The following is a 215,773-nucleotide window of genomic DNA, read 5'->3' as shown; positions in this document are numbered from 1 at the left end:
CGAAGACACTGAAGGTAGCTCTCAGAAGACTAGAACAACACTCAACACTGACATAATTAGGGTTTCTTCAATGCTGAGCTAGAAACAGGACTTTTCTGCTTGGTACTGATGATGACTCTCCACCACTGACCTGCTACTAGAAAGAGATAAAAGACTTTTGTCCTCATCAGACTTTCAGACTTGAGATTCAAGAAAACTAGAGGATTAATTCCTCTCTTAATAAAAATATCTTTATCACAAGCACAGCCTGAAAAGCAGAACTGATCATTCTCTGACACTATTATTTAGAGGAGAAGGATCATTTCCTCTTGCAGGAAAACTATGATGACTGAAAAGAGCTAACTGGTGAGCTAATTGTGGACATGTTTAGGATATCACAAAAGCCATTTCAAGCTTGTCAAAAAGCCTTCTTAGATCTCAGACCTAGTTTTCCATTTTCCTAGCAAGTCTTGCATAGAAAACACTTAGATGCTGGAGAAATAATACAAAATTAAAATAAACGATCAAACAGAAACAAAAGGAACCTTTAAATAAGTGATTTGAGCACTTTGCATGCATTACTATAAAATATTATTTTAGAGCAGCTACTTGTAGTTGAATTGAAGAATTTGCATTTTACACTAGTTCTGGCCACAAGTAACATGGAAATGGAAGAATCTGAGGAAAAATATTTATTGGGACAGTATTATTTATAATTAAAACATTTTTAAAAAATACTATTGAATATACTTTAACAAGCAGGTTTAAAATTTTCTTTATCTCCAAAGTTGAAATCTTTTTCTCTTCCTCTTGTTAATGCTTTGAAATACTGTTTCTAAAAATACTCACTCCCCATCTGTTTCTGGTTAGGTTTTCATCTGTGGCATAAAGAGTCTGAATAATCACGTGGTTTAGCTGTTAAGGAGACCAAACGATGATGTTTCTCCACTACAGTACTGTTTGTATCTCATCCAATCAAAATGGTCTGGATAGTATACTGTCTAATCAAGCTGAATTATACTATTCAGTTGCACATGCAAGCAGAAGCGCTTTGGCTGTTTTAGAGAAAAATACCAAAATTAATGTGACAAAATCACTGGAAAATTACAGAGAAGCAAGCATTCCATTTTCTCTGAAAGTGGCCAAGTATCAGACGGGCAGATGTGCCGGAATAAGGTAGGTCAGGTCATTATCTGGAGACATGACCCATGGTTAGAACATTTTGCGGTCCGCTGCTGTTAGTGATCATCAGTCAACTTTCAAAGCAAGCATTCATACTACAGCTGGATATTCAACTTACATATGAACTTTGCAGCCTGCTTTAAAAAAACCCACCACCTTAATTAGCTGCCGACTAGTTCCCAATCAACCCTTGTGGAAAGATATTATTCAGAAAGCCATTGCTGAGCTAAATCCAAAATACTGAACTTCCTACAATATTTTAGACTCCCTCCAGCCATACATCAGAGGTGCAGAAGGTAGAAAAATTGCACTGGCTGTACTGAGGGATAATCTGCTTATAATAATTTACAGAAATACCATATATTTTTTAATTCTACCCAAAGAGAGTTTTAGACTTTTCTAAACTGAGCTGCTACTCACCTACATCAGACAGAACTGCAGTTAAAGGTGCTATCATTTGTTTTTGCCTGACAGTCCCCATTTATCGAATCCCCCAAATTTCCTGAAAAATACACATATACATATCCTAATATATTTACTGTCTTTTTGTCTCTTCTTTCATTAAATTTTATCTCCATAGCCTCATTTCGAGATCCATACACTGCCAGATTCTTATAATCTGTATTTGTCTTCATTTTTTATTACAACAGGGTTTATGCTCTGTACTTCGCCAGGTGTTTTTTGCCTCAGTAAACCTTCTGCCTTGGTTTACTTTTCTACTTGTATCCCTTAATCTCTTTTTCTTCCATTTCTTTCTAGTTTTTTTCTCCCTCATTCAAAACTCTGCACAACAAAAGTCACTTCATAATCATCAAGCTTAATTCAAACAATAGTGTCAACGTTATAACAAGTACATATATCACATGACAGTTCAATTCAGTTTATTTACTCTGTTGCTCTAATTTTGCTTATACTCTAACCACACATTGTAAATTCATAGCAGAGACTTAATCACTAATGACAATACAGTATTTTTTCTTTGACAAAGCCCAAAACAATATCTTCTCCATGGGAATCCCACTCGTGTATTTAAAATGTATGGATTACTAGTAGAAAAGACTGGTATGACACAGACTACAGCACTCTGTGGGTACCAATTCCAAGAATTTGCACTAATTTCTAACTTATTTTGTGTGTTAACTTGCTGTCTTACCACCTTTCCTTGTTCTAACCAATACTCAAACCAGATTTACATAATTTCACAAACCCATATACTTAAAACACTAAAAATGTAAAGCTTGTAATAAACAAAGCTACTGTAATTAACCCATTAATCTCATGCTACAGTCAAGCAGACAAAGAGCTTTGCTCTTTGAAACAACAGTAACATAGCTAAAACTTCACCAAGTTTCTTTCACCTTTCCTCTCTAACAAATTTGCATGTTGCAATTCAGTTGGTTCAGTTGAGCCTGTGGTATTAGGGAGGTCTGTACATAACCCAAGTCATCAGAGTCCTATTCCAAGAGTTGGGGAATGTGAACTTCTTCCAAAGAACATGAAAACAGCAGTAGGCTACAGATATTTTTTCTCATTATCTCACTCATAACTCATCTGTGTCTGCTTTAGCCCCATTTATTTCTCTCTCAACACCTCACATCACCACACAGGATCACAGAGTAACTTAGGTTGGGAGGGACCTTTGGAGGTCACCTCATCCAACCCCCTACTCAAAGCGGGCCAATTAGATCAGGTTTCTCAGGGCAACTTTCTCTCCATTCTCTGTTTCTTTCCATTCTCTCCACTCATACAGCCACATCCCCCTTCTGTATGCCTTCAGTTCCCCACAGTGTTACTTCTTACTATTGGGGAGCCAAAGGAGTACGTGAGAATGAGCAGAGCAGTCTTCGGACAGGAGGAGAATGAGGATGTGGTACAGCAGATAAGGTTTAGCAGGAGGTGGTGGAGGAGAAGGAAGGGTGGGAGGAGGTGTTGGGGAGACCAAGGTTATGCAAAGGATTGGGGAAGCGGCTTTGTGGTAGGAAGGAATGCAGTTTCTGTGCTTTAAGGGCTGCCTCTGAGCTTTTGTTTTAACTCCCCAGCAGCAGAGCAGCAGTGCTCTTTGTACGAGAAGCCCTTTGACCACTGACACCTTTGTGTGGAATGCTCCAATGCCACTGGCCTTATGCAAAACGAAGAATGTTTGGGTGCTGAGCTGGGCATTTGCATATACAAATCAGTTTGGGTTTCTTTTAGATTTAACTAACTAATTTTCTGAGTTTTGAGTGTTTGCTTTTAGAAACATAATTCTAGAATTCTTTAGACTTTCCCTCTTCCACTTTTTCCCACCCACCAACACTTTGTAGTCTGTTCATTTCTCAGCCAGACCCAGCTATCCACTCCCAGGTCTTTGTTCAGCTTTTCTCCATCTCTAGACTCAGCCACCAAATGCCTCCATATTTAGTATATCCTAGTTACTTCACTCTCAATGTAAGGTTTCAACTTTTGCCCAGCTAGTCTTATTTCTTCCTCTCAGACCAACTTTTCTCACATGTGCCTCCAGCCAGCTTCTCTTTATGCGAATGGTTCTCAGTTCCAATATATTTGTTCAGCCATTTACAGTCTTCCCATCCCACATCCTCTTATACTTTCAGTCTTATCACCTACAGACTCCCAGTTCTCTTCTCTTCCTCCCATTTGTATCCCAGCTCCCCATTCAATATTCTTGTCCTTTGAGGATCTATTTCAAACCCCTCCCACAACCTCTAGCCTCAGTTTTCTTCTCCCCACCCTTACCCTTTAATTACATATTTTTATTTCCTTGTCCCACTCTACTTGGTGTGTTCCCTTCTATCTCTGAAGGTCCAATTCTTTGCCCCCCACAGCTCTCCCCTCCATTTTGTATGTGCCTGAGGGAGATGCTATTTGGAGCACAGGACATACATGCTGTTTGCTCTTAGTTCAAGCGTGTGAATTCAGCCCAAGCCCCACAGTAGCCCAGAGACAAATGCAGAGAAAATTCTGCTGACCTCCACACTAGACCCAATTGATACAGTCAAAACTTCTTCAGAGGATAAAATCTAGAAAGTTCTCACTGAGCATACGTAGACTGCATTTTTTTCTATAGTCGAGAATATGGAGCAACTCAGGCTGGTTATCATGCAGCCAGTTAAAAGTATATCCCTAAAATGAAAGCAAGTTAACTGTCAAATGTCCAGAAAGATCTCAAATATGGAGTGTAAAGTGTAGGGATACAAAATGGTTGCGCAGAGGGAAGCTCAAATAAGCAGGATCAGCATTACCCAGATCTCATAAGCCCTTGCAAACTCAAGTTCTCTCAGTGAGCCCAAGTGCCTTTGCACCATACACCCCAGAGCTCTGTGTTCCAAAATCACAAAGGAAACAGTCTGACTGGTTTCATGGGGTGCAGCACCTTAGTGAATAACTCCTGCTGGATCTGCGCTCTGCACTGAGCCAGCTCAGCTGTCCCACTATTCACACCAGTAAATCTGCAGCCCCTGGAACCAAGAGTGAATTATACTACCTTGTCCTCAGAAACTGCTGAATTATGGAGGAGGTGATATTTAACAAAACTAAGAGGCAGAGAGACAAATAAACAGAGACAGAGACAAGAAATCAAATGGCATGACAGAAACTAAAAGCAAAAAAAGCCCAAAGTAGAAGAGTAGTATAAAGATTTTCCACCTGGATAGCTACATTTGGGCAAAGTCATAACCATCTAAAAACATAGCCTTTAAATAGAAGTTGGATAGTCTTATTAGAAGGAGGTGCTGTTAAATTTGTCTATAAATAATAAATCCTCAGGTTTCTCTGCATAAGCCATGCTGCAACTATCCAAAATCAGGAAGATACATCACACGGCCTGTCACTGCAGGCCACCTATTACTGTCATTTTTGAACTTGACTTTGAACTACATGATGAAAGCCACTGTTTGAGGCACAGAACAGTAATTTCAGACTTGCAAGATAATTCCACTGACAAGGAAGGACACCCTTTCCCCTCTCGTTCACTTTTTTAGCAAAACCCCAGAGACATGTATTACGTGTTGCTTCACTATGCTTGTACATCAGTTTCATTTAAATATAGGCTGAATCGTCACACACTTTCTAAAAAATTGTCTAGTGTTGCAGTGCACTGGTAAGTAGTTATCACAATCCACTACACATCTATTTTGGGCCAGTGTAGCCATCACTATTATATATTTCATTTGCATAGCAGTTTTGTTATTAAAAGTGGCTAAATAAATAAATAAATAAAATGTAGAAAATGCTAGAAAAAAGTTTACTTTTACAACAATGCTGCCACCTGGTAACCAGAAGTGTAATAGCAGAGAAAACATTCATTTTGCTCTGCCTTGAACATACAGACACTATTTTAAATAACATTTAAAATCACAAAAGCTGGAAAGTTATAACTGGAATAGGATCATTTCCCTGCATCAGATTAAATCATTCTCGTGGCAGTGTTTCATTGTGGGGAAGAAGTAACTCATACCCTCCCCAGATTAAACTTGATTCTGAATCCTGGAAAGTATCTATGGAGAATAACCAGCTAAGGGACTGACTCACCACAGTACTTGAATTAAATATGCCTGATTTTGATCACACAAGTAGTCAGAATTAAGTCCACGTTTAAAGTTATTCATGTTCTTGACTAGCTTGCTGAATTAAAACTAGACCACTAAATGTTTACAGAAAGAATCAAATCTACAGTGAGAAAGATATAGAATAGATAAAATGAAATCCTGAGAAAAGAGATCCAAAGAAAATAAGATGTCAAGTGTTGTCATAGGTGGAAAATCCATTCATGAAAAGTAAAATGCTACAACCACGTTAAATAAGGAATATTTATTTAAACAAAGGAAAAAAACCCACATATAAAGGTTGGGAAACATGAAATGCATTGGAGAAAGGTTCCCAGGCACTTATGAGAGTCCATAACTCTTCATGTCTAAAATAGTTTCTAAGTATCTGTAATAAGTAAGCAGGTGAGAGTGTAAAACAGAATAAACTTATTTACATGATCCCAGCAAGCATCGTTGGGATGAACTCCTGCACACCATACTCCCTACATTAATAAAGAAATGCAGAGTATATTGTCTAGCTTTTCTTTCTAATACACAGTGCGAATGCTTCATCATCTTATTATGTATTTTTAGTGACCTTTACCCTAGCATATTAGATTTTTTAGATTAGCATAAACTTCTTCCAAATTCCCTAGGAAGTAATGGCTCATAGACAGTTACTGGGATACGACCCTCAAAAAATACACCCTTAGAATTCAATCTAATGAATGACTGTATCTCCTTTGAATGGCAACAAGGTTTAGATCATCCCATAAATTTCCAGAGAAACATACGAATGCAATTTTTCTGCAAGCCATGCAATGGCAGGATGAAATCCCCATTTGCCCTGGAAGAAGCAGGACCTTTCCATCATAGTCAAAGTGATGGAAGTGACCTCCTACAGACACAGTGTCGTCAGACACATGCCTGACAATTTTACAGATAAATACCTGACAATAAGAAAGCGTCAAATAAAGGAAAATGTTTCTGTATGTAATGTCAGGTTTAAAAGTGTTTTAATGTAGATTTACACAGCTGTATATTTTGTCCTAAAAAATTGGAGGTGCTGTGACAGAAGTATAGAAAACAACCAACATTCAGGCACTGAATGGCAATTTATGTTCTTCCAGAAATTCAAATTAAAAGTTGGAAAATTCAGAATCAATAATAGAATTCCTATTTTTACAATGTGTATTTCAAAGATGGAATCACTGCTATTGGAAAGTATTGAGTCCAAGGACTTAATGTCATTTTAGAGACAAATTAATATTTAGGTGAATCAATAATATTGAGAGTTCCAAGAACTTAAAAGAAATATTTAAGATGTACTTAAGCCAATACCTACTAGCATTGAATAAGTTCTGTGTTAGATATGCATTATCCCGTATTTAATTATTCCAAGGTTCTCTGTTCTTGCTTTGAAGCACCTCCTACTGGACATTCACAGAGAACAAATACAGGCTTGGAGTATATGATAAATACTACATGCCTGCATTTTAAAGAGTTTGTATATAAGTATATATTTCCTTTAAATCCACACAAATGGGTTTATTTCCACTTACACTATTTTAGTTAATGTTAGTAAAGGCCTATGGTGCTAACTCTAAAAAAACCTTCAGAACTGAACAGTCTTTTGAATCCAAATCTAATGTAACATGTCAGCATACTATGTATTCTATAAAATCAAGAACCTCAGAATATAGCATATGGGCTTTCAGTAAAAACAATTATTTGCTAATAGGTGAGGGACAAAGGATGAAGTATCAAAACTAACTTCTCTAGGCAAAATGATTCCTGAGAGACATTAGCATATTCTGATCCAATTACAAGAGGTTCATGTTTTAAATACCACAGAGGTGACTTCTAGTCAGCTAATTTTCTTTGTAAACATTATTTCAAGGACACATACTAGAGAGGCAACTAAGTTGAGAAGAAACATGGCTCTGATCACAGTGCACCTCTGGATAATCTGCATAGATTTTTTTTTTTTTTTCTTTCTCCATATCAGTCCATGGTAGCTCGGCCTCCTGTGGCCTCCATTGTCTAAGGTTTCAAGGAGACAACTCTCTTCCCAGAAGGGATCTGGATGCCATTCCAACAGTGTGTTGGGGATCAGCTCTGGAGAGAAGACGGAGTTAATGGCAGGTCCCTAATAGGGAGAAATATTTAAGAAAGGAATAACAATCTTCACTAGTCAAGTAACAGATTTTTCATACTGTGGGACCCAACCCAAAGCAAATAGCAGAGATTTCCTTACTCTCAGTGAAATGCCTCAGGCACAGGATAGTAGGTCAAAAATATATCATGCTAACTTGTGCTCCACTAGAAACAGAGGCAACATAAAATGTACATAGGTCACATCCTGCCCATCTTCCTCACTCATATGCAAAAAAATCCTTCAGGGGAAGGGGAGGAAGTATTTGGCCCAAAATCAGGAGAGGTAGCAGCAGTCATTCTTGCATGTTCACATTTGTCCTATCAGTCTACCCAGAGAGTCAGATGTGAAAGGCAGACACAAAGTACAGTGACTGATGGGCTGTGTGCACACTCATCTGTTCTGAGCTCCCTGCCAAAAGCAGAAATCCTTTAGATTGAGGTTTTTACAGGTTAGCAAACTGGAAAAACTGAAAACCACTTTTTTTTAAATTCTTTTTTCAATACTAGTGGTAGCTAAAATGTGCTAAACACTTGGCCTACAGAGTTTCTCTGATAAAGCTCAAAACTCAAAATCAGACAAACAAAAGTGACAGGAAATGGATATACCACCAAGTCAATAAAGGGATGATTGTCCACAGTTACTATTTTGATATATGCTAAATGTATGAATAAATAAGAAGCGTGAGTGAGATTTCCCCCAGATCTTTTCTATATAATTAAGCAAAATTAAAACTTCTAGAGGTATCTAACAGAACCTTGGAACTATTTTTTAAATGGTACATAAAAAAATTATTTGCTAGTTTCCAAGAAATGTATGCTGCAGATGAAGCGGGTAGATAGGGAGGAAGGACTGAACCCATTTAGTTAGTGTCATGCTTTCTGGTTGTGACTGCAAATGTCAGTAATGTGTAAGTGTTTCTGAAAAATAAAGTTCTTTCCTGAAGGTTCACATTTAGTTCTACAAACACAGTCTTCAGTGGAAGAGAAAAAAAAGAAACAAGAAAAAAAAGCTCTCTGAGGGCCTGTTCAATTCTGACCCAATTATAACAATAACAAAGACTGAAACAGGTAGCAAGAATGCAAGCAGATACATACTTAGAGTAAGTACAGAACCAGCATACAGGAGATGTAACTACCAGATCTAGTTTGCTGAATGTGCTATAAACATGGCAGTGTAGGAATTCTTAATGCAACACATACATGAAGCTGGAAAATGTACTGTACGCATGTGCAACATCAGATTGTGCTCTGGTTTGTACCAACAGATCAGTGGTAGCCAGTCTTGGGTGGTTTGAGCTCTCTGGCTCCTGGAACTTGGCTATATTTATCCCGGCTGATGTAGCCTGTCAAGTGTGTCCTGCTGTTGATAAGGTGCCATAGTTGACAACAGTGGGGGATCAAGGGGGCGGAGCAGGATGGGGGCTTCCACCAAGTGTTTCTTTAGAGGGTCTCAAAAGTCCTGCAGTCTCATTCCTGTTTAGCTTGGACCCTGCTTTCTAGAGACAGCTGGGAGCTTCATCAGAAACAAAGTGAAGATGCCAGAGCCTGTAAAGAAAACAGGTAAGGATCACAGCTGACAGACAAAACCTAAGAACAGCTTGACAGAGAAAAATGTGAGTAGCTTTTGTATGCTAGAGAAATGAGATGTCTCAGTGGAAAAAAAGAGAGAAAAAAGAGACGATATTTTATGAAGTTATAACAGATGTTGAGTGATCTTGCAGAGAAATCAGCAACTAGTTTGGCAACCCTCAGCCACAGAATTTTCTCAAGAGACTTTGGATAAGGAAAGAATAGAGGTGAAATGCATTTAATTCTCAGATTCTTTTCATTTCTCATTTCCTTTCCCAGTCACCTTTAGGACTCTGAAAAAAGCTTGTGGTCTCTCTCTTGGGCTGTTAGGCAGCATAAGCCTCTCCTGCTTTTGGATTTTTTTCCCTGATAATTGCAAGGAGGTGTTATCATCAAACTTTGATAGTATTTGTTGTTAGTGAAATCTCTGAGAAAACGAAAGGAAATGGCACCTGGTTCAGAGCTTATTCTTTCTAGTTCTTCCAGCCAGTGACAGCAGAGCTCTAGGAAAAAAAGAAGGCATTGTACTGTAAAGAATATATGCGTATTTCTTTCCACTCACCCTCCTCCATCCTTTCCCCCTGAGCCAGAAGATAACTAGCCCTTTTCAGAAAGCCAAGGTCAAAAAGCCCAGTGCAAGTCCTGCCCCATCAGAAAAACATCAGGAAAAGATTTCAGATTTAGAAAAGTTCTAATTTAAAATTGAGAAATAAGGAATCGCTCAGAGGCTGCCCACATAGGTAAGAAGGGGAGGCCTAGGATGAGGTGTAAGGTCCAATGAATCTGTTTGTCTAAGAAGGAGGAAGAGAACCTGGGAAGCAAAGGTAGGGAGAGTTTAGCTTCAGGACACCTGTGTGTGGGTAGAGGAAGATGTCTCAGGAGCACTTTGTGTCCACAATTAAGGTTGGAAAAAAAGTTGTCAAAAGCTGAAGTTATGATGGTTTGAAAAGTGTGCACATATTCAATACACAGGGCTGGAGAAAATTGTGCTAAATATGGGATTCTCCACTTTTAGAGCTCTCGCTTCACTGATGCCAGTGCATACCCAGAATCACTACTACCTGAATGTACAGCACAAGGTGCATACTTTTTTAATAATGTACAGTTTCCAGAGTTAGTCAATAATAGCTATTGATACTTATTAATGTAGGCCTTTGTGCTTTGCAAAGGACTGAACAGACATCAGTCTCCTGTTATGCTGGTCAATGGGATATCCTGTGGTCACCACAACAAAAGAAGAACTTGTTAAGAAGACCTTTCTTTTTGGCCAAAAAAATATGGAATCAGCCACTGCCAGAGGCAGAGCACAAATCCAGCCTGTATCTCCCATTAAGAACTGCAAAGCATTAAAGTATGATTAACAAGATTTTTTTATGTTCCCTCTATATGATAACTCTAAAGCAACAGTGGTGTCACCAATCTGTCAATTTTATCACAACTATAACATCATTTGATGTTCTTAAAGCTCCAATTTCTGAAATCAGATGGAAGTAGAATCATAGGTTAAAAAGTATATACCAGACCTTGTAATTGTAGAGAAAACCTTGAGAATATAAGCAGTAAAGGTTCAGCAATCACCCCCAAAATAAGACATTCATAATCATATTCTATTTTTAAAGTCACATGATTTTTGAGATTTATTGAAATGTCTAATGTTTGTGATTGACAATGCTGGCAAAAAGAAATATGACAGAGTAGGCAAAATTTGACAGTGTGATCACCTAGGCATTGTGACTTTTGATTCCTAAAGGTTTAACCGGCTTTAAATTAACATTTTCAGTGTCTGTGGATGAGAGGTAACTTCTCTGTTTGTGAAGATGCCCACCTTTGCTAGCTAATGGTGAGAAGAGAAATTCTATTCCAGCTTATTTCTCCAGAGAAATCTCACTGGTGTCTAACATCACTAGTCCTACACCATTCTTATGAACAAATCAGCTCAAACACTGTGATTATCACAGCAGGGGGAGGAAAAGCTCTTATTACCTACTGTGACTGAGACAGAACCAGTCACATGCCCCATAACTTCTAGAGGGGATCTTCTCATTCTCCCAAGAGACATTAATCCCTTTGGTTTTCTATTTCATGTTGTTTATATAGTTCAAGCCATTTCAAGATGGGATAATGTTTAACATAATCTCAGGAGGGCTGAATAATCATCTAGCAATTCATACAAAGGAAAATGCTTCATGCCAGAGAATGATCAGAGATAATTCTGCCTATATCTGCTGTTTCAACAACCCTTTTAACATGTTAAAAAAGAGAAAGGGGAAAAAAACCCAAACAAAACAAGAAAACAACAACAACCAAACAAAAAAACCCCCACAAAACCAGTGTAGTAGGTTTTCTAGCAGACATTCTTCTACTTTAAACTGTCCAATTAAAATAATTCAGGATAAGACACTGCCCTATTTATTTACAGAATACCAAAGAACTGTCATAGCTTTCCAGAAAATCTATACACTCCTCAACAGCAACAGGATTTAGAAGACTTGTAGCAATTTAGTGTCAGAGCAAACAATCATTGAAAAGCATCACTTTTTGCAGGGTTCTGTTGCAGAAACTTTATGTTCCTCTCCCTTTGATTTAAACATTTCATAGTTAATCTCTGTTCAAAGGCTCCCTTTCAGAAAGTTTTGCTGTTTTTTTTTTGTTGTGAAAATTCAGAAAGGTTAAAAAAAACCCAACCATTTCCCTAACAATAGTTTGTGACACTAAGAGGAAACAGCTGAGCTTTTAAACACCAAATTTAGTAGATAAATGGGACTTAATGGGAAACGTGTGCATTACTATATCTGGAAAAGGAGAAGTCTGGTATTACTCACCTTCTCTGAAAATCAGTCAATTTTTATTCATGTATTTTATAGGTTGAGGAGTCTAGATTTTGCAGTTCACATTAGGAAATTTTATCAAGGGTTTATAAATAACCTGGCTTGTAAGTACACAGAGGCTTTTGGCATTAATAATAATAATCAACACTGCATAATGAAGAGTAGACTGTAGAATTTTAGTCTGAATATAAGGTCATTGTTTTACATTTGCAAGCACCTAGCACAGTAAAGTATTGCTCCATGAAAATTAACTTCTGTGTACCACAGTAATACAAAAATAAATAATTATAATTCACATAGATATAATTTCCTCTTTTGTACGTTAAGATTCAAAGCAAGCTGAACATTATTATCCCCATTTTACAGAAAAAGTATGATGGATGCACAGAGAGAGAGAGAGGTGACTCTGCTTAGTGAAACTATTCCTCGCCTGTTGCTCATGTTACAGGAATTTACAATCTCAGCTGCTGAAGTAGGCAAGGAATGATAAGATTGAGTAGTTCAATAGCTTTTGGATCAGGGAATGATTAAGCTTGTAATTGCAAGAAGCCACTTAGGTCCTGACCAAGGAATGTGCAGCATCTTTATATAGTTCCTCAGCAAGGAATTTACAAGCTCCATTATTGAAGTCTGCTTATGCACACTCTGGCTTTTAACTCAATGGAAGAGCAAATGGTATAAAAGGAAAACTAGATGCCACGTGTAAGTACTAAAGCAAAGATAAATTTTCAACATGAAGCCTCAACAAATTAAGGAATTCCAAAAGCTAATGCTACTTTTGAAATATTAATTCAATACATTGGCCAGATATGTATTTTAATACCAAATACACAGAATATGCAGTCAGATAACTTTGTGGGAGAAAACCTGTGACTATTTTTTCTAATTACAGTCATCACAGATTTCTGCTGGATGTGCATTCAATCAGCTACATTAAAGTCTCCTAAAACATTTATATCTTTAACAGTTTTTATTTCAGAAAGGCAGAAATATAATTTGAAAGCCTTATCTAGCACACATTCTCCTTAAGTGCTTATCTCCCTCTCCTCCGTGTACGTATCACAAATAATGAATGATGAAGAGCTGAAGTCAGAGCCACCACTCTAAAAGGCAGAATGAAAATAAATAAATAAATAAATAAAATAAAATAAAGCAACAAGAGAATGGCTCTACCCTATCACTCTATCTAGTTAAAATTACTTGTGGAACCCACACTTCCTCCTCACTTTCATTTCACATACTTCACACATACTTTGAAATTCTGTGATTTTAGGAAAAAGTTTTCACCTAATGCTTGTGATTCTTAGCAAGCCAAATTATTTAGAGAATGTGGCTAGGAACTGAAATTACTCCAGTTATTTCAACATAATTTTAATATACATCTCATCTCCATTTTTTCTGACAATAATCAAATAGGAATGTGTCTTCTAGCTTCTAATACTAACTTTTATTCTTATTAGGGATACAACAGTACTTAGTAGCTACTTACTAACAATTTGATGCTGTACAAAGACAAACAGAAAAACAGTCTCTGCCTCAAAACACTTACAAAATAAAAGCCCAGTAAATAGATAGATAGTTCAACAAGAGAGCAAAGGAAACAATTATTACTACAATAGATAGTGACCTGGTTAGTAGCTTAGCCATTTTCTACATTTTTGCATAGGAGAGTGTGAAAAAGTTTTGAAGCAGAATAGTAAACTAGGTTGATGGTGGATGTTAGAAGATTTCTTCAAAGCAGCTCAGAAAGTAAGGGAGAAAGCATGAAGGTGCTAGTATGTAGATTTAATAAATGGCAGCAGCAGGAAGGCAGAACACTAGTTTTATTATTTCACTTAAGTAAAAAGTGAAGGAAATTGTTTTTGGAATTTAAATTATTTCATTCTATTTTAATTTGGCCAAAAGCAAATGTATTTTATATTTCTTCAGCCTCCTGAGTGAAAAACTTATTAATAAATTATTATCAAAATGTAATCTGATCATGAACCTCCAAATAGAGCTTTTTATTACTAATTAATGAAGATGTAACTCATGTAACATACATAACTGTATGGCTGATGTGTACATCTTCAGGTGTTACAAGACTTTTAAAGGGTGGGTGCTGCTTGGAAGTTCCGGTAACAGCAGTATTAGCCACTGAAAAGTTTTCTGCAAGACTATTGCAGACCACACACAGCCTGCTTCCACTTTTGCCTGGGGTAGAAATTTGCTGTTTTACATTACTCAGAAGTTATATGAAGTTCCTTGCATTATGGAAGCTAGAAGTGGTTGGGAAGGTCTGGGATATAGGAAGTGAAGTGCTGAAAAATGGGTTAGTACAAAGTGGCTCTAGGCTTATTTTCTTTCATTAGCTCCACGTCCCTCTTCTCTCCCCATGTTAACTCCCCACAGCAATTCCAATTCCATCCCCACAGAACACACACACACAGAGCACCTATCATTCTCCTTCCCTTCCATAATTCCTGTCATCATCAGCACTGGTAACTCATGTGCATCTATCCTCTCTCTCCAGAATTGCTGTAGTATGTTACTACTAATGTCACCTTTCTCTCCCTTTGTGCAAGGTGGGTTAGAATTTACTGGGAAGCAAAGAGTTAACAAAGTGGCCTGCAGAGGACATGGGCTACTTGGTCATCAGGTGCCCCAGCCCAATGGCTCCTAAGTGCGTGTTTGGCTGGAGTCTGGATAAACATGTGATAGTGCCTGAGATCTGTCAGTGCCTGACAGGCACGAGAGCTGTAAGATGTTCCACAACATCACATGAGAGGTGTCACAGTCGTTGGGTTTTCCACAGCCTCATGGTGGTGGTCCTATCCAAGAGTGTTTTGAGTACGGAGTGGACATATAGAACTCAAGGGGGAGTATCTGGGTAGAAGCCAAATGTTGAAGTGAGAGAGATTGCCAAATAAGGAATGTGTTTCTGATAAAAGCAGGCAAAAGTGAGGCTTTCAGGACAGACATGAAGTTTTGAATGGTGTTTAGGAACATTCCTAATGAGGAAATAGCTGGATTAGATTGGTAAAACTGCATGAGAAAAAAAATATCTGCTGGTGAACTTGGATTTATGTGTTACTTAGAGTAGCAGCCACAATGAAGGAGACCAGGAATAGCTGATCTCTCACTTCTCTTTCTTCTGTTAAGCAGCCCGTTCTTTCCCCCAGAAGGAAAAATGATGGCATTCTCTTCACATGCTTCTTCAGCAATCTCTCATCTGCACCAAAGTAATTTCCTGTAAAATCTCCAGCCATACATCACTACTTTTCCTTTGCAAATATGAACAGTGAAAGATGAAAAGAAATACAGATGGATACAGAGACATGACTTTGGACACTGTCACCCACTGACTCTGAATCTCAAGTGCAGGAAAATGACTCTGAGAGTCTCCTTTACCTGCAGAAAAGTGGGTTCTCAACAAATGTTCTTGCTGGCCTTTAGTCTCATGGGAGATTTTGGGTTTTTCTGATTTTATGCTTTAATGGAAGAACTCACAATCATTTTAAGTTGGAACTGAAATAAATCTTTTGGCAGGAAAGGGAGAGAGAGAAAAAAAAGACAAGGAGACTTACTTGTAAACTTCTACATATGTATTTAGATTTCCCAAAAGTCAGAAACATTATGTGGCGGTGGGGATTTCTCACTGTGCATGCAGTTCTGGCCAACAATCTGTTTTTGTTGAGTCATCTAAAGTAAATGTAAGAAACCTAATCACTTTACAGGGTGTGCAGCAGATGAGAGAGTTACTTCCAAGTATGCATGTCTTGAAACCCTGCCATTTGTAGGCTGGAACCTTTACAAGCCACATTGCTGTTAAGTAATTAATATATTTATAGATTATTTTGTGCTTAAATAGAAGAGTGATGATGATGGCACTCAGAGACAAAAACCATGCCTCTTAGCTGCTTTATCTCTAGCTTCATAGGGAGAGGAGCCAGATAGTGGGTATTTCAGGAGTGGGTTCCTGAACTGACCCAGCTCCCCACTGTGCAGCAGCCTGGCCACCTTTACATGTCTTTTGAATTCTGTACATCAAACCTGCTGTCTACAATAACTCTTCTGCAATTATTCATAATACACTGCATCAAAGTATACCCTGCTGTATTGTTTACTGAAGTGCAACACTATATCAGAAGATATGCAACTGAAAACAGGCATGTGAGTATTACGTTATACTATAGAGCCCTACACAGTACTATATTCTGTTTAAGAACAATTACACCACTTACAGGCCTAAGGTTAGGAAGAACTCAGATAAAAGCATGCAGGGACATTCCACTCCCAGAGGAAATTTCACACACTTATAATTTAATATGGAAGAAAAGCATGCAGAAGAATACAACAGGAGCTCACTCAAGGCTACTATAGGCTCAGTGCAAAGCAAAATTGTTTTTTCATCAAATATATAAAATGTGGGGAAAAAAGAAAGAGAAAAATGTAATTTAGGCTTTTTATGTAACACAGAGAGGCAAAATACAATAGACACTAAATTATAAAAGTATTTGTAACTGATACTTTAGTTGATGTTTAAGCAGCTTTGAATCCTTTGCAAAACAATGCAAGAAACATGAACTGTGTTATGACTAAAATCCAAAGGCCATCAGATGAAATCTTTGCAGACGTAACTCCACGGATGTCAGTTAATTTGTGCAGTCTGAGGACATGCTACAGGAATAGAGATTTTGTGCAATGAACAGATGGTATTATTAGTAATATACCATTTATACTAACTACAGCACCTGTTTGAACATGAATATAAACTATTTCTTTTAAAATATTTCCATGCCATGTTCCTTTCATTTTTATAAAGCAGAAACAAAAGTTTACAGCTAATTAGAACCATCGTTGTGGTGTTTGGAAGAGTTCTTGTTGCTGCCCAAGTAGGAGAGCAATAGACAATTTGCCACAGAGGTGACACATATAATTAAATGTGATGAAATTACTAATATTTTATAAAAGTGTGGTTATGTAGGGGTAAGCCAGTAAAAAGATGACATAATGATGCACAAAACCCATTCAGTTTATGCATCAGAATGTTAATTACTGGTATTTTTATACATGAACATAGCTCATGACAATTAGCAAAAAGATAACAGATTTCATTAAGACCAAAACATGAGCATAAAATTAAAAACTTGATTCAAAATAAAGTTGAAGAAATATAAATAAATAAATCTGGGTAAAGAAATTAGTAAAATAAGTTACCTTACTAAAATCTAATCTTGAGAAATATTAGGATACTCATGGACCAAAATCACAATACATTGCTTGCTTTCCAAATTCCTGTCTGTTGTACTACTTTGATTAAATGAACTAAAACGTCATTTGGTTTATGCTTGTTCAACCCATATATTAATAACTTCATTAATTCTTATTATAAGCATCATAAGTGCTTCTTGACACATAGAGGCAATATTTTGATCCACCTTGTAATTAATTAGAAAACTAGTTGTTGTAGAGTGCTACGTAGGCAAGTACTTTAACTTTTAATACTGAACTAAACATTTGAATGCAAACAACAATTGATATTATTTTAGCTGGGATAGAATTACAAGGACCATCATTGGAACGTGTATCCCTTTCCACCAAAGCCTTGCTCAGACAAACCAGAAGGACTAAAGATGAACCATTAATTCATTGTGGTATATTAGGACACAGGTTACTGCACAAACTGCAGTTTTATTGGAGGAACAAAACCTGATCCTGTTTAACAACTGTATTAAGCAACTGTTAGGACAGAATTCATATTTCTAAATAAAACTGCATGGCAAATTAATGTAGAGAGCTTGATATGTAAGAATATATATCATGCCATGTTGTCATAGATCAAAACATTCACTTACAAAAAATCAGAGCTCATTATGGGGGGAAAGAAAGAGGAAGATGGACAGTGAGATGAGTTTGCTATCCATTCCATTTTATTTCATGACAATATGGAGAAGATATGACATCTCAGTCAGAGACAGAACTCAGTAAACTCAAAGACAATTCCACAACTTCTCTGTGGAAAGTGTTGTAATTTATATCTTGCACAGGCAGATGGGAGAGAAAGGAGACAGCTGTTGCAGCCACAACAGCTGACTACACCAGATATGCCACAATTGCAAAACAGATTTTAGTGAGCCCTCTCTCTTTTTTTAGTTTCTGCATTTACCAAGAAGCCGAAGACAACAGAGGTGACAGCCGGAAGCGCAGCTGTGTTTGAAGCAGAGACAGAAAAAGCTGGCATCAAGGTGAAGTGGCAGCGAGCTGGCACAGAAATTACTGAAAGTGAGAAATATGTCATCAAGGCAGAAGGAAACAAGCATTCACTGACAATCAGTAATGTAGGAAAAGAAGATGATGTGACATATGCTGTAATAGCTGGAAGTTCCAAGGTCAAATTTGAACTCAAGGTCAAGGAACCAGGTACAGTATTTCCTAAGCAATTCTCATTTCATCAGTATTTCCAGCCCCACATGTAAACTTCATGAATGAGGCCCATGGAAATTAGCCTATCTGTGAGGTCATGGTTTAATTGAGACACCATCAACTTCCATGAGCCAGGGGAAGAAATGATAGACAAATTTTTAAAATACTTTCTCTATATTGATTACTAGCAGTGCCTAGAGCTTTTCCCAAGCTGCACACAGCATTAGCATTTGGAACATTACATTCCAATAGCAGAGTTAAAGAAAATCTAATGAATAAACAAACTGTTTACAAAAATAATAATTGCATCATTTTTCATTACCTTTTCTATTTAGACCACTGAAGTTAACATCAAAGTGTTATTCATCAGCTGACAAGTTTCTATACATCAAGACTATAGAATTCAAAAATCTAGGCATCAGTTCTTCCCAAGCTCAGCAAAAGAAAGAGCCTCATCAACCAGCTTCAGTAGGCCCTTTCTGCTTCCAGCACATCCTCTAAGTTCTAGAAAACCACAGCTAATTTCTCTGCATTTCCTAACATATATTAAAAGCTGTACTTTTGCAAAATTTCTTAAGAAAAGAAGTAGAAACATGACTTTTTCTAATCTTGTCTTACATTCATTTCCAGAAAAGAGTGAGACAGTCACTCCTGCTGAAGCTGTTCCAGCCCCAGCTGCCTCGGAGTTGCCTGCTCCACCAGTAGAAAGCAGCCAAAACACAGAAGGTAATTGAGAACACTGTTATCAAGTCTGGCTCATTAACAGAAAGGAAGAACAGGAACAGGGAATCCTTAGAATCAGTGAGGTAGAGACAGTAGCTGAAAGCAGACCACTAGTGATGAATGACAGACAGTAAAGAATAAGGAATCTCAGAGACAGAAGAAACATATTGAGATACTTTGAAATTACTTAACAAACTCACTATATAGGCTGTAACAGAAGCTGATACAGAAAGTTCTAACAAATAATTCTGATGTTTATTTCAGTTATATCTGCTGGGACTCAACCAGAAGAGCCTCTGGACCCTATTGGGCTCTTTGTGACACGACCCCAGGATGGAGAAGTTACTGTTGGTGAGTACAAAATGTGAGTCAAGTGATGTTTGTAAACTGTACCTGTTGCTTGACTATATAGCTCTCCATGTACAGGATGACAGTAGTGATACAACAGATAAATTAAACACTATTCATAATCTCATTTTCACCTACTTCCCTTGCAAGGTGGAAACATTACATTCACTGCCAAAGTGGCAGGCGAGAGTCTGCTGAAGAAACCATCAGTTAAATGGTTCAAAGGAAAGTGGATGGACCTGGGAAGCAAAGTGGGGAAACATCTCCAGCTACATGACACCTATGATCGAAATAACAAGGTACAATTGGCAGAGTAAGGTTCTCAGCCTTCTAGATACTAATCTTTAATCTGGGGAAAATATAAGATAATATAGGATTGTTTTGATATTAAGGTACCCAAAGCTACACACAATGCTATACTTATGCATAGAAGTCTATGTTTTGACCATGCAGACAAGAAACAAGCACTACATACAGACTCTTGCATGTCTTATCTATGAGGAGATGAAAAAATATCTGGAGGACTAGGGGAGCAGTTTTGCACTATCTACTGCAGGATTCCCTCCATCTTCCTCTCAAGTAATAGACACTTGTTATATTTAAGAGAAAACAATAAATCAGACATATTTAAATATGGTCTATCTTGGTTTTAATAGATCAAGCATTCAGCTATCAGTATTGGAATTTATTGTTCTCTTGCATTGTCCAGACTACTTTGTAAAGCTGAGTAAGATCCATTTTTACCACAAATGCATTCAAAGATACACAAACAGGAATACAAGAGCCTGTACCACGACCTCGCATCCTGTGTGGTATATGAAACACTACTACCCTCTCCTGGATGGAACAGAACAGACTTGTTCACATTAGCCACTCCTTTTGCTGAATTTTTAAATGTACTGTATATATTCTGGGTAGAGGCTGTATTTGTTTAATGAAAGCTCTATTCCTGTTTCCAATGTACATGTAATTTTTATGACAGTAATGAGTTACACACTCAGGAGGTTCTAAAAGGACACAGCGGCATGTTTCATCTCTTGTCTATTTCTCTCCATGCCTTAATATGCTGTATTCTCTCTCTCTCTCTTACACCATTGGCTTTTCTAACTTATGAATTGTATTGGTGTCTATTCTAGGTATACACCTTTGAAATGGAAATCATAGAAGCAAACATGACTTTTGCAGGAGGGTACAGATGTGAGGTGTCTACCAAGGACAAGTTTGATAGTTCTAACTTCAACCTGATAGTCAATGGTAAGATGAATTCCTGGCACCTTGTTTCTTCCTTTTATTTTTTTTTTCCCTACCCGTATGCTTACCAACAATTCTTTCTGGTACATAGCGGCTACTAGACAAGCATAGATATGAAGTATAGAGCTGAAGAGCTACAGGTACACTTACAGAGGCACACAGATGAGGATTGGGATGGGTTGGCAGAGATACAGAGCATTAGAAGTAACACTTGGATGTCACCCAAGTCAGAACTGTGATGCTCTTACAGAAAGCACACAGAAAGATGCAAACCAGCCCAACTTTTCTCTAGCTTTATTCTGATTTCAGATCCATTCTTTCATGACATTTAATTCCACTAGAATAAAAGAGAGGTCCATTCTTACTTTGGCAAAAGTTCAGTATTAAAAATGGATACTTGAAAAAAAAGGGGGGGGGATGGGACAGAAAGCTTTAGACATGTGACACTTATCAATTCCTTTCTTCCAAATAAATTCAAGTTGTGCAGAAGCACTTCTGATATAAAATTGTTTTAAGATTAGGTGACTCATTTTACATAATACATGGTGCTACCCTCACAACTGCTACACTGAAAAGCTTATCAGCAATTGAAAAGGAAGTACATTTTAACATCCATTTCCCCCTGGTGTGGAATAGTTTAAGTAAAACAGTATAAGCATGGACCACCTGAAAGTGCTGAACGTTTGGACTATTTCATGTTTCAGTGATTCTGTTGAAGGGACTGCAACATTAATTTGCATCCAGCAACCAATGAACCCAATACGCAAAGACAGAAGTTTATTGAAGATCCTCAAATCAGCAGTGTTCATTTTTGAAGTTCTGCTAGTTGGCTGTAGGCCTCATAAGACTTAGGAGTTGTGATTGGGGACAGTTTTTCTCCCAGTGGTAGCAGTACACCTATTCATACCTACAGAAGCTTAGAACAGAGCAGTAAAGTTCTCTCTATGCAACATCCTCGGTGGAGTTTCTGTACATCTCTACATATTTCCAGGAATTTACCTTTGCTTTCAGAGAATGGATTACAATTTATTATTAGCAATAATATTCAGTTGATATCCAGTGGTTTTCTCATTAGGGCTTAAATACCCTGTGAAGCCAGCATTGAAACTAAAATTTACCAGCAGGAAAATTGACAAACACGAGATAAGACAGTTCATCATGCTGCAGGTTATTATGAAGCATGAAACAGAGTTCAGTTATACATGCAACACTGGATGTTGAAAGCTAGTTAGTGAAGGCTACATGTTTAAAGATGATGCTTCAATCTTTCAGTATGATATTGTAAATTGTGATCAGTTGAAGAACTTTAGGGGGAAAAAAAAGTCTGCAAAGGAAAAGCTTTAGAAATAGCACTGTATTTTTGCATTATTTTGACTTGCTCTCCCATTCTTGTTCATCACTTTTTGTCCCATCAGAAGCACCAATAACTGGAGACTTGGATATTCGCTCTGCCTTCCGACGCACGTGAGTATGTGCAGTAGAAACTCAGGTAGATCAGATCATACTTCCATGTGGAATTCATTACTTTCCTAAACTAACTAAAATCAAAGCTGTTGTGCGAACAAGCACAAAGATAGTGATGTCTACTAAGAAAATATTTGTATTAAGAAAATATTTCTACTATTAAATACTATACAACTCCTAGATATCATCTAAGAGAGTTTAGACTTTGTACTAGCACAACAATCCTGCTTGTCTTCAATTATGCAATTAATAATGTGTATAATTCTACCAAGAACTTCAGCACTTTTTTCCAGATCTGTAAAATGCACTCCAGATGTGGACCACTAGAGAAGGAAAAGATTCTGTGTAGTGCCTAATCTTGATTTGGTCTGGCTTGAGGAACTACATGTACCTTAATACAAACATTTGCTAAACAAAGAAGTGGAGTTTGATGTGAGCTCTGTAAGCAGCATATCACTGATAACATCAATACAAGCATTTTGATTGTATTTGTTTTCATGTTCTGTAATTCTATTAATTGAATGGAGACAGTAAAAATTCAGATATATGTAGGTCTTAGATATTAAAGACTGCAAGGTATTGCACTGATGTCGAAAAAGCTATTCTCCCCACACCTGTAATACTGAGTTGATATGACTTAATGGAATAATATTCCCTTCTATTAGTAAAATTTGCAAATTTTTTTTTTATTTAGACATTAACGACATGTGTTTTTTCACTGCTGAGTATTTCTTCTCCCTTTGTGTAATTCAATTTCTGTATTAGTTTTTGTATATATTTGCAAAGTTACTAGACCAAGAGTAGTCCAACAGACATCTATTTCCCTAACATAGGGCAGAAATCATCTGTGGCAACTCCTTGAGCTTTTCCCCTATAAGTGCTATTTTTATAAGAGATTTTGGGGGTTTTTTTAAGCATTCTATCACAAAGAACTAAAAAAGGCTTGCAGAATTTGTCTACAGTCAAATCCATCTATAGGTAGCTGACCAGCCTTGCTGTGATGCCTATTAAACGGAACGCACTCAGTGCATATCTGCATTGTGTTATCTCACTGCAGTGAAATTAGGCTTCAAGAGTTTCTCCTCTTGCTAGCACAATTAAAAGAATTTAGAATCAGTTCACAGTGAGCGCAGTGTGAACAGCTTCAGGCTGTTCAGATTTTTAGTTTCTTCTGTAAGAATGGGGCCAAATTTTGAACTGAATTGTTTAAATCTAAAGCTTTGTCTTTGATACCTCCAGGAGCCTGGCAGGAGGAGGGAGACGGATGACTTCGGCCTTTCTCAGGTAGGCACTGTCTGTGTCAGCAGACATATTCAAGTCTAACAATGAACTGTCTCTCTCTGCTCAGGAAAAGAAAAAAAAAGAAAAAAAAAAACCAAACACAGAACTAGCTGCACCTTAAATTCCAAATAAATCATCATTTATAGTATGTAGTATTTATATGAGACAAATACATATAAGTAAGTAGTAATGTGAGTATAAATAACAAAAAGAGTAGTTTGATAGTTCAATGAGAGGCAGATTCATCTACAGAAAAGGCATGTGTTCAGCAAGTGGCATCTTCTCACCATTGTTAGAATAAGTAACTTCAGATTATATGCATGTCTGCCCCCTCTGTATTACATGTTTTCCTCTATACTAAGCACACGCTAACTAATATTGCCACTGCTCACAGAAATGTACCAGCACACATGCATAGGAAAATCTGTTGTTTCCTGGCACAGTCTTTATGCTAGTATCATTAAATTTCCCACCCTATCCCTTTTCGTCCCAATGTCTTCTACCATAACAAAATTAGGAACTCTGAAACTTAACTCTATGCATGTTAAAGCAGTTATTAGGGTCTTATTCTTCAGAAAAGCTAAATATTGATTGCTCGGCTTTCCTGAAAATCTGATTTAAGTACCACCTGGGAAGCAATAAGGTGACTAGTTATTCTCCCAGCTGTAGGTTCTGATTTCCTGAATCTTTGATCACAAGAAGCCATTTTCAAATTTGGGATTATACTAGTGATTTTTATGTACATTTTATGCCTGCAAGCACTGAAAATCCTCTGAAAGTAGGCAACAAAGTGACCAAAAATAAACTTTTCTGTTTGAGCTATATACCCAGAAAATTACCCTTTCCAGTACTGTGCTATCTTGAAAGTAATCACAGAAGTAAAAATGGTACTTTCTTAATAAAAAGTTCTCTTCTCACAACATATTCAAAATTACACCGATTCAAAATTGTTACTTATTCTCACTAACCTTGCATTGTCAAGCAGCACAAGAAGTTTGGGAATCATTTCTCTTCCATTTTATTAAGAGTACTGTTAAAATGCCCATCATTTATCTGTTGAGACTGTTTTCTTACTTTTAAAAGTATTTGTTCCTGCAAGATTGAATTTTTCCGACATTCTGGTTTACACTTCTACAGACTGATTTTCTCTGAAGCAACTAGCACTGTGTATTGACAAAGACAGCATTACAGGCTGCCACTACCACCAGTACAACTGAAAAGAACAATTTCTGTGTATAAAACAATAATTAAATATAAGGTATTGCTGCTGGAAGAATCTGAATGCTGTGAGATGGCATCACCAGATTCTTATAATCAAGACAACAGAGGTGTCAAGAAGCAACTGAACATTGATGATGGGAGACTGACTGAGATGAAGAAAATCCATTTTGACTTTCTAAACCCTGTCTGAATATAAAAAGACCTTTTTTTTTTTTTTTGCTAAGTTGAATAATCAACAGTCATGAAATCCAGTGTAACTCTCAATACTTTTATATCAAATCCCTGAAGTAATTTTTTAGGAATTAAACCCAAAGAAGTGATTTTAGTAACTTTATGCTAAGTTTTCAGAGTAGATCTGTCCTTCAAATGTTCAGAAGCACAGCTAAAACCACATTTGATTCAGAACACCAAAAATAACACTCTGCATATGAGTTCACCACCATATGTAACAAACAGAATTGCACAACAAAAAACTCCTGCTTGTTGCTTCTTGTTCTCATGAATGAATTCATCACAACATTGCTTGCCATGATGCTTGTTGAACAACTGCATATTGAACCTCATCTCAGAATCAAAGTCAGATCACAGAATTCCTCCTTTAACTCTCCCAAGCACCAATGTTGTGACACTTTTTTCAGTACAATGAATTCTGGAATCACAAAGAGCCTTAAGAAATAATTAGAGCTGGGATAATACTATATAAAAAAAGTGATTTTAGATTGTAAGAAGTCCCACAAAAATTTTGGTTAAATACTGCCCCACACTGTAAACAATATCCACATTCCTGAAACTACAGCTTTCCAAAAGCAGTAATGATTCTAAAGGAAAGCTTCTGTGATGTCTTTATGATAATTAATACATTCCAGATCAATATGACCACCAAATTAATACCCTGCACAACTTTATCCATAATCAGTACAGAAAAAATACAAGTTCATTAAATATATTTCTTAAATCTATATGAAGACCAATATAGACAAAGAGCCTAATTAAGTCACCTTCCATGTCAGCACACATTCTAAGTCATTCTAAACCCATCTACTGCTCCCCTACAGAAATATATCATCTACATAATTATTTAGCCTCACAAGCTATTCCCATTTCCTTCTGAAACTAATTATAGTTTTCTGTTACTATACAGTACCGAGGGACATGAAGAAGGTGGAGAGTTTAATTTTAGTGCCCTACTGAAAAAGAGGTGAGTAAAAATCCATAGACTTAAAGACATAAAGTAATGAGCTTCTGTTGAACAACTCTGAGAACACTAAAACTAGAATAAGTGAAAGTTTCATAAATTCAGAATCCTTGTAGTTTTGCTAAAGCAGTTCTACTAACTGGAAAAAGCATGACAGGTAATTATGGCAACTTCCCCAAATACTCAGCATTTGCTGCATTTCTGCTAGGTTTATACTGGAGAGAAAAAAAAAAAAAAGACTGATCTTTCCCAAGATAGACAAGGCTGGGACTGGGGTAATTACATGCTTCCACAAGCACTTTTCATTAAAAAAAACCCAAAACACAACAACAATTCACAATATCTGTCTATAATGCTGCCTTACTAAGAATTTTCTGTCCTAAGTTTTCACAATACTTTGAATCAGAGAGCTGGGAGGACAAGCCTTTTTATTAGATATCTAAATGTTACTATTACACTATATACCTATATTACATATAGCTGTTTATCATATATATAAAAAGATATTCTATGTTGTATAAATATTATATAAATATTTTTTACTCTTCTGATTCTAGTTTTTCTTTCTTGCTTTTATTTCCACTTTTTTTGTGGAACTTCCTCTACCATTCTCATCCTTCCTTGCCACATCTGTTTTCATAACCTGTCTACTTATGTTTTTCTCTTTTTACCACCATCTGAATCTGGATGTTTTGGATTCCACTGTTGCCAACAGAGAGTAAGATTTCTATTTCATTTTATTATAAATGCATGGGTCAGACTGAATATAAGAACCATTTGGTTTGAAATAACGCATGCATCTTCATCTTTCTTACATGTAAAGCATGACAAAAATTATACAGTATGAAAATAGTCAGCCACCAATTTCTGGGCCAGAAATGCTTTTAAACAATTAGTAGAAGTTAAGGGTGGACCATTCAATACAAATCAATGTATTTCTCGGAATGTCCTGTGGTTTTCACTGTCACTTGCTTTTATAAGCAGTTTTAAATTGTCCCTGAATTTCCAGATTTTCTCAATAACCTTGTGCTTTAAATTCCTACTGTTGTAGAAATTAGAATGAGAAAAATCATTTGCATAATATGCCTGCTGATGCCTATCAAATATGTGCTTTTTGTTCCATCCATTCTTAAACATGTTAAGTGAACATATTACTGAAGTCGCTTATTCCATAAACATACAGGCTTCTCTGTTACAAAACATTTCTTTTTATTCCAAGTAAAGTTTCCATTGCTCCGTATCATCCCATTACTCCAAGCATGCTTCTTTCTGTTCACTGCCCCTGGTCGCTCACTCGTCTGTCCAGCTCCTGAAGTTACTATCAACACTTGTCACTAGACTCATGTTTTGCAAATCTAAACTTAGTTTAAATTTTCACAATCAAGTACTTGGGGTGAATGTTGTGAATCTGTGTTCAGCCTCTGCTCAGGTACGGGTATCTCTATTTATAAAAAGTGTTTTATCTTCACAAAGAGTACAGGATCATGTAGACATCTGAAGTAACGTGGTTACGGAAGGCAATAAAGCCACAATAGCCTCATGTTTCACTCAGGTTAACTCACCCAAATTTCAGTGGGGCAAACAAGGTCACATAGGTGTACAAAGCCCTGTATTATGCAATATGCAATGTATCCAACAAGAAGTGAATTCTGGCTTTGCAGTAACACTACAACCAGAACTCTCAAGGAGGCCAGCTAGATGAGACAGAACGTACACCTATAAAATCTTCTATAGCTGACATTGATATCAAAGTTTCTTGTTTCATCATGAACCCCAGAGAAGCCTGAAACAAAAAGCGCATTAGAATTTTTTTTCTAATTCTAAAGTAGGGAAAATATGTTTTCTGAAGAATGGCAGTAATCAAAACTGTACAGGTTTGAAAGCTGAAATACAATAGCTGTACACACATTCTAATTTCTATAGGAAATGTAGGGCAAAAAAGAATTGTTGATCTCTCAAAAAATTTCAAATAAATGGAGGACAGCATGAAAATATTTGCATAATTTCATACAGTGACTCCAGCTGGAATGAAGTGCTAAGTACTATGAGCCCCTCTCCTAGTGCCTTTCCCTTCTGCTTTCATAATTAGTTTTGAGCAGTGATAGAACTCTAAAAAGTAGTAAAAATCTCCAGTATTTCCAGAAATGCTCAATTTGTGGATTTAATTGTTCATTATTATTAGACCAGAAATATAATTCATTAAAAGAAGCTTATAAATTTCACTGCATTTTATCAGTATTTTTGGCCTTTCTTGACTTATAAGTCTCCGTTTAGTGAATTTAAGCATACTGATAAATTCACCGCTCCTAGTTTTTTTTCACAGCCACTTTAGAAGTAATTTGTGGATCCTTTAGGCTTTGCACACCACAGCTTGAAGACCACTCCTATATTAATGAGAACTGATAGGCATAAAAAACTCATCATGGAATGAAAGTGTTCTTCATTAAAATAGAATAGAAAAAGGGACCTCATGCTGAGGAACTCTCAAGAGCTATGCAGATTCAAATAGAATTGAGGATTATTCTTTTACTGCTTCTGCTTTGTCCCACCTAATTTACAAGTGCTCCTCAATCCAAAGGTAATGAACATTCTGACTATAATAAAGAGAGCTCCATTTAATACTGTATCTCCTATCACTGTAATTTAATTAACTGGTGTTGACATACGGATGTCATGGGCCAAGGAGAGGTCATTGGGAAGAGGAAGGGAACAGCTGTCACAGAACTATTAAATGGGATAGTGAGCAGAGACCTTGAAGGAGGTGACAGCTGACAGGGTCCAATCAGTTGACAGTAATGGGATAGGAAGGAACCATCTCTGAGATGTACAAAACTATTTTTAACCCCTCCACATATGTTTAAAACATATCAGCTGCATATTCCATTTACAGCAGGTTCACTAAGCTGCATCTTAATGCCCCCAATGCATAGTTAACCTATGAGGTGATCACTCTGAATAAGGATCCCCAACATGAGGGAGAGTAACGCAAGGGTGGGAGAAACTTCAGGAGTCCAAGTGCTCTATTACTTTTTGTACGCTGCTTAGTTCCTGTTGGTAGTGGAAGAGTACAGCCTAACTGTGGAAACTCTGTGTCTTTATGGGATCAAAGAGAATGTTTTAACAACTACAAAATGGTGAAAAGGAATACTGGGATGGGAAAACCTTTGCTCAGAGGCAAAGACATGTTTTTCTTTTCTTTTTCAGAACTCAATTAAATACTATAAAAATTACAACCTTTACCTTTTAGTACCATTTTACATGCAACTTACAAGCCTCTCCTTGTAATTAGAAAGTATTAGTATTTCCAAGGAAGAGACTATACTCTTGTATATAATCAAATTTCTTGTATTTCAGCTTGCATATGATCAAATTTCTTGTATTTCAGCTTGCATACACCAAAACAGCATTGCCAGATATAACAATGGGATGACACTGAGTAATGGAAAAGCTAAAGCAAAAATTAAGGAAGTCTTCTCAATACTGAGATATACTAGACTGGGGAATTGCTTCCAAACTGGAATATTTTTCTCATGATGTATTTAAAAATAAGTCACACAAAGTATTTTTGAAAACTCCATGGATAATCCTACCTGCAAATTTTCAGGTAAAGGGGTGTATACAGGTGAGCATAGAAACAGGCAGATAGACAGAGAGAGCACCAATGTTTATATAATGCCTGAGGGAAAATAGTAACATTTGACTCTGTTAAGTCTTTCTTCTTTCCTACGATTTTATATTTCCTTCTGAGATACAGTTTGCTTCACAGAACATTAATTGTACTAGTACAAAGAACTCAGCACATATTAGAAATATTATATATTCCTAGTTTTATGTATTTATATATCTATTCCAATTTACATGTATTTAGAAATATTTTGAAGTTGCTCATTGATATGATCAGGGCAACTAGCCCAAGAACATAGTTTAAAAAAATCTACAAAACTACAAACCATTTGTACCTGCCCCAAACTAAATGATAGGCATATAGAGAAATCTTGATTAAATTTGTGGGTGATGATGCACTGTTATAACAAGGCAAATACCCAGTAGACTGCACTTATCGCAGAGTCCAAACCAGATACGCCTATCAATTCAGTGAGTGCTAGTGAGGGCTTAGTGCTTAGCGAGTGCTAAACTACTCCAAAGATATAAGATATGCATGCCATATTTCAGCTCAAACTCACTGAGCTGAAATCCTCTTCTCTTGCCTCCTTTCTGTTCAAGAGCTACAAGGGTGCTGGAAATCCCAAGCCTGGACTGCAATACTTTAATAAACATAGCCCTCTCGTTACAAGCAAGCCTTTTTTGGGCAATGAAAGGAATACCAGAAATGTTTGGTTCTACCTGCTGTCCAGACTGACTACAGTCATGATTTTTAAAGTAGTAATATTTCTCACAGACTAATGGAACTGTTCTTTTCCTGAAAAAAATGGAAATACACCAAATAATCCTCCACTTTTCTCTGCATTACCTGCTGCATAACTTGTCTTCTTGTTGGGGGTTACCACTGAACATGGCTTCATTATAAGGGTATGTTCTGCTGCACTGGAATCTGCTTGGCCCTGGTGGTATCAGAAACAACAGCCACAGAAGTTCCTTTTCCTAAAGACATTTTTGAGAAAATGTTACTTCTTTCATCCTTTCTCCGATTACCAAAATGCAAATTATGACAGGCAACAACTCCATGACGACAGGGCGAAGTAGAGCAATTTGTTTCCCTGTAAGGTGATCAGCCATAATTAGGAATACGCAGAAGTGCTTACACTTGTAATATAAATTGCAGAGTGGAACTGTACAAAGTGCGGGCGACTTTGGTTTCAATAGGGAATAGCATTTTTCTTAAGCCTATTTCAGAGCTTTTGCATGAGCTCCTTCATCTCCCCACTACTGAAGCACAGGCTTGTTCTGCTAAAGGTGAAGACATTCATGGCTTTTTTGTATTAACACGATGCCCTCTTTCTTGTCCATTGGGATGCTGCATGTTTTTCCAAACGGTTCTCTGCATCATTCTGGAGTACAGCAGCTTCTTGCGCTCAGTAAATCGGTAAGGTTACACCCCTTTCTTTTTCTATTTATCTTTTAAATAAAAAATACAATGACAGGAAAAGAATGCCTTTCCCAAAGCCAGGCAACCAAATTTTCACTTGGTTTTGCTAAACCAAACATTAATTCTTCCATAATCACTAGTTCCTTGGTTAAACTATCAAATAAGTAGTGCATTGTAAATATTGTCTTGTTTGCCACTACTCACTAGTCTTTATGTTTTATAGATTACTATAGCCAACAATTGTCTTTACAATAGATGACATATATTTTAATAATCTATGATTCATTTTAGTGAAGAGAAAAAACATCCTGAGTAGAAAAGGACTTGTTTCTTATAAACATAAACCAACTGCCTTGTTTCTAAGGCATTCTCAGAATATCAGTTCAGTTCCTTGCTTAGCCACATGTTTTGTGTATGACCATCACCGGAAAATAAGTCTCCTTGTGTTTCCATTACCCATCATTAAAGGGAAGTTAATATTTATTTGCTTTGGCTATTAGAAAGTAAGCCCTTCAGGACAGCGACTGGATTTTAATCACTGTATATATAAAAAGAAGTAAAACTACTGACTAGTTTTATTTCATCATTTTAGGTAATAATACAGTAAAAAGTTAGACTGCTAAATTCTTTATTAAGAAATGGCTTCAACAAGCCAATATTCCAAGCCTATGGCTGTTTTTAAATCCTCTCAATAGTGGCACTCAGATACTCTAATCCCTTTCTGCAGAGGTGAAGCAAAATCTGAATCACAATCCGATGTTGATGTCTGGGAAATCCTGAGGAAAGCTCCTCCATCCGAATATGAGAAAATTGCTTTTCAGTATGGTATCACAGATTTGCGTGGGATGCTGAAACGCCTCAAACGCATAAAGAAGGAAGAGAAAAAAAGTACAGGTTGGCGAGCTGTATTTATTCCAAATATATGTGTCCATATCCTCTTCTTTGTGAGTTCTTCAAATATTAACATCAGCTGGACAGCAGCCAGATACAAGACCAAGGGAAAGAGTAGTTTCCTATTCCAATTGTTACACAGTCTTTACATGTGAAATGCTGATCACCAAAGATTAAAGCTATCCCCAAAGCTCTGAGCTACTTTGCTCTGAAACTCTGGATATTCAGAACCTGCTCATTTTACTAGTTTCTTCTGCTCTGCCGCTTATCTTTCCCTGAACATAAAAAAACGATACTCCCCTTACCCCTAAAACTGGTCAGTATGTCAGGCATTAGTGATACATTTAAAGAATTTCATTTCCATTGGGATGACACATTTGGAAATCTTGAGCCTTTTCTAGTCCTGTGAAGTACTAATTACCTAATTTTAACTAATTTGATTTAGAAGTCTGAAACAGAAAAGGCAAGCTGCCATTCATTAGTACTGAGAAAATCAGTATCATTTTCTTACATGGGCAGACATAGCTGTAACTCTATTTAGGATGTGTTGAAGTACCTATTCACATCTGATTTAGAATATTCTACTTTGCTTATTTTGGTTGATATCACATGCTTTTCATGCTATGTTAAGGAGTAACAGAAAACAGAACAGGATGAAGAACAGATAGAAATGGTAAAAATGCAAACAGGGATGCAGAAAGTGGGGAAGGTTTAAGATGATGGTAAACAACAGGAAAGTGAATAAAGATATACTTTCCTGACGGAGAATGTGAAAAAAAAAAAAAAAAAAAAAGAATCAAGTATAAAAATTATTAAGATTTTTTTTTAATCATTCTTCATCATAGCGTTCCAAAAGAAACTGGATCCAGCTTACCAAGTGGACAAAGGGCAAAAGATTAAATTAATGGTTGAAGTTGCCAATCCAGACGCTGATGTGAAATGGCTGAAGAATGGGCAGGAGATCCAAGTGAGCGGCAGGTAAACTAGAAACACAGGAAATCCAAAAAGGAATAGGCTACAGCTTGGACAAAGTGGGAAAACTAGCTTTTCTTAGAAAGAAAGGAATAAAATAGGGAGAAATAGGAGCTGAGAAAGAATGTACATAGTGCTTTGGCTCAGAGTCAGTTTGCTGTTCTCATGACTGTTTCTTTTTCTTCCCTCTGCTCTATATATCTACACATGGAACTGGATGCTTACATTTACCTACTTAGCAAGTAAGTCCTCAGACTATATTCTGATCTTTAGGTGTATATCCAGAGTTCAAAATTACTTTCTTGTGATATGGCACATACTTCAGCGTAGCTTGTTTGTAAAACCAATTTCCAGTAATTTTGTTCTGAAGCCATGACAAGGCAATTTTAATGGTAGTCAGGTTTGTTGTATGGCTGGATGTTAGAAAAGCATCCAACACCATTTGCAGGAGTTTGTATGTCTCACACTTGTATGAAGATTTCTCCATAATTTCCTATGCTAGTCTTTCAAACACTACTGCTGTCACTGAGACAGGGATATAGGACTTGAGTCTTAACAAACCCTGCCACTGATGTCAGGAAAAAAGTAGGAACCTTTTCCTCTGCCAGGCAGGGGAAGACAGTGACAGTCGAAAAGAGTTACCTCTCCGATAATGACATTTAGATTCTCTTTTCAGATATATTTTTGAGGCTATTGGAAATAAGAGAATACTGACCATAAACCACTGCTCTCTGGCCGACGATGCAGCATATGAATGTGTGGTAGGAGAGGAGAAGAGCTTCACAGAATTATTTGTAAAAGGTGAGCAATGGTAGCAAAAGGAAAGAGATCTCCCCTAACATTTAGCATTGAATTACTATCATCTTCTCTACTCTCAGATTAATCATGTAGGAAAGGAAATTCTCAAACATATGAATGAATTCTGACATCTATTGAAGTAGATATTTTTCTTACAGTTAAATGAAGGAAAGTTTTCCCTATAGCTGCAACTAAAAAAGCACAGGAAAACAGCACAGTAGTAATTACCATTAACTATTATTTGGAAAGTGATTTACATCTTTCCAACAATAGGTCTAGAAACTTACTTTAAAAATTTGATTCCACTCAAGATAAACATGTGCCTTAAGCTCTACAAGCAGATCAAGTAGTATAGAAAACTAATGCCTCTAGTTTAGAATTTCAGAGTATATATGAAAACTGATTAATCCTGTGTTTGTATTCTGTCTCGCAAAGCAAAAACGAAAAGGTCATTTGATAACAATAACATGATCTGGCATAGTAAATTTTAAGTTCCAACACAGAGAGCATCACCATGTATTTGTCCAGGGGTTCTTCCTGTGGAGTGCAGAGTCGTGAAATCTACCTCTGGTCTTCAGTCTTTCATGATACTGTTTCAATAAAAGTCTCTTCATTTCCAGAACCTCCAATCCTGATCACTCACCCACTGGAGGACCAGATGGTGATGGTTGGAGAGAGAGTGGAGTTTGAGTGTGAAGTGTCTGAGGAAGGAGCTACTGTGAAATGGTAAGGGAATAGAAAAGGGGAAAAAAAGTCAAACAACATCAAACTGTATCCTTCCATAGGACATTCTAGTACCAGTGTTTGTGGACAAGAGCTGTGGAATAAACAGGAAGAAGGCATCCTACATAATTGTTTTCAGGAAAAGATTGATCCTCCTCATATATGTCAAATATTGAGGAGGAACTGAGAGGGCAGAACATGGCAGAAAACAAATTCAGTATAGATATTTTATAGTGTCTCTAGGATTTCTTGTTCAGTGTTTACAGGATGCTACTGACTGTACCAAGCTGTTAGCTTCGAAGTTTTCTAAACACTTGACAGTAATGTCTAACTATTGCCCAGACTAATCACATCTGTATTGTGATGAGCTTGCTATACTTTATGGAATCTTCTGGTCTTCTCAACTGCAGTGAGTTTGGTTTTTTTTAAAGTATTTTTTCTTAGGTAAAAAGTTAGTGTCTCTTGAGACAGAGAAGGAATGTCATTGACTTACTTTAACATCTCTGTTGTGGTGGTCCTGCATAGCTGGTCATTATGCATATGCAGCAAGCAGGATTATGATGACAAACATTTAGACCATAGAGTCCATTTTGTTGGGCATTCCAGCTGAGCGGAAGCTGGAAGGCTCACGCTGCTTGGGCAGGCACAGCAGGCAGTGCTCACATACCAGGTCTTACGCACACTGTTCTCACTTCATTTCTCCACCAGATGAAATTCTCTTGTGCTTGTTAACAGCTTCAGGCACATGGTTATCAACTGTTCCCACAATGCCCATTACATTCCTGGAAAGTGCCAACCACTCATCTGCTCTCCCAAAGGAAGGAACTGAGAATTTAAATAGAGCCCAAGAGCTAGTACAGCGTATGCATTACACTATTAAAGCCACATGCATAGGCACACACATGCTATTGTTCAGGAACTGCTTACAGATGCCTGGTCACAAGAGATGGGGACAACCAGATCTGTCCCTCTCAGAGCACAGTGCAGCTGCCACACTTTGATCCTATGCCTTTGAACAACTCCCATACATCTTGCAGAGCTGTTATCTGTGGGATGGGCATTTGGTGTGACAAGGGCAAACCAGCAGCTGTCTCAGCCTGAAATGCAGCAAGTGGTCAGAGAAACTCTTCAAATCATAGCAACAGAAAACGGAGCAGTTAGACATTTACACTCTATTTTACTGGTTTTATTATGTGAGACTCAATGCTCTTTGGCAACAAAGGGAGCATTTTGGACAATGGAGAGAAGCGTCCAGGGAAAACATGAAACAGAGTATGAAGAAAGAGTTGCAGTTTTATGGCTCATTAGGGAAATGCTCAACACTTTAAGCCAAGTAACAGGCACTAACTCAGGGCACCTGTTATAGCTCTTGTAGCATTTAAACCTGGGATATGAAATCACAAGCACATGAACAAAAGCAATTATGTGACTTGCACAAGACAGAAATAAGGCTTACAGCCTCTTAGGCACTGCCATCAGACTAGGGCTTGGAGAATTCATTATGTGGGTTTCTTCATAGTTATGAGGAAAGAATGTTCTCTTGATCACCCGGAAAGGTCTCACATTATTATTATTATGCAGTACTATGGAATAGTTATCTCTAAACTTCAGATGGTCTTGGAAATAATATAATTCCTGAAGAAAAAGATGTAATAAAATACATAGTTTTGACTTGATTTTTCCATCTCTGAATTCTGGATGTATCATCTTATCAGCTCCAAATGAAAACAAACTACAGTAATGTAACAATAAATCTGTGTGTCCCTATTATCACATAGTACCTACATCAATGATCTCTTAGAAGACATTAACCAACTTATTCTTAGAATCTAAACAGGAAATAGAAAAGCATTTCCAGACAGAGAAAAGAAGCATTGAGTGGCAAAGTTGAGAACAGATTTTTGATCTTGCAGATGTTTAGGACTTGGAGAGACTAAGCCATGGCTGACCTACCTATTATTGCACTAGTTCTGCTTCAAGTGTGAGGCTGGACCAGATGGCCTACCATGGTCTTTAAACCAATACTTCTATGGTTCTACAAAATCCTCCACTTTTACGCTTTAATATCAACTGATTCTTCTACTGCATTGCTCTAGTTACCAAAGGAAGGCCTGTAATATTACCTTATATGAGGTTTTTCACTCTTCACTGCAGCAGTGTATTATTTTAAGCCAAATGATATCTGGGCGTTCTTTTTTGACATTTAGTTTTATCACTCCACCATTTTGTCAGTACACCCCTCTGCAAACACTCTACTCACACACAGCATCAGCAACGTCCTAGTCACTAAACCAAACACAAGTTAAATACACTATTCCCTTCCCAGGGATTTAAGACACTACCCATTGCAAATAATCTATTTTCATTATTTAGACAAAATTTCAAGAAACCTCTTTGTTACCAATGACTGAATAGAGCATTCAGATACCTTTGATGAGCCATGTGTCTCATCACCAAATACATCACCATCAAAATACATCACCAAAAAATAAAAGTTCAGCTTTGGAACACTAGCCACAGTGCATGTGCCTGGTTTTGCCACAGCAGCATCTTGAAATTCTGGATTACAGTCCATTCTCACCAATTCAGCAAAGGTTTACTTATTGCATTGTAGCACTTGTTCCAGAACTCATCTGCATGAATGAGAATATCAGCCTTAGGAGAGCATCTTGCATGTGGCCTCAGACTCTTGCCACTCAGCAAGCAGAGGAAACATTATCTTGACATAACACTAAGCATTGTATTTCATGTGGTTGTTGCAGGCATCCTCTGTTTCCTCCCTTACTAGTGTTGTAGTCCTGTGATCTGGAAGGGAGGCCAGTATTTTCCTAAACCAATTTTAAGTTCCAATAAGCTGTGCTGTAAAGAACAGTTAGGAGGGAGTAACCTGTAGGTATTTTGAAATGCAGTTACAGCAGGTACATCTAAGTCACAAGCTGTAGGATTCCTGTCTCTGCTTAAAGTTTTGATCTTGTGATTTACTTCAGCAGACTGTAACAGAGGCAAAAGGTTTTCTTGCATACATCTACCTAGAAATCAGAGCTATAGTATTTTAATGAGTCCCTAAATAGCATTTCAATTTGCTATCCTGTAAGCTTATTTGTTCAGCTGAATAGTCACTGGTAACAAATAAGGGAAATAACACAAGATAGAAAGAAAATTCTTACTCTTTTAAAAGCATAACATCTTTTCTGTTTCTTTTTCCACATGAGTAAGTATCAAAGAGAAAAATTTTTTCATTTACAAACTGCTGCAGTATTCACGTAACATAATATAAATGTATTCAAGTAATAATGAAAAATATAAAATGCTGCAAAATGAGTAAGTGGAGAAATTACAACTTATTTTCTTGTAGCCTGTTTATGTTATTTAGGATTTGGAATAGGAAATCTTTAAAACATCTTATGTATTTTTGTGTGACCTTGACTAAACAGAATGAATCCTCTCTGCTCATTTCCCTTCATGACGACTGGAAATTACAATAATTAAATTTCCTCCCAGGCTGGATGGTGAAGCTTAATTTAGTAATGTCTTAAATATACTGTGGCATCTTGAATGGAAAGGGCTACAAAACCTGAAATACATGTTCATTTAAATCCATCCTAAAATTTTCTTTTTACTGATGCCCACAAACCATGAATTTATAACAATTATAATTCACATCAGGAAAATTAAGACTTTTAAGTCACTTTCCAGCAAGCCCAATTTACCTTATGGCAGCTTTTAAGATAAAAACTCCCTGCTGGTGAAGTGCATCTTCATCCCCCTATCTTCTACAGCATTTAACATACTTTCATGTTTATCTATAGCATATAAATAGTAACAATCAAGTAATTCCTTGTGAGTGAACTCTCTTAAACCAGAATTCAAATACCTAGTGAAACTTAATGGTCAAGCTAGAAGCATTCTGGTTCTGGTTCCACTAACATTTATGCAATGGTCTCTTTTTTTGCTAACTTGAAACGCTACAAAGATTGGATCTATCTTGTGTCTTCCAATCTCTAGTAACATTGAGATGACTCTTAACTCTCTTCTTCCAACCATAGAAAAATGACTCAACACTGTTTGGCATTGCAGGGAAAAGGATGGAATTGAGCTGACACGGGAAGAAACATTCAAATACCGATTCAAGAAAGATGGAAAAAAGCAGTATCTAATTATTAATGACTCAACTAAGGAGGATAGTGGACACTACACCGTGAAGACCAATGGTGGAGTATCAGTTGCTGAACTAATTGTACAAGGTAGGCAGAGGTAATATTACAGAACCAGAGAAGCTGAAAAATGAAAACAGGCTGAAGGTAACCTTCTCCAGGATAGTGCATAGGGGTAGCATAATCCTCATGCCAGGGAAAAAGAAGACGTAATAAGGGGCATAAGGTTTGATAATAAAGGCCTCAAGGAGAACTCAGACCTGTGTGCCAGATGTAATAGATACTCTGATAATAACAGGTGCTTAACTATCAGTCCTGTTAAAGCCCTGCATGCTGTGGATTTCCCTTCATATTTCACCCTTCCACAAACAGCTTGCTCAGTCCTAGCCTCTTCTACTCAGTAAATCCACACCGTTTACTTACAGAGCTATTCTTATTTGTTGATGTGCATATTGATTATCCTCACAATATCAGAGAAAAAGCTGGAAGTTTATCAGAGCATTGCGGACCTGACAGTGAAGGCACGTGACCAGGCAGTCTTCAAGTGTGAAGTTTCTGATGAAAATGTGAAAGGAATCTGGTTGAAAAATGGAAAGGAGGTGGTCCCAGATGAAAGGATAAAGATCTCCCATATTGGCAGGTTAGTCTTGTTTCAGAAAGCAGGTACAAGCTTGAGTATTGCATTACAATCCACAGGAACTATTATCTCAGGGGACAGGAATATAAACCAAGACTTTGTCCCGGCTCCAGCTAAAAGGAAAAAAGTTTAAAACCTTCTCATATGCAACCAACATATAGTCACAGACTTGCTTTGGTATGCATGCAGTCTTTCTGTGTTCGTACATTTTCTGTATATGGCATCAGTAGTACATCAGCAGAATTCATTCTGTTTTCATTAGGATTTTGTGTTTTCTTGATATTCAAACAATCTAGAAAACACATTGTTGATAACTTTAAAATTAGCAGTGGTGTTTACATAGATAAAGATAGCACGTATATATAAACCCCTTCAGAAAAACTAGTGTTTATAGTAACACATACAGTTGTGCAGTTCTGTGCTCAAGTTTCTTAGCAGTCTAACTACTACTGGAAATGGAGACCAAGAAGATTCAGAAGATACATAAGCACTACATGTTAGGTAAAGTCTTCCTTGGTGCTCTCTACAGGGATGGAGCATCAATTTTTAGCTTGTTTTTCCAGAATTTATTGTAGTCACAATCTGATCAAATGAAACCAGTCAGCAGTGTTACAACTGCCCTTGTAATCATAAAGAACTGGACTAAAGCAGAGAAAATGCTTCCTCTATTCAGACTAGACTATGCATCTACCTTGACAAGAAAAATCCATTCATAGACAACATGCTGACATGGATTTGCTTGAATACTGAAAGCAGAGCAATCTAATCTACAGCCCTGGTGGTTGTTGACTTGATGTTAGGGTAAGGGGAGAAGAAATAGTAATGTCTATTAATATCCTATAGCCTGCACCTTGTGTCTTGAGATAGCCCTGTTTCTCCTGGAGAGGTAAGGTAAGGGAGCAGAATATATTTGTTCATGTTTCCAGAATCCATAAGCTAACTATTGAGGACGTAACACCAGGTGATGAGGCTGATTATTCCTTCATCCCTCAGGGATTTGCTTACAACCTTTCTGCCAAGCTTCAGTTTTTGGGTAAGTTATCTTAGAATATGTAATGGGAATTCCAGAGGGGTAAAATAATGGTATTAATCACAGTTATACCAGGAAAGAGTGTGCAGAATCTCTTTCCTGATACCTCAATATAGGCACATTGCTCTTCCCTGTTATTTTGTGTTATCATTATCACATTATTTTACAGAGCCTGTTTTCCAGTTTTTTGCATTAATCTCTTGATGTATATGCCTTATAAGGTTTCAATGACGAATAGTTTTAAAATTATTTTTTGTGTGCAGATGCTATGTAAATTCTGTTTTCTGATCTATTTCTCCTACACCCTCCCCCTCCTTTTTTTCCCCCAGAGGTCAAGATTGATTTTGTACCAAGAGAAGGTAAGAACAGCAGTCATTATTTATATACAAGTAAACATGTTTTCAATAGCAAAGGAAGCAGTGCTTTTTCATTTTTACTTTAATGTATGAATATTCACTTTTTTGTTGTTGTTCCATACAGAACACTCAAACTATATTTAAAAATTATTTTCTCTGCCTTTGCTATAGAACCTCCCAAAATCCACCTTGACTGTCTGGGCCAATCCCCTGACACTATTGTCGTGGTGGCTGGGAACAAACTGAGATTGGACGTTCCCATATCAGGAGATCCAACACCCACTGTCATCTGGCAGAAAGTAAACAAGGTAATGTGTAACCCAACACAATGTCTGAGGCAAGGAAGTCGCAACAGGAAATTTATTTTCCTTCTCAAATCTTACTTTGATTTACAATTCTTAGTTACATGTATTTTCACCTTCCTTTTAATTTTATTTTTTCTTCCTCAAGAAAAAAAAAATTAAATATCTGCAATGCAGCTCTTTGGGACTTAGCTGTTTTTATGAGAGTCATTCTGAACCCTTCTTTTTCTGAACTGTTGCCTGTTTTTCTATTCCAAAAGAGAGGGCTGTGTATATATGAGTAGACATATGTACATGCAGACAGTAGGATACCATACACATTTATTCTCTTCCTACCTCAGAGCAAAAGAAATAAATGAGTCATCCCCATCACCTTCACCTGACAGGATGGACATGTTCTGGAGATGGCAGCTTCTTTTTTAATCTTTCTCAAGAATTCTACAGTCTGTGAAGAAAATGTTGTCTTAGCAGACCGCTAGGATAAAACTGTATTTGGTATAATGAAAATAGAGGATACTTGCTACTTGCCTTATCAAAGCAATTACAAAACATCAAAGAAAGAATTTAGAAGGTAGACACAAAATGTTAAGTGAGCTTCCTTTCTGGCTATCTCAGAACATTCCCATCCCTCACCATCTGTGGGCTCTTGAGCTATAACTAGCACAAAACGCAGAAACACTTTGCATAATATTCTACAGCATAATTACACTTCCTATAGGTGTAGATATAGACAAAATAATATTGCCAATTATATTAATTTCCCCAATCTCATTTCTTCATGATTCTGCCACATTCTTTGTTCAGGTTAGCATATTTAATTACACTTAGGACTATTTTCTGCAACACAGAATTAGTATGGAAACAAACAAACAAAAAAGCCATTTATCTCTCTTTTGGGAACCAAGAGAAATTGACACCCTAATACACAAGTTTCTCTGATAAAATGATGACTGGGTGTCAGGCAACCCCTATACAGTGTTATTTCTAAGGCGTGTGGTCTCAACATATGAGTAAAAGAAGCCAGTCTTGATTTGAAGGATACTTACTAATGAAATCCTAAAGAAACAGTAGCACAGCTTCATAATATTGTTTGATGTGTTTTACAGACCTGGCTATATTTCTGAGTGTTAAAACATTTACATTGACTTACTAGCCCATTGTTACAGAAAGAAGTAATCCTTATTTTTGTAGTTACACAAGATGAGTAACTAGTACCACAGGACACAGATTCACAACCAGTTACAATTCTACTGCGGCAGTCATGCATCTTTCTTTGTTAAGCTGTAAATTTGGTTTTGCTGACTTATCCTTCCCTTAATTCAGATGCAGTCTGATACATCTATTTCCATTTCTGCTTTTTACTTTTGTTATCAGTTGATTTGCTTCCCAGGTCTGCTTGCTGCCTCACTTTGCTCTTTGCTTTTCTCACACCTCCATATTCAACCCACCTATCAAACCTATGGACTCTTCTCCTCTGTCTTGCAGAAACAGCTTTACTGCTCTGCTCAGAAAGACTTAGCTTACTTTCTGTGGTTTCTTTGCTTATCTAGAAAAGCGACCTTGTTCGAAGCAATGATGATTCCATGACTCCCTCAGAAAATAGCAGTGATTTAAATACTGATAGTAAGGTAAGTTCCTTATTATTTATGCAGACACACAAATATGCTTAGTGTTTTCCAGATAAAAGGTCATATTCAGAAGGAAATAAAATTAAAGTCAGTAGATATTAAAACTGGTGAAGCAAATAGCACATCAGGCCTAACATCCTGCCTCACAACGGTAATTACCAAACACTTTGAATGGGCACAAGAGATCTGGTGACTAATTTTAGAGTAAGATGCTGATTGAGGAATCTCTTTCTAGTCACCATCACATGGTGGCTGGATTACAAGGAATCAAAGCAGTTATCCGAAAACTCTTTTTAATATATTTGTGACCGTTTATCCCTTTTTTTCCCCACTAACCTGTAAGCTTCAATAATAACTAGAGGAAAAAAACTAGGACAAAATCTTACAGGACAGAGGGAAAGATGACAATGGGTCAAGAAAGTGGACTATGTATGTACAAAATGGTGAAAGAGGATTCATTTTCCAACAAGTTTCCTTTTTGTCATAAATAACTTACTTTGATAGAGTCAAAAATATTTTACATTTATTATGCAACAATAAACCTTTCCCAGGGTTAGTGTTCTGCTGTACTAGTCATTATTCAGGCACATATGCTTTCTAATTGTTCCTGTTCTAAGTCTAAAGATACACAGGTACATAAAGAAGAAAGGACTGTGTTACAAACATACAGCAAAGTTGTGGTCATTATGTATAGACCTCAGCTCAGAGAAGAGTATAAAGTTACCCCACATGATGTCCTTGAGTGACAGAAATCACACTAATGCCATTAACAGTTACAAGCAACATGGTAAATTTTTTAGAGGGAAACTGTTCAAGTCCATGTTATCTGATGCCAAATGTAGGTACTGTTGATGAGGAACGTTTGCTCAACCATTTGAATTTGAATTTGCAAACCTTCTTGAATTTACACAGTACCCAACTGTTATCCATGAAATTCTTTACATTGATACTCGCAGCTAACCCAAGTAGGAATTTGTGGAAGTACTTAGCAACTTCTTTGAAACGTAACTGGGTATGTGTAACTAACAGTGAATCTTAACAACCTGCAGACTTTCGGAACCAATTTTCCCAAATGTCATTTACGTGAACCACTTTTAGTCTATATTTTCTCTCTTCTACATACAAATAGAACTTGAAAAGCATTATAGCTTTTCAATAATTGTTATAATATTCAGTGATATGAAGATTTTCACGAGCTTACATGCACGCTTATCAGGCTGTCCCTGGCACAACTTACAATGAATTTATCTGTTACTTTCACTGCCCACAGCTTCTGTTTGAATCTGAAGGCAGAGTTCGTGTGGAGATGCATGAAGACCACTGTGTCTTCATCATTGAAGGAGCAGAAAAGGAGGACGAGGGAGTATACAGAGTTATAGTTAAGAATCCAGTGGGAGAAGATAAGGCTGATATCACAGTCAAAGTTATTGGTAAGTGAAGGAAGGAAACAACCAGAGCGTGAAAGCATCTTGAGTTCACTGAAACTCACTCTTCTCTAAAACTGAGGCAGGTTCTGACTTTAGGTTTAGAAAAACAGAAAAGGATCATAAAGGTAGGAATACTATCAATCACAAAATGTGGCAGAAGTATTTTTCACAGGTAGTTGCCTTCTGTCTGAAAAGGTAACAGAACAACTCCCAGTAGAAATCCATGTATTTCCTTTTTATTATTTCCAGTTTCAGCTGATACTATTTATCATTTTATAGATTACATTCCGTTCTGAAGTATATGCTTCATGCTTGTCTGAGATTAAAAACTTCTTGTCATTTTGTTGTGGTTTATGTTTTTAAGCAAAGATTACTTCATTCTATAAGCAGTAAATGGTTAATGGTTTAAAGAGACATAATGTATCTGATATAAGCAGATTGCCACTATGAGTCACAGAAGAGCTGGGGGAAATATGATTTTGAGTCAGTAATTTTTACGAAACTTTTCATAGTATTTAACTTTTTTACACCCTGCCACACATATGACAAAAGGTCAGGTTATAAGCAAACTTAGAAATGATAAAAGAAAATTACTTTCACCTACAGTATTAAAATCTAGAATTCACTGCTTAGGTGAATACTAAGTATCTTTCCATCTTTTACAAATCCTAAATCAGGATATTTACTATGAATACCTCTAAAATATCAAAATATGCGAGACAGCCATTGTATTCTATATAAAGTTTATTCTAGAGAAAATAGGAAACTCTGGAGCAAACCTCTTCTTACAGAATTACCTTGTTACCTTACATTTTTGCAAAAAAGTTGATTATGTCTCAGAAGAACAAGGGAGCTGAGTAATTAATGGTATTTAAAGGAAAACTAACCTAATGTAGAAGCATCAAATAGCAGGATTCACTTTACACTAAGATAATACATTCTCGATTGTACCTACTCTTGCTATCTGACAAAGCTGTATCAATACGATACGGAAAAAATGTTAAAGAAAAATATTTCATTGACTTGTATACAGAAATTGAAACAGAAACAACTCTCATTCATTCTCACATTTTCTTCAGACGTTCCTGACCCTCCAGAAGCTCCCAAGATCAGCAACATTGGAGAAGATTACTGTACTGTGCAGTGGCAACCCCCTAAATATGATGGTGGGCAACCAGTACTTGGTAAGAAGTGCTAAAACATAAAGTCCCCAGCAGCCTAGCCTATATTTTTTGCTGGTCCTTTAAAATGGCACAGAAGGATTCTCTATGTTTATTCACTCTAGGAAGGCTGACCCTCAACAACTAACTAATATAGCAAACCTTCAAACTGGTCTCGATTCTGGTCCTTCAATTTTAGGGAGAGAGTGCCCCCTACCTGTGCTATTTGAATCAGAGAAATATTTTGGTAAGTTACCGAAGCACAAGATGGTGTTACCAAATATAGTTAAAGCTAAACATTCTCATTCAAGATTGAAATTTTGGGTCAGTAAGACAGGCCTTTGGACTTACTTAGGAATACCACAACAGATCTGTGGCCATCTCAGTCACCAACTCCATTTGGCTGCAATCTCAAGCACTCATGCAATACATGTTTTTTTAAGAAAACTACTTCATAACTCTACTTCATATACAACCACACACCACGGGTCACAAAACACGTTTCAATCACTTTAATGACCTCAAAATCTGTACTAAAAACTAGAGGCCAAAGTTATCATGCGATACAGGAAATGAGCAGGAGCGATCAAGAATATCACCAACATCATTTTAAGTTCTCTGCAGAGCATGGTGGTTTTTAGATAAAACTCCCTGTGATGCTCAGAAAGAAAAGGAAATAATGCAGGGTCTTGGCCAATTTTAGGGGAAAATTCCTCTGGACTCCAAAGCTAACAATTTGTTTAATAATGATCACTGGAGTTTGAGTTTCTTTTCAAAAAAATACACTTAAAGCTATATGGACTCTCATGGGGTTGCCAGGGCTAGAAATGTTCTAAAATTCTTTTAACCCTCTGCATATTATCTGGAAGAGAGGAGTTTGTATTTGCTTTTGGATATTTGGACTTCATTCACTTCCACAGGAATAGAGTAACCTCATTTAATTCAACAGAAGTTATCTGTGCAGCAATAAACAAGATACTACTGGGCCAGTCCCTTGTGGTTTCATCTGTTCTGACAAGGAGACAAGCAAGAAGTTAACAATTTAAACTATTATGTGCAAAGATGTATACCAATAGCTGTCCCATTACCACAGCTAACCCCCCCTGCCTTGACTATGCAAAGCCTATGATTTGGTTTTGTAGAGTTTTCAGGATACGTGTTTTGGAAAGTTCCTTGTTTTGTTTTCACTGTCAAAGGAATGATTTTATTAACATTCTGCTAACAACCCTTTGCACTACCTGAGGAGGTTTATTCAGTTAGCACAGGACTGTACTACTAATAGAGCTAGGATAAAACACCTGGGCGGGGGGAGGAGAAGGCCAAGATCCAGTACTATCCATTCAAACATAGCTTTAGGAGCAAGTTAAAAAGGCAGGGGGAAAAGACATATGCATCCCTATCTGACTTCATATTGTTACAGATGGCATTGTAGGCAGTCTACTACAGTCTTTATTAGCTATATCCAACAGATATAGAAAATAAGTTCACACCCCATCTTCACTGTTACGCAAATCTTTCATGAGGTCTCATGTACTTTTTATATTACTAAAGCAGTATCTTTATCTGTCATACATTCTGTGCATTTGGGGAAATAATCTGTTTTACCAAATGTCACTAACAGTACCAATATTGTCTTTTTACCTCCTTTTACTTTTTTTTTTTTAATGGCAATTCTGGTATGCCACAGTGAAGAAGTGTCTCAGTTCTGACAGGAAACTATGCATAGCTAAATTGGCAGAAAAACAGAAACTAAGTTGCTGAAACATCTTTCAGTCTCACAGATCCTGGTGAAGAGATAAAAAAGCAGGAACGTGTAAAAGGAACCATAGGTTCTTTGCTTACCGCATTTAACTCTGTTTAAAAGTTACTGAAAAAAAGCATGGCATGAGTAACTTTATACATTAGAAGTGATGATACAACCTGTCAGCTCAAAGGTACTTCCACCACTCATTTCCGAAAACATTCTGTAGACTCCCATGCAATTCAATATAGACAGGAAAGGCTCCTGATGCAGGATGTGTGTGCCTATAGCACATCAGCAAACATGCCTGTCGTTCACCATCTCCCTTTAGATGCTAAGTGTGAATCATACTTCCCAGGTATACCAAAGGGACATCTGCAAGTTTGATAGCTGTGACCTTTGTGAGCAGCAGGGACTGAATCATTGACCTACACAGCTCAATTCCTAAGTCTTTACAATGTGTTTGCTATATACTATTGTAGCTGACCACTGTTACAGACGTATTCTCTGTAGACTATGGGTAGAAACAGACATACAATACATGGCATGTGTAAATTACTATTCAGTGTGTTTTCTGATTATTCACTCCATAGTTAAAAGATTAATAGCTTTCAAAACAAAACCTATTTAAAAGAAGTCTACATGCATCACATTCAGGCATACCACCTGCAACACAGAGAAGCAGCATCCTCCATATTAAGGATCAAGAATCACAGATTCTATTCCCAGTTTTGGGAAATGAGTTTATCTTTTAAACTGATAACCCAGCCTGATTTAGGCATTCTGAAAAACAGCACAGTAGTGTGGGAAAGGCTGTGGATGTTGAGGGGGTGAAGGAGATGTACTCAAGACCTGGATTCTGGGGATACAGACTATGCTATACCATAGATTTATTCTGCAGTGCATCCAGGTCTCTTGGTTCTCTGTAATGACACAGGTTCACTTTTCTTCCCAAGGGAATCAGAGCAAGAAAAATGGTGCATGGCCAGGACTCACTCCACTATAGGGCTGAAGCAGAGCTGGGATCTGCACTGTCTGGGAAGCACCCTGCAATTCCATCACTTGGCAATGGACACAGAGATCTAACATCAGTTCTTTAATAAATCATATTAAAAAAAGGGGGGTGTGTGTGTCAAACTGTTCTTCCAACTGATTTTTGTATTGGGATTTATGTTGTTAGTCAAGATTAGTAAATTGCAGCAGAATATAAGAAAGAAATTAATTTTTAACTCTGTCTCATCTTACACATTTCAAGGCAATTTCTCCTTCACTGGAACGGCTTTCTGTTGAACTGCTGTGTCTCATGCATTTCTCTGCCATTAGGAGTGAATGACCACATTCTCACCAGAAAGACCATTTAAACCAGCTCTGCTAGTATCTCTATTTTGCATACATCTAAATACCTTAATAGTAGTGTATAGCATGCAAAATGTGTTTAAAGCCTAATGCCAGACATAGACAATTCTAAATAACTTCTACTCTGAAAAGTATAATTGTTCAGGTAAGAATGTCAGAGAAAAGGAAAGTAATACAAGAGGAAACTGGAGGAAAATATCAAAGCTTCACACAATTCAGTTATATGCAATAATTCTGAATCACATTTGGCTTTTTTATGCCGTTGGGATAAAAAAAGGTGATTTTCTTTTTTCCTACATGTGAGAGAAGAATTTGCAGTTCTTTCACATCAATAAGAGCTATTCTTTCCAGGCTATATTTTAGAGAGAAAGAAGAAGAAGAGCTATCGATGGATGAGACTGAACTTTGACCTTTTAAAAGAGCTAACCTATGAAGCCAAACGAATGATTGAAGGAGTAGTTTATGAGATGCGGATTTATGCTGTGAATTCTATTGGCATGTCCCGGCCAAGCCCTGCCTCACAACCCTTCATGCCAATTGGTGAGTTCTACCTATTATGTTACTTCTAGGACAAAACCAAGACAGGACAATTTTCACCTCTTCTCTTCAACTGCCCTTATACCGAAAAAGAACGTGTTAAGAAAAAGGCTATCGATTATATCTATATTCTATATTTAATCAACCTTTTCATTTGTTATCTTCCTCTTCTCTATCTCTCATTCCCCTTCCTGAGAAGCACAGAGGTTCCAGTTTCATGAAATTGCTGATGAATTTTTAGTTGTTATAATTAGAAGTGTGAGAGTCAAGCTGGATCTGGAAAGGAGGAGAACTAATTGACAGAAATTTCCCTGTCCCTCTCAGCTTCTCCCATTCCTTTATGGGTGCAAATATCACAGTATCCCACCCAGTACTTCCTTAATCCTGACCCTCTCCACAGCTAAAAGGATAGCTGATTAAGAAAATATTTGAGGAATAATTTTCTATAAATAATCCTTCCCAACACAGCAGTGCAGTGTCTCCTGCAGTCCCTGAGCAAGGAGTAAACTAAAGGAGTCCTCAGGAAAACTGCCTGCTAAGAGCTTTAGAAAGACGACCCACAAAAATACAAATAGCTGAAGATTAAAATGACTAGAGTTGCTAGATCTACAAATATCAGCAAAGGGGGACAGCCTGCTGAAGGAGATAATGTAAAAGCAGATGATGCAGTGAATGGGTCAGAAGGAAAGGATGAACTGCAAGAAGGGTCTCCTAATTCTGGATTTCAAACACACAACGGCTGGTCTGCAACAAAAGAGGGCAAATGGAAACCATCAAGCGGAGCTACTGATAAAAAAGGTCCAAAGTTTTCATGGGATAGGCAGAGTTTTACTTGATTAAGGATAAAGTTCACACTTACTGCTTCAGAGAAGAGGTTTGGGGTTTTGATCGTGTGCTGTGTGGTTGTGTATGCTCCGAACTGCCTTTGCCTCCTATGTGCTGTTCATAGTCCTTGCTGCCATTTGAATATGAAAAATTTTGACACAGTTACAGAAAGGAAACTGGGTGATATTTTTGTAATTTTTTTTTTTTACAATAGCTTTGCAAATTAAGATAAATTTCAATCAGTTGCACAATTTATAAATCTGTTTAGCTTAGTTTATATATGAAATATTTCTAATATGTAAAATCTGTTATGTATATTCAAAAGATGTTCAGTTTATAATACATGTACACAAAGTACGCCAAACATACATTTCTTTAACATGATTGCTTTTATGCCATGTATACTAAATTTTATGTTCCAGCACTCTAAATGTAATTTTGAAAAATTTATCTTTCTGTTTGCTTTTAGGAATCAATGAGTTCACAGTAGCATTTGTGTGTATTTGGGATTCTCCAGTAAGGGCTCTTCCTGATTGTTTTTTAATTAGTAGACAACAGTCATGCTTAAGGTGACTGAATTTAGCTAGTGGTCCTTCTGAACTATGGATTTAAAAAGAGCCATGACACTCCTGTTCTGAAAAGATATGAAATAGCTATACATAACTGAAATATTTTTGTCAGCCCCAAAATATTTTTCTCAGGCATGTCTCTATTACAAATGCACAAATCAGTACTAGTGTTTCTGTAAACATGTAGTCATAACTTTTGGTCATTTTCTCCACTGTTAGAAGAAAATGAGTGAAGTCAAATTTAGCCACTGATGAATTTGGTCCTCTGACTACGTGAATTTTGTCTAATTACAGTCAGGGTGTAAATACAGCATACAAATTGTATGCATTTTTATTTCTAAACTTTTCTGCAGACTTCTGCTGACAATTTGACTCCCTTCTACAACCCTTCTTTTTTCATTGGCTTTTACTTATGAGGGAGCACACGTGAATAGGAACTACCATCTTAACTTCTTGTTCCCCTCGCTGTTATAGGAATCTTATGCTGCACTTCTATTAAATGAAGTATTAGCTGTTACATTTTAAAACTGAGCTTCAGCTAAATTTATTTTATTAAAACAGATAGTGGTATATAATTCAGCTGCTAATCACTCCTTCTGTAGCCTTTGAATTCTCACAGTTACATTGCTATTTCTCAGAATTTACTTCTATGTATTTCCTTGTAGCTCCTCCAAGTGAACCAACCCACTTTACAGTAGAAGATGTTTCTGACAGCACTGTTGCTTTGAAGTGGAGACCCCCTGAGCGGATTGGAGCTGGGGGATTAGATGGTTATATTGTGGAATACTGCAAAGATGGATGTAAGTAAGCACAAGTACTAGGCAGCAGCAACTGAACATTATTAAAATACTACAATTGCAGTAGCTTCACTGCAATAGCCCAATAAATTAACCATATCCAGTATCATTAAATTTGAACTCTAATCTATGACTAACATCCATGCCAACCATCACTAGACTTACCACGATACGACTGTAAAACCATGAGTCACATCAACCATAACATCATCTTCACAATCATCATAAACTTTAATACAGAAAAGTACTACAAAAATACCAGTGCTGTTCTATAGTCACTACTATATTTTTGCAGCATTCACAAATTGTGTATTCCTTAAAACCGATATAATAACATGACTGTAACAACATCAGTCAAACCTTCAAGTAGCTGATACCTTATCACATCTAATACTTGTGGTCTGATAACAAAAAGTATAACTGTACCATATCTACAACACTCAATTTGCTGCAATGCTAAAACACAACATTTATGTCATAAAAATCAGATAAATTTATAATCACTTAAATCATGAAATTTTCACTGACACTAAACTCAATTGCCATATAACCTAAACTAGGGTTTTTACAGGGTATAATCTATTCAGAAATATATTATAGTCTTTAATGAGATATCATCATGGAATTACCAGAATCCCTATGTCATCATCATAGAACAATGACTTTATCAGTCATACTCCTGTGTCATTAGAATAACTAAGGAAGCCCCAGGAATTCTATTCTACAGTGTCAATTGAGAAATTAATAATAAATTCCAACAGTTATGTGGTTTGTTATTATTTTCAGCATATGTGGCTCCCACCAAACCATTTGGACACCCACAGAAGATATACTTATTTGAGAAAAGCTTCACTTTCTTGCTAAAATTACTTCCAAAATTCTCTCCCCCTACCCTCTTGCTAATGAAAATAAATTAGAGAAGCCCCACAGCTCTAAACTCTATAAAACAGAATGCCAAAGGAACTACCCAATGATGATTCCCTTACCCTTAGCTATTTTGAGTAACAAAATGTACATATTCCTTAACTCTATGTATAAACACATCTTCTAGATCCAGAGGTCTTTTTCCAGCTTAGTTTATTCCCTTTTAAGTGTAGTATTGCATGTTAAAATCATTTTACCCTAAAACAAATTTACTTTCAATTGTAGACAAGGCATCAGTTTGGAAAAATAATATATTATTACAATATGCAAATCCTGTACTTGCAGCTACAGAATGGATTCCAGCTCTTCCTGGTCTAACTGAGCGCACATCTGCACTGATTAAAGACCTGGTCACAGGGGACAAACTTCAATTCCGTATAAAGGCTATAAACTTGGCTGGTGAGAGTGGAGCAGCAATAATCAAAGAGCCTGTTACTGTTCAAGAGATCCTGCGTGAGTATCTATACTGAATAAATCTTATTAATTTCCTCTGGTCAAAATTCTAATCATGTACGCATGAAGAAAACCTCTGGGACAGACAAGCCTGTGTTGCCTTCTGAGAATACCACCCAAACAACTCTTCCACTTTGACTAGGCACCCAGTATCTTCTGATTCTGAGAACATTACTATACTGTCCAATATTTCTGAAACATAGCTCTTAAAACAAAATCCTACTTCTTACTTTCAAAATATGGACATTTCACCTCTTGTAATGGCACTGTCAGCATTTAAGAAACACTTTTTTTTAACATTTAGCACTCTGCTGGAAAAGCTGTTATATTACTGCAAAATAACAGCTGCATCGGCTACAGCAAGACATCTGTTTAAATAAAAGCAGTTATCTGTACTTGATTGTCCTAGGTTATTAATTAACACCCTGTGTATCACCCAACAGCAGTAGATTATAATTCATTTGACTGGAGTCCAAAAGATATCAAGAGCTGCTAATAGTGGATTCCTCAACCTTGACTCATACGAAGTGTCTGCCAGAGTCTCACTGACAGTAAAATGACTCGGTGTAAATGAAACGAAGTTGTAATGCATCTCAAAACCAAATGGACATTAAGACAGATACTCCAACTTTATGTTAAGAAATTCTTTCTGTAAATGGCTAGGAACAGAATAAGGAACACATGGAGAACATAGAAAACTTTCCAGTGAGGTAGAGGAAAGCAGGAACTAGATGAAAAAACATGCACTAAGGTCCTCTCTTTGTTAGCAGTAAGCAAGCTGCTACAATGAGACTCCACTCCTTCCACCTCAAAGAAAGAACTATAACTGAATGACTGTAGAAAGGTAAAGGAAATCCAATGATTGCTCTACTTTCTGAGTAAGTCCATAAATATCTCCAAATGGCAATTTACAAGGAGCTGCAGTATCAATATAGCAATAGATTAATCATAGTCTATAATCACTCTTTTACTCCGATACACCCTTTGTCCCATTCCTTCTATTGAACTGATACAGTTCTCCAAAGAAACAAAGTCCACGTAGAAGGTTCACATCCAAAGTCACCCAAATATGTCATTTCAGACACAAGTTTCACAAATCCTGCTGTCATTGAAACCTGCTCAGTTGTAAATATATAACTGAGATTTTCTACTAAATTTGTATCCAATAGTCAAATAAATTTGAAAGTACTTAGAGAATTAACTACTCCCTAACTGAATAAACAGTGTTTGCACAACTTTCTTACACTTACAAGTGTCCAAGCCTCTCCTCTTTGGTGTTTTGTCTTATTTGTGCTATAAGTAATATTTCAAACCATCAAAAGCTGTGTATTTAATGTACTAATGCTTAAATGCAGAGCGACCCAAAATCTGGTTGCCACGCCATCTCAGACAGACTCTGGTGAAGAAAGTGGGTGAGACAATCAATATTGTTATCCCTTTTCAGGTATGTATTGGTTTCTAGTTTGTCATGGTTATTTATCATTACTTATCTAAAGTACTTTCCTTTATGCAAGTTCCCTTCGCTTCACTGCTTAAGCAATATTACATAAAGTATGGCTGATGATTTAAAAAACCCTCTCAAACGTTAAAGAAAGGGGAAAAAAATATTACTTTTCTTTCAGTCACAATTTTTTTACAGTCACAGTTTCTTCCATAATCCCTCCTTTTGGGGAAGAAGAAAAAGTAAGTGCTGTAAGTAAATGCAAGCCCATTCTTGCTTATTGACCATAGGATGCATCTTAAAGAGAGAAGTACACAAAAGCATAAGAATTCAAGTAACTACTCTTCTGGAGCCAAGGTACATGATGTTACTGGGCAAATTCTTTGTGAAAAGTGTGTATGTTCATTTCTGAAAGGCTGACTACAAAAATTAGAGTTTGTACTTAAACAGAGTATCACAATTGGCCCTATATAGAACCTGTGTGTTTACGAAGAATAGCTTGAGTACTACTGTACATGAGCTCAAGGTGTAAAAAACACAGCATGCCAAGGATTATCAAGAGTGCATGCATGTAACTACATATGCTGCTATGACATGCGCAAAATTGCTAAAATATACACACTGACTGACCTCAACAGTTACCCTGTCTTCGCATTTTCTACAGCAGTATAAGCAACTGTAATGACTATTTGTAAAACACCACATGCATTTTTTTCAGATGCAAGACTATAATATCAATACAGTGCAAGAATTAGTGTGTGAAAGGAAAAGGTTTTCTGAGTGAGACATAGGAAAAGAAATTGTAAATTGCAGATTCTGGCTCTGACAGAGATAGCCTCAGTAATAATAGGTATATTATTTAATCTTGTCCTCATTTATAATTTGAAGAAACTAAAATTATTCTGCTGTCCAGGGTTGACATTTATGAAAACGTAATCAATGTTATTAGTGAAGAGTTTTGAAATTCTCATGTAAAAGATGCTGCAGATATGCAAAGCATTTTTTCAGCAAGGGAACATATATGCACACATTACAGATATTCTTTTGTTTGGGCAGTAACAGGAGGAAAAAAAAAAATCTATATAAGAGCAAAATCTAAGTAAAATAAAATATATACATCTTTTGCCCTGTGGTTACTGGGTTACAGGAAAAGTTGCTTTTTCACAAAGATATATCTAATCAGTAAACAGTTGCGAACCAATACATGGAGTAACTGCCTTGAATTGCATGCTCGCACTACTTCGACATAATCACATGCTTTTTTTTTCTTTCATGTTTCTTATCTCCAAAATTGCTAAAATGGCCCCTTCACTGAGGTCTAGCCACATGCAAAATTCAAGATTTTACATCTGATATTTCTGAGTTATGTAAGTCTTAAAAAAAATAAATTAAATAAACAGATATTTTTGCTGCTTTGATGCCTGAGTTGAAGAAAATTTGCACAAAATTGGCAAGCTGTCCCATAAGCAGAAGAACAGATAAAGTTTGGTGTTTTTTAGATTTGTGTCTTATGTACCCTATATCACCATCTTCCCAGCATAATAACCCACCTCTTTTGCTTAGAGCAGCCTCATGGCAATATTCCCAGAGATTTGCCAGTTCTTTGCCCTAGTCCCCTCGGTAGTCCTAGTTGACATGTCCTCAGTTCCCTAGGCCAGAGAAAGTATGTGTAGCAGCTAATCCAGAGCTTCATTTACCCTGCCTGATCACTCAGCTGTTGCCAAACAAAACGGATAAAGACCAAGTCTTCCCTGATTTTTCCTCAGTGGGGACACTAACTGAGGTTTCAGTATTTCACCGTCATCAGTTTTCACAAAACTGTACTAAGCTCATCTTAGAGATTTCTAGTGCATTGTCAAATTTAGCTGAAATGAACCAACTGACTCAGAAGTACTTTGAGTAGCTGACGGACAGACAAATCATGTGTTGGTATAAACTCTTGTCTCCTAAAAGGTTAGGCTAACAAAAAATGCTAAAATCTATCCATCAACACCAAATTTTAGCCCGAGAACAAAACCAGAGGATTTTCATTCAAGAGGTATTTTTTGCATGAATTAAATTTGTAATAGCATTGAACTGCAGCTATAGCTACAATTCTTAACACTGCAAAACTATTTAGAATATGCAAAACTGAGGATCTTTCAAAAAAAAAAAAAGCAAAGCAAAGAGAACATTTCGCTTTACATTTTGAAAAAGCTTAAATCACTGACCATTTCTATTGAAGAAATGAATCTTGCTACTCTAAGTAGATATGATTGCAATCTTCAAATTACAAAAAGGATACAGGAGAAAACACATAAATACTGGAATTACTGTGAACCCTGAGCTAGGGAACACAGGCAGGCAGAGTATCATCTAACTAAAGTGTAAGTCAGTGTCTTCTACTATTTACAGTTTCTGTGCAACCCTCTGTGGTCACTACTGTGTCATTTAACACTGAAATTCTATTAAATACCTTGTCAAGGTATCCCAGGCTAAATGCTATTTGCAAATCTATTCAAATCTTTAGATTAAAATGTACAGAAAAAAACAAGTACAATGTTATTACTAACCCTTTTTCTGTTGAGTGTGTAAAGCAGGTGGGACATTCTGCTGAAAGGAAAGGAATCAACACATTCTTGTTTTGAAATTAACTATATGGGCATGTGATTGAAGGGATATGATGTGCTATAAGTGGATAAAATTCACAGTATTGCTGAGTAATCTTCTTGCCCATCATACATGTGTAAATATAAACATGCAAAGGTATTTAAATTCGTTCTTCCCTGGCAGTAAACTCCCTGAAGTTTCTCTAGTGTGCTATTTAGCCGCTCTGTCACTCACTGTTCTCTCTCTCTCAGATTACCTATTACACATTGCAGAAATCCAATCCTCTGAGATATCTATTAGGAACATGCTTTCTATCTGTTTATGCTTTTCACAGTCTATAAATATAAGAGTATATGAAAATCAACACTTTGAACACTTGCAATCTTTCACTGGCACTCACAGCACCTCAAAAAAGGAGGTACTGCAAGTTAACATATCTGATCAACCACACTCGAACATGAGCAGTAGCAAAGCCCAATTTATAGTCAAGATATTTCTTATGATAAAGATAAAGCTATGGTTTCTCATGCCTGTTTTTGCCAAGACGTTTAGGGCCAGATCCTCAATTCACCTCATTACTAAATCCATCAAGAGCTACTGAATCTTGTAATCAGTCTGAAAATCTAGCCAAGTATTTGTCTTGATAAATTAGAAATTTAAATTAAATTTCCATATAATTATACCATTTTAAGTAGATTGTTTTTACTTTGAAAGTATTCCCCTAGCCAAAATTTTCAAGCAGGATTCTCATATAATTTTAAAATATACACATACGTGGAAAGTAAAATAGAGTCAATTCTTATTAAGTCAAGTTCACCGATGATCAGACATAGATATAGAAAAAAAATAAGTAAATATGCAACCACCACATCCTTTAACTTGTTCAAGAATTTCTATACCATCCAGCTGAAGAAGGGAAACCATGTCTTCCTCTAACAGGTTTTTGTAAGGGTTCTATGAAATGAGACCAGGGTGAAGGTACACTAGAACTGGACAAAATAATCTTGTATCTATTATTTCAGAGCTATAGGCCTGAGGTGGCAGCCTAAGCAAATCTGACTGCTGGCTTGCATGGTCTCACTTTCCCTCCCCACCCATTTGAGTTACTCCTGGCATTCATCTAGCCCTGCGCTGCATTGTTTTACCATGTTAATCTGGCAGAAACTTAAAAAAAACCACTGAGTTATTTTCTGCTAGATTGAGTATAAATACAGTTAATAAATATGATAAGGCCCTTTTCTGTTTTCTTGGGATTCTTGGTTTGGAGCTGTACTGTGGAAGTAATACTCAAACAACTTTTGAAGAACTAAATATTATCTACCAGTTTTCCTGGAACCGACTGAGTGACAGTGATGTAAACCACAGATATCTTACTGATTCCCCAACGTCATCCTCCATGGGTATAGCAACACTGACTGCTTAGGTTGACAGTCACCAAAAGAATTTTTGCAATGCATAAAAAACTGTACAGTAAGTTTCACATCCCAAGACTTCAAGATTATAGCAATTTTTCAAAAGATCTTAAAAATACCTGGGGATAGCGAATCAAATGTTTTAAGAAAGGGGGGGGGGGGGGGGGGGGAGCTAATAAACTGCTCTGATATTAAAGACTTCTGTTACTTAATAATAGAGTGAGCCAGATCAACTGTTGGCTTCACAGATGCCTGCCTGGGAAAGAGTACCAGACCAGCACAAGTATATTTTTTCTGGATTTGTTCTCAATATAATTTCAGTCTCTTCTCTAACTATAGCTAAGCGGCATCGTCAGGGCATGGTGCCACTAAACCACACAGATAGGAGCAAATATTTGTCTGCAGGAAGAAGAAACTGGAAAGGATTTAGAGAGTTTAGTATCTCAACTCTGCATATTAAATCAGGCTTTCTAGACTTACAGATCACTAAAAAAAAAACAGAAAAATGAAAAATTGAAATCTATTATAGCCTAAAAAATTCCTTTTTTTCTCTTCAGGGTAAACCAAGACCCAAAATAATTTGGATGAAAGATGGTCAAACTCTAGACTCCAAAGATGTGGGAATTCGGAACAGCAATACGGACACAATCCTTTTCATCAGAAAGGCAGAACTTCATCACTCAGGAGCATATGAAGTCACTCTTCAGATAGAAAACATGACTGATAAAGTTACAATAACAATGCAGATCATAGGTAAGAGCCTAACAACATCAAATTAAGCATATCATACAAAACAAAACAGTGGCCATACTGAGGCAATCCAAAGATCCAACTACCTCAGAAATCCTCCTCTGACAATGGTTGATAGCAGATGACTAGGATAAAGCTCAGAGCAGGGCTAGCATGTCACTTTATTTTCCTAGTATATTTTTCCAGCTTGAAATTATTTGTGTCCTAGAGACTTTTGGAGGGAGAGGGATTATCTGTGTGTCCCATAGCTCTCGAGGGATTTTTTTTCTTGCATGATTTTATCCAGTCAGTTTTTTAATCCACATCTAGTTTCAGAATTGAAATAACCTTTAGTAAGGAATTTCAGTTTAAGTGCATGTACAACTACCTGTTTGGTTTGTTTTGAGTCTCTCTCCTCATAATCTCATTTGATATCCATACAGTTTTGTGTCAGAAAAAACATGAATAAGCATTTATTCACCTTTTCCATGCTACTGATGATTTTGTAGCCTTTAGTCACACTCTCCTCATTTAACTTTCTCAAGTTTTAGATACTTTGTCTATTTTCAAAAACATTCCATATCTTCGATCATCTTTATCACTCTTCTTTCTACCACTTTAAGAGTGATAGAAAGAATTTGAGAGTTCTGGTGTTCTTGGGAGTAGCCATATTGTCCTCAAGGAAGGAAATACAAATCTTATAATGGATATACTCTTATCGCGTTTCTTCAACAGATGAGGACATTGAAGGTAAAAATCATTGCACTAATATACCTCTACTGTTGCGAGAATTAGAAATGACAAGACACAGTCCTGTGAAGTTGGAAAATTCATGTTTAATGCCTTACTCTATTAAGAGTGTCTAGTTAGCTTGAGGCTTCGTGGAGGCTTATTCTCTATTATACAATTTCTAGTCTCTTGTCTAGTGTCATTTTAAAGAAATGCACTGCCAGTGTCCTGGTTTCAGTAACTTCTCTTGGGATTTTATGAGATATATTCCAAGATCTTGCCTACTCAGATTTCACTAATATTTAGCCAGAGCTTTTCTGGTTTTCCTCATTACAGCTCTATGTAACATTCTTGATAATTATTTTTATTTACTGTCATCCCAAATTTCCTCCAACGTATCAATACATTTTTAGAAAATGTATTTTGGCACAAAAAGAGTATTTAAACATAACTCCTTATGCTTTGGAATTAAAGATATAATGCTGACTGTATTCTGCTTAAAGTTTTATAAAATAATGTTGGCAGAATGGGTATGCAGTGGTGCCAACAGCAAACAAGACAGGCATAACAAATTGGAGCAAATACATCTTAATACCACAAGTTGCTTCCACTCAAGAGGATGGCTGCAGTTCTGCAACAGCAAAATAAGTAAATGGCCGCTAAAGCAAAGTAAACCCAAGGGACTCGGATAAAGGAGAGTAGTGCACCCTACACACCAAAATACCTTTCTAAAACTGGTTAGTGACTCTAGATTCTAGCACATTGCTCTTACAGCACAGTACCAAGTATCTTCCACCCATTGTTTGGTACTGTAGAAAGGCATAAAACCACATACATGTACCATTGTCAAAGAGTTATGTCATATAAAAAATGAAAAAAAGCAACTAATCTTATTACACAGATTAATACAAGTCAGAGTTGGAGGACAGGCATTAAACTTCTTACTTCTTGGGCAGCTTGCTCAACTGAAAAAGAATAAATACATTTAATTTAATTCCTGGCCCAGAATGGGCTTGTAACATATGCAGATACTTCTGCAACCAAGGCATCTACTCCGGTTCTTGATTCTGTCACTCTTTCATCAGAACTACCTCTTTTCAGTTCTCTCAACAGCACTTTTTGCTCTCCAGTTTTTATATTCTCTTGGCAGGAGAGAAATATGGGTGATTCAGGCACTCTTCCTATACTACTAGTAATGCTTTAGGTGCTGTAGAATGGCATGCTGAAAAGCCAACCCAGCTTTCAGAGATATAATAAATCAATCAGTGATCTTTTGAGGTGTCTGTTCATCAGCTAATTTCCCTGGGCAAAAGTCTACTTGATGAAAGAGTAATGCTTGGAGCTTCAGCCATTATCTTTTTTGGAGTAAGGCAAGAATGCAGGTAACCAAAAGCTCTGCCACTATGATGAGTCACTATCAGTTCCAAACAGGAGAAAACACTTCTATTACTGCCATCACCTGCCTTCATTGCCAAAACAATTGCTGCAGTTTACTCTAGAGATCTAAAAAATATGGACTTTTACTATGGGAATAGAGTATATTTCAAATACTTACAGAAAGGTCTTAGATAATGAAAGTATCTCCAATCTCTGAAAAATATAGTTCCCTCAACTTTTTTCCCCCCTCTACATGAATCAATAAATGATGCCTTCCATTATGCCTTCTGTTGACCAAAACAAACCTCAGTTCTATATTTTTAATTTTTTTTTTAACGGGAATTATTTATTGTTCTTATTATTTATTATTTGAAAATGTAAATCATAATTTCTTTTTGAAAGATAATTCACACTTTATCTCTTCTTCCCATTCTATAAAATCCAGTAACATACAAAAATCCTCAGATGAGCTGGTGTTGAGGGTAGAAGAATATTTCCCCAGGATATAAATCCCCACTCTGACACAGTGTCCTACAGAGGAAAATAATTTGCTACAGATGCATCACTAGGATTAACTTTTCCCATCCTCTGTTCACCAGCTAGAGATGTACTAGTTAGTACTGAGAAAAGAATATTCTACAATTCTACAAAGGAATTTTGAGCAGACATTCCTGCAGATTGCATTATCCCATCAAACAACAAAGATCAAGAATAGAAAAATCCATTTAGCAAATTTATCCATCTCTACCTTTTGTAAGATTGTCCTTTACAAAGCCTTACAAGTATTGAGGCTTTCAGTACACTCTTTTTCTTTATCTATACCACCATGGGCAGATGTAACAATTTATTAAAAATTTATAAAGGGATTATTTAATACATCATTGAGTTGTTATCACATTAATATAGTAGCAGGTTAAGGCTTAAAGTGTTTTTCTGTTCTTAACTCCAAAATTGTTCCCCCTCCCAAATCAAATCTGTATCTATGTACATAAACACATACATAAGAATGAGTTTAAAAAAATATATATATACACACACATTCCTGAAGTCTAACTCTTCCAGTAGATTACCAAATTAATAAATGACGTGCCATCCCATTGCTTTTAGTTTTGAAGGGAGGTTCCCAGATAATTGCTTTTAGGTAACTAGGAGCAATAAGGCACAGGCTTCGAAAATTTATTTGTCCAGTGAGGCCTCCCCAAAAGGTGTTTTTTTCCTTTCATTGCACTTAAGACTGTATTTTTCTTCCATTTATCAATCTCTTCCTATAGGATTTACACCAACCACCATCACCAAGATCTCCACAGTTTTTGACAAAGCATTGCCCAAGCATCCCTTTAAAAATAAAAACAACTGTTGTGTAGATATATCTGTAGGTAAGCACACAGGAAAAATACTTGTAAAACTAGGCAGATACTGTGGAGGGTTATAACAATAGGTACACTTGAAAATAATTAACAAATTGCCAAATATCACAACATCTGTCTATTATTAGATGATAATACACTTATTCAGGGCTTGTAGAGCTTTGCCCACTGAAACTGTTGCAGTTTTCATACCCACACAGGTATTCATATGTAGTATCCATAATTCTTCTCTTCAAATCAGATTAATTGGTTTCTGTATAATGAAGATACACATCTAGAAATATATCTAGATTTTTTTTTCCTTTTAAGTTGTGATTCAAGATAACAACAAATACACTTCCACATCTTCATAAGCAATGTTGTTCATTTGACAACACATTACCATTCACTACCTCAGAAACAGGGAAGAAAAAGAAAGAAGGTCAGGTAGCTGTTGAGAAACACAAAAGATGGCAGCTTTTTTCTCTGAAATGTCAGTGTAAGAGAGGAAGGAAGAGGATGATAAATGGAATGAGAGCAATGCATTCCATATTCCTTATTGAGCTTCATGCAGTGCTCTAGCTGGCTCCAGTGTTTAGCAATTTGAAGGAGGACAAAAAGGGTTAAGGCTAATTATAAAGCAGTCTTTGATTCCAAAGTATGCCAGTGAAAAGAGAATTAGCACGTTCTGCTTTGACATAGAAAGGCACAGTTCCCCTAATAACAGTTAAATGCTGGTTTATTACTGCTTTGCATATCCTTCTTTAAGGAATTAAATTACAAGCAATCTATAATTACATTCCTTTGTGCTTTGCTCATCTCAAACCTACATCTGTCAGTTTCTTACTATTTTCTTTATTTTTCCAGCTCAGCTACAAAAAAGGAAGGCAGTTTCCATTCAGCTATCTAGAATGATCTCGAACTATCCTTCATTTAATCACAAGACCATCTACCCAGGCCTAATGATTGTCTCCCCAACAGGCCCTGTAACTGTGAACAACAACCTAACATATCAAAAAGGGGAATTAGCATCTTCAAGTTAAAACAGACAGGAATATTATTTAATAATTCTAATTTAAATGTTACAGCATTTGACTAAACAACGTCCGTATAAATACGAATGATCCTTAAAAGAAGGGAAAAAAATTATTATAATTTTATAATATATATTATTCTATATATTTCCAGGTATCTTAAAATGGACATAGACTTCTGTACCTCTTTGAGAGTTTGTTCTTTTTCTAGTTATTACAGAGAAATGTCACTAGTGGGCAAGCTAACAAGCACTGAGGCAACAGGAAAAAGTCAGGTGTATTCCCAAATGGCCAGCCTTCCTTAGCTGAGAGGAATATATACCCAGTTGCCTTGTTGTTTACATTACTCTCAGTGTATCTAAATGGCTGAGAAATTGCACTGAGGTAACAAAGCAAGTAATAAAACTGTACTAAAAGAGTTAATCACACCTATCCAAACAACAGAAACTTCTTATTCAATTTTAAGGGTTTGTCTGGTTCCTATGTTACTAATTCTACTGTGTTGTCTATTTCTCAGTAGGTTTCAGGCCTCTCAGAAAAGTATTAAGAGGGTATTTGAAAATTTCCCAACTTTCTTGTTTACAGTTTCAACTTCACATAACTGAAGTGTATTGCTATGGAACAATTCTAGATTGCTGTCAAGTTCTACTTTTTCCCTGCATGGGAAGAAATGACAAAGCTCTTGGATCTTGAACCAAAAGCTACGGGTTTTTTTCATGTCTCCTCTGCAGACAAGCCTGGTCCTCCTCAGAATATAAAGCTTGTAGATGTTTGGGGATTTAATGCAGCCCTGGAGTGGACACCTCCACAAGATGATGGCAATGCACAAATCTTGGGCTACACAGTCCAGAAAGCTGACAAAAAGACAATGGTAAGAAATTGCACTGAGTTAGTGACTTTGTATGGAGTTTAAACCACTACCTGCTCTGGGAACACAGAGACTTGAGGAAAAGAGCTGAATTTGTGACTCTCAGTTCTGTGTCCAAGGTGTCCTATGGCATACTGGAGGCAGTTAAACATTGAAGAACAGAATCTAAGAAGAACCAAAAGGCTAAGTATAGAACTAAATAAAATGCCCAGTAGAAAATATAAAAAGAGAGACCTAGCCTGTCCCATCTCTGGTGGTGACACAACAGATAGTTCTACTTAGAAAGTGGAATTATATTTTTTATTTGAAATTATATTTTTCATAAATGCAGGGAAAAAACGAAGGGGAGGGAGGAAGAGTTAGACTTGAACTCAGATGCTGGGCATACTAGAGTATATACTGGGAGAGATATGTATGCCAGTCAAACTGGAAAACATCTTTCTCATGGAAGTCCCCATAAAGTAGTCATGTTCCGAGGACACATCCTGTATCAGGTTCCCCAGATATGAGTAGGGCTAAAACGTGAAGAGGGTTTTTTTCCCTCAAAATGCAAGTATTCATACATCTATCACACCAGGCAGAAAATGAAAGTAAGAAAATATATCAACTGATCTTCCCAGGAAGCAACATAATATTAATTTTGCAGTCTAGTGTTAAATACCTGTCTACCTGTCTTTTCCTTGTAGCAAGAAGGATCTCTCCATACCAAAACTAGCACCATGTCTGACCTCTCATAGCATCTTTCTAAACAGTATAGTCTTGTTACAGGAATGGTATACTGTTTTTGATCACTATCGTCGCACAAACTGTGTAGTGTCAGACCTGATTATGGGAAATGAGTATTTTTTTCGAATCTTCAGTGAAAATTTGTGTGGATTGAGTGAAACTGCTGCAACCACCAAAAATCCTGCCTATATCCAAAAAACAGGTAACATATTCTTCAAAACAAAGATCACAAAAGCTGCTAAGTACCAGAAGTAATACACTGGTAAATGGAAAATACAGTATTACTAGATGCACCACTAGAGATATTTTCATTACTTAGTAACTAGCACTTATAAAGTATTCTAGCATCAAGAGCCCTTATCTAGGGAGATCTCCTGTACTAACACAAACATCTGTTCAAAAATACTTAATCAAACAGTCTTCCTAAACTATATTATTTTAAGAAAATAATACAACTGGGGGGTTATATTTATATTCTGGGGTTAAAAGTTTAAGATGTCTGTGGTGAAGACTTCCCCCAGACATATGGTTTTCATATTTTTAACAGAAGCTGAAAACCCATGATTGCCAGGACCTTTAACTAAAGCATTAAACATGAGATGTGTTTTAGAGTAAAGTGAATTTAAAGATTTGTTATATCATAAATGCCATAGCTTTGAAGCTTCTTCAAATCATACAGGCAAATTAAATGACAAATACATTGTACACAAGTCAACAGAATTGAGAACACAGTTCTTACTATTTTGTTTCTTTGAATTGCAGGCACTACTTATAAGCCACCTAGTTACAAAGAACATGACTTCTCCGAACCTCCTAAATTCACTCACCCTTTAGTAAACCGTTCTGTGATTGCAGGATACAACACCACACTCAGCTGTGCTGTAAGAGGAATCCCCAAGGTACAGATTACATCAGCTGTCATTGATACTGTTGCAACAAGTCAAGATGCTGCCTTAGAATTTGTGCCAGTTCAGTGTGACTGGAGCATAACATGAGTATATTAAGAAAAAGTAAAGGTCACCCAGTTATCTCCCACCTCACTCATAACTGATGCTTAACCAGAATGCACAGTGCCAGTGTTTTGTGTGGTTGTACACAGAACCAGTGGAGTCATACAGTCAAGGAGACAGAGGAAAGGACAGTCACTGCTTATGGTAACACCATGCCATTGAAAATGTACCATGTGTACATAAAATCTGCCCACTGAAGAAGGTAAACAACAACAAAGTATCTTCTCCCAATGTATATTTTGTTCTCTTCAGTCTTTCAAAAAAAACCAGCAGCTAATGTAATACACTGTTCCATTAACCTAAATGATACATAGGAACACCAGTTTTTCTGTTATGTCAATACATCCACATAACTTTGAGAAGCTGAGTTATTTTGCAAAACTAACTAGAATAAGACCTGCTGTCATGTGTGAAGTTTTGGGGCTTTTTTTTTTTTTTTTTTTAACTCACAGGAATATTTTCTCAGTCTAAATGTATTTGTCGAAGTCTCTTTGAAGAGTACAAAAATATGTACATTTTTTGTTAATCAGGAACAAGCAGTAAAAACCTGTATCAGCTAGGAGCTAAATTTAGGTTTCTCAAAAAAAGGGAAATAGGCTTTTTGTCTGCAGTGAAGGAATTTACCATGTTATGACATGATCTTGTCATAAATTTAAATTAGTACAATCACAAAAAATGTGGTAGCCTTTTCCTCTTCTGGCTGTTTATTTCCAGCTCCTCTCCCTTCCTCATGCCTGCACAAGGATCTGATAGCTACACAGCAAAACATGTAAGATAATTGCTCAAAGTTCAAATTAACTCAAAAAAAATAAGATAGTCTTAATGCAATCATTTGCTGCAGTTCATTGGATGAAGAAGGAGCTCCAGACAAAACTCAAATGTAAAAAGGAAGCATATCCAAGTAAATAGCTACAAAATAACACTGTAGAAGAAATACCGGCAACTGTAGGCAAAATCCATCCTCCAGTAGCTGCCTCAGCTTAGATTCATCACGAAATGACAGTGTTAGTAATGATATTCCCTTTTGGTTAACTGACCTTGTTGTGCATCTGTATCTACTTCATTCAGTTTCCATGGTTTTAAGAAGATTCTAGGAAAAAAAATTGTATTTTACAGCTGTGAAATACAGCAGTTACAGGCTTTTGAATGTGAGCATGCTAGCTCTTCCTTCCACATTAGCCTGAAGGATAAAATAGTCCTCATCCTTCAGTACACCTAATACTCTTAAAGCAGCTTTTCCAGATACATTTCTGTACTTGCATTGCCCAAATTAACCTTAACGAAAAGTTTCTGTACCTACTGCAGAACTCTGCAACAGGTCTTTTTCCATGGAGAATAGCTTATGTTGATAAAGCTTTCCAATTCTGAATAACTATAGATTATCAAGCATACCTCAGATATGATCTGTATGACATGAAAAAGTTACCACTTCAAGCACAGCCAATATTCATGCCCTGGTAGCAGTGTTGAAATAAGATATCTACCCAGAAAGATAAAGAGGCTATAGAAAAAGAAGCAAAAAAATTTGAGGCAGGAAAAAATCCAGCTGATATCTTTAAAGAAAATTAAGCATGGCAACTGGGATACACTGAATTGTATATCATGCAGGTCAAAGACTCAAGTGATTCAGTAGATTTGAATGCACTCTATAAAACAGTGCAGTAGTTTTATTTTTTTAATGGGTGAAGAAACAGAAGACATTAATTCTGAAAGTAAAACAGGTGAATGCAGAGCTTGGTCTTCTACTTCTTAAAGTCTGTTTCTTCACTATAGGTAGGTACTAATGAGCTTGAAATAAACAAAAGCAGTTTGCTTTATATCAGATTTTTCATTTTCAAAATTTCATTTATAAAAATTAAAGGCAGATTTTCAGGTACCAGAAAAAAAACCCACAATGGCTTAAATTCATACAGAGCCAACCACTTTATTGCTCAGCTGAAGCCAACAGGAACTTTATTTTGAAATTTCTGAAGTTGCTAACAATATGTTAAATGGTTTGGAAAATCCTTTCCCAGCCCAAACCTTGGCATCACAAGTTGGCCACCCAACATCTGCAGACCTTTATGACACTTCTGCTCTCAAACTATGCATTTTAATTCCCCTTCTGTAAGGTACTTGAAGCATTCAAATACATTTTAATAAGCACAATTAAATAACTCCTGAAGGAATGAATTTGTAGCCAGTTTGTAGGTGTTTTTTTTTAAATTGCAATAAAGTAGGGTACAGACCTACATTCTCTACCTGCTATTTGAGAGTTAAAGAAAATACTGAACATGTGAATTATTAGTTTTGTGAGTTTGTACTGAATGAGGAGAGGTTCCTTGAAAAATTATAACACTGCTGTGTAATACATAGCCCTCATAATGCATAAACCTTTGAAGGCTAAATTAAAGCTGTAAGATCAGCTTAAGTCTTCCATTTCCTACCTTCTATTTGAAAATTCTTCTTTTGTGTTCTTCAGCCAAAGATATTCTGGTACAAAAACAAAATGGATCTCTCCGGGGATGCCAAATACCGCATGTTCAGTAAACAGGGTGTGTTGACCTTGGAGATCCGGAAACCCACTCCATTTGATGGTGGCTGTTATACCTGTAAAGCTGTTAATGAGTGTGGTGAAGCTGAAATAGAGTGCAGACTGGATGTCAGAGGTAATCAGATGAATCTTATGGATAACACTAATACTGCAATGAAGAATGAGTAACAGATAGCTTAAAAAAAAAAAAAAAAATCATCGTTCCCCTTTAGCTAACCCTGACTTCTTTGGTGGTATATAAAAAGTTTGTTAATTACACGCACCAGCAATAATATGTTTTTCATTCTAAACTGTTATGATATAATTAGGTTACTTGCTAGGCATTACAGGTCTGAAAGTGGGCAATTATTACGCTTCTGGCTTAATATTTCTAGAGAAGATACTTAGCACTGGAATGGAGGTCTATTTACAAATAGTGCATTGTGGATAATTTTATTATCCTTTGTGCCATACTCTGTAATTGAAAGTTTTAAATTAAGTCATTAGCCATAAAAGTTAGTATATGCTACATCACAAACATTTTTCAAGCATTGATAATTTATTTTGTTTGTCAAAAGGGCCAGGAAAAAAAATCTCACGTGTTTATAACACAGTAAGAAATATTGACTAAATATTTTTGGTAAAGCTGCTACTAATGTATCTATTTGTCAATATGAACCTATACAGCAGCACTTTAAATGCTCATCAAAACCAGAAAAACCTGTGAAAGTGGTGGGCATAACAGCCATTGATGGAGATCCGTCTTCAGCACAGCAAGCCTGAAGGTATTCCTACACAGCACAGAGTTCAGTATTTTACTCAGTGCTAAGTCAGGAATGCGTACACACTACACCTTGCAGTGCTGGGCATTGATATCCTCATCGGTGTCTTGGCAGCAAGCAACTCAGCTGCATTAGGACAATGATGAAATTGGACTAAGAACTCTGAAATGCACAGCTAAGCTACGCAGCAGCTTATTATGACATGCTACTTTCAGTTCAATGGCTAGCTCCAGTATCTCTGTTCAGTGCTATACTGTACAGTGTAGACATGGCTCAAAGCTTAACACTATCATATTCTGAAGCTTTCCTTAGAAATATTAAATCTCCTTGGAATCACCAGATAAAAGCAACTACCATAAAGCTTCTATATTTCACCTTCAGCACCAAGTCTCAATTTAAAATTAGCATCCTTTAATGACTGGGTTTTTTTTTTTCATTCTCCAGCACCTCAGTAAAACTCTGAATCTCAATTCATCTGCAAGTCAAGGTAGGAATCAAAGTAATTCAGCTGGATAGAGGAACAATGGCTATTTGGTTAGATATAAGATTAAACAGCCATTACATATTCATGTTTGAGACTTTATGGAATTTTTATAATGTTGGCCGAGGGGTGTACTTGTTTTGATTTCTGTTTGTTTTTTTCAGCAATCACACTAAGATCACATTCCTGCAAGGCAGTTTATTTGGTTTATATTACACTCAGGATTTCATGGGTCTCAACCTTTAATATGCTATGTTAATGTAAAAATCTGTAAGAACAGAATACTTTGTTGACTTTTTTTCTTAACTCACTATAAGCACTCCCTCTAGGAAACTGTTATTTATTAATATAGACCTAACTAGTATCAATAATCTGTGTGCACTACTTTAACCAAGCAAGCCGAGTTAAAATTACAATGCATCTAGAAGTGTAATGTACATTTTAGACTTTAAAGAAGTGAAATAGCTATAATAAACAATTGACAATAAATCCTTCTCCCCATTCTCTGTCTCAGCATTGGAATGGAACTTGAAAAGAAGAAAACTGAAGAAATTGATGAAGGATAATTTCAGTTACATTTAGGAGTCCTGCTCATCTTAAAAGTCATTTCATAGATGTGTACTAGGAGGTGGCAGCGTCTTGTAGTGTCCTGCTTACTCAGCATGTTTTCAGACAGTATTTCCTCTTTCCATACACTTGTTTTAGTTACACTGCCCCCATCTCTATGTGAAGAAATTCAGGGAAATCAAGATTAAACTTTCCTCCCATTACATAAATAAGATATGTCTGAAAAAACCCCAATATTACAATTATGTGCAAACCCAGTCCATTCTTAATGTCCAAAATAACCATAAATTCCCTGCTTCTACAGTTCTCTCCATTTTCTCTTCTCAGAATTCTGACATTCTTCATAAGAAACAAGTAGCTCAGAATAATGAGACATTAACAAATTATTTGTAATATTTAGTCACCTTTCATTATACTGATCTCTGCACAATATAAAGTAACTTTCATTCCTACTGCTTTTACAGTCAGTGCTTGAAATACCCAATTCTGTGCTCTTGAGCAGATCTTTGCAGAACCACGTCCACAACACACCATTTGGGAATCTCTGGCTAAAGCTACTGTGCTGCTTTACATAGAAAATAGTTTCTTTGATAATTACTCACTACTGGTTTTCTAGCTTTTAAAAAGACACCAGCATAGAATTCCAGTTGTTAGATGTTTCTGCAACCAATCATAGACATCATACTAATCTACTGAGGTAATTTTGTACATCAGATGAAACAGTGAAAGATGTAACAAGGAAGATTATTTGCATGTAAATAAAAAGTTAAAAAACAAAAACTTGTGATGAATGCAATAAACTTAGTGTCATCAAATATTACTGAAGGCTTTTGAAAGTCTACGAATGGTATGTATGTATTTTTGCAGATGATTTTGTCTAATCAAGTGACACAATAGCGTTTCTGGCTTCTCACCTACTAGTTTGAATAGTATTTGGGGTGAGGTTTTTTTTGGACCTGCAGTAGTAGTTAGTGACTTCTGGCTGGTACTTAGAAGTACTTTTTCACTATCACAGTGCAAGAGAAGGAGGGAAGATGAAATTAATCCAGGAAGCATTGTCTTTTGGAAGAATCAACACAAAGGAACTTAAGTAATACTACTCCCCTGCCTCCAACATGCTGGTTGAGATGGGAAAGCTTCTGACACAGCATGTTAATTGTACTAAACAAGCAAATACATCTTCATAATAAAAACACTGATGATAATGAGATGTGTATTTTGATTTTTTTTATTATGGTATCAGAACAAAGAAGAGTACTCCTCTAAAACCAAAGTCAACTTATCCAAGGTCAACATTTGCCTGTTGCACATTGTTATTATTCAACAAATAAATAAAAAATGATGGAAAATATGCAAACATGTTTACATTGTTTTATACTTTCATTTTCTGAGCAACACTATTATTTAAAAAATAAGGCACATACCACACATAAAAGTCAGATATGTTCTCTATTATACAGAACTTATAATCAGAACACAGTGGACTGAGAGGATCACCACAGCATCTGTGGGACAATGTCTGCTGAAAAGCAGAGACTGAATTGCAAGAGCTTAGATTACAAAGGACAGTTTACTGTAAGGAGAGTTAGGTGCTATACCAAATACATTCTATTATCAGAAAAGTGTTTCATGAAGAGAGTAGACTTTCATGCTGTAATAGGGTACAATACTGAAAGAGTACAAAAGAGTCCCTAAGAAAATGGCTTTTTCTGCTCAATTCTTAGCTGTTCAACATGAGTACAATGTTTCTGGGAAGAGCAGTGCTTCCACAAATGAACACTTATTTCACCTCTCAACTGTGAAAAGCAGTGTACTGCAAACCGATGCTTGCACTAGATGATAGTCAATTATTTTTTCATGAAATTTCATTGTTCAAATGGTCTTCAAGTATGAAATTCTACCACATATATAAAACATAAATGTCTAGTGCTCACAAATTTACTCTCTACTGTTTTGAAGTCCTCAAACTAATGACAAAGATACCTCCTCAGAAAAACTGGCTGAGATACTACTTCTGGAAGTATTTCATGCAGGGTAGCACGAAAGAGTTAGAATCTAATTCTATAGGGCCTTCTAACAAAATTCTGTGCTTCTACATGAAAAAGCAGAAATTAGTTTTAAGTTCCAAAACTTTCAATGACAAGGAGTGAACCAAATCCAAACCTGAATAGTTACAAAAAAGCAGCACACTCTAGTTAGGTTTCTAAAAATTATTCCTAAAAATGTGAATTCTGCAAATTCAAAATACTAACCACTCCTTACACACTGCGATGAGGAAAAGAGGAAAGGTGCACCTGCAAAATCTGAACTTTCTGTTATTAGTTCTAGAAGGGTCTTTAGAAAATTGTAGGCATTTATTGATGTTTTGCAAGCATACAGTATTGTCATTTATTTATCTGTTTCATGGCTGATTTTGATCCTGAATGTATAGTTCACTAATTGCCCATTAATTCCATGTTGTTAATAAATAAATAAATAACTTTCATCCCAATCTGATTAAAAATACATAAACTGAACAGTTTCTCCCAAACCTAGCTGACTAGGACCAACAAAGTACCTCAGAGTTTTCCACCATCACACCTGAAAGACTACTTGACAAAAGACAGTTTTAACTAACTTTTCCTGTGTGGGATCTCCTCTGACGCAAAAATCAGATGGACTTATCTCTAAATGTCATGGCAAATATTCTTACCTAGTAGTCGTTAAGTACTGTTAGAAAGAAGAGTATCACACAGCACAGTAGTCAAGCAGTCATTTCCTTTAGTTACTTGAGATTGCCTTAGTGCTCAAATCCTCACTGTTATTCTACAAGCAAAAAATAATAGCAAAATAAGTTAATGGTTGACCAATACTTCATAAAATAACAATAAAAGAAAAAAAGAGTATGAAACCCAAGTGGAAAAAAAATTCAAAAGCCAAAGCATAACATAAAGAAAACCATCAACTGTAATTCTAAAACTGACTAAACGTTTTAAAAATGAAAGATTGGCTCCTTCAAGCCTGTATCAACTATTTTCTCATTTACAAATCCAACTCTAAAGCATTACTCAAATCTTACTTAACAGCCATAAAACTGAGCTTCTCTTCAGGATGCTCACAAACTGAACTTCAGAGCACTGACAGGACTGGTGCGGGGATGGGCAGAGGGCAGGCGGTGTTGCCTTCAATGCCAACACCTGAATTTTGGGTAATGGCTGTTAGCAGGATTTGAGGAGGATTTAAAATACCACCCCCCTCCAGAGCCACAGGTGGGAGCTGATTAGAATACCTCGCACAGAACCCCCACCCTGTGTGGCAGCCTCCCTAACTCCTGGGGCTGCCCGGTTTTGCCCCGTCAGGGCCTAGGGACGCACACATTGGAGGTGTGTAACGGGGGAGCCCCCGGAGGCCGTTACCTCCGGGGCCGGGCCCTGAGGTGAGGGCGCAGCCTGCCCTCCGCCATGGCGGCGCTCTGGCGCGGCGCTTCCCGCCTGAGGGGAAGGCGGCGGCCGCGCGCCGGCGCGGCGGCCGTTGGGGCGTTCCAAACGGCCGGCTCGCGCCGCGGCGCTACCTCCCCTTAGGGCCGGGAGCTTTTCCACCCCCTCGTCCGCTCCTGGTCTGAGGCGGGATTGCCCAGGTCTGTCAAGCCTGAAGGAAAATCACTTCAAATGGTGGTGGGAGCATAGAGGATTAAGGTAAAGCGTGCTGGGTTTCATCCTGTTCCTCTTCCATTTTTAACTCGGCGGCCTTAAAACAGAAGCTGTCAAAGGCTGTGTGTGAATTAACTGATGGTCCCCCACGGAGATAATTAATTCTTCCTGTTAACAAATGAGAAGTGGATCAGTTGGAGCTAAAGAAGGAAATAACGTATGTCCGCACTGAAGTCATGACAGTGACTGCATTTGGTGGAGCTTCTCGTATTGTAGCCTATTTTGTATTCTGCTATCGTAAATACATGGGTACTGGTTTAAAACTACCAGGCATCTCCATGGTAACAGCCGCAGAATAAACATGTTCATTGTTTCTTTCCTGAGCATTAGATTTCTGACTGGTTAATAAAAATGCATGTAGTATTTCATCCCCAAGCCACTGTAAGTCCAGGTAAATGTTCTATTACTAGAGCTATTCTTGTAGAAAGGGTGCCAACTACTAAATGCATTTTTATAATATCCTCAATGCAGATGTATCCTTGTGTGATCAAGGAAGGGTAACCTGTGTAATAAGAAGTTCTGTTTCCATCAGTGTGAGTATGTTGTTGCAGATTAGGTACTGATGCATTTTATTTAGATATTTGAGTTAGGATTAACTACACCAATCAATACTCATTGTTGTAACTGAATCTGCACTAGCAGGGTTATGCCGATACAAATACCGTAAAATGAAAAAGTCCTAAATTTTCACACATTCACATGTTTGCTAATAAATTGTTGCTTGGAAGATCATTCAAATGTTAGGCAGAAATCAAAGTAACACAAAGAAAACTACTTGCATTCAGTAACATGTTTAGAAAAATCTTGCTTTCCTTAGTGGCTTGTAAACTCTAAATGCTGTCCTTGATGGATTGTTTCAGTTTAGGTGATCACTTCATTCATTGCATGACCTGATTTTAGCACAAGCTGATGATCTGTGCCCCTGCTTTGCTGCTGAAGTTACAATACTTAACTGATACAGTGGGGTGAAATGCAAATTAAATGGATTGAGCTCAAATTGTTTCAACAGAATGTTTAAAATGGTATAAAGGGCCTTACCTGTCATGAGTTTATCTTTCTGTTCCTTCTACAAGAGGGAACGGTTATCTTTATTGACTTTTTCAGATTTGTCTAAGTTTATTACATAAAATTATATCTAAAAATTCTACTTGTTTAAAGTTATTACATAAAATTACATATAAAAAATTAAATTCTACTTGTTGAAAATTACAGTGAGAGATCAAGAGGTTCCCATATATTATTGTAACAAAGCTTTTCAATGCAGGGCCAGACAAATATTTAAGATAGCTTCAGCACACCTCACCTGCAGATTTCATTCCTTCTAAGAAAGGATTATTGTGCTAGCTATTCCAAGGGAAATATACAATTGAGTAGAATGAATAGAAACACAAGAAAATACTAGTTGATCACATTCTGGAAATCAGAAAAGTCATTTATGTTGCTTTTATCACAGAATTTCTTTGAAATAAAATCCTTATATGTGTTTAGGAGAGAGGTTTGTCACTAACATATTGTCTTGGAGCAGGTTTAGAACTACAAGCCATTCCTGTCTCCTTACAAATGAATTTTATACGAACAGTCTGCTGAGATTAAAAATAGCCCCACTGATACCTTTCAAGTGCTTCCCAACCACAGAACTCTATTTTAGGGAAACAAAAGCTGTCAGTGAGATATCCTTTACTTGTCTTTGGGCAGGGTCCCCACAGCAGTCTGCATAAGCAACACATCTTAAAACAGGTTGAACTGGTGAAAGTTTAAAAGAAATAGATAAGAACAGCTTCATTTATTAGGTCCTGATATGGAAAAAATAGTCTAGCGTCAGCTTTCTGTGCCAGACAGAAATGTTGACAATAAGCAGCCCTAAAAACACAGATAACTGTCATAGTATGAACACATTCCAGTCATAATTCTGTGTTAGGATAGCTTTACAGAAGATAAATAATCCAAAAATCAAAAAAATGGACTAATCCAATATATATAAAATATCAGTGGATAAGGAAATATATGGAAATTGATATAAGGTGGAAAAAATAAGTGGTAAGTGTGCCCCCTTTTTCTTCTTCACCACGGATAATCATCTGAACTTGATTTTATATTCATTATGGTTTTTTAACAAACAAAGAATATCATACATAGTTCTCATTGTTTTGCTTGGAAGCATAAATTGTGGGACCCAAATATATGGACCCAGATCGTGGATGAATGTAATTTAATCTTCAGTAAGGTTGCATTTGCTTGGTATCTGTCATAATGCAAATAATTGCCCCAGCAGTCCAGATCTATTCCAGGGAAGTATGATCACAAAAAGTCTAATTACTAATAAAACTCTCAAGTACAGTTTTGTTGTTTACTGCTGGTTTTCATATAACAAACCCAGAAAAAAAATGGCCGAAAATACCAAGCTTTTCTACTGCTTTGTAGGTCAGTTCATGTATATGTTGCCTTAAAACCCCCTAAGTATAGTAGATTTTGATCATAGGAAAGTCCTCAAAAATTTCTACCTGGAAATGGGACTTGTTCTTCCTCACTGATACAAGGGAGGCTAACAGTACTACGTATTTATGAAGCATGGTATTTCCTCTTATGCTTTTTTGTTTCCTACAGCACTGAAAAACTTTAACAATTTGGACAATTTGTTAGTCCTAAAACAAGTCTGGTTTAGACAAATTTATTTATTTTTAATATCAGATTAACTGGTTGAGCCATTTCTAACAAGGATTGTAGGGAAGAGCTGCTGGTGGGAGCTATTGCAGAAGAGCTGTACTAAGACTGGAAATCTTTTCTGTTCCCTCTATAGCACTCTTCAGCACTCCACCAAAAATAATTTTATTTAAATGCAAAGGATGTTAGAGTGGAATGAGGCTGAGGGATGAAAGAAGATGACAGAGAGCTTGCTAAGAACAGGAGAGAGGAAGATGACTATGATGGGAATCTGGAAAGGGGCAGAGACCAGCTGAGCAGGAGACCAGGGAAGAACATAGGTCTGAACTGTTTGGGCAAAGAGGCTGTAAGATGATGATGGTCAGAGAGGCAAGAAGAATGTATGAAAGAACACGAAGTGAAACAGATGGAGATATCTGATGAGAAATTGAGGTGCAGAACTGAGCCTGACTGGCTAAAGAGAGTGTAGGCAAAGAATGATGAAACAGTGAGGAATTCAAGCAGGGAGAGGGGTAAAGAGGGAAGAAGAGAGCACTTTGATACCCAGAGCAGTGTGCATAGACTGGCACTTACTGGAGTTAATAAGAGAAACTGAAAAGGCAAAAAAGAGTGGGAGGAGTGGAAATACAGAACTAGAGTTTTCGTGTACTTGAAGGAAGCAACTGTGTAGAGTTTTAGTGGTGTTGTTCCTGCCACCATTTGTTCCTTTTTATGTAAAGCTATTTTGGGAGAAGGGGATTTCTATTTCTATGTAGGTTCCTAAACCACGTTTATCACTATAGTAACTGTTGCAAATAGAAGCAGGACTGTTTGCCCTTGGCTGTTGTATATGATTCTTTGTTGGACTGATGCTTTAAAACAAAATTAGTCAATGCTAGAACTACTATGCTGCAGAAGTTTCAAAAAATTGTACACATGTAAACAGAAAATTAACTTACAACTTAAATTATACTAAGCATATGTAAGCAGAAAATTAACTTAGGATTTTACTAACTTTAGTGTAAGTGTTGAGCTATTTTTTATCATATCTGAGCACAGAATCTGCCTGAAAGAGGTCCTCTCTAAGCTGCACTCAAACCTCATTTGTCACCATCAAGCTTTTAAGCCTTCTGATACAGTGCTGGAAAGACAGGTCTCATAACCACTATTATTTAAAGCATCATCACATTTCTACTATTTTAGTGAAATAGCCACACTGGGAATGGCTGTAGGAACTCAAAGCTGTTGCTCACACTGAACATCTTACAAGAGTGTTATAGGGCTGTACATGAAGCCATGGCTGTAAGCAGAAGCAAAGTAATACCACCCAGCTGTTTGTTTGGAAATGTCTTGCCCTTGTGAGAAGCAGACACCTCTGGCTGAATTGCAACTTCTGGAAGAGCAAGAGCCTCTCTGGCAATGCCTTTTGTGTGGCAAGGTCCTTTGCACAAAACTGCTGCTTCTTGGTCCTAATTCCCACTTCTTTAGGAGCTAGGAGATGATGCCTTTCACCAAAACCTGGCTTGTCTAAGAGCAGTAACATGGAGTTCCTAAACACCACTGGAGTCAGAGTTGAGCAGAAGCCATTTTTCTCACAGAAGGAAGATCTCGACTCAGAAGCAACATCTTCTGACTTTCATCTATTTGGCAATGAAGGGGAACTGGGATGTAAATATTGCTCTTTGTGAGAAGCTTAGCTTCTATTTTCTGTCTAGTTCTGAATTCAGTGGTAACAGGAGCTTGTGCTTGACACAGGGGCATGCAACTGCTTTGTTCCCATTCTAGGCAACTGTTGCCGTATTAAAAATACACCCAGTGGGAACCAAAAGCCCTCCCTCTGGCGTAAGCAGCATGATCTAGAAATATCTTCAATATCTTTGCAACATAAAGGCTCCTAAGAAGGCTTAGAATCATACCCACATTTTTCCATCCACTTTGATCACTAAGATAGAACTTTAGTTGGAATCAAAATTCTTCATAATGTACATTTACTAGCAATTTAGCTTTTGAATACTCAGATGAACATTTTATTCTACACACTCTGCTATTCTGAAAGTGTCAAAGTAGGAGGGTAGAGATTATCTGAAGCTAGGAATCAGGGTGTAGGAAATCTTTACAATGGTTTTCTTAAAGCAATGAACTCTTTTCTTCAACAGACATCTTCAAAGTTTTTTCCAGAGAGATCTTTAACAATTATCACTTAATTAGTACTGTTGTCGTGACACTCACTGATGTTAAAACCTTTAACCTTTAAAGTGTGGATGCACTCATGTTAGAAACTGACACTGCATTCACAAACAAAACAAAGGCATTTTTTTGGAACATCACAATGAAGATCTGCAATCCAGAAGACATAAATTAGTAACCTTAGTTCCACTTTGAAAACTGCCAGGAAGACTAGTCCCAAACCCCAGTGTTTGCAGAGAACACTTAATGGTCATTTTGAAAACTAACTTCCACAAACAAGGAATTGTAGGAGAAAAAGAAACTTGTTCAGGATAAGCAAATACCTTAAGTTTTAAGGCAAGTTCATGAATCTTTGTCACATTTATATAAGTGCCTTGGGAATATCACAAGTGTTAAAGGGTTGTCATCTTGAAATACTTAAAAATTAAGACACAGGCTCCTCCTAGTGGTAAAAACGGAAGCATTATTCATTTTGTTCTAAGAATTTTCTAGCACTATTTATTATTACCAGTTATTCTCAGTTAGTCTTCCATTCAGTTCTGGAAGGTTTAGAAGACTCTAAGTTCTCACTGCCACAAAGGAATTCTTAGCTAAAGATCAAAATAAGTAGGACATGATAAAACACATGCAAATCACTGTAATTATTTTTCTCCTAAGTAAAGTTTATGTACCGCTCCGTGCTTAGAAGTGACGAAGTGAAGGTGGAAAGGACGGAAAACTGCATTCCAAATGACTTGTGCATTCATACCAATTTTAAGTCTGACCTGCATTTGGTATCCAGAGAACAGCATTGTGTAGTGGAAACGCTACACAGCATGCCTTTGTCTCAGATGAATATGCTACATTCCCACAGTTAGGAGAACACCTGCCAAGTCACCTTCATAAAGTACAAGAAAGATTTTGTATTTTTCAAAAATTTCTTCAATTTTGAAGCCAGGTCAGTTGCTCTCACCTAAAGAACAGAAGCCCAGTGTCAGTCCACTTGCTGAGGTTGTTATGGATTCTTCCTTGCCACTGAACAGCAAGCACTATAACTATTCAGCCACACCTGTTGTTTAAAAAAAAATTATGTCAAAGGGGTCAGAGGGCCATTTTTATTATTGGACCCTTTAAAGTCTTATTCCAGACTGAAGTTTCTCAGCAGTCTAGAGCATACAGCAGTTTATGTAATTTTATGATTTTAAGTCACAGCAAGATACACTTGCAAAAATACAGCTTCTACAGGGAAAAAAAAAAAGGAGCTGTATATATTACATGGTACTGTGCATGTGCATTTAATTATTTTAAACTCTGATCTTCTCCTTATAATTTTAAGTTAATGGTCTGAATATGTTAATAGGCCTGCTAACATAATTACAGTTTAAAAATTAAAATTGTCTACTTAAGTGGGACCCAGTATTGCAGAAAATGGAACATCTATTGTAGACCAAAGTGATGTCAGTCTTAACTATACTTGTAATATAGTAGTATCAAGAATACTGTAATTGCTAAAAATTCAGATACTGCTATAAGAAAATTTACAGTCTCAGAAGATGAAAGAAAATAAATTAAATATAAAACAGGCTAATTTCAGGGTTTGCCAATTTCAGTTTTGCTTTTATATTAGGAAAGGATGAAAAATCCTTTACATGTTGCTTCTATTTGCATGTGTACAAAAAAACATTTTTCAATATTTCAGATGCATCTGTTTTCCCTATTCATGTTTTTCAGACTTTTTTTTTTAAAGGCAAATTACATGGATGTTATGATAGAAGTAAAAAAAAAAACCAAACCAAATTACTTTCAACTGCTTATGTGGAAAGAAATGTAGGTTTTCCATTTATAGTCTTCTCTTTTTCATTATTTCAGATATGTGTATGATGTATTTTGTATATAGTTATATTAATTTCAGAATAAGTTGCATCAATAGAAAAGCACAGGAGGATGAAAACCAGTTGCTGGTTGAATGACATTTTATTTTCACATTCAGACAGCTGTACAGTTTCTATAAATAGATGTGGTACTATAATATTTACATCATTTCCTCACCCATTACTAGTGTATTCCATTCAAAATGGTAGATACCCTGACCAAGCCAAAACAGGGTTATTTATGGGTGCATTTACTCAGAATTCTATGTCAAAACATACAATACATCAGTTTGCATCAGAGCATTTTTTCCAGGTATTTTATATGTAACATTATTTTCTCTAGACAGTCTCTCCTTCCAGCATCCTAAGAGCTTTCCGGACAAGCGCAGTACAGTTCAAGAACAAAAACAGGATGCAAAAAACATTCATAATCGGCCTACTTAAAAATAAGGAATGTGATGGATAGTTTTAACTGTGTGAGTTTCATTATCCATTAACACCGTATTTGCAAGATTCCTTGATATACAGGTACAGATTGAAAAAAAGCAATGGCTTAAAAAATTTGGAGACAGCATAATCGTTTGGGCTTCTGAACGTGTTCTGCAGATTGCTATAGAAATATCTTGTGTATAGTTACAAGCCCAAAAAGACATGGGTCTGCAGGGTGCTTCTGCCAATAATGTTTCCAAGTTTTAAATTTCCTTATTCATTTTCTAATCCCTGTGATTAACTGCTTTATGTAGTGCTTATATGCATCTGTTAACTCTACTGCTGGGATATCTACAAATGTTATCCCATTTGAAAATCCATACAATCCATGAGGTGTCAGGGTTTTTCACAATATACTGCCTTCAAAGTTTCTCTCGCCACTTCTTTTCCCACTTGAGAAGCAGTCTTCTCCACAGATGGACCAATTTAATAGCCAAACTTCAATTGTCACATAACATTTTAAGACTATGGTAGCTAAATTGTTCATCTCTACCAAAAGGGTCTGAAGAACTATGTGACAAGAACTCCACGTTCGTGGGTAAAAATGAACAACACAGAAGGAAAACAATAAAAACACAACATGTAAACAACATGCAGGACCAGACTGCTTCCACTGTGCACATACCAGAGAATCTGAAAGCAGAAGCCTGCAGTTGTAAAGTGATTCATCTGTAACAAGTACCACTAGAAACAAAAAAAAAAACCCAACTCAAGCTGTTAGTCATCTTAAGAAAAATGGAATTCCAAAGGAATGGCCAGAGTAGGTCACTCACAGCTCGATGCTGATGCTCAGAACTGTCTGCTTAACAGCTCATATCAAAACTCCATTAAGGATGGATTCAGAAAGAGACTGAGCAGTGAAGTCTTAGGTTTTTCTATGGGGAAAGACTTGCAGGGTCATACATAAATAATCAAGTTCTCATAGAATACAGTAAAGTGAGCTCCAGTAACTGCAGTAAAAATCGGAGTGCTGCATGTTAACGTGCCAAAGGGTAGGTATTTCCCAATATTGAGATCAACTGGAAACTGGTCGAGGTGGTTTGCTTTTGTTTTCTGCCTCTTTTCCACGAATGGCAGCCACATAAGAGAATAGACACAGCACGGAGTAGCAGATCTCATGAGCCTACAAAATTTAGAAAAGGAGATAATGAAATTCAGATGCCTTAGTGTTTTACAAAATCCACTGCACATTTTGTATTTTGCTGCATGTCTTCCTTCATGGGACAACTACTCTGGTGACAGACAAAATCAGGAGAAAGTGTCCCATACTACTTTCTAACTGAGATGGATAAAGAAGAAAAGCCTTGTAACAAATATAACAAATATATTTGCTTTTGGTCTGTTGTATGAAGTTACGAGAAACATTCTGGGAGGGGTTGAAAGTGCTAACTAAGAAGGCTAAAACTAAACATCCAATACTGTACCTTGACTCATGAGATGGTGGGATTCTTCCTTATTCACAACTGTCTTTTTATGCTTAAAGGTACAAGGACTGGTAATCCTTGTAATTTTTAACCAACGCTAGTGAATCCATTAATAATACAAGCTTTTTTTTCTCTTTCTTCCTTTTTTTTTAATTAAAACCCCCCACAACCCAACTTTGCATATTTCATATGAAGAATACCAAGCAATTATGTCACCTTAAAGCAGAGGGTTTCACATAACATTAGGAAGATTTAGAATTACTGCTTTTAACTTAAGTGTGCTATTATTTAACAGCAAATCCTCTTTTTGCATGTGACTGGCAGCACAATTCAGTGAAGGTAAGACTTCTACTTAGTTTATGTCCTAGTTCTAATACTGGCTATTCTGGTGATCTTAAAGGTTCTTGACCTGTAAATTGACATTTATAATCTTTGTAGAGGTATTAAGCATAACAATGTGTTTTGTTGTATTATAGCACAAGCTAAAACACTTGTGTAAAATACAATTAATTTTCATTAAACTGGCTTTTCTTATTAAAAGATATAGCTATCTGCTTCTTAAATTATAAATATTCTAAGCATTTTGTTTCTAAAATATTTCTAGCTTCTTCAAGTAATTTTTCTCTCTCTCCTCTTGAAGGACTGTGAGTTTCCATGCAATCACCAAATGTACACACTGCACTTCAGACATAAAATAACTGAGGAAATTTCAGTTCTGATGACAATCATTGGCTTCTATTTCATCCTCATAAGTGCATATAAGCCTGATTGTTGGAACTATTATGTGTAAAAGTGCTAAGTATCATTATCAACTAACTGCTGGTGTTCAAAAAATGTTATAAAAACTGAACACTAAACCACAGCAATAACTGACTTACATGGCATGAATTGATACTTACACTGTTCTCTTGCATCTCAATGCTCATTTTTATGAGGAAATGGGAATTTTTCATATACTCAGTTAGCAATCATTTTATGCCCAGGAACTAGTTTCTCTTTCCATCTGTTCTGTGGATTAAGGATTGTGTTCTACACTGTCTTAAATTTAACAGTTCCACTAGCTCTTATTGTCCTGAAGTTCATGCCAAACCAGCTACCTTACATCTTTATCCATCTTAACTAAAGAGACCAAGCTTTCTGCACTACCTGTGAGTTCCTCTAGTTGCATAGAAACTACAATCACCAAGTTTTGTTGTCTTCCCTTAAGGAAAACTATCATAAAAGAGCAGCTGGTGTTCCACTGCAGTATTATATTGCAAATCCTGCAATCTCAATATAATTCTTTTCACCACATGACAACGAAAAGATATATCCTTTAAAGAACTACTAGAAGGCATCACAGTTGACTCACCATTGGCGTCTTGTACTTGTGGCTCACCACTTCTTTAGTTTCAGGAACTAAAACCGGACGGGCAAGAGACAAAACAAAAAGTTCAAAAAACGAGAGGAAAAGGGGAAAGAAATAGCACAATGTTCCCATAGGAAAGGGAAGGGATGCACACAGACAGCAGGTGCAGGTACAGGGCACCTCACTATCCCTCACTTCTAGATACTCTTCCTTCTCTTCATTTACATTACGTATGTCCTTGAAGATACTGGTAATGTCATAATAAATTATTCAGGTTGGTAAAAATATTTCGCTGCCTCTGTTTGGAAAACGATAGTAGGTATTTGATGGTTCTTAGAGACTCTGGCTTTTCTCATACTACTTATTCCTGCTAGACAGCAAATTTAATAACAAAATACGCTTAATGACAAAATATGCCTAATGTCTACTACAATAAAACATAAACCAGCAATTCCATAGGAATTTGTCAGTATGCGATTCCCAAAGATTTTATCCTTTAGATGTTTGAATCCTTCTCTGCTGAATAACACATCTCAAAAGAACTGTTGGACACTCTGTAGTAAGTTAGTGAAATCCAGAAGAATAAAAAATAAAAAAAAAAAAAAAAAAAGGAGCTGAGGAAGAACATTTTCTAAACTGGAAGACTGTTTCCCAGCTCTATTTCAAGTTTCTCAAGACATTATTTCTCCTGTCTAGGATGTGTGCGATGGTATTTGCTTGACATACTGAAAACGTTCATTGCTTTTGAACAAGTTGCCTTAACATAAAATACTGATTTCAGTTACACGTGTTCTTAACATACCAGGCTTGTTGATTTCTAGAAGAATTTATATATAACAAAGATTAGGGGACTGGTGAAAAAAAAAATCTATTATCCAGAAAATGTCATCTTGCTCCCTTGCACTGCCTCAAACTAACAGAAAGGAAACAGGCATAGTATAGCTAAAGAAAATTTGCCTTTTGTTCTCATTGTGGAATGCATAAAAAAGCAAGTGTGCATTGCATCTGAACTGGTGCCTTTGACCCACACTTGGTCTACAAATATTGTTGTGAACAGATACCATGGGAAATCACCAGGAGAGAACAAAGACCACACTAAGAACATACAGATGGAAAATTTAAAATGTTAAGATCAGTGGAATATCAAGACCAACTTTGAATACTTCTCTTTCCAGAATAGCTGAAATTTGCCATGGAATTTCTGTGTCACAACAAAAAAATTTAGAAGAAGCAATACAGAAATTATGCAAAACCAAATCGTACCAGGTTCACAGAGGAAGGGTAAATGTTTTATTACACATATTACTAGTGACAAGAAAAGAAACAGAAGCAGATGAGTTCAGTATGAATTAACTAGGAAAAGTCCACAACAAAACCTATCCATGCAGATGTCATCTTTTCAACTATGGTATGACACAGCTAAATGCTGGAGAGGGAGACGGATCACGCTCTAAGGGGCCAAAAGTAGGCAGTGCAGACTGGGTTTGAGAAAGTACTCTAAATATCAACCAGTGCCTACTAGTTCTCATATGTCATGGTATTGTCATTCTTGGAAAAAAATCTAGTGAAAAGTACAGAATACAATTGTAAAAACTAACATAATATTTTTGTTTAGTTTTTCAATTCTCTTTTCTTGGAGTTGGCAGTTATATTAAGGACTGAGAAACAGGGGAAGTGCACACCCAGGCTGCACTGCCCCAGTCATACCAGTGACTAGAGTTGGGGAGATAAGGAGGTGCACATCCAAGCTACCTTACCCGTTGGCACCAGATGTTCCAAATTAACTCCATGTCACCAGGGGATAAAGGTGGGAGTGAGGCTGGTGCACAGCCAAATAGGGTAGGACTTTTACAGCAGTGTAAGTCTCACTGCCCACTGGATAACATACAACTGTTCATATACTCTTCAAAAAGCAGGAAGGAAAAGCTGTAAGAACCTTGTGCCACAAGGGAAGGAGAGAAGGGAAGCCGTAAAGACCTGTATCATCATTAAGAATAGGAAGAGAGGGAACAGGAGAGCACCTAGGCAAGGTACTGTCTCCCCACTTCATAGTAAGTTGCCTTGTCTTTAAGTAAAGTACTCCTTCACAGTCCTTCCAATGGGGAAAATTCTCCCAAGAGGACTGAGTTAGGAAAAGTAAAAAAGAGTGGGATTGGATTTACAGTCAGAGAAGTCAAAGCACTACCTCTGCAGAATACAAAGAAAAAAGAAGGAAAAAAGAAAAAAAGAAAGAGAGACCCGAGCCTCAAATTAAGAGATTAGCAGAAGCACTTTTCTTCTAACATTAAAAGTTATTCCTGATGCTGTTGAACTAAGTGGATGAAGGGAGTAAATTATTAAGCACCATCCTGCAGCCTTTGGTCCTGTGAATGAAAATATGGCGCTAGCATAGAATGAGTTTAGGGGACATCACTTTACCTGCTGGAGAATGAAGGTTTTCATAGCAGCGGCGGTGAAGGGGCCACAAGAAAAGTAAAGCACAAGTACGCAGCAGTAACTCAAATTCCAGAGGGAAGAGCCTTACATTTCCTCACTTACTTAAATCTCCACTTCCATTTGTGGGCAACAATTCCTGAACTTCTGCTTGCATCCTGCTTTGAAATCACAATTCCAACTTTCATGCTGCCATCTAAACCCAGCATTAACACAAACAGACCTTTAATTTCCTGTTGCAATATCACTAAACTTGGAGAGCCCATGCTTGGCAAAATCAAATAAACAAATCTTGCATTGAACTATTTCCCATCACACTGGAGTACGCATGCTTACCACTCTCTACCTTTCTAAGCGGAGATAGTACTTAAGTATACTCCTACTATAATTAATCTGATTACAAGGTTCACAATGTTTAACACAGCTAAATAACTTCATTCTTAAGGAGCCCATGCAAGTTTTTGCTGAATGCTGTTAGTATACTATTAACAAATTAACATGTTAATCTCTCTTGAACAGGACAGATTGGCGTATCTTCTCATCTTTATAACAATTAAAAAAGCAGCTCTGAGGTAGTCTCATCTCTGCACAAGAAGAAAAGGTTAGCTCCCCTGCAACATCATTCTTCCATTCTTCTTTTTCTTTATTAGCTGGATGGGCAACTTGTAAATCTCACTTGGTACACCTAAATTGGTTCTTGTCTGTGACCTCTATTTTGGGAGGAGGGTATTTTTAATCTAATTGGTTTAATTTCTCAGTTTTTGCTTGTAGTGTCCAAGTCCCAGTTTGTTTTTAATTACTTCTTAAAATTACCCTTTCATAAGTTCCATATCACAATTCTAGCTTTTGCAATAGGCCCTTGATTACAAAATTTTCTGTAAAAAAATAAGTTCTTTTTCTTACAGTTATTACAGTCCTTATTTAGGGGCTAAATGCTGTATTACAGAGTCATCAATAGAAGTTGACTGGAAATAACTAAGTCAAACACTGTCTTTCTTCTTGTGCAATATAAACAAACTATTAAAAGAAATACTTTGAGTTGAAACCTCTCAAAAAAATGATCCAAAATTCATTTCTGATCCAAGTAATTTCTTTTAAGTTAATTTCAGAAGCTGAAGCCATTCTTTAAGCTAATTTTATGGCTTCTGAACTCTCATCTTTATAAAACTCATCAATAATCTTTTACAGCCTTAAGCAATTTCTGGAAGTAGTAAAATGAATCATGCCCGTCAGGGTGAAAATATGGTATCAAAGGAATATGCAACCATAAAGCGCAGACAACTTCTGAACATCTAAACTATTAGAAATTTTTTAGGGTTTAAATACACTGATCTGATCATCTGAACCATGAACAACATTTTCAGAAAATGGGAAAAAATTGTTCACAAATTCATATCCCAAACTTCTGGGAGATTAATTTATGGCAAACAACAAGCAAACTGTAATAGTCAGAAAGGCTTTATCATCTTAATACGTTATAACTTTGAATCATCGAAAAAAGACAACACGTTATTATGGACAAATACATTAATTTCAGCAATCTCATATTAAGAGAGAATCCCTCAGCCAGCACATTCTATTAACAGCACCAAAGAACAATGAGAGTCTCGGTAAAGGGAGCTGCTGATTTTGATTAACAGCCAAAGTATGGATGCTGATCTACTATGGAAAGAACGTTGTAAATTTTATCTTTTTTAAATGTTTCATACATACACTTAAGACCTAGACAAACGTCTCACAGATGGGTGGAAGAATAAACCAATACGGGTTTGGGCACTACTTCAAGAGAAGTATGTTGATCACTTTTCTGGGGACCTGCATCTGAAGTCACTCTTTTTTTCAGACACTAGTTAAGTGTAGTGTGACTGACACTAACACTGAATAGTAACCCAGAATTTTCCCCAAACTAGGCTGTAGGCAGATTATATGTAATAGCAATAACTGACCAAAATAGCACAAATTCTCTATTCTCCTTAACCTTTACTTTTCCACTCTTTACCAGTCATGCTCTGAAACAAAAACCACAGGCTAAAGTGCAACCTGACAAAACATCTCCTGCTCCATACAACAAAAATGAAATTCCACATACAGCAAAGAGGAAACTTTGCAAGTAACAGTAATTCTTTGTAATGAAACTGTAATGTGTTGAGAAAGATCAGCTATAAACCCTGCTTAAAAATGTGGTTTCTCAGAAGAAGAAGGAACATGCCAAATAAAATTCCTACACACATCCAAGTTTAACTGTTGTTTTGTTTGCTTCAGAAGACTCAGAACATCATCTCTGTCTATTAACAAAAAACACCTAGGCCACAAATCTTACTATGATAAAAATCAATGTGTAAATTTTTATGTTAAGTCACCCATCTCTCAGGCAACATCTCTCGTGCAGTCTACATTTCTCTCCCATCTCTGAAGCTGCAGTGCAACTCTGAATCTGAGGACTGGAAATTTGAGTTACTGCCATGTGAGTACAGACCTAATATCAAAATAATGTAATTACCAAATTCCTCCAGGACAAAGACTCCTCGCACAGTATTGCACTTTTTAATGTGATTCAGCTCTATGAAAACCTACAAAAACAGGAGGAAAAGTAACATAAAATTAGTCAGTTGTTTTTTTTTTAAAGTAAAAACCAAAATTAAACAAAAACATCATCACAGCAGATACAACCTGAAGTAATATAGCATACACTACCAGTTCATTTACAGTTTAATATAAAAATAAAGGGTGAAATAAATATTCAAAAGACAAACTTGCCACAATGCTAGAAATCAACAAATAACTTAAAAGTGCTAAGAAGCGAAGACAGCAGAAGATGAAGTACCTTCCGCTCCTTGCAGGAGGAGAAAGCATGGAAGAGAAACGAAGGAGTTAGTAACTCTGACATATCCAACATTGCTACCCCTTCAGGCACTCAAATGAGTTATTGCAAAAAGAATACCAACACACCTGAAATACAACAGAAGAGGGGGACGAGAAAAAAAGCTGGCTCCCAAATTTGGCACGATTTGTAGCCTCTGATCCATCCCAGTTAGTTTCTGCCCCTCCATGCATCCTCCTCCAGCACAGAGGGCAGGTAAGGGGCACTATACTTCCCACCCTGACGCTGATCCTCCTAACCTATTCAGTAGTTGAATTTAATCCAATGAGGAACCACTGATCTTCCTTCTCCCTCACAGCCTTGCCGTTTATTACTACAGTTTGTGATATATAATCTGCATACTTACTCTTGGAACTGTCTCCTTTAACAGTCAGTACCAGTTTTCTGCTTTAAGCAGGATGGGAGTTTGGATCCTTCTCTATTGTTTGCTCACTTCACATATGTCTGCTACCAGCTGAGCAGTCACTTAGAAAACAAACCTGCTTTAAACTTTAATTTTACATATGTAAACCCCAAAAGACAAAACAGTTGAACTACACGACAAGGTTTTCCAGTCCAGAATCTAGATGCCAAGAGTGCACGAATAAACAAGTTCTCTGAGCGTAATGAGTTTGTTCACTATCCAATCGATTTCAAGATACAAACCAGTCCCTTCTTATATGCACATCTCCTAAAGGGTCAATCAGTACACAGACATAAGAAGCTGTAAGAAAATGCTATAAGGAATCAATTTCATATTCCAGTTTCTAATATAATTGCTTTTTCAAGGCAAGAGAAACACTTAAGAGCTACATTGCCCTACCATGCAGAGTAAGTCTATGCCCAATACCTCAGAGAGACCCTTGCAAGACTATATTACAGTAATCTGGATCGATACTTTCAGTGCCTATACACTTATGACACCAGTCTCAGGATCCTGTTTAAAAATGTTACTAGAGAAACTTCATTGTCTTGGAAAGAAGGGAAATGAAAACCTGCAACCCTCTTGAATCCAATAATAGCAACACCCATGTAATCATAGATGATATGCTACCCAAGAAAAGCAAAGGAAGTCAACATCAGAAATTGTTGTGGGTTTTTTTAAGAAACAGGTTTATCTGTATCAATAGAGATCAGTAAATGCACCATACATCTGAGAGAAATGTCAAAGGTGTTTTATTATTATTTTTATTAGCAGAGAACTAACAGACACAGATATTTTTTGCTCAATATAAAAACCTAAACTTCCACTTACTTAATCAGAAAATCTGAAGCTTGCTTTCTGCATACATTCAAGCACTCAAGGGAAAGGAGACTTAATCCCATCTTTTTTGTTTGCCTGTTTTCACCCACATTCTTTATTAGTTTAGTTGGTCAAAAATGTTTTATTTTTTGAGGAATAGTTACAGAGTAAACAAGTCAATAAGAGAACACTTTCTTTATTGCACTTGGTTGCCTTTTTCTGTAATATTTTCTGTGAAAAGTTTTTGCCAGTAGTCTAAAGTACAAAATTCAGAAACTCAACAGCAAGGCTCAGGCAAAACATTGGTTATCTGGTAACAGTAAAGCTGCCTAAAAGATTTGACTGCCCCAGGTGCTATGATCTGAGTATAATGTTAAGGAGAGCTGCATTTCCACAAGAGTTATGAGCAAGATGAGAATTTACTGAGTTTGTCACAATTACAGTAAGTTATCCATTTTCAGAAGACATAGGAGTTGATGGGCAATTTCTTGCTATATTGTTTAAGGGACACAGATGCTTTCCTCTCACTCAATCAGAAAACAAGCATGAAAGGAAATAACAGTTACTTACCCTAGGGAAACTGTGGTTCTTCAAGACAGAGCATTCAGTGTGGATCCTACTGTAGATGGGCATGTGCCTGCTGCATTTTATTAAACTTCCATCTATTTTTGACACAGATGAATTCATAATGGGGACAGAGTTACTGAGTCCCAATATTATAATGTAATTTGTAGATGTAAACTCAGAATAATCCGCCAATGCCACAGGTACACTTGATTCCTCCCTATTCCAAAGGACCTCCTCTGACCTGCTAGGCACAGATAGACTTGAAGATTTTTTCTTCTTAAACTTATGTGCGCTGCTGGCATGGTGGGAGAATTTGTGAACGCTACAGACAACTACTACATATCAATAATGGGTTGGCCCACCATGCATCTAAGACATTTCCTGAGGAATTCAGAAGGCACTAAGAAAGTATACACGCTGCAAATCAAGAGCCTTCACAAACAGTTTTATGAAAGCAAGCACCATTCTAACACTGAAGCAGTATATTGTCTTCTCAGGTAGGACAGAATAGACTCCATTTATCTTTTTTTTTTTTTTTTTTAAAGTGGAAAGCCATCTTCCTATGTTCTAAATTAATTATTTCTTTGATATCCAACCAAACAGAGCAATAGAAATTCCTTCTTTTAGTAAGTTGCTTTGCTGAAAAGAGTACTTGGAAAGGGCCAAACCCAGGACCTCTATATGGAGTAAGGAGAGGAAGATGAAGAGAAGGCTGTGCCTGACGAGGTCCTGTAGGCATTTGTTGGTCAGTATCCCCATCCAAACTCAACAGAAATGGAAAAAGGCATTTTCAAACACAGAAAAATGGCTGTACAATCCTGGTTCGATCATGCTTATATACATATTCTGAAATCAGCTGCCTTAGGGAGCAATTCATATAATTTAAATGAAAATTGGAAAGAAAAATTCCTCTAGAATAGCAGACCTTTTATTAAGAAAGCAGACTGGTTGATGAGTGTTAGAATAAGAATGCAAACATCCTTTAGCTCCACAGATTATGAAATTGGAGGGGATTTTTTCTTTTTTTGCATGGTGCAACTTGTAGGAGTCCTTTACATAACTGCTACAGTAGTCCATTCCATACAGACCCTCAAATGGCAGACTGTTGATATCTGTCTAGACACTTTGTTTTGAGAAGGAAAACAAGGATATGTCTTAGGTCCACTAAATGGTACTGAATGCCCTTGCCAGCTGGCAATGTAAATCTAAAAAGCCAGGAATTAAACATACTGAATAAATTAAGTGTATTTTCCAGAACTGTAGTTGTTTCAATATCCATCTTAAGTAATGGAAACTCATCTGGCTACAGCCTCATTGGAAAGGGGATGAAGAGGAGGAATAATCTTTTGGCTGGGGGAGACAGCCAGCATACTTCCTGGGTCTGACCTGCACAGACTGTCTTCCAGAAAAGATGTAGTAATTTTCATCAGAGACAACAAATTAGAACACCATTCTCTGTGAGGAAGGATATGATAAAGCTAGTACTCTAGGAGTGCTGGTGGTAGCACAGGACTCGGTATCTGTGGTACGAAATTCAACTGGTAATGGTCCTGACAATTGCATAATAACAATCAGTACTAGGTTTCCCTAAGGTTTCTTTCAGAATGTCATTCCAGTCTTTCAGGGAAAAAAAAGGCTTTACATTTAAGAACTAGGGTATGTTCTAGGATTTGGAGTTTTTCTTTTGGACAGATGCATGTCTGCTCACTATGTGCTTAACACTGAGTGTCTTCATCTTGTGAAGATGCCTGTTACACTTAAGAAACCATGATGATGATGATGAGGCTACCTTCTTATATATCTCTTCTCACTGCAAATGCATATATGCCTGGCTGTTTGTTTATTAAATAGAGTCATCTCCATAGACTGTTCAAGTGATGAGCAGTTTGAGCTCAACATCGTTTTTGACTTCTGGCAGAAGAAGAAAAAGGAGAAGTAAATAGAACATTCCCTATGGTGTGTTCTTACCTTAGGACAAAGTAATTTCTATTATGTCCATCTATAATGATATCAAACTGTTGCTTCGAGACCGGGGTTTAATTTTCAAAGGCTTTAGACCCGCCATTTCCAATAACTATGAAAATTCATTCTGTACTACCAATGAGTTCCTCTTGCAGTTCTTTGTATTTTGGCATATCCAATAAAAAGTTAAAATCTATAACTAAGTTAGGTAGGCTGTTCCATCACAGGGTAGGTTTGAAATACTACAGCAGGTCAGCTGTAGTCCAGGTTCTACCCTGGTAATAGACAGGAAGAAAACTGAAGGAGGTTCACCACTCTCCACTCCTTATACTGGCATAGATGATGTATGGCACACATGGTGCTGCTGTGACCTTGGGAGAAGTATTAAAGATTCTGAGCATGTGTGTTTGAGATGCACGTGCACTTCCAGTGGGATCTACACTGATGTATCCTCAAAGAAGAACAAAGCTTGTGTGGGGAGAAAAAGTCTAGTCAGGAGGAAAGGAAAAAACACTCCACAGAGGACTGACAGAAGCTTTTCTCTCTCTCTCCCTCTCTCTCTCACACACACAAACACTCTCTCTCCCCTAAAAATTGATTCTACTGTCTAGCATAGCATGCATTTAATATATGCAAAACAAAAAAACACAAAGCAAAATAAAAAACAAGGATTAAAGGAAGCAACAGAAAAAACATCCAGAGAAAGGAAGAAATGACAATTCTAGTTGTGTTTCCTCTAAGCCCACAGGATCTGCTATTTGGAAGGAAAAAAGAACCAGTAATTTTTTCTCATTTTTGTGAATTACTGCAAGAGCCACTTTCCCATTTTATTTTCACACTAAATTCTACAGATGATTTCTCAAATTTTAAAACAAGACAGATTAAATATGATGCAGAACATTGCCCTCTGTACCTGCAATATTCAAACACTGTATCTTTTAAGGTTGACTGCTTATGCCATCAGGATATGTTCACAGTCTGATGCACTATGGCAGTTTAGATTACTATTGATTGCTTTTTCTGTCCCTTAATGTATTGGCTACCATTTATTTTGTGCTTAGACAATTCAGAACACCAGAAACAAGAAGTTGAAACCTGTATCAATGTTTCTTTTCAGTTGATTATACTTTTCCTGAGGATATTTAATTTCAGTTTATTTTTACATACAGATATATATTTTTATATGTGTGTGTGTTTGCATGTAAATATACATAAGCTTTTTTATCCCCATCATGCTATCCCTTGTCCTTCTTGATACTCTGGGAAGAGGAAACACATACAGAGGCGTGCTGCAAAAAGCTTCATGCTCACAGTCTTCTCATAGATTTCCCTCATACCTGACTGTGCATAAACTTCAGGTTAATTCCTTCCAGTGTGACCTGAAGAAGACCTCCTTCACCGGTTTTCATATCCTGCACAGGGAACTCGCCACCCAACTCAGGCCCTGTGATATGTTAATTAAAAAAACAAACAAACAAAAACAAAAAAAAAACCAAAACCCAAAAATATCCAGAGAGAGAATGAACAGAAAGCAGTCAGCCAAGTCATGATATGTGGAAGGAAAATATAAAACAATAAAAACATAATTTCAATTTGATGTGCCTAGCAAGAGGACACTACTAACAATAGTAGGGAGCATTTCAGTAAAGTCCGCTCGCTAATAACAGCCTTTTGAGAACCACTAGATTTTTAAGTATCGTAATAAATTTCATCCTGGTTACATGAAGAGATATTGGTGTTGGCTCAGTCTGCATTTATTGTATTTCATATTGGGGGTTTGTTTGTTTTAAATGCCACATTTCATTTCTGCATGGTAAGACACTGCAATCACATAATACTACAGACAGCATAGTCTTCAGTACAAACACATAAGCAAGCACAAACTAGGCTTGCATTTGTGAGCTTGATGACTTTGTATGGCATTGTTTTATGCTTTCAGCAATGAAAAGGTCAACATGGTTACAACAATGACAATTTAATAGAGCACATTAATAGATGACAGTCTAGGCATTTTCATCTAGTTTCTTTTGCTTCATTCAGTTCAGCTAGAAAATGCTTTCTTATAATGATTTTTTTAAAATTATCAATTGTGCAGAACCACTGAACTCTGGAGAATGGCTTTCAAACATATTTTTAATACTGCATTGTTGCCTAATTCTTAAAATAGCTTTCAAAGACCCTTTTGTCTCCTCTACCCTAGTGGAAGTCCAGTCCTTCCTCCCCCTCCTCAAATTAAACTGGACTAATGGTAGGAGGAAGAAAATGGTGGTTCTTCCAAGCGCCAACAGCTAGCTGAGGGTTGAACACTTAGGATGCTAGATTTAAGCACAAGTAATTTTCTCAGTCATGCTGATGACAGTTATGAGTATAAAATGTAGATCCCTTAGATTTGGCATTAAGACACACCTAAAATATAGGTTTGCACCTCAAAGCATGGCTCCCAGAGTCCTAGCAACCACTTGAAAAAAAAAAAAAGAAATAGTTGCAACAAAAATCAAACTTGAAAACACGAAACCACAGCGATGTTACCCTGAACCTGCAAACAGACTCCAGCAAGGGAGAAACAACCATCTTATGAAGGTATAAAATAAGTCTCCTTCATGTTTGTTACCCAGGTACATACAGCACCTGCTGCTCTCTGGGACTAAGAAAAATGGAAAATTGCCTTACCAAGAACTCAATCTCCCAAAACTGCAAATCTACTTTTCTAGGGTTTTTTTTACTCAACAAGAAAAGGAAAGGGGTGTTTGCCAAGAAACATTTCACCAATATAATTATACTATCCTGTCCCAGATGATGATGCAAAACTAAGAAGAATGTCTACAGTGGAGAAGTTATACTGATAAAGGACATTGGCTTAACTGCACCTTTGGACTTGCACCAGTACAAGACTTTCCAATACAGAAAAGGTTTGTGCATTGAAAGTCTGCAGAAAGCTGCAGATTCATCACTGTAGATTCACTAATGCAAACAAGCATATTTATTAGACTCCATTCTCAACACAAAGTGGACAACATTGTTCTACATCTCAATCAGGAATATAAGCAGTAGCTAGCCAAACATGAAGAGAAAGTGAAGCTGAAGTTTCATAGTCTTTTCTAGTTATCATTTTACTGGCAGCTAGTCCTCCTTACATGTAACTCTTCTTTATACAAGTGTTTTGGTTTTGTTTCTATTTAGAGTGAGGCATATGGGGGCAAGCTAATGATAACACTAAGTCTGCTACATACACACAGATGTACAAAGCTACCCTAAGATTTCCAAGTAAAAGGAGATTATGTTCAAAGAAGTTATTAATAAAAAAGTTTTGTTGATTGCAGATTAAACAACAAATGTTCCCAACAAGCAAAATCCTGTACCTGGTTTAATGCTTTGCTGCCTTGCTGCTGCTCGCTCCATACTGTCTTTTACACAGTAGTATAATTCCCGACACTAATATATAAAAGAAGAGTAATATGATGTTATTTTTCCAAATTACTAAGGGAAGAGAACAGCTAGATTCTATGATTCTACAAAAAGAACAAAACTCATGTGGTGCATAATGACAAAAAACCTATAAAAGTTCAACCACAGCTAATTACTGGATGGTGTTTATATTTATTTTTCAAGTTGACAGAGAAACTATTTCATATCATTTCATAGCACAAGGTAGTGAACAGTTCATGGCTTGGCACATGCTCATGAGCAATCTAACCAAGTTTACGCAGTTTCCTAGTGTAGAAAAAGTCTCAAAACAATGTCACAGTCCTCCCCCTTTCTTTCAGCTTCCAGCAATCAATATTACTGGTCATGCTCATATGATCTATCTTTTTGTTATTCATGTCAATTTCCTTATGCCATATTCTTCTCTTCATCGTCCTCCAACTCCCTTCTTTAGTATCAAATAATAGTTAAGCCATAATCTCAGAGTACAATTTAAGAAAATTTTCTATCTGAAGCCCAAGATACATGCAATTAATTTTCCAAGTAACTTCTGTAGCACACTGCTTTTGTCCTCCTTCCCTTTGTATTCACACCTGCATTATGATGACCTAGTCTATGTAAAATTAATTTTTTCAAGCAGAAGTCTAATCCTTTTATATATCTCAAAGATAATAACCTTTCGATATATTACATTTACAATCTTTACCTTTTGTTTGCTGGTCATTATGTAGGAGTTACTGGAGTTTTCCTAGTAGGTTTAAGCTATTTATTTATATTTGCAATTAATCATAAGGAGAAAAAAGGGGCTTTCATATTAGTGGAGAATGTAGGCATATATGAAATAAAAATCAAACACGGGCCATGGAGAAAATTTTTTATCTATTTTGTCAGTTTAGGTTTGTCATTAAAAATGACACAATTAACTCAATTACTAGGACATAGTTGTATTTAGCTTTTTCCCCACGAATCTACCACGGTATTTTTACTACCTTTATAAACGTGCAAGCTCACACAGTATTTATTAATACTGATGCTTTCCTTCTTCTAACCAACTGTCTTCAGGTAAATGACAACGCATTAACACCAGCCTCAGATACCAGAGCTGTTAAACAGCCATTACAGTTCAGTAACTGGTGCTGGAGAGAGAATGCTATTTTTGATTAAACGTGGAATATGACGCATGAAGGATTTGTTTGTTCTATGCAGTTTTCCCTCAGTATTCTGTGTATTAAACACAACGTGTACCTTCTTTGTGTAGAACTTGTTCAGTTGTGTCTCCTGACCATTCCTCCGCCAGAGGCACAGCACTTTTGTTTTGGGGCAGTAAGTCATGTTGATGAGCTTCTCATACCACCAACGTTCATACACAGTTCCAATGTTGCTTCTCAGCACAATGCAATCATCACATACCTGGGCGCACAAAATATTAAATAAGATTTCTAATATTATCTATTGAATGCTACTACTTGAGTTAATATTATTCTTTTCTCTACCTCCATGAAAAATATGTCTCCTGTTGTGTCTGTCCCCGCATGTACTACAAAAGTCTGCTTCTTGATGTGACGGCTGCCACTGGGTCTCACAGGGAGGTCCCGTCCATTCTAGAGAAAAAAAATACACAATTATTAATGAATTTTGAAACCAATCTTGCGTTATCTTTTGCAAAACAGTCCATCAGGTGACACTAGAAGCATCTGCAACAAATGAAAGAAAAAAGTATTTTTAACACAGCTGATTGGAGGCAATTTTGGACAAAGCTGTAAGCAAGATACTCTAGTAAGTTTAGTTTCAACAAGTGTGACTGTAAGAGTTATCACAGCATACAACAACATTCATGCTGGTACCATACTCAGTATGGGATAGTGAGGTGTCTGGGTTCCAGTAACATTGCAGTAAACTGGTCTGCTTTTTCCCAATCAAATGGAAGATATTCTTCTGTCCTTTCTATGCATAAAACAAAGTTGCAAATGTAATAATGCTTTGAAAAATTAGCTTTCAAAAGGGCCTAAACTTGCATCCACCCTGGTGATGGTTGTGCTAAAAGCTGGCTAGTTTTATTAACTTCAGTGTTAGCCTATATTCTTAACGAGCATTACAGGACATAAGGTTTATTCTGCATGGCAGCTGATAGTGGAAACAGTTTTGTATAGAAACTGATTGCTACAAGTCTTATAATGACCTGGAAACTGATGGAAAACTAAACACTTGTTACAGTCTTAGTAAAAATGAAGGTTCCCACCCACAAAAGTGATATTAAGAAAACATTAGGGTTGCATAGAACTGTGGTACTGAAGTGTCACGTTTATACATCTTTTTATTGCAGTTCTAACTGGTAACTGCATAACATAATATTATAAACAGTCATACAATCACTGTCTTTATTCTATACATGTGAAGGCAGTATTTAATAATTCAGTTTCATTATTTTTAATATTTTTAAATTAGTGTTGCAGAGCATTTGTAGAAGAATTTTCAGATAATTTTTTTCCTCCGCTGTAGCTCCCACAGATACATCACTCATCGCTGTTTTACTTACCAGATTGGCAAGTTTGTCTAGAATATCATTTATCTGCTGGCTGTGTACCAATCCAATATGTGATTTTCCCATTAGACGACGCACCTTTTTCCTAATATCATTCTTGTTCACCTAGAAGGCAGATACAAAGGCAGTTACGTACTCTCCTCTATTCACAGGTGGCAACTTCCATCTCCCATCTCCCAAAATCAACATATCTTGGTTTTCATTGCTAAGACAGCAAAACAACTGATCTCCAGCTCAGTCATGCTAGGGCCTCTTCAGCCCAGCAGTACAAGCAGAAGCTGCTCGTACACCACTCTTCCCAGCTACTGGGCAAGTGATAGCGTGCACAACAGATTTCCTGCCCATTCTTGCACAGGAGCAGCAATTCCACTACCACCCACTTCCAACTACTGACATCAAAAGCCTCAGTTCTCCATGTTGCCACTCATGTGATGAGTCTCATCTGCCAGGCTAGCTTCTCCACCTCTTCCTCTGCAAAAAGTTGATTTAGTCAACTGTGGAGCCCTCAGCACAAGAAATATTAACACAAAGGCATGATATCTTTCAGAATTCTCACTCTTTCATGATCTGTTTCCTGGTCACTAGGCCACAGCTCTAACATTTCCATATAGTCCTCAAACAGCAGCAGGTTCCTCCTGAAGACAAGCTGCAGGGAAGCTCAGAAGCAAAACATTTCTGCCTCAGGTAATTTCAAAAGGCTATTATGAATGCCAGCCTTTGACACTTAAGGCTTCAAGACAGTACACTCATGCTTGAGCACTGACTTCAAGCTAGATTGGACATTCTTTTTAATCATATTGTGATTATGACCTTAATGCTACAGAGCACACAAAACAAACTCAACCTGCGTCCTTCCTTTGGCAAGAGTTCTTTGCACTTGAAAAAAAGCATTGTGATTTTCAAGAATTTTTTAGGTAAAAACTACTGGACTCTGCTATCCCAAAACAAGAACATAAATTAAAATACCAAGGTGTTGGGTTTGGAGGATTACGCGTCCCTTGATAGCTCAGAAGAATTTGCCTCTCTAGCAACAGAAGGCCTTCCAACTTTGCAGTTTCTACTAGAAGCTGCCCTAAGATGAAATACCTCCATACAGTCTTTAGTCTCTTAAAGCCTTCACTCTAATTGCTTGAAAAAAATCCTATAAACAAATAATATATACCAAATTCTAGATCCACCACCTTTTATCCCAAAACTGATTTGGGGGGGGGGGGGGGGGGGGGGAAATAACCACAATAATGGGAAAAAAACCCCAACACCCCACAACCCTTCTTTTGCCCAGTCCTTCATCCCGTCCTTTTCATCTATATGTGATAGGCCCAGAGTGATATCATTTTCAAAGGCATAATATTCTGTTTGCCTCCTTATCCCTTTCCCCCAGGAAACTTCTTGGGGATCTGATTATTTTCACCACACCAAGACACTATTCCTCTCTGGGACTAACTCTGTCGACATCTCTCATGAAACAACCTTTTGAAACCAATATTACTTGCTCTCCTTTTGCATCCTTTGATGAAAGTAGCTGCAGTGGTTATTAATTCTGCTTTAAGTATTGCAGCAATGCAAGTCCTAATAGCCAAATCCCACAGTCATCTTCTGAAATAAACTCATTCCAAGTATACTCAAATCCCATCTTAAAACTTACCTTCACATTCCACTGATGTCAGGAAAAAATCAAAATCTTCTTTCTCTCTCCTCACTGCCTCCCCCCCCCCGCCCCCCCAAAAAATTCCATACAATAACTTCTTCTACTGGTGGGGTTTCACACATTCTTTATCTATGGAATGATGTCTCACCTCCTCATTTAAACACTGAAATTTATCAAACTATCATCTGCGTACAGCTATTCTTACTGTCAAGCTGTTGCACTGGACAGCACAATGCATCAAATCTGTTACAGGTAAAACCACACACATAAGCTGGTTCTAAACATGACAAAAATTTTAGAAGATTGATTTTCCAGTGACTTTGAGGGAGGATTTGGACCATCTAAGAAATTATTCAGACTAAAAGAAAGATATTGCTAGTAGCCACCTGCAGCATTAAGGTGCATACAGACGATGCTGAGGAAAAAAGGGTTGCTTACTAGTAACGGCAAATTTCATGTTAAGTTATTGGTAAGCATATTCACAATCTGCTCACATTTGGAATTTGCAGCTGTGAGGAAATCAGATTAGAAGATGCTCTCTACTTAATTTATCACCCACACTTAAAAATAACAATGTCCTCTAAAGTTATTAGTAGAAATAGTAAATTTCTATTTTAAATGGCAATGTATATGCATACCCATAGCATAGAACTGTGTAAATTCAGACAATATATCTCAAAGAATCTCCAGGTACTGAAGTAATTTTTTCGTTAAGATTAGGGAATGTTTTATAACATTCTTTTATACTTCACTGTTCTGGGCTCTGTGAACAGACATGTATGGTTTCAAGACAACACCAACAAAATATACTGCTGACATCTAAGCAGTGATCTATTAAAAAGTCACCTTTATCATAAGCATATAAGCAATCATATTATGCAGCAGTGTAGCCAACAAGCGGTCTTCATCATCCTCCAAACGCTTTCGATCATGTTCTCCCAGGGAAAGGTACCTGCAAGAAGAGCTAGATCTGAGGCAGACTCACAGGCATTGTTCATCCAATTCGTTAAAGCACTGGCAAAGGACAGAGAACTATTTGTAAAGTGTAGGGCAAATAAAACCTCCAAAACCACTAAGCCAAATGGGCATTTTCCAGGAAAACACTATGATCACTAATTAAAAATTTCCATTAATTATCAACTAGTTGAAGTAAATAACATCTGCTCAGTGGGAAAGTTCTCAGTGGTTTGCTGGGCTTACCCATTTCCTCTTTTCTGCAGTCACAGCTCCATGACAATTACAACTGCCAGAAGAACATGTAACTCTGTACAAGAGCTACCTGCCTTTAGAGCTTAAATGCAGCTGAAAGGCAGAAGTAAACTGATGAAGGAAACACAGGCACTCTCTTTTTCCAATAAGGTAAGTAGATTGTGGAAAAAGAAACAGTTTTCAAACTAGCACCCCATAAACTAGTTCTTATTTTGGCTACCAGATCCCATGTTACATGATAGCATGGGTGTAGGTGGTACAGTGGTAGACAGAGCAGAGAATGATCAGGTACTAACAGAGCTGAAGCGAGGGGGGAACCAAAAAACAAGCAGGTAGTAAAAAGTGAGATCTTGGAAGTAGTCTAGCTTTAAGTGACCACACAGATATTTCTAGAGAGTGGTTCCCTTGTGGATTTTTTGTTTGTTTCTTTTAACTACAAACTCTAAAGTAGAAACACCTATAAGTTACTTTGCGTTTTGAGAAGGCTCTAGATGCAGTTTCTGAAGACATTTAATTCTTTCACTTTATGTCAACAAACTGATATCTTCCTTTATTCCAATATATAGTCATCTTGCCACAGAAACCTCTTGCTTTACTACTAATCTAGTCTATTCCACCTATTCATACTGTGATTATGCTTATATTATCCATTTCTCTAGAAATATCACCTCTCCACAAGAGTTAAAAGATATATGTCACAACTGCAGATAGTATTTCAGTATCAGGAGATACTGGCCAGCACAGAGACAAAAGGCTCACTTTCGAACAGTCAAGTATAGTAACAAGGTTTACAAAGTGACAACAGCATGTTCAGCAGAATTAAAAAATTTTTTTTTTTAACTATTTCAGCCCGCGGTGAAACAATGAGGAGGAAAGAGGTCTGCTAAAGAACTTTACCTGTCAATCATCTCCTGAGGTCCCTGGTCCATCCCCATTCCTTCTCTCTCTAACATCACAGCATCCAAAAATGCATCTTCCCAGAACTGCATCTGGTCCCACAAGGTTGAACGCTCTTTGCCTATGTAATGTATACAAAAATTAAGCATTTATTCCATTTACTCCAGTCAAATACTTTAGTTCCTGTTCCTTCCCACTCCTTGAAAATACCATAAGCCAACACACAATTAATCCATATTAAAAAAAAAAAAAAAGTTACTTTTAAGCCACAAGCAATATCACAACTGAAGAAAAGTGTGAAAGAGGAGACACATCTCTCATTCTAATTCATGGCATAATCTTTTCAATCTTTTCAAACCCTTACACAAGAGTACCTCTCATCTCTATTCTTTAAGGAGTATATCTTCTTCCATATACTTTTAACACTGCCCGAAAGACAGAAATATCTTACACAAACACAGATTATGGCAAACACACAGAGAAGTGGAAAGATTATTACTCATAGAGAAGGTTTCCATTGCAGCATCCTCTAACTGGTCCCAGACAGATCCTTTATCCCTACCTGCACCATTCCAAGCAGGCAGCAATGATAAATGGAAAGGATGAAAAACACAGGAAAAGAGAGCTCTTAATTAACAGCAAGTCCAGATGAAATACATTTCAAAAAAGCCAATATACTCTTAATTCAAGGATACACTTGAAGGCCATTAGTATTCTGAGTTTAGTAGCCCTCTGTTCAATAACTTAAACTGAAGAATCTTTTTTCAAAATCAGTAATACATTTTAGCCTTTCATGCATAGCTGAGTAAGTTCCTTCTCCCCTTTTTCCAACAGCTTAAAGAATTCACGTTCAAGAGCAGCAAGAGACTTAGACAAACTACATTTATGCAAACTACACCACTCACACCCATCTCCTTTTATTCCATCTCCCCTTATTCAACCTCCCCGGCAAATCTTTGGCTTTACTCTGAATGGCCTGATGCGGCCTCCTACCAGTATGGACAACAGTAAGTGGTTAAAAACAGTCTCTGGGAATGTAAAAATTCCTGTCTGCTCCAGACATGACTCCACCTGAACTTCAGTCTAAAAGATCCCCTCCCCACAAAAAAAAAAAATAGTTTACCCAGAAGTCCTTCATAGAGATAGACACGTTGGTTCCCATCCTCTGGACCTCTTCCTGGAGTACCACCTTTGCTATCCTTCACACTCTGCTTCAGGTTGTGAGACTTCGCCTGAAAATAATACAAGGAGCTGTCAGGCACTTTAACTCTGCACCCTGCAGGGCTGTTTCTTGCAGTCCACTGTTGTGCTTAACAGATGCAGTTTGCAATCTATACTTCATAGACACTTCTCCCACAAATGTTCACAAAACAAATAAATTATTCTGTTCAAAGAGCAAGGTAATACACTTAAAAGTCCAGAGTCTGACAAAGGAAAAACAAAGAGAGACAGATAGAGAAATCAAAACGCGGAGGAAGCAAAATGCTTCCCTGAAGGAAAACTGAGAAAAAACAAAACAAAACATGCAAATCCCAGACTAAAGGAAAGAACAGCTAAACCTCTTCTGTCATCCCCCATATTTCAAGCTTATGCAGTAAGTTTGCCCAAATTTTAATAGCAAATCTTTCCCACTGTTTAGGAAATAGCTGAGTATCACTGTCATTGTGCAGATTGTGAGGAATAAAGGAAGAAATATGCAGCTTGCTCAGGACTACACAGAAAATGGATATTCACAAACAGAATAAGATTACCCAAGCTGTATTTCACATTCAGACTTTACAGGTTTCATTTACCATTCAAAAAGGTATGAAATTAAGCAAATGATTACATATCATCTTGTCTGAAGAACTGTGTGCTCAGACTACCAGCCAGCAGGAACTGAGATAAAAAAACTGGCCCATCTATTTCTCTCCCACCAGCTAAATTATGGTGCAATACTTGACATTCACCATACATCATATATACCCATTATCTTTGTTCTAAATCTGTTGCAAGGGTTCTTAAAAGTCCATTTAATTTCATTAATCAAGTAGAAAAACTAAGTGTTTAAAAAAAAGTCTAGCTCTTTAGTAACTGAGAAGACACCCTCTTGCAGCTAAATAAGCGGACATGTTTATATCATTTTCATGCTTTTAGAAGAAATCTGCAATGAAGCACAATGATTTTGTCTGTTGCTTAAAATTAGAAGTAGAAGCCCTGTAAATGCTTTTACAGTCTTATGAGGATTATTAAATAATGAACACAGTGAGACCAAATCTTAAGGCATTGCAAGTTGTTTTCATATCTGGCTGACAGCTTGACTTAGCCAAATCAAGCACATAATTATTTCCTTTGTAAGATGTATGTTAGAGGTTATACCCGATAATCAAGGACTTAAAAAAAAAAAAAAAAAAAGAACAAGAAGTGCTCTCAGATCATTTGAATTTTACTGCATACAGATCTTCCAACTAGGAAAATATATTTAAAAGTTATGATTACACTTCAAATAGGATTAAAGTAATGATTTAAAGAAACAGAATAACTGATAAACCTACAATGGGTCATCACTTTCCTGTATCAAACAGCTGCTTCTAAGAAACAGGAAATCTGTTCCTCTTAGGTAAGGTTGAACAATGCCCATTGATGTTGTTTTGCCTCTGAACGGCAATTACATTGGTTGAGAGAAATATTGAATGGGGGGGAATTAAATATTGCTAGAGCCTGTAACATGCTGGGAGATGTGAATCCACTATTCTCACAGAACTGTGTATTGCACAGGAAATGAAGAAAGGTACATGGATCCATACAAAATTACATCTTTAATATTTTAATATTGTAAGTCATTGCTGATTAACCCTTAGAACAGAATCAGAGATCCTCTTCCACACATGCACACACATTGAAATGATTACTATACAAGATTTAATTAAAAAAAAGGAAAAATAAAAAAGTGAAGTCTGCAATGCCCTTACAAAGATAGAGCTAGTAGCAGAGTTTGTCTCAATTTCACTGTCTGACACAGTGCCTCTGGATCCTGTCAAATTGCCACCATTTTCCACACTCAGGCCATCACCAGCATTGCTACTCAAGTCACTGTCTGCTCCTAATGTCTCTCCAGAACTGTTACTAACCTGTGGAGAAAAATAAAGAAGTTACCTTCAAAAGACAAAGACACGGTGGAGAGAAAAGTTGTAAAATGTTTCTTCTTAAGGCACAAAATACGAAGCTGTACAAATGCAGGCCACATTTGCCTTTTCTCCTTCAGTAACATTATCTTTTAATCAAATCCTACTCTGCAGAAAAAGACTCAAAAAGCCCTTCAGAAAAATCACAAAACTGTTTAGGTTGGAAAGGATCTGTCAAGATCATCTTTAGACAAGCCCCCCTGTTCAAGCAGGGTCAGCTAGAGTTCGTTGCTGAGGACCATGTCCAGTCAGGTTTTTAAAATCTCCACAGATGGAGAATCCACAGATTTCCTGTGCTTGAATTTTTGTGTTGACTGCCTCTGGTCCTACCAGTGGGTACTACTGAGAAGAGTCTGGCTCCCTTGCCTTCATTCCCTCTCATCAGGTATTTATATATATACCCATTGATAAGATCCCCCCAAGCCTTCTCCTCTCCAGGCTGAAGAGCCCCAGCTCTCTCAGCCTCTCCTCTCATGAAAGATGCTCCAGTCCCTTAATTGTCTTTGTGGCCCTGAGCTGGACTCACTCCAGTAAGGCCTTATCTTTCTTGTACTGGAGAGCCCAGAACTGGACATAATACTCTAGATGCAGCCTCACCGGTGCTGAGTAAAGTGGAAGGATCACCTTGCTCGACCTGCTGACGCTTTTCCTAATACAGCCCAGAATACCATTGGCCTTTTCTGCCACGAGGGTGCATTGCTGGCTCATGGTCAGCTTGTTGTCCACCAGGAACCCAACGTTCTTCCCAGCAAAGCTGCTTTCCAGCCGGTCAGCCCCCAGTGTGTACTGGTGCCTGGGGTTATTCCTCCCTAGATGTAGAACTTGGAATTTTCGCCTTGTTGAACTTCATAGATTCCTCTCTGCCCAGTTCTCCAGCCTGTTGAGGCCCCTCTGAATGGTGGCACAATCATCTTGTGTGTCAGTCACTCCTCCCAGTTTTATATCATCTGTGAACTTGCCCTGTACCATCATTCAGGTCATCAGTGAAGATGCTGAACAGTACTGGCCCCAGTACCGACCCCAAGGGTACACCACTAGTAACTCGTCTCCAGCTGGACTTTGTGCCACTGATCACAACCCTCTGGGCTATTGTTCAGCCAGTTTTCAGTCCACCTCACTGTCCACTTACCTAACCCATACTCTGTCAGCTTGTCTATGTTACAGGAGACAGTGTCATAAGCTTTACAGAAGTTGAGGTAAACAACAGCTGCTGCTCTCCCCTCATCCACCAAGCTAGCCATCTCATTGTGGAAGGCTATCATGTTGGTTAACCATGCCTGCCCCTTTGTAAATCCATGATGACTAGTCCCATTCACCTTCTTGTCCTTCATGTGTTTGGAAACATTTTCTAGGAAGACTTTCTCCATCACCTTTCCCAAGGACAGAGGTGAGGCTGGCCAGCCTGTAGGTCCCCAGATCTTTCTTGTTGCCCTTCTTGAAGATAAAAGTAGCATTGGCTGTCTTCTAGTCTTCAGGAACCTCTCCTAATCACCATGACTGTTCAGAGGCAATCAAGAGTGGCCTCACAATGTCATCAGCCAGCTCCCTCAGCTGCAGCCCCTCAGGAACCATGGGTTTATGTATATCCAAGTTTGTTGAAGTGCTCCCTAGCCTGGTCATCCTCCACCAAGGGTAAGTCTTTCTCATTCCAGACTTTTCCTCTGGTTTCAGGGTCCTGGGATTCCTGAAGGCCAGTTTTACTGGTAAAGACTGAGGCAAAGAATGCCCCAAGTACCTCAATCTTTTCTACCTGTCACCAGTTCCCCTGCTGCATTCAGCAGCAGGCCCACGTTTTCCCTAGTCCTTTCACTTGCTGCTTATGTACTTGTAGAATCCTTTTTCCTGTTTCCATTCACACTCCTTGCCAGATTCAACTCTAGGTCCATATTGGCTTTCCTAACCTTATCCCTGCAAGATAAGACAGCAAATGTTTACTCCTCCTGGGTCACCTGCCCCTGCTTCCACATCTTGTATACTTCCTTTTTATGTCTGAGTTCAGTTAGGACCTCTTTGCTTATCCATGCAGGCCTCCTACTGCCTTTGCTTCATTTCCTACTTGTTGGGATAGACCCTTCTTGAGCTTGGAGGAAGACATACCTGAATATCAACTAGCTCTTCTAGATCCCTTTCTATCTGGGGCAGTATCCCATAGAATACAATTACTGGGTCCATTAGAGAAAGATAATCAGAGTATTATTCTTGTTACAGGCTGGGAAAAGATCATTGAAAGCCAGATATTCACAGGTATGCAGCAGTTTAGAGAAAAGAAAAACTAACAACAACAATAAAAAGCAAAGTTCCTTGGGTTTTATCCCTGGAATATGCCATATGAGATAACATGTGGTAGGGAGAAGGCTAAATTTTTTTTACTGAATGCATTCCTGCTACTTTTTCCCTCTAGGCCCTATAGTTGATCAGAAAGCAAGCAGACATTTTGATAAGATTCAAGTGCTTTAAGGTAATACATCAGAAAGTTTGTTCTTGTTTTTAATGCATCAAGCAATCTGCCTTTTTTGCTCTCAGGTTACATTTTTAAATTTCTATTCTTCATAGATGGTTTATACACAACTAAGGCATATTTATCAAATTATTGCAATCCACCAGTTCCATAAATACACCAATATGTAGGAATATGTAACAGCAACGAGCACCATATATGAAGGATGCAATCTGCTAATAGAGCACTATGTATGTTCTGTCAGACACACGTGCTTGCCACCCACTTGGACACTCTGGAGAGAGAACGCATAGACATACATTATGCATGTGTGACAGTATGGAGCCATACCGCACAAAATGTAGGCACAAAATGCCCTCCCCCACTTCAGCAAGCCATGAATCACATCAAGATTTCACTTAGGGCATATCCTACCACTGTGCTAACTTCAGAATCCTGGCTTGTACTTCGGACCATAACTGTTGGTCCTCCACTGGGAATAGAGTCGAAATCACTCTTCTGCAATCCAAACATATAAAGGACAGGAAGAAAAGTCACATTAGTTTTTATCATAAGGAGAGAACATCATTTCCCGACCCTTTGGGGTCTTGAATCACACGCCTTACGCTTCCTTAGTTTACTTAGGCAGCTAAATACAAACTACTGCCTGCATGTCAAAAAGATCATGGGGTCATACAATTGAGAAGTTCGCAAACATCGGTCCTCTACAGGAAGGGGAGAAGAAATTTTACTGAATGAGCCTTTCAAGTAAGCTCCAAGGCTAGAAGTCTTCCCACAATTAAGTAGTGAATAGCAGAATAGCAAGCATAGGAGCCACTGACCTGAGAACCTGAGGCCAAACTGAGGCCACTGTCTGCACTGATTTGGGATTTTTTCTCATCCGTTTCTCCCAAATCAAAGTGTTTCACACCTTCTGGCCCTGAACAAAGGAAAAAGTATATCATTACTGTACCAAGAAAAAACAGCATGGCAGAAAGCAGATGACAGACTGAAAGCAGGAACAGTACCAAGAAAACAAATTTGCTTTCTCATTCCTTTGATTTTTTTTTTTTATTCCTTGGTACTGTAAACAACAAGGCCAGCAGGACACATCTGCCATTCTTCAAACGTTAGTTTGAATTTCAAATACTCCAAAGTCATAGTCCAGGAGTGACTACCACTAAACAGTACCTTTGTTAGCCATTCAAGAGAGAAAAGAGGACAGACAAAGGTCAAGTAGCTTCCAGTTACAATAACACATGCAGACCAGTTGCCATTCAACTCTAGGAAGCCACTTCCTTTATTCTTGGTAAAATAAAATAAACCTATTTACTTAAAGTCAGAATCCTTTTTTGAACAGTTAATTTGCTCGAAGTCTTGGACTGAGTTTGTTTGGTTGCCCGCAGCAACTATCTAGGCAAAAAATCAGGCATTGGGCAACAAGAACATAAACAGCGACAACTGGTGTTACACCAGTAAGAATTTCAAGGAAGAAGCTTGTATCATGCTGTACTTCGCAACATTCCCCAATTACATTAACAAATGGCTCTCCAGAGTTGGCAATCACGTAGGTCAGTAGTGAAAGAGGGAATCAGCAAGCTTTAAGTCATGCATTCATTAATCCGCCAATCCAAAAACAAAAAAGGGGAAAAAAAGTTAAGGAACTTTATGTTCAATTTCCCATGCAGTTCTAGAATCATATAATCTGTTGTCCTCTGATGGGATGGCAGAAGGAAAAGAGAATGATGGAGAGGTAGAGCCTGAAAAGAAATCTGGATAAGCACTGAATGAGATAAATAACGAGGCAAGAAAAGAATGTGTTATAGACTGTACACAGAATGCCACTACTCTCAGAAAGGGGAAGAGACTGAATGCAACACTTCTGCCATATCCATATCTGCCAACTATTCAGTAACAGGAAGACATGATCAGCAGCTGGAATATTTGTGTTATGTACCCATGACTATATCCAGTATCTAAGCAAACAATGACACTATTCTCTTAGAACCACTGATCACAATAACCTGGGAATTATGAACATGTTTGTATTATATGTAATATTAGAGAGGGTAAGACAGCGAAAAGGAAAGAAAAAGGGAAGGGAGGAGAGAGAGAGAAGGATAATATACAAAGATTTGTGGGAGTGAGTTTGAGATGGTATGTAAACTCATGAATAGCAAAGCCATAAGCGGGCTGTGCAGACCATACTAGCTTACTACTCCACCACCAATTCTCCATGTGAAGGGTTTTACAGAAAGTGTTCTTGATTTGTTATAGCATTCTGCCTAAAACCATATGCCTTAGTTACCGTAAATGAAATCATCCAAGATTCTAACAAAGTATAAACAAAAATTACAAAAATAAAAATAACTAAAAATGTCCTTTCTAAGAATTTGGAATCTTATTTTCCACTGAAATATACATTGCTCGCTTCTAGAGGTCTATTTCCACTCCTTCAAATGGCCACCGTTTCTAGTTCTGAATAATGATGCAGCAAAATGTTTTATATCTCATTACTACAGCAAGAATACTAAACTTCAGCTGTGTATACTTTAAGCAGTTTAAGAGTTCCCTGTCCCAACACATAATTCAGATATATTTCTGGCAATTTGACTTTTAAAGCAAGTGAAACTGACTGAAGCAGTTCAGGTATTTGACAGCTTTGGGCAGTACTGGTAACTGAGTTTGAGCACAACCACCACAATCACATTGTTGTCACTATCAATTTACAGGCACTTACAAACCTCCCCTTCCCTTCTTTATGGAGTTGTATGTCTAATACACATAAAACACTAAAACCTCAATTTATCCCTCCCAATGTAGGCTCCTACCTGAAAGGCCTAGTTTGGGAGAGTAGGTGTGTTCATGTGCTATGTGTGTCTCACACACACTCCTACCTCAGCAGAGAGCAATTCAGATCTTACAGCAGAGGTCCCCTATTTGCCCCATTCTCTTGGAACTAACTCCAGATGCTCACTTGTGCTTAACTGAAGTATTTAACTCAGGACCCTAAAACTAATGTAGCAAATCCAGACCTAGTCAGAATGTCAGGAATTTTCACCCTTAGCTATTAATCCTTCCCAACCTTCAGCCTTTAAAAGGGCATCAGCTCTGCAAAGTACAAACTACACTTATGGTTAGGAAACACCTACCACATCATGGTTATTATAAACTAGCTATTGTCCTTACATCATGTGTTCCTATTTACAACAGTGATAACCAAAAGAGCAAAACCTTGTACTACACCTGCAGATAATATATATTCAATATTTTATTCAATATCATATTTCAATAGATGTTAAGATTTGTGTAGATTTAGACTACTATTTAGACTCTGCAACAGCCTCTGACTATTTCATCACTCCTCCTTTAACATGGGATATAAAAACCAAAATCAAGTTGATTCCATATTATGAGGCTATTCTCTAACAGCCATCACTGAATACAATTCTTCACATACACCTTCTCTCTCCCCCTCAAAAGTATGTCTTGTTGCAGACTGACTGTGGTCATAAACTGTTCATGGTTGATGCCAGGTAACAAAATCTGCCATTCCACGGCTTGAAAGAACAGAGAATTCTTCATTCCAGTAACATTCAATCAATCAATCAATATATTCACATCAAAGACTTGTTAAGTCTTAAAACTGGTTTTAACTTTTAATAAAGGAGATGGAATATCTTAAAATCCTTCCACATATGTCTGATACGGTGAGGATGCAGAATATCTGCTTCCCCTTCTTTGAAGAAGGCAACATTCAGGGGAGGAAAAAAGAAAGGGGGGGGAAAAAAAAAAGAAAAAAAAACACAAAAGACATTTGAACACAGTTTCCCCAGGACAAACTGATCTGTTTGGCCTCCTCAATTATGCAGGCTTTCTTGATAGACCTTTGTTCTTGTGGTATAAAAACCGTATGCCATAGATGCAAGCTCACCCTGCACCTGGGGAGTTGGCAGTTATGGGGAGGCTGGAGGAGTCAGTTTCTACGTTTTTTTAATTTCCTTACTCGTTTTTTCCAAAGATTTTTGCTTTTTCATTTCCTGGTGCTTGTTCCACAATTCTACCCAAGATGCATTGAAAGCAGGAGAGAAAGAGAAAGAGTCAGCGGCTGGTCAGACAGGTGAAAATGGGGAAAAAAATTTGAAACAAAAAAACCACTCCTTCATCTCAAAAAAAAAAAAAAAAAAAAAAGGGGGGGGGCAAAAAAAAGGCAAAAAAAAAGCAGAAATTTACAACAACTACTGAGCGAAGGGTTAATTAACACCATTTTACAAGAAATCAATGTTAGGAATCGAGCACTGCATCATCTCTCATCTATAGAGAATTCAAACATTTGAGATGACTTCATACAGTGAACCAACTAAGGAAAAACAGCTATTATGAACACATATAATGCAATTAATCACCTTCCCTGAGAAAGCCCTTTAAGACTGTCAGATACTTATTCCTCCAAAATGTAGGCATCACAGAAGCTCTAATTAACAGACACATTTTAATGTCTCTAGTTTATATCATTGAAAGGAAAAGGCAGAAAAACCAGCAGCAGCAATTCCAAGAAAATTAAAACTGTAGGTTAACACAACATTTAACCAATATTATATCTTAAAAATTATCACAAAGTTTACAAGTACAAGTTACTTTTGACTTGAGAGCATTCTCAATAAATGCTTGGCTCTGCCTATCAACCAGTCCTACATGCAAAAGTTGAACTTCTCTGCACCCACTTGTTCCTATCAGGGTATAAAGAATGGAAAATAGGGAAGAAGAAAAATGAGCAAGATGCTTAATGCCAACTTCCAAAATTCAAAATAGGTCACACCACTCCAATCAAGTCAAGCAATTCCATAAGAAGATACAATGCAGAGAAAAGGAAAAAAGTCTGAAGTCTGCATGTACTCTTTTCATTTGAAGCTTAGCCCTGAGACGAAATAGTGATGAGGCACTTGTACTTTTCTATCACTCATATTCCTCAACCCTCTGAAATGCAGTCATCTTTTCTGCTCAGAAACATCAGATCATTCCAGGTGCTGGCCTGTTGGCCAAAGGAAACATCACAAGGTGACATGCTGAACTGACTGAATGCTGGGCACTGTCCTTTCTCACTAGCACGGTTAAAGCTGGGAATGCTACAGAGGAAGATACTCTTAGAAAAGCAGAAAAGGCAAAGGGAAGGAAAAAGAAGTACAATGTTCTTCTGCTGTTCCTCAAGGAAACTTGCTGAGCAACTAAAAGGTCACTTGAAGTGTGTCAGAAACCCATCCCACCCTGCAAATGGCAGAAATTAGGGCAAGATAGGCTCTAAAAAAGTTCTATTTAGCAAAATGTCTACTGAAAAAGAAAAAAAAAAGGATAGTATTACGATTGTGGAAGAAGGCTCCACAGTATTATCATTAAAACATATCAGGAGCAAGGTAAATGTAGCAAGGGAGAAAAATCTTGAAAGACAGTTGCTACCCAACTGATTTCTGTATCTGCTTCATGATTGATGGATGTTCCTTCAACTTTTATAAGTACACAGATGGATAGGATAAAATTGCTTATGGATCCAAACAGCATCCTATAGGCTTATCTAGCTGAGCATTCACTGACACAGATAACAATCTCTTTAAGATGTACTGAATTTGTTTGTTAAAGGGCTTTGAAGACATCTGGCCTCTTAAGTGCTCAGTCTATATGGCTTTACCTTAAAAACCACCAGGCAGAAAGCTGTAATACCTGCCATTAAATTACTTTTAGCTGACTTGCCTGTTAATTCAGGGTAGACTATATCCTAGCACATTAAAAACAGCCTAGATTTTACTGTCAACTACTTTGTCAAAGAAGAAAAGGAAAACTTCAAATAAACTCAAGGGGCATAAAATATTATGCCTATGACTTTGTTACATGAGCCTGAGCTAAACAGGACAGCAGGTCCAGAAAGAATCTGATGCAGACGAAGTAGGTAGCACAATCTTTTCAGTTTCAAAACCCTGTCAAAATAAAAGTGCCAGCATTAAACAATTATTTAAAAAGGAGTAATGGAAACTTCAGTAAGTACTGACATTTTCATTAACAGTTACTGCAAGTATGCAGTAAAACCAAACTAATCAGTAACGTAAAGGGGGAAACTATTAACTATCAACTTTAAAGCTACTGGTGTCCTAATACGAAGGCCAACACTACAGGTGATGACCATGGACCCTGGAAAATAAGAACCCCAGAAGTAAGCAAATATTTGGTGATCTTTTAAGAAATAAAGTATCAGAAGCATCATCTTCACAATTAATTTCCTAGCTAAACAATTAGGTATTAAAGCACAACAAAGATCAATCCTCAACTGCTAAAAATCCATCACTCTTCACCTCAGAAATAAGAATTTTGAATACCAACAGCCCTCCCTGTTTCCAGGGAGCATCCTACATACTTCAGAGGTACACAAGAAACCAGAAACTTTCCGAGAAGTGAATAAGAAAAGGGGGTCAAGCAGGAACACACCCACCCTGAACTTTGGAAAACTGTGAACCTCCTGGCCGTTGTTCCTGTAGTATAAGAAAACTGCACACGTTCAGCTGCCATACCTCTAGGTCTCAGAGACACAGTTTAATTGCCACACTAACATACGCTTTATGTATGGCTATTGCAAACAGTGCTGTACATGACTTTACTCCATCATGCTGATGACTTACTTTCATTCTAGTATTTCCTCTTGTAGCTAGATCAAAAGATTAGCAGCCCAATTTGTATTTTGTCCATACAATACCAATAGATTCATTGAGAGTTTTATTTACATAACTGCAAGCTGAGGCTGTAAGCACCTTCCAAACTTCATAGGATCAAGGAACTCCTGAGGTTCAAAGGAACCTCTGGAGATCAACTAGTCAAACCTCCCTGCTCAAAGTAAGGTCAACTAGAGCAGGCTGCCACAGAACCATGTCCTATCAGGTGTTCACTATCTCCACAGCTGGAGAATCCACAACCTTTCCAGTGTTGGATCATCTTCACGTAAAATATTTTTTCTCATGTTTAAATGGAATTACTTACAAATACTTTGTTATTTCAGCAACATCTAAATGTTTACCAAATGCTTCTTCCCTAAAGAAGTTAGTTTGAATGAGAAAGTCTGCATTTCACTACAGAAGGAATTTCAGCCTAGCCATGACTAACTCTGGTCCTGTATATCCAAAATATTGTCTTATACTGAAGCTTCCATAACAGAACATAAAGGAAGTATAAGAGCCAAGCAGCTTTAAATTATCTTCCTGCAACACAAGAGAAATTTCCTTTACTTCTAGATCTCAAGAGTCAGATGAACATGGACACTACATTGTTTTTACAGCAATTTCTTAAAGACTGACTTGCATACTAGTTCATGGTTCTTGGTGACAGACAAAACCAGTTAGAAAAAAAGGCTTCAGAGAAAAAACATTAGTGTCTTTCGAACTTTCATCAGTTTTGGTGAAACCATATCCTTCTTGTAACTTAATTCCATAGAAGACAAGTGGAGATCATTAGAGCATCAGAACCACCAATAAGAATTTACCTGTTGCCTGTCCTTGAAAATTGCAAATTGTTTACAGCTAATATTCTGTCAACAGTAGTTAACATATTAAGTAATACTTCTTTTGAAAAGCACTTCTTATGATGCTTCACAAACATGGAATGTCTGATCTCTATGATTCCCATTTCTATGAGGCTTTGATTTCATCTGAGGGAAAGAGCAGTCTCAGCAATCCAATCAAAAGATCTCTCTTCATTCTTTAAAAGAACGCTGGCCTAGCATCTGTTTTATTCTTAGTTGTGTCAGAAGCATACCTTCCTTTTTCTCTTTTCTACAGAAAAGAAATCAAGTACCCATAGTGAACCAAACCACTATAGTGAAATGCTAGAAATCTGAATCTCTCTTAGCTCCCTGATAGATTTTCAAATAGAGTGCAAGACTAGTTTCTGAGCAACTGCCTCCATAGTTTACCTCTTGAAACAAGAAAGCAAATCAAGTCACAAGGGGTTCAGTGTCAATTCAGAAGGACTTGACACTACTCAGCCTGCAGCTGTTATGTGGGTATAAGAATGAATGTCTGCACTCCTGCCACGTAACTACCCAATACACACATTCCCTTGTCTTATGCCACATACTGCAGGTACAGCCTCAGAGTAGCACGCTGCTTTCAGAAGATTAATCTTGCATACAATTACTCCATTAAAAAGTTATTTTAAACATGCTGTAAGAAGTGATGGCTAAAATTTAACATGACATATTTTTGGAGCTGACAAACAATTTCTCTCATATGCTGATGGTACTTTTCTCTTGTTTACAATCCACAGCACGTTGGATCCAACTAAAAGTTTTTTTCTCTTTTTTTCTTCCCACCCCCACCCCAAAGAAATCTGTAAAGCCCTTTTTAGGTAAAACAGTTTAAAGCCTACCTCTAACTTTTTCCCAGACATAGGGAAAAGCTATACCAGCTAAGAAATTAGACTGGGAAAGTTTCCAGTGACCAGCCTAGCAGATGCTGTTTAGAAGGACACACATTCTATTTACTATCGCGTAGAAGGAAGATCCATCAGTCCTGCTCATTGTAATACAACAACTAAAATCTTTTTGGCAGTTTTTATTATTAACAATCAGCAGATCCTGGGTCCCACTTCTATCAGGATGCAATCTAGATAATCCACAGGTAGTCAGCAATGATTGGAAAACTTTTGTTTCATATAGTCCCTTCTGTAGCTGCCCTTTCCAAAGTCCTGCTGGCCCTGTTTCCCTTTTGCCATTTCCTGTTGCTTGAAAACATCAATCACAGAGCAAAAAATAAAGTTGTCTAAAGTGTAATGAAATTCATAAGCAATTAAGATTAGAAAGCTTCTGGGAGAAAACTGCCTTGGATAGTTTATCCAAGAGTAGAGTGAAAACACCTATGATTGTTCCTTGTGATCCAAGGTGTAAAATGAAGCATGTTACAGCAGCAATGTAGTGTGTTAAGATGGAGAGAATGCAAATAGAACCTAATGCCAGAATAGAAGTCCCTCCTGCACTTCACAGGCACCTCAATACACACCAATGGAAGCAATAAAATTCTCTTCCTTTAGACTCCTTGTGTCAAATTCCCTTGGCCCTTTGCCTGCAGGGCTCGGTGCCTTTGACATTAGCTGAGGTACCGGCAGCTGCATCGCAGGTTTTGGCTCCACTCTTGGGGATGATGCAGGATCCTTGCCAACTGGAGTGATAGATCCATCCGTTGGACTTCGTTTTCTCTTTTCTGGTTCTTTAAAGAAAAAAAAACCACAAAGTGGTGGGGAAAAAAAACCAAAAACAAACGTAAGGAAAAAGGAAATGAGAGCAGGAAGATGAGACAGATGGTCTCACCTAAATCATTAAGCCTGGCACTGAAACAGCTCAGTCCCACATTTGTTCCCACAGGTCACCAAGGCTTGCAGATAGTCTGACACACTGGTGGAAACAGTAGAGGAGAAAGCCAGAGTGCTGTTTTGGGGATACTCAGATTATCTCCTTCCTGTATATTTGAAACCTAGGAATCTTCTTTGACACAGTAACTGTAGTATCTCCTCTGCTGAAATGTCCAAAATTAAACAACTCTGCCTAAACTACCAAGAATATCACTTCTAGAATATAAGCAAGCTCCTCCTGCAGTGAAAAGATGACAAATACAATCATCTTTGATAGGTAACACTAAATGAAACTTCAGTTAGGAAAAAAAACAAAAAACTATCAGCTATAGCTCTCATCATTCTCTGAGACTTCCTATAATCATATATCCCCAAAGGCAGTTTGGATTATTTCTCTGCATCAAGATCCACAGTTTGAATTACAGCAAAACTTTCAGAATAGAATAATTAAAATTAGATTTTCCGTAAAGAATCTCCTGCAATCCTGCACAAACTGTTCCAATAGCTGATGAGGCCAATAGTCAAAATTTTATATCCTAATACCTAAATTTGTCATATCACTAGACCTTGTGATATCTTTGTCCAGTAGATTAAAGATTCTGCTATCACCAACACCTTTCCATTCAGCTAATAATTGAAAACAATCAACACCTATCATTCAATAGACTGAACACCTCCATCTTTCAGAACAAAAGTATTTTCCCAATTCCTTGTAGGTCTTTTCAGAAACCTCAGTTTTTCAAGATGTGATGATCAGAACTGGAAGCACTAAGTCAGCTGTGGGTCTTGTTAGTGACATATCCACAGACAATAGCTACATCCCAAATCTATATTCCCAGGTTTACACAGTGGGAAGTTCACACATAGCTGCCATTTTCAGAGACGTTGCTTCCTAGAAGATAGTTCCCAATCCTACTCTTGTTGCCAACTGTCCTTACTCCTAAACAAGTCCTTAGTTTGACCATATTAAAATAACCACCACCATGCTTTATTAAGATTCAGCTTCCTCTAGACCAATAACCTATATCCATCATGTCCTGTTCAAACAGTATGCATCATATGCAAACTGAACAATTTTAGGATTACTAGATCACTACTTTATGTTAAATAACATTAAGATAAACACTAATCTCTATAAAACATTTCTAGAAATATCTGGATCAACTCATGTAAAACGTACTAAACCGCTACAATAAATCAAGATGTCATGCAATAATGAGAGAAGTCCTCCAAAGATGTATCAAGGCTTTAAAAGTTTATATCAAATTTTGTCTATTTTGACCACAATTAATCTACTGGGTAAGCTCTACTTACCATCAAATTATACTATCTGGCATTTACATTATCAAGACTTCATCTAAAACCATTTAGTTTTAGATCAGCCACTCTATAATTTTGCTTAGGGTTAGTGTCAGACTAAAAGGCTTATAATTACCAAGATCAGTCTATAACCCACATTCAGGACTGTTAAACTAGCACAGCCTTCCTTACCTTCCTCAGCATTCTAACAATGACTGGAAATGAACACCTGTAACCCACAGGGCATCTAAGCCAACTCATAAAATCCCTGATGCAAGCCACTCAGAACACCAACTATAAACTGTTTAGTAGATTTTACTCCTCTGCTACAATGAAATAAATAGCTTTTCATCATTTGAGATTACAGCTGAGTCAGACATTAAGCAGAGTGGTAGCTTTCTGTCATCTTTTGCTCTTTTTCCTTACACATGCATTTTCTTATTTTGCATTAAGAATCAGATTTTAAGAAAAAGCTGAAAAATATAGAGGTAGTTTCAGACTTTCCTCTCCAAGAGTACTTAGTGATATAAGAATCATTGTGTAATGCAAGGTAGTTGGTGAGATAAGTCTCATATGGTTCCACATTAGAAATACCTCTGTCTCTATTCAGGTTGTCTGCAATAACTTCCCAAGACTGTGGTTGGGACAGTGTTAGTTGAAGGTCCCCACTCTCAGAATTTCCACTTCATCTGTAAAAGCCCCAGGTTTTGTATCTTACTGCATAATTCCCATTTTCAATCAAATACCCAGTATGACCATTATTTTGTTATGGTCCAGTCACACGTGTGCAAGAGAATGGTTTCAAGCTTTGTAAGGTTTCAGTAACAATAGTACAGCTCTCACCTGTTTTGAAAGTGTCGTAAAACTCCTGAAATATCTGAAGCCACAAAACAGCTACCTTCACAATAAGGATCTCGTTTGGTTCGTAAACATTGTATTCTCATAAACACTTTTCTTACCTTTGTTGTAATAGTGAGTATGTGCTATCTCTAGCAGGCCAAAAACACTGGCCATGCCTCCCAGGCCAGCATTTGCATATGACTGCTCCAGGCTCAACACAGTGCACTTCAGCAAGTCCAGCATGCCTTTATAAACCTTGCGGCTGATCTCCTGCAATGAAAATCCCATTAGTGTCGCTATTTCAGAAGTGAGAAAGTAATTCAAGAACATAAATTCCAAAACTGCTGTAACATCAGCTTTTAGGAGGCAATTTAACAATAACTTTCAATGAATTGACCCTCAGCAGACACTAGGTATGAGGACCCTGATGAGTTCAGCACTGACCACATCCTGTATGACATCCTGCCGAGCATCTTCTTCTGACTGGATTGTGCGATTCAGCTTGCTTAGTACAAAGACACGGAGCTGCTCGCTCTCCAGCAGACGTCGGACTCTTTTCATATTCAGCCAGCCAACACCTTGCCCATCGAGAACATTGTGTACCACCTCCTTCAGGAACTGCTGGTTCTCACTGATGGATTTAAGAGGAAGCAGGCAAAAAGTTACCCCTCTGCTTACCTCGGCCAGGACACACACAGAAATGCATTTCCTATCAAAGCTAAGTTTACAAGAAAAAAGTTCAAATCTAGCTATGCTTGCTGCTAACATAACTGCACACAGCCCAACCTCTGTTCTATAGGTGTAGCATCAATTATTTTATCTGTTATTTCCTATAAGCAGCCGTAATTGGATTTTCCATTAGTCCTTCAAGCTACCACTCTACTCCTCACCTTCACAGCACTCCTCAGAATCTATAGGAGCCCTCTATGCCACAACCTTCTCCCACAGCCGCCTTGTCTGACCTGTAGGCTTTCCTTGAAAGAGGAAGCACAGCACTACTAATAGCACTACTGCAGCAGCCTTGGCACATGTACTGCTTCAGCTTGTTTTGCCACAGGGGAGGGAATGGTAAGAAGTGAACTCCTGTGCAACCTGCTGCATTCCCCAGTCTGAACTGCAGTTATTGTTCTTGTTTGTCTCCCAACCCAGTAGCTCAAAGCAAATTTCACTCTACGCATGACTACTACATAAGAAAAGGAGGAGAAAGCACAGGCACCAGTCAGGTAACGTTTACTTGCACCATTCTGAGTCCCCTTCCCAAGGCTGAAAAAAGTGTTTCACACGAATTCATGGAATCAAACTGCTTCATATGACTCAGCTGATCCCCTGCATGGTGCACTAAGACTCCGCTGGCTAGACTACCTTGTTCAGAACAGACTCAACTACAAAGAATAAATACTCAGCTAAAGTAGGGACCTAGAATTTTTGGATCTCAGACAGAAAGAGGATACATTTCGGAGCATAGAAAAATATGTATGTGTGCTATTAACTGTAAGACCATCCATACCAAATCTTCTCAGACAATAAGTGCAAGCTTAGGGCCATAGAAAAGCACTATTTAGTTTTCAACAGCTAGACTTCTGAGGAAACATTGGCCAAGTATGAGACCACTCTAACAACACTTTATACTCAAAAAAGCAATGAAAGATATTACCTGGAATTGCTAGTTCGTCCCTGAGGTGATGGAGATTCTCTCTTCACTGTCGGGCTGTGCTTAATGACTGAAGACTTTTGATCCACAAGGGCTCGTCTGTTTCCTAAACAGGAGAGGAAACAGCATGAGAGGAAGAGGTAGGAAGAAAAAAAAACTGTTCCCAGGACAGTAACAAGCAACACTAAGGTTGGCTAACATACCTATTCGGATTACAGGTAACAGACTTCAAACAAAATGGAAACTCCAAAAAAAGCAGCAGCGTATATCATATTCTAGCATCACACATCGGCAGAAAACAGTAATGGGAGTAATGCAGAGAGAAAAAGAGAAGATGGTAATGGGAGCAGAAGGTGAAAGGCAGGAAATTTTGGCTGCTTTGCATGCAGTTCTACAACAAGAACCATCTTCAAATTAGTCACTATATGTAAAAGCATAATGCATTGGGGGTGACTAGTATAGATCATGTGGTACTGGTTACCCAGTGAGAAAGGTAGCCCAAAGTCAGGCATAGGGAATGCTGGAAATTGTTATATCATGCACAGCTCATGCTGTAGGGAACCCACCTTCATTGCTTACTGGGCCAGCTTCAGTAATAATCTCCATTATAGTATTTAACCCAAATACTGGGACACAAAATATACAATTAGTAGTGTACTACAATTCTACAGTCCCCACCATCAGCAGCAAAAGAATCCAACTACCAGCTTCTTCCCAGCCCTCCCTCAAAACAAAACCAAAATGACACTAGAGCAGGAAGGATGCTTGAAAGCCCAAGACAACAAGGGCCAGTGTAATTAATCTTAGAGATAGTGCTTGACTTGAAATTTGGCATCATGGAACCAATGTATTGCATCTTCAAGGACATTATTGCATATATTGTATTTCAAGGGCACTATCAAAAACATCTGCATCACTGAGGAAAAAATATCAATGGATGTGCATGAAATAAAAATTAAAAAGGAAGATGGAAAGTGGTCAGACAGCAGCAATGAGATGGAGTCCCAGCATCATTTCCCATTACAGTTAGAAAGACAAGGTACCACACACACTTGGTAAGAACAAGTTAATGCAGCGATTTTATACCTGTACAACAGAGACAAAAACATTTAAGAAACAGTGAAGTGCCCAGTGGGAGTCCCAGTGACGCAGCATGCACACGTAAATGAACACAAACACACACACACACGCTTGCACATGCATAAAAGACTGAGCTACTCCACGGAAATCCCATCCTCATATCTGCATAGTAACATTAAAGACCCTACAGGATTACAGTAGTCAAGAAAGAACACCAAAGTGCAGAAGATGAGGTGCAAAGCATGAACATGGAATGGCAAACCCCATCACTGTTTTCTTCCAATGCATGGAATCAGTCATTAAGTTTACCCATGGAAATAATCCTGACATGAAGCATGTTTCTTATCCAGTACAATTGGACATAAAAACATAACCAACTGGTAAAAGGTTGTCAAAAACAGCTGTGCAGAGTTTCTGCTAGTGTTTTCACCCTACCAGTCCTGTTCCTCCTCATTTTACACACAGGGAATGATTACTTGTCTCAAAAACAAAGTCCAAAGCAGAAACACAAAAATCAGCTTTTGGCCTTTGTTTCTACAAGGTCTAAGGTCAGCAAAACATCATACCAACCTTCATCCACATCCCTTCCCACTTCCAGATTAAAGTAATCTTTACCGATGAAAATGATGAGGAGGAAAAAAATAAATGAAAAAAATCAACATATTAAAACAAAAGCAATAAGTTCTAATCAGATAGAATAACTCAAAAGGTAAAATAAAACCTTTCCCCGGTTTAGCAACTGAAAAGGTCTCCACACTAAAACTCCAACATGTGCTCAGTCACCCCTTCTGTTATTACATCTGGTACAAGGACGACCAGACTGACTAACTCCCCACAGTAAGAGGGTCATTTCTCTAGTGCCCATCCACACATGTTATCTAATGATACTGCAGACAAACACGAGATGTTCCAATGAAAAGACTGTGCACATAAGTTAGGGATCAATCTTCACTCTGAATGAGCTGAAGAATGGTTATAATTTGATTTTGATCAAAATTTTTTATTTAGTGAACTGAAGAGACTATAAACACTTTTGAAACCCACGTAAACTGCAGTCTCCATGGGAAACTGGCATTAACCCCACTTAGAAATGCAGCATCATTGCTCCAACAAGTTACCTAAGGCTAATCATGAAGATAATGGCAGTGCAAAAGTAGGACCTACCTCGTGGTTCCCATTCTTTACACTAAGTACTTAAAAATAAAACAAAATACAAAACAAAACCAACATTCATGGTGTATCCATTAACACAGGCTAGACAAGCCAGTCTCCCATCCCAACGCAGCCCAATTGTCAGGAGGAAGTCTGACTGACAACTAATCAAGACAATTTACTGTCTTGATACTCAAGACAGGTACTACCCAAACTGTCAAAATGCATCACCCCCAGGATTCCTGTTAGGGGTAAGACCTCAGACTGTCAAGCCACAAGAACTGTAAAGGCTGTAGAAGTCAAAGGGAAAAACAGTTACCTTTCAGGCTAGGAAAGGGAGTATTCTTGTCTCTCCCAACTTTGGTTGGTAGGGCTAAGTTGGACAGACTGAAGCTTGTGCTGTGGTTTCTGTACAGGCTGCCTATGACAGAAGAAGAAAACAGTTAAATGCCTAATGCTTGCTGCACACACCCAAACTTCCTAAACCTCCTGTAATTCACCTTCTTATTCCAGATCCTTGATGATTAAGTTGTTCTTTATTACCCAAAAGTCTCAAAAGCATAACGTCATCTCATTTACATTGCAACCACATCTGAAATCAGATTATTCTAAATTGTACAAAAACTTAACTCTTAGCTTTCATGTTACAATCACTGCTGCTTTATCTTTGAGTCTTAAATGTAACAGCAATATCCACCTGTCTTCCTGCACTTCAACAGGTAACCTCATGTCAGCTGTGTCTTCTTGTTTGATCCTCTTTTTGGGAGCAAATGAATAGTAGGGGCCACATGAGAAAACAGGGTGATGGAAGATCACCAAAACATGTAATTCTGAAGTAAGGATTGTGCAGTGTGCTTTGTGAAATGCTGTAAATCTGCCACAGAAGTGTGCTTTAAAATAGAAGCTTTAATTTATTAGGAGAAAGCAGAAGTTCTTCCTAATACAGACAGATCTTAAGAACACAATAATGCATCATCATCTGGTTAAGCCTGTAGGCAGCCTGAAAGCATCTCCTGTAGATCAATGAGCTGATTAACACTTCAAGATGTTAATTTAAAATGTCAGCGTACTATTTCAGTTTGCTTTGGTTCTTTTTTTGCAGCCTTATTTTAGTAACAATCATTTTACCAGAAACATCCAATATACTTTCACCACTGCTGCAAATTTCTTGCACTGCCCCCCACTATTAGTGCAAGACTCAACTGGCCATATCTTCTTTCACTCATTAAAAAACTCTAGATTAGTCTTCCACACCTGTGGATTTTAATAATAAAAATATAACTGAAAGTAGGTAAGCACAGTCAAGAAATTGAATTTAGCATCTAAACACACAACATAGTAGCATGGAAGGCATACTACTGGGAAGATTTTTGTATCAGCTTCAGGAAATTGCACAATTTTCTGTTTAAATGAAACAAAAGATTTCTGATCTGTGCCCTAAAGTGCCATATAACTCAAAGGCCTAACCACATAACCAAGGTCCTTCTTACTGAAAAACACATAAAGCAGTAGTTATCAGCAGTGTAAGTTAAATAGGTCCTGTGGCTCCCAACATGACTTCTGGAGAGCTGGTAACAATTTGACAACCGAGTCATTCTCTTGACTAGTCATGCCTCTATTCCATTTCTCTGTAAATTTTATTATAATAAATAAAACCAGCTTAATGAATTCATTAGTACATACTTGCAAAAGACATGATGCCCCCAAAACCTTCACTGCTGTTGTTGGAGACAGTAGAGTTTGGGGAGCTGGCCCTGGAATCTGAGTCTGCATCAGAATCATTGGCCAGTTTTAAACTGTTTGGACGGAGTAACTTCTGAGACCTTTAAAGAAATTAAGTACAACTGTTATTAGCTTTCCCCCTTCCCACCCCAAATCAACATGTATGATTGTGGAAGATCTATGCTGGTCTCATTCCTCACCCGTTTTCACCACACTACCCTTACCTTGTGGGATATTAAAAAAAACCCAAAACAAAACAAAAACCCAACCCAAGAGAATTGAAGCATCTTTGCATTGAGGCTTCTATTACCTTTCAGGGCATGCTGAAAATTTATCTACAAAAGGGCATTGGTGGATTTGGGGGTGAAAGGGTTCTGCTTTGAGAGCAATAACAAGAAAACCCAATGTCATCAATCACTATAGTATCTTTCCTCCAAAAGACAAAGCTTCACCAAAAAAAAAAAAAAAAAAAAATTGCTCAAATGTTTCCAAAAATCAGTAGGTGATATACTAAAATGTTTCTAGGAAGAACTGATAATTCTATTAGCATCTACTGTTTACATAAAAGCAAGGAACTGAGCAAGTGCCTTTACTCAAACCAGAAGGGTTTACAGAATTTCAGTATTAAATGAAAGTGATCAACAATACATTTCAGGTGCAAAAGGCATTTGAATGAATAAACAATAAACTACTGTAAGCAGATGGAAATCCCAATAGTGCTGTATAGAAGGGCGGGAGACAAGGAGGACTTGCCTGCTTCCATTGAGATTCTGGTTAAATCTTGGGGTGTAGCTCTCTTCCTGCTCATCATCTTCATCCTCCGTAGGAAAACCATACTGTGGTTCAAAGTACGGATTATCATACTCTCTCTTCCTCACCACCCCTTCTGAGGAGCTCATGCTGCCAGCTGTGCTGTCACTCTCATGGCGGTCCAAGCTTATCTTGGGAAAGCTTGGTTGTAGTGGCAAGGAAGGGAGATGGTTTGAAAATCCAGCAACCAACTTCTCTTCCATTTCTGCTGAATCTGCTGACTCCTGTGGACCAGTCAAATCATTGATCTGTTCGCTAATTTGTGTTACATACAACTGAAGGGCAGGACAAGAACAATTATTTCAAACTGGGAAGTCTGTACAGTCCTTGCTGTTTGTTACTTGCTTAACAAACTTGCTGTTTGTTGCCCCCACCCCATCCCCACTATCCATGGCTCTAATCTAGGATTTTACATATGCTGCAGTGTTTGCGCATTGTTCTAGGGACTTACTCCCCTGTAAAACAGATCTTACTGGTAAGTGTAAGCTCAGGATAACAGCTCTCCATTACCCTGTTTTGTGGTTATGCAAGCAACTCCAATTCTTCCTAAATGACCACAGATTCATGAGTTTCCCCACCACACTCCCTGTTCCTCTAATGCATCAGGTCTTTCCAGACTCTGTAAAAGCAATTCCTGCAGTCACAACCTGGACCACTGCTCTCTGTTAATGCTGCATTTTTCAATGCATGGGAGCTTTTAGGTACAGGAATGCTCTGTCCCAGCATAAGAGGGTACCAGTAAACTCCACCTTGCTCAGAAAGTCCAGAAAGAGCATGCAATTTAATCTGCATGGTTTCACAGTCCTATTAGCTTTTGCCCTTCTCAGAAAGAACCACGTGCATTCTCCCATTCTTTATATCCTAATATGCTGATCTTGGGGCTGAACTCATCTCAGTACACACATGATTCACTCCATGGATGACAGTGCTGGGGCTGCTACTGGCTGTAGTACTGGAACTTGAACGAGGCTGGTTGTTCTCTTGGGAGTTTTCACTGTCCATGGCCTGTTCATCCAGATCCCCTGAGTATTCTTGAAAATCATCAAATTCCACTTCACTAGCATCACCAAGAGCTGCGTGAGTCAGGGGGTCAACATCTGCAAACACATCATTTTGCATTAAAGATGACTGCCTTCCTCAGCCTTTTGCCCATCTAACTAAAGACCCTAGCAGTTGAGGGCTGCTCAGTAGAATAAACCTGCATAAAAATTTAGGTTGTAAAGGGTTTTTGGAGGTCATCTATTCCAACTCTCTGCTCAAAGCAGGGGTAACTTCAAAGTTAAAGCAGATTGCTCAGGGCCTTGTCCCACTGAGTTTTGAAAGTCTCCAAGGCTTGACATTCTACCTTGATCCTGGGAACCTGTTTAACTACACTAACCATGAAGATCTTTTCCTTATGTCCAAGCAAGTTTCTTTTGTTGCAACTTAGGATTATAACCTCTTGCCCTTGGGACATAGGAAATGTGTTGGCAGTCCTAATTTAGTTTATTGAAGAAAGTGAGAACTTCCCACTCTCACAAGAGAAGCTATTGCTGCAGCTTTCATATAAGCCACAGAGAATGCATTTTCCTGTCCCCACTAGGATAGAGTGACTCATTAAAGCCAGCACTGAGAACCAATATGCGGGGGCAGGAGAAAGCTTGTACTCTGCTGCCCATATTGCACAGTATCTACTGGCAGCAGCAGGTTGTTTCCAGATCTAGCAAGCCAGTTTTGTTCAGCAGCACCTATTTCTGTTCTTCCTCCTCCCAGTGTCCTTTGGAGGGCATTGTTTATAAGCAGGAGAAATGTCTTTTTTTCAGCCTACCCCTGGATATTGAAGGAGTATAGAAGACACTTTTACCTCAGAGCAAGACTACAATGGAACAATACTTTGCTCTGATTTAGGGACTTAGGGGAAGCATTTTTCCCCACAGTGCAGATGAATGGGGAAGAGGAACCTGTGTGGACCTTGTGGAAGTAAAGCTCAAAGTTACTCACTTGGGGTATCGCCATTAATGTCACATTTCATCATCTCACTGACAAAGTCACCAAGGGAGGAGTAGGAGGAACTTGAGTCATCATAGTCGACACTGTCACTGCCACTGCCACACAGGTGAGAAAGAGAGATGAGTGGCAACATAACAGGAATAGCAGGGCCTGATGTTTCAAAGATATGAATCAGCACTGTTTTCATGGGCCTCTTAAAAATCTCATGATATTTCAGTCTCTACAAACAAATTTCTGGCAAGAGACAGAAGCCAGCTTCATGAAAGGTCAGAGCAAATGAAATAACTTTGAGGTACGTGCAGAGACAATATGGGAGGACATTTAAAGGCTCTCAGCAAAGTTAATGAGGTCAAGCATAAGTGAGCAGGGAGTAGCGTATTAATTCTGTGTGTGTGTGTGTGTATAGGACAACTTTAAGGGAACTGGAAAACACAAGTAAAAGCATTCCCTTTTTATACTAACGATTAATCCCACTCAGTCAGAACCATTGGTGCTGTGTAGAACATAAAAGCTGTGCAAGTCCAAGCCTGAAAGATCTCACAGGCTAGCAGAGAATGAAGGATAATAAAACTTGATGCAAAACTCTGGGAAACACAGCCAAAACTACTAGAAGAAAAAAAATTACTCTCATTTTACTGAACACACAAGAAGGTCTCAGGCAGTGGGTAGTACTCACAAGCTTCACATAACTATGTGCACTGAGTAGGGATTTAAAGGAGTGGTAGGATGGGTGGGAGTACTTGTAGTACTGCAACAGAAATAACCACAGAAAGAACAGCATGGAAGAAAAAAATCATTAGGGTGGGAGAAAATGCCAAATGTCAAGTGGCATACAGGTAGCAAAAGAAAACAGGAAAATACAAATGGAGAATTACATTGAATGAAGGCTTGAAAAGACACTAGGAAAGGGTTAAGAGGTTGCTGTGATGACAGAGCAGGGAGACAATTTACTTCAGTGTCAGTATTCTGCCCAGACAGAAATGAAACAGCAACCTGGCAGGCTACGGGAAAAAGCTGCAAATGAGAAGCAAGTTCAGATTGCTGGGCCTCTTCTCTATCCCACGACTAAGGTCATGCTCCCCACTAACCTGTCATCAGTGGGATCAGAATCTGTTTCTTTCTCTGCTGGGACATTCAGTGCTTCAGCCAGCTGTGAATTACTGTCATAGACACGATAGTGGATGGGCTGCAGCTGGTGAGCATACCACTTTGGTTTGTCACCAATCAGTGCTGGGTCAAACATGTCTGCACAAAACAAGGAGAGAGTTAATTGAACTCATTTATTGGTGTCAAAGGCTTCATTCACAGTGAGGCTACCCCCTACTAAGTCTTGCACAAAGGAAGGGACAGCCTCTACTCTAAGAAGCCTCCGTAACCAAACAAGACAAGATGTAAAATTAATTGGAGGAGTGAGTGGCTAATAGCAGGGTTAACTTGGCAGAAATACATGAGGACGTACATAAAAATAGAAAAATGTTCCTTGAACTGGATTTCACTCCCCAGCAGGAATAATATGGTGTAAAACTCAGTCTTTCCCTAGAATCTCTCTGCTTTTCAAGTTCCTGCATTACATCCAAGTGCAGGAAAGGCAAGACCAAAACTTACTGTTATGAATTCTTTGGAAAGCATAGTTAGTAGGGTTGAGTGACCATTCTCCAAAGTATTCTACTGCCTGTGTCCTGGAAAGCTTATCTGCAAAAGGTGTCTGCTTTGGCCTAGAGGCAAGAAAAGAATTTGCCTGGAAGGCCACCACTGGTCGCGGGAAGAGACGAAGAGTGCGAGTATGCATCTGGAAACCTTGCAAAACGTTTGGTGAGTTGAAGAATCTCACCATAGCAACCCTGAAAAGAAACAGAGGACAACATATCAGATAAAAACACAGAACACAACAGAAAAGAAGACAGAGAGCCTTTAAAAGGTATGCAGTAGGCAACATTTCAAACCTTTGAAGAATGGTAACCCAGTACAAAAAGCTAAGTCTTCTTAGAAAACAGTTGTCTTGGAAAAAAGAAAAGAAAAAAACAAAAAAACACTGAGAAATCACTTTGTTTTAATTCACCACCTTTAGACCCACTCAATGAGGGACATTGTTCTCATGTCTGCTAGCTGAGGTGACAATTAAGTTTCCAGCTTTTTTTGTAGTTTAAGGCTTGTGATTTAAGCTGAGAATACAATACCAGACTGACAAATCCAGGTAAAGTGGATGATCTATAGGAAAATGCAAGAAACAAAACACCCCCTCCAGATACACGGTTATGTTCATGCAGTTAATAGATCTGAGGTAAACACTGTAATTTCTGCTCTTTTTTTCCCCTGATGTAAAGTAGAACCTGCAGTAGAACCTGGAAGATGCTGCTTCCGCCACAGGACCCATAGAAGTGTCTGTGCTGCCTTCAAGTGCAAACTTTATGAAGACTCAACACTACCTTCCTGTTCAGCCTCACCTGGTAGCCACATCTACAGAGTCCACATCATTCCCATAGATCAGAGGGTTGAATTCTGTGGAGGGAGTAGACTGCAAATCATTCTGCGGTCTTCCCAGTAGCAGTGGCACCTCCTGCCCCTCGTGGAACTTCTCTAGATTAAGAATGGGCTGAGTATTCAGACTCATGCTGGCCAGTGCCTAAAGAAGGACATTATGCACACATTCAGCAAGAAAGAAAAGTTATTCAAGGAACAAGAGAGAGATCAGAGCTACTCTGCCTTCTAGGCAATTGCAACAATTGTGCATGCTCCATTAGTTTATCTTAAACTATCTCCTATGCTGAGTCAACAAATATCTCCAGGCCCTCCTTTATGTGGACTGTAAAAAAATGATCTCCTCAACGCTGAAACAGTCCTGGAGCCAGCCAAGGAGTATCACAGAAGTCCACTTTGCTAGATCATTCATGACAGGAAAACAGATAGTCCAGATTGGACCGCTAGTAGTATGACACTGTGTACAACTTATTCCTGTGTGTAATTTGAATACATCTTGGGACCTAGAGGCCTTGAAACTTGCAACTTGGCCATTCAACCAGTGAGTTTGATATCCCAGGATAATGTGGAGACACCTTTACAGGCATCTGCCTGTATCCCTGCAAATCTCCACTTTGCAGCTGAATGAGGTCTTCATCTCTCCATAAAGCTACCATTCTCTTCAACCCTCGTAACTTCTTCAAGGATATGCACTGGAGCAGCACAAATGGTAAATCAGTCCTGGACACCAAGACCTACCCTAAATCTTCCTAATTTCTCCCATTTGCCCACTGAGTCGTCATCTTTTTATTTCAAAAAATAAATAAATATATAAAACAAAACAAAAACCAAAACTCCAAAGGAAAAGGGTAAAATGGAAAATTGAGCAGAAAAGAATAAAATAAAGAACCTTGTTGTCAGGAGTGAGCAGCTGTTTCTGAGTGATTGCAGTCATGCTAACCAGACACTGGAGGCAAGATGGAAGATCATATGATAACACCAGCAGCCCATCAGAGCCAAGACGAACACATGACAACAGAGAAACAGATGGAGGGGAAAAAAAAAAATTAAAAAAATCTATTACTACCAAATATTACAAATGAGAGGAAATAAAAGGGACCACAAAATAGGCACATCTGGTTAGAGAGGTTTAACTGCCCCACCCCCAAACATTCACATCTGGCCACTTTGGAAAGTGGAAAGGCTGCTGTCCTTACTGATGCAGCTAAGAACTTTCTACTGCAGTTTAAAAGCAGATATCCTGAATTTTATTAGTTGGCTCTAAGACCCAAAGGCACACAAAAGCGTTAACCTTAGTGATGTGGGCCACAATTTAGTCCTCTCTACTTTGTACAGCAACCATTAGCACTCCTTCTCCTTTGCCAATGGTCAACTCTTAATGATAATGCCTATAGGAATACATAGGGATGTAACCTGAATTTGGGGAACACTCCGAGAATTTTAAATATGTCCTCAAGGAAATTGCAATTTGTTCTTCTGATATCCAACTTTGCCCTAGTGAGACAGTTTTGCTGAATAGTGCCTGAAATTGCAAGGGGGTGAGGCAGAAGTGGGGGGAAGGTGGATCTAACAAAACTCCAAGCAACACATCGCTTCCATCTGTGCTGACAGCAGGTACTGGGGTATCATAGAGGTTACACACTTCGCTCTCCGGGTCTACGAGGAGAGAGAAAGAGCAGATCTCATCACATTAGTAACACACTTTACCTTTAGATACTGCATGCAGCGTGCATAAGGAAAACAGAAATAAAGAGATAAAACCTGCTTGACACGATCAGCCAGGATGACCCAAGCTGATTATGGCTTAGCAGGACCTGAGAGGAGAGACTGAGACCTCACACACAGATCTGTGAATGGAGGGGAAACAAAGATGATCATAGCTTGATGGATCAAGTCAGAGTTTAAAGCCCACATGGCAAATGTAAAGGAGGAATCTGGAAATTTCTGCACCAACTGGAAACAAGTTAGCCCCAAACAACAGTAAAAAACAGAAACCATCTGTTCCGTCCAGGAGCATTTCAAATTATCCCTCACTTGGCTGAGAAATTAACTGTAGTTATAAGTCTTGGTGACCACTCACTTTTCCAAATTAACTCTCTCCATGAAGATAGAAAAACAGCAGCTGGATACCTACCACTTAACATCTGTATCAACTGATACTGCTTTTCAAGCTCAAAATGCTGTTGTGTTCTAACATGGGTGATGTTCTAACTGGCCAACTATATGAAAGAGGCATCTTAAATAGTTTGACACAAAATTCCTAGTCCTGTGCTTCCCCTACAAATGACAAAGGTGGAAGCAGCAGATACAGCAAAAGATGAAACAGGTAACAAAAATTATAGTTAAGTCCTCAGGAGAAACTACAGAGAGATCTGAAACAACATGAAGTCTCAGATTTAGCTTAGTCAGGAGAAGACAATGTTAGAAAGTCATACAGCTCAGGGATCTCAAAAGACGACACCCCTATAAATTTGTTTAATCAGCCACCCTATTGATTAGCCCACTGCCACATTCAGAGCACTAGACCTCTCCATGACTGACCAAGGGGCACTTTCTTGAACAACAGCATTCTAGTACTCTGATACGTTTTCACATCCATCTGATGTACCAGGATACACACCTGCTTTTAATTCATTTTGCTTTACATTAGCTGACTTGCATTCTTGTCCAGTATAGCAGAAGAGCTGTGCAAGAATTCATCTGCTAAGTTCTACTGAATCTGAGTCCTTCCCCCAAAGTGCTTATTACCTGTTTCAGATGCTTCTTCAGCTCTGAAGCTTCTGGTTCTGGCAGTGCTGGCAAAGATTCTGCATTTGTGGGAACAATCACCTGGAATTAAGCACAGCAACAGACTAAAAATTCCCCAGCTGTAGTCCTTTCCAAACCAGAATCTCCTGAATCTCCACCACTCCAGAGACTGAGGAATAAAAGCCATAAAGTAAAAAATAAAAAACCCACAACACAACCCTCCCCCCCCAGACATCTGCATCATTACTTCGATTTTCACTTCTTTATGGTTGTTATTGTTTACAATATTGCAAACCATGGAAGAGTTACTTTACCATTTACCTCAAAAAAAGATAAGTTTGAATGAACCCACACTCATCCTTTGGAATTTCCATCAAGTAAAAGATGTTATACACGTTTCCCTTGAATTAGCCTTGCTCATGCCCCAGTAGAAAGTGGGATACAGAGTCCCATTTGAATCATGACAGCCAATGCTGCTGGAAGGCTCTTATCAGACTGGGTTTCTTACATAGGGCTATAAGAGACAGGGTCACAATTACTCAAGAAGACAGCTTTATCATTTGTTTGAGGATTTATCTTCTAATGATATAGCCAGATGGATTAACTAAAAAAGAATGCTTTATAAGCAAAAGAAACAGGACCTTGAGACACAAGAAGGAACGGAATCCAAAAGTTTAAGATGGAAGTGGCAAAGGCAGGCTGACGCCAGGCATGCTTAAATTCTCAGTGGGTACACTGATAAAAGTGCACAGTTCCCTGGAAACAAAGCCACAAGTCCTTACGGGCACCACTTACCCTATTGGTATCCAGGTCAATAAGCCATACATCATCAGGCATTTTAAAATCCAGTTTGTAAAGGAAGAAACTTGCTGGAACACCAATGATATAAGGTGTAGGGGCTAGAAGCAACTGAGAGAAAGAGACACTTTAATAAGGACAACATCTGCATTTGATATCACCATGTTCTTCCCAAATATTTATTTATTAACTACAGTATGTTTATAGCAGAGGAGACAACACACAAGGCACTGATAAATAAGTAATTAATTCCATACAATATTTTTTTTTTTTAAAAAAAGGAGGAATAAAAGCTCCTGCTCAGAGGGCTTCAATTTTTATCTAGAAGAAAATAAATTTCCACCTCCTAGGTCCCCACCCCCACCAGGGATGTAATTTATACAGCTACATGGCTCCTTGGAAAAAACTTAGCTAATCTAATGGCTTGCCACATCTATCATGGACCAAGAAAAAAAGGTGTTCAGAGTAAGAGCCGAACTAGAGAAGAAGCAAGTCATAGATGAATACACCCTCAGCTCAAGCTGAGTCTGTGCCATTGTAAATATGGCTTTACCCATGCATGGACTTTATCCTTACCCTTGTAATGGTAATTTGGTTTCAAAACAAGAACATCTCTACAAAGAAGAAACAGACACATTTTTTCAACCGTATGTGGAAAACCTAAGGGGAAATTCAGGTTGTTTATGATAAGGGAATTATCAGTGGGAAAAGGTTTAAATCAATAAGGCAGCTTGAGACCAGTGGCTTGGGCAGCTAAATTATTCTTTAAATCTAGAACACCAACACAGGTTGGTCACCTCCAAGGGGTGGTACAAGAACAAACCTGAAGCATCAGTTGCAGGATAGCACTGAAGTAGTAAGATGGCCTGAATTCTATCTTTCCAAGCAAAATGATGAGCTCCCGCAGAGAGCCAACTATTGGCAAAACCCAGGCTCCCAGCAGCAGTAACTCAACACTTCATATTTCTGAGGAGACCAAATTGCAGGCAATAGTTTCTAAACTCTGAATCAAGAGCCCTCAAGCGTCCTTAAATGTTACTCTGGACCCTCCCTAACAAACCTTAATACTCAGCTGGGGGGAGGGTGGGACATAAATACTCATCATAATATTGTGGATCTATGGCCTTTCAAGTCCATTGCTTGTGAACTACTGTGAACTACTGCTTTGAATCATACTATTCACTAGGCATGCTTTGAAGGTATCCTAAATAAGTGGTGTTACCTATGATTTAAATAGCTAGCAGTGCTCAAAGAATGTTCTTTGCAAGGCAGAATTTGCTGCAATCCCTGAGAAAACAGTGGGGAAGGAAATAAGGACTACGCCTGTATAAGTTTCAGACATCACAGAAACATCCTTTGCAAAAGACCAATAAAGGAAAAATATGTACCTGTTCTGCAGAGGCCATGCAGGTGGGAAGCAGAGGGATCACTGGGAACATGTACTCTAATGGGTAGATCATAGCCACAAAGGCCATCACAGACATTGAGAGTGCATTATAATCTCGGGACTGCAATACAACCTGCAACCAAAGAAACTCACATTAGCACTGCAGCAACCATTCACTTCTCATACTCCCCACAGGGGTGTACAAAGATCACAGCCTGCAGGCCTCTGATTTGATGGCTGTGAACTGGATGACCCTCCATTAATCTGTCTGAAAACAAGCTTCAGGTGCTTTTTTGAGTAAAACTTTACAAAACAGGAGCCTCAGAAGGACCTATTCCTTCCCACCACAAACTGATTCCAGGCAGTGCAGGAGACAGCTGTTCTACACATCCAGCCTACCCTGGTTTTGAAAAGGGCAGTGCTTCCCACATACCTATCAAAGGTCAACTCTTCCCTTCTTACCTTGTGCTCGAGAAGGATGCAGGTCAGCACCTGCAGGCAGGCATCCACTCCCAACAACTCCAAAGGCAGATGTAATGGAAAATCCACCAAGGTGAAGCGGGATGGATCAGGAAGAGCAAAGGTCAAAGCTGGCTGCAACTCATGTGGCAAGACTTCCACATCCACCCGCTTCTGACCAGCAACAGGCATCGGTGAACGGAGCAGCCGGTATATCCAGGCCTCAATCTCCCGCAAGTCGTGTAGCAATGCACTCGACTTTTCTTCCACCAGGAGGGAGCCTGTGAAAATCCGCCACGTTGTATCCCTGTACAGGGAGAACAACAAGGTTAATACTCCAAAAGCTTCATGTGACAGCCATTCCGCAAGGCTCTTCCAGGGAAAGGGCAGATACACCGAGAATTAAAGGATGCAGCTAACAAACATTTGGTCACACAGAAGAACAGAAGGTAGGGATTTAAGCTTACTGAAGCAACCACTGTGGGGAAGTATAAATCTTTCTGTGGCAGGAATCAACACAAGTAGGTCATTTCCACCTGAGAGTTTATTCATATATTTAAAGGTTTCAGTTAGGTCCAGATCTCTGAAGCTCTCTCATTGCCCTGGTGCTTGAAATGCAGCATGCACATAGGATACTCCCATATCTCTTCCAGAATTGTGGGTGACTGATTGATTGTAAGATTCTGCTTCCAGCAGTCCTACAAACCTTTACAAGAATAGGAACTAAACCTGAGATAACAGAAATACACCACAGCAAGATCTCCCAGCTTTTTGGCATGATAAAGTACTCTTTTTCATCCTATCCTGAATTGCATTGTATCATTCTTAAGAGCTGAATAACCTGTGGCAGAAGTGAATGCATTTCAGATGAGAATATAAATTTCTTAAGGCTGTCTAGAAAGCATTTAGGTACCTTAGCAAAATAAGCAGCCATTTTTCCACGTGCTAAGCTAGCAATCTGCAAACTTGTAGCTCACAGACGGGCTGGCCAAAACACCTATAAAGCATTGCTCAGGGCCTTCAGAGCTTCAAAACTTGAAACTGGGTCTGACAAGGGAAGCAAAGTGGCTTGTCCACTTCAGCCCGTAATGCTGTAGCACAGTGAAGGCTGCAAACCTGCTGCAGCCATTTTGCAAAAAACTTCAGCCTGATAAATATCTTCAGTTACGGTAACAGATCCCTTAGAATGGTATGGGCTCAAACTAGAGGTTCTATCTTACAGTTCAAAAAAAAAATAATTAAAGAAAAAGAAAGATGATGACGACACTGGAGGCTTCAGAAAGGAAGAAAAATTAAGAGGAATTTGGAGGGGCCAAAAGAAGGACAATTTGAGATACACCTCTCAGGAACTGTGATGCTTCTCATCCTCCGCTCTTCCTTCAGCTGCTTGTAATGCGCAGGACATTAGGTTGTTAACAGGCACGCTCAACCTTTTGCAGGCTGTAAGGATTCAGTTTCACCTTTATTCTGCCACCACTTCAAAACTATTCTACTTTTCCAGGTCATGGCTTGCACGCCACGTGGTAATTCAAACCTCCTGCTGTACTTTTCCCAGAGATGTATGCTTAGCATTCCTTCTCTTGCCCTCCTCATCTGTCACTCAGTTCTTCTCTAAGAATTATATCCAACAAGAGCAAATTTTTCAAATACCATATGCCATTCAAACACTGGAATACTTTAGCACCCCTTTCAAAAATCAGATGAGCTCTCAGAGTTGAGGAAGATCATGAAAATTAGCTTTTTTTCTGCCTCAGTAATTATCAGACTAAACCAAGTGACAAAATAAGCTCCCTTAATACATATTTCCATTGGGGGGGGAGTTTTGTTCTGACAGAATCATTTTCCCCTGACAGTCAGTGGATTCAGGTGATAAATCTGCTAATGCAGGAGTCAGTCATAAGCCCAGGGCACTCTCCTAGAACTATTCCAGGACAGTAACCCAAGAAGTAGGCTACTGCTCTGTGAACAGGACAGATTTCCCCTTTCATGCAAAATGTAAAGAGCTTATAAAGATGAAAGTGATAGATGTCGTGTCATTTTTTGCTTTTGACAAGTTTAATTCGGAGCATACCAAGTTACTTAACTCACATTATGAGCCATCTCACAGTCCCATTGCTTTTACTATTATTGAGATAATCCCCTCCTTCTCCAGAGATTCATTTTACATTTTCTCTTTTCAGTTAGCATATTAGAAAGGAAAATATCATTCTGGAATGTAGGTGTCAGGCACAATAGCACAGATATACATCCATGACTGATATAAAGACATTGTTCCTTCTGTACCCTACAGTGCAACAGCTTTTGTTACATACCCAACATTATAATAGCAGATATGCAAGATTACTACATTACATTAAAAATACACCAAATTGCTTTTAATTTGCTGTTACCAACCCCCATTCCCATATGCCTCCTAGACAACTCCTTTGTTTTCTATCTCTCCTCCCTCTCCCCTTCAAATATTGTACTTTGATCTCTTTCAGCCGTTCCTGCTTCTCTAGTCTTTTCTCTCCCACACTGAAGTTCAGATTGTTTCACAAGCTCATTAAGCATACTTTCATCATTTCCCTCTTGCCCCAAGTGGAGATTCTCTCTGTTATTTCTTGGCTGTTTCTAATTTGCCAGAGAATCAGTCCTGACGTACACCACCACGGAGTTTATATGCCAAAGCAACAATAACAGCATCAGTGCTCAGCTTCAGAAAAGATCATGCTCAGTCAGTTGTTAGCAGGACAGTCCCTCCTTATGTGTATCAAAAATAGAAATCATACCAGGTTACAGAATCACACAGAGAAGTTTTAAAGAAATCATCACCAAAATTTCCTTTTCCTACTATGATCCTGGGTTAAAACAGCAAAAAGATCAACCATTGGTGTTTGGCTGCTCCTACAACCACACCTGTAGCCACAACTTGCTATGCAGACAATTGCAGCCCTGGACACAAACAGTAGGAGGAAAAAGTTCTTTCTTCCCCCTCAACATACCTCTGCACCCCACGAGGAATCCCCAACTTCTTGCCCAACAATCTCTCACTACAGCAGTCCACAAGTCTCTTGAGGGTGTACAGACACTCACGAAAGGTGGAAAAGAAGGGATAATGACTAAGGATGCACAGAGAAGTCAGAGTGCTGTTCCGAGAGCGATGGCTGCCTTTGGCCAGCCGCTTACTGCGTGGTGATCGAGTCACATCTGGGGTAGACTCTGTACTTGGAGCCTGCAGTGAAGAACCACCCTCCGAACTCTCAGTGCCCACTTCCTCTTGGGGTGCAGATGCATCCCCGGATTTGGGGATTTTCTGTCCCTCCCGAGCTCGATGCGCCCCTGTGCTTTCTCCCTTCTCCTTGGGTACTCGCTTCTGGAAGGAGCGGTAGAAGTTGACACAGATTCCATAGCGAATGACACCTGTATCCTTGTCTGTGAGTGTGAAGACAAAGGAAGTGTCATCACGGAAGCTCATGCGTTTTTGCCGCACACTCAGGCATCCTTCAGGCTGGCAGAAGAATACAACATCAGGTGGTAGAGGAAAGTCCACATGGTCTTCCAGAGGGTAACGTCGCAGCAGTTCAGGAGTCTGAGCAACACTATCACTACTCGGCTGCCTACAAAAAAAACAAACAAAACCAACATATATAGTTGACTAATGCCAATAAAAATCTTTGGCATCTCCCTACTAACATGTCAGAAGCCTGCAGGCTCAGCTTCATCTTTGTTTCTTCTCTCCCCCACTATCCAGGGAAAGCACAGCTTCCCAGTCACTAGCCACAATGCTCAATCACTAGCACAAGGCCACAATTGGAGAGAGGTCAAATAAAGAAGTCTATACCATCATTATCAAGGCCCAACAAGGAGCCTGTTCAAATTTGACCAAGAAAAAGACTTTCAGGAGTATGTTGTTCCCAGAAGAACATTGTATTGTCATGTTTCCCTGACTTTGATTTCCAAAATGAATTTAACTGCACAGGTCTCTGGGGTAGGAGACCAACTTGGGTAGGAAATACACTGTCCCTCTCCAAATATACAGTCAGATGAAACCCCCCTGGATTTCAGCCATTTATGAACAAGTTGAAAAATTAAATGAGAAAATCCAGTATCAATTCCTAATTGGGAAAAACAAGAATTTACTAGGAAAGAACTCAGACAAATGGTGGAATGAAATGGACCTCATCCTATAAAATTTTCATTAAAAAGTTCCAGCAACAATAGATATATCTATTTCTGTGTTTGATTTCCAAGTTGGATTTGAAGTGTAAGTTACTATAAAAGCTGTGTAGTAATATGCAGACCTATTTAACACTGTGGCTCATCAACCTTTGTACCACAAATCACTAATGGAACACAAAGACAGAAAAGTGATACTGTTTATTCCTAGTTTTCCACCAGAAGAACAGATTCTTTCAAGGTATTAACTATCTTCCTACTACTAGTCTTCCATGAAAGTTACTGAATAACTGCAAGAGAAATAGTCTGAGATCCACAAAGAAAAAAAAGTATGTCCCCAGAACAACGTCTCTTTGGTTTGACCCCTTTGCTATAAAGTCTGATCTCTCACCATTTTCTGAAGTAATTAGCATTTATTTTCATGTTTAATAAATGCCATGTAGGAGACCTGGCTCCATCATCACTCTCCTATGGGATTTCATACAAGACATTTTCTCACATTGATACTTTAGATATGCCCATCTCAAAATATAAATAACACTTGCTTTTTTTCTTATCTGAGAAGTGAGAAAACCCAAACAAGTAGTAATAGAATGTTTGTAATTTACAAAAGAAAATCACTGGTATAAATAGCTCTGCTGACTAATTCTCCCAAACTAATACTTTATCAAAGAAAAAGTAAAAATGCTTTAGTAATAAAGTATAAATTGGTAACAAAATTTATACTACCCGTACAGTTAAGTACTGAAATACTGTACAAAAAGAAACCCTAAAAAGCTATTATATATTAGTGGACGCAACTAACATATCATCTGCTGAAGAAGAAATGTCAAATAATGCTGGTACTGTTTAAAGAGTCTATTTGGCACTAAGTGGTTAAAAAAAAAGTAATCAACAAAGTACCAGTGAATATATCATCAGTTCATGCCTTTGCAGTAATATTAGCTACAGAGTCTTCTCAGACATTTAGAAAATTTGCATCTAATAAAAGGGAATACTTCCAAAAGGCATTGCTATTTGTGCACGGTGGATAACAAGATGTAATGGTAAAGGCCACACGGAGCTCGTAAGGACTTTGCAATAGAAGCTACTTCAGTCAGCTCCATCTCTTATCATAGGCATTTGTTGAAGTGCCTAATGAGACAACAGACCTCTGAACATTAGCACTCTAGCTACCACTGCCCAGAAGAAAGCAAGAGAACTGTAGAAGTCCAGAAGTGATGCTAGCAAATTTCTGAGTGAGAACATCAGACACCATAAGCATCACTGGAGCAGGCAGTTAACACTTCTTCCTCCTTTTCCTAGCTGGTGACATACTTATGGAAAACTTGGTTACTTTTCTACAGACAATAAGACGTAATTAAACTATTAAATTATTCTGTCCATAAAATACAATAATAAAAATAATTATTACTTAGGATTATGTCATTTCCTCAACTTAGCCTATTTAAATATTGCACTCAAAGTATTCTGAAAAGAAAGTGGGAGGTAAAGCAACAGGCTGATGCACATAAACCACTGATACTTAGAAATTAAAGTAAAATAGACTTTGGAATACACCCATTAAACAGACTGGCAGAAAGTTACTGCATAAACTCCAAATAAAGAAAAATAACATTTACTGAGCACCTGTGTCTTTGACAAACAGCACACATATCAACCCTACATTTCATACATGCTTTAAGTAAATAAGCATAACATTTTATCTATTGATAGTTAATAAGACTTTAAAACAAGAAAGCATTCATGTCATTCCTATGAGGATAAATGAGTATTAGAGGGAGAAACAGCCAAGTAAGGCAAGTTCCAGATATTATTTTTTTTTAAACTGAGTTTACAGACTGCACTTCAAAAGCTAGAAAAGTAACCCCAAACAAGTATTTTATTTGCATGTGGCTTTCAGTATTTTCAATTTGTGAATCCCTCTACCCTTATGCCAGTAGAAGCACAGAAGTTCAGACACATAGGCTACTAGACAGTCATATACAAACTGGCTGTTCTTAGTCACCCTTTGCAGACCCTTGAAAAGGAGTCTAAAGACCACAAGTTAAAAAACTTTGGCTGCACTAGTATCTTTCAAAAAGTGCCCTGACCCAAGTAGATGCTCCCATTACGGTAGCATTCTTCATGCATTCCAGACAGCACTTCCTCAGCACCAAGAAAGGCTTCATCAACGGATGCTAGGCTATTTATCCCCACTCTGCTGCCCAAGCAAAGCAGTGCTGAGACTCTTTTACATTACCTGGCTCCAATGATCACAAGATAGTCGAGTAACCGAGGGCAGATTTTCTTTTTCTGCACCATTGTTCTTGATGCCCCTCCCTATGTCATCTCAGTGAATTTCTCTTCATCAGTCCAGTAGCCAGTTATCCAGTCAGCTGTGATCAAGTGCCCTGGGGAACAGAATCTGCTTGGAACAGTCTGGCAAGCCCAACCTATGATCAAGAAAAGCAAGAGTGTCAAAGGCACAATCAGGAATACCAAATACATGGTAGGCTATCTCATGACCTTAATTACATTCCCCAAAAGCCTCAGTGTTCTGTGCAGTCATGGCCATCCACAAATCTCCCTCTTCATGAGTATAAAACCACAACTACATGCCCACAAAAGCAGAGAGCTGAGAAACACACAGAAAAGTACAAGAGGATCTCAAGGAATACCACAGACAAACAAAGCAGCATATCACTGGCAAAAAACTATTCATTAAATGGTTCAAGGCAAAAGTATTGTTTAGGCAAAACCCTGGGATTCCTACAGTGCTTGGGAAAGGAGCTTTAACTGGCAATTCTGTACAATTAAACACAAATGAAGAAACAAATGCAACCTGAACTTTAGTTGTCTGATAAACAGAATAACTAAAGAAAGGGTAATATCAAGAGAACTCCAATTTGATATAATGCACCTCACCCTCCCAAACCTGGATGTGGCCTAGAGTAAGAATGATCTCCACAATCCCCTACGACTGCGATGTCTTAACACTTCGGTGAAGATATAGAACCGCAGTTCTACAGGACTGCCGTTTGCAATAGCAAAAGTGTTTCTTGTAAATCATACTGTTTCTTTCACTTACTTTATTCAATTCCACTTATCTTGTGTACCTTCACTATTTACTCTTGATACCCATGCCTCCGATTGCTAGTTTCTCTGCCCATTTTATAATAGAAAAGACCTTTTGGCACAATTGGTACTTTACTGCAGCATTACTATCTGTCAATAACTATGCTTAATAGACATCCAGAATTCAGTAAGCAATGTAAAATTCTTCTTTTCAATCCCACCATTCATACTTCATTGAATTCATGAAAGAAAGGGGAAAAAAAAAATGTTAAAAAGTAATCAAGTTCCATATTACAATGTTCCCTACCTACATTTGAAAACAATCTGAAAAGAGAAATTTTCTGAAATAGAAAGTTCTCAGAAACTCTCAGAGATGCTTAAACTGTACACAAGTTTACTGAGCATCCCAATGAAAGCATTAATAAAGTTATCTTATATTTTAAAAATTGAACTGATTGCCTTTTGGGGCATATTCAGAGTAAAGCTTCTATTTCAGTTCATGTTTAATCCAAAGGCTACGTCATGGTTTAACCCCAGCCAGCAACTAAGCACCACGCAGCCACTCACTCACTTTCCCACCTACCCAGTGGGATGGGGGAGAGAATCGGAAAAAAAAAGGTAAAACTCATGGGTTGAGATAATAACAGTTTAATAGGACAAAAAGGAAGAAACTAATAATGATAATAGTAACAATAATAAAATGACAATCATAATAAAAGGATTGGAATATACAAAGAAGTGATGCACAATCCAATTGCTCACCACTCGCCAACCAATGCCCACTTAGTTCCTGAGCAGCAATCTGCCCCTGAGGCCAACTACCCCCAGTTTATATACTGTGCATGACATCACATGGTCTGGAATACCCCTTTGGCCACTTTGGTTCAGCTGCCCTGGCTGTGTTCCCTCCCAACTTCTTGTGCCCCTCCAGCCCTCTTGCTGGCTGGGCATGAGAAGCTGGAAAAATCCTTGACTTTCGACTAAACACTACTCAGCAACAACTGAAAACATCAGTGTGTTATCAACATTCTTCTCATACTGAACCCAAAACATAACACTATACCAGCTACTAGGAAGAAAATTAACTCTATCCCAGCTAAAACCAGGACAGGCTACCACAGGATTCAGAGAATTATTATTACTGTACCAAAATCTTTCAGTTCTGCAGCATAAAGTTCAGATTTTACTTCCATAAAAGTATAACAGATTTACTAACAACCTGTAAATCTCAGAAAATTAGGTAATTTTCTTGATGTTTCTCTCATTACTTCACAACCAAAAGTTAGTTAAAGGCACTGTAACTGTCAGCATCTTGCAATCATGTTCAAAGTCTAGCAACATATTTGCTTTTTTCCCAGCTTTTCACATTCCAGATTCAGAGTTGGGGAACTTTATTCATTAGCCCTGCAAATACCATTAAGAACACAAACACACAAAACAGTATGTATATGATTTATCAAAAAAGGATAATCATATTAGTCGGTAAGTATTAATTATGGAATAATAAACTGAAAGAAACCTTAACCCTCACATAAACAAAATCCCACATTTTGTAAGACTTCATGGCATGGTTTTAGCAGATCCTCAGTTACAGTCACTGTAGGTTCCTAACTGACAGCACTGTGAATTACCTTCTCTGGGCAGCAATACTTTAATAAATTATCTTCTTTGAACAACAGAGAAAATACAAACACAGGAAGCAAAGTTCCCGCTTCCTCTTTTTAATGATATTATTGAAAACATTGTAGAATCTGTCCTGCAACAGCTCTTGATCCAACATATTCTGCAAATATCTTGGCAGATAAACTGGAAAGGAACAAGATGAAATTGGGATGATCAAGTGGATCCTTTTGCCTTCAGTTTGAAGAACTACTTTATCTGTTTTCTTTCCAAATCACTTTACCCAGAACTCTTTCAGGAACTCATTCTTCAGTTACAGATATGGGCACAGGAACAAGTTACCATGATGTAACCTAGAAGTATGACTTCGAGGAACTTCTGCTACTCAGTGGTAACCAAACATATGTTCTTCCTCTATTACAGAGACTATCCTACCCCTCAGTGAAGGTGGAGAAAGTAAACTGCATTTACAATGGAGTAAAAACATATGCAATGACTACAGATTAACTGAGAGGCTACAAGACCACAACCTTAGCTTACCTTTCAGTAACTTGTCCATACCCTGTGGTTTTTCTCCTATTCTCTAGCCTGGAGAACATCTCTTATGACTGCAATTCATTATATATCTTTCCCACAGTTCTGCAAAGGAGCTAGTGAGGTATGCAACATGAAGACCTCCATCAAAACCATAAGATTTTCGAGAGTATCTGAGCAGACCAGTACAAGGAACATATGCAGGGCTTCTGATGTCCCTGGAATGGCTGAAGCTGCATCCTAGTGATGCCATACATAAAAGTTTCTGTCAGTTTTTTAAAAAAAGATCTGAGCACTTTCTGAGATTTCTGATTTCTACTGCAACACAGGGAGACCAGACTGATGCAGATATTCTGCAGGGGCTCCTACAGTCTCCTTTACTTGGTTACTTATTCTTAACAAGGCCATAGTTACAGCAAGACATAAGAGGACACAGGTTTTCTTTTGGAAAATGAAGTTTTGTTGGATTGGAGCGAGAGGTAGGAGAATTAGAACCACGTTTAGTTTTTTTGCCTTCCCCTATTCAATCTCTTGCTTCTCCAGAGATCTAGTAATGGCTAATGACAGCAATTAAAGAGCAATAGATCAATATTTGCTGGAACTCATCTTCCTACTCCTGGTTGGAGTCAGACAGCACAGTTGATGGTCTGTATAAACCAACACAAACAGGCATTACAGTCCTGCCTCTTTCTCCCTATCTGCCAAAAGCTTGCTTTCAAGCCAGTGTCATTCCCTCCTCTGTGCTGGCAGAAGTGCTCGTGAAGTCACATGGTGAACCAGATTGTAGAATTGATATGGACTAAAACTAACACCCTCACTTCCCTCCCTTGCCCCTTTTGTTTTTACTAGCTTATTTCTGTTATTTGGTTCATCTAGTGGCCACACAAATGCTTGTGCAGGCACAAAGAAAAGCTAGGAGTGAGCAGCTAAGGGAATTGGGAAAACTTGATTGAACATAATATCATCACAGAACTACAGATGACAGTTTCTCTACAGGCAATAAAGAGGTAAAGTAGTTTCTTTCTCAGAGATTTGCCATCATCCTTCCTCTTGCTCCTAGATTTTACAGACTAAGTATATTAGAACAGAAAGAGATCAAACAACTAAGAGATACTTCCATTTCTGCTATCAGGTTGGGACTTGGACCTGAACTGAGAAATTATCTTGACTCTAAGATGGTACAGGTTTTGACATTGATAGCCTCTTCTCTCTCTCAAGCTGCTTTAACTCTAGGTTGCTTTTTCTGAAAAGGTCTTCTGCAGTGTGCTTTTTCTTTGCAAACATCTTGGAACCAGCCCTTTGAAGGCTGAATCCTCAAGCAACGCTTGAGAAGAAACTTCCTATAACTTCAACTCAAGAAAAGGAGAAAAATAAAGAAGTGAAGGCCACCACAGAAACATACTGCACAAACATATCACGTATAAGAGAACACCATAATTTAAATAAGCACTCATACGGATGGTGAACAGGTTGGTGAGAACTAACACTACCCACGAACTGTAGCAGCTGTCAGCAATACTCATGAACTAGGAAAAATTGGCACAGTAGCCTAAACGCAAAGACAAAGGCCAGAGCCAGCACTAACCCACGGCCTTCCAGTAACTCGAGACAAAAAAAGTGTTCAAAACAACACTTCTATTACTGGCACTACTCTACATTTCAAAATTCCCCAAACACCCACGTTATAGGTTGTAGCACAACTTCTTCAAGGATGATCTGCATGGTATTCTGCAATTTAAAGTCCTCCCAGAAATAAAAGTCTACATAAACACACACAAACACTCATGAAAAGCACCACACCACAGAACGGATATGGTAGTGTGAAAGAACTGCAGCAGGCTTTTTATCAGTTTAGAACCATCTGTGTCAGAGCAATACCCAACATTAGGCCCGAGAGACATGAATTGTGCAGCACCCCTGTCTCATCTACCCCTTGGCATCTTCAGTCTTTTTAAAAGTGTCTAGAAAGAAGAGACACAAAGGTAGAGGAACAAAGTCATTTAGTCAAAGAATAACTTGAACACAACAAACTGTCAACCAAACTTAGCTCATTTACAGTCATTTTACTCACACAGAAGCTTCCAGCTTTGATAGGCCAGCCTTACACTCAACTGTGTGATAGTCAGCAGGTATTTAAATCATTGCTTGAAAAAATTATACAGAAGACAGTAGTTTATTTTTCAACAGGCAGATGTTAAGCCTTGCTTTCCTTGCAACTCTTCAATAATTTAGGATGGTACTGGAAAGGCCTCTCCTTAACCATTATCTCCAGCTTTTATCTGGTACAAGGATCATACTGCACAGTTCACCAGTGCATGGATACCTTTAGAACATAAACCAGGGTCATACAATTCAATTTACTAACCGAGTGAAAAACATACAGTGAGACATTAATTTCTAAGAGAAAAAAAGAGGAAGTCATGAAGGAGACAGCAAGAATTACAGGATAGAAGCCACATGAATTCTGGTTCACTGAAATCTCACCTTGCAAAAGACCAGATTTCCAGCCACGTCCAAAAGGAACTAAATTTTCAGTTCTAAAATGTCCTTGGAACATCTTGAATTTCTACTTATTCTCAGCCAAGACAGTCTGTACTCAGTTCAGATCTATAGCCACTATGCCTGACCTTAGTGCATTGTTTACTGTGAACTCAAGTTCCATACCAATTGGACTAAACTGAAAGCTGATACAAACAGGGCCAGGAGTTTCAATGCCCACTTTTTGGTTGATTTATGTTTCCTTTTCTCACATTACACACCTTGAGCACGCTGAGACAGCTATCTGCTAAGCTATGAGAAATAGGTGCAAGTACCTGAGGACCAGCTAACCTTACCTGTGTGGCCAGGAACCCCACTTAACTCACTGTAGAACTAGAATCAACACAGTCTGAAGCACAATATGAACCATTCATGGTAGCATTGACCTGTCTTTAGACATTTTAGTAATCTTTATAGAATCTTTACCACTGAAATTTTGGTTACTTCTTCTTCCAAGTCTGTTTCAAGTGATTCCAGCCATTGCCTCTGGTATAGCATATACTATTTTTGCTTGTACTAAACTTGTAAAGAAGCAGACAAGCAGTCCCCGTTTCACAGAAGCCATTTTACACTTTCTCTGCTTAACAGCTATATTAACAGTAACACTGCTAGTAGTTTTATACTTAAAAATATGCAACATTCTAGGAAGCCCATTATCCCTATTATCCAGATACTACAGTGGTTCTACTAACACCAGAAACACAGATGACAGCGCAGGTGAGTTGAGAACACCTCCCTTTCTCCAGAGCTTGACAGAACCTGGAACAATTTCTAAAGTCAGACCTGGATGGACTTGCTATACTGGTGCAGCTGCTTTGTGTGTTACTCTCCACCTTGGCAAGGCAGCAGTGCATGCCAATGCTGTGACTCTTAAAAAGATACTAGCACTTTGGCACCAAAGAAGAGGGGAAAAAAAAACAAAACAAAAAAAAAAAGGGGGAGGCATTTTCAAAGCATTGCAAGCATGCCTACAACAGCCAATGGCATATTTAGCTAATATGGTTAGTCTACAATATAGGTGTGGTTCTGCAAAATGCCTAGGGATAGTTCCAAGCATAAGCAATCAGCCAGTAGAGAACAGGACTGCAGGCAGATTCTAAAAGCATCCTCCCTGGAGCACACGTATCACTTGAGTCAGAAAGAGTTCCTTATGGATAAAACAGCAGAGGCATTCCAACTGTTTCCACTTTCCATCTATCCAGAAAGCTCAAGGAAAAGCACAGAATAAATCAGATTAAAGAAAATTAGAGAATGGATTGTGAAAACAGTTTTTGGTATTACAAAAATATGTCCTTGGAAGCCCTTCTGAAGAATGATAATAATTTAAAGATCTCTTCCCTTCCTACTACAGAATGATATTATCTCTTTGCGTTCTGAAAACAGTACTGACACAGCCAAACATCTTTAGCCTACATGTCAGCCTTCCAGAGGAAAATGGAGGTAGCATGGACAGGGATGCCGACAAATAGACTGAACTAGTTCACAAACGGGAGTATCATGCCACACAGACAGGAACCTTTTTGCAGCATCAGAGAGCAAAGCTGGACTGATTCAGGTTCTCGGTTGCTATAGCGACAGATTTTCCCAACCTTGTCATCTGCTGGCCCTTCAGCTTGCCTCCTCTCTCCCCCTGCTTCAGCCAAATGCTTGGCTAAAGCAGCCTGCTCGCTGTACATGCAAGACCATGCAGTCGCCACACATGCACATGCTGTGAAGACAGACTCGCAGGTAATCTGATTCAGATCAATCTCTATAGCAACCCAATCTTTAGTCCCTAGATCTTAGCCTGTTGGGTCTATTTATAGAGCAGCTGCAGTCGTGCTCCACCCCCTCTGCTCCACTACCAAAGCTCCCAGCACTGCCCACACTACAAATAAGCTTCTCCCCAGCACAAGGACTGCCCGCAGCCAACGCTGAAACATACCCCTTCTGGCACCTCCGGGCCCGTGAGCTAGGTGACGGCATAGTATCTGCAACACATTGAACGCCTCCCCATTGGCGAGGTTTTCCATATCCACAAATACTACAAATATCAGAAGTCATTATTGCTCGCAGAAAGCTGAGTACCAACAGCAGCGGACAAAATCCGCTTATTCAGGTACCCACAGGATGCTTCCACAGATATCCACGGCAGCTGCTCCTTTAGTCTTGCACAAAAAAGACATGCAAAAGGATGTGCAAAGCGTGCCAATGCAAAGGTGCAACCCTAATAGGAATTTGCAGGCAACAGCAAAGGCGAAGAAGTGGTCCCAGCAGCACCTGCCCCACAGAAGCACAGCTGTACCCACCAGCAGATATTTGAAAACCATGCGGCTGGGACATTCATCTACTAATTGTTTAAAAAAAAAAAAAAAAAAGAAAATACAAAAAGAAAAATCAAGACTGAGGCCTTGAATGAGCCATGAGAGATAAGCATGTGAGAAAGAACGGTATGCAAATAACTGTTATCTATTTTATTCTACTACACTCTTGGGGAAAACCATCAACAATAAACTAATGCAGGAGAAGCATACACTTTTACAGTACTCTACTTGCTAACAGGAAGGAGATGACAGATTTTCGCCTCAGCCCTAGTACATTTTGCACACTGCAATTTAGGTTAAAGACCTTATTCTCCTCCCCTCCTTTACTGCCTGAAATACCTCTCTCGTGATCCTCCCTGCAGCTCCTCATAGTGCAGGGCACGCAGAGCACCACTCACCATCTTCTCATAGAACATAAATTCTGGCATAAAAACCCTCTGTCAACCTGGCCAGTTCTCTTGCTCTACACTGTTCGAATTTAAATTCATCTTTTATTTAAAAATAATATCCAGAGATTTGTATGACAGAAGAGTAACACAGGAGCTTTGGCTCCCTGCCCTTCACTCTTTTCAAGTCTGTCCTTCCCCCCCCTCCCTTGTGCAACATCACCATCACAAAATAGAAGAGCCTTCTCACCTATTTCTACCTCATCAGCTTTTCATCAATCCTCAAAACTCCAGTAGCAGCCGCTCATACACTTTGCAAGGAGGCAGGGGAACGGCAACTGAAAACCTCAAAACCTACACAACACCCCCGAACTGAATTAGCCTCACCGTCTGCAACCACTATGGCAGTACATTCTTTTCTGAACCAGAACTGTTTTCAGCTCAAGTTTTGAGCTGAGTGAGAAACTTTCTTGCTGCTTTTGAGCGCAGCCTAGACAGACCCCAGCACCCATAAGATGCTTCCATTCCCAGCCCTCTACCCAGTTCCCGATTGAGAAGCAGGCCACAGTTCCCGTAACACAGGCACCAGCAGGTTTTTTTTCCAAAAGCCAAACACTGCAAATGTACAGCCATAAAAAATTAACAGGAAAACAACAAAGCCTGTGACATTTACATTGAGAGAACTGCTGGATGCAGCTGCAACTGCTAAATTATTCAGTGCTCTCCCCTGCCACCGTGCCTCCCCAGCCACAGTAAGCAGCTCTAGGCCAGGAGCTCAGAGAAGAGACTTGTACAAGAGGACAGCGGGTAGAAAAGACACACTGCAGGCAAACAGCGAGGAGTGCACCAATGACTAGTGCCTTCTCCTCTCACATAGGTTTCAAGCTATTCAACTCCTCATTTAACAGGTGACATCACTCATGGCATCACCAAATACAGGCACATTCAACTCTCCTTCCTGGAGATGGGCCCCATGGGGACAAATGACAGGCTTGCTGGGATCTTGACAATAAATTCCAGCCGTTTATGAGGCAGAAAAGGGGGGACACTCACAACCAGTGTGGAAACACACTGAAACGTTGCTCAGGATAATGAGAACCGGAAAATAAAGAGAAGTATTTGAAATAACCCAGTTATTTGGCTGTTGTTAGCACCACAGAGCTGGTACTCAGAGCCTCACATCCATTTTGCCTTGTCTTAGAAACACCCAGCCTGTCTTCCCGCGTGTGCGACCTGCCCTGTTATTCCTTCCCTCCACACGCCTTCCCCTTCTCTCCATCAACACTGTGGAAAATCAGAAATTCCTACTCTCAAACCAATCCCACTATTAATTTTGGTGATAAATCTAGTACCAGCTGGTCAAAACCAAAAGGAAGTCAAAGAGAAGAGCCCATTTTTAATCTGCTAAAGCTCTGCAACGTGACAAGCACGTGTTTGGCAGACTCACCCACGTGTAAACACTGGGGGAAGGAACCTCAGGGCGAAGAAGGGATAGGAACCACCTCAAGGGACGGTTAGGGCCTGCAAGTGACAGAAGAAGGGGTCCCGAGAGGACCTTCTGGACATCAGCAGTCACCACGGCAAAGGAAGGAGGGAAAACAACAACACCTGTTGGATGTGTCTGAAGAAAAATGAGAGAAAGAGGGGAGAAACGAGGTGGCCTAGAGGACCGAACAAGCACGCCTAGCTTGTAGCTCCAGCACAGCACAGTTTAACCGCTATCGAGTGGAAACAGACACAGAGACGGCAGCTGAGTGGCTCAGTGTTCGTGGCTGAAACAATTTTGACAAATACCGGTTTTAATTCCTAATCATCTTTATCACAAAAAGCACTCCTCTCCTCCTGCTACGTGACAAGATGTAAAAGGGCAGAGGCAGAACTCCCCATCTCCTGTCACAAGGACCTTTCCAGAGCAAGTACAATATACCTAGGCAAGCAGAGATCCAGGGAAGCTGGTGTCAAAGCTATGGGCAAGATAATGATCAAACATTTGATACTGACAGCAGGAAATTCAGTTAGAATGTAAAAGGAAGCAGGACACAACCAGGGTGCTGAGCTCACAGATGTGACTAAGAAAAGGAACAGATTAAGAAAAAAAAGGCTGCTCTGCTCATAAGATAACACACAGTTCCTGAAGGTCATCAGATATGTTACTGTCAATCTGGGTATCTTTGTTCCCTGTGTAAAAAAACCAAGGTTAATTTCCTGATTCTCACAAATACCACTTAGAACAACTGTTTAGAAATTAGTTACAAACAAAACAAAAAGGAGAGATCTGACAAACACTACATGATACATCAAAAGCAACATGACGACTAGCCCTTTTTTGAGGGCTGCCCCTGCTGTGAAATATTGAAGGCTGTGGGAGAAACAGAAAACCATGAAACTTTGTTCCTTGCTGCTACACTGATGCATTATTTCTCACAGTGACCTGAAAATGCAACAGTCTCTCATTTAACCGCAATGCCTAGGAACACAGCACAAGAACTGCCTCAGCATAGGTAGTTTAGGCATACATAAGCAGCACTTCTTACTTTTAAATCACTGTAAGGGCCCTGCTAGTCACGGTGATTAAAAGTAAACACAACCTCTCACAATTCAGTGGTTTCTGGGCACCAAAATGCATGGCCTCCCCATTTGGGAGTTCTCTGTTATAAAGAGATTTTAGAGCTCCTGGCAGTATGTGGTTCATTTCTTCAGAGTTTTGCTGGGTTTGGGGTTTCAGTTGGTTATTCTAGTTCCAAGAGACAAATCAGGAGCATGCTTCTCAATCATCAACAGTAATTTTCATGTGGTCCTGACAGGTTTAAAGGCCTCCAGTGACAGAGACTCTAATCACTCCAAAATTATTTTCTAGCTCAGGCAACAGAGCAAAGACCAGCTGAATTATACAGGCTCAGTTAGAGAGAGCGAACAGCAGGTCACTGTAACAGTTCTTCATGGCTCTCGAGGTAGAGAAGTAAAAGCAGCAAACCCTTCCGTCATCAAAAGAAATATCACAATTATTCCACAGATTAACAGATTATCCCACTAAAAAATATTCCCTTCTAATTGACGCCTCATGCTCCTTATTTTTATTTCACTTCATGTCTCGTTAGGTCAGTGACGATGCTTTTCCTTCGTGAAAATTTATACCTTGAGATAGATGGAAATTGTTTAAACTGCGGAAGTGGTATTAACCTTGCATATCAAGCTCTTTCATTCTTGTTTCTAAATCCTTTCCTCATTGCTGCAAATCCCAAATCAGTAGCTACATTCTGTATTTTCTACTAGTGCATTGAATAACTACGCTAAAACCTTTTTGCTAAGGGGCTGCTGGGAAATTTAACACAGTATATCTTAAATGCAGGCACAGTAAGGCCAAAGGACATTTGCAGGAATTAATCTGGGTTGTAACATATGCATTGTCTGCCTCCGATTCCTTCCTAACAGCAATTAAGTGAAACATTCAAATCTGTACTTGGTTTTAACAAAAAAGTATCAATTCCCATCTTGTGAGCATGACAGCACTACCCACCTAGTTAAAAACCTACAGTGTGAAATGACAGCCAAGTCACTAAATTTTACATCATTTGTTATCCACTCTCATGCACTAAATCTATAACAGTATTTTTTCTCCAAAAAAAGAAAGTAATTTCTCTAACAAATATATCTGGGAAGAAGTATCACAGAAAATCTATTAGCTCAAGTACTGTAAATTAAAAGTCATTAACAGATTTATTCTCTTAGAATTCAGCAGTACTTGTGACTTGCTAATTTAATACCAGAAATTTTCATAAATATTTGGGTTTTCAACTGACTGATTGCAAAAAGATATTAAATAGACCAGACTGAACATCTTTCCAGAGTATGTCTAGTATACCCTGTCTATACATAACTTGAATATTTGATACAGCTTGAGGTGAGAGGGGAAAAAGCCATAAATGATGAGCCTCTGTGCCCCTCATCCCAAGCCAGATAAAAATCAAAGCCAACATTAATTTAATTTAGGAAGATGATATGAACAAGTGTTTTAGTAAGACTTGAGATGCACTGATGCCTCTAGCATTTCTACTACACCATCAATCCTGATATTCTAAAAACTAAAAAGCTACTTTGGCTAGGTGGGCAAGGCTTAGTGTTAAAAATCCTTGAAACTTTTATTTCACCATCTCCAAAATCCTTCTGAAACAGACTGAAGTTGGACTTCATTACATACACACCCTGCCTGCTTTCCAAAGAGTTACAGAATGGTATCAACATTGAAGGAGAGGTTTGCCCTTTTTATGTTTTTCCATGAAAACTTTAAACCAGAAGACCTATTTTTTTGCCAGTTGCTACACAGCCTTTGGTTCACTACCATTCATGCCTTTGGCACATAACCCATACATCATAGAAATACATCTTGGACATATTATGCGTTTTGTATGGACAACATTCTTTCAGTGTGGACATTACTGGATGGGAAAAAGGAAAATAAAATTAGAACGGCTTTAAAAATAGTAATGGTGTGGAAACTAATGCAGTAGGACTCTGAAGCTTACAGCTTGAAAGCCATTAATTTGGTAAAAACACAAAAGTCCAGACTTGCGATACAACTGCAGCACCACTGGATAGGCATATGCAAGATCTTTTAGTGCAGACAAGGCTATTTTCCAAACAAAAGTGTTCTAGAAACTTGCTGATGATCTTGCATTTCATGAAACACACAGTAAGATGCTTAATGAGTGTATAAGTAATTCCAGGGTATATTAAATTGAGTCCAAGAGCTATGCATTTTCTAACAACACAACAGTAAAGCAAAAGAACTATTTTATAGCTGGAACGATCAATCAGTTCAGTATTACATAACATGTTATGAGGGGATGGCCAGATTAGATCCCACAAAAACTACATTTCAGCTATGTTAGATGTCAGAGCTGCTCTCTCTCTGATGTGTCAGGATTGCAGATTTTCATTAGTGTTGAAAACAGCAAGTACTTCTTGTGCCCATCCAAAACAGTTCCAAGGTTCAAGCAGTATGAAGTCCAAAAATGGAGACACTTCCCAAATAACCTATATTTGGATGACTTTGGTTTGGTTACGTTACCCTGAAGACACCACAATACATCTTCCCACCCCTTGCTTCTGTCTACCATTAGCATCCTTTTTGCAGAGAAGTGATGCTGCAAAGAGCACAGCAAGGACACTTGAGAGTATACCAACAGAAATGCTGACCCAGAGTTGCACTGAATGTAGAGAAAATGGCTGGCTTGCCTAGGGAAAGCACAGCATACTGCCAGATTCACAGCTCTACCTTATCTCCGTGGGGCTGCGAATTTATAATGTATGTTATTTTGTGTATGTCTGAAACCAGCATGGTATATGGGTGAGTTGGGGGGGGGGGGGGGAGAGAGAGAAGAAGGCCAGACAACAAACCAGTTTCCCCAAGGCTTATCATTTCCCTAAGCACTTCTTTATCGTGACTCCACACAAATAGTAACGCAGACCAAGCTTTCTTCCCCTCCTCCGCCTGAAAATATAAGTGAGCGACACAGCAAGGTGGCGACACCCATTTCTAAGGCGAAAATGCTCTTGATTTATAGGTTACTTCATGAGAAATTGCCCAGTATAAAGCGGATTTCCTATTCTATTGTCGCGGGGAGTAACAGGATCTGCTGTTTACAAACCAAGGAGCAAAAAGCACCTTTCCAGCCACATTACTGCAGCAAAATCCCTTCACGAAGCCGCACACCTAACCTCTTCGGAGGGGATCGGTCCGCTCTGCGTCTCCTTTCTACCTGCCCTAACTGTCCTGCGCGCTTCCTCCCGGCAGGGAGCGGGGAAAAGCCGCCGGGAGGCCCGGCCCCGGCCCCGGCCCTGCCCGCCCCGCTGTGCGGGAGAGGGGCCGGGCCCCGCGCCCTCACACACACCCGCCGCCGCCCGAGCCCCCTCCCCGGCCGGCCACGCCGCCATTTCCAGGCTCCCCGCCGTCCCCTGCTCCGCTGGAAACCCGCAAGCGACCCCCACCCCCCACCTCCTCAGGGGCTGCTGCCCGTTCCCGCCTGGGGACCGCTCCGCCACCGGCCAGCTGCCGGCAGAGCCCCCCCCCCCGGCGGCGACAGCGCAGCACAACGGGCCACCATCGAGGCGAGCGGCCCCGCGCAACCCCGCCGGCCAGAGCCCCGGGAGGATGGGGCAGAGCTCGGCCGGCCCCGCTCCCCGCAGCGACGGGCCACCACCTCCGTCCCCTCCGAGCAGTGACCTTGCGGAAGGGCTCGCCGTACCGGAGCATCCCCACAGCGCTCAGCCGGGCGGCGGCGGCAAAGCCCGGGGCGGGGGGTGCGGAATCTTACCGCCAGCTGTCCGGCTGCGGATCACCTCAGGCAGCTCCGCGCTCCCCTGCCCGATACAGGCGTAGCGGCGGTGGGGCAGGCTCCTCGCTTTTGACCTACACACGCATCCCACCGCCTTGCGTGCCGGCCCACAGGGGATACAGACGCGGGCAACCCCCCACCCCGCTCACCTGCCGCCGCCCCCCGACCGCTCTGCGCCGCCCGCCCGGTTCCGCACCGAGCGCCAGGAGCGGGACTCGCCACCCTGAGGGAGGGAGGGAAGGAGGGAGGAGCGGAGCGAACCACTCGCACCCGACGGCGGGGGGGGGGGGGGGAGCGCTGCAGGTGGTTCGCGCCGCCGGTCGCCGCGCGGAGGGGAGCGCGGAGGGGAGCGCTGTGGGGGCGCGCGGGGAGGCGGCGGGCTGAAGGGGAAGGTGGCAGGGCGGGAAAAAGGATCCTGTGGGGACCCAGCTCTGCGGACCGGGCTGCGTGGAGAGAAGCTGGAACATTTCAGCCCCAGGAAGCTTTCAAACCTCGTCCTTGGCAAGCAGAAGGTGAAACCTCCTCACAGCAAAGCCCGGCTCCGGGCCAGCAAGGCCGGCGGGAGGCACACGGATAAGGAAACAAGGAGATAGGGTGCTGCGTACTTCCACCCTCAGCTACTTACTTGCTGATCTGCTACTGGCTTCATAACATTACAAGATAATTTGGTTATTAAAAGCTTGAGGTACAGCTTTTTTAACACCTTCCAAGCTCCTATAAACCAGGACACAGTGCAACCAAATCTGTTTATTAACAAAACCAAAATTACTGAAGTAAAACCAAAATGCAACCAGAACCAGAATGTAAGTATCTCAATGGTTAAAAAAAAAAAAAAAGGTGGAGAATAGTGAAATACTTGATATTCCACATCTATACTGCCCATTGTAGAGGAACTGGGATTTCAGAAATACACCCGTCTCTTCTTCCTCCCGCTGTCGATCTGAATAGACCGTGAGCAAACACAGCTGTTGCATAAGGGTACAGCCAACAGGGAACACCTCCTGCAATTGCAGTTCAAGCACCCCATGATTTCTCCAGTGGCCGAGTTAGCAAAATCAATTTGAAACAGATAGGGTACAGAGACTTGGAGCAGCAGGACTGAGCCTCAAGCCTAGGTAGCATTTTGCAAATATAAAAGTACAAAAGGGCCACTGACCTCAAGGAACGTTCTTCCCCCACAGCTGCCTACTTCAGCTCCCTGGGCTAAGCTGGGAAGCTGCTATAAAACAAAATAACTAATTCTGTACTGATCTGCACTTTAAAACAATGAGAACATGAATATGTAAACAAGGAGCTTGTATTTGATTACATGATAATGAAAAGGGATGGAGAAGCCAGAGCCCAGGAAAATCACCATTTTCACCACTGCCATCAACAGCAACTTTATGGGTTGTACCTTGAAAATCCCTCAAATTTACATGCAGGTTTTCTCTTCAAATTAGTAAAAATGAGATGCAGCTCAAAATGAAGATAAAAATGAAGCTGCAGCTTCATTGCCACTGCCTATTCTGCCTGTTGACAGCCTCATTCTTTAGAAAATCCTTACAGTACGGCCCAGCCATCCTTTTAATCCATGCAGGGCTGGCTTGAGCTCTGCTCGTTACTCCCCACCGCATATCCCGCTCCAGTCTCCTAAGCCTATTCCTATTCCCACTTCCTCTGATCTAGTAGTTTCCAATTTAAATTTTATACTCTAAGGTAATGCAGAGGCTTCAGCAGAATAGCCTGTGGTGTGGAGCCTTGCTGAATTGACAATTGCTTTCCTTTCCCATTGTGGCAGGGGACTGTCAAGTGCTTAGGAAGCAGCTAATGCTGGACAGCTCTCCACTTCCCCTGTTCTACCGCCGCCTTTGAGGTCATGTGCGTGGACAGCTATTCCTGCTGCTTTTCCTGTGCTGATCATTTCTGATGTATTCATACCAGGTAACAGCTAGGATCCTGCTGAAATCCACTCAGCAGCCAGGGGCACACTGGACTCCTATTTCAATTTTGGTGAACCACGATATGCAGAAAATGGAGTAGAGCACATGGAATAAAAGGCTTAAATTCTGAACGTAGCTGTACAAATCAAGGTGACATATGTATGGATAATTCATGGTCTTCATGACATGCCTTTAATCCACTTCACCTATTTGCCAGCTCTGGCACACAGCAAGGTGCGTAGCAAGCTAAAATCTCATAGGAGAGGCCCAAAGGAACTGCCTGGGGTTGCACTATTTCTTTTTCACCACTTCTTGCTTCTCCCCAACCTATATACTCACTTTCATATCAGCTTTGAGCTTGATATAACAAGAACTTACTCCACCCTCCTCCAGTCTAATGACAGCACATCAGAGAATGTCAAAATCCTGTATTAGGCTTTATTCTTTTATATAAACATTAACATTTCTCAAACAGATTAGTTAAAAATACAGATTTAAACAAGAATTTTTGCAATTGCAATGAGTTATAAAAAACAACAGATTATTTTACAGATTGTTACAAGTGCTTTACAAAGGTGCAGAGTGAAGGCCAGTGGCAGGGGACCAACCTCAAGTGCAAAATGGACACAATACCCTCACCACGGGCATAGCGCTCAGATACACAGCCAAAAAAAACAAAAACCAACAAACAAACAAAAAAACGAGCCATGTGAACCTAGGCTCTTGGGATGCTCACCGGGCAAGCAAACATAGACCCCTATGACAGAGAAGACTCATGAGACCAAGCTACCAGGTTACTTAAGGTTACATCTCTGAGATCAGCCATAAGATGTTGTTTCTTTGAAAATGAAGAACATGTTTTACAACAGTATACTTCTCTTCTGTCAGACAAAGTATTGCTGTAAATCCTAGAATACTGATGGATGTGGACACCTAAGAACTTGGGGCATAAATCCAGTGTGGATCTCACAGTGCCCAAAGTGAAGAAAGGATACAAGACCCAAGTGTCCTTCTAAAGCAGTTGGCACTCCTCATACAGGAGGGACCTCCATATCCCATGACCATCACTAAAACCTTGAGCAAGTACCTTGGAAAGACTTTGGCAAAAGGAAGAAGACGCAAGTGGATCTGGTTACACCCAATATTCCTGCAGCCCATGATCTGAGAGTTGTGCAGCCCATAGCTTACGCAATGCCCACATATTTCACTAAATGCAGTGTGTCCTCTCTCCTTGGCCGATACATCTTCACACCCACCTTGGAACACATACCACATGCTCCAAATTCTTGGAAGTTTTTGAGATCCTTCCACCACACCTACCTTGCCTAGGTACCAGTCCTTCCCACTTATCTTTCTTCTATTCCACCCCTAAAGATAAAATCTATGCCCTGATTTGTTTTGAGCTAAAGTTTTCCAGCTGTTAGCAAATCAAAGGTAAAGTGAACTGGCTTGAGAACCACCATGAGATAAAACTGCAATGTATTACATTAAAAAAATCCACTACTTTATGCCTGACATCTTTCTGATGTACAGATGTTCCCTACACAGAGGGCCATCCTGTTAGACAAAGGGCACTACACATTAGAGGAATCCTTTTTCTAAAGGAGGACCAGAATGAAAGGGCAGCTCTAGAGATGAAGTCTCATAATTAAGAAATAACAGCTACTTCTCTTGGAATCGTTGTATAGGGCAGCACACACAAGAGATTTTATTTATAGGAAACCCAGTGAAACCCCTAGAACATCCACATTGACTTCCCTGAGCTCCTCAGATCCAGGTACACTGGGGACCCTGCAGAAGCCTTTTGAGCTGGGTTACTCTCAAATAGAGAGGGTTTGGCAAGTTCCTGCAAATTCATTTTCATAATCAACAAGAGAGGAGAGGATCAATGGGCAAGCCCTCAGGACATGCTTAGAGAAGAGAAAGACACTGAAGAAAGGGGGGGGGTGTGGGGGAGGAAGGTCTTCATTTCTACCATTTTCAGATGTTTCATGTTATTCCTTTGGGGTATGGGCACTACATCAAAACCAACCCCCTCATCTGATGTACCCCAGCTGCCTCCTGCATAGTCTCATGACAACTTTGAACCCCAGGCTCATCACTGCCTGCACTGCCTAGCCCAGAGTTCAGTGCTTTGGAGAGGGGAGGCTGGCTTCTCGTTAGCAAAGGCTGGGAGATGGCATTATGTCGGCATATCAGTGCCCTGGGAGCATGTGGTCACTCATGCACATCCCAGATTTCTGAGAGCAGGGGAGGGAGTTTCTTGTCCTGCAGCCGAAGGGCAAACACCTGTTCAGAGTGGACACTACTTAGTGTCCGAAGACTGACCAGCTTCATTAACATCCGTGGAAACATCAGGCGGTCCTGCAAAGTCAGACAAATAGACAGCTGTTAGTAAATTCACACTAAAACTTTGTTCAAAAAAATTACCACACCAGATGATGCAATGTACCCTGACTTCCTCTAAACCCGGCATTCTCCAGGAGGCGGCAGTGTGGAGGAATACAAATACTATACCGTGTCCCAAAACTCCAGACTTTCCCTGCTGGCTAAACTATGTAACACGATACAAGACAGCAGGCTGCAACAGTTCACAAATCCTGCATTTACAGCTGCTACCAAACAGCCACAGAAGGGAAGACCATGACAGTACAGGCAGCAAGAGACCTGTTACAGACAGTACTGCAGGAAATGCGCCTGCATAAACACAAAATCAGTTTGCATCATTGTTGGAGATGTTCTGGTCAGGCACTTACATTTGGTCTGTTGATGCAAATGTAAGAATGAAGGGCTTCCACATAGGTGTGCTGCAGCCTCTCTACCAGGGACTGGTCCTGCACATTCGGTCGGTCTGCCAAAAAGCAGGTTAGAAGTAAGCAGATTGCCACAAGCAGCTTCACTGGACTTGACATACCTGCCTAACCCCAGTCCCTCAGTACGGTCTCTCCCCAAAACCTCATCTAGCATTCACCCAACACAGCTGGGAGAGTCATTCATGACTGCAACAGCTATGTCAGTTTTCTGTATCCGTTCTTTCCCAGTGATGTCTACTGCACACAGGGAGTCCGATCTGACTCCTCTAGGGATGGAATGTTAGAGAGACCAAACAGCACTATATGCGTTTCATCTCACATTCCTGTCCCAGTAGAGATGGGAAGCTGCCCATTCAGAAGGGAATGGGAAAGTCTCTCCAGCAGCTGAGCCAGTTAGAAAACAGATACAAAGGAAAAAAAAAATTCATTTTTCAGGTCAGAAGGACAAAACGAAGTGAAGAGTAGATGTAGCTTCTTTGCAAAGCCCTGACCTGGCCCAGAGCCATACTGGTCTCACACCCAGAGTATCTTTACTTGACCACAAGATGTCACTCATGCCGCATGACCTCCATCACACCAGAGACGTGCCAAGTACATCGAGGGGACAGTAAAATAGCAATTTCTAAATGAGGAAGATAAATATTGGCTGATTTTCCTATACATTTTTCCAGCAGTGGGGAATCTGATTTTCTCTGGAGGTGGCACTAGAAAATTCAGAATATAATAAATACCCTAAGCAGAAGCAGTAATACAGTCCTTTTACCACTAGACCATATAACTCCCTCTATTACTCCTCTTCAGCTTGTGACCTTCCTTAATTCTACTTTCTTTGCCCTCTGACTCACTGCTGCAGCTCTTCAGATCTCCCTGGCTTTTTACCTGCAGAGAAAATGTTGATGGCGATTAAAAGTGCATATTCAGCATCATTGAGCTGTAGCTCATTCATTCCCTTTGAGAACTCAAAGATGGGGTTAATGAACTCAAACTGCAGACCTGCAACAAACAGCAGAGAACAAGGTGAGGCAACGACAATTATCTCCCATATCTCTCTCTCTCTCCCTCCCTCTCACAGAATAAGCTGCCAGAAACCCACTGCAGTACTCCAGGGAGTGGGGAGGACAGGCAGGCAGGGAAAACCCCTTACATTATGTTCCAAGTACGGCTGAAACCTCCCTTTACGTCCCACCACTACTGGTAAGCACCAACAACAGTGGCTGAGCAGTCAGGCTCTAACTGTAAAATGATGCTATTTCTGGGTTTTCTTAGAGCCTTAAATGCCCCACAGCACATTACTAGGAAACAGCTAAAGGAACACAACATCCACTATCAGGTAAGTCTGTCAAAAAGTCAGAAGCCCACAAGTACAACATTACACTTTCCACTCTCACACCACCACCTCCTTCAAACCCAGCAGGCCTCTTCCCTTCGAAGAAAGCTTTAATCCCATGCTCCAAATTGATCTGAAGTTCATCTGAGCTGAAAATACATAGTTCCAAGAAGTCTGAAATATGCCATTTCCTTCAGCTCAAAAAGCTGGGACAGCTGAGGCAGAGCCTGACTTAGGCTTCTAATCACCTTTGATAAATGCAGTCAGCCAGAAATGCATTGATATTTATTGTCATAACATATAGAGGCCACTGTCAAATCAAGTCTCTTTGTGCTATGTGCTATACGATCATGCTGAAAACTTTAGGCTTTTCCCCCAAAATAGCACCCAAGTTTCTAATTTCCTGCAGTACAACTGCATCAGAGAAGGATGAATGAGATGGAAGGAATCTTTCTGGCTGCCTGGTTTTTGCCTTCCTAATAATTTGAAGAAAAGGCTACCAGGAAGAGCATCAGAGAGGAAAGTTGGCATAAAAGCCATCTCAAGTATAAATGGTTAAATAGCTATCCAAATAATTAAACAAAACCAAACAAACAAACAAAAAAAAAAATCACACAAAGGACAGCCAAAGTTTCATTTTCAGAAATGCTAAACATACACACTTCCTGTTACTTCATCTGAAATTCCTCCTGGAAAAATAGACTTCAGAAATCACATCACCACACACCATCATCACATATTGAGCTGATGAAATGTCTAAAGCACGCTGCAGGGATCTTCAGTGCACAGTATAGACTTCACATCAACTGAAATGTAATCGCACTAATGTCATCACTCAAAGCACACATCCAGATTAGCAAGTGATATACTTGCAAAGGAGAGAAGACTAGGGTTTGATTTTTTGTGATCTGATACGCCTCTAAGACCACAAGTCCACGTCAGACCTCTACCAGCAAGGAAGTTCACACCAGCTGCTTGCCCTAAGTGCACTCTTACAGCAAGATTCTCATGCTGTAAGAGTCCAAATTTTCCAAAGCAAGTTCACACCTAAAAAAAGACATTAACTGAGCTAGCATCACATGTTAAAAGCAAAAAAGGTTTATAGGGCTATTGGTCTGGTCATGTTCGAAACCTCTCACCTGACTTCACGTTTAAGGCCCCACATACTATTTCCAGCAGCCCACATTAAAATTGAAAAAATGAAAGAACACAAGACAGGGAAGGAAGAAACACCTGTCTAATGCACCACCTGCTTTGGCGAAGTCATCCCGATTATAGCTCAGGTCCTTAAGAAAGGTGATGCTCTCAATCTCTGGATTGTAGCGCCGAGATGTCTCCAACAACATCACCTGAAAACAGAAACAGATATATTTGATTTGAAAACAGGAAAGAATGTTACAACATCAATAATTTGCTGAGTGTTAGAGCATCTCTGAAAAAAAACAAAAAACAAACAAAAACCCTCAAAGCAGTTTCTCGCAGAGTGATTAAAAATTTCAAGGTAAATTCTGTTGCATCCTTTATGGTATCTGCTTCTGGAAAGGGTGAAATACCTGCTTACCACTCCAAGGCTCTTGCCTCATTCTCCTCCATGGCCCTTTGCCAGTATAGCCTAGCACTGCGGTAATGGTCCCATAGCTGAGGTCCTTCAGCCTTCCATCCCCCAAAAAAAGGGATGGAACCAGTTCTCCAGGTGGGTACTCCAAATTCTTTCATCTCTGCTACTATGTATTGTGGTGGAGCCAAATTCTCACCTCTATGGTAGATGTCTTCAATAAAGCGATCTGATCTTCCCTGGTGAGCTCCAGGAAGCCAGGTAGTTGCTTGGCAAAGTCCACAATCTCTTGCACAGAGATAATTGCAAGTTCTGTAAAGTGAGCAAAACGCTGCTGCCTTGCTTCACGGTTATTAGGGTCAGGAACTTGGGGCCACGGCTGTGGGAACGGAAAAAGACAGCATATATATGTGAAAGATGGAGTCGGGGCAGAAAGATGAGAAGATGAAGTGAACAGAGAAAGAAAATAAGACACATTGGAATATCATCCTTTGCTATTCTTTACAGAACTTTAGCCCACAGATGCAATGCCTAAAATATCTCTGTTCTCCCAAATAATTTACCCACAACCCCGACTCCCCAAACTTCGTTTTTTCTCATTTTGTGTACGCTGGTAGAGTTTTTACCGTCACTTTGAGCCTGTCTGTGAATGAGCGCTGGTTGCACTGCTGTTGAGCAGCCACAAGCTTTTTTATCATGCTCAACTGTTCAGGTGTCAGTTTGTGGGAAGGGCTTGGAGGATTCGGAGGGTTCGGATGCACCACGACTGTCCGAGCCTGATCGTCTTCCTGCTTCTTCAGTTTCTTCAGTCGGATCTGTTCTTCAGACAGAACATCTAAAGCAGGAATAGCCAGAGATCAATCATGACATAGGAGCACACTGGAAACCACACTAAACACAGGGTAACATGCTGTGGATGGAGAGGCAGAGATCACAGCTACCTGTATCTGGTATATCAGAGCATACACAACACAGACAGCAGACAGTGATACTTTTTATTTGTTTCTCCCTCTTTTCCCCACTTTAAGTTGTTCCATTGCCTTTCTCTTAATCATACTGTCATGCTAAGTGTTCACAAAGGACAGAAGCTCCCTTCATGATGCCCTGCAGATCTCAAAGACAACAGCAACTTTCCCCACTGAGCAATTTCCCAAAATGTCATGTTATAACAGATTCCAGCAGGTGCTCTCTTCACATGCCATGGGTGTCCAACACATTTTATGTTATCCTGCTGTTGTGTCTTTTTCCAATATTGCTAAATTAACAGCTTGTGTCATTTCATCTTCCTCTTGAGAGGCCAGAGTCAGTACTGGATGAAGTTCAAGAGTGAAAGGAAAGCTCTCTACACAGCCCATCTGCAGCAGACTGTAGAATAGTAACATACTGCAAGATGAATAATGAAAGAATAGCTTTGCATAAAACATACTGAGGACCGCAAGTCCTTCAGGAGTAGGGTTAGAAATCTTCTTCAGTCATGAAGTCAAAGAATATGCCATTTAGATGTAACATTTTAAGCAATAAAACAACTCAGAGGCATGTGTTGTGAAAAATCTTATTGGACCTACTGCTCATTAGCTAATTTAAATACAAAAAACTGTTAACAGCCTGTAACTAAGCTAACTGAAGAATTCACTGATCTGAACGTAGAGGAGGTTTGATGTTTCTTTAAGTCAAAGCTGCAAAAACTATCTGCAAGCTGCATCCCAAAAAAGGAAACTACCAGACATGCCTGGATTCAAGGATTATCTTCAAGAGAATCATCCTGCGAGTTAGTGATGAACAAACAAAAAGCAGAAAAAGGAACGACTGGGGGAAAAAAAAAACCCAAAACATATCTTTGGGAACAAAAATAAAAACCATAAAGCTTGACTTTGCAAACAAGATTTTTAAAGTCCTAAAAGATTTTTTGGCTACTTTTTATGCTCAGGTAACAAGGAAACATAGCTGCTACACAGGAAGACAGGCCCCAAAACTGAACAAGTATATACTTGCACTTCTCAAAATAATCATGTTAAACATGAAGACAAGAAATGGAGAACTACTGTGAGAGCACATTCTGAAATGGACAGTTCACAGGATTGGAGGGAAAGAGGAAGAACACAGCACATTCAAGCTGAGAGTAACCTTTATCCCTGACTTCCAACAGGGAGGATGCATGCACAGGTACACTCACAAAAATTACAATTCTAACAGCAAAGATGTTCAATACAATTACCAAATTAAGGGGGATCTGTAAGATTAGAGAATGCTAGTCACAGTGTTAGTTTAAGAAGGGAAGTAATTGATCCAAGCTATTTCAGTCCCTCATCTTGGGACTCAGATGCACAAAGAATTTACAGCCAAGTCACAAGTTACCAGATATTACTGAATCTTGAAAACTGCCTATGTGAAATCTTCTACACCATGCTAAATTCAAAGCAATCTAAGTCACTTGGTTTGCCATGAAGGAACTATTTAACCTCATGGTTCACACTGGCTTAAGAACAATAAACTGGCCATGAGTAACTTCAGTCTGGGAATTAGAAGAATGTTTCCAACAATTAGTAAAGGGAAGTTCTGGAATGGCCTTCTAAGTTAAACAGCTGGAGGAAAAAGCCCTTAGTTTCTGTCAACATTAACAGGGTGAATTTACAGTGGGGATTACAGTGTTGACAACAAATGCCAAGCACTTGTTAATAACAACCCAAAGATTCCTTTTGTCCTAGTTTTCCTGAGCTGTCTTCAACATAAGACAATGAGTAAACACAGAAGCACATTGAGGCTCTCTAGTATCTACCTGCAACATAAGATTAGCAAGGTGGACAGGTAGCCTTGCTACGTAGCTTTTCAAATACATCTGTTGTGCAGCTCTCAGGAGCAGGGGGAAATGGGGCAAAGACAGCACACATAATACTGATACAAACCAGCGTGACAAAGATACTGACTACATGTTAGATGTACCGTGTTTCATGTTGAAAAAACTGAACAGCGAGTTTCCTTGGTGCAGCTCAGTGCTACTTACTTTTTGCAGAAGTATTTTTATGTGTCTGAAATACCCTCTGTTTCTCACTGTTCTGGGTGCTGGATATCAGAAAAGTAGACTTCAAACAGATTTAACATTAAATGAGCATCCGTTCAGTCAGTCTTGGCCAGCAAAGGGATGAAACCCGGATGCCTTGGCCGAGGAGGGCTGTTCCTGATACGTGAGCAGGAACATTGTTGAATATTCAGAAACAGCAGTCTTATGGCTCGCGTGAGAAAAATAGCAGAGCTCACTAAAGGGAGCAACGAGATCGGGTCTGTACAAACACAGCTGCAGTACTGTGGTGCTGCCCTTGACCTCTGTCACAAGCTCACAGTACAAGGCAAAGGAAAGTGCCTGTTGTTCAAGGAGCACGGTGACCAACCTTGCAGTCCTGATCACAAGACAGACAGAAACCTGAGTTTACCGATACAGTTGACAGCATACTGAAGAATGCATAAATCTTAGTTGCGAGTCTTTCCTCTGATGTCATATTCCACGAGTTCTTACAAGGAATACAGCAGGGCTGGCGCTCAGCACACCAGTGTTGTTCCACTAACAGCCTCACCTCTCCACATGATACCTGCTAAGCTCTCAGTGACTTCCCACACACATTCCAGCATGCAGCCTGCATGGCTCACGTGTGACCCCCAAACACTCACACTGCACCCTTCTTTACATGCATCGGCCCGCAGCCCACCCCCACACACCTCCTGTCCCAAAACCACAGTGTTCCCGCCAGCACCATTTCCTGCACTCACACTGCTCCCGCATGCCTGCCTCCTGGCACTTGCGCAGCCGGCACTCCTGACACTTGCGACGCATGTACATGTCCATCTCACACTTGCCGCCATTCTTGCAGACGTACTGTGCACCCTTGATGACGCTGCGACGGAAGAAGCCCTTGCAGCCTTCACAGCTCAGCACGTTGTAGTGGAAGCCAGAGGCCTTGTCCCCACAGACGCTGCACACTTCATTTCCCAGCATCTTAGGGGCTGGGCCCTTCTTCCGCTTCAGGGGGGGATTTTCTACCGAAACGAACAGTACCGAGGAAAAGGGGAGGGGGGGGAAAAAAAAGGCCACACACATGAGGGAAGCATGGTGTTTGCAGCTGATTGCCCCATTCCTTACAATAACCGATGTCCTCACTCAAACCCACTATCTCCCAAACACACGAATTAAAAGATCAAGTCTCCCATTCCACAGGCTCCCCTTCTGGTCAAGCGTATCTTCTGCAACAAACCAACTATTGACATAATCCAAACAGTTTCACCTCAACTATATAAGCAGATATAGCTTCATGCTTGTTCCCCTCCAAAATAGGATGAAAGAGCTAAAACGCGCTCAGGCCAGGTGTTTTCTGCACTTTGCATCAGCAGGAATGACAGCTAACAATGTGAGAAAGCTGCAGAAAAGTTGAGCTGAAATCCAAGACTGTGCAGAAAGTAATTTTCTTCAGAATTCACCTCCAGTTCTCTTACTTCTGTTTTCTGCCATGCTCATGCACAAGGATAAGGAAAAATGGTTCAGCAGTCAAATAGTGACAGAAAACCAGTGCTGAAACCATGACCCTACAAAAAGCAGACTGAGGAGGCAATGCCTGTAACTGGAATACTTGGGGAAACTGTCAAGACAGAAGACAGCAACTTCATGGAGTCAGGGGCAATGAGCAGGCAAGCAGCACACTGCACAAGCTCTGTGAACCTTTGGAACCCACATCATTTCTTCTTCAAGAGTGCTCCCCACTCCCAAAACTGAAGCACTCTCATAATGACAGTTAGTTCATTTACTAAACCTTGTTATTCCACCTGAATCACAGGGCCTTCACTACTGCCTCAGATTTCACATGGTCTTGTGCAGCAGCTCCCAGTTCTTCCTACGTCTTGTCACTAGGTGTGCATTCCGAAAACATCTTTGGTCTACTCCAGCGCATCTCACCTTAAGCCTTCCAGCCAATGCTTGCCGATGTTATTTGTGTATCCCCTCCCTATTAGCCATCTCTCTTTTCATTCCACTTAATTCTAGCCATGTTGACATCTGACATGTCCTTCTGCACAGCTCATAGTGCAAGTATTTTTCTGTATGTCAGAAATTATAGATTCTTCGATGGCAGCTGTTCACAAAAATTACAAACACCATGTCTTGATAAATCTCCAGATTATGTTTAGGTATGCCTGGAAAGCAGTTACACTGGAGTTAATTCATAGGGATTAGTTTGCAGAGCAAGGCTTCTGCATTTTCTGATCAGCATCAGGGTTACAATGGTAGGTCTCATTTTCATACATACAGTTCTAATACCTCTATCTTTACTCTCAGTTACGCTTACTGTTCTGCTCGAGTTCCTGAAATGGTAAACAGTTTTAGGTCGGTCTCAGAAATTATTATTAGTGTTCTTCACTACATATTGGTTTTCACAGTCTTAAGTATCTTGGTGTTGATTTTCAATCCCAAGGTCTGGAGGTCACTCATTTTGGCCTGCACTTCTCCTTGCAGATTCGACAGCAGGAAAATGTCATCAGAAAGGTTAAGTCTCTGATATTCCCCTCTCCTGTTCTACTATATTTCTCTTCACACAATCTATTACCAAGAGGAAATTACACAATGCCTAGTCATTTCAAATTACTTCGTCTGCCATTGCATATATATTAACTGTTATAACAAATTTGCAGAAGCCTCAAATGATGTTCATATGTTTCTGAGGGACAGCAGAGTAATCCAATGACTTCCACAAGATGGATTTGTCTGTCCTGTGGATTTCTTACCTGTCTTTAAAACATTACATAAACGACTGATTACCATTCCTATTACCATTTAATTGAGACAGATAGGCTTACACTTTGATCTATGCAAATTAATTTTCCATTGTTGAACATGAACCATTTTAGTTATATAGCTTATTGTCATTTTCTGTAGCCAAAGATAACACAGAAATAATTTCAGATTTATCAAGCGTGATTGCCATCTCTGTACCTTTAGCTCTCATTAGGGCCCTCCTTCTTTGGTAGATCCCCTATTTAATAACTTTTTTCCACATTTTGTGGCTTTTTTTCTTGCATTTTTGTAAGGCATTTATCAATTGTTTTCTTTTCCTGCCCTCAAATCTGTTTTAAGGACTTTTATTGCGTAATATCTCTTCACCTTTCAACTACTCTCTTTGCTTCTACTCTCTTGATGAGTCCTCGTTCAATGCTCAGATCGCCTCTTCTTTTTATATCTGGGATTGCCCATTGCCTTACTGTTCAACAGCTACATTTATTTGTCATATTTTCATTAAGTTTCTGATACTATGCTAAACACCTCACTTGTGCTTTCCTTTTTTTCCTGTTACCTGTCCAGAGATGTTATACTATGTCTTCTTACAGTTTGAAAGTGTAGGATTGTGTGTGTCCATAGCAATTATAACTGCAAAATCTCAATTCTATTTCCTGATACTCTTTTAATCTCAGTTAACCTCAGAAACGTGTAGAGGAAACTTCTGACTGTCTTTCCATTATATGAATCTGCAAGAACCTATTATTTCTTTACATCACTAACCCTTGTTGGATTGTCACCTGAAGTATAGCTTTATCATTCAGCAGTTTTTGATAAAGCTAACAAAAAGAAATTCATTTTACCACCACAGACCTAGCCTCTAGAAGGTCAAATAAGCAAAATATTCAACACATTTATCACCTGGATAAACCCAGTCATCTTCAACTATCAATAACTGATTCTATTGTTAGACATTCTCTCTGAGCGCCTCAAGCACAGCAGAACTAACCCTAAAATTTTGCAAAGTATCAATTCTGCTTGCAGCTGAAAGAATGGATAGCCTTTAGCTTGCATGGATTTAGTAAAATTTTTCCATACCTGCATGCTCAGGAGGGTTCTCTGAGCCAGGGAAGAGTGAAAGCCCTTCCTCCTCCATCTCAAATACACTTGCCACCCTCTTCCCATGATCCTGTGTGCTGAGTTGAGTGGGACCCATGGAGGCCACACAGGAAGGGCTCACTATAATCTCATCGTTGCAGCATTATTACTGCCAAGCAAGGGGCCGCAGATGTCTGTCTTCAACGTCTTCAGTTTCTCTCTGCTACTAAAAGTCAGAAAGGAAGTACCTGTGGAAAAAACACAGATGCAAAAGAGGTAAGAGTTCAACTACTGAGGCTATTAAGTCCCAAAATCTATTACAAGCTGCATCACAAGCAAGCTTCAAGATTTTGTTTCCTTATTTATTCAAAGGGACAATTAACTTTGTTTTATCAATGTTTATGCTCTTGAAACACAATATTTTAACAAACTGTGGTAAAAGGTATAAGCTTAGCACGCCCAGGCACAAAACTGTCTTTTCATTGCCAAAATATTTATCAAAAGCAGGACAAGACTTCATTACTGCTAACACCACCAGGGGACTTCAGTCCTGACCTCTCCAAGTGTGCAAGAGGGAAATTCCAGACTTTACAACTGGTGGCCTTTGTTAAAGCTTCCAGTAACAAATAGCTCATTGCTGTCAGCTGCCCTGGATTTTGTGGCATGTACTGCAAAGCACATAGAAAATTGCAAAAGACAATTTTGATACAATTATTTAGTAAAGACTACAAAACACCGAATTTCCCTATTAATATCAGTAGCCAAAGGCTGTGCCAAAGATCAGTGATGTATCAAAGATGAGGATGACAAATCCTCCCCTCACCTACAGCAAGAAATTGAAAGCCAGCATCATACCTACAGGAAATGACCATTACACCACCCTCAGGAAACAGATTCACTACCAACATTCTGAGGATACCCTTTTCTGGAACCTGGAAACCATACTGAAAAGCAACTTTATTATACAGCACTAACTCCACTACAGAACCTGAACCTGGAAAGCAAATCCAATCACTTTTTTCCAAAAAGCCTCACCTGCACAGAATAAGGCCTTACTGGTTTGACTGCACAGACTTAGTGAAACTGATGCAAACTGCTAATGTAAACACCCCTAATCTGATTCAACATGCATTTGATCAGTTGATCTTAACTCAGTGATTTACCAATGCAAGCTAAAGGGATTAACTGATTTAAAAAAGCAACTACGTTAAAGGCCTGTACCAGTTTAACTTGAGTGACTGAGTTCAGGACTGGAAGCCTGCCTGCCACTCTCTGAAAGACAGGAGGTGACGGGAAGCAGCAGCCCAGATACAAAAGCATCAGGTAAGCAGGGGCATGCCTCACACACTGTGGTGCTGACTGGGAAGAGGCAGAGGACCACAGTCCCAAGTCCCTTCTTCCCTCCCGGATATTTGGACCAGACCATGCAACTTTTCTTAGAATGCCAAAGGCAAAGATGAAAGCAATACCACCCCCCTCCCAGTGTTCTGAAACAGTCATCAGGTATAAAAGCAGTCATAATGTCAAGCCTGCTGAGCTCCTGTCATCTCCAATTACACTGTGGCAGATAATAGATGCAGGTGTTAAAAACCACAGGGCATATTAATTGACCTTTGTAAATACAGCCTCAGACCGTGTAAGGAATTCAGAAATCCCTCCTCCTTGGTGCACGCAGCCACTGAATTGCTGGAGAATCAGATTATCTAGGATAAAAGCAGTGGCAGCAAATATGAAACTCAAAACCACAGAAGGGAAGAAGTCCTGTCGTGGGAGACTACAACGTAACTGATGTGATTTGCAACCAATTCAAAGAGACTCACAGTCCTCAAAGAAAAAACGTGGCTATCACAATCAACTTTTTTTTTTTTTTTTAAGAAGTCTCCACAGTAAATCCTGCATCAACTGAAAACCTTGTGGAGAGGCACAGAGCATCAGATGGAGATAGGAACTTCACCAAAACAAACCCAAACCCAACTTGTATTCCTAGTCCTATGTAAGCTCCTCACTGATGTTGATATCAGTTGTGTCTGAACATGTCTGGGCATGAAACAAGAAAGCTAAGTGTACTGCCTCAGTGCATCTCCACATTCCTTTAAACCACGCAAAAGACTCACTCAAACATTAATTATTGTGCAGAATGAATCACCAGCAGCAGTACCGCAGTGATTTTTCAAAGGAAGAGTTTGATCCCCCAGCTGAGAAACGGAGTGACAGTGCTCAGGCCCCACTGCCTTCAGTTCAGTGATCCAGCCAGTCTTGCTGCATCCCAGCCACAACTGCGATGTATTCCGGAAGGCAAAAGAGGAGGGTACAGCCTGATGGGATTTCAAAACTGTGTCATGCACACAACCATGACACAACATTGCAAGAGCGAAACTTGCTGTCAGCAGGACATCTGGAGCCCAAAGCAGAGTTTCTAAAGAGACTGCAGACTTCCTGGCAATGTCTGAGAAGTCTACAGTTACCAGCAGGAAGTATAAATCCACGTGCACACCCAGGACACGGCGAGGGGTAAGGCCTATGAGCCACTATCTTCATGCTGTAAAACCAACCCACAGGATCCTACTTCGTGCACCAGCCTCCAGCCTTCCCAAAACAGAAAGGGCCAGATAAGAGAGGCCTCTTGTCTTCTCTGCTCCTCAGACACAGTATTTTTTAGTTTTGTAGATGTAGTAACAGTTGCAGGCTGTGGAAAACTGACCTAACTACAAACAGCAGCACTCTGGTGCTAGGTAAAGAAACCTAAACTAGCATTCCTCCCACAGACACACAAGTGAGAGGCTGTATGACTAGGCCAGGGAGTTAGTTTTCACAGAAATACATAAGGATTGTTTTCAAATGACTAAAAATCTTGTCAAGTTTTGTACTAATAATCACGTTATTAGAGATTCACATCTTCTGATTTGCACCACCACTTCAGCTAAAAACGTTGAAGGGTGATGCAAGCTGTAACTGCAGAAGGGAACACTGTCTTCTTGACATAATCTGTTGTGCTGCCTCCCACTGTCTGTCTCAACTCTGTCAGTTTTAGAAACCAGGACTGGCCAAGTGACAAAAGATGAAGCAATCACTTCTCTCTAACGCAGCGTCTAGAACAGAGGAACCTGATGAGCAGACATACTCCAGCGAGGAAGCACGTATAGATGAAAGGCTAAGGGAAACAATTTTCTGCCAGCTCTTGCCACCCATGTCTCAAATAAGACACTAAACACTTCTGAAATGTGTTGCTACCAGCTTCGCCCTACTCCATTTCTTCCCTTTCCCTTTCTTTTCTGAGACAACAGAACAACTCAGATACCAATGGTCCCAAGGTCAGTGCTCTTGCAACAGAAAGTACTGTTAACAGAGACTAGAGGTGGCAGCCCTGCCTCTTGCACCTCACGCTAAGTGCCAAAAACATTAATTACTTCCACCAGCAACAGTCTCATCTTGTCCCATTCCCTCAGCTGAGTCCTCTTCCAAGCCCAGCTGAAGCACTTATGTACTCTTCTGGAAGTCTTTGATCTGACCTGTCATCAACAGACACAAAGCTACAGAATATGCCTAGTTTCTGTCCCACATTCATTGGGGACAACAAAGGAGATAGCATCGGGCAGCACAGCACATAAAGAAAACAAATGAGCCAGATGCAGTTACTGTGACACTTCTGCTGAACAGGTCTGTCTTCCCCTGATATTCCTTGTTTTCTTTGAGAAGTTTAAGGATCAAGAACCAGACCAGATGCAAGCACACCTCTGAAGAAACTGTACTGTGGAGTGCAGAAATAATCAGAAGAATAGCACAATGAGCCCTTTACGTCCAAATACTGGATGTTCAGAGGAAACAGTAGCTTTTTAGGAAGTTCACACAAGTCTCTGGGATCTTTCAAAACAGGATTTACTGGTCAGAGTCCTGGTCCTGTAAATTACAAAATCCTACAGCCTTCTGCCAAGGGAAAATATATGGTTACATTTCAGTTCTGTAGTGAATCACAAGCATGCACTTTGCAGCACGTCAGCATCAGCAGAAGAGACCTTACATTTGTATACATATATTAACATGACTGTGCTCATGCATCACACAGCTGTGTGTCAACAGGACTGTGCCTTTGTGCATGAGCCTAACAGGCTGATGGTGAACAAATGCATGTGATAGGAAGGGCTATCTTTCAGAGGTACCTAAAGCAGGGATATAATTGGGCATTTTAGCTTCTAAATGTGTTCCGACATGCAATACAAGTGCCAGCACCCAACGTGAATCTGCCTCTGAAAGCTGGGCTCACAACAGTGCGTAAGAGTCTCTGCTGAAATCCAAACGCACAACTCACACAGTGGTAATGCTACCTCGGGTATCAAAAGTTGGCTGCAGATCTAAATGGCCAAGAAAAAAAAACAACCCGTTGGACTGAGATTTCACAGGACCCTACAGCACCAGCACAGAACTAAGCGCCTTAGGAGACACCACTGTTCCAATCCTTTCCTAAGGAGTAGCCAGTATTTTGTGACCTAATGCTCTTCCTATCCCATCTCTGGCATAGCAGCCAGAGTATTTTTACAAACCTTCCCAAGGAACTTGGTACTACCTTGTAGCTGTCTCAGAGAAACAAAGGTTATTCCTAGCTCATGTTGGCTCATTCCTCTTCCTTCCCTCTGCATCATCACATTTCTCAAGAAATGCTGGAGCAGCTAGTAGGTCTGTAAGCGGGGCAAAAGTACACATATAACAGGTTTCAATTAGGAAAAAGTTGAAAGGGACACTTGTACCTTTCAGGACAGAAAAAGAATCCTATGCAAATGTGTCACTTTGAAAATGAAGCAATATTACATGTGAAAACTGTTAAAACTCACAGGGAAAAATAATTAACTTCAGATTGTCAATGGGAGGGACAAACCATGAAAATGCAAGGTGTGCAAAGCAGTGCAACAGGATAGCATAAAGAATGGTTTTGAACAATATGTTTACAAAGAATGGAAAGAACGGTTCTGTAACTCTCATGGAATGGAGACTAGCTCTGTGCCCCTGCTGTAAACCCCTCTCTACAGAGAGCTGCAGGGACACGGTTTGAAATTGCACTATCCACTTTGGTCTTTCAGACAACCATAAACCGGAAGGAGTTCGCAAGCCACCATCAGTCCCAAGCTGATAAAAAAAGGCTACAGCTTCCTGATTGCTTTCATTTGCTGTCAAGCTAAGCTTCAGCTGACCATGAGCAGCTGCCCAAGCGTGCAGCACTGGCCTGTGAACCTTGCAAGTTGTTGTGACCTCTGCCAACTATGCAAGAGCCCTACCAGTCACTCCTGGCCATGCAGCCTGCTCCTCAGGGATGGGCAGCTGCATTCTGGTCTCCTGCCCCCCAAGTCAAGGGTCTTAATCCCACCTCTGCCTCTCTAGCTCTGAGTTTGAAATGCTCCCCTGCCCTTACTTTGGCTTACTCCTGCTGCTGACTAACTCCTTTATGACCCATGACTTAGCTGACTTCTAGCATGGCCTTTGCCCAAGCACTTGTCTCTTCATCTGGTGCATCCCTGAGCTTGGCTGGGTTCTCACTGCAGCACCCAGCTATCATTGTGAAGAATTCCTTTGGCTTTAGTCTGGTCTCAACACAGAGCATGCCATCTCCTACCCAGGTCGGGTATGGATGGCACGGCAGCGTTCAGAGAACAGCAGCAGCAGAAGTGACTAAGAACTGAACAGATTAAAATAAACAAACATGTGTCACTTGGTTGAAAGAGTACTGCGAAAGAGAAGCAGGAAGGTGTAATGATGGTGTACAGCAGGATGAAAGGCATTATTCTGAAAGATGGTACGCCTAAGAGGAATAGGAGGAAACTGAGGAAGGGAAAGTCAGGCTATTACAGAAAAACACCCTAAAGGTGAGTTCTGGGAGACTGGAGGGCAGTCTCCATAACTTTTCCTTCCAAAATTAGACCTTATATTACAACCTAAATGCAAAGAGGTCTGCAGACATTTCTGAATCTTAACCTAATAAAGCTTAGATGCTCTTGACCCACAGAATATGCTATTATAAACAAACATGGCAGCAACAGAAATTCCAAGCTAGCTCCACCCTACCGCAGGTAATAAGGGATAGAGGACTGAAACAAAAAAGAAGTCTCTCTCCATTGAACAAATTGGTTAGCAAGGTAAACTGGAATCATAAGGCACAACTGTACTACCAAACAGAACGCAATAATTTAGGGCAGAATCAGGCCAAATTACTTTTGCTTTGCTCCACATAAAAAACCCCAACCAAACTCACTCCTTGTCTATGATCTTCAGAGCACAGGATTTGTTTATTTCCTACACAGCCTGTGGATGCTCCCATTTTGGGAACAGGGCTTCCCAAACTGTGCATCAGATGAAGACAGAATGCGCTGACTCCAGTCCCACCCAAGAACCTAACAAGCTCTGCAAAGGAACTGCTCACCCCACCAGCAATTGTTTTGCAAGAAGTCAGCTCTCCTCTTCACATGCCTCATCCAGCAGGAGATGTTCCCTCCCCTCTCACCTGCCTCTCATTATTCCTTGCCTGTCAAAGGCTGAGGTTTTGGTTTTGCCCTTGTCTTCACCTCTTGGTTTCTGCCTGATCAAAGAGTGCCATGTCAACGCAAGGAGCAAGAGGAAAAGAGTATATGTGTGACTGCTCTCAGGGTGGGTAAGATCCTGAAATGGGCTGTGCCGTTCCGTTTCCTCCCTCCCTCTCTCCCAACTGCCAGATGCCCTTGGTCCTGCAACTGAACGGAGGAGAAAGGAGATGAGGTTACTGGAGTTCATTCACACTGCACACAGCGCTGCTCTTGCCTCCCTTCCTGTTTGCATGGAAGTATCAGTCCCTCTGACAAAGGGAGAGGGAAAAGAGAAACAGGCAGAAAGGGAGAGAGAGGAGATGATGGTAAGAGAAGATAGGCTTTTCCCTGGTTAATGACTGGAAATGAATAACAAGTGATATCAGGAGTGATGTGGCCACCTTGCTGCCATGAAATTCCTTTAAAGGCCATTGACACAAGTTCCCTTGAACTCTGGAAAACGGTACAAGCCAGCTCTGGGTAAAAAAGCCCCAGTCCCTTCTACCCCTTCTAGGCTTTCAGCTGTCACCTCAGCTTTCAAGCTTCTGGCTAACGTAGAGTATAACCACCTTAGGAATGGCAAAAACTAGGGCATGCACTGGGTTACAGCAAGGAAGATGTTACAGTAGCAGCATCCCTCCACCTTCCCCTCCAAGCCATCTTGTAAAAAATGACAAGTCATCCTTTCTCAGCTCCATCCGGCCAGATGAGCTCTGAAGCCAGTGACACGACATGGCGAGTAGACAGAGCACAGCCACTTTGGAGCGACACCAACTTGTGCAGCACCCACAGGGATGAACACGAGAAGAACTTGCCATTTGTAGCTGGACTGCAATAATCCTCCACGTCTGGCTGCGAATCCAGCTCATTGACAGCTCGACACCACTATCAGCACCGACCTTCAGATGGCAGGAAGCACAACTGAGGCTTTGACAGGGGCTTCCAACAGGAAAAATCCCATCTGTGCTCCTCCCAGGAGGATGAAACACACAAAGCAGAGCAGCTGCCCCCTCCTGCTAGCAGAGGAGCAAAGGGCAGCTCTCTGCCACTCCTTGGGAAGAAGGGGAAGGGAGGAGATCCAGCCTGGAGCCTTGTCTACACAATATGTTTGTCAGCATCAGCTATAATAGCAAACTCTCGCCTATGGAAATTCACTTTAAAGCAGCAACAGCTTTCTTTTGCCAGTACCACTCACAATTTCCCCAAGCAAATTAAGCTATTCTACCAGTAAGTCTTTTTTTTCCCCTTGCACATCTAAGTGTATCTATGCAAAAGTGGTTTTGGTCTGCATGTTTGTTTTTCTTCCTAGGCCCCTGTATTGGCTAATGGTGTAATTCTTTCGCACTTCTAACCAAACCACCAGGCATAGACACACACACACACAAAAAAAAAAAAGAATAAAATCAAACATGAAAAGTGTTCAAGCAACCTAGAAAAACTTCCTACTACAAAATAATCTGCTAACTAGCAAGACCCTGTTTTGGAAAATTAAAGTTGAGGTGTTTGCAGCACATTATTCCTGCTGTTGACCAGCTCTTACACATCCTACATGCAGTGACAGCTCATCATGTCCTACCTGATGGATGAAAACAAGATCTGACCCCACCACCTTAGTTTCCTTACAGATGCCACTGCATGGCAGCATGGAAAACATGTCCACAGACTCTGTTTCTTTCTGGATTCCTTCTCTAGCTTTACTCAGCCATCAATACCTTGTTCTACACAATTATACATAGCTATCCAAAACATAACAGCCAGCCATTCTTTGAAGCAACTGTTTTAAGACCCAGAGCTTCCTTAGTCTTCGCAGAGAACAGGGTTTAAAAGAGACAGGAAATACACAGTGTCATCCAGATCAGAGGTAATGGCAATAACCAGCTAGGTTCAAAAAGCTGTGTTTTTTTTAAAATGGGGCTTGCACGGAAGTGAAAAAAAAAAAAAGAATAAAAGAAAAAAAAAAGAGTTAGAGAAGCCTGGCTCTTCGATCATTGTGGACTTCCACAGGGGCGCCACATTACAGAACAAAAGGAAACTCCTACCTTGGATCCTACATTCCTCCTTTATGACCCTCAGTCCCACAGATGTTACAGCCCTGCTTCAGAGAACACAAGTCTGACTCATGGCAGATTTGAGATGTCATCCCAATGCCATCTCCAAACTGAAGCAAGATCAGAACTTAAAAACAAACAAACAAAAAAGAGAGACAAGAATGAATACCCCAAATAGCATGCCGGTAGTAGAGATGCGAGGGAAAAGGATTAAACCTAGTCTGTAAGCAATAAGAGAACCAACTAGATTTTGCCTAGAAAAGGGCACTGCAGGCCTTTTTTCTGCATATAGAAAATTATAATGATAAATAATCACACAACATACTGTTTACCTGATTGTTTCCTTAAAATAATTCCATCTCCACTGAACTATGCAGTAAGGGAATAACATTTCATCACCCATGCCTATTCTAGCCAAGTGCCTTTATCAGCTGGCACCAGAAAAAGGAAATCTGCTCAGCTCCCCAGGTTGTCTCAGCCCATCTCTTCAACATCAGTATCCCAAACTGCTGTTGACTCCTCTGAGCAGGAAGACAGCCCAATCCGCTGTCAGCACTGAACTACTACTAAAACAGATAAAAGCAGTAAGAAGCAGCTGCAATATTTTACTAGGAAGACAAGATGACAAAGGATGCGTAAAGCTGTAGGATGTATCACAGCAAAGCCAGAAAGAGAACTTAAAAGCCCGCAAATCCTAGCCCTTGTCCAGATGACCTTCTCTTTCAAACTGGTCTTCTCCATCCTCTAGAAGCTATGAAATAAAAGAACATGAAGAATAAGAGGCAAAAGAAGAAAGAACACAATAAAGGAGAGGGCTGTTTATGGTACAATTGTTCATTTTTCTTATTTCCTCCTTTCCTCCTACCCCAAGAGTACTTTCATCAGCATACTGCATATCACCATAACTGAAACAAGATGGTTTCTGGGAAACAGCCTTTTAATAATGTACCTAGACAGCACTTTGTATCCAAGTGCCATCCCACCTAAAAGCATCAATCAAAACAATACCAATCACAGGCAAAACAGAAATACAGTACTGGATTGCAAAACAGGCAGGAAACTCATTAAGAATCCCTTAAGGGCAGTAGGGGAAAAGTACCGATTTCCATTCATAGAAATATCATCCCTAGATGTAGCACAGAGGTCAGGAAGAAATGATACTACTACAGAAATACCCATATAAAGAACACATCGGAGGGATACTGGAATGGAGTTTTAAATTGCTTCAAAGTAAGCTTGACTGTTAGTCTATTCCCCACTCATCCATTACCGGGGATATATTTTGGCAGGTTTTTGCTAACACTGCTCTTAGAAGAATGGGAGAAGAGAGGCAGGGGTACCCACCCTGCAGCAGATGTGCATATCCAAACCTAGATCGGCCAGAAGACTGCAGTAGAGCAAGAAGAGAGATCAGAAGAGGTGCCAAGAAACACAGTGAAGCCTGGCACAGGGGTGCAGGTCAGAATAAAGGACTATTATGAGCTCTGTTGCAAAGTAAACTTGCCCTGCTTTTGACTTTACTATTCTGGATCCTGGCCTGTAGAGTCTATTTCTGCTTTGGGGGTCATTGCAACTAAACACTTCGAAGGTACAATAACAGCAAAATAAGGAGGGATTTTTTTGTTTGTTTTTTTATAAACCCACAGGGTAGAATCTAAGAGGGAAGGGTTAAAGGTCTGAAAATGAGAGAAAGAGGATCTGTGCAACAGGAAGGGAGCATGTGAGAGGGCGTGTGACAGGCTGTGTAGCAGAATGTGTGTGTAGATCTCATTCCCTCTGAGGCTCTTGGCCAAATGTGGAGCTGAACTTTCTGCAGACTTTGTCCTGCCAAGTCATGTTCCCTTCTCACACTGCCTGACATCACCACAAATACTCAGCTGGAAAACAGTCCAGAGCCGGACAGAGTCCACTGCTCAAACACCAGCCAGTGAAATGGCTGCACTCACCGCACACCCACCAGATGAGAAACCAGAGCCACCGACCCTCCTCACAGGTTATCTCCAAGCGCCCAGGAGGCCTCAGCCTCTTCCATCCAGAAAGAGCCCTAACAAGGCACAAAGAGATCGGAGGTGCTAACAGACAAATGCTTTTCTATTGCCCAAATAACGTAGCCCAGAACAGATTGAAAGTCTGCACAAAGGCTCTAAGAGAAAAAAGCAAAAGAACGTAACCATCAGATTGTCCGGGTTTGTCACCAGCAACGTGCTGCAAGGAACCCACTCTGTTCCCAACTCCAGTGCAAACCTGCCACAAGGAGAAGGAAGCAATCACACACGACCCACCGACAAACCAGGAGCCAGTGGTTCTGCAAAGACTGATTCTCCAGCAGGGTTGGCATGAAGCAAGCAAACATCATACTGTCAGAGAGCTTGCATCGCCTGACTTCTCAGAAATAATTGTGAATCCAAGATCAATGCTGGAAAATGTGAGCACGTGTAGGAGTGTGTGGGAGCGGGCAATGGGGCTAAGCCAACAGGTGGCTGGATTTCTTATTTTGATCCTTGAATCAAGGGAGAAGGGTGGGGATGGCCTGCTGATTCTGGGACGCCACTAAAAGCACCACCCAGAGCACGTATCAGGGAGTAGCAGTTGGAGATGATACTGAAATAAGGGAGGACAAAGTCTGCAGCCTCTTCTTGTTTTTTCTTCAGTCTTCATCCCCAGCCTGCTGCTCAAAAGCAGCATGATAGAAAATGCCCTCAAAGTGCAGGTGATTGGAAGAAAATTCATGTTTTCTTCAGGACAAGGTTTCTGCTTTCTCCACTCCTGTTCTACTTCTAGGAAAACAAACAGCAACTTGGGAGTTTCCTGGAGACCAAGGGAAAATTCTTCTTAGGCCCATATAGCTCAGAAAGTTAAGTGCCCTCTTCTCAGACACGCCTAGATAACAGAAGTTACATTATACAATCTGTGCTTATCGGTATTTTACATTTTAAAACATTCCTTATGGCAGAAGCTCCCGCTTCCTTTGCTAAGGAAGGGAGTCTGACACCTTTGTAAAGGTCTAGCAGTGCAACCTTGCCTGTCCACGTGCTATACGGACCTCAAATCAAATCCCTGGGGCTTCCTACCCAGACCTGCACATGCCTGAGAATCTGTCCCCCTCACCAGTTGTAAACACAGAAGTCATCTGTTGAACTTCTTCCTGGACTTCTCACAGAAACCAGAATATTATTCCTCTCCTACAGACAACGGCCAAGGGTATGAAGCAGTCAAACAGGAGACCAGAAGCACAAAGCTGGTATTTGAAGGCAAGGTGACAGCTTCGCCTTCTACTCTCGGAACGTGCAGCTGGGTGAGCTCCCCTGCCTCAGTGGCAGGACTCATGCAAGCCAAAGCATGCTGGTGAGGAGGGCTGGCCACAGGACTCTCCTTGTGTGCATGTGTGCATGCATGTCAAGGCAAGCACCACCAGAGCAAGTCTCAAAGGCTGTTCCAGTGCAACTTCATGTGCCCACAAACATGCGCACATGGGTTCCTGCTGGTGGCTGCACAAGAAGCCACTACATGTGCAATATCTGACAGCCTGACTGTGTAAAATCCTCCAGGAAAATTCACTGGCATGGCATGTGGAGTCCTCTGGGGGCTGGCACATTTCTGCATGTATGTCCCTGGCAATGGAGATACGCTATGGAGCTGTTGCAGAAGCCTACCTCTTTGCCCTCATTCCATTAAGGGCCCTAGATAGACTATTTAAATTCCAAACATTTTCCTTTAAATGGATTTTACACACATTTTTCAAGATTACACTCATTCAATTTATTTTCTAAGTTAATAACAATTTATGATAAAGCCTAAAACAATCATTTAAACAAGTACACACCCTATCCAAGCAGCACATGGTTGCTGGAGAATGTTTAAAGAGAGTATTTCCTAAACTCGAGAAAGTCACTAAGTCTGCAGAACCAGAATCCACTGAAATACCAAACAAACCTTTCTTAAAAAGGCAGAAAGATTAGCTTCTTCAATTCACTTATTAAATTAGTTCAGTGCACTCAAAGTTAGGGGAGGCAGCATAAAATGGGGGAGGAGGTGTTTCTCTTCCAGTCTCTGAATAAAAACAAGACAAGGGAGGATGAGTTACGGTCATTCCAAGATCTGGAAGGACACAATGACCAAAACCAACCAGTTCATTTTGCTAAGTACAGATAACACTACCCTGTTAAAATAAGTCAGTTTTAATAGCACACACTCCAGCAAGCATATTTTCTCTTATGTATCCAGTGCGTGATTACAGTGTAATTATAAAAAAACCTGCATATTTAATTTGACCTTTTCATTCAAATGCTGTTTTGCACAAGTCATGAGGAAAGAAATTATTCACCCAGTAAATACAAACCACTGTTTTCTAATGTAAACATTTACTGTGATATAATAGCATAAATGGCTGTATGTAGATACACTGTATCATCCTGTTTAGGAAGACTTAGTAATAGATGAGCCTCACCAATTTGAATAAACTTTCCTTTTAAGGAAGTATCAAATGCAAAACAAAGCTTAAATGAATTATTTAAAATACCAACTTTAATCACGATTTAAATCAGCAAGGGGGAAGCCTTGATTTAAACCAATTAACCTTGTTTGTTTCATAATTGTGATAGGAGCAGCAGGCCAAGACAGCCCCTCTCCCTGGAGGGAGAGAGGATACAACTTCCATGACTAGTTTGTTTCAAGAAATTTAACGAGTATATTTTCCAATATTTTTTTAAAACCTTAAAACAAACTAAAAAGCCTTACATGACTGACAAGAGAGTAGGTGTCTTCTGGCATCTGCTTTAGCAATCGTTCTGATACTCACCCAACATCTTTTATTTACATCTCAGAGAGGTTTCTATGCATACACAATACAACCTGACTCTGCAGCATGGCTTTTAAATTGCTTTAATCCTCACTTCCCACAAGATAGTTCTCCTACTTAATCCTACAGACACTAGTTTTCGTCTGTTCAAAACAAGAATTAGATTTCTCATTCTCTAACATTGTTCTCTTCATTGCTTCACCAACTTCCCACTAAATAAACGTTTATCTTTTCCCCTCCCTTAAACATACTGGAAGGTCTGCAGTGCTCTGTTCTCCTCTGTGCACTACCCTAATTAGCCTTTGCCCCCCCCAAATAAGATGCTTAAAAGCTTGACAGTGCATACTTCAAAGCGATTTATTAAATTATACCAAAATTGGGTATATCACCTTAACAGTTTATTTTTGACACTCAATAAAGAAAGTAATTTTGCTTTACAGGAAATCTGGTTTTGAGATCTCTAGATCTAAAAGTGCAAGCTACACTGGCTCCAGGGGTGTCTCCTTTTTAGTGAGGACATAAGAAAGGAATTTGTCTATGCCCCAAAAACAGTAAAAAGGTATTTTGTCCTGAGAAGGACATCACAGAACAAAAATGACACAGGAGTCCTAAAGTAACCCATTGTACCACTTCTAATAGGGACAATTCTAAGATCTGCCAGAACATGGACAGCCTCATCTAATTTAACAATATTATACACATCTCTCAAAACCAAACTGACTCCAGTACAGCTTCTAGCTGCAGTAACCACAACAAAAATGCCAAGTCAAATGTTGTATATTAGCAGAAGTATGATCTAATGACCAAGTTCAACCTGTTTGCAGCCCAGATGCAGACCTGTACCTGTCAGCAGGAACCATTCCCCTGAATTCCCTCCTAAGATGAGGTTCCTTCCCACCGAGACAGTTTCCACAGCCAAGAGAAGGTGATTCTGCCTTCCTAAATTATTAGGCTGTGAGAAAAACAAGGTAACATATCCTACTGCAGACCAGCAGGAACAGTTTCCCCCAGTGAAACAAGGTATCTTTGTATAGAGTCATAGAATGGTTTGGGTTGGAATGGACCTTAAAGATCATCTAGTTCCACCCCGCCTGCCATGGGCAGGGACACCTCAGTTCTGAAACACTGATTTTTCTCCAAGAGCATCAGGTCTGTGAATCTTATTACTTGGGGTGGGGGGCAGTGACATACAATCTGATAAGCTTTCCTATTCAACATGCAAAGACACACACATCTGCAACAATGAGACTTTCACAGCAGCTGCTTCCAGAGCAGAAAGCAGGATCACCCCTCAATGCCTTCAAGACAAAGCATATTATATTCTATACTCTTCTTTGGGCAGATGGGAACACAACTTCTGAAAAACAGCAACAGTTAAAGACCTTAAATTCAAAACTTAAAATTTTGAAAACTGTCGATCTTGCTAGCCATACAATCACCAATCACAGACCAGATCTAATTACAAAAGACATGACTTTTGAGGTCTGACACCATCACCACTGGATCAAACATTTAACAGCAAAAAACTCATCCTTTTGCTTACCGCAGAACAAGTGTGCCGAGTTGCGAGAACTAATCCTACAGAAAGCTTCTTTCTTGGGGGAGGGAAAAAAAAAAGTCATAGCAATCAAACGCACTTTAACACGCTGGAAACACGACTCTTCCTGCAGGTGCGAGATCAGTATAAGGCAGCAAACTCACTCTCTGTACTTGTACGGCTGCACACCTGTTTGTCTGCACACCCTCTGCCTGCCTCCTCGCTGCATAGCCAGCTGGTAAAGGAAACATGCTGACAAGGCACAGAGGGCTGCAGCAGCAGTAACTGGAAACAACTGACGACGGTAACCCAAGCAGGATGCACTAATTCTGCGATAAAGTTTCCTGTTTCTTACTTTTTTAGATTAGGCAATTTATATATATAGTCCCTGCTACAGTATTTCTCCTTGCATCCCTTCACAATACAAGTAGCTGCAGGTTTCCTCCAGCAGCTAGAGAACTCCCAAGCAGCTGTGCAACAACTCATGTTCTGTCCTACCCGAGGCTGGTTTGGGTTTATTCCCCCCACCTCTCATTTTTGGGGGATGGGAGGGAGAAGGTTGTTAATTATTTTCACCCCTGCTTTTCTCCTGCAAAAGCTGGCCTTCCTGTATGAAGAAGGATGCATGGGCGCATGCATGTATGAGAAAGAAATATCACAGAACTCAGTGCTAGATTTCAAAAAAGGGTTATGCCAGGAAGCCACACACAGTCAGTCTGCCCTCACAAATCTTGTGGCAGCAGTAATCTTCTGGCAAACGTGCCACGGGTGTGATAGCAGAGAAGCACGGCAAGGCCAAACTCCATCTGGTCCTGGCACAATGCACACTGTGTCCAGTGCCCTCTTTCCACAGCCCAAAGGAAAAGAAGGGCTGAGCTCAGCAACACTTTGCTGAAATTTTCAAACTGCGTTTGCTCCCCTAATCATAAGACAAGACATTTTTTTCTGTTTCTACCTCAGCAGGGGGGTTATGCCTTGATTAAGACTCACTTACTCCACAAACCAAGCCCACCACTCACTAAAGTAAAAAACAGCTTTTCCTTTTTCTCCTGTCTGTCCTCAGGCACAGTCTTCTCCCTGACACCTGGGGAACAGCAGATACTCCACATACCTCAGAACGAGCAGCAGAGCTGAGAGGACTCTTCCCTACAGACAAACATAACCTGCAGTCATAGCCAGAAACTGGCTGACATGCAGTGATCCAAACAGTTAGTCAGAAATGTGACTCAGTGTTGGAGACTCCCTCAGAAAAGCCTTGCAGTGAAGGGCCCAGCTGTGCCTTTAGGAAAAAGAAAAGGCAGGGAGGAAATATCAGGAGATAAGGTATTTCTCTTTCACCGATAATCCAAGGTTTGCTTCTGGCCTATAATGAAATACCTGTCTTGACAGATCCGTGGACCTTAGCACAAGGAGCATCAGTGAAACGGCACAATGAAGAGTCATCACCAACGTAAGCAAAGTTACCTTTTAACAGCACCATGCAAACCGACAGCTGTGCGGATGAGTTTGCGTCCTAGAAAGCTCGCAGTCGGGGTTGACAGGGCGCAACAGGTGAACGAGACGGAGAAACGCAGAGCTGCGCAGGGCAGACAAGGGAAGAAGAGACCTAACGAGTTACCACAAAGCAAGTAAACATCTCCGTGGTGCACCTGACAGCATCTCCGGAGACAGCAGACAGAGATCCAGGCTCTTTGGACGCACCGTAACGGCCACGAGTCGCCGATACCCCTCTCCCTAAACGCCTGCTTCGACTTGCTACGTCCATCCACCTGCGGTTGCTGCCCATTCTCCGGCCTCTTTCGCAGAGGGACCCTCCTCTCCAAGCAGCAACCGCTGCCAGCCCGAGGCAGCGGGCCCTGCTGCCGCCTGCAACGCCAACAACCCTTCCCCCCACCGCCCCCCATTCCTTCCAGCACCTTCCAGCGCCGACCGGACCCGGCCCGGCCCGACCCGACCGGCGGCAGCAGCAGCACCACCACACGGGAGAGCGGGCGGGCGGCGCCGGGCCGCCGGTACCGGCTCCCAGGAAGCGTTGCCGCGGCTCGGGCCGGCGCAGGCCGCGGAGCGGGAGACCGCGTCCCCGTCTCCCCCCCACGCCGTGAGTCACGGACAGGCGGAGCGGACGGGCCGGCCCCGCGGGCGGCGAGGAGGAGGAGGAGGAGGAGGAGGAGGCGGCGGCGGCGCCCGCCCACCCGCCGTCCCCACAGCCACGACCGAGGGGAAAAGTTACCGGCGCGGCCCGCGGCTCCTCGGCGATGTGCGGCCGCCGCCGTCGCCTCCTCCTCCTCCTCCTCCTCCTCCTCCCCCGGTAGCACAGGTGCCCGAGCCGCCGGCGGGAGGGGCGGCCCGGTCCCGGTCCCGGTGCGGGGGGGGGGAAAAGCCGCGGCGGTGATGTCACGCGCGGCCGCGGGTCACGTGCAGGCGCTGCCCGCCCCCCCCCCCGCTCCGTGAGCACGGTGAGAGGCGGAGGCAGCCCCCCCCCCCTCCTCCGGGGGGGTCGGGGGGCAGCTCGGAATTAAACCCTGCCCGTTAATGACGGGTAAGGGAAAGAGCGGCCACGGAGGGAGTCAGACCCTCGTCCCGGGCTCCTCCGTGCCCTCCGCCGGTTCTCCGCCCTTCACGGCAAAACGAGCTGGGCTTGGAGCCGCGGAGGCTCCCCCGGCTCCCGGGATTTCGTCGCGGAAAGCGAGAGCCGCGGTTCTCTCCTTTTTCTTAAAAGAAAAGGGAATGCCTAGAACCCCCCTAACGTAATCACCTGCCCCTGCCCGCGGGGAGGCGGAGGCGAGCCCAAAACATCACAAATTTCCCTCAACCGCCGACGCTCTTCCCCTCTATTCAAACGGCACCTACCAGGCCCGCCGCCGAGGATCCAGCGAATGCCCACCCGGTAGCACGTTACCCCGGCGGAGACCGACCGCCACGACCGTACGCGGCTCCCTCAGGGGACCCAGCCGCCGGGCTCCGCCTTCGCCCCCTCACGGGAGGCGGGAGCAGCCCCGGGGACCCGCCTGAGGCCCAGCCTCCCTCCCCCCCCCGGGGAGTGGCGGCCGACCCGGGCCCGGTCGCGACGTTTCCGCTGTGCTCAGGAAAATTGCGTCCGGGCGGCCCCTTCGGTTCGGCGGCGGCTCGGTTCCGAGTGGCGGCGGGTGGAAGCGCCATGGCGGCGGGGTGCGGCTGGGGAGGAGGCACCGTCCTCCTCCTCATGGCGCTCTGCCTGCAGCAGCCGCCGCCCGTCCGGCCCCGCAGCCTCCGCTTCGTAACCCTGGTGAGGGGAAAATGGGGAGGGGGGCGGGGGGGGGGGGGAACCGGGTCGGACCGGGCCGGCTGTGACGCGGTGCCGCCCGCAGGTGTACCGGCACGGAGACCGCTCTCCCATCAAGGCCTACCCGCGGGATCCCTTCCAGGAGGGCGCCTGGCCCCAGGGCTTCGGGCAGCTCACGCAGGTGCGTGTGGGGTCCGCGGACGGGCGGGCGAGAGAGAGGGGAACCGGCCGAGGCCGCCCGCCGGTAACGCCCGGTTGCCGTTGCAGGTGGGGATGCGGCAGCAGTGGGAGCTGGGCCAGGCCCTGCGGCGGCGTTACCGCGGCTTCCTCAGCGACACGTACCGGCGGCAGGAGGTCAGCAACCGGGGGCTCGGGGCGGGGACGGGACACGGGGACGGGACACGGATCGGGCAGAGGATCGGCGGAGGCCGGGCAGCAACGGCCCCGCTGTGAGACCGGGAAAGCCGCCGGCTCTGCAATGGCGGGGGAACAAAACAGGAATGCTGTGTGGTAGCCGGTCCTTGTTTCTTCCTCGAGATTGTGAGGGGGGTTGGGGTTTTTTTTTTTTTCTTCTTTTTTTTTTTCTTTTATCACACCAGCTGACGAGAATGCAACCTGCGTTTGCCCTGCCCTCCCCTCCCCAGTGCGCTTCGGTCACGATCCCATGGGAGTCTGTGTGTGTAAGCAGCAGTCACTAAGCAGAAGTGACCCTCTCGTAAAGTATCGACAGCTTCAGTCGACCAAAGACAGCGGTTTTCCTCTCTCTCTCTCACGCCAGGATGTTGCCACGCTTTATAAAAGTTCTGGAGAAACTGGTCGGTTTCATTTCTAAAAAGTTAACAGAGCCCTCAGGCTAAGCACAGGGGGAAATCTGAAAGATCCAAAAAGGCAAGGAAATATAAAATCCCCTCAAATACTCCTGCTGGTTGATCAAAAAGGTGTGAGTCAACCAGAACATGAGCAAGCGTCGTGAGGAGAGGCATGCTGACACATGGTTCAGATGGACAGCGGGCCAAGTCGAGACCCCTTGTCCCACTACTGGCACTGTGTCGGTTCAGTGATTTTATCTGAGCTCACTTGGGGTGATTGACCAGATGGGGCAAACTGAGAAGCCCCATCTGATTTTCTGTCTTTGTTTCCCCCCTTTTTGGGCTCCCCAGTGAAATTCCAGCTTGACATAGTTCAGATTACATCCCTTCTTTCACATTTGCTTCATCAACAAAACTGCCAGCATCAGCTCAAACACAGATCCTTTAACCTTCCTCATAGTTCTTTTCCAAACATATTTCACTCTTAAAAAGCTTTTGCCAGCTGAAACTGTTTTCCTTGTCTTGCTTGAGAAGGAAAAACAAACCAAGGCGTATGCAAACAAAAGCTGTTCTGCTAACCAAGCCCAAACCTCTGCTCGAGTTGAGCAACCTCCCTTATAAGAAGTGTTGCCTCTGGGTGACACCATATGACCGTCCGTCACCTGACTCAGCGACAAGCTGGAGCCCTGGCAAAAGGTGCTGAAGAAAGCATGTACGCTCAGGGCTTAATTGTTTTTTTATGACACTTCTAGAATTAGACCTTTTGAAATATTTCCTTTCTATTTCTTCAGAGCTTACCAAGGATGAAAGAAATCCTGTCTAATGAGTACAGGGTCAGTTGTTTTCAAGCCACAGTTAAGAGGTAAAAGTGGGTAGAAATTGTCAGAGAAAATACATTTATTTTTTTTTAACTCATGACTGTTAAGTTTTGAGATACACTTCACATGCGAGATGCTATACAGAGTGAGCATATGTATTTTTTCTTATGTTTCTCTCTCCTCATTTAACATTTAAAAAAAAAATCCCAATCTTGGCATTGTATTTCATTCTTCCGGCTTTGTGTTCTTGTTGTTTCAGATTCAACATGCTGTTTTCTAGGGCATTCTTTCATGGTTTCCTATGTGTTCCTCTTGTTTTATCACTGGTTTCTCTCCAATCTTCCCCTAACTGTTTTCAGCACACAGATACCAGAATACCAAGGTTTTGCCATTTTGATCCTCTGAACTTTTCTCTATTTTTCTCGTTTCCCTTTTTTCTGGCTCAGATCTCTCTCTCTGAGCTTTGGAATGATAAGTCTTGGACCATTAATCCCAAGAGCCCACAATGATCAAATAAAATCCCAGGTCCCCCTTTCTCTTCCTTTCCTGTTAGTCAGATTACTTTTGTCTTTGTTTCTCAGGCATTAAAACTGAGGCTTGAAGAAGCCAGTTTTTTTTCCTGAGCACAGCAGGTCATTCCTAGAACTAAGAAATGAATGCAGGAGTTTGCCCCAGTCCTGCTCTGTAAATACAGCGTATTTCCTATCTGTGCCCATCGTTATCTGCATCTCTGTCGTGCTTCTCTCTGACTTTTCCTCGTACTCAGATTCCTTTCTATCTGTAATCTCCGCACAGTGCATCTGGCTATCCCACTGATCCAGAACAGACCACTCCAGTATTACAGACCAAATTGTCTTTGTGTCTGTCCTTACAGTTTTGTCCAGGCTGATATCAGCAGGCTGGGTCACCTCAACTCCTGTTATCTTCTTGTCCGTGAGCAGCTGCAGGGCACTTGGCAATGTTGCTCGGCGAGTGTGTCCTCTTGCGTCCGAGCATCACCGCTTACGATAGCATTACTAATGGTGCGCTGTCCCTGTCCCTGGCAGATCTTCATCCGCAGCACAGACTGTGATCGGACACTGATGAGTGCGGAGACCAATCTGGCAGGGCTGTATCCCCCAGAGGGGCAACAGATGTTCAACCCTAACATCTCCTGGCAGCCTATCCCCGTGCACACCGTGCCCGAGTCCGAGGAAAGGGTAAGTTAGTCACAAGGATATGTACTCAAATAGTGTGTTACGCCAACTTCTCCAGAAGTCTTTGCTTCGGTCTCAGTTCAGATTGTCTTGAACTGCTCCTGGGACCTACCTTGCAAAGGTTCTTGTGTTCTCAGAGCAAGACGAGAATTCAGGGGCTGTGTTCACTCAACATGTTAGCTGCAACGCCTCAGCAGACCACATCTGGAATATGTTAGAAGGCAGTACTTGAGCCTGTTTATAGACGCACCCCACTCATCAGGGTTTCATGACAGTCGCGCGTGTTGACTGCAAATTCTGTACTTCAGTGTTCTTGGTGACCTAGCTGCCCTTGTTGTCTCTGCCCAGCTACTGAAGTTTCCTTTGACCCCCTGTCCACGGTATGAACAGCTACAGAATGAAACACGGCACTCAGCAGAATACATAAATAAGACCAAAGAGAATTGGGTAAGTGATTGTTTGCATGAGATAAGGTGGTCTTAGGCTTGTAGTTAAAGTATTATCACCTCTGTATAATCAGAGTTCTGAGAAAAGGGTAGGAATACCTGTGCATGTAATACAGTACGAGATTAGAAAATTTAAGGCCTTTCTCTTTTCTCATACCTACAGCAATTCCTGCAGATGGTGGCAAACGAGACTGGGATCCGGGATGTCTCTCTCGAGTGTGTTTGGAGTGTGTATGACACACTGTTCTGTGAAGTAAGTTGGGCCATCATCTTACAGCCATGGGAATTTGGTCTTTAGGACTCACTGGATTTGGTGGAAAATTATTTTGCAAAATCCTGTAAAAAAACTTCTCACCATTCCCACCCTACAGTTAGAAGTAATGTTCTAATTTCAGAATAATAACAGTTCCTGCTCACTCGAAGCATGTGCCAAGAATTACCTACTTTTGTACCTATAACCTCCCACTTCATAGCTTAGATATATATCGTGCCAGAGCCAGAAAATGTCCCACCTGCATAATAAATATCTTTTTTGAAAGTCATTAGAAAATGACTGCAGTCTAAAATCTTTAGATCTCTGTGGACAAGTCTGAGTTATAAATAAGGTAGAAATGAGATCTCTGGAAACTGAAGAAGTGTTAACTTCTTGGTTTAAGTTGGGAGCTTAAATTAGGACTATTCCCAGTTCTACCTCTAGCTCTCTGTTACTTTAGATCACTCGCTTTTCTTTCTGTGCTTCTGTTAATGCCATCTCTAAAAGAAAATAATGCTTTTCTAGGTTAAGTGGGGTTCACCCACATCTAGTTTTTGACCTTTGCCAGAGAAAGACTCTAGAGATAGATGTTACCCTTTTGCTGTCTGGGCTGGGGCACCAAACTCTGTATTCATATGGTGTTTTGTTGAAAGCACTTCTCATGAAGGCTTAAACAAAATAAAAAATCAGGTTAGCTGTGCTGTGATAATGCCACAGGAGTATCCAGGAGACTTACAGTCATTGCACACAAGTTTATTTGTGTATAACTATGCAGCACAATGAAGTAAATTATAGAGATCTTTCATGTCAAACTAGCAAATTGTGGAAGAAGCAGTAAACCCAAGCATTTTGACAGTGTGTCATGCTAATTCTGTGGAGGTGCAATTCTACTTAGCTTGCTGGCAGTGGTATACAGTGGTATGTACTATTTGGGGGATGTAAAAGATAAATGTGTGTGGAATTGCACTTTGCTATGTGAAGTAGCAGCTTGAGTTGCTGCAAGCTAAGAATATTCCAGTTAAGAGCTGCATTGCACTATGTAAATTTGCCCTTTGTATCACAAACCCAATCTCCTGTCTAGTAACAATCCCAGCGAAGCAACTTCTGTCGCTAACAAAAAATACTTTGGTCAGAGAGATCAAGAATTTAAGATCATCTTCATTTTCAAGACTCACTTAACAAGCTTGCAAATTGGGCCCAGGCAGCCAGCTGACAACCACTGTAATCCCCAAGAACTTGGAGAATAGCTCGCTGTCCTGAAATGAAACCAGAATGTTTTGAGGAAGGGAAGGTTTACTCTCAAAACTATACCCTCAGGCTGATCCATCTCTTCAGCTGCTTTGGGCTTCCTCCTTTCCTCTAAAACTCATACAAACAGTGCCTTGAAGAGAAGGATTGTTTTTCTCACCTGAGCCAGTAGCTTCATTCTGCCATCTGGATGGAGAAAATAAAAAAGTCCAAGAAATAGCTGAACTTACCAGCTATTCTCATTGTAAATTAATGAAAAACTAACTAAATATCTAAGTTGCTGATGGGAGTTTCTCCGAATCGCTCAGACAGAATGGGCTCTTAAGGATATTCAGCCTCATCTTCTGGCAGTTTTAATGGGATGTGGCATAGAAAATTGCTCTGAGTAATGCCAGGGAACCACAACTGCTGTTTGTCTGCCAGTATAACTAATCCTTTCTTGTAATGGGTTGGCTGTGAAGCAAGTTTTTCTCTTGGTTCCCAGTTCTGTGTATTCTGGGTTTGCGTACTGGGCTTTGTCAGTGGCACATCACAGTATTATGTCTGCAGAGCGCTTGCTAACTTTCTCCGCTAGCATTCAGTGGCCCTCAGAGCCTCCAGGGAAATTGTCCTGCAGGTACACCAGAACACCAGAAACCTTGAGTTTGTGCTCTCTCGCTTATCTTTTTTTTTTTTTTGACTGCATGCCATCTGCAGGGCAGAATCAGCCACACATAAAGTAAATGCCCTAAGATTATTGTATCGGTGTTATGACGTAACCCTGCGCTCCAGTTGTGCTTTCACAGAAGTGTAGCTCCTAGATTTTAATCTTTATGCTTCTCATTATTAGTTTCTGAAACAACATTAAAACCCACATATATTCTTTGTATGCAGAACAGCAGCGTGAGGACAGAAGCATAAATAGGAAAGGGGCATATTTAAAATAATATAGGAAATCAGTAGCAGTATGGCCCAGACTCCAGACACCGCGACTCCCATTCTCTGACTAATCTGCGATTCATGCTACCTACAGATGAGTATTCTGTTTCTCTTTCTAGCAAGCACACAAAATGGATTTGCCTGCATGGGTGACACCAGATGTCATGACTCATTTGAAGCAACTAAAAGACTTTGGGTTTGAATTTCTCTTTGGGATCCACAATCGGGTAGAAAAAGCTCGTCTGCAAGGTGGTGAGTGCACTGGGAAGGGAGCTTCATGCCGCTCTGTCTAGTTTTTGCCTCTTACCGCTGTTCCCTTTCCTCAGGGGTCCTGCTGAATCACATAAGGAAGAACTTAACCAAAGCAGCAAATGTTTCTGCCCACCAGAACCTGAAACTACTTGCCTATTCAGCGGTAAGTCAGAGCTTGGGGGCTAGCTTTTATCCATCTCCTCCTCACAGGGGATTGGGGCGTGGTGATAGTTTTAACCCTTTCTGGCTTCTCTACAGCCCATGCAGTGATCAGGAGGACATGCACCTTTGCCTCTGGCTGGGTGGGATGTGCAGTATCTGGCATCATTCCTCCGGGGCCCCTGAGGAGAATTCCCAGCTTGTGCTTTGTTCCTGCTAGCTCAGGCTTGTGCATGAGACTGGCAGACTTTGGGGAGCCACTGCTGCATTTATTTGGTAGATGGGTTGATGCTGTTCAGATGTGATGTTTCAGCAGTGTAGACACAGAGTCATCCCCCCTTTCCAGCAGCCTACTGACTGGAAAGTCAAGCGTCTCTCCCAAATCGCTCCCTAGAGGTTAATTCTTAAAGAACAATGCAGGATATATATGGCTGTTTCACTTCCTCCCCTTCTCTGGCACCATCTCAAATCACCGTTCCTCTCCCTTCTTCCAGATGGAAGTTACAAAGGTGACGTCCCCTGTCCGTTACTGGTACAGTCTGAGCTGCCCTGCCACATCCATAAGGGTGACTGATTTGGTTTTTTTCCCTCTTTCTCAGCATGACACCACACTTGTGGCACTGCAGATGGCTCTAGATGTCTACAACAAGATTCAAGCACCATACGCCTCATGTCATTTATTTGAGCTGTACCAAGAGGATGATGGGTGAGGGCTGCAGTAAAGATGTCTGCTGTGATTTCACCTCAAGGGTTAGATACCTAGGCTAGACTCCACCCTAGGGGGATGCAATCTTGCTCCTAGTGGCAGACTCTTAGGAGGAAAACTACCACCAGAACGAAGGAAAGGGTGTGCACACTGAGTTTTTGGGAAGGGATGACTGCAGCTGGAGAAAAAAACCAAACACCTAGCTGTGTTTTGTTTTCAGTAACTTCTCTGTGGAGATGTTTTTCCGGAACGAGAGTGGGAAGGAACCTTTTCCACTGACAATCCCTGGCTGTCAGCATACGTGTCCACTGCAAAGATTCTTGGAACTCACAGATCCTGTTGTTCCCCAGGACTGGGAGCAAGAATGCCAGGTCGCAAGCAGCGTGCATGACACAGGTGAGCCCAGGCTGGACCAGAGCACGGCAGGAGGGGAAAGCCTGGAGGATACCATGTTGACCACTTGTTTTCTCCCTTGCAGAACTGTTTGTGGGTCTGGCTGTGTGTGGATCCATTCTCCTCCTCCTTATAATCCTCCTCTTGACTGTACTCTTTCGCATACAGTCTCAGCCGCCCGGCTACCGGCACGTTTCCAACGACGGAGAAGAGCAGGCCTGACAGTTGCTTCAACTCCTTCCCAGGCAGTAGGAGGGAGCAGTGTTGCCCCTAAGGATGATTGGGCACCTTCAGTTACTGAGCATTCTTCTGCTTTGGTCATTGCTTCCCAGAATGAAGCTGGACTTGATTTTTGGATGCTTTCTCAAGGTGATGTCCCAGAAAGAGAGGACTAAGCCACTCTAATGGAAATGACACCTTAATTCTGAAGGCAGTATACTGTGTGGTGCCCCCAGTCCTCATACAGCTTACCTAGTCTGGGATTCCCAACATGGCCAGTTGGAGCTGGTCAAGAGTTTTCCTCCTTTCAAGTGACTGTAAATGTTACCACTCACCATGACTGTGGCAGAGGGGCTTGGGCCTCCAGCAGCTGCCACATCCAGTGCAGTCAGGAGCTGCATCTCTCTTCAGGGTCAACCTGCTCCGAGTGCTTTTCTCTCACACCATTGGCCTGACGATGGTGGGAAGGCTGGGCCTGGAGCAGGGGGCGCAGTTCACCAACAACACACCGAGACTCACCTACTGTCCATGCAGAGGGAACTGCTGCAGATGATGGCAGACAGTGAAAAGTGATTCTTGAGGTTGCTGCCAAGTAGTTATTGCTGGCAACTGGTCCTTTTTTTCCCCTCCTCACATTGTGGTTCAAGAGAGGACTGGCCTGGAGTCAGGATAAGATTGAAAACCTGGCAGTAGTTTCTAGGATTCAGCTCAGAGTAGGTTATGTATGATCTAAAGAAGCTCTAAGAAAGCTTCATCAGAGATATGAATACCCGTGACCACAGCAAACCCACACCCCATTTCTTGTGCAGTGCTGGCTCTAGAAAGGAGAGTCCCCATAGGTAAGAAACTTGGGCCCTGTCTAAAGATTCAGCCTTTGAATTTGACTTCCCCACCTCTGAACTTCAAGGATCTATTACAGGGAGCACCCAGTATGGCAGGCAGTCCAGATTTCAGCTGCGAGCCCAAGGAATTTGCTGTGCTAGCGGAATGTTTTTATGCTGTAATTAAAGAGATGTAGCAGAGCTGTTTACCTAAGACTAGGTTAAATGCCAAGTTCTGTAGTTTTTCTTCCTATTTTCCCTACTGGATGGACAACAAACAAACAAAACCCCATTAAGGATGAGTTTGCAGGTGAGTGTGGATGCCCTTATTTGCCACGCTTTGGCATTTTGTCCAAAGTGTGATTCTTTCTCCAGGCTGGCCTCTGTGCACACTGCAGCTGCTGCAGGGAACTTCATGCCAAGTGCTCACCACCTGTTTTGTAGCTTTTGGCAGAAAATGAGAGACAGCAGCAGGCACCAGAAGCACAGGCTCTTCACATGGTGATGCTGCACATTCACTTCCCGCTTTTACTTCCCTTTCTGGTGCAGTTCCCTTCCCCTCTTGGCGGCAGAAGCCAGTTCTTAGGTTACAGACGTTTCCTTTTCTTCCCCTATGGAGTACCGTGGGGACTTTTCCCTACACCATAATCGGCATCTGCCAGCACGGGAACTCTAAATCAGCAGAAGTAGCTTGCTGTTCTCAGCATCTTCCTCACCTTTTTGTCCTCTGAAGATACAATCTAGGTCTCCTGCACAGCAAGACAGTCATAAAGAAAAAGCTACTGCCTGTGAGAACAGGCACAAGAAAGAGGTAATAGAAAGTGCATTTAAGAGGACCAGACCTGTTATTTTTTAAAGGCAGCAAATTTTGCACACACAGAGGAAAGGTTCCTATGATGATTTAGACATTTTGACTGTGAATGACTTTCTGTAATTGTTCCGATACATTTCCTTTTCATTATTAAAATCAAATTCGCACTGAACTCTACTCCTCTTCTTCTCTAAGAGTTCACAGGGCTAGCACCAGTATGCTCAGTGTTGGAAAACAGGCAGAACTTTCTGCAGTATACCGCCTCCCAAAGTAATTCCCTGGTTTACAATCCCACTTACAGCTGAGTGAGAACTGAGATAAACTATTCTTGACTGCAGCGACCATGTGCAGATACAGCTTACAACGCAACCCGTCCAACTTGGAAGGGTCCATTGCAGACACAGCACTCTGACTGATATTTCTACCACTGTTCTAGGTCTCTCAGCCGTCTTGCAGAAAGGTCTGTAGCTTCTTCCCCCGTACAAAAGCAGTTCAGCAGAATGCTCAAAGCAGCCACTCTCTATATCAAAGAATAATTTTAGTTTAGTACAAAATTTTATTAATATCAATACTGTGAAACTATAAAAGTGAACATAAGAGAATCTGAGCAGGCCTTGAGCCCATCCCATCCATCAACCTCTGGGACAGCAGCAAGGCCCCAGGCAGCCTTGTAAACGAACTAGAAAAAGCACAACTTTTCAGTTTAACAGCAGTCTTGAGATTTGGCTCTGAACAGGGGTGTTTGGAAGAAATCCCTCATTTCTGAAGCACATAGGTGTGGGTGAGAAAAATTGCCTCATCAGTGGCAAGAAAAAGCCCAGAGCTCTGAAAATAGAAACTACAGAATTGGTTCCCAGCTCAGTACTGCCCTTGCATCTCATGAGGCAGGTGAATAGCTCTGGCATCATCATGTTCTTCGTGGTCTAGTTAAATAGCTGCAAGCACAGAACAGGCTAAGCCTGAGGTCTTGACAGATGCACATTTTCCAAGAAGCTTGCACATGGGGGTGGCTGGTGTTCCCTAGGCTACCCAAACTACCCATCATCTCACCCCTGTGAACACTGTATTTTTTCAGGACGTTAAGCTTGTTAGCAAAGGGTCTCTCAGCTCGGTTTGGCTAGAACAGGCGGGGGACCCTGTCATGAGCTGCTCCACAGCAGACTGCAGGAGATGGTAACCTCTGACAAATGATGACAAGCAGACGTGGCAGGCTGGAAGCAGTAACTTCAGCAGGATCTGAGAACATCTTTGAAGTTTTCCTAGTGCCTCAGAAAACAGGTGGTAACTCCACTTGGAGGAGGAACTGAGTACTGACCCAACTTTCTAGAAGGGGAAGTAAAGAGAATCAGGGAATCAAGATCAGATCCAGGGAGGAAGGACAAAGTAGAAGTCTAATGCCCTGCACAGCTTATACTGCCCATTGCCAACACTGAATTTGTACCCTGTGATCCAGAAAGGATCAAAATACTACATCAGTTCTCTAGATCCTTCCCTTTTCGCTTCCTTCCCTGTGATTTAGAATCGTTGCTTTTTGTTCTCATCTCCTCCAGCTCCCAAGACAGTAAGTTAGCTTTGAGTTTACTTGTCCCAGGGTTTGCCTGCCTCTGCCCTCCACGTCTGGACAAACTCCAGCTTCCAATCCCCTGTTCTGTCATGGCTTTCAAAAGATGTTCTTGCTTCTTGGCCACCATCTCCTCCCGGCTCCAGATCAGAATATTAAAGCCTGAGAGGAAAAATTAAACACTGCATCAGAAACACTACATCAAATATAATACCTTAGGCTATGTCACTTAAATGCCAGAAATTCAAAATGGTTTGTCTGTTCTAAGATATTTCCAAGGTACAGAGGATGCAAAGACATTTACTGCAGATGTTATCTCCACACAGCTATGGAAATTTGATCTAATTAAGAAACATAATCAAGTAATTCCTCATCTCATCTGTCACAGGTCTAAGACCTAAATCTACAGCCGACTCCCTTAATTCCATACAGCCTGCGAAAAACTGAGTAATCTTGGCTATGCAGCCTAGGAAATGAGATAAATTAAACAAAGGGAGAGGGTACAGCCTAGCAGGAAAAGGCTTCCCTCACCACCGCCGTCGTTTTCTGCTACTGTTACATGGGCGGCAGATGGCAGCAGCACCCTGCTGCGGGCAGCCTCCTCACTCTTCCGGACTCCACACTCCCGGGAATATTTCACCGGAGATAACTAGCAACCCGTTTTCTAACTGCAAGGTGAAAGACTGAAAAGAAGGTCTTGATCTCTTTTATAGATGTAGGAAATTATAGAGGACCTCTAGCAAGTGGAATTTGGGAAACCCTCACTCACAACTCGCTTTAGTCTGGAGAAACAAGCCTGGCCTTTTCTGGGACTGGAACCCACCCGTGCTTAGTGCCCCAGGTTCTCTTTACTTACCCATGCCAGAAGCCAGCGTGTCTCCCATAGGGTTAAATTTGTTGAGCTGAAAATGGAAACACAGTCAGTCTGTAAGAGCATCACTGCTTATATAAGAGTCATAAGAGCACCACGGCTTATGTAATGACAACAAACCATCTGGAAAACCCAACATTCCCTAAAGAGTATCACAGAAAACCCACAGATGACCATGGACCAGCCCTGCTCGAGTCAGCAGCTTTAGCTGGCAGCCATACCCCCATGAGAGCGTGAGTCTGTCACAAGTAAAGAGGATACTCCTATTGGTCTAGTCCCTAACCCTTATCTCTTGGCTGTGGTTCAATACACAGCGGTCCTTTTAGCTGCAGTACTCAACTCACCGAGATGATACCAGAAGCATTTGGATCATGGAGTTGACAAACCATCTCCCCGGTGTTTCCATCGAATACATCAACAGTTCGTAGCTCATTCACCGTGTACCCTGGGAACTTAGGGTCTGGGTAGCGACCTGCTACAATGAGGTCATAGCGAGGATGCCATGTTGCCTAGTCATAGAGCACAGCAATGGGGAGTTAAGAGAAAGGGACAGTGCTCGTACTGACACACACCAGACAACCTGCAGTATGAGCAACAGTTTGTACATCCCACTCACAGTCTGAAGAACACGAGTATCCTCAGAACAGTGCTCTGCTGCGAGCTGCAGCAGTGTGAATATCCACCCACCAATGTAGTATCCTGACCAGAAATCAGACCATTTCTGATTTAGAGCCGGCTGCTAGCACCAAGCATGACACTCCTCTCAGACTGGTGGTTTAACTCACCTTAATAGGTGTGAGGTGCTGAAACTGCCGATGTGGATGTGGGATCAGATGCTGTGGCTTGGTCCAGTCTGAAGATGAGTAAACTCTGATTTCACTGCGCTGGTCTGTGCTCAGGAGCTTGGCACCATCTGTTGGGCTGAAGTAAGCTAGAAGAGGGGGACAATAAGGCAAACAAAAGATCACAATGCTGTTAACTGACAAGAAACATAAAAGTCGCATTTCTCTGATTGGAAACCCATTGCTATTTCTTTAATTGGGATGTGAATATGGACATGTGTCCCAACAGACAAGACTTTACCTGTCTCAAACAAACGCAAAGCTTTTACAAACAGTAAGCTGAAACCTACAGCACTGGGTTACATAGAAGAATCATTATTCTCATTTTAGAATCACAGAAAGAGACATTGCAAAGAAAGGAACTTGCTCGTTCAAATGGAAAGTGTCCTGGTTTCAGCTGGGATAGAGTTAATTGTCTTCCTAGTAGCTGGTATAGTGTCACATTTTGGGTTCAGTACAAGAAGAATGTTGATAACACACTGATGTTTTCAGTTGTTGCTAAGTAGTGTTTAGTCGAAAGTCAAGGGTTTTTCAGCTTCTCATGCCCACCCAGCAAGAAGGCTGGAGGGGCACAAGAAGCTGGGAGGGGACACAGCCAGGACAGCTGAACCAACTGGCCAAACTGGTATTCCATACCATGTGACATCATGTCTAGTAAATAAACTGGGGGGAGTGGGGGTGAGCAGGATCGCTGCTCAGGGACTAACAGGGCATCGGTCGGCGGGTGGTGAGCAATTGTATTGTGCATCACTTGCATATTCCAATCCTTTAAGTATTACTATTGTCATTTGATTAGCGTTACCATTATTAGTTTCTTCTTTTCTGTTCCCTTAAACTGTTCTTATCTCAACGCACAAGTTTTACTTTTTTTTTCCAGTTCCCTCCCCCATCCCACTGGGTGGGCAGGGAAGTGAGTGAGCGGCTGCGTGGTGCTTGGTTGCTGGCTGGGGTTAAACCACAACAGAAAGTTAGTGGAAAAGTTGGAGACAGACACCTGCAGTTTGGACTTCCATGAACTCTAAAACCGCATCCAAGAAACAGAGGTTTGAGTTCCATGCTCTGCTTTTGTCAAAGTAACTGCCCCAATAAAGTCAGTTTTCTAATCTCAGCCACTGCTGATGGTTCCACACTCATCTCTCAAGGCACAGTGCCACAGTTTGTATGGCAAGTCTAAGACTGTGCTGCAGCTGCCCTACCCACCTCCCTGCCTCTGGCGACACGGTCCCAATGCCTTCCTTGCTTTAACACTAGCTACTGTGCAACTTCAAATCTGAGCAAAAGCTAACGTTGCTACAATAATAAAAGCTGAGCTGAGTGGATTCTCTGCAGACATCCATGCAATGAAATCCTTATCTCAACTCACCTGCATTGACAGGTTTGTCATGAGGAAGCACATGAAGAAAATTCATTTTGTTTTTGATGTTTCTGAGGTCCCAGATTTTGACTGTCTGATCCACAGATGCTGTGGCCAACAACCACTCACATCGGGAGTTAAACTCCACATGAGTCACTTTCTTCCTGTGCAATTTCAGCTTCCAAATCTGCAGCAGAGGAAACAGAAAATCATACAGAAAAAAAAAGATCAAGATCTGGAGTAAAGAAATGGAGTAATAATCTACTAGTGCAGACTAAAGAGGTCTCACATTTACAGAGTAACAAAACTTCTACAATACACCAAGAGTTTATCCACTGGAAACAAGAAAGGAGAATGACCATGGGAACTATTTAATTCTAGGAGAACTTTGATCCACAAGTTTATTACAGCTATGAGAAAGGAAAACACAATCCTTCATTCATGGAGGGAAGTATTAGTGCCACTGTACAAAGCAAGATCACATATGGAATACTTTATGCAGTGCCAGTCTTCCACCTGCAGAAAGATTTAAAAAAACTGAAACAGGCACAGAAAATGTGCTGCCGAGATAGTAATAAGGAAGGGGCTGCTTTGTGGGAGAAGACCAAAAGAGCTTGCTTTGTTTATCTTAGTAAAAAAGTTAAGAGGGGATATAATTGGCTTCTAGAAATACATCAGCAAAGAAACAGCAGGGTAGGAGAAATATTTCAATTAACAAGAACAAATGGATATGAACTGCCCACGAATAAATTTCTATCCGAAGCCTGAAGATTATTTCTAATCAAAAGGGTGAAGTTGGCCCATCGTCCCTACAATAATGGGTATCCCCCAAGTGCAGAAAAGACTCTCACATTCTTTCAGGAGAAAAAAAGGAAAGGAAGCAACTAACCTCGAATAAGCACAAATCATTTGGAGCACTCGACTCTGCCCATTAATTTACACAGCTGCTTCTGGCCACAGCTCATTGGGTAGCAAACCCTTAGAGATGTTACCCTTATAGGCGGGAGAAACAGTAATTCCGGTGTGACGGTACAGCAGGCTCTTGGAAGCAGGGCCCACTCCCAACTATCCTCTAATATGCTTCCGTACTGCTTCAGACTCCAAGGTGCAGTCTGCCTCTGCCTGCCCTCTCATGTCTAATGGCAGTAGTGCAATTCCTATCCCAACCGCTTAATTACTGTTGTGTACAAGGTCATGGAAGGGTATACATCAAAGCAGTATCTCCTAAATGACTCCCATGAGTGCATTAAGATCTGGAAGTGTGAAGGTTGTTGGCAGAGGGTGCTCACATCTTCAGGTTACCCTATAATTACCCTGACCAGTAGCAAATACTCTTAAGGAAGGGATAGCACACAACACAGTCCCTGTTTGGGAATTATTACCATTACGCTCAACAATGTGAAAATGCCTAATGAATGGCAAAAGTGGAGGACTTCTCACCACCTAGACAATGGGTGGACTCATCTCCTGAGCTGCAAGATACTTGCTCCTCTTTTCAGGGTCCCTGTAGTGTAGGAAAGCACGTGAGCCATGAAGATTCCCGTAGAGGAGACGCTGCATGAAGCCATACAAACCTCTTCACCAGAAGTGCTGAGCAGGACCACGTTGCCCACATTATCACCTGTCACCACTGCTCGGCAGCTTGCAGAAACATCAACACTGCAGTACCAGCAACTAGAGGGAAAGACACCAAAATTAGTGCTGCCTCCCACAGGCAAGTGAAGGCAGTGGAGCTCTGGTTCACATGCCGTCCGTCAACAAGGGAGACTGCAACAGATTGTAACTGCAATCTCCCTCCTGATGGTGTGGGCCTGAGTATCAGGAAGGGGGACGGCTAATCAGCAATGCTTTCTGTTCATGACTGAATATGAAATAACTTCCTAGTCATTTGTGAAGTGCTCATTAGATGGAGCGTGACACATTGGGGCAGTGGAACATAATGGAGGCTGAAGAGCCACTTGGTGCCTGCACATGGACACACCTTGGGAAAGATCAGAACACCCTTGTGACATTGACAAATGTACAGCAACAGCTTTAAAATGACATTTTCCACAAGACACTGAAGCAGCAGTAAAGAAAAGACAAAAGCTTTGGACTGGAAAGTTGCACATCAAACTGTCTCAACTTCATGCTCCAGGATACAAAACTGAATAGAGACTCATCTGATAAAGACATACATCTTAACCCCAGCTCTGCTGGGAGGGAAAGGGCAGTGAGAATAAAGTAGCAGTCCTTTGGGAACCTGTTGGGAACACTTCATTTGCAAAGATAAATTGTTCTAGAATTCAAGGTCATGGAAACTAGCATGGCAAGCCTGAAGCCTCCAGAAGGGCAGCAGGGTAAACTCAATAACCTGAAACTCAGACTGTGCAGGAATGTTTTGTGGCTTTCCTATGCTACCTGAGCTGCTACAGACAAAACAGAACACTGACGACAATGAAGAGGAGGAAGTTATCCTCCTCTTCTCACCTCACGCTTTATGAAGTGCAAAGCTGTCAGTATCTGGAAGACAGGAGATGGCGTCACCAGAAAGCAACACCAGAAGATGCAGGCAGCATGCCCAGCTACTGTAAAAGCCTAAGTGCCCTCTGGCTGTCTAGCTTGTCACCCACCCTGTAGTGCTAGGGTTGGGACCAGGAGCCTGTCTCCAAGCTCCCTCACAAGACCAATTCTTACCAAGAGTCTCCTAACACTGGCAAAGATGAAGATGTTAGCACAAGAAGCAGCACAGCATTAACCCCAAGGAACAGAGAATCAACCTTGCGGTGCTCCCTTCTCACCAAACATTATGGTACTCATGGCCACAGTCCGGGGCACGGGAGATCACCTGCACCGCTCTGCCCTCAAGGTCCTGCAGACTCAGGGTGCCATCCCCTGATGCCACATAAAGCTTCACTGACTCATAAGGACTGAACTTGATGTCTCCGAGAGAATCTCCTGGCCCTTTCTGGAATACACACAAAGCCAAGAGGCACCAAGGTTAGAATGGAAGACAAAATATTAATGCAACGCTCATCTCCTGGAACACACTGCTGGTTTCCCTAGGTACAATGCACTGCCTTCTGACAGGGCACATACCTAAGAACCCATTTTTTCTAACCTGTTTCCAATCTGAGCACATACATTCTAAGCCTGTAAATTCAACCCCACCACTTTGGGCTGAAAACCTCATTAGCAGAACTGCTGCTTCTGCTATGAGGGGTACAACTAATTTGCAGTGAACCACCTGGCTCAGACCAGGCTTAGGAGATCACAAACAAAACCAGCCCCGTTCTGTGCCGAAACCACATCAAATCTCATGACAGTCTTGCACGAAACTTTTCTTACAGAGACTTCATTGACCAGTTCCCTAAAGGCTGCTTCCAGTGCTGTATCTGGTCTTTCTCAAGGTACCAGCAGACAGAATGAGAGCAGTGCAAGGAAAAATCCTACTGCTAACCCCATGGCACAGGAATCTTATGTTCTGCGTTATATTGTTATTATTTTCCCCAAATCTGTCAACTGAGGAATCGCGGAAACCCTACACAAAGACAGAAGAGAAGGATGCTAGCTGGGAGTCCCCCAACTCTTTGATACTCAAGTGCACTCCATCTGCTGCTCACAGAGCAACTACTTAATCTAAGTCTCACTGTAAATACTAGATTTCAAGAAGCCAATGAGGATAAGAAAAGGCCCGCCTGTAGAGCCTGCCTGTCCCCACAGCAGTAGAAGGAGGATGGCATGCCTTTTCAAATCCAGGCATCATTGCTGTGACAGGCATCCCACTGGGATACAAGATCCTCATGTCCCAGGACCCAGTCTATCCCTCCCTGCTCACCTGGCCAGTCATCCCAGCATTACATGGGTTCACCTTCTGCCCTCTTATAGGGTTACAGCTGGAACAGCCAATTTGGAAACCAACCATGAAAGTCGCCACCCAGAAGGAATCAGGTGGGGAAAAGTAAAGAGGATGCTAACCCAAATTCCCTCACTTACCTTTAAGCACTGAACTGAAGTAACTAACTGAAGAGCTCAGGCTTCCTCATGACTCCACAGAAAAAGCAACAGTCTGAGAGAGTAATTCTAAGCATAGGCAGACAGAGTTGCCTCTAGCGATTCATCTCCTCTTTCCACTCACTACTGAAGGAGCCCAGACTCTTAATTTTGGTATTTTAGATAAGCACCAAAAGTTAGGTGGGATGAATTGGGGTGATCCTTATGACACGCACCACTTTAAGTCAATGGCTTTTGTGGAGAAGCACTGACAGGACTATAAGCTGTCCTGTAAAAACCATCTGACAACAGGCAGCCCTGCTAACAGGGGAAGAGGTTAGAAGGTCCCCAGGGCACAGAGCTATGGGAGGTTTAAGAATAGACAGCTAAGGAAATCCACTGGCACCCCCACACTCTCCCATGTATAACAGGAAGTAAGCAGCATCAGAGTCCCTCCCCTTCATGAAGAAAAGGTCTCTCCTACCCACCACCCCATTTCAAGGAAAAATAAAAAAGGAGTGAGCCTCCCTGGAAGAGAGAGGATCCCTGAAATTCAGAGGATAAAGGACATGTACATGGAGAAGAGGAAGCCCAGCTCCCACATATTACAGACAAACATATCTCTCTCTCTCTCTCTCTCTCTCAATCTCTGTAGCACTCCTGCCAGCAAGACACAGGGGCCCAAAGCATTGCTGTATTTCTTACTCCCAGTCCTCGGTGCTGGTGAAGACCCGGACAGTATTGCCATTAAAATCCTGCAGGGTGGTAGTGCCGGCAACTGACGAAGTGTACAGCTGACTAGGGTTAAAAGGGTTAAACTTCATTCCTGTGATGGCCCCTCCAGCTCCCATCTACAAGGAAGGGGATGAACAAAAGAAAAATCCACTGAGTGATGGGGAAGGAGAAAAGTGTGTTCTGTTAAGTCTGTATTCACTGCTATGTCCTTAACAGCAACAGTGAAACACACCACAGCCCTTCAACGAGGCAAAGACAACCATGTCTTCCCACATGATGGCTGTCTAGACAGCTGCCCTCCTGGAGGACAAAACTGCAACTCCTTCAGTCCCCAGACAATGTGTTCCCTGGTTGGCTGGCACCACACTATTTACAAAAAGAGAAAGATGACTCTGGAATTTCTGGAGGATAGACCTCCTCCCAATGCATACCTATGTTAATTTAGAAATGGGATAAAAGTTACAGAGTCTTTGAGCCCCTGTTGGAATGGGAATGGCTGAATACAGCAACAAGGGGGCATGCCAGCTGTGTAAACCATTCATTCTACCCCTAGTTTCTCACTTTAGATAAAGGGACTTTGTTTCTCCCCACTCAAAGATGTTTCCTCATCTGACACAGAATAAAAGGTAAGCAGAGAAAGATCAAGACCTAAACCAGACAGACCCTCTCTGCCTACTTGTTTCCGGCATCCCTTTAAGATAACTGTTTTGCCAGTTGCTGTATTATTTTTCCACTGAGCACACATCAAGTACTGCTTCATTATGCACTTAATCAACATGCCTCAGTTCTTCCCAGGGCTAGAACAGTCTGGGACTTAGGAACAGACACATTGCTGCACCTCAGTCCTGCCCCATAGCTGGCTACTCTGCAACCCAAGACCCTTATGGGCTTCTCACAACAGACCTGTTTTGGTCTGCAGTATTTGGTGGTACTCCAATTTTCTCTCCCACCCATTCCACACACCCAGAGGCTTACCCCTTTTATGAAGCAGGTTTTAGTAAGTACTTCATAGTCCCAAAGGATGATGTCTCCACCTTTGGAACCAACAGCTACAGTACTGGGGTGTGTTGGATGCCATTCCAGGCATGTCACTCTTCTGTCAAAGGGACTTGCTGTTCGAAAGAGGCGGTATGAGGCAAGAGAACGCAGAAAGGGCAGCTGCAGACACTGTTAAAAAGATAAAAGAGAATTATCACTTTTGTAGGGATCTCTGACATTCTCTGAATGGGGAGGGCTAACAATTTCTAATTGCCCTTGCTGTTAGTACATTCACACAAAATTCTAAGCCTCTTGTAGAATGAAGAGAACACGCTGTTCCCAAGGGAAACAGCCTGTGACCACACAAATCCACAGCCACAGCACTCAGAAAGCAACAGAGAACTGAGAGATATCACCCTTTAGATGATGCATAGGAAGCCAAAGTCTTGCGGACCGAGCAAAAAAGGCAGGATAATTAACAAGGGAGAAGAACACACCTCCACACCAGTAAAAGGCACTTATGACTATCTACGTCTTTACTGAGCATCCCAAAACGTTACGCATCATCCAGAGATACAATATTATGGTCCTCCATCCAAATTGCCTGCAGCTCAACTATACAGCATAAGAGTGAACAGAATACTTCGAATAGGGAATGAGAAACTACGACACAATTGTATTGTTATTCATCTGAGGAATAGGTACTGCTTGAATGAGCTTGGTGATTTCTTTATCATTTGTATACTTAAAATAAATCACCTGGAAGATAAAGCTAGCCCAGGTGCTTCCCACCTATGGATGTCACAGAAAAAGTTAATTTTCAAATGAAAGAAGGAGTATGGCTCTGAAAAAGAGTAAAACATCATGGACTTGATGGAATATGTCTGTGAAGAGCAAAAAATCAATGCTAAACCTGACATGATTAGCAAAGTAGAGTGGATACAAAAAGAGTACAACAGAACAGTCGGATCAGCATACAAAAATAGCACTGTGCAATAGCTCAATTGGTACCATGGGCAAGTTTAAATATGATTCAAGGAAACACAGAATTAACAGAGGATAAAATGTACAGTGACAGGGCCGGGTCAGCTGAAAGGGAAAGCCATCGCAGCTCTTGCATTTTACAGGATTAAGAAACATAAGGGCGCGCCAGACTGGGAGCCACAAACTGTATGTGAGAAACTTTAAGCCCCTTTAAAGTTTCCCTGCTTGTGTTGAAGATGTTTTTATGTAGGCAGCTGAGATGTCCAATCGGTCACGAAGGAGAAACTCCTCACCTGCCTGAGCTGTGCCCGAATGGAGCCTCCCAGCATGTTCTGATAGACATAATGAACAATGCTGCACTGCCGCTCCAACTGATGGAAAAGGACTCTGTTGTTTCTCACCATGGACCCACCTCCACTCCGACCTGCCAAAGAGGAAAAGAGTAAGCCTGACTGAGAGCCAATGCCTGTCATGCTCATTCACTAAAAAACATGGTAAGACATCTGCATTTGCTGCTACATCCATGAAAAGCTTCAGCCACAAGATAAAAGCCTCTAAATGATTCTTACATGTCTAAGGTGCAGCAGCCTCTGCAATTATGGAGTCCAGTGCTTCCCATAGCCTGCCAGAGCTTTGTGCATGCTTCCTCTTGTTAAACCTTCCTTCTCCTTGCCAAAGATTTATCAGAAAGACAACAGGAGAGGACTAAAGCAATGCGACAGGTGGTGCATCTCCTGGGCAGTATACAATTTGAATGGCTCATACCCAACATACAATGAAGCTACCCAAAGTCCCAACGACTTGGAAATACGCCATAGGAGGTGGTAAGCCCCTGGATACAGCAAAGGGAAGGTCAGACGTGTGACCAGCAGAAACGTTAACACCTGAAAATTCCCCAAGCATAGCAACATGAGCTCCCACACAGTTCCTGAAATGCCTGCTTGTGAATCAGAATTTTCGATCTGCTTGTGCTGTAGCCCGTACAGTCTGCCTCCAGCACTGTGAGTTTTGTTTTTGATAATAGACTTGCTGACGCCTCATCGCCTGAAAAACCTTTCTGTTTGGAGTGATTTTTGCTGAGAGTACAGCATGCTTCTATATTTTGTTCATGTTCCAAGTTTTTATCTTCAGGGACCTTTACATAAAAACCGGATCTGTTTAGTCCCATGTCTGTGATCTAATCATCCCCACAGCAATGGTCTGTAACGCCCCAGGGGATCTAGACATCAAATGCATTTCTTAAGAGATAAAAATGCTATTGTCATTTAAGGATATTTATAAAAAAAGCACAACACCAAAACCATAGGGATCATTCTATATGATTACAAACTAAACGAAATCTTTCTTTAATGCAACACTGGAGCCTAGAAATGCACAGGTGTGAAACTAAACTTCTTTGTTCACATGCCAACATAGTGCCAACACTTGTCAGGCCTGTTGAAATAGGTACAGAAGTATTTATGTTCCAATTCCTTTTCTTCACAGAAGAATTAGCATCTACAGCTCCTTCTTCAGAGGTGATGGAAATGGAGGTATTTTTTTGAAACTCCACTTCATTGTGAAGGATGATTTATTAAGAAACAAACTTCAGGCCTTTTTAGAATCTGCTGGAAGAAACCGTTTAAAAAAATTGTTCAACTGCAAGAAACTGAACCTGTCCTATGTGGCTCAGGAGAAAAAAATTGTTTTTTCCAGAACACATAGAAATCAAAACTGGAACACAGAATGGAAAAGCCCAAACACAAAGGTCTTCAACTTTTTACAAAAGGCTTAAGGGAAGAATTTAATTGGTCTCATTTTTCCAAAGTACTAGCTACATCCAATTCCCTCCGAATCTTACAGGAACTGCAGATGCTTACCAAATCTGAAAATGAGGCCATGAAGTTAAAATGAAAATCATCTAGCTAAATTAACTACTGAAGATGCTTTAACCATCCACAATTATACACAGAACTCCTTTCAGACAAGAGTATTTTGCCTGCACATCCAGTGTTCACACTGCCAACTGCTCCAAGTTTGGAGTTATACACCAGACAATGGAAATGTACGAAATCATAGAACTCCTGTATCCTGACTGTTGAAAAACACTTCAATGATTTCTCAGTCCTTAAAGCCAAAATTGTACAAAAAGTGTGTAGTATTTCCGCACAAGGCAGTAATTCTACTGATCTCCTAAACAAACGATGGAATTAAAGGTTTTATCTGAGAAAAGGAGGCTGAGGGGAGACCTAATCACTCTCTACAACTACCTGAAAGGAGGTTGTAGCGAGGTGGGTGTCAGTATCTTCTCTCAAGTAACAAGCGATAGGACAAGAGCAAACAGCCTCAAGTTGCGCCGGAGGAGGTTTAGATTGGAGGTTTAGATTGGATACTAAGAAAAATTTCTTCACTGAAAGGGTTATCAAGCATTGGAACAGGCTGCCCAGGGCAGTGGTTGAGTCACCATCCCTGGAGGTATTTGAAAGACAGGCAGACGTGGCACTTAGGGACACGGTTTAGTGGTGGACTTGGCAGTGTTAGATTTACATTTGGACTTGATGATCTTAAAGGTCTTTTCCAACCTAAATGATTCTATGACTCTATGAAAATAGTCCTTAGTGTAAGTGAAGCGAAGTCTACACAACTTTCCTGGTAATGCAAAGCAGTAACCTTTCCAGTATCTTAGAATTTAACCACCTCTCCTCATTATATCAAAAGTCTTTTAAGAGATTTTTTTTTTTTTAAGTTACATACTAAAGGAAAAAAATCCACATGAGGACAAGTGATTAGTGGAAATTCTGTCCAGTCTAATCTGAACACAGAGGTAGAAAGTACTCCTACTTGCTGTAGCAAAAGCTTGAATATGCAAAGAATTGGGTGGAAATGCCAGTTTAGACTGCATGCTGTAGAATACCAACCTTACAACTATGAAACTGCATTAAGAATTGGATAGGAGAAAAAACAATGTATTACCAAGATTGGTCTGTCCTACAATAAAGCAGGCGTCTGGTAATTCAGGAATTCCACAAAACTTACCCACCCTCAAATAAGTTGTGACTGCACAGGCTTCAACAGACTAAGCAGGCTTCAACAAAGGGATACGGAGTCTCAAAAATGAAACACACACGCAGGTAGCACACACTCACTAGACAGATAATTGGAGGGTGTGCTACCCCAGTACGTGTCCGTGTATCACTTCAATATATAACCCCATCTGAATACTCATGTCTGAACACACTTCTTGGCATTCTCCCTTTTCAACTAGTCGATGCCTGTCATTTAGGGTAAATCTGGCTGGGAGAAACAGTAAGGATCTGAGGAAATGTTACCGATTTTCTCTGGGGGTTTGGATGTTTTTCTCACAAACAACCTCTTTGCTTGTGGTTCATTCCCTAGTTCCTCGTAGTCCGGTTTCCTCTTCCCAGCTGATTTTGCCTCTTCCGGCCAATGCTCATGAGCCCTCTCATGCTTCTTGTCCTTTGGCTGGTTCACCGGAGCCATTCTGTCTGACCGCTAGAAGCAAACAAAGTGTGGAAGGTAAGACTGTCATACACTTTTAACTAGAGGACAGAGAGGAAAATGGGAATGAAACATATCCCAGTGGTCTGAAAGTAGTGATTTTACCTGTACACTCTTTCATCAGCATGACACTAGCTTTTTGTTGTGCTCTGCTGGAGAGGGGAACAGGTTCAATAAACTCTTCTTTGTTCACATATGAAAATGAACTTATCCTAAAGCATTAGAATTTGTTTGGACAGATGTGCTTCTACCAAACTTTTAAGCTTAGAACCCAGAGATCTGCATAAAGCACATCTGTGAAGCCACATAATACCCTAACTGTTTCTCCAGTAGCTCATGCTGAGCTCTTTAGATTCAGCTAAGAAAAAGGTCAGAGCTTTTATGACGATGCCCAGGGCCGACTGGTCTTCCACCAAGCAGGCTCAGAAGGTACTCCCTATTTAACGGCCACTTTTCCTCACATCCACCACCTGGTCTTCCGACTGGGCTCCTACACCAGCTGGCAACCGCGCCTGAACCGCTCTTCCGACCGGCGGCGGGACGCGGCCACTCGTGTCTCCTGTTGTGACGACCGAAACGCCGCCCGGCCCCTGAGGAAAGGCGCGGGCCTCCCTCCCACAGCCTTCCCTCCGAGCCGGCGGGCGATGCGTCACACGCCGTTTGCGGCCCCAGAAGCTCCTCCGCCGAGAGCCTCCTACGGGCTGATCCCGTTTAGTTTAGCGCTAAACTTATTTATAATTCGGGAATGCCTGTCACGGGGTTATCTGCCCGTCTCAAATATAGCTCGGCAGGCACCGCGCAAGCTTCCCCAAATAGCCCCCACCCCGCGCCTTACCAGGCCTCACCCGGCCCCGCGGGGCAGCGGCCCGCCGGGCCCCGGGCCCCGGCCCGCTTCCCTCCGCGGCCTAGGGCGGGAAGGGCCGCCCCGCTCTCACCTGCGCTCCGGCGGCCTCCGCTCCCCCGGCGCGGCCGAGGACGGCGGGTGGCAGCCGGCCCCTCCCCCGCGGTTTCATAACCGGGGCGGGAAGGGAAGGCAAGGCAAGGCAAGGCAAGGCAAGGCAAGGCGGGGGGGGGGGGGGGCAGCGGCTCCCGGCGCGGCCCCGCGGGAAGGGAGGGCTCCCCCGCCCGCCCCCGGGGAGCGGCGCCGAGCCCGCGGGCCCCGCCGACTCCTTCGCCGCTGAGGGGCAGGGGGACGGGCCGGGGGTGCCTGCCCCAGCCCCTGCCTTCCCCCCACCGCCTCCTTCCACCGTCCTTACCGCCCGCCGGCGGCCATCAGCGTGAGCAGCACCCCCAGCTCCACGGGGGCGGGAGGGCACGGGAGGCGGCTGCGAGGCCCACGCCGCGGCCTGGCCCGAAACAGGCAGTCGAAGTCCGTGAGGCGTCCTCCGGCAGCTTGTTGTTGTTGTTGCTGGGTTTTTTGGTGCAGGACTGGGAATCTTACGCGCTTCGTTAGTTTCTAGAGCACCAGATTGGCATATCAAAGCTGCATGGTAAGGGCCCAAAGTACGGTAACCAAATAAAAAAGATGCTATTTCAGAACACAACTTCCACAAGAAGCAGCACCTGGTATTGGAACTCGACAAAATGCACTTTAAAGGCAGATAAAAAAGTCACAGCAAGATCAGCTCAGAGACTGCCAGATCTTAAGGTGACGAAGCAGACAAGAATGGGGAAGGAAGAGCCCTAACCGACACAGCTGGAGGTACCAACGCTTCCCCTCCACCTGCGAAGGAGGCGGCTGTCTGCCGGCCATCTTGCATGCAGAACCCTACCTCCACAGCAGAACCCTACCTCCGCAGCAGTCAGGTCCCGTGCTCCAGGCCTACCAGTAACTATGCTGAGTAATTAAGGTCCAGTCATCCACGCAGCTGGCTATGAACGCTGGTCCCAAAATATCTGTACGTAACCACTCCTTGAATTGTGGGGCTTTAGGGTTTGGGTTTGGGTGTTGGGCTTTTTTTGCACTATAACTATAGTTGGCTATGCAGTTTCTCCCATATTAGGGAATGCATAGAAAAACTACTAAGAAAAACAACAAAGACGCAGACTCTGTGCTTTTCTGAGCTGTAACAAGGTTGTACTAGTTGCTGCTGTCCTAAGAATGAGTATCAGAATGACATACGCAAAAAATGATAACCACCAACAGACAACACAATCTGGTTTTGAACGTATACGTCAACCCAATTAATAATCTTAAAGTCTTATCGAGCACTTCTGTAATACACAACATTCTTTAGAACTGTACGTACTCATTAGCAAAACATAGCCAAAGGAATACTTGAACGTAGCTCTTCTTCGCTCCAAAGCCTTGAAGACTTGACTTCCAGGAAGGGAAACTACTGTAGAAAAAGATCCTTTTTATATTGACAGTGATCAATGCTCTCATCTATAGGTCTGCAGAAGTCATTGTCATTGGAGACAGACTCTATGGAGTTCATCAGGAATCACCAAGAAAACACCAAATTACATAAATCTTAAT

General features: G+C 40.3%; 5 protein-coding genes and 1 long non-coding RNA gene across 21 annotated transcripts; 3 read left to right on the top strand and 3 right to left on the bottom strand.

Moving 5' to 3' along the window:
* Nucleotides 1–9,238: 9,238 nt before the first annotated feature.
* On the top strand, nucleotides 9,239–71,261 carry MYBPC3 (myosin binding protein C3). Its single transcript, XM_075030852.1, has 35 exons — nucleotides 9,239–9,401; nucleotides 18,374–18,640; nucleotides 19,274–19,369; nucleotides 19,631–19,717; nucleotides 19,865–20,013; nucleotides 20,851–20,968; nucleotides 22,381–22,429; nucleotides 23,669–23,713; nucleotides 26,073–26,129; nucleotides 26,842–26,844; nucleotides 31,147–31,170; nucleotides 31,901–32,067; nucleotides 32,910–33,042; nucleotides 33,276–33,278; nucleotides 33,713–33,837; nucleotides 34,455–34,560; nucleotides 38,635–38,801; nucleotides 39,186–39,351; nucleotides 40,275–40,381; nucleotides 40,708–40,737; nucleotides 40,906–41,042; nucleotides 42,587–42,664; nucleotides 43,935–44,094; nucleotides 45,171–45,275; nucleotides 48,700–48,888; nucleotides 50,945–51,079; nucleotides 52,286–52,453; nucleotides 53,809–53,897; nucleotides 58,453–58,648; nucleotides 63,842–63,981; nucleotides 64,747–64,906; nucleotides 65,467–65,603; nucleotides 68,176–68,362; nucleotides 69,453–69,495; nucleotides 70,004–71,261. The coding sequence occupies exons 1-34, from the start codon at nucleotides 9,377–9,379 to the stop codon at nucleotides 69,461–69,463; spliced, it is 3,816 nt and encodes a 1,271-aa protein (XP_074886953.1). The 5' UTR covers nucleotides 9,239–9,376; the 3' UTR covers nucleotides 69,464–69,495; nucleotides 70,004–71,261.
* Nucleotides 71,262–73,597: 2,336 nt separating this feature from the next.
* Nucleotides 73,598–102,539, top strand: LOC142032304 (uncharacterized). Its single transcript, XR_012650799.1, has 3 exons — nucleotides 73,598–73,730; nucleotides 101,582–101,720; nucleotides 102,420–102,539. It is a non-coding gene; the product is annotated as an uncharacterized LOC142032304 (long non-coding RNA).
* On the bottom strand, nucleotides 80,514–157,031 carry MADD (MAP kinase activating death domain). 7 transcript variants are annotated; one of them, XM_075030845.1, is made up of 36 exons: nucleotides 156,773–156,957; nucleotides 142,263–142,455; nucleotides 138,847–139,461; nucleotides 135,866–136,169; nucleotides 135,405–135,536; nucleotides 134,014–134,127; nucleotides 133,219–133,299; nucleotides 131,360–131,416; nucleotides 130,437–130,615; nucleotides 129,598–129,833; nucleotides 129,081–129,237; nucleotides 127,984–128,087; nucleotides 126,907–127,100; nucleotides 125,947–126,278; nucleotides 125,155–125,294; nucleotides 123,791–123,892; nucleotides 121,806–121,865; nucleotides 121,243–121,345; nucleotides 120,033–120,219; nucleotides 119,708–119,858; nucleotides 117,101–117,307; nucleotides 108,911–109,008; nucleotides 108,504–108,587; nucleotides 105,419–105,577; nucleotides 103,591–103,699; nucleotides 102,967–103,029; nucleotides 102,468–102,588; nucleotides 101,208–101,313; nucleotides 98,708–98,818; nucleotides 97,665–97,772; nucleotides 97,417–97,581; nucleotides 96,108–96,180; nucleotides 94,086–94,192; nucleotides 88,617–88,686; nucleotides 83,687–83,733; nucleotides 80,514–82,034 (listed from the first exon to the last, which is right to left on the bottom strand). In XM_075030845.1, exons 2-36 carry the CDS (start codon nucleotides 142,322–142,324, stop codon nucleotides 81,927–81,929), a joined length of 5,046 nt encoding a protein of 1,681 aa, XP_074886946.1. In that variant the 5' UTR covers nucleotides 142,325–142,455; nucleotides 156,773–156,957; the 3' UTR covers nucleotides 80,514–81,926. The 7 variants fall into 7 exon arrangements, with proteins under 7 accessions (XP_074886946.1, XP_074886948.1, XP_074886947.1 ...); XM_075030847.1 differs by lacking the exon at nucleotides 102,967–103,029 and having other exon boundaries at nucleotides 156,943–157,031; XM_075030846.1 differs by lacking the exon at nucleotides 121,806–121,865 and having other exon boundaries at nucleotides 156,943–157,031.
* A 2,108-nt stretch (nucleotides 157,032–159,139) lies between these two features.
* Nucleotides 159,140–189,197, bottom strand: NR1H3 (nuclear receptor subfamily 1 group H member 3). Of its 5 annotated transcripts, none has more exons than XM_075030840.1 (9): nucleotides 189,039–189,190; nucleotides 171,261–171,508; nucleotides 168,173–168,439; nucleotides 165,037–165,245; nucleotides 164,610–164,789; nucleotides 164,105–164,204; nucleotides 162,408–162,521; nucleotides 161,472–161,566; nucleotides 159,140–161,079 (listed from the first exon to the last, which is right to left on the bottom strand). In XM_075030840.1, the coding sequence occupies exons 2-9, from the start codon at nucleotides 171,376–171,378 to the stop codon at nucleotides 160,933–160,935; spliced, it is 1,230 nt and encodes a 409-aa protein (XP_074886941.1). In that variant the 5' UTR covers nucleotides 171,379–171,508; nucleotides 189,039–189,190; the 3' UTR covers nucleotides 159,140–160,932. The 5 variants fall into 5 exon arrangements, with proteins under 5 accessions (XP_074886941.1, XP_074886944.1, XP_074886942.1 ...); XM_075030843.1 differs by lacking the exon at nucleotides 189,039–189,190 and adding an exon at nucleotides 188,419–188,528; XM_075030841.1 differs by lacking the exon at nucleotides 189,039–189,190 and adding an exon at nucleotides 188,105–188,292.
* A 43-nt stretch (nucleotides 189,198–189,240) lies between these two features.
* ACP2 (acid phosphatase 2, lysosomal) lies at nucleotides 189,241–198,671 on the top strand. The gene is made up of 11 exons (XM_075030838.1): nucleotides 189,241–189,453; nucleotides 189,536–189,631; nucleotides 189,718–189,804; nucleotides 192,124–192,276; nucleotides 192,622–192,720; nucleotides 192,883–192,972; nucleotides 195,258–195,390; nucleotides 195,465–195,553; nucleotides 196,149–196,255; nucleotides 196,476–196,651; nucleotides 196,734–198,671. Exons 1-11 carry the CDS (start codon nucleotides 189,346–189,348, stop codon nucleotides 196,868–196,870), a joined length of 1,275 nt encoding a protein of 424 aa, XP_074886939.1. The 5' UTR covers nucleotides 189,241–189,345; the 3' UTR covers nucleotides 196,871–198,671.
* Nucleotides 198,672–198,786: 115 nt separating this feature from the next.
* DDB2 (damage specific DNA binding protein 2) lies at nucleotides 198,787–214,626 on the bottom strand. 6 transcript variants are annotated; one of them, XM_075030828.1, is made up of 12 exons: nucleotides 213,765–214,020; nucleotides 213,400–213,443; nucleotides 213,105–213,288; nucleotides 210,090–210,220; nucleotides 208,810–209,001; nucleotides 207,805–207,950; nucleotides 204,702–204,801; nucleotides 203,137–203,314; nucleotides 201,717–201,862; nucleotides 201,276–201,440; nucleotides 200,917–200,962; nucleotides 198,787–200,222 (listed from the first exon to the last, which is right to left on the bottom strand). In XM_075030828.1, exons 3-12 carry the CDS (start codon nucleotides 213,274–213,276, stop codon nucleotides 199,972–199,974), a joined length of 1,527 nt encoding a protein of 508 aa, XP_074886929.1. In that variant the 5' UTR covers nucleotides 213,277–213,288; nucleotides 213,400–213,443; nucleotides 213,765–214,020; the 3' UTR covers nucleotides 198,787–199,971. The 6 variants fall into 6 exon arrangements, with proteins under 6 accessions (XP_074886929.1, XP_074886930.1, XP_074886927.1 ...); XM_075030829.1 differs by lacking the exons at nucleotides 213,400–213,443; nucleotides 213,765–214,020 and adding an exon at nucleotides 214,551–214,626; XM_075030826.1 differs by lacking the exons at nucleotides 213,400–213,443; nucleotides 213,765–214,020 and adding an exon at nucleotides 214,230–214,461.
* Nucleotides 214,627–215,773: the final 1,147 nt, after the last annotated feature.

This window comes from Buteo buteo, chromosome 6 (genome assembly GCF_964188355.1).
Source record: "Buteo buteo chromosome 6, bButBut1.hap1.1, whole genome shotgun sequence".
Classification (NCBI taxonomy): Eukaryota; Metazoa; Chordata; class Aves; order Accipitriformes; family Accipitridae; genus Buteo; species Buteo buteo.
This window is presented reverse-complemented; position numbering and strand designations above follow the sequence as displayed.

Coding starts and splice junctions, on each gene's coding strand:
- ACP2 (XM_075030838.1), top strand. CDS start 189,346: ATGGCGGCGGGGTGCGGCTGGGGAGGAGGCACCGTCCTCCTCCTCATG. Junction 192,721..192,882: donor ATAAGACCAAAGAGAATTGG/GTAAGTGATTGT, acceptor TCATACCTACAG/CAATTCCTGCAGATGGTGGC. Junction 192,973..195,257: donor ATGACACACTGTTCTGTGAA/GTAAGTTGGGCC, acceptor TTCTCTTTCTAG/CAAGCACACAAAATGGATTT.
- MYBPC3 (XM_075030852.1), top strand. CDS start 9,377: ATGCCAGAGCCTGTAAAGAAAACAG. Junction 23,714..26,072: donor ATGACTTCGGCCTTTCTCAG/GTAGGCACTGTC, acceptor GTTACTATACAG/TACCGAGGGACATGAAGAAG. Junction 64,907..65,466: donor TGCCTATATCCAAAAAACAG/GTAACATATTCT, acceptor TTTGAATTGCAG/GCACTACTTATAAGCCACCT.
- DDB2 (XM_075030826.1), bottom strand. CDS start 214,307: ATGAAACCGCGGGGGAGGGGCCGGCTGCCACCCGCCGTCCTCGGCCGC. Junction 213,289..214,229: donor CGGAGGCCGCCGGAGCGCAG/GTGAGAGCGGGG, acceptor GTTTGCTTCTAG/CGGTCAGACAGAATGGCTCC. Junction 209,002..210,089: donor TTCGGGCACAGCTCAGGCAG/GTGAGGAGTTTC, acceptor TCTTTTTAACAG/TGTCTGCAGCTGCCCTTTCT.
- MADD (XM_075030845.1), bottom strand. CDS start 142,324: ATGGTGCAGAAAAAGAAAATCTGCCCTCGGTTACTCGACTATCTTGTG. Junction 109,009..117,100: donor GAATTTTATTGCTTCCATTG/GTGTGTATTGAG, acceptor TCCTTTGTTCAG/GGCCAGAAGGTGTGAAACAC. Junction 98,819..101,207: donor CTTATATGCTTATGATAAAG/GTGACTTTTTAA, acceptor TCTGCCTTCTAG/GTGAACAAGAATGATATTAG.
- NR1H3 (XM_075030840.1), bottom strand. CDS start 171,378: ATGGGTCCCACTCAACTCAGCACACAGGATCATGGGAAGAGGGTGGCA. Junction 168,440..171,260: donor GAACCCTCCTGAGCATGCAG/GTATGGAAAAAT, acceptor TCGTTTCGGTAG/AAAATCCCCCCCTGAAGCGG. Junction 165,246..168,172: donor GGCAGGCATGCGGGAGCAGT/GTGAGTGCAGGA, acceptor TTCCTGCTTTAG/ATGTTCTGTCTGAAGAACAG.